General features: G+C 48.1%; 2 protein-coding genes across 20 annotated transcripts; both read left to right on the forward strand.

The window, feature by feature from the left end:
• Positions 1 to 23,260: 23,260 nt before the first annotated feature.
• PUM1 (pumilio RNA binding family member 1) lies at positions 23,261 to 149,709 on the forward strand. 19 transcript variants are annotated; one of them, XM_079778150.1, is made up of 22 exons: positions 23,261 to 23,570; positions 28,351 to 28,724; positions 51,531 to 51,599; positions 75,389 to 75,494; positions 76,460 to 76,638; positions 86,271 to 86,437; positions 88,377 to 88,647; positions 98,054 to 98,147; positions 99,271 to 99,387; positions 103,725 to 103,876; positions 108,553 to 108,691; positions 110,135 to 110,278; positions 111,411 to 111,707; positions 112,770 to 113,006; positions 125,141 to 125,408; positions 126,773 to 126,902; positions 128,944 to 129,078; positions 133,649 to 133,786; positions 136,489 to 136,614; positions 137,867 to 137,988; positions 143,908 to 144,100; positions 147,881 to 149,709. In XM_079778150.1, the coding sequence occupies exons 2-22, from the start codon at positions 28,362 to 28,364 to the stop codon at positions 148,010 to 148,012; spliced, it is 3,579 nt and encodes a 1,192-aa protein (XP_079634276.1). In that variant the 5' UTR covers positions 23,261 to 23,570; positions 28,351 to 28,361; the 3' UTR covers positions 148,013 to 149,709. The 19 variants fall into 19 exon arrangements, with proteins under 19 accessions (XP_079634276.1, XP_079634265.1, XP_079634277.1 ...); XM_079778139.1 differs by having other exon boundaries at positions 23,262 to 23,570; positions 75,386 to 75,494; XM_079778151.1 differs by having other exon boundaries at positions 23,262 to 23,570; positions 75,386 to 75,494; positions 128,944 to 129,072.
• Positions 149,710 to 160,157: 10,448 nt separating this feature from the next.
• On the forward strand, positions 160,158 to 197,316 carry SDC3 (syndecan 3). Its single transcript, XM_079778344.1, has 5 exons — positions 160,158 to 160,429; positions 188,481 to 188,598; positions 190,232 to 190,848; positions 192,314 to 192,605; positions 193,493 to 197,316. Exons 1-5 carry the CDS (start codon positions 160,295 to 160,297, stop codon positions 193,657 to 193,659), a joined length of 1,329 nt encoding a protein of 442 aa, XP_079634470.1. The 5' UTR covers positions 160,158 to 160,294; the 3' UTR covers positions 193,660 to 197,316.
• Positions 197,317 to 280,758: the final 83,442 nt, after the last annotated feature.

Genomic DNA, 280,758 nt, shown 5'->3' on the forward strand with positions numbered 1-280,758 from the left:
TGGCTCAGTGGATAGAGCGTCAGCCTGCGGACTGAAGGGTCCCGGGTTCGATTCCAGTCAAGGGCATGTACCTTGGTTGCGGACACATCCCCAGTAGGAGGTGTGCAGGAGGCAGCTGATCGATGTTTCTCTCTCATCGATGTTTCTAACTCTCTATCCGTCTCCCTTCCTCTCTGTAAAAAATCAATAAAATATATATTAAAAAATAAACAAAATATTGTAAAATTGTTTAAATAGCAAAGATATTGCCCGACCGGTGTGGCTCAGTGGTTGAGCATTGACCTATGAACCAAGGGGTAAGGATTGGATTCCTGGTCAGGGCACATGCCCGGGTTGTGCTGGATCCCCAGTGGGGGATGTGCAGGAGGCAGCTGATCAATGATTCTCATCATTGATGTTTCTATCTCTTTTTCCCTCTCCTTTCCTCTCTGAAACCAATTAAAAAATATATTTCAAAATAGCAAAGATATCTACTATTTGAATGACATCCCCTTAGATAGGGTGGTGTTATATAGTGTTCAACTTTAACTACAATATACAGAGACTGCTATGCAGGTGATCAGATGGAGATGGTGATTAATACCCTGGGAGAGGACACCAATCCCAGGTAAGAGGCATTATTTTACCCTAATCCAATGACAATTACTGCCAGGAAAGGTCGAGAGGAGCGATGAGAAGAGGGCTACAGATAGAGCCTCTCTACTCTCATTTTCTTGACTTGAAGAACTGAGCCCTTTAAGCAACCTGGTCTTCACTCAACCTTATTCCTCCTGCCTGAGGTTTTTGAAATGCAGCACCATCTTGGTTCATCTATTCTCTCTAAAAGCTTTGAAGTTGCTTTTCTTCTACTTTCCTCAAGACCATAATCCAAAGGTATGATGATATACCTTTGGATTGCTTTTCTAGTCTTTCTCCCTATACTGTCTTGTCATTCATTCATTCATTCATTCAATATGCACACCAGGTGCTAGACTCTGGAGGTTTGAAGATGGACCAATTATAGTCCCTGGTCTCTGAGCCTAATGGAAGACTCAGGCAGGTCGATTTACAATATTTCGGACCATGTTCTAAATACTTTACATAGGTTATCTCATTTAATACCTGCCACAAACGCAGTAGTGGGTTGAAGGAAAGAATGTGGGTAAAGGAGGTGCAATGACCTGAGGTTTCTGGACTGATTGGATGAGTCAGAGAGAAGTCTAGTATACTTTTTCTTGGCAACTGGATAAATAGTGGTGTCACTTACAGACGTGGGGATACACAGTAGGTTTGGGGAGGAGGAGTGAGATGATAAGCAAAGGCCCATACAAAGTGGGTTTTCATTGTCTTTGGGATATCCATGTGGAAGAGTCTAATAAGCGTTTGGTGACTATGAGAGACATCTGTACTAAGCACTTATAATTAGCATATAAGTTATAGCTGCATAAATAGAATTACCCAAGGAAAGACTGATAAAGAAAAGAGAATCCAAGATGAAAAGCATGAATAACAGCAACATAAAAAACTCAGGCTATCTATTCTAAGATTCTTTCAGTTCTAAATAATAGAAAACCAAAGAAAACTGACTTAAACACAAACAAAACAGAAAGAATTTCTTGACTCAGGAGGACTGGCTTTGGGGAATGGCTAGAACCATGGCCTCAGTGTCCTCAGGTCGCCATATCTTGGCTTCAGTTTCCTGTTCTTCTCAGGAAGGCTCTTCCTACAAGGCAGCAAAGATGACAATAAGCAGAGCCAGACTTATATCCTAACAGTCTAGCAAAGTCCATAGGAAGAATGCAGACTTTCTCAACAGTTCCAGCAAAAGTCCTAGGTGTGATGCTCAATGGATCCTATTGGATCATTAGACATTTCCTGAGCCATGACAGTTTGGCCAGGCCTGGGTCATAAGTGTACTCCTGTGTTGGGAATGAGGTCGGTGTCATCTGAACCAAGGTAGGTGGAAGGATGGATCCCCACAGGAAAATGGAGCCTCTCTTTGCAATTGAAGGGGGAGTGGAGCTTGCATATGCAAAAGCCACCAATGCCCATTACACAGACAATGGATATACCAGGTAAGCCCAGGAAGGAGGTGAGGAAGGAGTGAGTCGAGGACTAGAAGGTGCACCCCTTGACTCAAGAGGTGGTATCACTGGAAGCAAGGAAAAAAGAAAGTTTCAAGTAGGACATAGTGATCAGCATCAAATGAGAGATCAGGGAGAATGAGGACTGAGCCATGTTTACTGGATTTAGCATTGAGAGATTTTTGGTTGGAATGATAAGAGCAAAGCAAGATTTCAATGCCTGAAGAATGAATAAAAGACAAAGATGGGCCCTGGCCAGGTAACTCAGTTGGAGCATCATGTAAGAATCAACCAATTGTCCTAACCGGTTTGGCTCAGTGGATAGAGCGTCGGCCTGCGGACTGAAGGGTCCCAGGTTCGATTCCGGTCAAGGGCATGTACCTTGGTTGCAGGCACATCCCCAGTGGGAGGTGTGCAGGAGGCAGCTGATGGATGTTTCTAACTCTCTATTCTTCTCCCTTCCTCTCTGTAAAAAAATCAATAAAATATATTTTTAAAGAAAGAATCAACCAATTAATGCATAAATGAGTGGAACAACAAATCAATGTTTCTCTCTCTCATCAATCAATAAAATTTTTAATAATATAAACAAGTAGAACCTTTATGTAGATAACTGTTTCAAGTACTTTTCCTGTGAAGGGGAAGAGAGAGATAAGGCAGTAGCCCATAGGTACAGTCTTGAGCCTGTTGAAAATAAAGAGCTAGGAATAATTTTATCATAGCTCTCATTTATTGAGCACTTGCTAAGTGCTGAACATTTTGCTCTATTTGAACATAAGACTTTGGCCCATGTGTTTTGACTTCAGATGGAGATTTGTTAAAGAAATGGTCTGGAGACAACGGCAGTCTCAAAATCTGCACCCACATGCATGCTTCCCATAGCGACATAGATGAACTTTCTTTGTTCCTGTCTAGAGTCAATCTCTCCTCTGGACATTGCCCAAGGACGTTGCTCCAGTGTTCTTCCTCTCTCTCCTGCATCATCAGCTTGTGCTCACTCCTGGATCATTCTCACCAGTTCACATCCTGCTATTTCTCCCATCTTAAGAGAAACTTTCCACCAGTTACAGCTTCTTCGAAGCCAGTCTCTTCCAAAGAGTTGTGTCTGTTCACTACCTCTAACTTCTCTCCTCTCATTCTGTTTTAATCCTACTCTAATCTGACTTTTGTCCCTGGCATTCCACTAAAACTGCTCTGGTGAAGGTCACCGATGACCTCAACTTGGTTAAATTTCGTGGTTACTTTTCATTGTTCCTCTGGTTTGTCACATATGCCCACTCCTCCTTGATACACTTTCTTCTCTTGGTTTCCAGGATCCCACATCATCTACCTGCCATTTTGTGGGTCCTTCCCTTCTCTCAGACCTCTTAATGTAGGAATGCTCCAAGGCTTAAGTTTGTTCTATTTTCTTCTCTATCTGCGTTTACTCCCTTCTTAATCTCATCCAATCGCATAATTTAAATACCACTTGTATGCAAGCAACTTCCAAATTTACATTTCTAGCCCAGGCCTCTTCCTTGAGCTCCAGACTTACTTCTCTGTCTAGTCACCGATATGCTTGAATCTGCTAAAATGATGAGTCAACATCTCAAATTTAAAATTCAAACTGAACTCCTAATCTCTCCCTCCCCTATCCCCCCTCTTCCTCATCTATAACCTTCTGCAACAAAATGAGGACAACTTTCCAGTACTCAGGCCTCCAAATCCTCAAGTCATCTAAGTTGTAAACCAAGGTTGGGGGTGGAGGGTAGAACAGACAGTGGGAAGGGATAATAATATCTTTTTAGATATTATTAAAAATTGCTAGTGCAAATCATAATAAACAGCAGACCAGCATTAGTCCTTTTTATTATGACTTAAAAATTCTCTACAGATAAGACACATGATTTCTTACTCTTTCTTGCCTAAACCCAAAGTATCTTATTACCACGACCACCACCTTGGTCTGCTATCTTCTTTTATTCCTCCCTTTTCTTTCACTGCCTCCTACCCACCCCATTCCTTTATTTAGTAAATCCTATTAACTCCACCTTTAAAAAATATTCCAGAATCCAGCCGGGCTAGTGTGGCTCAGTGGTTGAGCACTGATCTATTAAGCAGGAGGTCATGGTTCGATTCCCACTCCAGGTTTCAGGCTTGATCAGGGCCTGCAGGAGACAACCAATCAATAATTCTCTCTCATCATTGATGTTTCTATTTCTTTCTTCCTCTCTGAAATCAATAAGAATATACTTTTTTAAAAATCCAGAATCCAGCCTCTTCTTACCACCTTCATAGATGCCTCCTGATACTTTTGTCTGAGCCCCCATTTTCTATTTTTCAGGTTTACTACTGTAAACAGCCACCAGGGAGGTGACTATGCTTCTATCCTTGCCCCACTCAGTCTATTTCTGACATAATAGCCAGAGTGTTATTTAAAAAATATGTTTTTATTGATTTCAGAGAGGAAGGGAAAGGAAGAGAGAGATAGAAACATCAATGATGAGAAGGAATGATTGATTGGCTGCCTCCTGCAGGTTGGACCGAGCCCACAACCCAGGCATGTGCCCTAACGGGGAATCAAACTGTGACTTCCTGGTTTATAGGTCGATGCTCAATCACTGAACCATGCTGGCTAGGCCATAATTGAATATTTGAAACCTATGTAATTTTATGACCAATACTAGAGAGGGGGGGGTGTCCCCTCAGCCTGGCCTGCAACTTCTCCAATCCAGGACCCCTCAGGGGATGTCCAACTGCCGGTTTATGGATCAGGCATAAACCGGCAGTTGGACATCCCCCTAGCAATCTGGGACCACTGGCTCCTAACCGCTCACCTGCCTGCTGGCCTGATTGCCCCTAACTGCCCTCCCCTGCTGGCCTGATCACCCCTAACCACCTCTGCCTCAGCCCCCGCCACTTTGGCTTTGTCTAGAAGGACATCCAGAAGGATGTCCGGAAGATATCCAGTCTAATAAGCATATTACCTTTTTATTAGTATAGATAACCCCAATAAATTAAATAAAGAATAAATAAATAAAGAATAAATAAATAAATATCCATTCACAGTGCCTTGTGTACTGAAGCACAGCACTCCACTGAGTGCATCCACCCCATTTCATCTTTTCGCTACCCCAGTGTTGGACACCTGGTGGCTAATGGTCTCTGTAGCCACAAACAAAGCCATGATAAGCATCCTTCTATGATGTATGGACCCTTGTAAACATTTCTTTGGAATCTAAGATAGGAGGTTGAATTGCTGTATCATAGGATGGGCTTATCCTTAATCTTATCAAATTCAGATATGTTGATCCTTAAAATGGCTTCGGGCCTGAGGGATTCTATATGCCTCTCTCCTTGACAACATTCAAATTATTTGGCTTTTTACTTTTTGCTACTGTAATAGTATGAAGTGGTATCTCACCATAGTTCTAATTTGCATTTTTTCAGATGACTAATATGCCTGAGCATCTCTTCATATGCTTGTTAGCCTTTTGCTTTTCCTTTTCTGTAAATTGCCTGCTTATATATCTGTTGCCAATGTTGATTGGCAGGAATTCTTTGTTTTTTGAGTCATTATCAGTTCTAGTCATTTCCAGTCATTGTAAATATCTTCTTCCACTGTCTTCTGTCTTTTTATTTTTTTTATTGATGAGAGAGAGAGAGAGAGAGATTTGTTGTTCCACGTATTTATGCATTCGTTGGTTGAATCTTACTTGTGCCTTGACCAGAGATCAAACCCAAAACCTGGGCCAATTGGGAGGACACTCCAACCAACTGAGCTACAGGGCCAGGGCCAGGCTTCTGTCTTTTAACTTTGTCTATTGTTATCATGCTTTGAATAGAATTCCTTCATTTTAATGTGATTAAAATAGTTTATGTTTTTAAAGTTTCACTTAAGAAATACTTAGCCCTGCCAGCATGGCTCAGTGGTTGAGCGTATCCACAAACAGTGGATTCAATTCCACATGCCTGGATTCAATCCCCAGTGTGAGGTGTGCAGGAGGCAGTCAATCAATGATTCTCTCTCATTGATGTTTCTATCTCTCTCTCCCTCTCCCTTCCTCTCTGAAATCAATAATAATTTTTTTTTAAAGAAATACTTACTCCTTCCTAAGTCACAAATATATTCCCCTATTGACCTGAGACTTTGCCCTTCACATTTAGGTCTTTACGCCACTTGGGTCTTCTTTTGTATGCAGTGGTAAGTCATCATCACGTTACTGTGAGCCACCTACTAAATAAATCATCCATTCCACACTGATTGCGGTGCCACCTTTCTTGTATTTTAAGTTCTCATATATACATGGATTTTTCTCTAAGCTTTCTATGTTTTTAATTTATTTTTATTGATTTCAGAGAGGAAGGAAGAGGGAGAGAGAGATAGAAACATCCATGATGAGAGAGCATCATGGATCGGCTGCCTCCTGCAAGTCCCCCACTGGGGATTGAGCCCACAACCCGGGCATGTGCCCTTGACCGGAATCGAACCTGGGACCTTTCAGTTCGCAGGCGGACGCTCTATCCATTGAGCCAAACCAGCTAGGGCATAAGCTTTCTGTTTTATTCCATTGGGCTCTTTGTTTGTTCTTGAACCATGCTACAATACATTTCATTCCTGTGGTTTCAAAGTGTGTCTTAATAACGGACAAGGCTAGTGCCCTTTCTTTTCTTTTTTCTTTTTTTTAAATATATTTTATTGATTTTTTTACAGAGAGGAAGGGAGAGGGATAGAGAGTTAGAAACATCGATGAGAGAGAAACATCAATCAGCTGCCTCCTGCACACCTCCCACTGGGGATGTGCCCACAACCAAGGTACGTGCCCTTGACCGGAATCGAACCTGGGACCTTTTAGTCCACAGGCCGACGCTCTATCCACTGAGCCAAACCAGTTTCGGCTAGTGCCCTTTCTTTACTCAGTCTTCTCAAGGTGGACCTTTCTCTGTGGACCTCTAATTTGGAATTATTATTGAGGTCGCAATTAATTTGTAGACCATTGGGGAGAGTCGGCACCTATATAAATTTTGAGTTATTTCTTCTAAGGCATGTTTTTTCATTTTTTCAGATTATCATCTATCTCAAAAAACAGATTATCATTTATCTCCATTACCATGGTCTTAAAGTTTTTTCAGTAGATATCTGCATATTCTTGGTTAGTTCTTAAATACATTAAGATTTTGTTGTCAATGTGACATGTTTCTTATTTTTTTAAATTATGCTTTCTAGTCGGTTATTGCTGGTAGAGACAAATTTAATTGATTTTGATAGGTTGCTATTTAGTAATATTGCTGAACTCTCTAATAGATTCTAATAGTTTTTTTTGATGATTCTGTTGGCTTTTTTTAAATATATGTTTTTTATTGATTTCAGAGAGGAAGGGAGGGGAAGGGAAAGATAGAAACATCAATGATGAGAGAGAATCATTGTTTGGCTGCCTCCTGTACACCCCACACTGGGGATCGAGCCTGCAACCCAGGCATGTGCTCTGACTGAGATTGAACCATGACCTCCTGGTTCCTAGGTCAACTCTCAACCACTGAGACATAACTGCCAGGCCTGTTGGCTTTTTTAGACAGATGATTATGTTATAAATATGCAGTAGTGATAATTTCATCTTTTTATTTGAATCCTCACCCCTCTGAAGTCTTTTTTCTTTTCTTATGGCATTGGCCAGACCTCCAGTAATATGGTAAACAATAGTGGTGGCTGGATGTCCTAGTTTTGTTCCCATTCTAAAGGGAACACACTAAGAAGTCTCAATTAAGTGTAATGTTTGTGGTTGATTTTTGGTATAAAATCTTTACCAAGGTAAGGATGCTCCCTTCTATTCTTAGTTTGCTGAGTTTCAAAAGTACTATAATAATAAGGTAAACTATCTGTTTTTCAACATCTGTTGAAATAATCTGTTATTTCCATCATTAATCTTTTAATACTTAGTATGTATATTTTATTATATCATTACATTTAATCTTCACAACAACTCTATGAAATAGGTACGATTATTAGACCCACTTTTCAGATGGAGAAACTGAGGCACAGGGAGGTTACTGAAGGTCACTCAGGAAGTGATGGAACATGGGGTATAATAGGCAGCCTGGTTCCAGAGTTCACACTCCTTTAAAAAAAATGTTTTTTATTGATTTTTAGAGAGAGAGAAAGGGAGAGGGAAAGAGAGATGGAAACATCATGAGATGAGAGAGAAACACTGATCAGCTGCTTCCTGCACATCCGCTACTGGGGATCTAACCTGCAACATGGGCATGTGCCCTGACAGGGAATCGAACTGGTAACGTCTTGGTGCATGGTTCACACTCAACCCTGAGCCATACCAGCCCATCCAGAGTCCACACTCTTTTCTTTTTTAAAATATTTTTATTGATTTTTTTAGAGAGAGAGGAAGGAAGAGGGAGAGATAGAAATATCGATGATGAGAGAGAATCATTGATTGGTTGCCTCCTGCACACCCCTTACTAGAGATTGAGCCTGCAACCTGGGCATGTGCCCTTGACCAGAATCGAACCCTGGACCCTTCAACCTGCTCTATCCACTGAGCCAAACCAGCTAGGGCGAATCCACACTCTTAATTATTACACTAAAGTTTATGATTTTTTATTTGGTTAGCTAATATTTATGTGCTTGTACTTCCATTTATAAGTGCAAGTAGTTTTTACTTTGTTAGGTTACCTTAAATTTTTAAAAAATTGAGATGTAATTCATATACTGTAATATTCAACATTTTTAATATTACATTTCAGTGGGTTTTAGTATAATCACAGATCTGTACAACCATCACCACTATCTAATTCCAGATTTCCACCACCTCAAAGAGAAATCTTGAACCCATGAACAGTTACTCCCCATTCTCCTCTTTGTCCAGCCCCTGGCAACTACTTACCTACTTTCTGTTTCTATGCATTTCCTATTCAACATTTCATATATATGGAATTCTACAATATATGGCTTTCTGTGGCTTCTTTCACTTAGCATTATGTTTTCAAGGTCATCTACATTGAATTTTCACTCATTTTTATGGTTAAATCATATTCCATTTTATGGATATGCCACATTTTGTTTATTCATTAATCAAATGATGAGCACTTGGGTTTTTTCCACTTTGTGGCTATTAATATCTCTATGAACATGTGTGTGTGAGTTTTTGTGTGGATATGTTTTCAGTTGGGTATATATGTACCTAGGGGTGGAATTGATGGTCACTTGGCATGCTATGTTTAATTTTCTGAAGAACTTACCTTTATCCCAGTTTGGACTCAAGATTATCCTGTGCTTTCAGTTTCTACTAAAATAGCAAAATGGTATGGGCTGCTGCTTCCTCCCCAAATCACCCCACCCCCACCCCAAGAAACTCAAACTGAAACTGATACAGAAGATAAGGAACCAAAACAACAGGGAGAAAGCCCTGGAAAAACTCTTTTTAAACACACACACACACACACACACACACACACACTCACACACACACACTCACACACACACTCACACGCAGCTGAGACAAAGGGTAGCCTGCAGGGCTATGAAAGGATACATTCCTAAGAAGCAGTTTAAATTCTGCCCTTGTACCCCTCCACCATCACCTTGGTTTAGCTGTTCCCTGGCCACTTGCTGCAAAAATCTGGGGTCATGACCCAGACCTGTGACAGTGATCCAATCAAGATAGTGGGGGTGGGGGAGATAGTGGGGGTGGGGGAGATAGTGGGGGTGGGGGAGATAGTGGGAAACAGATGGTGCCTAAGTTGCCTTGGGTACTGACTTATTCACTCCCACTCGTTCCAGTTCACTTCAGTTTGTTTCTTGGAGGTTTGAAGGTAAAGCCAAAAGGATTTTGTGATGTTCTTTGGGACTAAGACTGGAGCTGACCCTTCTCTCTTCCCCCTTTACCCAGGAAGCATTTCCAGCACAGGAGTCAATAACCCCAGCAGAATCCGAGCTGACAGGCCAAATTAAGAAAATGTCATACAACTAGAACTACCTCAAAAGAAAACCCACATTATCGATTGCCCATATTGTCAGAAACAGACGCCTTAAAAACAAAAAGCACAAAGAGTTAACATAGAAAAAATAAATATACTAAAGAGATTTTAAAAAAGTATTAACAATATGAAAAATAAGCAAGAAATGAAAAAAAGAAAAGAAAGAACCAAGTAAAAATATTAGCCAGGAAAGATATAATAGATGAAATAAAGGACATTATAGATGGGATAAATGGTTGTTAGATATAGCTGAAGGATGAATGATTGGATTTAAGATCAGATTTCAAGAAACCCCCAAGAAGGAAGAAAGGAAGGATAAAGTAAAGGAAAATAGAAAGATATTATGATACATGGAGGAAAGAAGTAGAAGTGCCAACATTTGTAGTTTAGGAATATTAGAAAACAAAATATTTTTAAAGAAAGGATTTTTCAGCATTAAAGGAAAATGAAAGACATCAGATTGAAAGTGTTTATGAAGTGCCAAAAAGAAAAGATAAAAATAATTCTAGCCCTAACCGGTTTGGCTCAGTGGATAGAGCGTCGGCCTGCAGACTGAAGGGTCCCAGGTTTGATTCCAGTCAAGGGCAAGTGCTTGGGTTGTGGGCTCAATCCCCAGTAGGGGGCATGTAGGAGGCAGCTGATCAATGATTCTCTCTCATCATTGATGTTTCTGACTCTCACTCTCCCTTTCTCTCTGAAATCAATAAAATAATAATAATAATAATTCTAAATACATGTCAGTAAAATTTAAGAAAATCAACCCAAATGAGGAAATTCTAAAAGCTTCTAATTAGAACACACACACACACACACACAGAATTTCCAAAGGGATAAGAAATAGGATTGAAATTGGACTTTTTGCCCTAGCCAGGAAGTTCAGTTGGTTAGAGCATCATCCCAATACACCATGGTTGCAGATTTGATCCCTGGTCAGGACACATACAAGAATCAATCAATGCATAAATAAGTGGAACAAAAAAATCTCTCTCAAATCAATAAATAAAAATTACAAAAAGAAATTGGACTTTTCAAAACTACAGTAGAGTTGTGCTAGATAGTAGTATGGTGGATAAATAGGTACAAGGCAACAATGGAATAAATAAGAGTTTAAAGGAAAATATTTTTGAGCTATTTAAATTATCACTCAAATGTGAATGTGGAACAATAAAAATAGTTTCAGGCATGCAAAGTATTGCCACGCAAAGACGCACATAGGAAATGTTGTTCTTGGAGAGAATTCAAGGAGAAAAACAAATCCAGGAGATGCTGTAAGAGATAAGAAGTAAAGTTAATAAAAAATGTTGGAAAGGCTTGCTGCAGTCTTAAAACAACAGAACAAAAACAAAACATCTTCTTTTTCCAAAAAAGGAAGAATTATTTTCATAACAACCCAGAATTAAATTTTCAGACAATATCATTATGATGAGTGAGGAGATATCAAGGAACATGAGAGCACGCTAAAGTGCTCATCTTATCAGAGGAACAATATAGCTATCAGGTTTAAAAAGAAATAAGGGCCTGGCCAGGTGGCTCAGTGGTTGAGCATCAACCTATGAACCAGAAGGTCACGGTTTGATTCCTGGTTGGGGCACATGACCCGGTTGCGGGCTAGATCCCCAGTGTGGGGCCTGCAGGAGGCAGCCAATCAATGATTCTCTCTCATTATTGATATTTCTATCTCTCTCTCTCTCTCTCCCCCTTCCTCTCTGAAATCAATACAAATATATTTTTAAAAAAGGTATTTTTAAAAAAAGTGCTCCCTTTAGCAACATGTATACTAAAATTGGAATAATACAGAGAAAATTAGCATTACCCCTACACACGATGACATACAAATTCGTGAAGCATTCCATATTTTATTTATTATTTTTTAATATATATATTTTTATTGATTTCAGAGAGGAAAGGAGAGGGAGAGAGATAGAAACATCAATGATGATAAACATTGATTGGCTGCCTTCTGCATGCTCCCTACTGGGGATTGAGCCTGCAACCCGGGCATGTGCCCTTGACCAGAATTGAACCCGGGACCCTTCAGTCCACAGGCCAACATTCTATCCACTGAACCAATCCAGCTAGGGCTGCATTCCATATTTTAAAATAAAATTAATTAAAAAAAAACACCTTTCAGGTGAATTTTAACCAAAAGTAAAATTAAACAAAATGTATAGTTATATTTACTAGTACAGTGGTCGGCAAACTCATTGGTCAACAGAGCCAAATATCAACAGTACAACGATTGAAATTTCTTTAGAGCCAAATTTTTTAAACTTAAACTTCTTCTAATGCCACTTCTTCAAAATAGACTCTCCCAGGCCGTGGTATTTTGTGGAAGAGCCACACTCAAGGGGCCAAAGAGCCGCATGTGGCTCGTGAGCCGCAGTTTGCCGACCACGGTACTAATATATCGGAAGGAAAATAGACTTTAAGACAAAAAACATTATTGTGGATAATAAGACATCACTATATAAGAGTAAACATTTCAGTTCACCAAGAAGATATAAAAATCCTAAACATATATGCTCCTAATAAAATAGCTTAAACAAAACCAACATTAATAGAACTGTATGGAGAAGTTGTAAATCCACTTTCCTGAGAGTATTTCATCTTTCCCAAAAAAACAAACAAACCCCACATCAGCAAAGTTTAAGATTTGAACAATATGATTAACCAACTCTTCCTAGTGGACTTATGTAGAATTAATGAATTCCATCATTAGAGGATTCATGGATTCTTCTCAAGTTCTTTGAACACTTACAAAAATCATATAAGTATTGATGAGGATATGGAGAAATATGAACTCTCATACACCACGGATGGGAATGTAAAATAATTCACTTTGAAAAATAGTGTGGCAGTTCCCCAAGCAAGGAACATAAACAGAGTCACCATATGACTAACCAATGCCATTCCTAGGTATATACTCAGGAGAAATGAAAACATATGTCCACACAGAGACTTGTACATGAATGTGTATAGCAGCACTATTCATATCAACCAAAAGGTGGAAACGCCCAAACATCTATGAACAGATCAACAGGTGAACAAAATACAATGAAAGGATATTATTTGGCCATAAGAAGGAATAAACTACTGATACATAGTACAATTTGGATAAACCTTTAAAATTATATGCTAAATGAAAGAAGCCAGTCACAAAAGACCACGTATTATATGATTCCTATAATATAAAAGTTCTGAATAGAGAAATCTAAAGAGAATAAAGTAGATTAGTGGTTGCTTAGGATTAGGGATGTGGGAAATGGGAGGTTAGGAGGATAACAGCTAAAGGGTACAAGGTTTCAATAAGTCATGAGTCAAAGAAGAAATCACATTGGAAATAAACATACATAGAATTTAATTATTTTTAAAGATACTACATTTAACATTTGTAGATGCAGAGAAAGTAGAGTCTTAAGGGAAATGTATGGCTTTAAATATTAATATTAGGAAAAAAAAAGAAAAGCTGAAAATTAAGGAGCTAAATGTAAAAGAACAAATCAACAGAATAAACCCAGAAATACAGACTTAAGAATATAAGAATATAATAACGAAAAAAAGAATATAATAATCAAAATAATTAAGGGTAGAAATCAATTAAATAGAACCAATGTAAAAAATTGTGTGCTGCCCTGGCCAGTGTGGCTCAGTTGGTTGAGTATCATCTGTGCACAGAAAGGTCACTGGTTAGATTCCTGATCAGGTTCTGTCCCCAGTCAGGGCTTGTGTGGGAGGCAACTGATTGATATTTCTCTCTCACAGCAATGTTTCTCTCTCTCTCTCTCTCTCTCTCTCCCTCTCCCTCTCTCCCTCTCTCCCTCTCTCCCTCTCTCCCTTCCTCTCTAAAAATCAATAAAAACTTATTTTTTAAAAATTGTGTTCTTTTTTTTTTTTTTTAACTTGAAAGCAATTACTGTTTACTAAATGACCAGGATACAAAAATAATCATGGTAGATACCTTAATTCATCCTTCTAATAAGACTGTTGATCTGGTCTTCCCTGTTGCCAGCACTTCCCACTTCTTCAAAATAGGTTGTGTCTTTCTCTTCATTCCACCTGTTGGGGAAAATAACTGGAAGAGTCACAGGAAGCTTCTTCTTTGAAGCGTTTTCTAACAGCATAGATCAGATCCGCCACGCCGGTGATGCATGAGGGCTGATGATCAATGTGTTATGGCAGGGCAATCCGCTTCTTGTTGATTTAGCCATAATTATGCTTGTAGATCAATTCATTAACCTACTTCAAGTTCTGGTACCCCTTCCAAAATATGTTAATTGTTGAGCTTAACCAAGGTGCCATTGAAGATCTGACAGAACAGACACATACTTAATAGGTTTAATGAGAATAAAAAGAGAAGCACAGATAAATATTTTACATAAAAAGGGAAACATAGATTTAAAAAATAAAACTATCATAAACTTTATGCCAATTAATTCCAAATTTGTATGAAGTGAACAAATTCCTAGAAAATATAACAATTAAAATTGACTCAAGAACAAAAAGGCAAATAATCTTATGATTAAAATTATACTCTTAAGCATTTATCTCAGAGAAATAAAAATTACATTCACAAAACAAAACACTATACATGATGGTTTGTGGCAGCTCTACTTGCAATTGCCAAAAACTGAAAACAGCTAAAATGTCCTCAATGGTTGAATCTATGGTACATCCATATCACTGAATACTACTTATTCAGCGATGGAAAGGAACAAACTAGCCTATCTAAGAAAGAGGGAATATGCAAATTGACCGTCACACCATCACAAAGCTGGCAGCGCCTATAGCCACAGATGGCAGCGCCCAGTTCCCTCAGCCCTGCCGGAGTTCCCCAGTCCTTTCAGCCCCGCCGGGGGGGTGGCAGGCACGCGGTGTGGCCAGACCCACCCTCAGCCCCCAGCCGCCCAGGGCCGGCCCGAGGCACAGGCAAGCCTCGGATGTCAGCTGCCCAGCCGATGCCCGAGGGGCAGGCAAGCCTCGAATGTTGGCTGCCAGTTGCCCAGGGCGAGCCCTAGGTGCAGGCAAGCCTCGGATGGCGGCTGCCCAGCTGCCCAGGGCCACTCAAGGTTCAGGTAACCAGGGCTGGCCGAGGCTTGTGCTTCCGGCAATGGCAGTAGCAGAGGTGCCGGCAGTGGCAACAGCAGAGGTGTGATGGGGGTGTCCCCTTCCCTGATCACTGGGTCGCCTCCTGCCCCTGAGGGCTCCTGGACAGTTAGAGGGGGCAGGCCGGGCTGAGGAACGCCCCCCCTCTCCAGTGCATGAGTTTTCATGCACCGGGCCTCTAGTCCTTTATAATAAAAGGGTAATATGCAAATAGACCGACCGGCAGAACAACCAAACAACCAATCAAAGCGTAATATGCTAATGATATGCTAAGGCTGCTCAACCACTTGCTATGACGTGCACTGACCACCAGGGGGCAGATGCTCCAACCAGTAGGTTAGCTTGCTGCTGGGGTCCCAGCTGATCAGGACTGAGTGAGATGGGCCGGACATGCCCTAGAACCCTTCCACAGTCCCTCCCCGGCCCAATTGTGCACCGGTGGGGTCACTCAGCCTGGCCTGCGCCCACTCACAACCCGGGACCCCTTGGGGGATGTCGGAGAGCCGGTTTCAGCCCGATCCCACAGGCCACTCCCCTTAGGCTCATGGCTGGTGAGCATTGCTATGGCAACCTGAGCCTCTCCTGGGCCGGGATGAGCAGGAGCGGCAGGTAGGAGCTGCAGGCGGCGTTGGACTGTGGGTTTCGGCTCGATCCCTGCAGGCCACCCAGAGGGACCCCATCCGCGCATGAATTTGTGCACTGGGCCTCTAGTTGATACATAAAATAGTTGAGTGAAAAAAAACCCCAAAAACTAATCTTGAAAGGTGACATACTGTATGATTCCATTTCTATAACATCTGTGAGTTAACAAAATTACAGAACGAATTAATGATTGTCAGAGATTAGAAATGGGGAGGTAGTTATGGCTACCAAGGGTAGTAGGAGGGAGCCTTGTGGTGATGGAACAGTCCTGTATCTTATAGTGATAATGGTTACACAAATCTACACATGTGATAAAGCTGCATCAAAGTGTACACACATCTACCCACAAATGTGTGCATGCAAAACTAGTGAAATCTGAATAGCCCTGTGGGTTGTTCAAGGCCAGTTTTCTGGTTTTGATATTGTACTGTGGTTAAGCAAGATGTTACCATTGGGAAAAACTGGGTGAAAGGTACATAGGATCTTCCAGTACATGTTTTTGCAACTTTCTGTGAATCTATAATTATTTCATAATAAAAAGGTTTTAAACATGGAAGCAGTAAACAATTTCCAACAAAGAGAACGAACACCAGGCCCTAATAGTTTTAGAGGCAAATTCTATAAACTTTCAAGGCACAGATCATTCTAATCTTATACAACCTTCCCAGAGTATGGAAAAAGAGGGCGGTTCTCAGATGACACACCCAGGAACCAGGTTCCCTTCTCTCTGGTTCCAGGTGCGTCACCCAAGAACCGCAGCTTGGCAGCTCCTGCATTGAGCATCTGTCCCCTGGTGGTCAGTGCGTGTCATAGATACTGGACTGCTGGTCGAATGGCTGGCTGGCTGGCCGCTTAGGCTTTTATATATATAGATATATTCATATTTAGCTGGTATTTATTTTTATGTGTGTTCATAATTTCATTCAAATCAGAGTTCTCATCTTTTATTGGTAAGTTTAACCTTTTTATATTTATTGGAATTACTCTTAAGACTTTTTTCCTACTATATTAGTTTCTATTTTCCATTTACTATACTTTTTTCTTTTCTTTTTTTAAAAAAAATATATTTTATTGATTTTTTTACAGAGAAGAAGAGAGAGGGATAGAGAGTTAGAAACATCGATGAGAGAGAAACATCGATCAGCTGCCTCTTGCACAACCCCTACTGGGGATGTGCCCGCAACCAAGGTACATGCCCTTGACCGGAATCGAACCTGGGACCCTTGAGTCCACAGGCCGATGCTCTATCCACTGAGCCAAACCGGTTTCGGCTTCTTTTTTTTTTTTTTTTTCCAATGAGTTTATTTGAACCAAGCTGATGACATGCTGGGAAGTAAGATCTCAAATACTCCCTGAAATGTTCTTACGTCAGATTTAAATCAGCCATTTTTAAAAAAAAATACATTTTATTGATTTTTTACAGAGAGGAAGGGAGAGGGAGAGAGAATTAGAAACATCGATCAGCTGCCTCCTGCACACCCCCCACTGGGGATGTGCCCGCAACCAAGGTACATGCCCTTGACTGGAATCGAACCTGGGACCTCTGAGTCCGCAGGCCGACGCTCTATCCACTGAGCCAAACCAGTTAGGGCTTCTTTTTTTTTTACTTCTAAAATCTACCCATACCTGTATGGATACCTATATCCCCTAACAAGCCAGTACTTCTGCATCTTTCTCATGTGCCATTGGATTCTTCTGCCATGAGGTCATATATGGTCATACTAGAGGCCCGGTGCATGAAATTCATGCACTTGGAGGGGGTGTCTCTCAGCCTGGCCTATGCCCTCTTGTAGTCCAGGAGCCCTGGGGGGATGTCCGACTGAGAGCTTAGTGGGCCTAAGCCCTCAGTTGGACATCCTTAGCATTTCCACGGAGGCGGGAGAGGCTCCCACCACTGCCGCTGTGCTCGCCAGCCGTGAGCCCGGCTTCTGCCTGAGTGGTGCTCCCCCTGTGGGAGCACACTGACCACCAGGGGGCAGCTCCTGCATTGAGTGTCGGTCCCCTGGTGGTCAGCGTGCATCATAGTGACCGGTCATTCCACCATTCGGTCATTTGCATATTAGCCTTTTATTATGTAGGATTGTCTAGACTCTAGAATTTTAGTTCTGGGATTTTATTCATAAACTTTCTAATTCTCTTTTCCTTTGAAGTTAGCTTTTCTCCTTCCTTCCTTCCTTCCTTCCTCCCTCCCTCCCTCCCTCCCTCCCTCCCTCCCTCCCTCCCTCCCTTCCTTCCTTCCTTCCTTCCTTTTGCCAACACTATACTTCCTCCATTTCTTGCCATGTGTTGAATTTGCTTCAGCTTTGTTTTCATTGAGGCTTTTGCAATGCCCTGAATTGACCTCATGTCTCTTGAGGATGGTGAAGAGACAGTCACCACCTCCTCAACCCTCACCTACATACCAGCCTTAATTTTCCTCAGGTTTCTTGTTTACAATTCATAGTTTTTCTTGAATTTGTGTGTTTATTTTTTCATTAGTTTTGGTAAGTTAGCCTTTTCATGTCCAATATTGCTTCGATCCCAGTCTTTCCTTCCTGCCCTTCTAGTTTTCCAGTTCTATACAGTAAACTGTGTCATTCTCTCCTCTGTGACTCCTACCTTTTCTCTTCTTTTGCCTTTTGATGTTTCATTCATTTATATTTACTCCTGGCCAATCCTCTCTTCAACAGCATTTACTCTGCTGTTAAACCCAATCAACTGGGTTATTTATGTTTATTATTATGTTTTTTTTCAGTTATGGAATTTTCACTTAGTTGTTTTGTAAACTTTTTACTTTTCTGCCAAAATTATCAATCTATTCAGCTTCTTGAATATAATAAACAATGTAATGACTATAATATCTGGGGCTCTTTTGGGTCCTTTTCAATTGTCCTTCGTTGCTGTTGGTTTTTGTGCATGTTAGGTTGTCTTCAGTATGGGTGATAATTTTTGCTTGTTGACTGAATATTGTATTTGCATAATTGTTCATAGAAACAAGTTGAGGCCTAGGATGATGATATCTTTAACAAGAGCAGATTCACTTTGTTTTCTGCCATGATCCTGGAGGCAATAACATTCTGAGGTCACCTTAATACAATTTCAGGCTTTGAGAGAGTTCAAAGCTGAGTTTTAATCTCTGTAACAGCTTGTCTACTCTATTCACCTTTGCTGTTAGAGTGCAGTCCCTTGGGATCCTAATCCAAAGTCATAGTAATTTACTAGGTGCTCTCTCTCTCTTAGCCGGGTCTGCACTCTCCTTTGTTTTCCCATAACCACCAAGGCTGTTAAAAGCACCACTCAGTCTCTTAACTACCTCCCAGGAAATTCCCCCCCTGGAAAAGTAGTCCTAAATGTGGGGCTTAAATTCCAATGTCCCTCTTTTTCATTTCATTTCAGAATGAAATCATGGAACACAGCACCTGGTAAGATTCTGGAAATTTTGTTATTTTCTCATATCTGCTATGGTTCCTCCTCTTACATATTTTCCCCATTATAGCTACTCCGCACTTTCCAGTGTCCTTACTCCACGGGGTTAAATGCTTTATCTGCTTTATTCCATTTAGTACTAATTTGTTAACTTTCCAATGATTTCAAGAAGAGTTTAGGTTTTAATAGTTTTACCAGTTTTCCTCAGTGGGAGAGTGGTCAGACCGATCTAGTCACCAACACTGGAGGCCCCAACCCTCCCTCACAATGGAAAACACATTCTAATAACCAAGATTTTCCAAGAAACCAAAAGACAATGGAAATGCTAACAGTGTAACCGTTTCCAAGAAACAAAACAACTGTGGGAAAGTGCCACCCAAGAGAGTTTCTACAAATACCCACAAACACAATTGTAACATAGTTGCAAGAGCAACTGAAACCAACCTTGATAACAAAGTATCTTTTCAGATAAGTGGGAGTATTTCAGCTTTGTTTGAGAATATTTTATAGTTTGCTACATGGTAACTTTTATAGCCAATAGCAGTTGGTTGTAAGAGAGAATGTAAGACTGTGGAATTGAACAGTATTTGTCCATTCTGGGATTTGTCCTCAGCTGTCAACATGGACAGGTTAGTGCACTCACTAGTGAGCCTCAGATCATATAGTTTGACAATCACTACGGAAGTGGTAAACATTTGAAATTCTTATTTTATTTTTTATTTTATTTTTTCCACCACTGTTTATCCCCTCTCTGCCCTCTTCCACCTCTCCCTCTGCCCCCCCCCCACGCCCCAACATTTGAAATTCTTGAACCAAGGTTTTCTTAAATGGTCTTCACTAAATTTTTCTGTCTTGAGATCTCCGTCTTTCTCTGATTAGGTTACAATGGGATGGACTGGGTTTCTACTGATTGGAGTTAAAATACCCTTCTCAAATCCACCCTAATCCTCACTGCATCTTGATAAGATTTTATGAGTTTAACCAGAAGAATTGTGAAAATTCCTAAGCTTTAGGGATGATTTCAACATCCTTTAGACCAGACAATTCTCAGCAAACAGCCTTAGTTAACATTTTTGGTTAAATGCTAATCTTGTTCCTTAACTTCCTTAAGCTTCAGTTTCTCATTTTTTAAAACGGGAATAAAAAGGGGGGGGGGTAAATGGTGATGGAAAGAGACTTGACTTGGAGTGGTGAACATACACTACAATATTCAAATGGTGTATTATAGGATTGTACCTCTGAAACCGATATAATTTTATTAACCAATGTCACCCCCAATAAATTCAGTTAAAAAGTAAAATGGGAATAATAATGTCCAGGTCATAGGTATTTGGGGAGTTTTATATGAAATAATGAATATAAAAGCCCTAGCACAGTGCAAGGCACATAGGTAAGCATTTGCTAGATAATAGGATGTCTAAGGAATTTGTTGGAGGTGATGCTCTGATAGGATTATATTGGGGCTGGGCAGGGGCCACAAGTCCTTTAGAGCAATTCCTTAAGGGAGACCAGGGATGGGTAATTAGTATTCTGTTGGGATTACAGCATTTGACTGGGGAGGGGCCTGAACTGGGAGTGGTACCACATGGCTGTGACTAAACTGATATTAGAATTTCTACACTCAAGTAATGAAAGTTAAAGCTTAAAACTAAGGAGTTAGTCATGGATCTCCGAATGAAATCATGGAGCACAGCACCTGGTAAGATTCTGGAAACTTTGTAATTTTCTCATGTCTGCTGTTTCCTCCTCTTACATATTTTCCCATTATAGCTACTCCGCACTTTCCAGTGTCCTTACCCCACGGGGTTAAAAGCTTTATCTGCTTTATTTCATTTAGTACTGTTAAATTATTAATCTCATGTTCCATGGGGGCGGGGGGGGATGAATTTAGAGAGGTTATTTCTGGTCTGGCTTAAGAGCTGGATCTATGAATATAACCTAGTGTATTATTTGTAGGGTTGTTGAATTTGAGAGTTGACACTAAATGGCTGTTGAATTCATTCATTTAACAAACATTTAATGAGCAATGACCATATGCCATGCACTATGTTGGTCTCTGGGGATTCAGAGATGAATATTAAGTCTGCAATTACAATAAAACAGTTATTTATTGAGTGTTAATTCTGTGTCTGGCACTTGATGTCTGGTAGTTCATTTAACCATTGTAACCACCCTGTGAGAAAAGTATTGATATCCTCATTATGCAGATGAGGGAGCTGAGACTCTGGGACTCGCCCAAGGTCACACAGCCTGGACATAGCCGAGCTCAGGATCTCTAAATTCCAAGTCTTCCCCTCCCCGACCCCCAAAATAAAAATCTCACTATTTTATTTTTAAAATAAAAATAACATTATTTTTCACGCTGGCCAAGGTGGCTCAGTTGGTTGGAGCATCGTCCTGTACACTGAAAGGTCTCGGGTTTGCTTGATTCCCAGTCAGGTCACAGCCCTGGTTGGTGTGAGCTTCATCTAGTGCTCCAATAGGTTGCCAGTTTGATTCCAGGTCAGAGCACATGCTAGGTTGCAGGCTCCATCAGTGGTGAGTCCTGGAGGCAGCCGATCATCAATGTTTAATCTTTCTCCCCCTCTCTCTTCCTCTCATCCTAACATCAATAAAACATGTTTTTGGGTGAGAACTAATATATATATATACACACACACATTATTTTTAAAATAAAAATAATATATATGCAAACAATTTAATCAATGAGTGCTAATTTTCTCACAAAACATGTTTTTTTACACAAAACTTGCTAAAACAGGGTGTTAATCATTTACATTTTTACCAGTGTATTTAATAGATGAAAATATTATATTTCAAAGTTGCATTTATTATTATTGCATTTCTCACTTTTTACAGGTTTATGAGATCTATTCGCACATACCATAAACTTCATTCATCTAAAGTGCACAGTTCAGTGGTTTTTAGTGTATTCTCAGAGTTGTAGCAAACATCATTACAATCTAATTTCAGGACCTTTTCAACACCCCAAAGAAACCTTTACCCACTGGCAGTCCCTCTCCATTCTCCCCCTCCCGCTCTCAGCCCCAGGTTAGTTATCTTTTATGCGTTTCTTGGCCATTTTATCTGCCTCTTTTGGATTGCTCTTTTTTTTTTTTTGATTGCTCAGAGAAGTTCTGTATTGATCATGAAGATGAGCTATTTATCCACCGTGTGTCTGGAAATATTTTAAAGCTATTTTCTCATTTGTTCTTTTTTTGTTGCTGGCATCTCTTACTGTAAAGATGTTTAAATTTCTTTTAATTTTTAAAATGATTTATTGGTTTTGATTCATTATAAACACTTCCCTCCTTCCATTATACATCTTTCCCCCGTATATCTTTTTTTTTTCTTTCTAGTTTCTTAAGAGTACTGTAGTTTGCCTAAGTTTCCAATCCATCTTGGGTTTAGTTTAAGATGGAATAACTGTATCTTATCAAATACTACTGATTGGAAAAAAAAATCACTTTTATCACATTTCTTTCCCCCCGCCCACTTTTATCACATTTCTATTCATTTTCGAAAACGGACAGAATGACAGCAGCTAACACTGATGGAGCCCTCACAAGTCGGGTCAGCCTTATGTTTACGGTTTCATGTTCGGCTATCGCCTTGAAATGCTTAATAATTGGGGACAGGGGACCCCCCACTTTCCCTTTGCGCCAGACCCGGCGGGCTGTGGACAGAGAGGCTCTGCTTACAAGCCGCAGACACTGCCCCGAGCCCCTTACCCATATCATTTCCCTTACCCCCTCGGCAATTTCGGGGAGCCCTTTTCCTTTCCCTCTGCCTTTTGCCAACGGGGCCATGGAGCCGGGAAGGTGAAATAAGCCTCAGCACCAAAACGCTGCCGCAAAGGTTTAGATCCCAGCACCTGTCACGCCCGCGCCTGGGGAGGAAGCGTCCGGGAGCCAGCCAGCGCGTGACGCTCGGGGTGAAGCCGGGTGGGCGCGGGGGCCCGAGGTGCGGGCCGCAAGCTCCCAAGGCCACGCGGCGGAGCGCCCCCGCCTCGACCCCGCGGGCCCAGCTCCGTGTCGCGCGCTCCGGGGCGGGCCCGCGGGACCACGCCGTCCGCCCGCGGCCGCGCGCGCTCGCCCAGCGGGCGGGCCCTCAACGCGCGCCGCGGTCGTGCCGCCTGCGAGTTCCCCAAGTTCACCCAGGCCTCGGGTTGGCATGGCAACCAGGCAACCTGTTCCAGAGCCGCCTGCCTTCTCCGCGCACGCCGCGGCCACAGCCGGAGCCGGGGCCAGAGCCTATCCCATGATGCACCGCGCCAGCCCCGTCCCCAGTGGGCCGCCATGTTGTCGGAGTGAAAGGTAAGGGGGAGCGAGAGCGCCGGAGAGAGAAGAACGGGGGGCTGAAATCCATCTTCATCCTACCGCTCCGCCCGTGAGTATCCGCACCCCGCCTGCCCTAAACGCTGCTCCGGACCCCCAGCGAGCAGACGGTCCCATTGTATTGGTGTTTGGAAGCGGCTGGGGGGGCGAGAAGGGCTTTGGAAAAGCCGCCGGGGCCCTGGCTCGGGCTCCTCGCTCGATGTTCCTCGTACATGTTTTGGAGTCGGCAGCAAGGCCCCTATTGTTATCCAAGGAGGGAGGGGGTGGGGAGCGGGGTCGAAGCGAGGCAAATGCTGGGGGTTTGGGCCTTGGCCCAGGGCATAGACGTCCCTCCACATTTCTGTTCGGCCCCTTTGGAACCCTCGAAGATTGATGTTGCCATTGGGGTTGCTTTTTTTTTTTTTTTTTTTTTGATGGGTTTGCGAAGCCCCGGAGTCTTCTGGGTGGCCGTGAAGTGTGATTTCGTGCCACTCTGGATTTCTTCGACTCCTTGGGCTTCCGCGGCGGCGCCGGAGCAGGAGGAACAATAAATAAATCGCTTAAGCAGCGGCCATGGCCCTAGTGTACAGGCGAGACCCCACCGTGGGGGAACTTTGCGAGCCTGAAGGTGGAGAAGTAGCGATCAGGAAGTTTCAGATCGGTTTTGAGGCTGCCGGGTGCTTGTGGCCTTTTGTTTCCGTGAGAGCCGGTGCTTGTGGGGTGTTCTTCCTCTTTGATCCTCCCTGTGCTGGTGCGTGCGAGTCTGAACTCGGAGAGGGGCTCACCCCTCGGTAGTAGGAAGGCAGAGACACGATACGAGAGAGTTGTAGCCCTCACACACGTTCTTGGTAAACAGAGATCATTTATCCCACTTGTCGGTACCACTCCCACGTCCAGGGATGAATCCACTCTTGAAACTTTTTTTTCTCCTCCCTGGCCTCCCCCCCTCCCCCCAGGCACGCTCGCTCAACACTATCAGGGAAGGCTGTCTCCTCCCCGTAACTTGAAGGGTTGTTACTTTTCATTGTTCAGTTAAAGAAGACACTGTTTTCAGTTGTCGATACAATGCGTACACTTCCTGCTCCTTTTCAGAGTGATAGTTTATGAGGCTTCTTCGGGGTTCTGTTCTAAAGTCATTTACGTTTGAAGCAATAGGTTTGTACACTTTAGCTTTTTGTCTGTTTTGTGAAAAACCAAACCAAACCCATAAAAACTCACCAAAGACAAGCCCTCCTCCAGGATATGTAGTTCTTGATGCAGTTTTTAGTAAGCAAAATACTAAACATTTGATCCATTGCGAATTTTATCTTTATAAAATACTCTCGTTTATCTGGATCTTTGGGACATAACTCATGGGATTCTGAACTTGGAGTTAGTATTTCGCCTTCATTGAATTCATTTTGTCTGAGGCCACAGTTTTTTTTCAAGTTGGGTTTGAAGTTTAATTTGGGTTTGAGATGAACTGTTTTAAAATAAATGGATGACCATAAACTTTCCCCCCCCCCCCCCCCGGTGGTAAAAAAATAAACACCTTTCAGAACACTAAGCATTTTTTGTAGGAAAAAAAGATAGGCCATTGGAGATAGATTAAATCGTGTTCCTTTGTTTGAAATCTGTTTTTTTTTTTTTAAATAAAACCAACCCGTGATGTAAACAGTTTGAAAACTGGAGGAGTAATTAGAATCAGCCCTTATTTCTAGTTGCTTAAAATACTAATTTTTATCATGTGCCATTTGTAAAAAAGGCACATTTGAAATGCCACACACAACTTTTTAGTGGACTTTGAGAGTTCTCTAAAAGGCATCAGCAGTTTGAATGTTTACTAATATTTAAGTGACCGATTTAAAAATTTTTGTGCTGTAGTTGCCAAGATATTACAAAATTACCCAAGACATGTTAATTTGCTCACTTTCAAACTGTCCCTTCTGCCAGGTTTTCTCTTGTTTGAGAAAACTGCCTTGCCTCATTAGGTAAAGCAGGAAGTCTCAGGGCAGATAGCTTTACAAAAGCCAATTGTTTTGTTTGAACATTTTTATAGGGATCTTCCCCCCACCCCCATCCTTTGTTGGAATGAAGTTGTGTTCAGTGTGTTTCAGAGGTAAAACACCCTTTCCATATGGAAATTCTTTGCTAGATAAGTATTATGGCAAATCTTTTATCTCAGAAAAGATTGCTTTGGCTGTTTTAGGAATCTTCTCAGGGACTGAAGTGCCATAATGGCCTTCACTGATGGTAACTGAATTCCTGGGGTCTCAGCATAGTGACTTTATGTTTACAAAAAACTTTTACATCTATTTTATTTTGATTCAAAATCAAACTTGTGAAGCATAAAGGATTTTTATCATTTTCTAGATGAGGAAACAGCCTCAAAGAAGCTGTTTAATGGTAAAACTTGGGGTTTGGGATTCTTGGCTTGCCTTCTAAAACAAAGACTGTTAGATTGATACTACCTTGTAGAAGAAAATGGAACTGGCTACTACCTTTGGTAATAAGAGGGCAATAAGTTCTTTTGAAAATCAAACCGGAAGGCATTTGGCTGGTTAGCACTTTGCAAAGATCGATGTAAACACAGCAATGACTCTCTGATTTTGGTACTTAACCACGGACACAATTCAATACATGAAAGCAGAAACTGAACTCTAGAAAGCTAAACTAACTCAGTACGCTAGTAAGGTTCTGATGCATTGGAATTGTTAACTGAGACTAGGCATTTCCAAATTAGGCTTTGAACAAATGACAAATTCCGCTGTGCCTTTTTTACGTCTGGCTTCAAAGCATTAATTAGTTGTGAGAAGCAAATGCTTCTTTAGAGAAGATTTAATTATCTATAAAGAAAGAAGAGATTTCTCATAACTCTTGTGGGTCAGTTTTTGAAATGTTACAGTTGGGTTAGGGAGAGATAAGGCATTTGTAGCAGTTAAGTTTATAGCCTTGAAATTAGTTTCTATGGACAGATGTGTTCTAATTGGTCACAGATTAATTACTTCGTAGCATTTTTTTTAGCACCTACAGGGTGACAAGTGTTATAGCGTATGTACAAATGTAGTTTTTTATTTTTAAGAAACTTAAATAGTAATGTTTCACAATAACAATTTGGAGGTTCTTTGTTGAGCCTTCCTGAGAAGAAAGAGTAGCAGATGTGGGTGAGAGAAATAGTATCTGTGTTGATGTACTGGGGTGTAGCAAGGGGTTGACAGAAAGAATTAGGCTTGGATGCAAAACAGACTTATCTTTGAATTCCTTATCCACACTCACTAGCTGAATGGCTTTGGGCATATTTATAACTTTGTGTCCCTTAATGTTTTCATCTGTAAAATAGGGATGATTAAATAAAGTCTGCAGTATGTTTGCCATACAGTTATTGTGTTGAGGCATCTGATTTATTATCTATCTATCTATCTATCTATCTATCTATCTATCTATCTTTAGAGAGCGGGGAAAGGAGAAGGGAGATACATCAATGTGAGAGGAAAACATCATTCAGTTGCCTTCAGTACACACCCTGACCAGTGATCAAATCCACAACCTGGGTATATGCCCTGACTGGGTATTGAACCTGAGACCCTTCTGTGTATGGGAGGATGCTCCAACCAACTGAGTCATACCAGTCGGGGCATGTTTATGTTTGTTTTTGGTGGTGGTTGTTTTTACAGGGGGGCTTTCTACTCTAGCATTCGGTTTGGTCTCATCCTGTTTTTAGGAGTCAGAGTACTAATGGAATAATGTGATGGCGATTGTAATTGTAAATTATTGGTAAAAATGTTGACCCTCCCACCCAATCCCCCATCAATAGCAGCTGAGGACAAGTTTCAGGCTAAGAACATTCTGTTGCTCTTCTGGGTCAGGGGGCCTTATTGTTTCTTCAAGGAGCATCCTATGAATTTGTTGGACATTTTAAAGCAGTGGTTCTCAACCTTTTTAATGCCGTGGACCTTTTAATATAGTTCCTCATGCTGTGGTGACCCCCAACCATAAAATTATTTTCGTTGCTACTTCATAACTGTAATTTTGCTACTGTTATGAATTGTAATGTAAATATGTGTTTTCCGATGGTCTTAGGTGACCCTGCTAGAGGTTGAGAACCGCTGCTGTAGAGCCTAAGACCATCGGAAAACACAGATATTTACATTACGATTCATTGACAGTAGCAAAATTACAGTTATGAAGTAGCAACGAAAATAATTTTATGGTTGGGGGTCACCACAGCATGAGGAACTGTATTAAAGGGTCGCGGCATTAAAAAGGTTGAGAACCACTGTTTTAAAGGGTCCTGTCAAGTTTTAGACAATCTGAGTCACTGCTAATTATATATGGGGTTTGGATTTTTGTTTGGTTTATTGCCTTATATCTGCTTCAGCATTAAAATATCTAAAGTGATATTTAACACAGCTCTTGCTTATTTAAAAAGCATCGCCACAGTTGGCTTAAGGTGTAAATAAGTTGAAGTTTAATTCTGTATTGTTACCAAATAAGTTTCCCTGAAGTTGCCATATTGAGTCCTGATCTGTATACCTTGTCTGAGTACCTGCCACCAATCACATTTATTCACACACACACACACACACACACACACACACACTCACACACTCAGCAACTTAAAAGTGGAGGTTTCAGTTTAGAAAATTGTGTTATTTTAAAATATATAGCTGCTTGGTATGAACTAGTTGTAGATGATATATCGCAAAAGACGGAGCTCACTTTTATCTTGGTGTATATCGAGTAATGTTTTAAAAGTGCAAATTTTAGGGGTCAGGAGCAGGGTGGAAAAAAGGGGGCATCTGTTATACTTTAAACAATAAAGATAAATTTTAAAAAGTGCAAATTTTAACTATTTGTAACTTATTTGTCCTTAGGTGTTGGTGGAATGAGCGTTGCATGTGTCTTGAAGAGAAAAGCAGTGCTTTGGCAGGACTCTTTCAGCCCCCACCTGAAACATCACCCTCAAGAACCAGCTAATCCCAACATGCCTGTTGTTTTGACATCTGGAACAGGGTCGCAAGCGCAGCCACAACCAGCTGCAAATCAAGCTCTTGCAGCTGGGACACACTCCAGCCCTGTCCCAGGATCCATAGGAGTTGCAGGCCGTTCCCAGGACGACGCTATGGTGGACTACTTCTTTCAGAGGCAGCATGGTGAGCAGCTTGGGGGAGGAGGAAGTGGTGGAGGCGGCTATAATAATAGCAAACATCGATGGCCTACTGGGGATAACATTCATGCAGAACATCAGGTAAAAAAAGTTCACTATTTCAGCTTTGAAATTCTTTTGTAATCAATCTGCTTTTAGTGAATGTCTTCAAAAGCCTAAATTGCTAATTTCATGTGGTCTAAATTAAATAGTCACTTGTTTTAAAGGATGATTGTTTTAATGTCACTGGGTCATATCAATCAGGTGCTAAATAGTAAATGAGCAATTCATTAAAAAAAAAGACTTAAGATTGCTATAATGTGCACATTGTATTTGTAGATATGTTTAATAAGACTTTTTATCTTCTTGATATAGTCTTTTAAGAACTCCTTGGGCTGCTTATAGACCATATACATATTTTAGAGCCTTTCCTGTTGAGTGAGGGTGACTTTTGTTTTTTACAATGTTATAGTTAAAAGTAGTAGGAAGTTGACAACAAATCAGCTGCTCAAGTGAAATTTATTTGACGTGAAATTGATGTATATCTAATGTTTTGTGTCAGAGAGGAGTGGTTGTGGCTTTTAGATTTTAACCATCTTCATTCACTTGGTTAATTTTAAGATGCTTACCTTTACTAATCCAGAAACATACCAGGGATCACAGCATATTTTACCAAGAAGAGTATCCTGATCTGTATTTCCTAAATTCCTGATAGTGATGAAAGGATTAGGATGTTTTAATCAGGCTATTCTTTGAAATTGTACACAGGTTGAATTTGCAAAGGTTCATTTTATATTGCTACTATGTGAGTACTGACTAGCAAAAAGAACTGACATCTGTTACTAGGCCTCTAGTGCTTCTTTTCTGCTTCAGAAACAAATTAGGCACAAACATATTTGCAAATCTGAAGTCTCAGTTGTGCTTCCCCAGTCCCTTCAAAAAAGCACTACTAGGTATGATAGTAGAAATCAAGAGGGGGAATTTATCCTCTTATTCCACAGGAATATATAGAGCACATTGATCAGTGGTCTTTGGTTTACTCAGTCAATCTTCAATATCAGTGCTGCTTCATAAACACCTACTATGTGTAGGTGATGGATACTTAGAAGTATGAGTATACAGGGCTTCTTGTGAAACTTTTGAGGCACTATATTTGTTTTTTATTTTCTTGCAGTAGTTGAGGGGGTCAGATTTTATTCATGTCAATATCCCAGTTCCTAGAATTTGGCATATAATAGAGTTTCAGAAATTTATTGAATGTATGAGTACCTAATCCTTTGGCCTTAAAATAAAGTTGGGGAAAAGGACATTGTCATAAAGATATAGGCCTTGAGTGCCATGCTAAAATTTAGTAATTAAGTAGGCAGCAGGTTTGTTTTTGTTTTTTTTTAAGTATTTTTATTGATTTCAGAGGAAAGGATAGGGAGAGAGAGAAACATCAATGATGACAGAGAATCATTGATCAGCTGCCTCTTGCACGCCCCCACTGGGGATGGAGCCTGCAACCTGAGGATGTGCCCTGACTGGGAATCAAACCATTCATAGGTCGACGCTCAACCATGAGCCACACCGGCCGGGCTGGCGTGGCTTTTAGTAGTGTTTTGGAAAGATTGAGTCGGCAATAAGAGATTGGAGTGGGTAAGGGGTGATACTAGTTGGATAACAACTTTAACAGTTCTGGTATGAGCAATGGAAAAAGAAGGTATGGATGACACTGAGAAATACACTGAATTTGGTGATTGAATTAGAAATCTTAGGTCTTGGGGAAGATGAAGTAATACAGGAAAAGGAATACAAAAGGGGATATGGTTTGGGGACAAGGTAATTGAATTTAGTGGTATACATGTTGAGTAAGATTTAGGCAGCTGTACATGGAGAGAGAGAGAGAGAGGGAGGGGGAGAGAGAGAGAGAGAGAGAGAGAGAGAGAGAGAGAGAGAGAGAGAGAGAGAAACCAAGGTAGGGAGGTGTTGAATTGGACTCATCATAACAGTTCTGTTGGGCTGGACACAAGATATAATCAACAGCATTTAGAGAATTGAGGGTAGTTGCTATGCTGCAGATGTTGGTCACCCACAAATTACTTCTGCAATCATTCCAGTGTATTATAATCTATTGGTTTTGGTGTTGATCTCACATCTTGGACTGAACTATGCTGGGGCAGAGGCTATTGTATTTGTCATGTACCTTTCCCAGGTGGTGCCTGAAATTTTTGTGTTGATTGAATGAGGGAGAAAGCACTAAGTTCTTCAGATTTGCACCAGGTAAAGTAATGGATATCTTAGAGCTCAGATATCCTGTTGGGAAATATGTGACAATAGGTAAAGGCCACTTAGACAAGTAGCAGCGGTGAATGTAATGTATTTAAAGAGTTGAGGGGCATATCTCTAGGTGAATCACTGCCCTCAGTAGCCACTGTTAAGATTGAAATAAGGTGTCTTTGTCAGGTGGGAGTACAAAAGAGATTGAGAAGCACTGATGATAAATACATTTACTAAGCACTTATGTTCTAGGTACTGGCTATATATTTCCTGTATTTAATCTTCAGAAAAGTCCCATGAGGGAAGTAATATCCTTCTCTGAGAGATGAGAAAATGAAGTGTAGTTACCAGGTAGAACCTGGTTTTTAAATTAGGTCTCTGATTCCAGTGCCCATGCTCTCTGTATATTTCTGCCTCTTTAAACATATTTCTAGCCTTAAAAATTAAACCAAACCAAACGATTGCAACAAAGTAACGCATCTATACTAATAAAAAGGTAATATGCTAATTAGGCCAGATAGACCTGACCTCTTCTGGACAAAGCCACAGTAGCGGGCTGAGACAGAGGCTGTTAGGGGTGATCAGGCAGGCAGGCAGAGTGGTTAGGGGTGATCAGGCAGGCAGCAGAGTGGTTAGGGGCGATCAGGCAGGCAGGCAGGTGAGCGGTTAGGAGCCAGCAGTCCCAGATTGTGAGAGGGATATCCGACTGCCGGTTTAAACTGGCAGTCGCAGTCGGACATCTCCCGAGGGGTCCCAGATTGGAGAGGGTGCAGGCCGGGCTGAGGAGACCGGCGCGCCCCCTCCCCCCCCCAGTGCATGAATTTCATGCACCGGGCCTCTAGTCCTAAATAATTATTTTGCTTTAATTTTAGAAATGATAAACTTGATAGTAAGGAGATGGATACAAATGTTGACTTTTCTCCTATAATTGCAAGAGCTCTCCCTTTTTCCCCACAGGAGCATTAATGATAAAATTTTTCCAGTTTTCTTTTTATTACGTGTGTATTCTTTTTATAAAATTTATCTTTATTGTTGAAAGTATTACACCCCTTTGTTTTCTTCCCATTGACCCCCCCCTCCCACCCTACATGTTTATTCTAAGTAGTAATTGTGGGAAACTTTTCTCTATGGAGACAGAATGACTCAGTATAAGGTGATAGTAGTGCCAGCACATTCTGCAATACCAAGAGTTTATTTGAGCCAAATTGATGATGTGCTGGGAGGAAAGATCTCAAATGCTTCTGGTCTACTTTTTGGTGGGCCTGTTGCCTTTGGCGTGCGCCCCTCCCCCCTTTTCATTTTGAAAGTATGTTTATTAGAGCTGGGGACAGTGAAACAGGAAAGGCTTAGGATAGAAGAAGCAACAGGAGAGAGCCTAAGTGGGGCTGCTTTGGCTCACTAGTAGTGTTAGAGGAAAGCAATGAGCCTAGGTGGGGCTGCTTTGGCTCACTGAGAAGACAGAGAAAAGGGGGTGTTGGAGACACTTCAGGTGGTTAGCCTGGGCCAATATTGCTCCCCTGGTTGCAAGTCTGGAGGGATCCCTTAGAGTTTAGGAGATGCATACCTGTGGGGGAAGGACTAGGGGAAAGGAAAGGCCCTCAGGAGAGCACACCTTCTCTGCCTTTTTATAAAGGGCTTTTGGCCTAATGGAACAGAATTTAAGATCAGATTGTCAGAATGCTTTTACCAATGATCTGGCGAAGTAAAGAATATCACAGGCTGTGCTGACAACAGCAGTGTTGGCGGGAAGGGAACTATTTATAGTGCCAGGTACTTTACATTCATTTCTCTCATTATTACTCCCATTTATGAGCAATCACTTTTTTATACTAGTACTAAAACATTTTTTTTTAACCTGATGTAAAATTCTCTTAATGTCTGAATTTTCTCCCCTTTTAATAGTGAACTCTTTAAGCTGTGCCCAAATATATATGTGACTGACTTTTTTAATACTTTAGTTTTTCCCCCATGCCCCTCCCCTTTCAATATTTAATTTTTTAAGTATGAAACTTGACATAATTAGCATGAGGACTTTTAAATGAATGTAAAACATCAACAGTTTGAGAACATGTATTGAGGTAATATGCAGTACTTCAAAGTTGTAGCATTTGCAGACTATGGTATTTCTGTATTTTTTTCTACATTATGATTAAAAATATTAAATATCACTTGAAGTACATAAAATTATTGTAGCCTAGTATTCTCAGAAACTTAAAAGCCTCCATTTTTGGGCCAAATTGAGGTTTTTGGAGAGGAGTGAGGGAAAGAAGTCCCATTGAATAAGATTTTTTTATTTTTGTCTGTTAGTTTACCCATTGCAAACAAGACAGTGGATGTGGATCAAGATATAGAACACTAGAAAACACTCCTTTTTAAGTGAATAACATTTTAAATGTTATGTACAAAAAATGTACATATTTAACAGTAATTTTTATAACTGATTTTTTTTTTCGGAATAGTATTAAAAGTTTCATTGTGCAAAGCCCAAGGTCAGTCTTTGACTTGTTGTGATAGTTTTATTCTCTTATTGCAAAATCTGTTTTCTCTGTAAAGTTCTGTGAGATAAAGTGGGTGATGAAATAGGGAAAACATTTTAAGGTCCTCAGATTAGTTGAACTATGGTCTCTACTGGATTTTAAGGGGCAGAGATAGGTGGAAAAGAAAATTTAGAGGCCAACTCCACAGAACTTTCTCACTTTTGCTTGTAGTCTTTTGGCATTAGGATGTATCACTATCTACTGTAAATTGACAGCTCGTCAGAGATAATTCTATATATCCAAGCAAAATTTTGTGGGTGAATCTTCTTTTTGGCTCTATTTGTACCCCCTTTTTCTTCTACTTGGTGTTGCCATCTTCTAGTGGTATTCTGACACCACCTTTGACATGTCTCTCCTTACCCTTCAGTGACTGTGAGATAATCCTTACACTTGTAATTAGTAAGAACTGTGTTAACCTTTTGCACTCGGATGTCAAGTGTGACTTGACAAGGTTAGCATTAGAATAAAGGAATCGAGAAAAAAGCAAGTGAGTGCAAAGGGTTAAACTGGAAGGGAGCTCAAATATTCTCCACACTGGAAGTTTTGACATTCCCTGGAGATCCTTTTCTATTTTCCCTGCTGAATGACTTGAGACTACGAGTCTCTTATCTTTCTGGGAAGATTGTTAAAGGGCCCCAGCATTTGGGACAGTGGCATTTAGTTAACATCATGTGATAAAACTGAGTAATTCATGCTTCCATGTTTTTTTCCCCACACCTGTACTCTTAGAGCCTTTAAAAATTTTTAAAAATTGATTTTTATTTTTAGAGAGAAGAAGAGAGAAAGAGAGAGAAAAACAAATATCGATGTGAGAGAAAAACATTGATTGGTTGCCTCCTGTACTCGCCCTGATCAGATCTGACCTGCAACCTGACCGGACAATGCTTCAACTAGCTGAGCTGCACCCACCAGGACACTCTCAGAGCCTTTAAAAAAATGGTATTTGGTGTTAACAAAGTCTTAACGTTATACTCCTGGTCAAAAGGACCATTAGTAGGCCTTCTTTGACTAAGATTTTCCAATTTTAGCCCGGGACGGGTGGCACAGTTTGTTAGAACATCGTCTAGATACGCCAAGGTTTCGGATTTGATTCCCAGTTAGGACTCATTAAAGAAGCAACCAGTGAATGCATAAATGGGAGGAACAACAAATTGATGTTTCTTTCTCCCCCCACTCACTCTCTCTAAAATCTATACTAATGAAAGGATAATATGCTAATTAGACCGGGAGACCTTCCGTGAGACCTTCCAGACAAAACCATGGTGGCAGGGCCAAGGCAGAGGTGGTTAGGGGCGATCAGGCCAGGAGGGGAGGGCAGTTGGGGGCAAGCAGGCTGCCAGTGGGGGGCAGTTGGGGGCGAGCAGGCCGGTGGGGGGAGCAGTTGGGGGCAAGCAGTGGGTCATCTGGGGGCGAGCAGGAAGGTGGGGAGGGGCAGTTGGGGTGATCAGGCAGGTGAGTGGTTAGGAGCCAGCGGTCCTGGATTGTGAGAGGGATGTCCCAGATTGGAGAGGGTGCAGGGCTGAGGGCCCCCCCCCCCCCCCCCCCGTGCACGAATGTTGTGCACCGGGCCACTAGTAAATAAATAAAAATTAAACTAAGATTTTCCAATTTTAAGAACTAGGTTCCAGTGTTAAAAAAAAGTATTCAGCCGAAACCAGTTTGGCTCAGTGGATAGAGCGTCGGCCTGCGGACTGAAAGGTCCCAGGTTCGATTCCGGTCAAGGGCATGTACCTTGGTTGTGGGCACATCCCCAGTAGGGGGTATGCAAGAGGCAGCTGATCGATGTTTCTAACTCTCTATCCCTCTCTCTTCCTCTCTGTAAAAAATTAATAAAGTATATATATAAAAAAAGTATTCACTCAGTTGCTGTTTTGTTTTAAAGGTTTTTGGTGTGGAATTAGGAAAAAAATGGATTGGTGGAACTGAGATGTAACAGTGGGAAAATAAGAGTATTTCAGGAAATGAAGGGGGTATATTTAGAATTTAGAAATATGTACCAGTGGTGGATTACAGAATTTGCTCTGGGTGCCCTGTGGCCAAAGAAAAGAGGGAAGTGGGATGAATCATGAGATTTTTAGCAAGAAAAAAACAGAGTAGTTAGGAAGAACTGTGTTTCAGATTTCAGTTATGGATATGGTTGAAGTGCTTTGTAAGCTGTAAAGTAACATACTGTTTTTCATCACACCTCTCTGTACTTGCAGAAGAGACACACATCTTTTGTGCATGTGTCCATTTTCTTAGGCAACAGCATTTACTGAATACTTTTCTACAGGCTGAGACTGAGAACAGAATACTTAAACAAAAAGTTGAGAATCTATCTGTTCACTCATGAGAAATGGCTTAACACCCTCAGAGTAACATAGACTGAAAACACAATGCCAAAAGAGTAATAAGTGCTGGAGATAGGGTAAGAGTTTTTTGTTGAGGGATTTCTTATCCACTCTTCTCAATTTTTATATTCAATTTCCTTATCTTCTGGGTTTCAGCTCAGTGGACTGCTCTGGCATTTTGCTTCCTGCTGTGAATATTGTGAGAAGTGATTGGCAATAGGTTTGGGAAGTTTAACATTTGGGAATTTGATTTAAGAACTTGAGCTTGAAGGATGTACTAGTACATGACATTGGTGATAAAACCTGCAGTTGAAGAGTTATTGGACCTTTTCCAGGGAAGTGTCCTTATTTTTTTCATGTAATACTTTTTGAGAACTGTTAAAGTACCTTGTTAATGGTCCCTGAAGATTTAGCAGACATAGATTTGTCTGTTTATGGCCTTTAATAAGTACTTTTTTATGGTTAAAGTATCTTTCTTAATGTCTTTACAAATCTCATATCGAAAACTTTTTTAAGTTTGTGGAAATTGGGGGCCCTAAAGATTTTTTTAAAGAACTGCTTTGTTGATATATAATCCACCCATTTAAAATATATGATTCAACTAGAAGCCCAGTGCATGATTTAATCATGCACGTGTAAGCTGTCTGTCCGCTGGTCGGCAGCTCCGAAGTCCCTGGGCCCCTAGGGCGAGGCGGGGCGGGGGCGTGGTCCTCCTGCGGCCGGAGCCCAGGCCAGGGTCTAGCCTTTGCCTCCCGCCCAGGAAGGCTGGGGCCGCCGCCACGTGCTCCTGCGGCCCAACTGCCGCCAGACTCCTCCCCGGGGAGTCGCGCCAAAGAAAAGGACCCACCGCCCGCCGCCTCCAAACCTCCAAAACGCCGGCTCGGCTCGCTGCCCCAGAGGCCTGTCTGTGCCGCAGCACAGCCATGGCTCAGACGCTGAGCTCGCGTCGCCGCTGGCAACGCAAGCTCAGTGTCCTGCCGGCCCAATCACCACCCCAGCCACCCCGAGTCCCGCCCCCTGTATCACCCGCTGGCCCAATCATGGGCATAGTGGAGTGATGGTAATTTAAATATTACCTTTTTATTATGTAAGATGGTTTTTAGTATATTAGAGAGTTGTGCAGTCATCACCACAATAAATTTTAGAACATTTTCATCATCCCAAAAATCCTGTACCCAGTAGCAGTTGCTCTCTTGTCCTAGACCAGAGACTGCTTTCTCTGTGGATTTGTCTATTTTGGACATTGTATACAAATGGAATTTACAGTATTAACAAATTTTTAAAAAACATATTTTTATTGGTTTTGAGGGAGGGGAAAGGAGAGAAAGGGAGAGAGAGAGAGAGAGAGAGAGAGAGAGAGAGAGAGAAAGTAAGAGAAAGTAAGAGAGGTGTCCATTGGTTATCTCCCGCATGTCCATTGGTTATCTCTCGCATGCACCCAGACTGGGGATTGAACCCGTGACCTGGATATGTGCCCTGAACCCATAACCTTTCTGTGCCTGTGACAATGCTCAACCAAATGAGCCACACTGGCCAGGCCAAATGGAATTATATAATACACTAGAGGCCCGATGCACGAAGATTCGTGCAAGAATGGGCCTTCCTTTTCCTGGCTGCTGGCACTGCCTTTCCGCCTTCCCACGCTGCCCAGAGGCCCAGAGCGTCTGGGGCGGTGCGGAATGCCCCGAGCCTTGGAGCCTGCATGTGCAAATTAACCTGCCAGCTTTATTGGGTTAATTTGCATACTCACTCCTGATTGGCTGGTGGGTGTCGTGAAGGTATGGTCAATTTGCATCTTACTCTTTTATTAGTGTAGATGGTCCTTTGTGACTGGCTCTTTCACTTAGCATGTTTTAAACATTTATTTATGTTGTAGCATGTATCAGTGCCTCATTTCTTTTTATTGCTGAATAATAGTACATTATATAGATATATACCACATTTTATTTATACATTTAACAGTTGATGAACCTTTGTTTTTTTTTCTACTTTTTTTGGCTATTATGAGTAATACTATAAACATTCGTGTACAAGTTTTTGTTTATACATAACAATTTTTAAAGGTGCCTATGTGTCTAATGTACAGATACAAAAACAAACAGGGATATTATTAGTGGTGCCAAGTGTTTTTTATAAATAGAGGTAGGGAGGATTAGTTTATCTACTTTATACCATGGATTTGGAATTTTTTCAAGTGACAAGTTTTACTGGGGCTAATGGTAACTTTCTTCTCTGTCTGAAGAAAGTTTATTTATTTTTTTTAGGTTGACAGCATAAATAACTTGTTTATAACCCTGGAAAGAGGAATGTTTAAATTATGTAGAGAACAGGTGTTTTCAGGGGAGCTTTATGTTTAGATACCATGAATATACAGTCAATTGATCTGTTAATGACAAGTATTTTTCTCTATTGAAGAAAGTCCCCTAAGGACTTTACCAGTTCATTAACCTAATTCTAGTTATTGTATGTATTTAAAAGCACCATATATGATGTTACTAAAAAAAATGTTCTTTAATTTGCTAAGAATTTATTGATTCAAATTGTTCTTTCCTCCCCAATTGTCCAAATTAGGAAGACACTACTTATATCTGTCAGAAGCCTATCAAAATGCAAAATGATGAAATTAATATAGTCTGTCTCTGAAGAAACTTAGTTTCATAAAGGGAGGAATAAATTATAAAGAAAGTTGTTTTAAAATGAGAATTTCAGCCGAAACCGGTTTGGCTCAGTGGATAGAGCGTCGGTCTGCGGACTCAAGGGTCCCAGGTTCGATTCCGGTCAAGGGCACGTACATTGGTTGTAGGCACATCCCCGGTAGGGGGTGTGCAGGAGGCAGCTGGTCGATGTTTCTCTCTCATCGATGTTTCTAGCTCTCTATCCCTCTCCCTTCCTCTCTGTAAAAAATCAATAAAATATATTTAAAAAAAATAAAATGAGAATTTCAGGGATGTCTATATTGAAATGGATGCTGAGATGAGCTATGGAATGAGGAATTCTATGTTACAGTTCATTTATTATATAGAAAATGGCTTTAAGTTCTATATATTTTTATTTTTTTAAAAAATATATTGATTTTTTTACAGAGAGGAAGGGAGAGGGATAGAGAGTTAGAAACATCGATGAGAGAGAAACATGGATCAGCTGCCTCCCGGACACTCCCTACTGGGGATGTGCCCACAACCAAGGTACATGCCCTTGACCAGAATCGAACCTGGGACCCTTCAGTCCGCAGACCGACGCTCTATCCACTGAGCCAAACCGGCTTCGGCAGCTCTATGTATTTTTAAAAAATATATTTTTATTGTTTACAAAGAGGAAGGGAGAGGGAGAGAGATAGAAACATCAGTGATGAGAGAGAATCATTGATTGGTTGCCTCCTGAACACCCCACACTGGGGATCAAGCCTGCAACCCGGGTATGTGCTCTTGGCCAGAATCGAACCTGGGACCCTTCAGTCTGCAGGCCGACACTGTATCCACTGAGCTAAACCGACTAGGGCTTCAGTTGCTTTTAGATAACGTCCAAGCTCCTCAGCATAGCATAATGTAGGCCCTTTTGTGTTTTGAACCAGTTTCCCTCTCCAGTCTTTACTGGTACTCCACTTCAGCTGTACTGAAGTATTTGTAACTTTCTGAACACACATGTTATTTTTATCATTTGTGCAATTACTCAACATAGTAGCTGTGCTGTTTTTATGTATGTAGTTTCTCTGCTTGGAATTCCCTTCCCCTCCTTTTCCCCCTAGCCACTCCCTCATCTTTCAAACTTCAACTAAAGTATCTCCATCTCTGGTAAACCTTCCCCTTTACCTCCCTCTCTTCGTAAAGGTTGGTGCCTCTTCTGGTGCCACCATCATGTTTGGTACACATCTAATTGAAGCGAAGCGGTTAGCTTGTGTGTGGAGTTGAATACTTACTTTTTCCTTCACCAATTAGTACTAGGAAGTTGCAGTAAAGAGATTCTTAGGCTGAAGTCCAGACTTATTGAATCAAAATCTCCAGTGATGAGATACAGTTCATGTATTTTTAAAAAAGCACTCCCTGGTGATCCTGTGCACCTTGGTTAAGATCCACCTCTTGAATCTTTCAGCCTTGTGTCTTCAGCACCTGGCAAATAGTATGTATCTCATAAATGATGAATGCATACATTATGTCATCAGGGCATATTGAAGAGACTTATTGAGTGAAGTGTTTTATTTTGAAGGCTATTAACATGTCATTTAGAATTGATGGGTATAAGATAGAACAGAATGTAGGGTCTTGAATACTGAGAGGTTTTTAGGCCTGAAGGTAAGGAGGAGTCAGTCAGCATTTCTTTGAAGGGCTACATTAAAAAACAACTTTTTTTTATCCTCACCCAAGAATATTTTTCCATTGATTTTTAGAGAGTGGAAGAGAGGGGAAGACAGAGAGAAATATTGATGTGAGAGAAACACATTGATTGGTTGCCTCCTGCACATGCCCCGTCCAAGGACCGGACCCAAGAGGAGCCTGCAACTGAGGTACATGCCCTCGACCGGAATGGTACCTGGGACCTTTTGGTCTGCAGGTTGATGCTCTATCCACTGAGCTAAACTGGCTAGGGCCAAATTTTGAAAGTAATTGCTATCAGCTCTTATTACGGACTAAAGGCCCAGTGCACAAAATTTGTGCACTGGTAGGGTCCCTAGCAGCTGCTGGGTACTCCCTCCCTTCCCCCGGCTGGCCCCGCCCCCTGGTCGAACTCCCGGACAACTCCCGGTAGAGGGGACAATTTGCATACTACCCTTTTATTATATAGGATTTTATGTTCTTTTTTGTTTGCCTTTTTATTTTTTTTAAAATCATATTAGAGGTAGCCACACAAGGGGCTGTAGGAACAAGATTTACTTTCCTGAATTTGTAAAACATTGAAACTTTGTTTCTGTTCCCAGTCACATCACATATTGGGAAACGGTGCCATGTCCATTTCAACTTTTTAAGGTTCATTCCTGTTCTCAGAAGTGATTTTTAAAAAGTTGAATTTTAAAAAGTTGGAGTGACATCTATAATAATAAAAGCGTAATATGCTAATTAGAGCGGACATCCTTCCTTCCAGACAAAGCTGCAGTGAGCCGGAGGGGGCCGTGGCAGAGGAGCCTGGCAGTGACGGGTGGGGGCTAGGGCCAAGGCCCTTGCCCGAATTTCATGCATCGGGCCTCTAGTTGGTTAATAAAATTATATAGGTTTCAGGTGTACAATTCTATAATACATCATCTGTATATTGTATTGTGTGTTCACCATGCCAAGTCCAGTCTTCATCATCATTATTCCCCCTGTTACCCTTCTGCTACCTCCTCCTACCCAGAAGTGAATTTTATCATCTAGTATATAGTTCAAGAAGATAGCATCCTTATGAAGATAGAATGAAGGTTGTAATTTATCTGTATAATGTCAATCTTTAACTGCTCTTCAGACTAGTGGCTTATTTTTCTCATTAGAAGCTTTCTAAGAGTGCAGTTTGGGTTTAAAGTTTCTATTGGGACATAATCTAAAGTATAGACAGTGTATCTATTAAAATGCAAAATGTGTTCTGTATTATGGTTGTGGATTTTGTTATAAAGTGAAATTTTAAAAACAACTTTATTGAGATACTAGCGTTCCCATTGCAGGAAGAATCCTGCAATAGGGTTTCCTGCTGCACTCTACCCCGCCCCGCCTGCTTTCCTCCCTTCTCCCCTGCCCTGCCTCTGCTCCTCCCTCCCCCCCCCCCCCCGCTTGCTTGCTTCTCCACAGCTTTGCTCCCTTCTGCAGGGTAATTTGCATACTTGTCCTGATTGGTTGGTGGGTGTGGCTTGGGCGTAGTGAAGGTCCGGTCAATTTGCATATTATTAGGTAGGATAATTCATGTGCTATACAATTCACCCATTTAAAATGTATCTGGAATCTAACTGGCAACCAACTGAGCCACACCGACCAGACAATTAAATGGATTCTTTTTTTTTTTTTTTTAATATATTTTATTGATTCCTTACAGAGAGGAAGAGAGAGGGATAGAAAGTTAGAAACATCCATAAGAGAGAAACATCGATCAGCTGCCTCTTGCACACCCCCTACTGGGGATGTGCCCGCAACCAAGGTACACGCCCTTGACCGGAATCGAACCTGGAACCCTTGAGTGCGCAGGCCGACGCTCTATCCACTGAACCAAACCGGTTTCGGCTTAAATGGATTCTTATACTCTGCTAGTAAGATTGTTCCTGATTCCAGTGATGGCAGATATATTAGTTTCATTTCATTTTTTGAAAACAGCCTGATATTCTAGATTTAAGAGCTTTTGGGTGTAGAAAAAAACAAAACAAAAACTACAAAAGAACTTTTAGGTGAACATTTTTTATTTTTTATTTTTATTTTTGCCTTTTCTATATGTCATCTTTTGAGACCGGTATTTCAGAATGAAACTTTTTATTGCTCATGAATATGCTTTGATGTCTTCTCCATGTGCAAATAACCATTATTTAAATATAAATATGATCTTCTGTATAGTTGTATATGAGTCTCTTTCATGTTTTTGGAATTAGTTCCTTTGCAAGTCAGAAATATGCCATTCAGGCCCAGCCGGCGTGTTTGAGTGTTGATCTGTGAACCAGGAGGTCATGGTTTGATTCCCAGTCGGGAACATGCCCGGGTTGCCCTGGAGGGAGTGTGCAGGAGGCACCTGATCAGTGAATCTCTCATTGATATTTCTATCTCTCTCTCCCGCTCCCTTCCTCTCTGAAATAAATTAAAAAAAAAAAAAGCCATTCAGCTAGATGGCTATAGGTAGTAGTTTCTAGATAAGCAGAGATAAGACTTATTATCTAAAGTTTTAAACTTTTTATTAGGTTCTTTGATAGCAATTAAAACAATTTCTCTGATTAAAATGGTCTTGCCCTCATTATTGATTTCAGTTTGATCATGATTGGTGAAATTAGAAGAAAAAGACTGGCAGAACTAGCAATGGTTAGGTTTTTGTATTTAACCTTTTGCACTCGGATATCGAGTGTGACTTGACACGGTTAGCATTAGAATAAAGGAATCGAGAAAAAAGCAAGCGAGTGCAAAGGGTTAAAAATCACTAGTATCATAGGTTCACTCACTTATTTTGAAAATAAATTTATTATTTCTACTTTCTAAATTGTCTCTTTTATGTCTCAGAAGTGCTGACATTTTTACATGAGGTGTACATATTCTGGTAATCTGGCAGCAAAATTAAGTTTTGATAACTTAATTATAGTTTATCACTTAGGTCTGTTAGCCATCCTAGCAGAATGCCATTCAACACATTAGGTAATCTGTAACTTTCATAGTATTTACTTTAATCGCTAAAGGCAGTAGCAATTTTAATGACATAAGAAAAATTGAAAGTGCAGCCTAATCCTGGTTGCTGTGGTGACTTTAATCCCCGCCCCCTTTATATCCTATCCCTACCCCATCATAAAATAAATTATAAAAATAGTATAGTGATCTGGAACAATAGCTGGGTAACCCAGGTGTGGTGGAATTTTTATGCTTGCCTGTGAGAGAACAGAGAAGTTGTAAAGGGTATATAGGCCTGAATTTAAATTCCACTTATGATCTTTATCAACTATATGACTTTGGACAAATTACTTCTTTGAACCTTGGTTTTCCCATATATAAAATGGAATAATGTCTGTTTTGTAGGACAGTGCCTTCAAACTCAGCAAATGCTGGTATTTAGTGTTGTTATTGACAGTGAATGGGAAATTCATAAATAAGATAATGTAGTAGGGTTTGTGGCCACTTGAGCCAAAAGAGAAGCTTTTTGTTTTTTCCCCTCCAATAATCAAGAAACTGAGCATTGTAATAACTTTTTGCTTTTCTTACAAAATAGGGTAAGAGTGCCTGCATTTTTAGATCTTTAAGACTAATAAGGAGATCATGATAAGGCATATCAAGAATTTGTAGGACTGGACCTGGCATGAAGTCTCAGTGAATATTGTTGTTATTGTGTACAATATATAGTGTAGCAGTAGGTGCTGTGGTATAGACTTACTAGGTTACCCCCACCTCCCAATGATTGACTTCAAATTAGGTTCTCATATTTTATTTCATTTTCTCATTACTCAAGTTTCTCCTGCTTTTTTTCACTGCTACCTCCTTCCTGAAATGGTTCTTGGCACTAGCTCTTTTGCTTATATTCTGGATCTATGTTTGTGAAATAGAGCCATCATGATCTAGGCTTGCCTGTGCAAAAAATCCCCCAGAAGAGCAAAGAAAAGTAGGTGTGGAGGAGAAAAGTATCTGACAATTTAGATGCAGTAATTGAGGAAATAAATATTTCAGTAAAGGCAGTTTTAGTCTCAGGGTATAGAACTCTATTCTAGTTAGCAAAAACTCAGGGCATTAAATTAAAGATCAGGGATTCTTTCTGAACCCCAGAGCAGGAAATCTATATGTGGGCCTCTTGGGCACTGGGAGGCTTTCTATTTCCTTAGGGGTTCCATAGTCTCTTGTCTGCTTTTTTTTCAGTGCATCCTTTCTCTTCTCTGTGTTGATTGTCGTCTTCTGCTTATTCACCAGGTAATACTTGACCAAAAGTGACAGCCACAACTGCCAAGTCTTCAGGAAATTTCAGTTTATATCTATAGCTATAAGAATTGCTAAGAGAAGAATCTGATTTGGTCAGTTTATCATCTTTTTTAACCAGGTACTAGGGGAATACTTTTGGTATAGTTGTTGGTGGCCAGAGGCTGTGGGAATCACAAAGTTTATTCCCTTTCTAGACAGGAGTCCTAAAACATGTCTGTTACAGAAAATAATAAAAAAGTGCTGATTTTTTTGAACTTTATTTTTCCAAGTGAAGTCTATAACTCTAAATTATTTATTTTATTGATGTCAGAGAAGAAGGGAGAGGAGAGATAGAAACATCAATGATGAGATAGAATCATTGATTGGCTGCCTCCTGCATCCCCCCCCCCCCCCCCCCCCCCCCGGGATTGAGCCTGCAACCCGGACATGTGCCCTTGACTGGAATTGAACCTGGGACCCTTCAGTCCACAGGCCGAGGCTCTATCCACTGAGCCAAACCGACTAGGACTACTCTTTTTTAATATATAAACTTCCAGTGTTAATAGATACTAATTCAGTGATAGCCTTTAGTCTGAGTTTGGTTCTTGTGTACAAGCAACAGCGAACTGGTTTAACTGGCTCAAGTAAAGGGACATTCATTGTAAAGATACAGTGAGCAGTTATGGGACAGTAATCCAAGGATAGGAATGCTAGCAAAGTAAGGCCAAGGAAGAACTGAACCAGAATGCTATCTAACTTGGTCTCTTTTAGCCCTTGCCGGTATAACTTGGTTGAATGTGGTCTCTGGTTTGATTCCTCGTCAGGGCACATACCCATGTTTTGTGTTTGATAGCCGATCAGGTGCATGTGGGATCCCACTGATCAGTGTTTCTCTTATACATCAGTGTTTCTCTCTCTTCCTCTCTCTCTTAAAAAAAAAGAAAAAGGCTGAGAATTACAGGGTTGGTTTTTTTTTTTGTTAACCCTCACCGAAGGATATTTTTCCACTCATTTTTAGAGAGAGTGGAGGGGGAGAGACAGAGAGAAACATCGATGTGAGAGAGACACGTTGACTGATCCTACATGGGGATCGAGCCTGCAACTGAGGTACATTTCTTTGACTGGAATTGAACCCAGGACCCTTCAGTCCCTGGGTGGATGCTCTGTCCACTGAGCCAAACTAGCTAGGGAAGTATTTAAAAAAAACTTAGTCTCTTTTAGATCTTTGATTTTGGATGTTGTACCATGTACCATGTATCTGCTTTATTTTGTTTGTGGTTTAATGATCAATAATATTTGCTTGAAAAACTGATAAATTATAATTCATAATGTTTTTGTGTCATTAACTTCTTACATTAGGATTCCTTTGTGCCTAAGTTTAAGTTTCAATATTTTTTCCTTTGATAGCAATGTTGGCTGGCAAAAAGAGAGACAAAATCTAAATAGAGAGGTAGAAGGGAAATCAGGAGACATAGTGGTATGTACTAGTAAGTCAAGGAATGAAGGAATTTTAGATGGTGACTTTACTGAGATTCTTTTTAAAAAAAATATATATTTTATTGATTTTTTTACAGAGAGGAAGGGAGAGGGATAGAGAGTCAGAAACATCGATGAGAGAGAAACATCAATCAGCTGCCTCCTGCACACTCCCTATGGGTATGTGCCTGCAACCAAGGTATATGCCCTTGACCGGAATCGAACCTGGGACCCTTGAGTCTGCAGGCTGATGCTCTAGCCACTGAGCCATACCGGTTAGGGCTACTGAGATTCTTTTTCACAAAATGAGAACTGAAAGAACATGCTATGATTTTTTTAAATTTTTTAAATTTTGGAATGGATGAGAATGGAGAATGGAAGTTTCTCCGGATTATTTAGCTGGGAATTGAGAAGAGAGAAAAATGAAAGTACTTTTGAAATGCTAAGTTTTAGAAAATAAGTTAGGCCCGGCTGGTGTGGTGCTTAGTGGTTGAGCACCGACCCAGGAACCAGGGTTCGATTCCTGATCAGGGCATAAGCCCAGGTTGTAGGCTCACCAGTAGGAGTTGTGCAGGAGGCAGCCATTTGATTTTTCTCTCCTTCTCCTTTCCTCTCTCTAAAAATCAATAAAGACATTAAAAAAAAGAAAAAGAAAGACAATAAGTTAGATGTTCACATGATCTAGGTACTTCTAATGTATTGATTATGGAAATGCCAGAATAGAACCTCCTGCCTCCCTTGTACCCCCTCCCTCCTTTTCCCCAAGAAATGAGCAAAGCTTGCCCTGTACTAACTGAGGGTAGGGAAAGAAGGGATGAATCTGTGGAGGAGGCATTTTAGTCTCTTAAAGAGAATGATCTGTGAAGTGGGTCCAGTTGAATAAGTGCCTACTAAGTTGGACATTTTACCTCATTTAATCATTATAACAAACTTGTAAAATAGCCCATTATCTCAGTTTTACATATGAGGAAACAGTGAAGTGTGTAACATTCATTGGTGATTCTGATAAGTGTATATGGGACATTGGGTATGGTAAGTAGGGCTTCTCAAGGGGTGATGGAAGGGGTAGGCACTTTATTTATTTATTTATTTGTTTATTTATTTATTTATTTTAAAATATATTTTATTAATTTTTTTTACAGAGAGGAAGGGAGAGGGATAGAGAGTTAGAAACTTTGATGAGAGAGGAACATTGATCAGCTGCCTCCTGCACACCCCCTACTGGGGGTTGAACCTGCAACCCAGGCATGTACCTTTGACCAGAATTGAACCTGGGACCCTTCAGTCCGGAGGCCGACGCTCTATCCACTGAGCCAAAACGGCTAGGGCTAGTTTTTTATTTTCCATACTAGAGGCCTGGTGCATGAATTCATGCACGGGTGGGGTCCCTCAGCCTGGCTGGCGATCGGGGCCATCTTGCCTAGTCCCAATTCGGGCTGGCTGGGGAGGGACCAAGGGAGGGCTCCAGGGCATGTTGGCTGGACCCCAGCAGCAAGCTAACCTACTGGTTGGAGCATCTGCCCCCTGGTGGTCAGTGTGCATCATAGCGACTGGTCAAGCGGTTGGACACTTAGCATATTACGCTTTTATTATATAGGATGTGCAGAATAGGCAGATCCATAGAGACAGAAAGCAGAGCGGTGTTGCCAGGGCATGAGGGACATAGGGAAGGGGAGGATGGGGAGTGATTGCTTTGGGGACAGGGTCTTCTTTAGGGTGATGTGATGTATAGTTCTGAGTATATCTGTTTTGATTTTATAACTTCCTGAGTGGTTAAGCACACACTTAATATGCTAAATTATCGTTCTAATTAGGGCGGAATCCCTGTTAGAAGAAGGCAGATGTTGAGGCTTACAAAATAAAGTTCTGGCATCTGGAAATGGAAGGGAAACTCAGAGGCATAGGTCATGTATCATTGGGTGGGATGAAGAGAGGAATATAGAGGTAGATCAGGCACTGAAGTGGCCTCTTGCTTTGATTCTTTAATAAAGGGAGTGGGAAATGCCTTTATGGGGAGGGATAGCAGTAGAGAAAGTCCTGGATGGACATGAGAAAGTTACATTACTGGCAAGTAGCCCTAAGAGAAAAATAGAAAATAATTTTGTGAAATCAAAGGAGATAGATAAGATCAGTTAGTGGAGTCTTAGAAACATTTAGCAAAGTGAAGGAATTTTAGTAAGTAATACTGGAAATTAACATTGGCCACTCAAATTGAATTCTAGAGGAAGAAGAGTTTGAGTACAAGAACTTGAAAAGATTATTCTGTCTTCATGAGAGCATTTACTCTTATAATGGTAATTTATAGCCAGCCTTTCTCTTTTATGATAGAAAAGGCTTTTTGTTATCTGCTTATAATAATATTATTTACATTTCTCTGTCTTCATTCTTTGATTTATCTTAATTCCTGAGCAGCTGATTTCTGATCATTAGTTATGTTTTCTAGGAAGAATTTTGGCTGCAGAGTCTGCATGGTGTTGATGACCATACCAGGTGTAGCTCCCATTTTAAACAATAAGTTTCTTACTAATTAAAAAGTTTTGTGAGAATGATTTGGTCTTTCTGGTGTAGACAACTATGGACAAATGGTTTTAAAATGGAGGTTCTGGACTAGCAAAGAAAACTGCACAAAGTGAGGCTGCTTTCTCAAAAGTCCTCTACGGGAGGTAGGAAGGCAGTACTCAGAGGTAGGTGAGGCGATGGAGACACCCCGAAAGAGGGAGGACTGGAGGTGAAGAGAGAGCTAGAGTGAGTGAGAGAGAAGACCCGAGAGGGTGAGCCAGTGAGCAAATAAGTGGTGAGAGAGAATGAGTGGGAAGATAGAATAGAAAGGAGTGGGAATTGCTGTAAGGAGAGGGTGGACATATTTTGAAGTTAGGGGGAGGAGAAGTGGAAAGCAAAGACAAGAAAGACCATGAAAGCATACTTATCAAAACCAACAGCAGAAGCAGAAGGCAGTTTTATCTAGGGATGGAAACTTCTGTGGCCGCCATGTAGAAAGAAAGGACCTTGCTCTTTAAATTGGAAGACCTGGATTTAGATCCTAGCAATGCCATTTAAGTCCTCTTCCCTACTTAACAATGGTTGGGGAAGTCATTTCTCTGATGCTCTGTGTGTGTTTTTTTAAAAAAATATATTTTATTAATTTTTTACAGAGAGGAAGGGGGAGGGATAGAGAGTTAGAAACAGCGATGAGAGAGAAACATTGATCAGCTGCCTCCTGCACACCTCCCACTGGGGATGTGCCCGCAACCAAGTTACATGCCCTTGACCGGAATCGAACCTGGGACCTTCCAGTCCACAGGCCGACGCTCTATCCACTGAGCCAAACCGGTAGAGCTGATGCTCTGTTTTTTAATATCTTTTAAAAAATATGTGTTTATTGAATTCAGAGAGGAAGGGAGAGGGAGAGAGAGATAGAAACATCAATGATGAGAGAGAATTATTGATTGGTTGCCTCCTGCACACCCCACACTGGGGGTCCAAGCCAGCAACCTGGGCATGTGCCCTGACTGGGGATCGAACTGTGACCTCCTGATTCATAGGTTGACACTCAACCACTGAGCCATGTCAGCTGGGCTATTTTTTAATCTCTTAAATGGGAATAATCTGTGAGAATGTTGTGATGATTACATAAATATGCATATTGCATGTTTTGTCTTTGCTTAGTCCTACATTTTCCTTGGGAAATAATTGAATTTTCAGTGTTCTTGGTTAAAACTATTGGTAGATTTTTGGATTTTTAAGAAATGTCTAGCTCTAATTAAATGTATGATCAGATTCCTCAGAAAGAGCTAGATACAGAGCTTTGTGCATTTGATTTACATGCTTTGTAAATGTTAACTTTGACCTTAAAACTCAAAATGATTTCATTTAACATGTAGAGTTTCCAGCTAACATCCTGTCCTCATCCTCCCCTCCCCTATTCCTTTATTTTGACTGCATAGTGTTTAGAGCTTATTCAGTGTGCTTACTTAAATAAACACTTTACAGTGTGGTCACACTTGCTGTTTCAAGGCCTTTTCAAACTGTTTCACTACAGTAACAAGGTTTGTCTCTGTCTTTGTTCTCTTGGCTGAATTTTAGCTTCATTTTTAAAATTAAAAAAATTATTTTTATTATTAAATTGATTTTTAGAGAGAGAGGAAGGGAGAAAGAGAGGAACATCAATGTGAGAGTGAAACATTGATGAGTTGCTTTCCTCATGCCCCCTATCAGAATCAAGCCCACAACCCAGACATGTGCCCTGACCAGGAATCGAACCTGCAACCTTTTAGTGCACAGGACCATGCCCAGGCAACTGAGGCACACTGGCCAAGGCCATTTTAAATTTTATGAATTTATATTTTTAGCAAGCATCTCAAAGCTGTTACATCTTAGTGACACAAGGTGCCATTTGTAGCATAATATCAGTTCTGAGTTTTGAAAAGAATGTGATTTAAAACAATACAACTGTATTTTTATGTGGTGTCAGTTCAGTTAAATTAAGATTATTGGTGATATATACTAGTAGGCAGCATGTAATAAATCCTTAAGTTGGTTCCCTGAGCTGTATTCTGGTTCCTCTTCTCTGTACTTTTCTCTCTCCCTGTTCCTCTTCTCTGTACTTTTCTCTCTCCAAGCTTGACCTTCTTTGCATTTATTGACTGCGGAACCTCACTGGCTGGGCAAGGATATGTTTTTAGAGAGAGAGAGAGAGAGAGAGAGAGAGAGAGAGAGAGAGAGAGAGAGAGAGACAGACAGAGAGAGACAGACAGACAGACAGACAGACAGACAGACAGAAACATCGATTGGTTGCCTCTGGTACACGCCCCAACTGGGGATTGAGCTCTTAACCTAGGATGTGTCCTGACGGAATTGAACTCAACCTTTTGGTGTATGGGATGACACTCCCAACAAACTGAGCCAGGGCTAATTTTGAATGTTTTGAATCTATTTCATGCTTCATCCTTGATCTTAACATTACCTTGTAGTAATGACAGGAATGAGTTAATGGAAGCCCCCAGAAAGGTTACGATGTAGGTAGTACATTTACTGATAGGTAAAGTTTGAAGGAATTCTTGTGATACGTTATTTTTTCCCGTCTGAATTTGAGATTCTAGGAGCCTTCCTGAGATCTTCCAGTATGGAGAAATGTTGGGGCACTCTGTTATAGTTGGCACCCCTCTCCCTGTGGTTTATGAAAGAAATACTATATCTTATATCTATCCTCAAGGGCAGTCTACAAATATTTGCTATAAATCAGGAAAGGAATTATCTTCATTTTGAATCCTCAGAACCTAGCACAGTGCCTGGATCAAAGAATACTGGCTAAATCAAAGAACAGATGTATTTAATTTGGATCAAATGAGTTCCCTAATTTATATGCTCCTGTTTGGGGACAAGGGGACAAGTACTTGGTCTTTGATTTAGTAACCAGGTTTAGGTTACATAATCATCTTCATGTGTAATTGCTCTTCAGTATGTTGGTCTTTAATAATTAAATTAAAATGTATGAAAAACAGCTAACATAATTCTCATGCTGTAATTTGCTTTTTCTTTGTTTGGATTATATGTTTTTCATGTTTTGAAAACAAAAGGGAATGGGAGGGGAGAAAGCAGGGGTCATTGCTGAACCCTGATGGCTAAAGGTAAGTGAGTGTTTAATCTCAATCACTTGAAAATTGTTACTGTCTTTATCAATATCTGAAAGTCAACAAAAGCTTTTCAGTTGTGTTTAATGTGTATGTAAAATTCAAGATGCTAACTTGAAACTTTTCCGTCCTCTATTCTGAACAATAGGTACGATCTATGGATGAACTGAATCATGATTTTCAAGCACTTGCTCTGGAGGGAAGAGCGATGGGAGAGGTAAGTGAATTGGAGTGTCAGAAAAGTGGGCCTGTTTTTAAGGGAAGGTTGGAACTGTCTTTCTTCAGATGTGTTAGAATCTATTCTCCAGAAGTATGTGCTTGCTTTTCCTTGTTGCCATTCTCATGATAGGAATGGAATATTGCAGAATGTTGCCAAAAGGATCTCATAAGAATGTTAACCTTAGCCTAATGTCCTAAAAACAAGATAAAGCAATCAAAATATGAGCACAAATTATTTGGTATTAACTAGTGAGTTGTAAATTGAGGTGTTAAAATTATACAAAATAATTTAATTTTATATACATCCAACGTCCTTACCTTTGCTTCATTTTTCATTTGCTGGAGGAAGGGAGATTTAGATTGGTTGTTAATCAAAATACGTTGATAACCTATTTTTAGAGTAGTGCCATTTTTGAGGAAGTTGTTTAGAGCTCCATTGTGAAAAGGAAGGTGTTAGGTTTCTGGCAAAATAATTCCAGAAGTAGAGGCCTGAGCCAGTCATTCCTTGTGTACATAAAATTCAGAAACAAGAATTTTGGTTTGTTGGTAATGTTTAAAATTTGCAAAAACAAAACTTACTATCATCCGTTATATTGGCAGGGAAGATTGCCATAATTCTAAAAGAAAGGGGAGTATAGATGAAGTACAGTTGATTTCTAGTGATTCTAGTTGTTTACAATAAGAATGTATTGGTGATAAGATAGAACATGCAGTTTGCTTTGATAAAGATGTTACAGGTTCATAAATTGGGGGCTCTGGCTTGTGATTTTCTTGTTCTAGAGAGTTATCTTAAATTTTTTCCTTCTGTTTTATTTTTTGTGTATCAGATATTTAAAATTTTCCACATCTATGTTAACGTTTTAAATAAAGGGATAATAGCTATATTCTGAATTCTTTTTTGATACCATTCATTAAATACATTTGTTCTTTGACTTAGCCAGTATTCTTTGATCCAGGCACTGTGCTAGGTTCTGAGGATTCAAAATGAAGATAATTCCTTTCCTGATTTATAGCAAATATTTGTAGACTGCCCTTGTGGATAGATATTAAATAGTTAAACTCTTGTTTTTTTGTTTTGTTTTGTTTTTGGTCCTGAGATTCTGTCTTCCTTTGCTAAAAGATTTTGTTTCCAACGTTTCTGAATCCTCTTTAAGGTCAGAGTCCAGTGTCCTATCATTTTAGGTTCATGGGTTTTTGGTTTGTTCTTGTTCTTTGCCCCTAGAGCTTTAAGAGAATATTGGTAGGTGTCATTGTGTTTCCTGTGCCTGTCTAATATCATTGAAACAGTGCACATCAACAAACCATATTGGTTATTGGGTAATAGATTTTCTAAATTAGCTACGGGAGCAGAGTTTGAGCAGAAAGTTAACAGATGTGTCTGATATTAAGTATAGATGGGAAAACCACATTTATCTTCTCCACTCATGTGATTCCAGTCTGGTCCACTCCACCAAAAATCTAATCCCAGGTTTTAAAAATTAATTACACAAAATCAAAATAATGTCCTGTTGCTGTTTTGCAAGCAAGTCTTTGTAATCTCTAAAGATGAATTCTAATTGAAGAATAGTGAACAGAATTGAATAGAAAGTGAATTTTATTTAAATGACACTTAAAAGAAATATTTTTAAAATCTTTCTTTTTTGGTCCAAAAATGCTTCCTTTAAAAGATCTCCAAACCTCATCCTCCTTATTTTTCCTAGAAATGCTATTTTTGGATATATATATATACTACTGTCCCGGTGCATGAAGTTCATGCACATTAAAAGGGGATTAGAGGAAACATTTTAATATTGCTATTTGCCCTTTCTCTATAATAGAAGTGTTAGAGATGAAAGAAAATTAGTAAAATGTATATGAAAATCTTCCTCCTGTCAGAGTCTGGGGTGCGCCGCAGGACCCAGAGTCAAGTCCCTGCCCACCCGCGGCACCTCAAAATTGTGCAAGATCCAGACCCGGCTGGCCCCACCCTTGGCAAGCCCCACTGGGCGGGGTGCAGCCTAAGGTCCCCTGGCCCGGCGCCAGGCGGGGGGGCGCAGCCTCAGGTCCCCTGTCAAGCCCCGCAGGGTGGGGGGTCACAGCCTCAGGTCCCTTGGCGCCGGGGTGGGGGGCATGGCTTGAGGTCCCCTGGCCCAGCACTGGGGAAGGGGGGGCACGATCTGAGGTCCCCCAGCCCGGGTTGGGGTGGAGGGCGTGCCTTGAGGTCCCCCGTCAAGCCCCGCCAAGTGGGGGACGCAGCATGAGGTCCCCAGTCAAGCCCCACTGGGCAGGGGGGCGCGGACTGAGATCCCCCATTAAGCCCTGCTGGGCGGGGGGTGCTGCCTCAGGTCTTACGTCAAGCCCCGCCGGGTGGGGGGCACAGCCTCAGGGCCCCTGTCAAGCCCTGCCTGGTGAAGGGGGGATGCAGCCTCAGGTCCCCCATCAAGACCCTCCAAGTGGGCGCAGCCTCAGGTCCCCTGGCACCGGGGTGAGGTTGCGGCCTGAGGTCCCCTGGCCCAGCACTGGGGCGGGGGTTGCACCTTGAGGTCCCCCATCAAGCCCCGCCAGGCGGGGGGAGGGGCCTGAGGTCTCCTGTCAAGCCCCACCAAGTGGGGGGCGCAGCCTCAGGTCCCCTGCCCTGGCCCAGCACCACGCAGCCTCAGGTCTCTGTTGATAGCTCGTTAAGGCTCCTTACGGGAACTCGGCCTCCGCTGTGGGCGCATCCATCTTGTGTTATGAAACCCCTGCCTCTGCTGTGAGTGCTGCCATCTTTGTGATGGTCAATTTGCATATTCCTGCCTTGTTAGATAGGATAATTCTTCAGATCTGTACATAAACATCCTCCTATATAATAAAGGGGTAATATGCAAATTAACCCTCACAAGATGGCTGCCTATGACCAGGCCGGCAGGGGGGTTAGTGAGGGGCTACCAAATGACTGAACAAGCAGGCTGCGTGGGGTGACCAGGCAGGCAGGGGGGGCAGTTGGGGGCAACCAGACCGGCGGGGGGAGCAGTTAGGGGTGACCAGGCCGGCGGGGCGGGGGGGGGGGGGGCAGTTAGGGGCAACCAGGCTGGCAGAGGGGGGCAGTTGGGGGTGACCTGGCTGGCAGTGGGGGCAGTTAGGGGCGATCAGGCTGGCACGCAGAGGCAGTGAGGGGCAATCAGGCCGGCAGGGGGGGTTAGTTAGAGGTGACCAGGCAGGCAGGCAGGTGAGATTAGGAGCCAGTGGTCCAGGATTGTGAGAGGAATGTCCTATTGCCAGTTTAGACCCGATCCTGGGGATGGGGCCTAAACTGGCAGTTGGACATCCCCCAAGGGGTCCTGGATTGGACAGGGTGCAGGCTGGCATGAGGGGACTCCTCCCCTCCCCGCCCCCCGCACAAATTTTGTGCACCGGTCCTCTAGTAATGAAACATGCATGCATTATCTCATCAGTAACTCTATCAGGTTGGTGCTATTATACAGATAAGGGAAAAGGCCAATAAAAATGAATGAATTTGCCCAGGATCACACAGCTATTAAGTGGTGGAGCTGTGATTCTGACATGGCTTCCTCTCCAAAGCATGTGCCCTTAGAATAAGAAAGCCAATACTTGTAAAATGATTGACAGTGAAATCTCATTTTAATAAGCTTTATAAAAATTGATTTTTGGGAGTATTCACAAAATGCTTAATATACTTCCCTCTGAAAATACAAATACTTACTGAAATTATTTTTTGGAAGCATTACCAGTGTCTAGGCACAAAGGGGATAAACTAAGTATGGAGTAGTTTCTGTAACAAGGAACTTTCTTTAACTAGTTGAGGAAGCAGTGAATATATATGACAACAGAAAAGTGCACGTTTTTTCTATGTATTTTTCTGAGTTTAGAAAAGGGAGTGATTGGGCTCTGGCTAGTGTGGCTCAGTTGGTTGGAGTGTTGGGTTTGTTCCATTTCCAGTCAAGGCACATACCTAGGTTGGGGGTTTGATACTTGGAAACCAATCTCTTTCTCTCTTTCTCTCTTTCTCTCTTTCTCTCTCTCTCTCTCTCTCTCTCTCCCTCTCCCCATCTCCTCCCTCCCTCCCTCCCTCCCTCCCTCCCTCCCTCCCTCCCTCCCTCCCTTTCCCCTCTCTCAAATTCAGTGAACATGTCCTCAGTGAGGATTAAAAAAATAAGGGCGGGGGAAGTGATCTGTATTGGCAGGACTAATTTATGATTACATGAATGGAGGGAGAAATAAGACTTGGGAAACATCTAGTTAGGATTTGCATAGGTGCAAGTTGGGAGTGATAAAAGGGAGATTGGCATAAAAGAAATGAAAATATTGTTTATAATAAAAATTTTAAAAAGCACAGCTTCTAGTTTAACTTTATTAAATTTTCTTCCCTTTAAGCAATAAAACATCTCTCTGGGAGGGGATGGGTATAAATACAGCCTTTACCCATATAAACTCTAAAATTTCAAGTACATTGCATGAACTTTTAAGCTAGGCATGGTATATTTTTGCTGCAGTTATTTTATGTGTATTTTTATGGGGTTGGGGGAGGAGAAAAAGAGAAGAAGGAAGGGGACACTTCATTAGAGTAAATACCTATGTCCAAGAATGTAGGAATCTTTAGAATTCAAAGAGAATTGGTTATATTAAAAGTAATTGAAAGTAACGTTCAGGCTACTCGGCTCTTGTTATGTTTTTTTCATCAAAGCCACTAGTAGACTCTTGGTGTCATTTTGCAAGATTTGGAGCCTATCTTAGAAATCTTGCTAAAGAAGTGGCTTAAAACATCTTCAAACGTTGCTGGTTTTCTGAATTACAGCTCTTAGCTGAAAGACTCAGAACAAGTGCTTTAATTGCCCCCTATTCTAGAATAGCGGTCGCCAACCTTTCAGACTTCACGTAAAAAGGAAGATAGGGAAATATTTTAGGCTTAAGGCAATAAATTATTTTCAAATATTTCATCCACTGCTTGCTTAGCCCCTTTCATTCAACATAAAGTCAAAGTGCTGAAAAGTTTAAAGGCACATATTTGAGCCTTTATTTACATATGAAAGGATCAGTCAGTAGTTGAGTGTTTTAAGAGATTATCTTTGTTGTACTGAGGGAGGCTCACTAACCTTTGGGTTTGGAGCTCTGCTTCTACATTGGTTTGGTTTATGATCTTGCATGACCTATTTGCTCCACCTGTAGGAGGGCAGCATTATTACTGTTCACGTCCTAAAAAGAAATGGATTTGTAAAGAGGAGAACAGTTCCAATTGGAAAGTACTTTGAGAGCCTTTGACAGAAAAGGCACTTTATTCTGTGTAATTGGTTTTCTAACTTAAAAACTAAGGACTTTTTTTGTTTTTAATATTACTTAATGTCTTATATGTGGTAAACTTGACAGCTTTCAAGTTAATAGTAAACTTGACACCTTTTAAGTTAAGATAGCAGTGATTATTTCTGGGGGAAACAGAATGTATTTAGACATGGCCCTTCATCATTGTTTTAGAATACTGAAGCATAGAAAAACTTACCCTAGGTAATAGACAAATTTGACACCTGAGAAAGGAAATCTGGAAAGTGCGCCTGTATATAATGAATATTGAATACTGACACGTCCCTGAAAGTAGAATAAAGTGAGATATCCTATATAATAAAGAGCTAATATGCAAATGGTCATCACGCCCTCACGCCATAACAGCTTAGACACTCAACACTGGGGAGAGAGGAATGGGGACCAGCCAGGCTGTGGCCCAGGAGAGTTACAAGCCACCTGCCCCTCGGTCCCAGGCACCAGCAGCTGGGGCTGTGGCCTGGGAGAGGAACAAGCTGCACACCCCACGGTCCCGGGTGCCAGCGGCTGTGCCTGCGCCTGCGGCCCGGGAGAGGGACAAGCCACCCGCCCCGCGGTCCCAGGTGCCTGTGGCTGCGGCCCTGGTGAAGCTGCCCGCCCACAGTCCCCTGTGGCTGCGGCTGGCTCGGGCAATGCCAGCCTGGGTCCTGGGTGCATGCGACCAACCGGAGGAGGGAATCCTGGGTCCCGGGTGCAGGGTGAGGCAGAGGCGGTTAGGGGTGATCAGGCCAGCAGGGGAGCAGTTAGGGGTGATCAGGCTGGTAGGGGAGCAATTAGGGGTGATCAGGCAGGCAGGCAGAGGTGGTTAGGGGCGATCAGGCAGGCAGGCAGGCGAGCGGTTAGGAGTCAGTGGTCCCAGATTGCGAGAGGCAGTCGGACATCCCTGGAGGGGTCTTGGATTGGAGAGGGTGCAGGCCGGGCTGAGGGTCCCCCTCCTCGTGCACGAATTACGTGCACCGGGGCTTCTAGTCTGTAATAAAAGTGTAATATGCTAATTAGACTGGACGTCCTTCTGGATGACCTTCCGGATGAAGCCAGGGCTGTGGGGCTGTGAGGGAAGCCCGAGTCCCGGCTGCCAGAGGTAAGCCAGTGCCAGCAGCTGGGGGAAGGAAGGCCTACCTACTCTTGCACGAATTGTGTGCATCAGGCCTCTAGTATTTAAAATATAGCTTCAGATTCTAATCGGACATTCCATGGGGATTCTATCCATTAGTGTGAGACAGCAGAATGACTTGTAGAGGGAGGAATGTGATAGTGATTTGGAGAGCTGGTAACCCAAAGAAAGGCATAACTGGACTAGAATTTTGAAGCCACAGCTTCCAGTCTTGGCTCAGACATTCATCTTCTTTGGACTTTGTTTTTTTCCATCTGTAAGACAAAGTAGGACTAGATAGTGTCCCAGGATCCTTTCAAATCTAAGATTCTTGGATTTTGCCCATAAGTCTGTTTTTAAAAATATACAAAACAACACACACCTGAAACCTGTATGTTCATGTTGACCAATGTCACCCCAGTAAGTTTAATAAATAATAAAAAAATACAAAACAGTTTATTTCTGGGCTCTCTATTCTGTTTCATTGACCTATATGCCTATTTTTATGTCAGGACCAGGCTGTTTTGATTACTATGGCCTTGTAGTAGATATTAGATAGCATGATACTTCCAATTTTATTATTTTTTTTCAAGGTTGCTGAGGTTATTTGGGGTCTTTTGTGGTTCCATATAAGTTTTTGAAATATTTTTCTAGTTCTGTGAGATATACTATTGTATTTTAATAGGAATTTTGTCGAATCTATAGATTGCTTTTGGTATGGACATTTTAATGTTAATTCTTCCTATCCATGAACATGGTATACGCTTAGACTTATTTGTGTTTTCTTTAATTTCTTGAGTATCCGATAATTTTCCGAGTAAAGGTCTTCATGGTTAATTAATATTTGACAAAGGCGGCAAGAACATACAATAGGGTAGAGACAGTCAAGTTAATAAATGGTGTTGAGAATATTGGACAGATATATGCAAAAAAATTGAAACTAGACCACCTTCTTATCCTATACAGAAGAATAAACTCAAAATGTATTAAAGACTTAAATGTAGGTCATGAAACCATCAAGATCCTAGAAGAAAACATAGACAATAAAACCTTTGGCATTTCTCATAGCAATATTTTTTTTTTTTGTAAATCGCCTTGGACAAGGTAAACAAAAGACAAAATAAACAGATGGGACCACATAAAACAAAAGCTTTTGCACAGCAAAGGAAACCAACAAAATGAAAAGACAACCCACTGAATGGGAGAACATATTTGCCAGTGATGTATCTGAGAGGGGGTTAATATCCAAAATTTATAAAGAACTTGTACAGCCCTAGCTGGTTTGGCTCAGTGGGTAGAGCGTCGCCTTGCAGACTGAAGGGTCCTGGGTTCGATTCTGGTCAGCGGCACATGCCCAGGTTGTGGGCTCGATCCCCAGTAAGGGGTGTGCAGGAGGCAGCCGATCAATGATTCTCTCTCATCATTGATATTCCTATCTCTCTCCCTCTTCCTCTCTGAAATCAGTAAAAATATGTTAAAAAATAAAAAACTTGTACAACTCAACACAGAGAAAACAGTCCAATTAAAAAACGGCAAATGGCCGAAACCGGTTTGGCTCAGTGGATAGAGCGTCGGCCTGCGGACTCAAGGGTCCCATGTTCGATTCCGGTCAAGGGCATGTACCTTGGTTGCGCGGGCACATCCCCAGTAGGGGGTGTGCAAGAGGCAGCTGATCGATGTTTCTCTCTCATCGATGTTTCTAACTCTCTATCCCTCTCTCTTCCTCTCCGTAAAAAATCAATAAAATATATTAAAAAAAAAAGAAAAAAAGAAAATACAAAAACAAATGGCTAATGACTTGAATAGACACGTCTCCAAAGAGGACATACAGATGGCCAATAAATGTATGAAAAGATGCTCAATGTAACTAATCATCAGAGAAATGCAAATTAAAACCATAGTGAGATATTACCTCACTCCTGTCAGGATATCTGTCATTAATAAATCAGTAAACAAGTGTTGGTGAGGATGTGGAGAATAGGGAACTCTTGGGCACTTGGTGGGAATGTAGATTGGTGTATCTATTGTGGAAAACAGTATGGAGTTAACTCAGAAAATTAAAAATGGAGCTGACTTATGACTCATAGAGATTCCACTTCTGGGGATATATCTGATGAAACCTGAAACACTAATTTGGAAGACTGTATATCACCCCTGGGTTCATTGCAGCATTATTTATAACTAGAAGCCTGGTGCACGAAATTCGTGCACAGAGGGGGGGTTGTCCCTCAGCCCAACCTGTACCTTCTCCAATCTGGGACCCCTGGAGGGATGTCCGACTGCCCGTTAAATGGGCAGTTGGACATCCCTCTCACAATCCAGGACTGCTGGCTCCCAACTGCTTGCCTGCCTTCCTTCCTGATTGCCCCTAACCACTTCTGCCTGCCAGCCTGATCACCTCCTAACCACTCCACTGCCAGCCTGTTTGCCCCCAACTTCCCTCCTCTGCTGGCCTGGTCACCCCTAACTGCCCTCTCCTGCAGGGTTGATCACCTCCAACTGCCCTCCCTTGCAAGCCTGGTCTCTCTCAACTGCCCTCCCTTGCAGGCTGGGTGCCTCCCAACTGCCCTCTCCTGCTGGCCATCTTGTGTCCACATGGGGGCAGGATCTTTGACCACATGGGGCAGCTATATTGTGTGTTGCAGTGATGATCAATCTGCATATTACTCTTTTATTAGACAGGATAGAGGCCTGGTACAGGGGTGGGGGCCAGCTGGTTTGCCCTGAAGGGTGTCCCTGATCAGGGTGGGGTTCCCTTGAGGTGTGGGGCTGCCTGAGCGAGGGGCCTGTGGTGGTTTGCAGGCTGGCCACGTCCCCTGGCAACCCAAGCAGAGGCCCTGGTATCTGGAATTTATTTTCCTTCTACAATTGAAACTTTGTAGCCTGGAGCGGAGCCAAGCCTGGGGCTCCTTCCGCAGCGGCAGCCATTTGTGTTGGGGTTATAATTGAAACTTTGTTGCCTTAAGCGGTTGGGCCCAGCCAGGCTGTGCGGAAAGCTTTGCTTCCTGTTGCTGGTGGCAACCCTGGCCTGCTCTCTCAAGCTCCATTCTGCCGCCATTTGTTTGAATTTGTTTACCTTCTATAATTGAAACTTTGTAGCTTGAGTGGAGGCTTAGGCCTGCAACGGCTGGCGGAAAGCTTGTTTCCCTCTGTTGCCTGGGAAACCTTGCTCTCTGTGGCTGTAGCCATCTTGGTTTGGTTTATTTGCATACTCGCCCTGATTGGCTGGTGGGCGTGGCTTGGGCTGGTGGGCGTGGTTTGTGTGTAGTGGAGGTGTGGTCAGTTTGCATATTTGTCTATTATTAGGTAGGATAGCCAAGATTGGAAGCAGCCCAAGTGCCCATCAGTATATAAGTGGATAAAAAAGCTGTGGCACATTTACACAACAGAATACTACTCTGCTGTAAAAATGAAGGAAATCTTATGTTTTGTGATAGCATGGATGGACCTAAGTAAAATAAGCCAGGAGAGAAAGACAAATATCATATGATTTCACTTATTTGTGGAATCCAGTGAACAAAATAAATAAAATAGAAATAGACTTGTCTGACAGCTCTCTCTCAGGGGGCTGGGTGAAAAAGATGAAGGGACCAAAAAAAAAACACAAAAAGCCAACAACAAAAAAACCCCAAACGACACAGGCAACAGTATGGTTGATTATCAAAAGGTGATAAAATGGTGGCGGAAAGAGACTTGACTTTGGGTGGTGAGCCTACAATGTGCTGTAGAGTTGTACACTTGAAACGTGTACACTTGAAACCAATGCCACCACAATAAATTCAATAAAGAAAACAAATCAAAAACAGAAATAGTTCTCCTTTTTCTAGGATATTCCATAGGGCATCTAAAAGATGCCTTTTTAGAGTGACTTTGCCCTTGTGGTGTAGAGGTTTCGTAACTTTTCATTGTATTCTCTTAAGACGCATTCACCAGTCTGCAGCTGCCTAAGACATTGGCTGTCCTTTAGGGCTTGTGGCTTGGTAATTCTAAAATCAAGACAAGGGAGAGCCTAATGTGGATACCAAGTCTGTTACTAAATTTTTTTCCCCATATCTTTCCATCATGGCAAACAGAATGGCTCATAGAATTGGAGGCTTTTGGGTAGCCAAAAGTACTTCCCAGATCTACAGCCTTGCTTCACACTGGCAATTCCTTGCAGAGTGTCATAAGAGTAACTAAGGTGACTCCATAATGGAGTATCTCAGGATTGAATTTTGGAAAGGAGAGATATTGTCCGCCAGCAAGATCATACAGCCTTTCTTGCAGAAGGGAGGAAAAGGTAATAGTGCCTTGTCATGTATTAATATAAAAATATCTGACCAAGCAGTGTAACAAATCCGTTTCCCCCCAAAATGTAGCTTTTGAGTACAGATAGTAATGCTAAAAGCTGCTTTACTTCCATAACTTTGTATTAATACTGTGAGAATGCTCACCTGTCCAAATTCAAATAACATACTTGGAGACAGAAGTATGGCAAAAACGAGACATTTAATACATTCTCGAGAGCGGGTGTCCGTTAGGGTGTACAGGCACACCTGGGGCAGCGAACACAGCCTATTTATTCAATCCCTCTTCCAGTTCCTCATTGGCTGAGTACTAGGGGGTCACTGGTTTCCTCATATGTCTCCCATTGGGCCATTTAAAAAAAATTGGGGTTAGGCCTTTTCAAGTTGCCTCCACCTCCCCATCTAGCTGAGGCAGGCACCTGGTTTGGGGTGGGAGGGGGGTTTTTCCACCATGCTGCTGGCACACGCCCACAGTTCTTTGTTCCTATATCCTCTTCCCTCCTCCCTACATTCAGTTGTTCCTGGGAAAATTGAGCAGCTGTTTCCATCAAAAGCCAACCATGCTGGAGATGGATCACAGAGGACCATTTCCTACAATGCCATTTGGTTGTTGGGCATTTTTGACATCGTGCTATTAAAATGAAATGTTTAGAGAAAACATAGTTAGCCATGCCAAGTAAACTGGAGGAATGCAATTTTACTTAATAACTTTTCTGTATGAGATTAATGACTGTGTGTTAGAGGTGAAGTGACCTCTTCACGAGTCTTATTTGGCAAAGTTCCTGGGATATTCTAATAGTTTGGGGATTGGACATTTTGAGGAATTAGATAAGAAGGTGTTTTCTAACCCTGAGAAGGTGGGTACAAGTGACATTTGGAACCTGTTTCCCAGTTCTGTCCTGTCACTTTGAGACCTGTGTGGAACCCCACTCACTCCAATATCTGTCTTCTATCCTGCCCTGGGCAGTCTGGGCACACCAGGCAGACTTACCACCGTGTATTTTGAGCTGTCTTGGAATGTTTGCGGCAAAACATGCTCCTTTGAAGCAGAATATAACTGATCCACATACTGTATAATCTGTCTTCATTTAATTTCTCCCCTTTGGTCCCCCTTTGGCTAAAATGTTTTCATTCACATAAAGTATACTTTATATGAGTAGAGGTAATCCAACTAAATAACTAAAATAAAACTTTAACACTTTTGAGACACCTTGCTATTGATTTCATTACCTATGCCAATCTCCCAACAGGTTTTTGTGAGATATTAGTACCATTTTTTTTTACATGAGGAAAATTAGTCCTAAGGTCACGTGATTCTAGCTAAGGTCATAAGTGTCAAGATGTTGGATTGACTAAGTTTTATTTCATTAGGCTCAGAAATAATAGCTGCAATATATTGAGCATATATGATTTTCCGGGTACTGTGCTAATCACTTCATATACATTACTATCTTCACCGTGGCCCTTCAATATTATGATGCCTTGTTATAGACCAGGCAGAAAGTGATTAGAGAGGTTAACGTGATCATGAGGCAGCTGTTTGAATGCAGATCTCAATCCAAAACCCGAATTTTTCTGTTAATTTCTGCATGTCCAAAGTCTACCCATTATTCAAAATCCAGCCTTAATTATCAGTTCCTCTATAAAAGTTGTCTTTTATTATTAATTAATTTTTTATTATTTTAAATTTATCTTTATTGTTGAAAGTATTACAGATGTACCCTTAAAAATTTTTTTTTAAATTGATTTCAGAGAGGAAGGGAGATGTAGAGAGAGAGAAATACCAATGAGAGAAAATCATTGATAGGCTGCCTCCTGCATGCCCCACATGGGACCAAGCCCACAACCTGTGCCCTGACTGGGAATCGAACCATGACCTCCTGGTTCATAGTTCAAGGCTCAACCACTGAGCAATGCCGGGTGGGCCAGCTGTACCCTTTTTAATAAAAGCTTTCTTGCTCTCACCAACCAGAAGCTATGGAAATGAATTCAAATAGCAAGTTATTTGTATAATTCTTATGGCTCTAGTTTATTTTATACATAATGATTTGTGTAAATGTTTTCTATTTGATTGCACTTAAGTTTGTTGAGGGCAGGGGCTTTAGCTAATAATGTACTTTGTAAATAATGGATGCCTAATACATTGTTTTGAGTGAAACTTATACCAGTAAATACCTTTTTCTAAGCATGGATTCCTCTTTATTTCAGAAGTTGGTATTGCCCTCTCCTCAAGGGACCATAGACCAATTCTGAAAGTATTTGTATGCTCTGTTCAGAATACTTTTTTACCCTCAGGGATAAAGAGTATTTGAAAGGGGTGGATGAGGAACGGATATAACTGAAAAATATTTATTCAACCTTCTCTGCAAATTTTAATATTTTTGAACTATTAGATAGTTACTTTTGTTTAATACAGACCAATAGGACACTTTCTCTGGGCCATTTGCTGGGGTATGGAAATATCCTTATTACATACATATATACTACCAGACATAAGGGTATTTTAAAAACTGAAATTATTTTTGTTATGTTTCTTGTTTAAGCATGTGTTAGACTGTGTTGTGTATAATTCTCATATGTTGTTATTTTATTGATGAGGAACCAGAGCACCGAAGTTTAATTCATTGTCTCTTGGTTAATGAATGCATTCTGTGGTTCTCATAACAAAGCACGTAGAAGTTTATTTTTTGTATTGGTCTTCCCAATACATATATAGTAGCCCTATCTATGAAATATTCATCTCCTGGAATGCATGAAAAGGGAGCTTGTCCATATATGGCATACTGAGATCCTTGCCAATTGAATAATAAAAAAATACTCTGAGGCTGACTGGATATGAGTCGGGTAGATCATGAAACAATCTAGATGTTTTCATGGTTTTATTTGTGAGCTTTACAGGTTTCTTAAGTAATCTGGAAGCTTATCTTTTGTGCACGGGGCTCTCAGATACTGTAACAAAAACCATTTATATAATTATTAAAGTCTAGATGTAGTATAACATGAATGTAGTTATGTTATAGATCAAACCATACACTTATACATGAGGAAAACAAATACATGAAAACAAATGGCCTTATTTATAGGTAAATAGCAGAGGTGACATAGTCCTCTGTTTACTTACATGCTTTTCCTGTAGAAAAAGCCTGGGTCACTGGGCATTTCTTCATATTTTGAACATAGTTTGCTGTCTGTCAAGTTTTATGAAGAAGTTTCTTTTGGCTGTGTTCCAATAACTTGAACTAGAAAGGTATAAAGAAAATTTTATTTTCAGTGGATTTAGCAGTGGAGAAAGGATTACTGTGGAGTTTGCCCTAGGTTAATTCATCACAAAATAACATGGAGATTGAGATGCTAACAGTAACTGAATTTTTTTGAAGAGCATGTTTTATGAAAGTACAGCCAATGTCATTTTTGTGTTTCTTTTCAAAGATAAATTTGTTAACAATGAATGTGTTCTCTGTGTGGTAAAGAACACTGGGAAACCCCTGTGCTCCTTTGAGTAGAATGCATTCTCACAATAATCATCAATTGAAGAACTGTTTGCAATTTTATCTAACTTGTGGTGATTCTAAAATTGAAGAGCTACTAAATTTTTCTTATTTAATTGCTTTTTTTTTTAACTCCAGCAACCCACTGTGGACCTTCAGGACAACCTTAAAACTTTACCATTGGACTTGTAAATTGAAACTTGCAACACCATCTTATTACATATTTCTATCTTGTTTTTCATCTAGCCTTTGCACTCAGTTGATTCTACAGAATCAATTGCTGATTAAAAGAACTTCAGTGATAAGACTGGCTTATATATACATAGAAACTTCATTCTTAATTATCATAATGGGCTATGAGTCTTCACTTTTGAAATCAAATAGCTTTATTTTTTAACTAGAGGCCTGGTGCATGAATTCGTGCACCAGTGGGGTCCCTCAGCCTGGCCTGCAGGATCGGGCCGAAACCAGCTGGCTCTCCAACATCCCTGAGGGGTCCCAGATTGTGAGAGGGCGCAGGCCAGGCCGCGCACAATTGGGGCCAGGGAGGGACCATGGGAGGGCTCCAGGGCATGTCCAGACTATCTCGCTCAGTCCCGATCAGTCCCGATCGGCTGGACCCCAGCAGCAAACTAACCTACCAGTTGGAGCATCTACCCCCTGGTGGTCAGTGCACCTCATAGCGACTGGTCGACTGGTTGACTCTCTGCCCCTTGGTGGTCAGTGCACGTCATAGTGAGCAATTGAACAGCCTTAGCATATCATTAGCATATTATGCTTTGATTGGTTGAACGGATGACTGGACACAGCATATTAGGCTTTTAGTATATAGGATAGGATAGAATGCTTTGAAAACTGAGAGAGGCATCTAAGCAGCCGTTCCTTGCCCCCATTTCTATAGGTCTCTTCTTGAACCATTTTTGCCTAGATTACTGTAGTGACCTCTTTGCTTAGCCTCCCAGCATACAAATGCTTTCCCATACCCCATTTTATGGAGAAATGTCAGATTAATCTTTTAAAATTAGTTGTTATGATGTTATTCCCTAATGGATTAGAGCCCAACTTGTCGATGTTCCATAAAGACTCACTGGCGACTGGACTAGTTGTGCTTTTTCACCTGCTTACTCCTTTCCTATGTCAATACCAGCCTTTTTTATTGGTGGACACCTGCCCCAATTGCTTTCATTTCTAGCTTTGCTCTTTGTGGAAAGCCCTTTTCACTATCGTCTCACTCTCAATCTCCCCTCCATCCTCCAACCCCCTTTAAGGCATTCCTTGACCAGTCCTATCTCAGGTTATTGTTCCTTTCTTCATCTGTAGTGGATTGTAAAGTTTAACATTCTGTACCATACTATTAGTGTGTTTACTCTAAAATGCTCTGTAACTCTATCAGTTTGACTCTTGGTAGGTTTTTATTTTTAATCATTTCTTTCAGGGCAAAGAAGTCTTTTATTACTTTCATTATTCCAGTAGTGGCTAATGCAGGCTGTTCAAGTAATAGTTTTTACATCAGTAAGTACTTGAGATGCTGAAACTTTTAAATTTTTTCAGTAGCCAGAAAAGTAGTATTGGTCTTCAGATGTAGGAGAGAACAAATTACATCATATTGTCCAAGCCTAAGTAATGTCATCCTTATTGGAGGGACATTAGATACAACTATTAACAGTGCTTATGAAACTTGGCAACATATTTTTTAAAAAATTGTTAATTTTGCCCTGGCCGGTTTGGCTCAGTGGATAGAGCGTCGGCCTGTGGACTGAAGGGTCCCAGGTTCGATTCCGGTCAAGGGCACATGCCCAGGTTGTGGGCTTTGTCCCCAGTAGGGGGCGTGCAGGAGGCAGCCGATCAATGATTCTCATTGATATTTCTCCCCCCTCTTCCTTCCTCTCTGAAATCAATAAAAATATAAAAAAATTTAAATTAAAAATAAAATAAAATAATTCCCCCTTTAAAAAAATTTAAAAAATTGTTAATTTTATGTATGGCGTCATTGTAATTATGAAAAAGAAACTTTCTTTTTCATAATTGTGATTTTGAAAAAATAAAAGAAACTGTCCTTTTTTTATTTTTTTTTAAGAGGACTATAATAGATTTTAACCAAAAAAGATATTTAGTTAGGAGCCTATAAGTATGGACATTTGTTTTCAGTAGTAATTATCTTGCCACATAAGCTAAAAGAAAAATTTTTTAAACAAATGGATTAGTGACATTTTTAAAAATTGATTTTTTTCAGAGGAAGGGAGAAAGAGAGAGAGAAACATTGAAGTGAGAGTGAAACTGATTGGCTGCCTCTTGCACATTCCCATATTGGGGATCTAGCCCACAATCCTTTAAAAAAAACCCCCATTTTTATTGATTTCAGAGAGGAAAGGAGAGGGAGAGAGATAGAAACATCAATGATGAGAGAGAATCATTGATCGGCTGCCTCCTGCACGCCCCCTACTGGGGATCGAGCCTGCAACCCAGGCATGTGTCCTTGATCAGAATCGAACTTGGGACCCTTTAGTCCGCAGGCTGATGCTCCACTGAGTCAAACCAGTTAGGGTTCCATATCATTATTATGGCTATTTTGGGTGAGCTTACATAGTACTTAGCAGCTGTCTATTGAACATTTACTTTGCTCCCAGTTTTTTTGCTCTTATATGTTGAATGTAGAGTTTTTTTCTTTTGATTTTTTTTTTTTTGTCATTGAGATAAATTCTCAGGAATGAACATGATTCTTGATGTATATATTTTCTGATATAAAAAGAATTGTGACATTGAATGGATATACCTTTTCTTTAAGCTTTGTAAATTATACTTTAAAAAAATGTTTTTATTGATTTTAGAAAGAGGGATAGAGAGATACAAACACAGATTGGCTGCCTCTTGCACGCCCCCTACTGGGGATCGAGCCCTCAACCTGGGCATGTCCCCTAACCAGGAATCAATCCTGTGACCTCTTGGTTTATGGGTTGATGCTCAACCACTGAGCCACACCGGCCAGACTAAATTATACTTTTACATTTAAACTGGTTTTGGTTAAAGCTTTAGTAATTATTTGAGTGTAGTTCATAGTATTTGTGAGAGCACTTTGTACACTATCTTACTTGATTTCATAACAACCCTCTTTGGTATGGAGGGCTAGGTAAATCCCCTAAGGACATTAAGGTTTTGAGAAGGGATTTCTGAAAATTTTCACACATCAGAGCTCTGACTAGAACATGTAACTGTCAGCACAAACCAGTAAAACTATTTCAGTCGGTTCTGAACTCTCCTTTTTCTGAGTTAATACCAAATTCTTTTAATGTAATGAGATATTTACTAAGAAATTAAAAATGGGTGGTGGGGAGGGTCTCTATCTTACCAGCTAGTTAAAATATCAGGTATTTGACTTGATGATTGGCTACATTCCAATGAAAGGAAGCTTATGTTGGAAGTTTGCATTGCCATAACATGATCAGACCTGAGCATGCCTGCAGGGTTGTAGCATTCCTGTGAATAGTATTCCTTAAGAAGTCACATTTCTGCTGAGGGATAGCTCTATGCAATCTATGTTGAGTCTATAAGCAGTGACCTAATATTTTATGCCTCTTGAGCAGAGTACTTGTTGAAATGTGCATTTAGTGTTGAGACCATCTGAAAACTTCATTGAATCTTCCCTATGCAAATATTAGTGATGGTATGGTCAAAGCGCCCAGTCTTTAATAATCATCCTGCCTCTTAGTTTCTGCAAAGCTTTAGTCATGGTTCTTCTTGTAGTGTTTTGTGAGGGCTCTCAATTTTATGGGATTTGCACTGAAGTGGGTGGGTGATGCTGTGCTGGGCACATGGGAGCATTTCATTGGCCAGTCAGTAGTTTTATCAGTATTATTAAAGAACAAAGTACTAGTTTGTTTTTTAAATAATAATCTTACCTTATAATAGACAAATATGCAAATTGACCGCACCTTCGCTACGCCCAAGCCACGCCCACCAACCAAGCCATGCCCACCAGGAAACCGTTGCAGGGACGTTGGGGTGTGGCGGAGCCCAAGGCTGGGAAAGCCGCCCGAGGCTTTCTCGGCCTTGGGCACCAGCGGGGAGCCTGCACGGATCACAGGAAACCACTGGGGGACGGTTCCTGCGATCCTTAGCAGGGATGTTGGGTGCGTCCAAGCCCAAGGCCACCGCCCGGGGCCAAGCCCCGACCCTGAAAGAAGGCAGAAGGCGGTGGCCACAGCCAAGGCCTGGGTCCCCGGTGCCGGCAGAAAACTGGTGCAGGCAGCCAGGTGAATGAAGGACTATTGCACGAATCTTCGTGCAAACAGGCTACTAGTAGCAGCTAATATTTTGAATGGTTACTCTGTGTTTAGCATTATACATTATATACTCTCATTTAATGTTCATAACAGTTCATTTTATAGATGAGAAAACTGAAGCATAGAGGGGTTAAATTCACACAGTTGGGATTTAAAACTATTTAAAAAAATGATTTTAGAGCACGTGTGTGCTTTACCACTATATTAGTCTTAAAATAAGAAGCCTAGAGGTTCTTGATATTCTCAGCTCTTAATTGTCTCTACCTCTGTTTAAAGGGCTCTTAGTAGGGGTTAATGTGATGATTGATTGCGAAACTGTGGCTTTGTGTATTGTCTTTGTTACATGATAAAATAAAAAAGGTGTTTTTAATAAAATTTTAGAGTTTTCTCAAGCAGATAGCAGTATTTGTAAACCAATGCTTGATTTCTGATTTGTTCTCCAGAAGCCTCATGACTAAGCTTGCTTTAAGTCTTAAGTCTTTAAGTCTTTTCTTTTACAAACCTATAGTTCAAGCTGGGATAATAGTGTGTGTTTCTCCCAAAGATTTGAAAACAGAGGGGTAATTAGGAGTCCCATTTAATGGGATAATACAAAGAAGAGTACAAGGTCCTTGTGTTGCTGGGGAGGATGTAGGCTCTCCCAAGTCTTGGTTCTTAGTAGGTCTTGAAAGGGCTTCAGATCCGCAAATCATAGATGATTGGATTATGAAATTAACCCACGCTAACCAGAACTACAAGAGACTAATGTAAAAAAATCATAATGTAATTTACTAATTTATAAGAAGTAATAACTCTCAAGTGGACAGGAGGATTGCATCCAGTGATCAGCATGCTTGGCTACAGGAGGAAACCAAGTTCTTATAAAAAATTTGCTTGGTAAGCAGATTTTGAGCCAGGGAAGTTACTTGGTTGTTTTTAGTAGCTGCTGTAGTCAAGCTACTATCTAGCCTGTTGCATTAATTGCTTTTTATAAGGATAGAATTGTTTGTGCATCATATGTATAAACATGCCAACTGGATAATAATGCCTATATCTGACTCCCTGGGTCTCCTTTGCTTTTGTTGGACCAATTCCTAATTCCCATTATCTTCCTTTAGAATTGTCAAATCTTTTAATCCTCTTATTACCTAATTTTTTTTTTTAAAGTGAAGTTTGTAAACCTCTGCTGTGATCTTCTGTCAAATACTGTTCTGTCAAAGAGCAGTATTTATTTCCAAGTTCTTGATGGGTAAGCAGTGACTCTCTTTTCATCCACTAGTTGCACTTCAGTTTTTGGTGATTGAATTGGAGGTGTGGTTTAAGTGAAGGTTTGGCAGCTCCTGGCATTTGTGCCAGTGGGTTGGTGAATCCTAGGATGTTTTAGCCAGCACTGTGGATGGCATAACCTCCAGAAAGTTGCTGCTGAATTTGAAATAACAGCTGGATACTCAACATCACTTTGCTGTATAATTCAGTAGATTATAGTATAGCTCCTTTTACTATGATCAGATTTGAGCAGTAATGTATTTTAGTTGACTCTTGAATATGTGATTGCTACTAATTCTCAGTGAGCTTAACGTCTCTGAGTTGATTTGATTTAGGAGAATTTAAAAAAGCCATTTATTTTTAAAATAAGGGCTAGTAGGGAGAACATGAAATGGAATGGATATAATTTTTTCCAAATTCAAAAGTACTTGGATTTTGGATATTAGAACTAGAACAAGAAGTGCTTCTTGAAGCCAAACTCTTAAAGAAGTATTTTGAATATAAGAAAACACTATATATTGACAACCGTATGTTACCTATTGCTACATGACAAATTACCCCAAAATTTAGTGGCTTAAAACAACACAGTGTAAGCCTCACAGTTTCTGGAGGTCAAGAACCCAGTCATCGCTTTGCAAAAACCTCTATTGTAGAGTCCCTTGTGAGCTGCAGCCATCTTAAAGTCAATTGGCGAAAAGTCTGCCTCCAAGCTCACTCACATAGTTGATGTCAGGATTAAGTTCCTCACAAGTTGTTGGACTGAGGGCCTCAATTCATAATGACTTGATGTCCAGTGACCTCTCGTGGTTCCAGCAGCTAGCTTCATCAAAGGGAGCATGCAAGATAGATTAAGAGGGTAAGAGAGAGAAGTAGAAGCAAGACTGGTCAGTTTTTTATAACAACCTTGAGAGAGACAACCCATCACTTTTGCCTTATGTTATTCCTTAGAAGCAAAGTCACAAGGTCTAGCCCACAGTAAAGGGAAGGAGATTACCAGAGGAATCATTTCAAATGCTGCTAACCACACACCTGAGGAGTGGGGATGGGTATGTTTTGGAGAAAAGAAGTAAATATTAGGTTCTAAGTAAGATCCAGAGACTCTGAAGAAGTTTGCTTCTGTTTTTGCTCAAGTACTTTGGTGCAGTACTTTTCCTTTCCTTTCCACTTGCACCCCATAATTTCTACCTTTTTTCTCCCAGAATCAGCATGCTGCCATCCTCTCTCCCACCTCCTTTTTCATTATCTCTTACAGACTTGCCTTATCAGTGCCTGCTGTTTTCATTGATAATAGTAATTGGATCTTCTTGTTGCCACTTTGCCAAAGCATCAGGAGTTCTAGTACTTTTGGGGCTGTTCCTAGAATCTACTTAGGATTTATATTTATACCAATTGTTAATAGTGGGAGATATGGCCTCTTGGTATCTGACTAGGGTCATGAGTTTTGATGTGTGTTTCTATGAGATTTGTTGCATTTATCCCTACTTTGAAATAGAATCTTCGCTTTTTAGTACCTTTCTATGTTGTACTAGTATAGTTGTTTCCTTTGAGAGAATTTCATCTGGAAACAGCCTTGTTTATATGTTCACCTGCTTTTGCTAGCTTTGTATTATGACAGCCTGGCAAGCTACAGTGAAAGATGACAGGATTTCAGAAGCCATTTTTGAAGTCTTGAGTTCAAGGACTGCTACTCTAAGTAAGCAATTTGACCAACTATGGACAGATTATATTATTTTGCACATGGAGTTTGGTACTTACAGAATCTTTTCCTTGAGCTTTGAATAAAGATTTTCCAATTTGTGTAGAGAGGGATGAGCACTATAATGAATATTTTTGATCACCTTTGCTCTCTTTCCACAAATAAACCAACTAGTGAGGTGTCCCTTATGCTGACATTCTTCTGGTACAGAGGAGAAGTTGATGGGGACTTCTGTTTGCTCACACTCCCTACAAAATGGAGGTGAAAAATCAAAATGTTAGTTGGAAAGGGACAACCAATAGGGAAGTAAATTATGTTTGTAATCTTCTGAGAGGGCATTTTTGAGACTAAAAGGAGAAGTTGTTTAAAAACAAGAATTCTTGAATTGTGCTTGAGTAGTTCTCATTAATTTTCAGTGTCCCTTCTGTGATTTACAGCTATTTTGCCTTGATGTAATGCCATTGAATATATTTATTGAGAACCTACTATGTGGCAGGCATTGTGCTAGGCACTCATCAACAAAACTTCTAATCATCCCAACAATTTGGAAAATATTTCCTTTATCAGTACAAAGAGAATGAGGCACCCAGGATAGTTCAATGATTTGTCCTAGGACACACATCAAAGTTGTCTGGTCTAAGGCTTCCTTATTCCACTCCTTAGCTATGGTCTGGGCTCTTTCTCTTGTTTGTTCCTCCCCTGCTTCCCAAATCTCAAGTTACAGACCAGCTCTCTCCTTGTTTCCCCCTAAGAATGAACCCAAGGGGCTCACTAGGAATTGACTGCTTATAACTGCTTATCTTCAAGCAAATCTATGCTTCTGTGTATTAAAATGCCAGACCCAAATCTGTATTCTGTCATGATCTTGTTGGCTTAGAAATAAATTAGGACCTGAAGAGAAACGTATGGGAAACTGCTTTGGTCTAGGACAGTGGTCGGCAAACTCATTAGTCATCAGAGCCAAATATCAACAGTACAACGATTGAAATTTCTTTTGAGAGCCAAATTTTTTAAACTTCTTCTAACGCCATTTCTTCAAAATAGACTCGCCCAGGCCGTGGTATTTTGTGGAAGAGCCACACTCAAGGGGCCAAAGAGCCGCATGTGGCTCGAGAGCCGCAGTTTGCCGACCACAGGTCTAGGAGGTAATAGCCCATGTCTATCAGATTTATAGAGCTAGATTAACTAGATTTAAATTATGTTGAGAAATGTAGAATTTCTGTTTGGAAAGTTGAGATTTATTTTAGTGAGGGCAAAGTTGAGTTATTCCCCCATTATCATTGGATTATGGGTTTTAAATCGGAAAGATAAGACATTTATTATGGAGGAGAGCAAACGTTTTGTGCTTCCTGGTTTTTAACTGTCTACCTCTGAGACATTCAACTCTCCAGGTGTGCTCAGTTATGCTTAAAAGCAGTGATTAAATACTGTCTCAAACACCTGAGTTTCTTGTCTGACTAGTAGGAGCTGAAATGAAAACATAATTAGAGGAAATAAAGAGGGACGTTTTAGTAAGTAAAGCTGATGACCAGAATGAAGAATGATGGCATTCTAGTGGAATTTTATTTTGTAACTCTGGTCACGAATGCTTTGCTCTTGTGTAAAACTGTACTGTGTTTTGCTTGAAGGCTACTTTGCATTTCTTTGGTTGAAGTTAGTTTCAAGTTCTCACATTGTAAGTTTATGGCCAGTGATGCCTGCATTTCTACGAAGTATAGAGTGTTTTGTGAAGTCACTTCAATGGCATTACTAAGTATTGTTGAAATTAATTGAGGTTAGGAGATTTTATTTCTCTTCCAGTAATGGGGAAAGACAGCTGTTCTGTCTTTCCAAAATTTTGGAATAGGTTAATGATGTGGTTGGGAAGTTTTTTTTGTTTGTGGTTTTTCTTTCTGGTGATGGAAGTTTTTTAGTTAACAGAATCTCTGTGTATAAAGGAGGTGGATTTTGCCTGTAGCATTCTGAGTAACTTTGTATGGTCAGTTAGTACACATGTAGGCAAAAGTGTTTTAGTAGTTAGTTGTAGGTATTTTTCTTTTTTCAGTAAGAAACTTCTTAGCAAGCAGTTAGCTAATAGGTCTAATATGAGTCCCCTTTCCCCCCTTTAAAAAATCTTGGCATAGGTGAAGTGAAAAATTCTAGATATTTAAGCTGAGCCTCTATTGTGATGGCCTGATCTGTGCAGGGCCCTCCCCAACCTGCCACCCTGGCCATAGACCTCTCTGTGACTTTTGCCAAATGTACAATAGTGTTCTGACCACAATCTGTGTAGCCAGAACACTGTGATTAAAAACTTTCAGGGCACGTGAGCATCTTCAGTACCCTTGTCTAAAAGAAAGTGTTGACTGCTGTACTTTCATCCTTTATGAATTCTTTAAAAGCGTCTATTATTTTTAATTTGCAGCAGCTCTTGCCAGGTAAAAAGTTTTGGGAAACAGATGAATCCAGCAAAGATGGACCAAAAGGAATATTCCTGGGTGATCAATGGCGAGACAGTGCCTGGGGAACATCAGGTAATCTAGATCTAGCATCTGTACTGTGATTTATGCCTGTCTTAGAGCTCCTTTCCTCAGCAATTGGCAAGTCATAAATTGTACATCAGTGACATAAGCATGTCAAGCAGTGTCCTGTTCTGTAATATAATTACCATGAAGGAGCTTATGTGATATAATTTATTAAAACATAATTAAGCAAAATCAAATCTTCAGTATTTTATTGAAGTGCTAGCCACAGGGGAATGGTCTTATTTGAAATGACCATAATTTCAGCTATAACTTCTTGTTCTGTACTGCTGTCAGCATACTTAGAATTAGAAAATCCATGCCTGCCATTTGAAGTCATGCTTCTTTTTCCACCCCTTGCCCCCCTGCATAACATGTATGGGATGATCTATCTGTGAATGTGGATGAAGCCAAATCAAGTCACTGGGCACAGATGCTCTTCTGACAGATTACCCTTGAAGAGGGATGGGAGAACTTGTAGAGGCAGACACACTGACAGCAGAAAGAAATGATAGATCACAGGGAGGAAGGAGACAGAAAATCCAAAAGCTGATGTGCTGTTATATATAGCACAGTATAAGAATGGAACCTCAGATAACAGCAAGTCATCAGAAGAATCAAATTATGTTTAAAAAGGGCAGTAAAACCATATTTTGTTTTAGTATTATCACCAATAAAATACATTAAAAAGAAATTCTACCACTTGAAAGGAGCAAACATTAATTTACTGACTTAGCTAGGAAAACCAGTTATGTGAACTGCTATATTGCTCTGCTATCCTGGATATATGAGGGGTGTGTTCCATTTTCTTAGTTATTTATATATTATACTTAGGGAAAAACACAATAGGAGGTTTTGGCTCAACTGACCATAGCAGGTTTCCTGATTCCCAGTCATTGGTTTATCCTTGAGACATCACTCATAATTTGTTTGAGCCTCTGGCTGCACTGTATCATGCTTGTGTATCTTTTTTGTAGATCATTCAGTTTCCCAGCCAATCATGGTGCAGAGAAGACCTGGTCAGAGTTTCCATGTGAACAGTGAGGTCAATTCTGTACTGTCCCCACGGTCGGAGAGTGGGGGACTAGGCGTTAGCATGGTGGAGTATGTGTTGAGCTCATCCCCGGGAGATTCCTGTCTAAGAAAAGGAGGATTTGTAAGTTGGCTTGAGGAACTTGTTCCTATATCTCTCTTTTTTTTAACCCCCCAAACAAAACATGCCTGTTTAGTTTCCTTAGATATTCACAGCACTAATTAGAGGGTATTATAAAAACACTTATTAAAATTAGTAGGGGATGTAAACCAAACTATTAAACATAGAGAAATGATATTTTTTTGGGGACACATTGATAGTAATGTGAGGTAGGAACTGAAATCTAGATTTCAGTTCATTGGTCTACCAGAAAATACCATTTTTAGTTTAAAACAACAAAAGTACATAAGAGTAGGAATTTGAAAAAAGAACGCTGAAACTGGTGTCAGTAGTGAATAGATTGGAGAGCAGTGATTTGTCAGCACCCAAGAACCCTTAAAATGGATCAGCTATGTAGGATCATTCTTGTTTTGTTAGCTAGGTTTTAATTATAGAATGATCTTTTACCTTCTTTGAACTGCTATACTTCTCACACCCAGCCTGCCAGGAAATTAAAAAATTAAAAATTTTGTTAATTCTATATCTGTAATTTTTGTGTGTCCATCACCACTGACCACTTTGATGCCATTTTAGTCAAAGCAGCTTGCCTGTCTATAGCCTCTTCCCTTTTAAGTCTAAGCAGTCCTCCTCAGGCATCCTTGATAGCCTTTCTCAAAACTAGCCCTTTCTATGGCTTCGACTTTCTAGATCTAGAAGTCTTAAGATGGAAACATTTGAGTCTTCCTCATCTGTGACTTCCTCATCTGTGATAGGAAGGCCATGAGAGGCCCCATGACTCTGTTTCCCCTCCTTTTTTCCCAGGTCAGTTTGTTTTGTACATTTTTAAAGCTCTTTCTCCCTGAAGTCTTTTTGGTCTAATAGTACTTGTTGGCAATGATTTAAGAAATATTTTTTCCTTCAAATCATAATAATTTTTCCTCCATAACTACCTTTATCATATAGCATTTGTTGTCAATATTTTTATTGGTATATATCTGTTGCTATGTGTCAGAGGCTTGGTCCTATTTCCCCTATTCCACTCGAAACTTCTTTAGAGTAACAGTAGTTCGTTTTTGGTGCAGCTTCCTCAAGTGTCAAAGTACAATTCTTTAATATGTTAGTGGTATTAAATGAATGATTGTTGACTTGGTTGGCCTGAAGAGAATCAGGTATACACAGAGTTAGCTTTATTCTAGGCACATCTAAGGTGTTGCTTCAACTGACATTGACATGACCTAGAGCTTTTAATTAGTAGAAAAACCAGAAAAAAATGAAATGAACTTCTTTAAGAGACTAGTTTGGTTTTCTCTCAGCTCCACACTTAGACGTTTGGTGTGAGGGATTTAGCCAGAAGAGGATCTTTTATAACAACTCTTAGGAAGATCAAGGAACTAAACTGGGGCTTTTGTCTTAGTCTTGAGGACTAGCCATTCCGAAGCTGACTTGATTGTTTTTTCAGTCTTTTGACACTGTAAAGACGGAGGTCAGATTTAGTGGCTTGTGGATCAGATAGGAAAAGACTTTTAATTTGAACCTTCCCAAGAGGCTGCTTGGGAAGAACAGGATCTACCCTTCGGATGTGGGAATGGGATCAGGCAAAAATGATCATTTGCCTATTGTGCCATGGGAAGAATGATGTTAACTACTTCTCTTCTTTCACCTTATCCCTAGCTTACCTCTTTTTTTTTGGTCCTCATACATTTTTATCTCATGAACCCAGACTTCTCATAGGAAGTGCTGTCTATTCCTGCCTATAACTTTTAGTTATTTACTGTAGGGGAAAAGTTAGTCTTGTGTGTAGGTAAGTTGTTACTGTGGTAAACTGGAACTGTGTTATGTGTGTGATCAGTTCTTAATTCTTGTGCATTATCCAAGGTGGCATGTGCCTGGGCTACTGTGAGGTTTGCAGGAGGTAGAAAAATAATTGAAATAAAGAGAAAGATAAAGCTCTGGGATTGAATTAATATTTTTGTCTGTTTTTCTCTTTTTGAACAATTGTTTCATTATTCTATGACAAAGCTGTATCTTTTGCATTGTGTCTTGCATTTGTATTTGTGAAGGCAACTGTCATCCTTTGTTGTCTTGGCTGATGATTTTTAGCTCTTAAAATATTATTACCAGAAGTTAAGACCTCAGGACAGAGGTTGGAAAATTGTACTTGCTAACAGTCAGATAATCTACTGAGGTTCTGAGGTTTGCATTAGGATAAATGAAAATTCTATACATCTGTGTTCCAGCTTCTTCTCAGAGGAAGGTCGTGGGTAATGAAATATTCCATATTTTGACGTGGGTGCCATCTAAAGCAGCGGTCGCCAACCAGTGGTCCACAGACTGGGACCACTGGTGGTCCGCGAGGTCCAAAAGGTTGGCAACCGCTGATCTAAAGGATGATATAGGAGAACTGATCAGTGACATCAAGCTACAACATTGGCATATTCAATAGTGGATGGATGCTTGAGGATGAGTGAATTACTTTTTCGCTTTGTGGTTGTATCCTGCTGATCTTATACCTAACCTGGCTTTTGCTCTGCCTGTTGGTTAGGATGACATCTGACCAAAGTTCTGGTCATGGAAACCTTAGTCACTTTTTGGTTGTCATGATATGCATGCATCTTCTTGGAAAAGTTGAACTTAAAAAAACACACACAACTAACCTGTCCTTCAAAGTGTTGAGTTCAGAGGCCAAAAGAATATCTGCTGCTTATAGCTAATTGTACTAAAGGGTGGGTAATGGGTGGTTTATGGGTCAGAGCACTCAGGTGTTTTTACTTTTTGGGTGGCTGTACCAGCATTACCTCCATAAGCCACAGAGAAGCCTCATTTGAGTCTCCTTAGAGCTGAAAACATCATTTCTGATGACCGAATGAATGTAGATAGACCTCAAAACAAGTACTAAGTGGTCATTCTCAGATACTGACAACAGATAATCCAGGCTCTGATGAATTTTTCAGTTAAAGGAAGTTTAGAACCAAAGTAATCTACTCATGTACAGTGGTTTTCCATTTTCAGTTAGGTTGTTTACTGATTGCAACTTGAATGAAGGTATTTAACTCTTGTCTAGCCTTTTAAGGTTCATTTGATTGTGCAAATGGATTCAGTTTAGTACTTACAGCTTCCGTGATAAGAGTACTTTCAGCTGACAATAAGAATTCGACAGCAGTATTTTGTTCTTAATACTGTAAATTTTTGGTGGTATTGCACATAGGAACCAGGGACTTCAGGATAGCAGTTTTCAGAATAGGAAACCTCAGAAGACCAGTTAAGCCAGGGTCAAGTTATTTATTTACTTATTTAATATATTTTTATTGATTTCAGAGAGGAAGGGAGAGGGAGATAGAAACATCATTGATGAGAGAGAATCATTGATTGGCTGCCTCCTGCATACCCCCCACTGGGGACTGAGCCCACAACTCAGGCTTGTTCCCTAATTGGGAAATCAAACCAGCAATCTTTTGGTGCATAGGATAAGACTCAACCAATTGAGCTACACTGGCCAGGGCTATCCTTCATAATTTCTGTCTTTCTGGTTTATGGGGCCCAGGGAAATAAGAAAGACCACTGTAAACTTGGATTAGGATGAAAACCACCCTAACCTTGGAAGAAAGATTTTTAGAAAAAACATTTTGGGAAGTCCTTTCTGCCTTCTGACCTGGAGGATGCATGCACACTCATAGCAATTCATTTGGGTCATAAAACTTGATGACTTGCTTTTCCAGACTCCACTGCATTTATTTTAGGTAACCAGTGCTACTTTAAAAACTTTGTGCAGTGTAATGCAGATAGAAGTCAGGGGTTTAAGTCTCAACTGGATCTTAATTTTCTCATCTGCAAAATGTGGATAATTAAAACACCAAAAGTCTAATTCATATGGCTAGGTGATATATTTAAAAAATGCTTTGTAAACTTTATAAAATCTTGCTCCTCAAAGTCCATGGGCCAATAGCATCATCATCACCTAGGAATAAAAATGTAGCATCTCAGACTCTACCCCAGACCTATTGAATCAGAATCTGCATTTTGATAAGTCCCTCAGGTGATTTTGTATGTACATTAAAGTCTGAAAAATACTACTATCAGACATAATTTTCTTGGAAGTTTAAATTACCAGGAAGCTATGGATCAAATTGAGAAACTTATTTGCAGGGTGGGGTTCCTTCAGATTTGAGCTTTCCTTGAACAAGCAATGTACATGTTGTACTTTGCAGTGTCAAGCTTTTAGACATTGACTAGATAAAAAGTTAAAAAAACACCTTTTTGAAAACCAGTTTTTGTTTTTCATTTTTGTAATAATAAATAGCATTCTACCTATGTAAGATATATTTTCTTTTTCTCTCGGATATGGTGGTATCACAGCAGAGGGGCACACTCTTGTTTTCCTTTCTGCACACCAGGAATTTGGTGATCATATAAGCAGAGCCTGGTATAGTTTGTGTTTCACTCTTTCTAAAGTGCACACCTCCTTCCTTACTTTGTTCATTTTGAAGTTGGGATGCATCTTTCAAATGTTAGTATGTCATAGTTTAATTGTCAGTATTTCCTTTTTTAGCAGCATAAATTGATGGTGTCTCCGATTTGATTAAATGTAGTTGGTGGTGGCTTGATTCTGTAACAGTTTCTTTGCAGGGGGGCGGGGGAACAAGGGGACATGAGCTGTCTAGCAATTTTGAAGCTTTGGGAAAGTAGAGATGAGGGTGGATTTGTTTGAAAAAGGCAGTGGCAAAAAATGAAAATTGGATAAAGTACTGCTAAGGTTTTTTTTAAAAGAATTGCACTTTCATGAATTGCCTTATTTTTAATCCTTGAAACAACCCTTTGAGGTAACCTTTGGCCCTGAATTTATAGATGAGAAAAATGAAGCTTTGAAGGGAAGTGATGGTGCCTGGATTCAAACTTTATTCTAATTTCAGTTCTTAACAATACTGTTTTCTATTATGCCATACTGGTTAGTCAAGTTCCTCACAATAGGTAATATGCCAATTTAAAAGAGTAGTTCACATGGCTAGTAATTTCAAGCTTTTACTAATTTTTTAATATTTAATTTTTAAAAATTAATGATGGAGCTATAAACTGTTGAACTTTAAAGGAAATTAATATTTCAGTGTTGTTGTTTTTTTGCATTTTGTAAAAAACAGACAAATGACCCTGACCGGTGTTGCTCAGTGTTTAGAGCATTGGCCCATGAAGGGGGAGTTGAGGGTGTGTGTGTGTGTGTGTGTGTGTGAGAGAGAGAGAGAGAGAGAGAGAGAGAGAGAGAGAGAGAGAGAGAGAGAGTTTGATTCCTGGTCAAGGACGTGTATCTAGGTTGGAAGTTCGATCCACGCCTCTGGTCCAGCCTGGTGCAAGAGGCAACCAATCCATGTGTATCTCTCACATCGATGTTTCTGTTTCTCTCTCCTCTCTCTTTCTCTCTATTCCACCTTTCTCCTTTCCACTGTCTCTCTAAAAATCAATGGGAAAAAATATCCTCACTCCTTGAGCAAGATTTGGGGGAAAAAAATACACCCAAAACCAGGCAAATGTATACAGGAGAAACCACCTTTTTAGTTAATGTTATTATTTCTGGACTCAGTGTGTCGAGCAATTATGTTAAATATTCTTTTTTAAAAAGAGGGGAGGAAGATTATTTTATTGAATGTAACTTCTGCCATATGGAGCTTTGTGGTAAGAGCACTGCAGTAAGAGAAGAAATTCAATTCTCATTTCTCTGACTTCACTCAGAATTAATATTCTCTGAAACATTCCTCCTGTTATATGAGGCTTTTGAGGAAGCTGAGCCATAAGTGGATGTACTATGATTTCTACAATATATAGTTCTTCCCTCAGTCTGTTCTTATCTCAGTTCTTTAATGTCTAGCAATGGAACATATTCTTCCCTCTGCCTCTTAAGATCTGGGTCTCACAGACCCCTTCTTGGCCCCACTCTTGAGATTTTGATTGGGTTTGGCCACTTGCATTTTGAGCACTCACTGAAGCCTGTGTTTGAATACTACAGGTTTGGGTTAACATTGGAACCCACAATAAAAAGATGCTATTAATCCTTTTTGTTTTTTCTTTCATTTACTGAATAGACTTTCCAGTACTGTTATGTACTAGGTAATATGTGACAAAAAAGCAAAGCATAAACTCTGTATGTATGATAATTTATGTTGGACTTAATTAAATTGGTTCTTAATTGTGACTGCTTATCGGAGTTACTGGAGAGCTGTTTATAACATTTGTGGGAGCCGGTGTAGACCAATTAATTCAGACACTCTGGGAGTGAGCCCAGACACTTGTAAATTTTAAAAAGAATGTGATACCCAACACTAATCATAGAGCCATTGCATTGTGGAAAATGACAGTGTCCTGGTAGGGTCAGATTGACTATATACTTATTTAGTTAAACCACTTAATTGGGGCATTTAAGGTTTTAATTTTGGTATCATAGATAATGGTACATAAATACATCCTAGTTCATAGCTTTTACTAATATATTACCTTTGTATAACATGATTATACTTTATAAAACTTTTATACTTGTATTATTTCACTGATGTTTGTAACTACTCTGTTTTAAACAAAATTATCCCTGTTTTAAGGTTCAAGTTTAATAACCTTCCAAAGCTTTGTGACCAGTAAGTGTTAGCAGTTGAGATAGAATGTAGATTCTGTGCTATCTGGGTTAATACTTTCTTAAATACCATGTAGTTACAGGAACCTTAAATATTAAAAGAAAAAATTTAAATCCCATAAAATGTACCAGCTCATTTATACTCTTTTCCTCTTTTTACAGCCATCACATTTCTGAGACCATTTTTATGATCCTGAACCCTGTATTCTCTTATTTAGAAATCAGACTTCATGTCAATTATTTTTATTTAAAGTTGTTGATTTGCTGAACTTTTTTCTCCTAAGAAAAATTAGAATTGAAATATGACTTATGGCCCTAGCAGGTTTGGCTCAGTGGATAGAGCGCTGGCCTGAGGACTCAAGGGTCCTGGGTTTGATTCCGGTCAAGGGCACATGCCTGGGTTGCAGACTCGATCCCTAGTAGGGGGAGTGCAGGAGGCAGCCAGTCAATGATTCTCTCTCATCATTGATGTTTCTATCTCTCTCTCCCTCTCCCTTCCTCTCTGAAATCAATAAAAATATATTTTTAAAAAAGAGAAATATGTGAATCGGAAAGTGTATAAGTCATAAATGTTTATCGTTATGAATTTCCACAAAATGAATATACACCCTTGCATCCACATCAAGAAATGGAAGATTCCCTTGGAGCCCCTGCCTTCAAATAAAAGGAACCTACTATTCTTCTGAGGCATTTCTACTCAGAGTAGAAAACCAGACAACTATATTTTAGTTGAATGGACTGTATAATTTTGGTGAAAAACAGCCTACCCCAGGGCTACGTTTGAAAAACCTAACCTTTGGCAGTAATTGGGAATGTAAGTTATCAGAGGCCACATTTTCAGGCCAGAGCAGTTGGCTTCCAGATCAGCTGAGCAGCTTCTCAGCAAGCCCTTGTTAAAGGGTCACTGAGGAAAGTTAACACACAGCATTCCTTGATTTGGTGAGTGTCGCTTTCACCCGATTTCTTGTTAGCAAAACTTCCAACTACTTCTTTATCCCATTATCTCTTCCCATTTTCGAACACAGACCTTTTGAATTTATAAGGAATTGGAGCTGAACTGCTCCTTCCAAGCCAGTGACTTGTAGATTTGTGGAAGATGATTTAGGTGTGTTAGTTGGGTAATCCTTCTAATACTCTTTTATTATTGACATCAATGGTGTCTAATTTATGTAGAGCTATATCTCCACCTATGGGAGACCATATCTCCACCTATGGGATTCTTAACTGACAATGGAAGGATCCTTCTTTTAGCAGTTCAGTTTTGTAGGAATTTTGTGGTCATTCAGTTTTCTTTGTCATAGTTTCTAAACTTCTGCCAGGCACTGTATTTAGTGTTGGGGATATGAAAATGAATATACAGCTTCTGTCAGTTTTACCTTTGTAGTAGGAGGGAGCTATTGTCTCTGGACATCTTGAAACATCTTTCTGTCTCCAGAATCCTGTCATATTTTCATCTCTGCTTAGGGATTTCATTGTGGTGCTTAACTGGCTGTCACTCACTCCTTTTGAACCACTGACAGTCTTATACTTTGAAGATTCTGCTGTGAAAGTTACATCTCAATGGTTGCTAAAACTGCAATTTATCATCTTGATGCCACATGAAACGAGTGGCATATCCTTCTTGTATATGTTCCTTTGTTCATATTAGCCATGCCATCTTCCTTTTTCTGTGTTGCATTTGAACAGAGCATGATTTTGAAAGCACAATGGGCTCTGAACTGGCAGTTGAAAGGTCTAAGCATGTCAAGGTATGAGCCCCCCTTTCTGGGCTAGAGATCTTTAAGAACTACTCTGAGAGCATTTGTTTATTTTGCATTTTCAGGCCTACCCATTCACAACTTGGTACCTGCAGTACCGGCCCCCATTATTGAGTTCTCCCCAATGAAATTTGGTTGTGGTGACTGGAAATGCTGTGCAGCAGCTCTCATCTTTTTCTGATTGGATTTTGTCTTTTACCAGGAGCTTTAATTGGTCCAGGTGTGTTTGTTCTTCCTTAAACCAGAAGTCAGTGGTGGGGACAAGTGAGGTTGCTTCTCTCTACTTTTACCAAAACAGTAGTTACTTATTATTACTCTTAGGTAAGATTGTGCCAAGCTCTCTGTACCACATCAAGTCACTGTACCAAATCTTCTTTTCCTTTTGGAAATCAAGGCACATTTGCTTTATATGTCCAGGTCTTAAGTTAGTGTATTGGTAAGAGGAGACATTAATTTCCTTAGGACACAGGATGGACATCAATGTACTTGGCATCACAATTCTTTTGGGTCTAGTCTTTCATTAGTCACAGTTTGAAACACTTTAAAGGTAACTTCTTTTGCATCAGTAAAAACAAGGTAGTCTCAAAATAATCTGGTATGGGGCAGGCCAATAGAAGAAGACAACACTTATTGGTGAAAGAATTTCATAGCTGGATTTAACATGTTTTGAAGGACTAAAAATGTTGTACTTAAGGTGATTGGTGAATTATTGATGCAATGAACTGTGAGACATAGGGTGGAACTGGGGTGGTGGTGATAGTACAAATTCGCAGGGCTTATATCCCAAGATAAGAGTAATTGAATTGGAATGATGTCAGACCACACTTAGCTCAATATTCGGAAGTAAGTGGGGAATTTACATAGGCAGTGTGGAGTAGGAGATTTTTTTTGTAGACTTAACACTTTTCAACTATACTATTAGCTGCCATACCTGGATCTTCTTAGTCATGCTATTACATAGAGTTAGATTTGAGAGTAGAAAAGTGAGACCAAGAGATACACAGTTTTGCCTGGGCTTTGGGTAGAAAGAAAAAAAAAAGGGATGGTGGGACACTGGGCATGGTAAGACTGTCCTAAACTGTAACATAAATGTATGTCTGTCTCCCCCATTTGGCAAGACTTTCTGCAGTGTTCCTGCCTTTTTGTTGTCTGTTAATTAGGTTGTAATGTCTTAAAAGGACATAGACACTATCCTGTCCTAATTAGCATCTAGTGTAGTCTGGTGTCCGTAGTGGTTGCCCACTATCATTAGTTGATGATTAGTGAAGCTGAAGCTATTTTTTAAACAGGGCCCAAGGGATGCAGACAGTGATGAAAACGACAAAAATGAAAAGAAGAACAAGGGTACGTTTGATGGAGATAAGCTAGGAGATTTGAAGGAGGAGGGTGATGTGATGGACAAGACCAATGGTTTACCAGTGCAGAATGGGATTGATGCAGACGTCAAAGATTTTAGGTTTGTATGTTTTACACTTCTGATTTTTGAATGGGGGCTATGGGTTTTTGTTTTAAGTTTTTTTTTTTTTTTACTTTAGTTTTCTTTTTTCCTCCTTATGTGTCCTTTTTAAGAATTGGGTCTAGTGTAGGCCATACTACAAAGATTATAAATTGATTGGTAAGGTGGAATTTTCTAAGACTTGTCAATGCCTGGTGCTTTGCTAAAACAACAGATTTTGCTTTTGTATAGGACTATAATTTGCAGATTAATTCCATAAAGAACATTTCATGATTCTCAAATATCAAAATCACCTAGAATGGGTGCCTTGGGACTTTCCCCAAGTTTCTCCCAAATCACTATCTTGGGAGAAACCATGGTTACTAATGGGAGTTTGACATACCTGTCTGGCATGCTAGAGTAGATGGAAAAACATTTGAGAACTTATTTGAAACTGATAAGCTCCCTTTGAGGTAGTTGCATCAGGTATCATTTTCCTCATTTTGAAGAACCAGAGATGCAAATTAAATGGCTTTTCTTAAACATACCCCTTCCATAGATGGCCTCTCATTCCGTCTCTGGTCATGATTGATTTGCAGGTTTTAACCTATAATTCAATTTATGCAGTATTAAAATGATATTGTATATTTGTCTTCCACATTTGGCAAGTTCTTCTTTTCTTCATTTATGTAGATAACCTTTAGTGATGGTATATAATTTTAAAAATCTAAAACTCCTCGGTCAGTAATGTACAGATAGAGAATTTAATTTTGACTAGTTTTAAGTTAATCTAAAGTCTTACCCTAATATCTATCAAAGTCAAAATTAAAATATATTTTGGGTAATTGTTTGTAGAAAAATGTTCAATTGTTTAATATTTCTAATCTAGTTTTTGTGTCTTGTTAATGTAAAGAATTACAGTCTTTTGAAGAAATTTGAGGCACAGAGTTATAAGGTCTTTTAGATGAGTTTGGGTAGCCTCTCCATCTTGAATCTCAGGCAGCCTGCAGCAGTGTTTTCTGGTATTTGACTTCGGGGTAGGAGGTGGTTGCAGGGCTTGAGTGTGTCAAGGAACACAACAATAGCTTTAATTTGTACCAGCTGTAGGATTTCTTTTAGACATGAAATGTATGGAATATAGTCACAGGTTATACTCCTCTATATTATAATATTATTCTATATTAGTCTGATTTGGAATCATATTGTCCTATAATCCTGTTGGATAGGGTGATCATGTGCCCTGGGTTTCCCAGGATATTTATTAATAGTGCACTTTTTTTTTTGCTTTTAGGAGTGTCCTGGTTTGGATGATAAATTAAATCTTCATATTATCATATTATTTTTAATTCTTAGACTTATCTCCTTAGCAGGTGCATATCCTAAATAAATAATTTATTTTGTACTATTTTGTAATGGTCTGATTCTTCTAGTTTCTTAGAAAGGGAGGAGACAGTTTTAGCAATGGCCAATATATTCACATAATACAGAAAAAGAATTTCCACTTATATGAAAATTATTTTTTTAAATGGACTCATTCTCACATGTGGAACTTCCCCCTTAGAAACTACTCTTCCATTACTTCTATGTTTAAGATGTTGATTTTGGGGGGCATATTTTACTATCTGCATTTTGGAATCTCTGTTTTCATGGATGCCACAGTTAGTGATTTTTCCAGTTTATCCAGTGTTCTTAAATCTGAGTCTCTTGGTTGAAGGGATTGTAAATTAATAGCAGTAAATGCAAATTTAAGGGGTGGGCTGTGGTGGGAAGGCAAGCAATAAAAAAGTCATTTTATGGTATAACATGGTAACACCATAAGTGGTCTTGGTTGTTTTGTAGGAATAGTTTTAAGTACTATTGATAATAAGTTATATCGTGGACGTTGTCCTTAAACTTGGGTTGCTGTAGTGTCCCTCCCTGCTCAAAATAAGGTTTAATGCCCTTTACTTTCTCTGTTTAGCCGTACCCCTGGTAATTGCCAGAACTCTGCTAATGAAGTGGATCTTCTGGGTCCAAACCAGAATGGTTCTGAGGGCTTAGCCCAGCTGACCAGCACCAATGGTGCCAAGCCTGTGGAGGATTTCTCCAACATGGAGTCCCAGAGTGTCCCCTTGGACCCCATGGAACATGTGGGCATGGAGCCTCTTCAGTTTGATTATTCAGGCACGCAGGTACCTGTGGACTCAGCAGCAGCAACTGTGGGACTTTTTGACTACAATTCTCAACAACAGGTATTGTGTGTGTCTCTGTCACTCTCTTTACTCTCCCTCTAGCCAGCACGTTATCAAGTAATAAGAATGGGGGGATGGGAGGAGGGTGGCTTTATTTTAGGCTATTGATAGCCAGACTTTATTAGCCCAATGGTGATGTGGGTTTACAAAGCCTTTGTAACTTCCCCTCAAGAAGCTGATTCCCATTGCTGAGGTTATTGGCAAGAAACCACTTTCTTCTACAAGTACGTAGGCTCCTCTCGTGCCCCAGGGCTTGGAGAGTGGGTGAGGTGGTATTATCTTTTATAACAGTCCTCTTGGATACTATGTTAATCTCTCTGAAGAGTATTGTGATTATAATGCTTTGTTTTTGAAATAGTCCAAACTCTGTTATTAGTTATGTCTTTTAATTAAGTGAGTCACTGCACTTTGAAAGTTAGTAGCTTACAGTGAAATTACTTGGCTCTTTTATTCATAAACCCCTGGAAAATATTGCATGTGTGCCTTCTGATTTTGAAGGCATAATATGACTAACCTCTAGGGTTTTTTGGTCCTTTAAAATTTTTTAAAAGTAAAATTAGTTGTCTGAATTATTAAAAGGGGGCCTGGTAGCTTTCCTATCTTGTTAAGTACCATAAGTTCTGTCTTATGGCTGGAAGCCATTTGATGGGCCATGAATTTCTGATACATCTTAATTTTGGACTGGAACATAAATATAAATTTCTAGGTGTGAAAGGTTAACATCTCATTTTGACGTTTAGAAATTCTTGATCTGTGGGGAAATTGGCTTATGATCTTTGGAGACCATACTGTTCCGTTAGTTGTCATAAATAGCTGATTTTATTATTTATTTTTTATTTTTTAAAAATATATTTTATTGATTTTAGAGAGGAAGGGAGAGGGAGAGAGAGAAACATCAATGATGAGAGTGAATCACTGATTGGCTGCCTCCTGCACGCCCCCTACTGGGGACGGAGGCATGTGCCCTTGGCCAGAATCAAACCTGGGATCCTTTAGTCCGCAGGCCAGTGCTCTATCCGTTGAGCCAAACCAACCAGGGCTAAATAGCTGATTTAAAGTGAGTTTTGAATGATAGACAACTGGATAATAAGGTTAACCATATGAAGTTTACAAAATGAAATCCCTTTAAGGGATTTTCTTTTTTTTTTCTTAATATGAATTTTTATTGATATATATATATATATATATATATATATTTTTAACTGGGAGGAAGGGAGAGGGATAGAGAGTTAGAAACATCGAGTTAGAAATATCGATGAGAGAGAAACATCAATCAACTGCCTCCTGCACACACACCCCCCCCACCCCCCCCCACCCCCCCACTGGGGATGTGCCCACAACCAAGGTACAGGCCCTTGACCGGAACCGAACCTGGGACCCTTCAGTCCCCAGGCCAACGCCCTATCCACTGAGCCAAACCAGTTAGGGCGGGATTTTCTTTTTTGTTAATCCTCACCCAAGGGTACATTTTTTTCCATTGCTTTTCAGAGATAGTGGAAAGAAGTGGGGTGAGTGGGGACAGAGAGAGAGAAAGAGAATGAGAAAGAGAAACATTTATGTGAGAGAGACGCATAGATGGGTTGCCTCTGGGCTCCCGAAGCCATCCGGCCAACCAACCTGGGCTGGGTATTAGGGCTGGGGATCAAACCTGCAAACCTGTGACCCTTCGGTGCATGGACCAATGCTCTGTCCACTGATCTACATCAGCCAGGGTCAGGGATTTTCTTTTTTTAAATATTTTTTTATTGATTTCAGAGAGGAAGGGAGAGGAAGAGAGAGATAGAAACATCAATGATGAGAGAGAGAGTCATTGATCAGCTGTTTCCTACACGCCCCACACTGGGGATCAAGCCCTCAACTAGAGCATGTGCCCTTGACTGGAATTGAACCCGGAACCTTTCAGTCCTCAGGCCGATGCTCTATCCATTGAGCCAGACCTGCTGGGGCGCAAGGGATTTTCTGATGTACATATGCTCTGTGCGCCTATCAGATGGATGTTAGTAATAATTCCAAACTTTTTTTAGAGAGAGTAACCTGAATATGTACATTATTTTCTCTGTAGTTTCCAATAGATTTGCCCACTTTTCCATAAGAATTGACTTGCAGTGGTTTTTATAAGAAATAATCTTCTTTCATGGTTTTGCCCCCTTTCAGAATAAATCCTCAAGGCCAGCTGGCATGACTCAGTGGTTGACTGTTGACCTAAGAACCAAGAGATCACTGTTCAATTCACATGCCTGGGTTTCGGGCTCAGTCCCCAGTGTGGGGCATGTGGGAGGCAGCCGATCAATGATTCTCTCTTATCATTGATGTTTCTATCACTCTCTTCTCCCTTCCTCTCTGAAATCAATAAAAAAAGAATAAATCCTCAAAATAGGAGTTTTGCATGAAGCCAGAAATTACTTCTAGTGCTGAAGATATACTAGACTTCAAAATATTTTGTGTCACACCAAATATAGGGACATGATATTATTGTATAGACTTTAACTTGTCCAGCTTAGAAAATTAATTTGGCAATTTATCTAAATCGAGGTTCATGAGTGTAGGCTATTCCTAATCAGATCCTTTAACCTAGTTAATACCAAGAAGTTTTATCTGAATTATTTACTCTTGTCTTTTTGGTCTGAAATTCCCTAGCCACCCTTAGTGCTGAGGCCATTTTTGGTTCTTGGCTTCCATTCCCAATCTAATCTTTAGCTTATTATTTAAGAAATATTTGTGTCCCACCTCTTACAAATGAAATCTGATTCTCTTTTATTTAGTTGTTCTTTACTTCATAATCAGAGTTGGGATTCTCTTAATTTATTGATCTCTGGCTTTAAAAATTTTACCAGTTTTTTGGGGAGGCTGGATAATTATTAGAACTTAAACAACAGAAATGTACTTTTGCACATCCACATGTGGTTTAGCATGATTATATCAAACAACACCTATTCAAATTTATAAAATCCAGAGTGCCTTCACTATGAATCCCAATTCAGCAGTTTTTTAAAGTGAACATTATTATTTTGAAAGTTAAACTGTTGTTGGGTTCTGGCTTCCGATACATGTCTTGGTTGCTGCAACATAGGGCATTGTTACACAGAGATTCCACCATCATATGATGTGATCATTGTTGTTTATCCCATTGCGTTTCTGAGTAGAATGCAGACAGACCAGGGGAGGGCTTGATGAAGACCAAGGTTGCATAGATATAACTTGAAAGACAGATGGAGAGATACTGCTGCAGTTAAGAGAGCAGAGGTGTGGAGCTGGAAATGACTATGGTGTGGTTATGGGCTGACAACAGTCGAAGGTACATGATAAGGGAAAAAGGAGATAAGTACCTGGTTACTCAGTCCGGGTCACAGAAACCTTGAGAGCCAAGCCTGGGTCCCAGACAGTATTAGTGATTGTGAGCATTAAACTAGATGTCTAGTGTGGCACATATTTTTTTGTACGTTCTATTCTTTTATCTTCACTATCTTAAATGGGTATTTAAGGCTAAGGCTATCTGTTTTTAGTTGTTTGCTACAATTGGTAGGGTAACTTTATTTGTGATTTTATGAGGGGATCTGGCTTGCAGATTGACAAAATAAGTCTTTTGTCTTATTTCCTTCAAATCAGGTTTGATTTGGTATAGTAAGTTGGTTTCATATCAGTTTATATTGAGATATGTAATATAGAGCAGCCTCGAAATATAGAAAAGGTAACTTTCATTTAGCTTATTGCAAACTTGCTACTTGTCTAGTCATTGCTAATCATAAACTTAATCTTTCTAAATTGATTTAGATCAGGGATTCCTTTTCTGGGACAATGAATCCCTTAGAAGTTACGTGAGCTCTGTGGACTGAATTCTCAGAATGTTTTAAAATGTAGAGTGTAAGTAGGATTACAAAAGAATCCAATTATATAAAAATATCTATCATTTGAAGCATGAAAAAGAGTTAGGTGTACTAGCTATCTTAATGAGCATAAACAAGATTTTGAGATGTGCAACAATTGCAAAGTAACCTGAAAATACATGTGATTTCTGTTGGTGATTAAGTCACAGATGTTAATGTGGTTGGTTGCTTATAATGATGATTGAAAGACATGCTAAATTTTGTGAAAATAAAGATAATTTTACCTATCCCAAATACAAAGATCTGGGGTTAAAAAGCCCTAATTCAGGGTAGTTTGAAATGCTTATTGATATTTCTGGACTATTCTCCCCCTTTTTTTTCTTCTTTTTTAAAAAAATATATTTTATTGATTTTTTACAGAGAGGAAGGGAGAGGGATAGAAAGCTAGAAACATCGATGAGAGAGAAACATCGATCAGCTGCCTCCTGCACACCCCCTACTGGGGATGTGCCCGCAACCAAGGTACATGCCCTTGACCGGAATCGAACCTGGGACCTTTCAGTCCGCAGACCGACGCTCTATCCACTGAGCCAAACCGGTTTTGGCTATTCTCCCCTTTTCTTCACACTTTCCCCTTACTGTCTTCTCCTCAATCCTGGAAAACACAGTAAACAGTTCATATATAGTGTTAGATACCATTTTGTGTTATGATGCTTGAGCAATATTTTTTACTTTAATAAAGAGCTATACAACTATCATATTTCCATAAGTATATTTTAGAAAGTTAATACAGGTTTCATTAAATTACATTCCTAGATAGCAGAAACAAAGCCAGGGTTATTGTCATTATAGATTAATCAGATTAATTGTTGATATTCTTTATTTAGAATTCAGTTAATCTAAAAATAGCCTAATGTAGCATGTTTTACAAAATTGTATACTGATATACTAAAACTCTCACCCTGTTAAGCATGAATTTTAACAAAGAGAAAATAATCGAAATACTGTATTTATTCCTTCACAGCCCTAGTCAGATAGGAGAGGAAATGTCATGCATTGCTTTTAACAGTATGGTAGTGATTAAATGTCATTCTTATGAGGACAAGTTTGTGCATAGTTTTAACATAGGAATTTACTATTCTTGGCTTGCCTTTCAGTTTACAATTGAGAAGATTATTCTATTAGTGTTGTGTATAATCACTGTTAAATACTTATATTAGATAGCAATTTGGCCGGTTGAAGCTTATCTTTATTATTATTTGACATTGAAATTTTATGATGTGATTTTCTTAGAAAGATGTTAAGTTACTTGGAGGAAGGATATGTTTTATTTTTTTGTACCTTATTTAGGAATCATTTATTATGGAATGAGATTCTTCATCTTTTAAAGAAATGTAAAGAAGTGTCTTTTAAAAAATATTCTGTAGCATGGTTTGTGTGTACCTGGTAAAGCAGAAATCATTAGTTGGTCTTTTAACCTGGTGAAGTGTTAAGCAGTTGTTCAAATAACCTGGTAAAAAAATGGGCTTTGATCTGGAAGCTTTAAACAGTAGCAAACTTTTACAAATGTCATGTACTGAGGACTGGCTCCAAGATAATACTTTTTAATGAAAAATTTATAGTTCTACCATTGATGTAATACTTTAGTGTTTCAGAGGGCTTTTCTCTACGAATCTTGACAACAGCCTCCTGAGGTAGGGCAGCTATTATATTTTTACAGATAAGAAAATTGAAGCTAAAAGACTTACTGAAAGGTTATATTCTGTAAGCTGTGCAAACATCTAAGTTTTGGTTTCTCGCTCCAGGCTGTTTCTTTTGGACCTAGTACTAGAATACAAAGCCTTTTGATATGTGGAGTTGTTTCACCTTTAAATTCAACTGCATTCATAGTTTTTCTTTCTTTCTTTTTTTTCTGCATGGAGATATTTTAAAAAATACCCATCAACAATAACAAAAAAATATCTGGTTCTCCATTATCTTTGTGAACTGCTGAGAGAAGGTGCTCATGAAACTCTGTGGAGTTTTGTTTTAATATTGACTCTGAACAGTTTTACCTTCTGTTTTCCCCCTCCTGGGCTGCCCTGTTGGGAGAGGAGCTATAAAAGGTGACTCACAGAAGCCATGTGTCTGTGTGGGGGTGCTCTTCCCATTTCGTCAACGAGAACATCACACATAAAAGATTATTCTGAGTGCTATACATGTATTAATTCTATTACAACAGCCTTATGAGTTAGACATACCTTTATTTTCTCTATTAAGAGGGGAGGAGAGAGAGGCACAGAGAGATTGTCTTGCCCAAAGTCACATAGAAAGTCAGTGGTGGAGCTGAGATATGAATCCAGGCTTTCTGGCCCCAGTGTCTGTTCTTATTCCTTATCCACTATGTATATAGCCTTAGACTGGTAAAAAGCCAGGCTGGCAGTATATTTTATTTTGGAGAGAGGGAGGGATGGCTTTTTACATTTGCTAACTCCATATTTAGATATTACTTCTTCATATTCTGAAAACTCAACAATGTTTTTAATGCCAACAATTATTGATAACAACAGTAATAGTGTAGCTATATTTTATAAGATGCCATCTATATGTCAGTCACACAGTTTTTGACTGCCGTTTTATTTTTTTGGAACAAAAACCCCCCACAAGGATCTCTTCTGTAAGGCTATATAGTGGTAGAGAAGGGAGTCAAACCAATCTCCTTGCGTAGTTTCCAAATCTTGAAATAGTTGATATATTTTTCTCTGTATTCTGTCTCTTAAACAATTTATGCATTCTACCCAAGTAAATTTTAATCAGTAGTGGTACATTTATCATTATACCAACCTTAAAATAAGCATTTTCTCCAAATCTCACAGTATTGTGTTTCTCAGTTGTGATTAGCTTGCTTTGTGAAAATCATGAAAATATTTACAGAGCTCAGTGCTTTGCCCAGCAGATGGCATTTGTATGATTTTTTCAGGATCATTTGGAATCCATCACTTGCCAATTACCCAATTTTGTTTTCAATACCCTGTATTTCCAGTTAATATTGGAACATTTACATAAAAAGAATTACCAGAATTACTACTGTAATCTATAATCAAATCTGCCTGCTGTAGATAAGTAATTTACTTTTGTTAATTGTTTACTGCAAAATGCACTCAAAAATTAATTCCTTCTCTAGTCATCATAATCATTGAGATGTTAATCAACTCAAATATAGGATATATTCTCAAAGAGTGATAACATGGTAGTTAGAACCATAAACTCATGTTATGTGGAATTATTACTTTTATGGTATTTATACTATTTGTATTTACAAGATACAGTATACATACATATAATGAGTTACATGTAATGTTAAAAACATGAAGCAAAGAGAAGTCATGGAATGGCATTGGAGTACTATTTTTGATTAATTAAGAAGACATCAAGATTTAGATTTTGAATGGACCATCTTTATTTCCTATGTTACAGCATCTAGCTAATAATGTGCTAAAAATGTTTGTTGAATGAAGTGAATTATTTTGTTTATAGCAGGGTGGAGAGCAGAGGTTTGGCATTTCTGAGATGTTAAATAATTCAGAATTAGGCTAGAAAAATTTCGGAGAGCCATTGAAGAGATAGTAGTGGAACTATGAGGTATTTTTATAATCTTCAAAAACTCAACTTCTCACAATTTTACTTGTTTTTTGCCTCCTGGCTGCCCCTCTTGGGTGGACTTTGAAATCTCTACATGGTTATTTTTGACATTGTAAAAGCAAAGACTAAGTTCTATTCTGGTTTTTAGAAAGATAAATATGTAGAAAAGAGGTAAAAGGTGAAGTTGGTGAGTATGTTCAAAATACTCACTTTTTGTTTTCTTTTTATTTAAAATCAGTCTACTCATATACATATATTTGAGGCATAGAAGTAGTCAAATCATAGGATAGTCTTTCTATTAAAACTTCAGTGGTGACGAAAAGTAAGCTGAGTTGGTGGAATGCCATTATCTCCCAGTGTCTGAAATAATCGGCTCTCTTTATGAGGACATCTGTAATTCAAGATCCACGGTGTCTGTTTTATATCATCCAATGATGTCAGCAGAGTTGTTGAGATGTGCTTTAGAAAGAGCAGGTAGGTTGAAGGTCCTTTCTAGGGAGGTCCTTTCAGTAAGTGCTCTCTGTCTCAATCCAGCAAATACAGAAGTCTTCAGTATGACTGCTGTGAAGGAGGCTTGTCAGAGCAATCCAAAATCAGGTTACTGGCTTCCCCTTTCTTTGTACCAATACTATTCATACTAAAATGTATGAACAGTTTACTTATTGTTATACTGGAGGCCCGGTGCATGAATTCGTGCCCGGGTGGGGTCCCTCTGGGTGGTCTGCAGGGATTGGGCCCCAGCTCATGCCCCCAGCCTCACAGCCCCCGCAGCCCCGCCTGGCACCCCACCATGGCCTGGCGCCACCCCCTCACCTGCTCCACCATCCCACCTGTGGAACGATTGATTGGGTCTGGGCCCCCGCCACCCCCGCTAATCGCCATCTGCAGGGCGATTGGTGGGGCAATCAAGCCTCCGATTGTACCCACCTTGGCCTGGCACAGCCCACTCACCTGCTCCACCATCCTGCCGCGGTCCGGCTCTCCTCGGGGCCCATTGGGGCCAGCAGTGGCCTCCACTGCCGCCTACTATCAGCACCCATCTCTGACTCCCTCCTTGTTCCACGCCGCCCCCTGGTGGTCAGCGCACGTCATAGCGATCAGTCGAACTCCTGGTCTCCCGGTTGAACTCCCAGTCGAGTTACCGCCCCAGGGGACAATTTGGACTTCTAAATAAAAGCATATTAGGCTTTTATTATATAGGATCCTTAGTTCCTTGCACAGTGCCTAGTAGGTATTACTTGTTTCGTAAATATTTTTAGAGTGAGTGAGTGAGTGAATGACTGACTTTGTATTAAGATTCTTTGAACTCCTTTTTTTGGGAACTAAGAAGTGTGCTAGGTCTGAGTTCATAATCCAGGTTTTGTTAGTAGCAGCTGTACTTCCCTGGAAACTCAAGAGACCCCAAAAGTTAGGCAGTTGTCCAGTTTACTCATGATAAGCCACTAGTTGAGGAAGGTATTTAATATCATTTCATCAGGAAGAGGCAGCCAGAGGACAAGATGAATGCTTTTCATTTTCCTTCCCAGAATGTGAGTAGGTAAGGATTAATCCCAAGTTTTTGTGGGGTTCTGTAAAGAATGGTAGGGAGATAACAGCACTGGGGGCAATGTGGTAAATCATTTTGTTGTACCTTTGTTTAATTTTTGTGTGACTTGAATTAGGCAGTTCCCTCAGACCTGTTGACAACCACTGTGGCATTTGTATGTATGTGTGTGGTTCAGGGACATATAATCTGTGAAATAGTCAGCACGTGGGAGCTGGATACACCAAACTGAGGTAAAGAAAGAGGGAAAGCAGAACTATGAAGCATTGTGATACTACATGAATGGGTAGAGCATGAGAACATTTTTGTTTAAAGTATCATGCCTCAATGGAGCGTGTAAAAATTTTTATTCAGAGAGATTTTAAAATTATTCTTGAGACAGTTTCTCTAACCTCACCATGTCTTTTTCTTACCTCAGCTGTTCCAAAGACCTAATGCGCTTGCTGTCCAGCAGTTGACAGCTGCCCAGCAGCAGCAGTATGCACTAGCAGCTGCTCATCAACCTCATATTGGTAAGTCCTTAAGCCTATGCCTCCTTTATTATTATCAGTGTGGCCATCATTTTAGGATACTGGCTGCTGTGAAATCCAGTAGACTGATTATAAAAGTCTAGGCAAAAATCCCTCAAAGTAAATCCCTTTTTCCTTTTGTTCAGTTGTCTCTAGCTACATTCTTTATTTTTGACACATCTTCTATACCTCAACTCATTTCTTAGTGTTCAGTTACTATTGTTCTACCTCAGCTCTTTCAGGATTTAAAAGTAGTTACTGCAGTGGTCACTAGCATCAATTCTGTTGGTAAGATTGGATGAAATCTATTAAATAATAATTTTATCCATGTTGGGGTTTTATTGAATGTGAATATATCAACTTCTCTTATTAAGTAACAAGAAGTACCTATAAATCCATTTTCCTAGCAGCATGTATTTTTTTAAAGTCTTCTTATCTAATTACTGGTTTTTAAAGTAGCTTTGTCCTTCTGTAGCAATTCATTTGACCTGCATATTTTCATCTTACTGCCTAGACGACCCCAATCCCGACCTTTTTAAGGTCTCTGAAGAACACACAATGTTATATGTGTAAACAAGTACAAGTAAAAGTATTTTTAATGTGTTTAAATGACATGATTGAATAGGAAGGAGACTGCCAATCATGGATTGTGGTATGCTGTGGAAGGAAAGACTAGTTTCCACCTAGATATATGAAGGCCAGGCACAGAGAGAGGCCTTTGCCTGGGTCTAGTATTTTATACTTGAAGATAGTTAGTTGTCTTTATAAATACCCATACGTTTTCTTTGAGGTAAACTGGAAAATTGTTATAAATGGAAATAAATCCTTCCCTCCATCCCATTATAACATCTTTTAAATTGCTCTAATTTTAAAATATTTTAGAAATTGTGCGAGTTTAAAGCTGTCTAATATTTTAATTATAATTTTTAGCAAAGGTAGGGAAAAAAAGACAAAAGATAAATGTCACCATAATTTTTAGTATAGGGACTACTTTAAAAATTTTTTATTTAGTCTCAAGTTATCCTATATTGTCTCCCCCCTCTTACCCACAGCCTAGCATGAATACCTAAACTATGTAGGTATTTGGTAGGACTGCAGTTTTAGTCAAGTTTGTTTTTACTGACAGGTATGTTTTCAGCAGGTTTAGCTCCCGCTGCGTTTGTCCCCAATCCATACATCATCAGCGCTGGTCACCCAGGGACGGACCCCTACACAGCTGGATTGGCTGCAGCAGCAACACTAGGTGAGACATTCTGCTGCACGAGGGATTTTCCTCACCTGCTGAAAGTCATTTGAATTGGGCATGTGTCCTTTATACTCTTTCACGAATCCATGTCTCCAGTGAGGATTTCTCTCCTGACTTCCAGTGCCATCTACATGCTAGCTGTGTAGCTCTGCTTAGCTGTAACCTCAGACTTGAACCTGTCCAAAGGCAAACTAGTCACCTCCTGTATAGGTATTTTTGATCAAGGAAGCCACCAGTTGCTAAATATATTTTGGGAATTTCTTCCCTTACCCAGGTCTTCCCACGACCTCTAGTCTGTCACAGCCCAGGTTCTTATTTGCTTTGCCTAAACTTTTGCAGCTGTTCTCTCACATATTCCTAGTTCCCATGCTTCTTCCCCCTCTTCTGCCTCCCAAAAATTGCTCAAGAAAACGGTATCAAACACAAATCTTACCCCTTCGCTCTTGTGCTTAAACTGTTCATTGCTTTCTGTATTATCGACCCTTGTGTAGCAAATGTTGGTTATTATCAAACACAGCTGATCATTATAATCTACTTGGGTGGTGACAGTGGTATCTTGTTCTTTGGAATCAGTATTTTTAATGAGGTGCCATGGCATTCAGGGGATTAAGGAGGATTGGGACCCATTATGTATAGGTATCTCTCCATGATCTGTACATTGATCTCTTGACATTCGGGCCGCTTTCTCTCCTTCAAATTGGCTACCATTGGCTCATGCTGTTCATTCTAGCAATGCTAACCTGATTTTAGCTTGTTGTAAATAACATGGTGGTTTAGGTCTCAGTATCTTTGGACCCTATGGTCTCCTGAGTAAATTCTTTGCCTGAAAAGCTCCTTTACTGGCATTGCCACCTCTAGAACAGCAGTCGCCAACCTTTCGGACCTCACGGACCACTAGTGGTCCGCAGACTACCGGTTGACGACTGCTGCTTTAGAAAGCCTTCCTTTGCTAACCCTCCCCTATTACTTATTATTGTTTTGTATTTATTTGCTTGTGGTTTTATATATACATGAGTGTGTTTTTTCCCTTGAGACTGAACTCTTCCAAAAGTAGGCACTTTTGTTATTTGACTCTGGCATAGTTGCTGTCTCCATAGACATTAATTAATGTGTGGTAAGTTGAATTCAATGTTAGGTCAAACCAAATGTTTTCCAAAAGTAAATATTTGGGGGGGGGGGGGGGGGGACAGAACCCTCCAAGTCATATTAATCATGACCAAATGATATTGTTAAATTTCACTTATATAACATGTAATTTATAATTATGAACTCAAAAATGCAGTATAGACGTTCATGTTTTCTTTAGAATTGTTCACATTTTGGCATGGAGGGAATATGTAGTATAGTTCTGCCCCCCCTTTGGCCTTTGGGGAAGAAATAGAAAGCTCTTCCTAGAAGAATCATCTTTGCTAAATACCATTCATATTTGTTGTACCCTTATTAACTATTTGCCAGGCATTATGCTGAATGCTATATGATGATTTTACAGGTTAGGAATTTGGGGCTCAGAAGGCTGTCTCGTTTGTGATCACATTTTAAATGTAGAGTTGGGGTTTGAACCAGGTCCAACTCAAAGCACTTCACAATACTATATAATGTCTATCTTCTTTTATTTATTGATTGATTTTTGAGAGAGAAATTGTTGTTTCACTTATTGATTCATTCATTGGTTGCTTCTTGTATGTGCCCTGATGGGAGATCAAACCTGCAACCTTGGCATATCGAAATGATGCTCTAGCCAACTGAGCTACCCGGCCAGGGCTCTATGTTATCTTAAATTGTTTTTTTGTGTGTGTACTTTCTTTCCTCTACTAACTAACTAATGCCCAAGACGACTCTACTAACTTACTGTATGTTATTTGAAACAGAGAACTTGTCTAAGTTCTCCCTGACACGCTTGTCCTGTGATCACAGTTGGATGATGAGAATCTTGTTTTTTTGTACTCATCAGCTGAGCCAGACTGAAAATGACTTAAGTGCTTTCACACAAAACTGGAAATGTTAACTGCACAAACTATGAAACTACAAATTCTTATGGAGTGTTAATCACCCAGAAATGGAAACAGGTACCCAGATGAGTCAATCTCAAGTAATGATGCACCTTAGGTTATTTTCCTAAACTCAGGCCACAAGACTAGGGAAAGTAGTAGAAATGCCAGCTAAAGTAAATTTAAAAGATAGTGTAAATGTTTATGATAACAAAACTCTGTGCCCAGTAAGAGTTTGCTTTGTTGGCTTTTGGGGGAACCTTAGGAATATCATTGCAGGTTGCAACCTAACCTTTCAAGGTAGATGTGGCAACACGCTAACATCTATTACACCCGTTTTCCATGTGAGAAAACTAAGGCACAGATATGGTCTTTTGTTGTGTTTTCTCTTTCATTCTCTTCTTTAAATTCCCAAGATGACTCCTCTTTACAAACACTAGCCAGATGAGTTAGGGGGCCAACTTTAATTTGGAGGTATGGTTTTTAGATTATTTAGGTTCTGATAAAAAATTTTAAACCCATTTGCTTATTATAATAAAGCTCAATTGTAACATAGCTGTTTTAGGCAGTTTCACAGTGGGCACCCTTATAAACAGTGCTTCTTTAAAAAAAAATATATATATATATATTTATTGATTTTAGAGAGGAAGGGAGGAGGAGAGAGAGATAGAAACATCAATGATTAGAGAGAATCATTGATTGGCTGCCTCCCGCACGCCCAACACTGGGGATTGAGCCCACAACCCTGGGCATGTGCCCTGACCGGGAATTGAACCGTGACCTCCTGGTTCATAGGTCCACGGTCGATGCTCAACCACTGAGCCACACTGGCCGTGCACCAATGCTTCTTGATCTTGGCTAAGCCCACAGGTACAGAAAATGCCAAATTATAAATGTCAGAGTGACAATGGGCAGTGTTTGACTCACTTGTGTTTTAAAAAGTAAAAATGTAGGAACAGAAAACATGTACCAATTTATTTTGACTACTAATGAATTATATGTTGCTTTAGGATTAATGTTAGAATAGCTGTATTTGAGACAGCTCTTTAGAAGGAACTCCATTGTAAGGTGGGGTTATTAATCAAGTTGTAAATATTTTAAACTGTTCTTTAAGAAAGTTTTAATTGGAGATGCATTTCAGCAGATTTGAAGAGCTGGCTTTGAGCCTTTCTTGGTTGGCAAGTAGGCAACCTTGATGTTTCTTGCTACCAGCTTCAGAAAATTCTATGGTTTAGATTTCTGCCACATCCAGGTTGCTGTCTGAATACTCTGTTACTTTTGCAGTGTGGCAAAAACTTCAGCTGTAACTTGTGAACCAAGGTGAACAGATACTTTAGTGTGAAGCAGAAAGCGTAGTTGTGTTTAGGAAACTGAATAGGTCTGTAATAAGTCAAGGCATTACATTTTTTGTTTTTATTTGTTTTCATTGTGACAAATTAAAATTTCAGGTATCAATGTCTGAATGTAGTTGTATTGAATGACTTTTGCGACTTTAAGAAAATAGAAGTAGGAAAAGTAAGCCTTTTAGAAATTGAGCAGTGGAGGTTCAGTGGGGTGTCTGGGTTTTGCTGATGGGTTTTCATGCTCTTGGAGTTAATGAAGCACCAGGATTTCTGGTCCTATTAATCAGCTCAGGTGCCATCCTTACCACTGAGAGCAGAGTACAACTTAATTTTTTTTGTTCTTTTCTATCACTTTAAGCACACAAACTCTCCAATTATTTCTCTTCTAACAACAAACTTTGTTTATATCTTTTAAAAAATATATTTTTATTGATTTCAGAGAGAGGAAGTGAGAGGGAGAGAGATTGAAACATCAATGACGAGAGAGAATCCTTGATTGGCTGCCTCCTGCATGCCTCCTACTGGGATCCAGCCTGCAACCCAGGCATGTGCCCTTGACTGGAATCGAACCCGGGACCCTTCAGTCTGCAGGCTGACTCTCTATCCATTGAGCCAAACCGGATAGGGCTGTCTATATCTTTCATATGACCTTTCTTTCTTGTGGACAAGCATGCCTTTCCCTTCTTCCTGACCAAGGCCAAATTCTCCATGTATTCTTAAACCCGCCCCTTCCTACTTCTATCAGTTATGTTCCCTGTTACCTCCAGTGTTTCATCCTTCATTAGCTTCTTCCTCTAGGGCTGGCTTATTACTTACTTTAGAAGACTTTGGTGTGGGGGTCATGCATAAAATTTTCTATTTAAAAAAATAGAAGTAATGATTAGGTAGAACAAATCAATATATTCTTTAATATTTTGCATTAGGATCTGCTGAGTCTGATGTAGTCTTTGGAAACTCTGAGATTAGTCTTAACTTTTCTTACCTTTCTCTTGGCTGTTTTTAGGCCCAGCTGTGGTCCCTCACCAGTATTATGGAGTTACTCCCTGGGGCGTCTACCCTGCCAGTCTTTTCCAGCAGCAAGCTGCTGCTGCTGCTGCAGCAACAAATTCTGCTAATCAGCAGACCACCCCCCAGGCTCAGCAAGGGCAGCAGCAGGTAAATGTTAACAAAATTTATGCTGTATAAATGTGAATTTTAGTTATTTATTAATTAAAAGGTAATGTTGGTCCAAATAGAGAAGCACTGAATGAGTGACTTCCCTCTCATGTTTGTCTCTGAGTTTAGGCTTAGACTTAGCTGTGCTTACTGAATACCATTTATGAATCAGGTTGTTGGTTAATGTAAATAATGATATCATACAATTTACATATGAGAACGCTGCTTAGCGAACTGTCCAGTTAAGAGTACATGGTTATCTAGTGGCAAAGTGAGTATCATACTGACAGTAAATTTTCTTTCTGCCATCCTGTAGTTAACTGCTAAACAACATTCTCACATCACTCTGGCTCTGTTACAAGTCACTTGCCATTGAAGGGGAGGGACTCGTTCTTCAGACTGCTTATTTATAACATCTATTGGGTTGGATATAAGTCTTAAACCTCTTATGTTTGTTTTAACTTACAGTAATAAAAGCTTTTAAATTGAGTTGGGAAAGGATAATTAAATGCAAAACCGAGTATATCTTTTATTTTTTTATTTTTTATTTTTTAAAATATATTTTATTGATTTTTTACAGAGAGGAAGGGAGAGGGATAGAAAGCTAGAAACATCGATGAGAGAGAAACATCGACCAGCTGCCTCCTGCACACCCCCTACCGGGGATGTGCCCGCAACCAAGGTACATGCCCTTGACCGGAATCGAACCTGGGACCTTTCAGTCCACAGGCCGACGCTCTATCCACTGAGCCAAACCGGTTTTGGCTATCTTTTTTATTTTAAATAGGTAATTTTCTCCTGCTTACTAGAATAACACCTATTGCTGAATATTGTGGTGAATTGCAAAACTAAAAAAAAAAAAAAAAATCACACACACACACATACACACACATATATAATGTGAGAAGAAACCAATATTAATGTATTAATGGTTGGTATCATTTTAGCATTATTAAATGAATTTTTAAAATAAAATTGGGATTATTCTGTTCATGTGGTTTTGCCTACTGCTTTTACAGTTTTCCATGTTATTTAATGTTCACTTTAATAACATTTACTAGCTATATTTAAATCCATCAAAGAATATCCCATACTTTATTTTGACAAGTCCATTATTATTTCATATTTAACTTAGCAATATTTTGGTGTTATAAAGAAGACTGATAGCCCTGGCCAGTGTGGCTCAGTTGGTTGGGCATCATCCCCCTGCACTGGAAGGTTGCTGTTTGATTCCCCGTCAAGGCACATGCTGGGGTTGCAGGCTCGATCCCCAATAGCGGGTGTGCGGGCAGCAGCAGACATATGGTTCTCTCTCATTGATGTTCATCTCTCTCCCTCTTCTTCCCCTCCTCTCTAAAATCAATAAAAACATATTAAAAAAAAAAGACTGATAAATATCATTTCTATAAGTCCTTTGCATTATTTCAATGGACTAAATTCCTAGAAGTAGAGTTTTTTTCAAGCAATAAAATGAGCATTAGCCTTTTCATATTCATTGTCTAATTAAAGCTGTCTTTTGAAACATACCATGTTCATATGTGTTTATATGATATAATAAGAATCCTCTGCTTTTTATTAGTCTCACTAAGAGAGCATGTTTATTTTCTTAGATTCCACAAAATTATAGGAAAAACACATGTTTTGAAATTCTAGTTAGTTTATCTTGGTCCAGTATTTTTACAGTATGATCATTTTGGGGAAGCTAATGCATGATTTTCTTTGCAATAGATACAATTCTAGTACCAAGTATGTAAGGGAATTCGTTGACAGAATGGGTGATCCCTATTAATGAATTTGTTAATAGCTCCTCTTTGTAGGTAGTCTGTATTTATTTCTGAGATGATCTTTGTGTTCAAATGGGTGCCAAATACTTGTGGATTCGAAAGACTGAAGTAATTACCATTTTAAATTGAGCTCTAATAAAGCGAACAACAAAGATAGTAATAAGTTCTTCCTATTGAAAGCTTTCTTTTTAAAGCTAAGTGCTGTACTTCTTTTTTTCTTTTTTTACTTACCCTACTTCTATAGATTATATGACTTCCCATCATAAGATTGAAGAAATAGAATTCTTGTGCCTAGGGTCACACAAATATGAAGTTGCTAAGATTACAGAAGTCTATTATTTCACAATTTTTGCTGTTTTCTGACCATATTGTGATATTTGGAGTTATGTATAACCTGTAATCTGGTCTTTGTTCTGCCACTAACTGGTTGTACCTAGGGCAAGTTGTGTAACTTCTCTGAAGATAGGTAGTAAACTTAACTCCTTGGATAGTGTTTTACAAATAGAATTTCAGACATTTTTTTATGATTTTATTAGATGTTAAAATGTTACTTGTTAAATTTTATATATTTGTTTTCATAAAACCCAGATTTGACACCGATTGATAAAATTAAAATACATGAATATTGGCAGCTGACTTAAGAACTATGTTTTTTCATCAAGGTACTACATAGATTTCTAAAGAGTGTACCAAAAGGAAACATGTTGCTCTCATTAATACAGGATTCAATATCAGGACTACCTCTTTTTTTTTCAGGCACCATGTCCATTTACCTGTCCCCTGACCTTTCCTACAACTCCTAACCAAACATAAGCCATGTTTATCATGCCCAACAAAAATGATGCTGCTTGCACGATGTTTAATTAGTTCTCTAGTAGTTTTGAACTATGTGTTTACCGTATCTCTGTGCATGCTGTTTACTTTTTCTAGAGTGAGGCTCTTCTGGGTTATTAGTTAGGTATCTTCTAAGTCTTGCCCAAACACTCACCTGTGCAACCTCTTCTATATATGTAGATTGAAGTATTCCTTCTCCTATAAAATTGGGTAGAGTCTTTAGGTCACAGCAGAAATAAATTGCCTAATATTTTGATAGTAATTAGCTATTGGTTACTGATTAGCTCCTGGGTAATACATTAACTCTCATACTTCAACAAATCTGCAAGATAAGCTATTATTCTCACTATTTTTACAGATAAGGAAATAATAGACTTAGGGTAATCTAAATGTCTTCTTTTCAATATGGATAATATTGTTCACCTTATGGTTATTTAATAAATATTTAATTGATTGCTAGTGGTGTTTCTCTTAAATATTTTACCAAATGGTACCAAGAATAATCTGTACCCAGGCTCTTGACCACATGTCTAACTGTTAAAAACAGCAGAGTGATAGTGAAAGTGATCTAAGAACTTTGCCTTTGAAAACATTGCAAAATGTATTGTTTTTAAACTTTGGTAAGTTTAGCTTTTATCTGTGGGTTTTGCATTTTTACTTGCTATAGTTTATAGATCTAGAGGAATAGATTCTTCAGAGTTATTCAGAGTAAGAATGATTACCATCATCTTGACACCTATGTTTCATTAATAAAAAAAATAGATCCAGGGTGGGACGGGGGCAGGTGTTAAGAGATTAACCAAAGGACTTGTATGCATGCATATAAGCATAACGAATGGACACAGACAGTAGGAGGGTGAGGGCATGTGTTGGGGGTGGGAGCAGCCGGGGAGAGGTCAATGGGGGAAAAAGGAGACATATGTAATACTTTAAACAATAAAGATTTTAAATTTAAAAATAAAAAAGTGGATCCTTTATTTCAGTGGCAGAACTGGTATTCTGCACCAAAAGGACGGTGTTCTTGACTAATGCTCATCTCCATTTAGATTGTTGTATGTTTGTGGAATTTATGAGAGGAGAGATAGAAATGATCAGGTCAGAAGCCTCTTAAACCTGGTGACCTCATTGGATGTTTTAACTTAATTTGTTCATTTTTATCTAGATCTCTCACCCACTGCATCAGTGGTTCTCAACCTTTCTAATGCCGCGACCCTTTAATACAGTTCCTCATGTTGTGGTGACCCCCAACCATAAAATTATTTTCGTTGCTACTTCATAACTGTAATTTTGCTACTGTTATGAATTGTAATGTAAATATCTGTATTTTCCGATGGTCTTAGCCTCTACAGCAGCGATTCTCAACCTGTGGGTCTCGACTGCCATTTGGTCAGGGCTGCCATTTAGGGAAAAAATTTTGTCTTTGTTTTTATAGACGTGCATGGCTTGTGGGGAAGGTCTGCCACTTGCATCTACAGACGCTTATGGCGTACAATGGGTTAAATTTAGGTAGAATGAATTTCACTGTATGAAATGTTAACTGAATTTTTATGCTAACAGCCATGCCATGTAATACCACTATAGGAAAAATGTTTTTATAACCATAAGTTTTTAGACCCATCACAGACAACAGAATGGTGGTTACCAGAGAGAAGGGGAGAGGGGATAGTAAAGGGTAAAGGGAGTCAAATATATGGTCACTTTGGGTGGTGGGCATTACAAATGATATATCATAGAATTAAACACTTGAAACCTATATAACTTTATTAACCAACTAGAGGCCCGATACACGAATTTGTGCATGGGTGGGGTCCGGCCAGCCCACCCCAATCGCCCGGGGTTGGGGGGGGGAGAGGAAAGGGGCCGCGGGAGGTTGGCCGGCCAGCCCCGCCCCCTGGTCGAACTCCCGATAGAGGGGACAATTTGCATCTTAGCCTTTTATTATATAGGATATCATCGCAAGAAATTTAATTTTTAAAAAAGTGTACCCAACTTAAGCATGTGGTGGGTCTTAGATATACCAAATGAGAAAAAAGTGGTTGATTTATTTCTGTCTCTCAGGTTCTCCGTGGAGGAGCCAGCCAGCGTCCTTTGACTCCAAATCAGAATCAACAGGGACAGCAAACAGATCCACTAGTGGCAGCTGCAGCAGTGAATTCTGCCCTTGCTTTTGGACAAGGACTGGCTGCAGGCATGCCAGGTGAGGCTGTATTTTGTTCCTAATACTTTGAGGAAAAATAAAGTTTGTTTGTTGGGAGAGTTTCAGAGAATAAGCAGTGCTTTTAGCTTGCTTAGGTTTGTCATAATTTGGTGACTGGCAAGGATGACATATACTTGCCCTCACTTAGACCACAGTTCGTTGATGAGAGCACCTAATTGGTCTGAGCCAGTCTTAATCTCGGTGGAAACATGCACATCTCCACACATTGCTTAGACTATGCTGCTTTCACTGGTGTTGATCTATTTTCCCTCTCAGGATTAGGTATAGGAGTGCCCTGGCCACTTTAACATTACTTCAAGCCTGTAGTCGTTACGATGATGTTTTCTTTTTTTAAAATAAGTTTTTCTTGATTTCAGAGAGGAAGGGAGAGGGAGAGAGAGATAGAAACATCAATGATGAGAAAGAATCATTGATCGGCTGCCTGCTGCATGCCTCCCACTGGGGACTTAGCCCACAACCCAGAATTCCTTGATCGGAATCGAACTAAGGATCCTTCAGTCCGAAGGCTGACGCTCTATCCACCGAGCCAAACTGGCTAGGGTTATGATGATATTTTTGAACAGCATTATTAGGAAGAAATTCATGGTATTTCTTGTTTGTCTCTAGGATTTCTTCTGAACCAGTATAAAGATGATTTGTAGCTGCCAAACTATGATATATATATTGAATATATGTCATTTTTGGCTCACTGTCACCTGGTTCTATTCTTTGCATGGGTTGGATATAGTTTGAGGTTCTTCCTTTGAAATAGGTTCTTACAAAATTTCAGCATAATTTTGTGGATCCTTACTGAGCATGGAGTGTAGCCATATTAAACTAATTCATTTATTATTTAGTGAGTAAATTTGACTTGTATTATTTTGTTAGTTACTAAGCATTTATGTATTAAGAAATCACCTATAATTTCTTAATATACCTTAATAGGATTTGGAGATTCCATCTCATATGGCATGAAAAGATCCTATTAATTGAAGCCTATCTAGGTTTTTCATGCTAACTTGCAGCATATTTGTGCTTAGATTATTAAGTGGTATGGAAAAACTATGATTGTTGTAATCATTTGTTCCCTCTGTTATTTGTGTAGTCAGGGAAACATTAAAAAATTGTCAGGGAATCCTGGTTGGTGATAACCTTGGTTAGCACTTTGAAGAGTGTAGATATTCTCTGTTGCTCCAAATTCTCTTTCTAGCACCTAGTGGATGAAAAATAATGCTCTTCTTATTGTGCTAGATAGTATGCTAGGTCTTTTACATTCATCTTTAGCTTAATCTTCACAAGAACTTTATAAAGACAGGTATTATCCTCATTTTACAAATGAGGAAATGGATAGCTGAGTTTGTGACTGTTTACGTCGATATGCTGGTGCCCAGGAGGCATTGTTAGTGTATATGTACTTACAGTATGTTGCCTTTCTATTCCTAGGTTATCCGGTCTTGGCTCCTGCTGCTTACTATGACCAAACCGGTGCCCTTGTGGTGAATGCAGGAGCGAGAAATGGTCTTGGAGCTCCTGTACGACTTGTAGCTCCTGCCCCCGTCATCATTAGTTCCTCAGCTGCACAAGCAGGTGAGCTTATATCCAGGGTAAAAGGGTGATGAATGACATTCTTAAAATATGTTGAACTGCACTTTATTTGACAGTTCTCAATATAGCATTTCTACCCTGTGATACTTGAAAGAGAATCAGAAGCAAAAAATGGTATCGATAGATTCTGATTTTGTGGCATGTGAAGAGCAAGGACTCATTCCACTGCGAACATAGGAAGTTAGATTAGTCATATAAAATGGCTCCATTGGCACAAGTCCAAGGCTAATTTCACAGAAATCCATGTCATTATCTTCAAATAATGTAGATTCCCCCCATGCGCCCCCCAGGGGGCAAGGATAGAGAAGGTGGGAGATGACTAGAGAGACATGACAATAATAGGTTTTGGTAGGGGGGGGAGATAAGTTTTTATTTTAAGCTATATACATTTAATTAGGAATAATAGTGGGAAAATCTTGAAGAGAAGCAACATGCTTAAATGTCTTAGGAATTTGAGGGACTTTAGCATATGGATGACATTGATTCTAGAAATATGTGTGTGTGTGTGTGTGTGTGTGTGTTTTTTTGTGTTTTTTTTTTAAATCCTCACCCGAGGATATTTTTTCCCATTGACTTTTAGAGAGAATGGAAGGGAGAGGGAGAGACAGAGAGAAACATTGATGTGAGAGAGACACATCAATTGGTTGCTTCCCGCATGCTCCCGACCAGGGCCCATGCCCCTGACCAGGGCAAGGAGCCTGCAACCGAGGTACATGCCCTTGACTGTAATTGAACCCAGGATCCTCAGTCCGCAGGCCGACACTCTATCCACTGAGCCAAACCGGCTAGTGCTAGAAAAATGTTTTTACCATAGATATTTGTGAAATGAACTTTTGGGAAGTAGATATATTTGATATTGTACCTATTTTAAACTATAGACTCTTTAAAGCCACAACATACTGAACTTGCTCCGGTGCTATTTTGAAAGTAGAAATAGAAAATAAGAGCTTCAAATTAGGGGATCAAAGACAGATCTGTATAGCTTTTTACAAGGTTTGTGTCTACTTTGAATAGATACAGAAGAATTAAAAGATTTTCAGAAAAGGATAACAATGTAGTTTGGAAATGTGGCCAATCTCTTTTATAGCTAGATGATTTGCTTTCTTCTTTATAGCTGTTGCAGCGGCCGCAGCTTCAGCAAATGGAGCAGCCGGTGGTCTTGCTGGAACAACAAATGGACCATTTCGCCCTTTAGGAACCCAGCAGCCTCAGCCCCAGCCCCAGCAGCAGCCCAATAACAGCTTGGCATCCAGCTCTTTCTATGGCAACAACTCTCTGAGCAGCAATTCCCAGAGCACCTCCCTCTTCTCCCAGGGCTCTGCCCAGCCTGCCAACACATCCTTGGGATTTGGAAGTAGCAATTCTCTCGGCGCCACCCTGGGATCAGCCCTTGGAGGGTTTGGAACAGCAGGTAGAAATCAGACTGATGTGCTTTAAAACTTATAATTACTTTTACAATCTTTATGGAACACTGACGATGCATGGAAACCTGGACAGATTCCACAGGCAGATCTGGACTGAGCCCCGTGGGAATCCAGCCATCCCACATATCTTTGAGATGATGGACTTTTAAAATCAAGATATACAGTTGGGGCCTATTGCAGGTTTTTGCTTGTGTTGCTACTTATTTATATTTCATAGTCGATTTGTTATAGGAATTAGGAAAGCAGGGGAGATTTTTACTGGCATTGGGGAGAGCGTGGAGGGAAGCATAGAAATGTGGATGTTAAAAACAGGGAGGACGACTTACCAAAGATCACAGGGTAGTGGACTGTACAATCTGCAAGCCTTAAGGACTCATGAGTTTTCTGCAGTCTTTTGAGAAGAAGGGAAAAATGGAAGGAAATTAGATCAGTATATTTTTAACGCTTTATGGGAGAAAAAAATCAGGAAAATAGTAAGGTAAACAATGGGATAAATACAGTGTTTGTAAAACAATGTGATGTGGAAACAGAAGGGCACATTTGCGAGAAGGTATCTTAAATTAGAATTGGAGTCTAGTAATAACTCTTGATTGAATGAACCCATTGAGAAAACAGGCTTTCATATATAAATCTTGTGTATGGGACAATGTCCCATTTACAAATATGTTTTCTGTACTCCATTTTTCCTACTAGAACCTTTGGATTGATGAAAGGCATTCTTTTTAGCCCATTTTCTTTCACCTTTCCCAAAGCTTATGTGGCCGTCCGTCAGAGCTTTTTAACCCACCCCACCCCATAATTTATGACACAAAAGGAAGGTAAATTTAGCATATGTGTGATGGTTTGAACAAAAGTTTCATGTTAAACTGAGCCATGTCCTCTTTATTACCTTACCTGCCCCTAGAACTGCCACATGAACAGTTAGGCTGTCTCTGCTGACAAATTTGCGGTGGTAGGGAGTCTGGATCAAAGTGTTAGGAACAGGTCACTGGGCTTGTTCTTCAAGGAACAGGCCTGTTCTTATCTGCATTGTTTTAATTCCATTTTAGTTGCAAACTCCAACACTGGCAGTGGCTCCCGCCGTGACTCCCTGACTGGCAGCAGTGACCTTTATAAGAGGACATCGAGCAGCTTGACCCCCATTGGACACAGTTTTTATAACGGCCTTAGCTTTTCCTCCTCTCCTGGACCCGTGGGCATGCCTCTCCCTAGTCAGGGACCAGGACATTCACAGACACCACCTCCTTCCCTCTCTTCACATGGATCCTCTTCAAGCTTAAACCTGGGTAAGAACCATTACTCTAACACCACCTTGAACTCGAGAAATCTCTTGCCACCGATGCCATTAGAAGTACTTTGCATAAGCAAAGCACAATCCCTTTATCCTGGAAGTGTCCTGGGTGTTCTGTTCCTTCCTTGAGTACCTCATGTTATTTAGGCTGTACCTAGATGGCATAGCAGTTTTGGATTTATTAAAGTTTGGGTGTATCCCCTATATATTTCACTTTAGTACAAACATCTTGTTCTCTGGCTGCATGTGAGAATCTTTCATTATAAACACAGTCCAGATTCATTTTAAATAAAACTGGAAAACAAAGATAGAGAAAAAGAATGTACTCACCTAGTATTAACACTTAAATAGCACCATGATTATTATTTTGCCTTATTTTTCAGACTCTCTCCACCCCCCCCCCCCCCATGTATACATTTAATATCTTTTGCACATAAAGCATTTTATTTTAAAAAGTTTCCCAGATTTTTTTTAAAAGACATTTTCTTGTTTCTTTTTTATTGATTTCAGAGAGGAAAGGAGAGAGAGATAGAAACATCAATGATGAGAATCATTGATCAGCTGCTTCTTGCACGCCCCCTACTGGGGATCAAGTCCACAACTTGGGCATGTGCCCTTGACCGGAATTGAACCCGGGACCCTTCAGTCCCCAGGCCAGTGCTCTACCCACTGAGCCAAACCGGCTAGGGCTGCCAATATATTTGTATATATTTTCTTAAACTACATAGCATGCTAATGAGTATAGATGTATATTTCCCAGTTCTATGTTTTGGTGGTTAAATGTATGGGATTTTTAAATGTTACCATCTAGATCCTAGAAAATGAGGAGGATGAAGAGGCTCCTTAATCAGCAAGCTTTAAGAATGTAGAGGCACTTTTATTATCACGTTAGAGGACAAATTTCTAAGTCTTTGAAGAGAGAGGAAATGGTTTATACTCCCTTCTCCCAGTCATTTGTCAGGTTTGGATTTTGAAGTACCGATTTATTTCTTAGATGGGGAAAGTTGAGGCATAGATGTGGAGTAACCATTGTAATTTATCATGCAGCCCAGGACACTTTTGACACTGAATTGGGGGTTCTGTTAATTATTATTCTGTGAAGACGTGCCTAAATAGGGGCTGTCCATATCCTCCTATATAATAAAACCCTAATATGCAAATCGACTGAGTGGCGGAATGACGGGTTGCTATGACACGCACTGACCACCGGGGGCAGACGCTCAATGCAGGAGCTGCCCCCTGGTGGTCAGTGTGCTCCCACAGGGGGAGCACTGCTCAGCCAGAAGCTGGGCTCACAGCTGGCAAGTGCAGCGGCTGTGGTGGGAGCCTCTCCCGCCTCTGCTGCAGGCGGGCGGTAAGGAGTGAGGGGTTCCAGACTGCCAGAGCCCGGGACTGTGAAAGGGATGTCTGATTGTTGGCTTAGGCCTATCCTCGACTGTGAGAGGACGCAGGCCAGGCTGAGGGGTACACACACACACACACCCTCCTCTCCCCCACCGAAGTGCACAAATTTCATGCACCGGGCCTCTAGTTTAAAATAAAATAAAATAAAAAAACTCATCCAGTTTACATGGACTTTTGTTTTTTTTTTAACTATGTTCTTATTGATTTCAGAGAGAGGAAGGGAAAGGGAGAGAAGGACAGAAATATCAATGATGAGAAAGAATCATCATTTGGCTGCTTCCTGCAGACGAGCCCACAACCTGGGCATGTGCCCTGACCAGGAATTGAACCGTGGTCTCCTGGCTCATGGGTTGACTCTCAACCACTAAGCCACACCAGCAGGGCTTTTTTCACTTTTTAACTAGCAAGATTAAAAATGTCTTTTTGGACTCAGAAATGAGGACAGGCTATAAACGAATAGTATGCTTTCATTTGGAAAGACAAATACTTGGAAATGATTTATAAAAATATAAAAGTAAGACTTGAAGAAGGGGTTAAGATAATAGTTATTATTCTAGAACTAATGCTATTTCTGAGTTTGAGAGATGAGTTTTGAGGCAACATTATCTATATAAGTAAATATACATTTGTGCACGTGTGTGTGTGTCCTAAAATTTCATAAGTTAAGAACTCTGTAGTTATAGAACTCATTGTTTCAGGTTATATTAGGAAAGTTGTAGGGACATTCCAGGTTGCTAAATCCATATTGGATAATAGCTAATGGATGTGGGTTTATTGTATAACAGTGTTTTCTAGTGACAGAATGCCTGGCTTTAAAGACTCAGGATTAATGCAGAAATATAAGGGATAGATGAAAGTGTCAGTTTAGTGTGTAGATGGAAGGAACTAACATTTATTGAGTAGTTATTACCTGACACTACTAATGGTTTTCGTTGCTGTACATATTATAGCTCTGGAAGGTATTATGCCTATGATACAGAAGTCAGGAAACTGACCTAAATATCATGCCTAGGTCTCATATCTGAACAGATTTAGTGTCAGACTTTTTGATTCCAAAGCAGCAATTATCAGTGTATATCTTGTCACATGATGTGCCCAGGATATATTTTAAACCAGTGCATTATCAGATGCAGTAATCTTACCTTTTAATTTCTTGGCTTAAACATTTGAACTGTGTCAGCTCTTATTGAGTACTAAACAAACTAAATCTGTGAGGTCAGATGGTCTCTGTAGTGAATATTCAACTCTGCTGTTGAAAATAAAACTTTATTTACAAAATTAGGTAGCAGGCCAGATTTGTCCTGTGGGCTTAAGTTTGTCAACCCCTGAACTAAATGCTGTGGCTCTTGAGTGTTTGAAAATGGAGCTGGAAATAATACTTGCATACATGGTACCTTTTCTCTTTCCAGTGTATTAGCAGTTTAATGAAATATTGCCTTAGTCTTAATTCATGTTCCTCTTGTGAAGTAGGAAATAATTATTGGGCAAGTTATTTCTTAATGACTCTTGCTTTCTGCCTAGATTTATTTTTAACATATCGTCTCCTTAAAAAAGTGTACCTTGTTTAAGCAAGTTGGTTGTATGTATTTGCATTGGACTTGAATTGCTGCATGTACTACAAAATTATACACATCGTTCTTGAGGAACTTAGCATCTTGATTGGCTAGAGCTTTGCCTTAACTCAGTCTCCTTTAGAAAAGGGTTCTTGTATGCTTTAGTCTTACTATATGAGGTGTGGTACTTGGTTTCTAGTAGTACCTATACAAAGACCCTAAAGACATCTTGATGCAAGAAATTTAGCATTTCTTTACCATATATACACTGAGTGGCCAGATTATTACGTTCTCTGAACGCATAATAATCTGGCCACTCAGTGTATATCCTATATAATAAAAGGCTAATATGCAAATTGTCCCCTCGACCAGGAGTTCGACCAGCAGGCTGGCCGGCCAACCGCCCATGTCCCCTCCCCATGGCCAGGATGGCCGGACCCACCCATGCACGAATTCATGCACCGGGCCTCTAATATATATACTGAGTGGCCAGATTATTATGCGTTCAGAGATCATAATAATCTAGCCACTCAGTGTACATTGGGTCACACCTCATAAAGCTTCCACTATTAATACTACTTCACTGCTGCCCACCAGCCATCAATTCTTCGATCACTTAACAACTATCCTAAAAATTTATTGTGTTCATTCAGTGTATTAAATACTCAAAAGACTATTCTACAGAGGGAAACTTAAACTCAGCATAGTTTCATGACTTTCATAAAACCACACAGCTAGTAAATGTTTGAATGCACATTTCAGCCTGTATTTTTGTTATCCCAAGGTGGATCTATTATCTGTGATATTGTTTTCACACTTCTTCCCAGTGGTCAGACATAAGCTAGGATACTCAGAAAAATCAGTGCCCTGCTTAAGTTATTTTTCTCTCATTATTGATTAAGCAATCACTTGTTGTGACTGCCTATTTAAGACTCTTCAATACTACTTTTCCCATTACCCATTACTTAAAGGACCATACTTTTTAAAACAACCTAATGAGTTTTATCTCACCATAAAATTATGTCATAAAGTTCACTCATTTCAACTGTATAATTCAGTGATTTTTAGTAACTTTCTGAATTGTACAACCATCATCAAAAAAACGGTTTTAGACTATCTTCATTACCTCAGTAAGATTCCTCATGACATTTTACAGTTCATTCCTGTTCATACCACTGATCTATGTTCTGTTTTTAAATTTGCCTTTTCTGGACATTTCATATAAATAGAAGCATACAATATGTGATCTCGTTTGTTTGGCTTCTGTACCTTCTCATGTTCTTGTATAACGTGTATCAGTAGTTTGTTACATTTTGTTGCTGACTCCTCTTCAGTTTTATGCTATACCACATTTTGTCTAACCACTCACAATTGAAGGATGTTTGTTGATTATGGTTTTTGGTTATTATAAAATATGCTGCTATGCCCGATCGGCAGGGTTCCTGGTCAGGGCACATGTCTGGGTTGCAGGCTCAATCCCCATTGGTGGGGAGGGGCATGCAGGAAGTAGCTGATCAGTGATTCTCATCATTGATGTTTCTATCTTTCTCTCCCTCTCCCTTCCTCTCTAAAATCAATAAAAAATAGTTTATGGTGCTATGAACATTTGTATGCAAGTCTTTCTGTGAACGCTTGCTTTCATTTCTCTGGGAGTAGAATTGCTGATATGTATGTTGTTTTTTTAAGTTAAACTTTTAAAGAAACTGCCAACCTGTTTTCCAAGTTAGTGTACCATTTTACATTCCCACCAGCAAAGTGTGAGGATTTCATTTTCTCTGCACCCTCACCAACATTTGTTCTTATTTGTCTTATTTAATATAGCTGTTCTAGTGATCATGAAATGGTATATCATTGTAGTTTTAATTTCCATTTCCCTAATGACTAACAATGCTGAGCATCTTTTCATGTGCTTATTAACAACTCATGTATCTTTGGTGAAATGTCTGCTCATATTTTTTGCCCATTTTTTGATTCAGGTTGTTTGTCTTATTATTGAGTTGTAAGCATTTTTTATATATTCTGGATACAAGTTCTTCACCAGGTATATGTTTTGCATATGAAGTCTTTTGGTCTTTTGCTTGTCTTTTCATTTTTTAAATGGTGTCTTTGGAAGTGCAATAATTTAATTTTGATGAGGGCCAGTTTATCATGCTTTCTGGTATAGAAATCTTTGGCCAGCTCAATTTCTTAAAGATTTTCTTGTATGTTTTGTTCTAAAAGTTTTAGTATTTTAGTTCTTATAAATAAGTATATGATCCATTTTGAGTTACATTATGTGAGGTGATGGTTCATTGTTTTGCATATGTCATTTTCCTCAGCAAAGTTTTGAAATGTTTGGTATACAGGTCTAACAAGTCTTTTCGTTAAATTCGTTCCTACATATCTTATATTTTTGCTATCGTGAGTAAATTGTATTCTAGTTTTATTTTTAGATTTTTTTCAGCTTGTTAATAGAAATACAATTGATTTTTGTATATTGATCTTGTATTCAACAAATTTGCTGTACTTATTTATTCTAATAGTTTTGGGTGGTTTCCTGAGGATTTTCTATATATAGGTTCGTGTCACCTGTGAATAAAGACAGATTTTCAATCTTGATGCCTTTTATTTCTTTTTCTTGCCTGATTTCACTAGCTAGAACCTCAGTACTGTGTTAAAGAGGGTAGATGAGAACACACATCCTTGCCTTGTTCTTGATCTTGGGGACAAAGTGTTCCTCTTTTGCTTTTAAGTATGAGCATTGTGGTTTTTTTCATAGATGCCTTTAATTAGGTTCAGTTCCCTTCTGTTTAAGAGTTTTTTCATGAATGAGTTTTGGATTTTATTAAGTACTTTTTCTGTGTTTATTAATAATCATTTACTTTAAATCTATATGTGTATTTTGAAGGTAGGTTTCTTATAGACAACATATAGGTGGGATGTGTTTTGTGATCATATTAACAATCTTTTTTTTTTCAGTTGGTGCATTTCTACGATTGACATTAAAATAGTTGGTATAGTTGGATTAATGTCTACCATATTTGTTACTGTTTTCTATTTGTTGTCTTTGTTCTTTGTCCCTATTTTTGTCTTTCACATTTTTTCTGTCTTTTGTGGTTTGACTTGGGCTTTTATATGATTTTATTTTCTTTCTTAACATATCAGTTATACTTTATTTTTAAAAACTTAAACATTTCTTATTTATTGATTGATTTTTAGGGAGAGAGGAATCATGGAGGGGAGAGAATGAGAAACATTGATTTATTGTTCCACTCATTTGTGCATTCATTAGTTGCTTCCTGTATGTGTCCTGACTATTAGGGATTTAACCTGCAACTTTGGCACATTGGGATGCCACTCCAACAAAATGAGCTACCCAGCCAGGGCTTAAAACTTTTTTTTAGTGGTTGCCCTAGAGTTTGCGTTACACATTTACAACTAATCCATGTTCACTTTCAAATAAGACTATACCACTTCACAAGTAGTGCAAAAACCTTATAATAAGAAAACAATCCTAGTTCCTCCATCCATTGCTGTCATTCATTTCACATAGATAAGCACATAAATGTGATATAAACATAGCATACATAATTGAACACATTGTTGCTATTATTTTGAACAAACTTGTCAGATCAATTCAGAATAAATTAAAGTTTTTATTTTTATGTCATTAAGTTTCATTGATGCTCTGTTTTTTATATAGATTGGAGTTTCTGACCTGTATTATTTTCCTTCTCTCTTAAGACCTTCTTTTGGCATTTTTTGCAAGGCAGGTCTAGTGGCAACACATTTCTTCAATATCTGTTTGTCTGAAAAAGCATTTCTTCACCTTTGAAGGATAATTTTGCAGGATACAGAAATCTAGGTTGGTAATATTTTTCACTCTCAATACTTTATTTTTTTAAATTGATTTTGTGAGAGACAGACATTGATTTGTTGTTCTACTTATTTATGCATTCATTGGCTGATTGTTGTATGTGCCCTGACCAGGAATCAAAATTGCAACCTTCCTGTATCAGGGGCGCCAGGGCTCTCAACACTTGAAATATTTGATTCCTCTCTGTTCTTGCTTGCATTTTTTTTCCTGAGGAGAAGTGAGATGTAATTTATTGTCATGTTTTCCTCCCCTCTGCCTTCTTTCAGGATTTTTCTTTGTCTTTTCTATTTTCTATATTTTGACGATGATATGCCTAACTGTAATTTTTTCTGGCATTTATGCTGCTCAATGTTCCCCGAGCTTCCTGGTTTAATATCTGATATTAATTTGGAGAGATTCTTAGTTGTTATTGTTTTAGATACTTCCGTTCCTTTTTTCTTTCTTGTCCTTCTGATATTCCCATAATGTATGTTCTAACTTTTGTAGTTGTCTTACAGTCTGTGGATATTCTGTACTTTTTTATTTTTTGTGTGTGTGTTTTTTTCTCTTTCCTTTTTGGTTTTTGAGGATTTTATTGATATAACTTCCAACTCAGAGTCTTTCCTTATCTGTGTCCTGTCTGATAATAAGCCCATCAAAGGCATTCTTCGTTTTGTTTTTTATCTCTAGCATTTCTTTTTTATTTTTTCTTAATCCCTCTTTCTGCTAACATTGCCTACTTGTTCTGTGCATACTGTCTACATTTATCTATTAGAGTCTTTAGCATATTAATTATTGTTGTTTTAAATTCCAGGTTTGTTAACTCCAATATCCTTGCCACACATATTTCTGATTATTCTTTATCTTCACATTATGGGGTGTTTTTTTTTTTTTTTTTTTGCTTGTTTGTTTTTGCCTTTTGGTATGATGCTTACTTTTCTTCTTCTTTTTTTTTCTAATATATTTTATTGATTTTTTACAGAGAGGAAGAGAGAGGGATAGAGAGTTAGAAACATTGATGAGAGAGAAACATCGATCAGCTGCCTCTTGCACACCCCCTACTGGGGATGTGCCTGCAACCAAGGTACATGCCCTTGACCGGAATCGAACCCGGGATCCCTGAGTCCGCAGGCCAACACTCTATCCACTGAGCCAAACCGGTTTCGGCTCTTCTTTTTTTTTTAATAGCCAGGCTTGTTATACTGGATAAAAGGAATGGCTTTAAATTGGCTTTAGTAATGAGGTGTCAGGGGAGTCCTATGATCCATATCTCATTCGTTTAGTGAGCCTATGCCTCTGGACTATCAACTTCACAAGTGTTTCTTTCTTTTTTTAAAATATATTTTTATTGATTCAGAGAGGAAGGGGTAAGGATAGAAAGAAACATCAATGATGAGAGAGTGTCCCTCCTGCACACCCCTTACTGGGGATCGAGCCCACAACCAGGCATGTGCCCTTGACTGGAATAGAACCTGGAACCCTTCAGTCCGCAGGCCGATGCTTTATCCACTGAGCCAAACCAGCTAGGGCACACAAGCGTTTCTTAGCGGCACCCCCCTAACCCCGTGGGGCAGGATGGTTTGTGTAGGCTGGAGTTACATGTTTCCCTTCCCCAGATCAGTTAATCTCTGATCATTAAAACCCTGCAGGTTAGGCTCTAGTTTACTAGTTTCTCCAGAGGACAGGCTTTGTTAATTAAGGTTATAGTTCTCTGGCATATTTCAAAATTGTTTCTTTTCCCTTCAGTCTGCCAGAAGCCTGAGGAAAATTCTCTCTGATATTTATTGTGCACTTGTGCTCCCCATTCCCTATATGACTGGGTCCCCCTGGAGTTAAAACTCTCAGAGTTGTCCACAGTCACTGAACCTCTAGCAATTCGTCAGTTGCAATGCAGGTGTTCCTATTCAATACTGGTTCTGGTGGTGGTTTTGTTTGAGTTCCTGTTCTGGTAAGCTGTGATATGACCTGTATTCGCCTGTCTTTCCAATCTTGGGGGCAGTGGTTTGCTCTTGTCCTTCCTTCTCATATGGATCCAAGAAGAACTCCTGATTTTTCGGTCTGTTTAGCTTTATACTTGTTAGGGTGGAGTGGTGACTTCAAGCTCCTTACATGTGGAACTGGAAACCTGCATATACTAATTTAAACAAAGCATTTAAGCCCTTAATGTCTGTGGAATGTCAGAATACTGGGAAAACTTGATGAGATCACTAAGAGGCTCCTTTGGAGGCCCTGTGTGAAATGTTTATTTTAAAATGGATTACAAATTCAAACACTTTTAGGAGCCACCTCCAGGTGTGTAGTAGTTTGGTTACAAGAATATGTACATGTATAAACCATGGTGCCCTGCATATTCCCCATCTAAAGGAGATACTTACTGATGGCCTACTATTTTCCAGTTACCTTTACATAAACAATCAGGAAACTACGATTTTAAACAGAAACCTACATTGGTTGAATATTTACAGAAAAATTAGTTGGCTCAATCAAATATGCCTGTGACTGTGTCAGTTGGCTGATTATAATGTAGTACCTGGGAGCATTTCTTTTCTTTTTTAGATTTGTTTACTTACTTTCTCAGTAACAAAAGTTGTATGTAGCCCTAGTCGGTTTGGCTTGGTGGATAGAGCATCATCCTGCGTACTGAAGGGTCCCGGTTTTGATTCCAGTCAAGGGCACATACCTCGGTTGCAGGCTCAATCCCTGGCCCTGGTCTGGGCACGTGCAGGAGGCAACCAATCACTCACATCGATGTTTCTCTGTCTTTCCCCCTCCCTTCCACTCTTTCTAAAAATCAATGGAAAAATAGCCTGGGATGAGGATTAACAATAACAAAAAAGCTGTATGTATGTACATATGTTATGTGTGTATGTGGCTCTGTGTACGCTACTGGCATCCAAGGAGACCAGAACTCAAAATCAAAACCTCAGAACAAATTTATAACACTTTGCTTTAGACTTTACACGTGATGTACTCCAGTCAGTGAATCCAGTGTTAGGCATTAGTCAGTATGCTTTTTGGCCACAGTAACAGAAAATATAATTGTGGCTGAAACATTAAGTGTAAACATTAAGTGTATCTATTGGCTCATATCAGTGTAGAAATAGGGCAGAGTTCAGGATTGGTTCCTGTCATTCAATCTTGTCACAAAGGATCTTGTTATAAGGATGTGTGTTGGGCCTTTTAGGAATTCGGTTCTTTACTCTGTTGATTTGTTACTTTTCCCTAAGTGCTTTTGTTAGTGATTAGATTCTTAAAATACCTTGAAATTATTTTCAAAATGTTGTGTGTTCATGCCACTTTCTTCTCCTTAAGCATCTTACTTGCTATTATCACACTCGCCCAGTACCTGTGACCTACTTGATTGCCATCTCTTTGCCCATTTCCTCCCAATCTCAAGTCAGGGAAGAAAGTATTGCTTCTGAAACAGAATAAAGAATACCCATATGGCCACTGTTCTCTTTTCTTATAAATCCTTCTCTTTCTTTTCTTAAAGAAAACATTTTTATTGAGCATTTGTCCTAAGCCAGGCTCTATGATAAAGCATCTTATAGAAGCACTTCAGGAAAATTTTTAGAAAGATTTTAAATTCCCATGTATATAACAGAACTTAAGGCCCCAAGAGGTGCAATGGATTAAGAAATATTGTGGAATTTGACAAGAATAACAGTGTCCTTTAGAATAAGCAAACTTGATATAGCTGAGTCTGAAAATGGGACCTGACTAGTTGCAAGGGCACTGACTCTGAAATCAAGAGTCCTGTGACAATTCTGGCCATGATTGTTTGTGTCTCTGGGTGAGCATTGCACCTCTTGGGGCCTTAATGTTCTGTTATATACATGGGAATTTAAAATCTTTCTAAAAATTTTCCTGAAGTGCTTCTATGAGATGCTTTATCATAGAGCCTGGCTTAGGACAAATGCTCAATAAAAATGTTTTACCAGTTTTAACACTGAGCCTTTTCTGGTTGGTCTCACCACTTTCATTGAGACTCAGAACTTTGAAGATGAGCCCTAGAATTCTGTGGAGAAATCCAAGCTGGGTATATTTTTGTAGATACCATTAATCTCCAAACCAGGCATTCATTAAAACTCATGAAGAAGTTCACCTTAAGTGACTTTCTCTTGGATCCTGAATTGTTACTCATCTACACACTCTTTTTGGTTTATGTGTATTTCTTATCTGCTTTGCTTTTTTGTTTAAAAGGAGTTGGCGGGGAGAGGTTGGCAAAAGAAAAGGCTTCACATTCATTTTATAAAAGGCTTTACATTCTTTTTATGTAATGTAAAAAATATGCCAATATTGGGAATACACACACACACACTCACACTCAATATAATTTATCACTCTGCTTTAGTTTTTAAATTGATTTTTGGAAAGAGGAAGGGATTCGGGGTGGGGGGCAGAGAAACATTGATCATCTGCCTCCTGCACACCCCTTATAAGGAATCGAGCCTGCAACCCGAGCATGTGTCCTGACCAGGAATCAAATCAGCAACATTTTGGTGCATGGGGTGACGCCCAACCAACAGCCACACCAGCCAGGGCTGCTTTACATTTTGATAAGCCTTTTGGTCTTATCTCTATTTTACTAGTTTAGGAATTCACAACTATTGTTCCCTGGTCATCAGTCACAGCAGCAATACCAGTGGCATGAAAGTTGTTGCTACTGTATCATTTCAGGCTGTGTCTCAACAGAAGGTGTTAAGAGCTGCCATTCCTGATGAAGAACTTGAAAACCTATTTCAAAGCATATGTCCTTTTTTTTTTTTTTTTTTATCCCTGATGTGTAATCCTTGGCCTAAGGTGCCTTAATAATTTTCAGACTTCTATTTAGCACCAGAATCATTTCTTCAATGATTTTTTTTGTGGCTCTCTTTATAAGACAGGCAAATCTGGGAACCCCAATTTTTTTAAGGGGTGGGTTTCAGATGGGAGAGTGGAGATTATTCCCTAAGGGCAAGAATCTCCACGGAGCACAGAATGGAAAGCCACTGAAGTCTCCATGCATTTTGTGTTTTCTGATTCTTGGTGCTCAGGTTCTGGTTCACAGCAGGAATTTTAATGGCTTCACTAACTGTTCCTCCGTTTTTGCTAGCAGTATCCTATCAGTGGTTAAAAGCATTCCCCAGATAATGTTTGTGCTAAAGTTTCTTTTCAGCTTGCTGAATTGCCCTTGTGGAAGTCATGGCACTAATAGAATTTAATCTTAATACAAAAGCAACAGAATTGAAAAGGAGTTAGAGATGATGTAGGCTTTCATGTATGGGATGCTTTTTCCACTCTTCAACAAAGCTCCTTAAGAATGAGTCTTGAGTTCTCCTGTTCTGTAACCAACAGGAGGACTCACAAATGGCAGTGGAAGATACATCTCTGCTGCTCCAGGCGCGGAAGCCAAGTACCGCAGTGCGAGCAGTGCCTCCAGCCTCTTCAGCCCTAGCAGCACCCTTTTTTCTTCCTCCCGTTTGCGATATGGAATGTCTGATGTCATGCCCTCTGGCAGGAGCAGGCTTTTGGAAGATTTTCGAAATAACCGGTACCCCAATTTACAACTGCGAGAAATTGCTGGGCATATAATGGAATTTTCCCAAGACCAACATGGGTCCAGGTGAGGACTTGGCTTTGGCACTTAAGGTAACTGAAATTTTAATGCCTTAAATTCCATTCCTCAAATACGTATGCACTAAGTGAATTGCTATAAAATAATTGAAGCAGTTGCTTCTTAGTGTACTTTCCATTATTTCAGAAAAACTTGGGATTATGAAGGTCACCAGATACACAAGCGATTGAAAAGAGCCATTTAGAAATTGAAGTTGGGATCACATGCATAATTAAAATAAACTTTCTTTTTCAAACAAGCCTTTTTACCTTTCTGAAAAATTAGCCTGATGTTTCTAATTCACGAGAACCTCACAGAATGGCTACAATTTAAGAAACAGAAACACTATCACAAAGACATATATCTGCACATATTTGCTAATTGAATCCCTATTAAGAGCTACTCAGATATAAGTTTGGACCTCTGCTGCTCAGGATTAAGACAACTCCATCACTTTTTTGTTGTTGTTTTATTCTGTAGAAGTGAGAGTCTGCATAGAGGTGAGAGAAGCAGCTCTTACAAAACAGAATTTAGCTTAGGTTACTCCCGCCTGTTTGACTATTCAGTGGGCTTCACAGAAAGGGACTCTCTGGTCCCGGGGAGAAAGCATATTTATGATGTTGCCCATCCTTTCCTATTTGTCTCCATTTCTCTTTCTCTCTGACTGTGCCCACTGAAACAGCTTCTAAAAACCTACTTTCTCACTAAGTTCTGCCAGCTTGCTACTGGGCAAGGATTTCTCATATTTGGATCCTGTAGACCAGATTGAGAGACAACATGATTTTTCTGATAATCACCTGAATCAAAGAATTGTTATTTAGATTGGCAGATTGAGTAGCTACTACTTCAGAACACCCTGCAGACATTTATAACAACTGTTCCACATCCTTAATGAGTATTGCTTCATATGAATATGAGGTAAATAATATAGCAAGGACCATAAACTTTGATCCTCTTAATGTGGGACTGGTTTCTAAAGGAAAAAGTTCTCCTTGTGTTATGCCCATCTTCGCCCTCTCCTCTTCCTATTTCTTCCTTTTGTCTCTTTCTCTCAAACCCACATATAAATACAATTTTGTACATATGTCATACTGTAATGAAATAGGCTCACACTTAAATCTACATTTAAAAGCTGTTAAGTTAGGGTATACTTCACACTATAAACACTTTTTCCTTTTTAGGAATTCTTCAATTAAGTGAGCTCAAGGGATTCATTTAAATAACAATTGTATTTGTGCAGCCACGTGCACCTGCACCTGTGTAAATGTACACACATATATTTTCAGAAATGATTCATTATACAAATTGAGCTCATTATTTATTTCCAAGTCTTTCTAAAATGCTGTGATTGCCCTTTTTACTCTGCACTTCAGATTCATTCAGCTGAAACTAGAGCGGGCCACACCAGCTGAGCGCCAGCTTGTCTTCAATGAAATCCTCCAGGCCGCTTACCAGCTAATGGTGGATGTATTTGGAAATTACGTCATTCAGAAGTTCTTTGAAGTAAGTCTTTGTACTTTCTATCCTTTGACTTTAGAGAATCTCCAGAGCATTTTGATTTTCATTAGCTGTTTTTAGAATTGCCATCCCATTCCAGGCCTCGAAATGTGTGTGGGCTTTTAAAATAATTTTTAAATGTTTTCCAATTCATTTGCAGCAGATGATGCCAGTCTAATTTAGAAATGTGTATGGAGAATCATTGTCCCCATTTAGGATCTCTAGTATGTTATTTCTGATTTTACAATAGTTTCACTAAAATGTAATTTTTTGAGGAAATAATTCTTGTAATATAATTTTAGCAAGTCCACAATAAAGTGTTCTAAAAAATGAAAAATTTTTTTAGGATTCCTAGAGAATTATCTTTGAACACCAACTCTACTGTTTTTCATCATAAACTATAGCCTGAAGATTGTTAAACACTTACTGGGTCATCCTTCGACCTTGGTTTCTTAGTTTTCCTCCATGAATGTGAATAATGTCCACCTCTGTTATCATTGTCTTTGGAAAGGATTAATGAGATTGTTGGATTAAGTCTGTTCCCTTAGTTAACTAAACTCTCAGAAAGGCAGGGATTCTTGGCTTACCATTATAGCCCTGGTGCACTGGGATCAACAACTCCAAGCTATAAATCCAGAAAGGAATGAAACATTGAGGTGAAGAAATGAGTACAAGGGAAAAGTACTGGAATTGTACAGTGTTTGCCACAGAACAAAATAAATTTTTTAACTTCTTATGTATGATTTTGTTTGATTTATGTGAAGATTTAAAAAGTGGCTCACTCATAGCCTATATCTTCCTAACTTGTCTCTTAAAGACTTAAGTTCTTTGACACTTAATTCTCCAGCTGTGGACTAAGAGACCAACCTAAACATGACTTGTAATTTTGATTTAGAATATCTTTTCACTGTGATTTTTGTCATAGGTAGAAAAATATAGGGGTCTCCAGCTCCAGTTCTCTGCAGCTAGTGGTGGCTGAATGAACAGTGGATTACAGCCATGTGATTTGGGACAAGCTAGAAAAAGGTCCCTGGCTTAGAGAAAGTGGACATTAGTTCCCCTTGTATAGAAAATGAGTGGGTTGGGCATAAAGTCTCTTCAGTCTGATGATTATGCTATGCAAACAAAACTAAAAAGCCAGGATGGAAAATCATTCTAGGAAGAGTTTTAATATTATGCAGCCTTACCTTTTGATTTTATTTTTCCCCCTGACTCGGTTTCATTGTATAATAGATAATACATATCAGTTCTTGGAATGATATTGAATACTAATTCAAAACAGAGTGCCCATATGTGCTTTGGCTTAAATTTCATAGATGAAAGAACTTTTCAATCCCTGGACCTCAGATACCTAAAGTGCTGTTGATTTTCTGTAAGAAGTCTTTGAATCTTCCCCAGACATTGTGTAAAGCCCTAATGAACACTGTCTACCACATGTATTATTATTTTAGAGTAAACATAAATGCTCTTGTAATTAATCAAGTGTAGATGTATTTAATAGTACTAATGAATTAATGGCAGCTTTCATGAATTACATATTTTTGTTTGGCAGATATTAATAGTGAAACCACTACTGTTGATAGCTGAGAAATTTTTAAAATTAAAAACAGTTCCTCATAATCAGGGACTGAAAACTATTCTCTTGAAGAAACAAATGCGCCACACACACACACACACACACACACACACACACACACACACACACACACACATTAATTTCAGAAAGGGAGAGAAACATCAATGATGAGAGAATCATTGATTGGCTGACTCCTGCACGCCCCCTACTGGGGATTGAGCCCAAAATCTGGGCATGTACCTTTGACTGGAATTGTACCTGGGACCCTTCAGTCCGTAGGTTGACACTCTATACACTGAGCCAAACTGGCTAGGGCAAAAACATAGACTTTTTAAACAAAAGGTTTTAATCATAGGTGACCAGGCTAAAAGAGGTATACCAGTGGTTTTATACAGAATAACAAATGCTTTGCTTTCTCTGGTTTCTTTCCTTCTACCTAAGTAATGGTGTTCACCCAAACATTATGTCTAGTTTGGCAGCCTTGAACAGAAGCTGGCTTTGGCAGAACGGATTCGAGGTCATGTCCTGTCATTGGCACTGCAAATGTATGGCTGTCGTGTTATCCAGAAAGCTCTTGAATTTATTCCCTCAGACCAGCAGGTAATTGTAAGTTTCCCCTTTAACTTTTCTCTTGGTGTTTGATGTTTCTCCATGGCACATGTAGTGAACCCTCTAAACTTGCCAGCTTTTAATTTTCTTTTATAGTTTTTCTTTGGTGCTTGTGGCTGCCGTTCTGTGCATGGCAAGCATGAACTGTGCAGTTTGTAAAGTTATAGTACATCAGGTGTCTTGTGTTAAAACCAGTGGTTTCAAACATTCTTCAACAGTCTTTAGTAGGTGCAATTTTACAGGTGGGTTTTTGTTTGGCAAGAGTTGAAGGCTGTAAAATACTAGTAACTTGTCATTTTCTTCAGCCTGAACTGACATTTCAACAAATTAAACTTTATTCCAAACCACCTCCCATTTTCCTTCATTTACTCTCTCTTATTCATCCACCACACCACCATTTACCCAGTGAGTGTCTGCCCAGTGCAGCGGCTGGCCTGGCACATTGACCTGATGCCCACTTTGTGCCCGACACAGTGGGGAAGAGTGATGGGAATCAGTGGTGAGAGCACGTGCCCCGAGTCTCAGAAGGAAGGCTTTAAAAAACAAAACAAAACAAAAAAAACAACAAAAATCTCTCACCAAAGGATATTTTTCCCCCATTGTTTTTAAAAAAATATATTTTTATTGCTTTCAGAGAGGAAGGGAGAGAGAGAGATAGAAACATCAATGATGAGAGAGAATAATCGGCTGCCTCCCGCAAATCCCACACTCGGGAGCAAGCCCCACACTGGGGATCGAGCCCACAACCTGGGCATGTGCCCTTGACCGGAATTGAACCTGGGACCTTTCATCTCGTAGGCCGATGCTCTATCCACTGAGCCAAACTGGCTAGGAGTTCCTTTGAATTTTAGAGAGAATGGAAGGGAGGGAGGGGAGTGAGACAGAGAGAGAAACATTGATGTGAGAGAGGTATATTGTTTGGTTACATCCCACATGCACCCTGATGGGCTGGGGATCGAATCTGCGATTCTTTGGTGCTTGTGCCAACGCTCTAACCACTGAGCAACATCGGCCAAGGCTGAAGGAAAGCTTTGCATGAGGAGAAGTCCACTCTAAAGAGGAGTCAGACAGGAGAAGAGAAAAGGGACAGAAATCTAAAGTGTTGGGTACTGCCGAAACCGGTTTGGCTCAGTGGATAGAGCGTCGGCCTGCGGACTCAAGGGTCCCAGGTTCGATTCCGGTCAAGGGCATGTACCTTGGTTGCGTGCACATCCCCAGTGGGGGGTGTGCAGGAGGCAGCTGATCGATGTTTCTCTCTCATCGATGTTTCTAACTCTCTATCCCGCTCTCTTCCTCTCTGTAAAAAATCAATAAAATATATTAAAAAAAAAAAAAATAAAGTGTTGGGTACTGTGGGTGGGAGCTGACCGAGAAAGCACCTGCCGAGGCCAGTGATTCAGGAACAGTCACAGAGCAGGTCCATGCAGCCCCACAGAGACACAGGGCCCAGGCAGCCACATTAACCCCCAGGTAGGTGTGCTATGGCTGTGCTTGTGCTGCGAGCCTTGGGGGGCCTCTGATCTGGACCCTCAGCCTTTGGACTCTGAACGCACTCAGCCCTTCTCAGTGGAAGGGGATGCCTTGGTCTGGCAATGATGAGCCACTTGCCCTCACTGAGAACAAAGTTCAGTGATGAGAATCTTTGTTTTGGACTCGAGTTCTGAGCCAGATGAAGCACCCACCACCTCCAGTTCAAAGCAGAACAAAACAAAACACCGCATTGGTGTTGGTGACGGCAATTGAAGGCGGGGGAGTCCAAATTCCTTATGCTGTGAGATCCTAGAAATGTGGGCCAGGAGGCTGGTGAAGGCAGAGGGAATGTTGGAGATGCACAGCAGCTTGGAGTTTGTTCATTCAGTGCTCAGTATTGGAGATGCTGCAGTGATACGGTGTGGGGTGTGTAAGTAAATAGAAGCAGGGTGAGGCTACTACTAGTAGTTTTCTTCTCATGTTCAGATTATTACAGTTTTAATTTTACCTGGGATTTTCAGGGATGAAAATTTCATGGTCAAATATCTCTTTAGTTTTCTCGGTGTTTTTTTAAACATGGAAGTTTCTTTCTGATATATATATATATATATTTTAACAACCTTAAAGCCCATTTACTGAAAGATATCAGGAATATTATAGTTTCTTGGCTATTTTTTCCATCTTTGCCCTCTCCCATGATTGTGATAACTTGTTGGACTCCAAACTTTTCAGATTTTATTGTTTTCTGATTGGATCCCAACATTATAGTAGTTTTCTACCTCCCTTCCCATTCCCCCCAGCTGTTGCTCTTTCTATCCTACATTTCTGTATATCTTTTCCTGGTCTGGTTTCTCTATGATAACTTGTTCTGGGTCTGAACTCCTCCTCCTGCTATGGATAATTTTTTGTTTTCCAGATACAAGTTTATTATTTTGTGTGAAATGATTTAATCTCTAGTGGTTTCTTTGGGCTCAAGAAAATATTTAGGGAAGCCACCCCCCTTCCCCCTTCATTTCCATGATAAGTCTTTGCCTTTATATAGACATCATTCTCTAATTATTCCAATAATTGCATTTCCATGATAAAGTTGGGGTTTTTTTTTGTGTTTTTTTTTTTTGACATTTGATTGCTTTAGGAAACTTTCCCAATTTTATTGCCTTTTGCTTGTCTTTGGCATTGTAACCTTGATTTTTTTTTTTAATTAGAAAAATCTCTTAGATACCTTGACATATTCAACATCTCTGGAATTTAAGACATTGCATTCATAAATGTCACCATTTTAAACTGGCTTGTAGCCTTCCACCATAAATATGGAGTCATTATAGTGGAGCTAATGTATAGAGATTGGGTATAGCAAAGAAATTGAATAGCGAGTACCAGGTTCCAGACATGCGTGGTGCAGGTATTCAGCTTCAAGATAAATGAGACCTGAAGCAGCAAGTTTGGGGGAAGGTGTCTAGTCAAAATCTCATCATTCCGTTTTCTATACCCTTGTCATCTCCACTCATAACCTCCTCACACAAACCCCTCAGTGCCTGTCCTGCTCCTGTATTCCCTGCCTTTGGACACTTTTCATCTGTTAATTGAGAGCACTGTTCCTGCTGCTGACATTGCAGTCACTGTGGCCTGGTGGAAGTGTGTTGGCGTCACAGACCTGGGCTATAATTCTGATTTAGTCACTATCTATACTTTTAAATACCTTGCTTAACCCTTTGAGACTTAATTTCTTTTTTTTTCAATTAAGTAATTTCCTAATCCTCACCTGAGGACCTTTTCCCATTGATTGTTAGAGAGAGGGAAAGACAGAGAGAAATATCGATGTTGAGAGAAACACATCGATTGGTTGCCTCCTGCACGATGCCTGACCAGAGCCTGGGCCGGGGGAGGAGCCTGCAACTGAGGTACATGCCCTTTGACTGGAATCGAACCTGGGAGCCTTCGGTCCCCAGGCTGATGCTCAAGCCACTGAGCCAAACTGGCTAGAGCGAGATTTAATTTCTTTATATATAGGTTGCAAGGGGGTCTGGAGGATAATATATAACTGACATACACTGTTTTGTCACACACAGGAACCATATTGCTTGGGTTTGAATCTTGGCAGTTTAGGTCTGTGATTTTAACAGGTCATTTAATTTGTCTGTCTTGGGTTTTTTCTTTCTTTAAAAAGTATGTTTTTATTGATTTAAAGGGAGAGAGAGAAACATTAGTGATGAGAGAGAATCATCGATAGGCTGCCTCCTGCATGAAAGTCCCCACTAAAACTCCCCTCCCCCCCCCCCCCCCCCCCCCCCAAATCAGGGATTGAACCTGAAACCCAGGCATGCACCCCACCCGGGAATCGAACCATGACCTCCTGGTTCATGGGTCGATGCTCAACCACTGAGCAACACTGGTGGGCTGTCTTGGTTTTCTTATCTATAATAGTGTCTAGTCCATAGGATTATTATGAGGGTTCATTGAGTCAAAGGATGTTAAGCACTTAGAGGTATGCCTAGCCTGTAGTGAGCTCTAGATTAACAACTATTATTATTAATATTACATATCTCACAGAGCTGTCATAATAGAAATATGTTGAATTGCTTGTGAAATTCATTCTATTTGAAGATGTCTACATTTAAAAAAATATTTTTATTGATCTCAGAGAGGAAGGGAGAGGGAGAGAGAAATAGAAACATCAATGATGAGAGCAAATCATTGATCAGCTGCCTCCTGCACGTCCCCCTACTGGGGATTGAGCCCACAACCCGGACATGTGCCCTTGACTGAAATAGAACCCGGGACCCTTCAGTCTGCAGGCCGATGCTCTATCCACTGAGCCAGACCAGCTAGGGCAAGATGTCTACATTTTTAATCTCCCAGAGTTTTTTGCAAGTTAGAATAGTTTCTTAGACTGGATACTGTTACAGGAGGTTTGCTAACGTGGAAAAACGCTATTCATCATTTATTGCCATAGTGTGCCGTACCTGAGTTGTCCCACTTTCATTATCATGGATTCTCTCCCTCTTCAGTGCTTTTGTGTTTGGTAAGGAGAACATTGATTGTCCAGCTGTTTGCTTGCTGTGATTCTGGTGGTGCTTTCTTTCCTTGTCTCCAATAGAATGAGATGGTTCGGGAACTAGATGGCCACGTCCTGAAGTGTGTGAAAGACCAGAATGGCAATCACGTGGTTCAGAAATGCATTGAATGTGTGCAGCCTCAGTCTTTGCAGTTTATTATTGATGCATTTAAGGGACAGGTAAGTGACTTGGGAAAGAAATAAGGGAACAAATTGATGTGGTATTTCCACTGTGAGCTGAGAACAAGATAGGATTTTTGGAGTGTTCTCAAATGCTGCAGTAAATTGCAGCTCTGTTCAGTTGTGTCAGGTGCCTAGCTCTGTGTACCCAAGTCTCTTTCTTCCTTTAAGTGTCTGTGGATCTTCTGTCCTTACTGCAGATGTCTGCTCATGTTGGGATAAGTTAGACATCAGAGTTGTTAAAGGTAAATCTCATATTTGAAGAATAGATTTTTTTCCTTTGGTTAAGTACTATTTATGTTGATATTTAAAAGTTTTGATCACATTTTAAAAAACAAGGTGTTTCCTGGTTAATTTTGGGGGGGATGGGATGGTGATCAGGTTTATTTGAACTGTATTAAGTGACAACACAAGTAGAGATAGCTTCAAATTTTTCTGATTTAGCTGTATGTCATAAGAGCCTATATGTGCTTTTTTTTTTTTTTTAATGCAGTGGACAGTTTAAAAAAATATTTTTAATTGATTTTAGAGATGGGGGTGAAGGGAGGAAGGGAGAGAGACAGGACGGGGGAGAGAAACATTGATTGGCTTCCTCCTGCACACCCCTTATTGAGGATTGAGCCCGAAACCCAGGCATGTGCCCTGACCAGGAATGGAACTGGTGACCCTTAAAAAAACCCCACAAACCCTTGTGTACTTACTCAACATTAGTAAACTGTGGAAGTCCATAGTATTTTAAGTAAATATTTAAAACATAATGTTGAGTGAAATAAGTTGTTTCAGACTGTTTGTGTTTATCATATTTATAACTTTACAATTGTTCAGAACCATGCAGTATACCATTAAAGTATTTAGTTATGCACATGAAGCTACATACATAAAATCATATATAAAGCACTTAGTGCTGTGACTGATGGTAAACATTTAATAAGTGTTAGCTGTTGTTACTGTTCTTAAAATTATTGTCATTATTCTTTTTCTTAAAAAATATTTTTATTGATTTCATAGAGGAAGGGAAAGGGAGAGAGAGATAGAAATATCAATGAGAGAGAATCCATTGATTAGCTGCCTCCTGCCTGCTCCCTACTGGGGATTGAGCCAATAACCCAGGCATGTGCCCTTGACCGGAATCAAACCAGGGACCCTTCAGTTCGCAGGCTGACACTCTATCCACTGAGCCAAACTAGCTTGGGCTCATTATTCTTTTTATATTTTCTATTTTTATTGATTTCAGAGGGGAAGGGAAAGAGAGAGAGACAGAAACATCAATGATGCAAATCATTGATTGGCTTTCTCCTATACACCACCTCCTGGGTTGGGAGCCTGCAACCTGGGCATGTGCCCTGACCAGGAATTGAACTGTGACTTCCTGGTTCATAGGTCAACACTCAACTAATGAGCCACACTAGCCAAGCTATACTTGTTTTTAAAATCCACAATGAGGATATTTTTTCCATTGATCTATAGAGAGCATGGGGGAGGGGTGTGTGTGTGTGTGTGTGTGTGGGGAGAGAGAGAGAGAGAGAGAGAGAGAGAGAGAGAGAGAGAGATAGAGATAGATTGGTTGCCACCCGCATTCACCCCAACTGGGGCCAGTGATAGAATCTGCAACCCAGGTTCGTGCCCTTGACCAGGAATCGAACTGCGACCCTTTGGTTCACTGGCCAACACTCTTAACCACTAAACCACACCGCTAGGACAATTGTCATTATACTTGACTAGAGGCCCGGTGCATGAAATTCGTGCATGTGGTGGGGGGAGGGGAGGTCCCTCAGCCCTGCACCCTTTCACAGTCTGGGAGCCCTTGGGGGATATCTGACTGATGGCTTTTAAGCCGGCAGTCGGACATTCTTAGCACTGCTGTGGAGGCAGGAGAGACTACTGCCACCGTTGCTGTGCTCACCAGCTGTGAGCCTGGCTTCTAGCTGAGCGGTGCTCCCCCTGTGGGAGCGCACTGACCACCAGGGGGCAGCCCCTGCATTGAGCGTCTGCCCGCTGCTGGTCAGTCATAGTGACTGGTTGTTCCGCTGTTTGGTTGATTTGCATATTAGCCTTTTATTATATAGGATAACAGATCTGAGGTGCAAGTTTGACTAGGAAGGGCAGAATTGAGATGGGACACCTGAAGCCTGTGTCTTATCTTGCACCAGACCCAATAAAAGAGTTCCTCTACACCCCAGTTCAATTCAGAACATTACTTTGTGATTATGTGAAAGCACTTAGGATTTGATCACAGACCTTTTTCTATTTGTTGTTGTGTGTGGTTTTTTATTTATTTGTCTTTTACCTCTGTCCTTTGACACAGTGAACTCTTAACGGTTTTTAATGATCTTGACTAATTCTGCTCTTTTCTAGGCTTCTTGGAAAAGTATTTTTCATCTCTGAATTTATGTATGTGTGACTTCCTAGAGTAGTTAAGAAATGGGCTTACATACACACCTTATTTGTAGAGAGAACTTAATGTAATATTTACAATTTGGGCTTTTGCCTAGGACATCATATCCCGGCTCTATCATTTACTATATCTGTATGACTGTACATCATGTAGACTTATAGGATCTTCAGTTTTCTCATCTGTATGCAGAGAATACCGTGATTGTCTCTCAAGGTCATTGAGAAGATTAGTGGGGTTATGTATATTAATATGAAGCATTAAAAGAAGCAGGTGTCAATGTTGTCTTTCTTATGTTTGTCTGCCCTAGGTATTTGCTTTGTCCACGCATCCTTATGGCTGCCGAGTGATTCAACGGATCCTGGAGCACTGCCTCCCTGAGCAGACACTGCCTATCTTAGAGGAGCTGCACCAGCACACCGAGCAACTTGTGCAGGTAGTGGAGTTGCCAGTAGAGTAACTGCAAACACCTGGGGGCTCGTGCAGGCCCAGAGCTTGTGTGTTTTCTCAGCACAGGTATCCGTTCCAGTAAAGGTTAATGTTAATGTGTTTAACATGCCCACTGAAGCTTTTGGGCAAGTTTCCATTTATACCAAACCTGCTTATTGTTTTGTGAATATGGGTAGTGAATAGAGCCTGGTCTTGGAGCAAAGAGGATGTGCCTGCCAGAGCTCTGCTTTGGACTCACTAGCTATGTCATCATGGGCAGGTCATTTAATTTGCCTGGGTCTGTTTCATCGTTTCAAATGAACTAAGTGGATTAGTTGATTTCTTTCTAGCTTTGATACTTTGTCTTGCATCTACCAGTAAAAATTTTTTCCATATCATACTAACCATTTGTCCATTTTCTACATGTAGAACGTTATACTGAAGAAATTTTTTTTTAAAGTCAGAATTTGTTTCTATTTAAAATTTCAAGAGACTTTAAAAAGGCTCAAAAGCCCAAAGATGTCCTGGAGCAGTTTGTTTTGTAGGTGTTGTTTGTTTTGGTGAGAAGTACGATATTGTAAATTATTTAATAGTCCTTGTAGAAGAACTTGAAAGTGCAGAAAGCAGCAACAAAAAAAATGATCCATAATCCTCCCATCCAGAAGCAAACACATTTGGCATTGGCCATTAAAAAAAATACTACTTGTATGTTCTTAATTTTTTACATCTTACAAATAAATATTTTTGCCTCTAGAATTGCTTGTTCACATTTATTCTCTCAAAAATCTTCCACTTTAGATGAATGAGTAAATCCATTATATATTTGTAATATTATTTAATCAGGCATTGTCTGTTTTGTTGGACATAAGCTTTGTTTCCAGTGTTTCTTTGTTGTACATAGGTACAGTGAAATTTGTACTTTCTGTTTGAGAAAAGTATCTCTTTATCCCTACCTCCCTCTCCCTCCAAATTCGAGGAGGCTTGCTTTTTTGTAGATAATATTTTATGAAGAACCCAACTAGATCTTTTGGGCATAAATATATTAGAAATATTCTATTGTGTAATAGTGATGTATTCCTATTTTGTGATCATAGGAAAATTGTCATTACCTATTTAAAAATTGTTATGTGTTCATTAGTATTCAGGTAAGCCATCATAGTGCTATAGGAAAATAGGTGTTTGATTAGATGTAAGGATTTTGGTAATCCACTGAACTCATTTCTATATGCATTTTATTTCTTTTGTTGTTTCTCAAACAGGATCAATATGGAAATTATGTAATCCAACATGTATTGGAGCATGGTCGTCCTGAGGATAAAAGTAAAATTGTAGCAGAAATTCGAGGCAATGTACTCGTATTGAGTCAGCACAAGTTTGCAAGGTACGGGCTTTGAATTATAATAGACAGTTTTTTAGAAGAGAGGATTAAATATTTTAGGTCTAGAGAGGAAAATAGTTTTCATTCTTTTAAAATAATGTTTATTTTTCTTAAAAAAAATAATAGTTTAATAGTTTAATTGAAACAGATTGTTCTATCATAAAGTATAAAACATAAGAAGTCATTTAGTGGGCTCCTCATTTCCTTAGAGTCAGCACATAACTTAAGTTTTGTTCTTTGGTAAACTGAACTTTCATTAACTTACTTGTTCAGAATTGTGACATGTCCTTTACTCAGTTTCCTCTTCCGCACCTGAATTACGAGGCAGTATATCATATCTGTGTGTAGGCCTTTGTATTCTTAGAATCTCTTTCTCAGTCTTCATATTGCCAGCTCAAGAATAAAATGCACTAGTTATTCCCAGGTTGTGAAAGATGTCTAGATAACTTATAAGTAGCAGGGGCTGGAGAAGAAATTGATGGCCCTCCAATGGCTTAGTGGTATGGTCTTCTAAATAGAATCTGCATGTGCTGCTATACACATAACATAGTAGTCCATATTTTTGGAATATTTTCTTCTCTGGTTTTTAGGGTAAATTTCAGGCATGTGTGACATAATCTTGATGTTTTTAAATGGCTTATTTTTAGTTTGTAAAAATCTTATACAATTATAGCATGGAAAATACAGAAAAGAAATAAAAAGAGTCATTGTCTCAATAGCCTAACCATATCAGGGACATCTCTTAGATCTTGTGTTATCCACACCCCTCCCCTCCCACCCCCAATGACCAGAGAAAATAGGGATCAGAATCTCTTAGGTCTCTTCTTTGGGTCACTGTCCTATTTACTTTTTTGTTCATTGTATTTAATATCACCCTTGGATATAGCATAGTGTTAATATTACAATAGACTTGGGTTCAGATAAGGACCGAGCAACTATTGTGGGCCCTGTTGTCCCACAGATAACAATGATAAATTATGAACAAAATGCAAAAAAAACCCCAACAAAACACTATGAAGGCATTAGAGAATAAACAAGAGCAGGTAGATTCGGGGGGGGGGGGGGGTGAGACTGTTGATACTTGGAAGCAGGTAATTGCACTGAGAAAATTGCCCTTGCCCATTTAAAATTTTTTAATTATATTAAGATAAAATTGACATATAACAATGTGCAACTTTGAGGTGTACAATGTGTCGGTTTGATACATTTATATATTGCACTATAACTACAGTTGCATTAGCTAGCACCTTAATGTCACATTAAGACATTATGTTGAGGAGAAACCAAGATGACGGCATAGGTAAACACCTAAACTGCTGCCTCGCACAACAATTTCAAAACTACAACTAAAAGACAAAATGAACATCATCCAGAACCACAGGAAGGCTGGCTGAGTGGAAATTCTACAGATAGAAGGAAAGAGGAAAACACACGGAGAATCAGAGGAGCTGCAAAAGGCTGAGGTACGGAGACACGTGCGCGGGTGCTGAGTGCCTGGCTGGCTTTCTCTAGCGGGAAGGAGACAAAAGCTCCCGACTGCACTGAACCCCAGTTCCAGGCGAGACCCTGGGGACCCAGGCTTATATGGGGGGAATCTGGATTGTCAGGCGGAAACTCAGGGGAGCCACGAAAGGCAGAGGTCTGGAGGCGCACGTGCGAGTGCGCGAAGAGAGGACTGACTGCTGAATGCCGCTGGCTTTCTCTAGCGGGTGGGAAACGGAAGCTCCCCCACTACGCTGAACTCCAGTTCTGGGCGAGAATCTGGGAATCCAGATTCATTGGGGGAGAAACTGGACTGTCTGGCAGCGGGCGAAACTTGAGGGCGGCTTACTCTTAGAGGTGCTTGCAGCGATTACTGAGGGACACTGAGACCCAGGGGCATCATAGGGCAGGGCTGACGGGAAGCCAAGACTGTCTGCTCAGCCCTGAGACTCCGCCCCATCCAAGCTGAGCACAGAGGCTTTTGCAATTTTGCAAGTCTTGTCTCATAAGGCTGCCTCCGTCACAGAAGTTTTCCCGGCATAGACACAGCTGATCCTCACAGCCAATTGGCCTGAAGGTCAATTCCTCCCAGTGATACCAACAACAATCAAGATTTAACTACAACAAGGCTGTACACACAGTCTACAAAGGGGTGCACCAAGAGTGTCCACCTCAGATAACTGAGGAGGCTGAGCCACTGGGCCATATAGGACACCTAGCACACAAAGCTACCCTACCAACTCAGGGAAGCAGCGAAAATGGGGAGACAAAGAAACAGATCACAAATGAAAGAAATGGAGGAAAACAAATGACTGGTTATAGAGTTCAAAACCACGTTATAAGGATTTTCAAGAATTTCCTAGAAAGGGCTGATAAATTTAGCAAGACCCTCGAGGATTTGAAAAAGGACCAACTAGAAATTAAACATACACTGACTGAAATAAAAAATATTATACAGAGACCCAACAGCAGACTAGAGGAACTCAAGAATCAAGCCAAAGATTTGAAATACAAAGAAGCAAAAAACACTCAACCGGAAACGCAAAAAGAAAAAAGAATCCACAAATTTGAAGATGGTGTAAGAAGCCTCTGGGACAACTTCAAGTGCACCAACATCTGAATCATGGGGGTTCCAGAAGAAGAGAGAGAGCAAGATACTGAAAACCCATTTGAAGAAATAATGACAGAAAACTTCCCCCACCTGGTGAAAAAAATAGACTTACAAGTCCAGGAAGTGCAGAGAACCCCAAACAAAAGGAATCCAAAGAGGACCACACCAAGACACATCATAATTAAAATGCCAAGATTAAAAGACAGAATATTAAAAGCAGCAAGAGAAAAACAGTTAATTACCTACAAGGGAGCACCCATACGATTGTCAGCTGATTTCTCAACAGAAACTATGCAGGCCAGACGGGAGTGGCAAGAAATAGTCAAAGTGATGAATAGTAAGAACCTACAACCAAGATTACTCTATCCAGCAAAGCTATCATTCAGAATTGAAGAAAGAGCTTCACAGATAAGAAAAAGCTAAAGGAGTTCATCCACACCAAACCAGTATTATATGAAATGCTGAAAGGTATTCTTTAAGAAGAGGAAGAAGAAGAAAAAGGTAAAGATAAAAATTATGAACAACAAATACATATCTATAAACAGGTGAATCTAAAAATCAAGTGAATTAAAAATCTGATGAACAGAATAAACTGGTGAATATAATAGAATCGGGCATAGAAAGGGAGTGGACTGACAATTCTCAGGGTGAAGGGGGTGTGGGGGGTATGGGAAGAGACTGGACAAAAATCGTACACCTATGGATGAGGACAGTGGTGGGGGGTAAGGGCAGAGGATGGGGTGGGAACCAGATGGAGGGGAGCTATGGGGGGAAAAAAGAGGAACAATTGTAATAATCTGAACAATAAAGATTTATTAAATTAAAAAAACAACAACAATAAGCAAGACTTGTAAGGAAAAAAAAAGACATTATGTTGAGAACCATTATGATCTAGTCCAGGGGTCCTCAAACTTTTTAAACAGGGGGCCAGTTCACTGTCCCTCAGACCATTGGAGGGCCTATAGTTTAAAAAACTATAGTTTAAAAAAAAACTATGAATAAATTCCTATGCACACTGCACATATCTTATTTTGAAGTAAAAAACAAAACGGCAAAAACACCCGCATGTGGCCCGCGGGCCGTAGTTTGAGGATGCCTGACCTAGTCTCTTAGCAGCTTTGAAGTTTATAGTGCAGTGTTGTTGACTATAGTCAGGACATTTCCTGTTTTTATTGGCCTTTAGCCTATAGGCCCTTCCAAGTCTGCTCCATGCTGGGCTCCTAAATTGGGATAGAAAATCTCTAGTATTCCCAGAAGGCAGAGTTCGGGGGCAGTCATGGCAATAGAACTGACAAAATGACAGGGAAGAAATCTGGAAAGGAAGAGAACCATGGAGGAGGTGGGGAGGCCTGTATTAAACTTCATAAGTATCTGGTTGACTCCTAAATCACATTTGCACGGGATACACTCTAGGCAGCCCAACTAAGGCTAAGAGAAATAAACTGAGAGTTCACCTGCTGCCTACTGTATGGGAGAAGTTTGCAGTTTGAGTTTAGTCAACTTAACTCCACTAAAAAAAAAAAAGGAGTTGGAGGAATAATATTCTTTGGAGGAACATAACAGAACTCAGTTTCTACAGTATATCATCTTCTATGTCTAGATAATAGGAAAATGTGACCTGTACTCAACAAAAGCGAAAAAATGTAAAATGAAAAGAGCAAAACAACACACCATCACCCAGATGTTGGAATTAGCAGAGGCGGATTATAAAGTAGCTAGTATACTTACACTCAAGGATGTGAAGGAAAATATGCTGGTAATGAATTAAAATATAAGAAATATTAGTAGAGAATTGGGAGCTTTATTATAAAAGGAACAAAGTTCTAGAATAGAAAAATATGTAATCCGAAATAAAGTTCACTATTTAGCCTTAAGAGAAAATTAGAGATACCGGAAGAAAGAGCCATTAAAATGGAAAACAGATCAATAGGAATACACAAAAAACAGGTTAGTAGCTTTCTTACATTTTTTGTGGTGACTCAGAGTACAAAGTAAATTTTTCATTGACTTTGCATGCACAGGCACACACACCCCCATAACTGAAGTTGTATTGTCTGTGGTTGATCCTGATGCTTACTATTCTGTTTTCATTTTTTAAAATAAAGCTGTTTACAAATCACTAAGTTGATTTTAGCCCTACAAATGGTCTGGGAACCACAGTTTCAGAAATAGTAGAATAAACTTTAAAGACTGAAACGATATCTCTTGTGTGTTAAGGTGGAAGCCAAATGGGATCCCATAGTGGTAGCTGATTACCTGCTTGCTTTCCAGCCAGAATGACTGTCCTGTCCCCACCCCATTTAGCAGAAGGTCATGTTCTGTTCCTCACCACTTTGTAGGGGAAGTGGGCCTGGGGTCGATGAAGATATACCCAGCCAAGCAGTCATGAAAAGTGTTGAGTTCTTTGTCTGAACAATTGAAGATTATGGCTGGCTTTGTGCTCTCTGCACCAGCCTGGTAATATTTTAACTCCCTTTTCTACTAAGGGAGAAGCCAGTAGCTATTAGGTGATTCATATCCACATTGCCATGCCTTCAGCCCATGATAGAATTGCATAATACTGTATATGGAAGGTGGGGAAAAAGTTTTTCTATGTTGCTGTATCAGATGGGAGAGGCTCTTGTCTTAATTAGACTTGATAGGTTAACTCGCCAGATATGATAATGTTTCTTCACTCAGTATGTCTGTAGAGCCTCTCTTAACACATTGCGGACAGAGCACGAGAATTCTCGCTTCATATTGCACAGTGTTTTACAAAGTATCGTACTTTAAAAAGATATTAGCTTGTAAGAACGTGTAATAAATAACTTCAAAATGCAATGTGTATTTAATTTTAAAGCGTGCCTTTAACATTTATGTAAAACGTTTTTTGTACTCTTTCAATAGAAACTTAATCTGGCCACTGGGTAAAGCTAGCAATAAAACTACTGGTCCACAATGTGTGACGTACCAAGCAGAGCTTGGCACTAGGTATATAGGCATAAGTAAGACTTGTTTCTGGCTTCATAAGCCCACAGAGGTGAGGACAGATTTTTATTCATGTTGAAATTACGCTGATTAACTGGTTCAGCTATTAACCAGCCTGTGAACCTTGTGTTCAAGTTCCTTCACTTACCTGGGCTTGTTACCCTCCTCTGTAAGAGGTTGGTCTCCGCCATGGTTCACATTGGAAGCCACAGATGGCAAAAGTGGAGAGTCTCAGAGCCAAACAGTTAATGAATTCATCTACTAAAAATGTTAAGCTCTTTTGCTGCTTATTCTGAGGTCAGGGCAGAGGCCAGCACTAGGTCCCTTTTCTAAGTGATGATCCTGGATCTGTGTCATTACAGCAATGTTGTGGAAAAGTGTGTCACCCATGCCTCCCGTACGGAGCGTGCTGTGCTCATCGATGAGGTCTGCACCATGAACGACGGTCCCCACAGTGCCTTATACACCATGATGAAGGACCAGTACGCCAACTACGTGGTCCAGAAGATGATCGATGTGGCAGAGCCAGCCCAGCGGAAGATCGTCATGCATAAGGTAGGCCAGGCCGGGCAGGTCGCAGTCAGAGGAAATGTGTGAGGCCTTGGGTTCTCCGTATTTCTGGAAGGCGGGGAGGGTGGACGTCTTGCTGCTTTTTGCAGACTTTGTCACTAAGCTGTGTCTCATGCTGTGCTCCTTTTCCCTTTTATCTGAAGTGGCCATTGTCCCATTGTTCCTTTTATCAGTAACTCACTGTTGTGAAAGAGTCTTAAACTCAGTCCTTGAGAGGGATTTCCCTCCCTGATTTTAGGCCATGCTTTTATCCATTTGCTCCTGGGAGACCAGCTTTTCAGTCCAACAAATCAGCCTGCCTGCCTCATTTCCTTTCTCCCTCCTTTCTTATTCATTCACCACCACCATTTACCGACCGAGTGCCTGCCCAGTACAGTGGCTGGCTTGGCCCCTCTGACCTATGCCCACTTTGTGCCCGACACCAGCACAGAGATAACCAAGATGATCCCTGCCCACAGAGCACAGTTTGGGAAGAGCGATGGAAAGCAGTGGTGAGAGCACATGCTCTGAGTCTTTGAAGGAAGGCTTTTTTTTTAAATTCTTACCCGAGGATATTTTTTTAAAATTGATTTTTAGAGAGAGTGGAAGGGGATGAGGGGAGAGCGAGAGAGAGGGAGAGAGAAACAATGATGTGAGAGAGATACATTGCTTGGTTGCCTCCTGCATGCACCCTGACTGGGGCTGGAGATTGAACCTGCAACCCAAGGACATGCCCTAGACTGGGGATCGAATCCACAATTCTTTGGTATATAGGCTCTAACCACTGAGAAACACTGGCCGGGGCTGAAGGAAAGCTTTGCATGAGGAGAAGTCCACTCTAAAGAGGAGTCAGACAGGAGAAGAGAAAAGGGACAGAAATCTAAAGTGTTGGGTACTGTGGGTGGGAGCTGACCGAGAAAGCACCTGCCGAGGCCAGTGATTCAGGAACAGTCACAGAGCAGGTCCACCCAGCCCCACAGAGACACAGGGCCCAGGCAGCCACATTAACCCCCAGGTAGGTATGCTATGGCTGTGCTTGTGCTGCGAGCCTTGGGGGGCCTCTGATCTGGACCCTCAGCCTTTGGACTCTGAACGCACTCAGCCCTTCTCAGTGGAAGGGGATGCCTTGGTCTGGCAATGATGAGCCACTTGCCCTCACTGAGAACAAAGTTCAGTGATGAGAATCTTTGTTATGGACTCGAGTTCTGAGCCAGATGAAGCACCCACCACCTCCAGTTCAAAGCAGAACAAAACAAAACACCGCATTGGTGTTGGTGACGGCAATTGAAGGCGGGGGAGTCCAAAGTCCTTATGCTGTGAGGTCCTAGAAATTCGGGGTAAGAGGCTGGTGAAGGTGGGATATAGGAAATATGCAGAAATTTAAAACATGTCCATTCACCCAACCAAGACTCAGGAAGCACATGCTCCATAGCAAGCCCTCCTTGCTGCAGGGCTGCTCTCTGGGTGAGAACGGCAGTGCTACGCTCACGGGGTGCTGCTGGGGAGTTTGGGGAGGGCTGTGTGACAGTGCTGAAAGGGCCTCTTCTAACGTGGGGCACAGAGATGGTTCCCCAAGAGGGTGACCTTTGAACAATGTCGCTCTCGAGGCTGAGGGAGCCTGGGTTGTGAAGGTTTGGAAGCAGGAGACAGGACAGCATATTTCACGTCGTCAGGCAAGTTCATTAGGGCAGGACTGTGGTGCCAAAGTCACGTGTACATTCAGATCATTGTCCTGGCTGGTGAGTACCGAGCAGCATGGGGAGCTGAGGAGGCAGTGAGGAGACTGGGTGGGAGGCCGTTAAAATAGTTAAGCCAAGAGCCAATCAAACCTAAGTCTCCCAAACTAACAGGTAGAAAGTTTTCTGGACATCTGAGCTTCCCCAGAGTTTCCAAAGTCCTAACTCAAGCCCCCTGGAGCTCTGGTAGGGGCCGTCAGGAACACAGTGGAGGCTGAGTTTGGGGTGAACGTTCTAAGTGATTAGTGGTGTATGTAGAAGGCCAACACTTGCACATTGGAAGCAGTTCAGAATACATAAAAGGCAAACAGCAAAAGCCACCAGGGAAATGATCTGAGCCATATAGCCACAATCTAGAAGAGATTAGTTAACAAAGCCAAATAAAAACGGAATTTTCTAAAAAACGAAAAACACACACAAAAATTTAAGCCAAGAGGTGGTGGTGGCTTTGGGATTGAAGAGAAGGGGGTAGAATGCGGTTTAGCAGTCAAGTTGGTTGAGGAATTTGAGAGGAGGAAGAGTCCCAAGAATCTGAACATGTAAGAGGTTTGAGCTCTTTCACTGCTAAGCCCTATCCTTGTAGCAAGAGGAAGCATTGGGAACGGAGCAGGTGATCAATCACTCTTCACCTCCCATTAAATCAAGTGAAAAATGGGTTCCATGACATTATACATGTGCGTGCGTACACATGGGTGGTTAGTGTTTTTGTCCTGATAGGGAGAGGTGTAAAGGTTAAGTGGCTGAACTCATTAGTCATCCAATCCCAGGGAGAGTAGGGGGTTGAATTTCAAATACTAATGGCAAAAGCATTAGCATGCACACAGTCCTCATTACAACCCAAATGAAAGTGAAGCATTATAGTTGTTTTTTTTACAGATGAGTTTAGGGATGTTAGGTAGATGTCTGGGTTGCACAGCTCAGGATTCAAGCCAAGGACTATTATGAATAAGTTTTCCTTGTAGGCTTCTCGGTGAGAATGCCATAGCTGCTACAGGTCTGTCCTTTGTGGGCTGTAGAAGTGATTTCTAGAGCTACTTGACCCTTCCTTGCTTTGAGGACACAGATAAAGAGACAAACCATTGCCCTCGTGGGACTCTCAATCTAGAGAGCTTGTCCAGGGTGTTTGAGAATGCAAGTGTGAGCATGGAATGCAGATGCGTGTGCGGGGATGGATGGTCCAGCAGTGGTTGTGAACACACTGTGTGACATGCTGTCCCTGACGTATGTAGAAAACTCCATGAGCTCACAGGAGAGGAAAGGTGGTTCCAGAGAGGCGGCCTCTGTCTGGTTGTCTGGGATGCACAGTAATTCTCCACGTGGATCTGCTCAGGGCGGGGAGAACAGAGGAGAGTGCTGAGAGAGCTGAGCCCAGCTGGGCTTGCAGAGGGTGAAGGATGAGACTGGTGCAGTAGGCAGTGCCATGAGAGCACAGTGCGGAGAAACATAATTTCTGGAGGAGCCAGATAGTTGGGCTCAAATACCTGTGCCATCCCTTGTTAGCCGTTTAACTTTGGATGAGTGACTTCACCACTAGGCCTTCATCTTTCTCGTCGGTAAAATGGAGATAATCATACCTCCCTTAGGAGGCTCACATGAACCAGCCTGGCTCATGTGAGTCATTTTTATTGTCGATAGTAGCTTTCTGTGATCCTCTGTGAACTGGAGGGCAGGTTTAGGCGGTGAGCTTAGGACCCATGGTGCCCTGAAAGTCCCCCTCAGAAGGGCTGAGAGCGTGCCTTGGGAAGGCTCAGTGCAGTGGGGTGGGGGCAGTGGGCAGTGTGATGGTCAGTGAGAATGTCCTTTCTCCACATACTGTCCTGGGAGTGGTCCAGGCTGTTCAGTCTCCAAAGCCCTCACGTCCTGCATCAGCGCTCAGGATACGTGCTGACTCTCCTCTGATGGGACAGTAGGGCCCTAGAATTCGGTGCTTTGGCTGCACCAGTGAGAGGTATTGCTGTGGCCTGGCATTTGCGGTGCCCGGAAGCACTGCTGGGAGCATGCCCAACTCCGCTTTCAGGCCAGAGTGACGCGCACTGTGCTTCCTCCCCAGATCCGGCCCCACATCGCGACTCTTCGCAAGTACACCTACGGCAAGCACATCCTGGCCAAGCTGGAGAAGTACTACATGAAGAATGGCGTGGACTTAGGGCCCATCTGTGGCCCCCCTAATGGTATTATCTGAGGCAGTGTCAGCCCTGTCCCCTCGTTCCCACTGACCTCACTGGCCCACTGGCGAACATAGCCAGCAACCAGAGATGTTCTCATGTAGAATCTGGAATGGGAAATGGTTGCGCCAGGCTTACCCTCCAAAAAAGGAATCAAATCCACAAGTGGAAACGCCTTTGTAAATTTGTTTAATTTTATTACACATAACATGTACTAATTATTTTTTTTAATTGACTAATTGCCCTGTTGTTTTACTGGTGTATAGGATACTTGTACATAGGTAACCAATGTACATGGGAGGCCACACATTTTGTTCAATGTTGTATCTATAGTCCACATGTGGAAACTTTCAGGGTGGCTGGTTTAACAAAAAAAGTCAAAAAAACACAGAAAAAAGGTTTTTAACTCATTTGCCTTGCTGGCAAGTTTTGCAAATAGCTCTTCCCCACCTCCTCATTTTAGTAAAAAACAAAAACAAACAAAAAAACCTGGGAAGTTTGAATTTTAGTTAAATGAGCCCAAACTGGCATTTAACACTGTTTATAAAATATATATATATATATATATAATGAAAATTGTTTCAGAGTTGCTAAAGCTTCATTTTATGACATTAAGTTTATGAAACGTCTAAAATTGCCTTTTTTGGAGACTATTATGCTGAAGAAGATGGTGTAGTCTGTTTTGTGATGAGGAGACATGAACTCCCAGAATGTCTTTCAAGGCCGGGCGGGTGTAATTGTTTACTGCCTGTTGGATTTTTCTTTTAACATTGAAAGGCAAAATCTTGATTATTTAGCATGAGGTAAAAAATCCAACTCTGCTTTTGGTCTTGCTTCTATAAATACATAGTGTATACTTGGTGTAGACTTTGCATATATACAAATTTGTAGTATTTTCTTGTTTTGATGTCTAATCTGTATCTATAATGTACCCTAGTAGTCGAACATACTTTTGATTGTACAATTGTACATTTGTATACCTGTAATGTAAATGTGGAGAAGTTTGAATCAACATAAACACGTTTTTTGGTAAGAAAAGAGAATTAGCCAGCCCTGTGCATTCAGTGTATATTCACACCTTTTATGGTCGTAGCATATAGTGTTGTATATTGTAAATTGTAATTTCAACCAGAAGTAAATTTTTTCTTTCGAAGGAATAAATGTTCTTTATACAGCCTAGTTACATGTTTAAAAAGAAAAAAAATAGCTTGGTTTTATTTGTCACCTAGTCAGACTGTAGCGAGATCCTTTCTAAATGTTACTTAAGATGATTCAGTTCACAGTAGTGTTTTTTTTAATCCTAAAAAGTAATGTTTTGCTTATTTTGTGACAGTCAAAAGGACGTGCAAAGTTCGGCCCCGCCCCAGCTTTCCTTACAATCAGCGCCCTCTCACCTTGTAAAGTGTGAACTGCCCTTCCTTTTTGTACAGAAGATGAACTGTATTTTGCATTTTGTCTACTTGTAAGTGAATGTAACATACTGTCAAATTTCCTTGTTTGAATATAGAATTGTAACACTACACGGTGTACATTTCCAGAGCCTTGTGTATATTTCCAATGAACTTTTTTGCAAGCACACTTGTAACCATATGTGTATAATTAACAAACCTGTGTATGCTTATGCCTGGGCAACTATTTTTTGTAACTCTTGTGTAGATTGTCTCTAAACAATGTGTGATCTTTATTTTGAAAAATACAGAACTTTGGAATCTGAGTTTGTGCTCTAACTTTTTTCTCTTAATATAGTGCCCCAGGACAGCCCTTTCGTTGTTTGTGCCTCTTTCTTCCTGCTTGTTTTGTGAGGGAACAGGAGTGGGAGGGGAAGAGACTTGAAATAGGGACAGGATGTCAAACTGGTTCTTGAGCCCAGTTTGACCCAAAGATGTTGGGTTTAGCCTGCCGAGTGCTTTCAAAATCAAGACACTCCACATTAATCCAGATTTCCAACTTCTCCCGAGCACTCAGAATATTCGCCTCCCTGGACGGGAGTCTGCACACCAATCACCGGAAGCATCGTCAGAAAGCCTGTGCCCTGCAGCTTGCCCGGTTCCCTGTGGTGATCACCACTGCTTCTTCCTGGCTTCGGCAGCATTTGTGAGCCCAGGGTCTAGACCAGTGATGGGCAACCTTTTGAGCTTGGTGTGTCAAACTTCGCCAAAAAACTGAGCATAACTCGGGTAGTGTGTCACTTTGAGGAAAAAAACATTATTTCGCAAATGTTTCATCCTCAGGAGCAGCAAATGTTTCATCCTCAGCATGCGGCCGCCTTAGCGGCCGCGTGTCATCAGAAATGGCTACGCGTGTCAGTGCTGACACGCCTGTCATAGGTTCGCCATCACTGGTCTAGATTAAGATGCAGTCAATTACAAATGTCACACAACCCAGTTAAGTGTTGGGTCACCTGCTTTGCTGAGGCGGGGCTGTAGGTGAGGCATCTGGATGGCTGCCCAGGCTGTCCAGGCCTCCCCTCCCTGAGCCCCTTCCCCCTCTGGGCTGCTTCTGTCCTCACCCTGCCCACCACGCCCACATGCTGAGGCCGGCCCAGGATGGCCTAGGGTCCTTGCTCATCTTATCCTCCAATTGGGGACCTTTTCCAGCTCTTAGTACAGGAGGCTCTGGGTCGCTAAGGTGACTGTCACCTGTGCCTAAGGGTGCCCACCTTCCCTTGACTGCCATGTGGCTTTGGCAAAAACTGCCACTGAAACATTGGTCTGTGTTGGCAATTACAGGATCAGGGAGGCCAGGTGGGAGCCACAGGGCCTCATGTCTGGAAGTGGAGCCTCAGGGTGGTAGCTGAAGATCACTGTGTGGTCCCCTCCCAAGGGTAAGGGAGGGTCACTGACAGGCCGTGAGGTGCCAGGAATAAATGGAGGCTAAAGGAAGCTGAGGTGTTTCCCCAGGCTTCCGCTGAGGTGGTAGTGGCCCACCGGAGAGCATGCTGGGGCATTGCCGACTGGCTCTGGAATCAGACTGGGTTCCAATACGCGTCCACCCCCTCTCACTGTGTGCCCTTGGGTTCACTCTCATCTTTAACCCAATTCCTTGCTGGAAATGGGTTGAAGGTGAAAATATATGCGAAGTGGCTCTCCCATCACGTCATGGAAAGTCGTGGCTACTAAATAATGGTGTTACTAGACCTGTGCAGAAGCAGTTGAGCAAAGCAGGGGCTTGGGTTTCTTCCCGTTTGCCTCCTGTCTGTGACCGCAGGGATGCCTCCCAGCGCTGTGGTGGGACAGAGTTGTTAGTAAACGCCAACTGCCTGGCGCGCAGTAGGCACGCCCGGGCTGGTTTTCTTTTCCACCTGGACTGTTTATACATAACATGGGTGGTTTAAAAAAAAAAAATCTCCTTAATACTCTTAGCATTTCATGAAATGTTTCATTTCTGTGGGGTTTTTAGTGGTAACAAAGCAAGATACGCGCTTAGAAAGAGGATCATCCCCTCAGCCCTTATTGGAAGCCCGTGTCTTGGAAGCCTGGGGAGGCTTTTCAGCCGGATAAATAGAGGGTGCGATTTCAACCGCCTTTTATTACCTGGATCATCTTTCTGAGGCCATTTCCTTCTCTGCAAAATGAGGGAAGTAAATCATAGTACCAATGCCAAAGTTTGGTTGTAAGGATGAAATCATGTCCAGCGCAGGGCCCGGACACGTGTAATAAATGAATGCATTTATCGTCTTGCACCGTCAGCACCAGGTTTTGGTGAGCAACACAATCCTTGTCCATGATGTACAGAAATTACCATAAAGTCACTTGTCCTGAACCAGCTCTGCCAGGCACCTAAAGAGATGGTTTATACATATTTTTTAAAAATTAGATTTGATTTTTTCCCATCATCATTAATCCCCCCATACCCTCTTCTCCCCCGCTCCTCTCTCCTCCCTTCCCCCTATTGTCTGTGTTCATGAGTTCTTTCTCTTTTTTGCTACTCTTCCCTCCCCCCAATACATATTCTTTTATTCACAACAGTCCTGCAAAGAATGTGGTTATTTCCCCCCATTTCATAGATAATGCACGCCGGTTCTGGCATAGATACGCAAGCCGGATCAGACCAACTCTGGGCCTGAGGCTTCCCCCGCCGGGGTCCGCCCCTCCCTCTGCAGGATTGAGTTTGGCGGAGCAGGCTGAACTCAGCTCAGCATCCACTTCCTCATTGACTGCCCACTACTGTCCACTGCCACCAAGTCTGCTCAAGGACGTGGGTCCTGGGCTGCCACCAACTGACGCCTGCATTCTTGGTCTCCCTTGCAGAGTCCCCCCCCCCAGGATAGATTCCCCACAGTTTATATAACAATCCTTTACCTGGTCAGTGCTTTACGGAGCACGTGCACATTTGTGAGTCCTCGGAAAGCCTGGCAGAGCAAGGTAGCATGAGGTTATCAGTCCATCACACAGGTGAGGAGTCTCAAACTCTGAGGGACCCTGCCTCCAAGGCCAGTGCTCTATCCAAGTCATTGTACTCATGCCCCCTCCATCAGCCCCAGGAATAACAGTCTCTCTTTGGGTGTTGGGTTTCAGGTGTGTGTGTGTAAAGAAGCACTGGAGAGTGAAGCATCTGGGGGCAGGAAACCTGTGGCTTCATGTAGTTACCAGCTATAGCCACAGGAGGGTGCTGCTGCCTAAAGAAAACTTTATACACAGCGACCTAAGGGCTCAAGGTGCCCGGTCAGGGCTGAGATGGCTTTCCCAGAGACCAGAGGTCTGGCACCTGCCCTAAGACTAAGCTTCTCCTCCCCACCCCCCCGCTCCCCCCCGTCCTCCCCAGCCGCTCCTGGGCGTAGGGCTAGTCCCTCACTCTGGCTTGGGATGGTCCCGGATCTGGCTCAGACCCTAACTTTGCCTTTGACTTACTTTGTCGCCTCTGGCAAATCACTGACTTCTCCGTTTCCCCAACTACCCACTCCAGGTAGCCCAGCCCTCCCACCGTCTCAGGGCTGGTGTGAGGCCAGACGGTTGGGGCTCTGTTAATGTGACCTGAGTCCTGCTGACTCTTGCTGGGGCCACGTCCCGATCTTATGCACCAAGCTTGCAAACAGCTAAAACCACCAAGTCTTTTTAGCATGGATAGCTGCCTAGCTTCAGATCCCAGCTCCACGGGCTCCAGGTGACCTTTGTAAGTACATTTGCCCCCTCATTCTCCTCATCTGGAAAGTAGGAATAACAACAGTTCTACGTCAAAGGGAGCATGAGAAGCACCAGGCACAAGGCTGGGCGCATAGAGAGCCAGAAATAGGAGTTGCTTTTATTATTATTAATTATCATTATTACCTCCCATTTCCCCCTGCTATGCTTGGGAACATTAGAATTTTTACTAGTGTGACCATTTCGTTTATCCTGCAAACGGGGATGCTTTTAAGCATGAAAGCGGATGCACTAATCATTACCACATGTGGTATGCGCCCTCCAGGGGGCCCCGCCTCCTGGTGCTCCCACCCTCCTGTAGCAGATGGGGCTGCCTGGGAGCAACATTGTGCACAGGGCGGAGCGCGACTTCCGAGGCCAGGCCTCACAGGACACGGTCGCGCCAGCGTGCTCTCTCTAGGATCACTAGTTCCCTTTCCAGGACGCAGGGTGGCGAGGGCCACGTGGGAGGAGCCGAGGCCTCCTGCTGTTAGCCGGTGTCAACTGGCCCATCCTCCTGGCCTCTGGGAAGCAGAGATGGTCCCACTGCCCGGCTGCCATCCTGGCCCCCCGCCTCAGGAGAGACACTCCCCCTCCACCCCCCAACCAGAACCACCCAGCTCAGCTGCTCCCGAACTCCTGACCCACAGGAGCTGGGTGAAGTACTTCGAGTTCATTGTGGTTTGAAGCCGCTGAGTTGGGGGTAATTTGTTATGGATCAAGAGATAACAAATACACAGCACAAAACCTCGGATGACCCAGGCCGGTCCTGGGCACATCGGAAGGCCCGTTTCTCATTTCTTCTTTGCGGCATATGCTGCCCTGCCCTGTGCTGGCCTGGCCCACCCACCTCCGGCCTGGAGTGTCCCAAGCAGGGGATGACTGGGAATAATGGCCGGTGGCGTTGTGACTGTGGGTCTTGCTCTGAGCTGGGTGCCACCTTGTGTTACCTTGTTCACCTCCCTCAAACCCGGGGGCGGGGGCAACACTCACTCACTGACCTGGCAGGAAGTGGCAGACAACAAGATTTGACCCCAGATCCCCCTAGGCCCCTCCTGAGAGCCCACGCCAGCCAGTCCCTCCCTGCTGCTCCCCTCGGCCAGGCCCTGCCCCAGGGCCCCTGCACGGGGAAGTCCAGTTGGCCTCCTGTTTACAGGGGAGGAGACCGAGGCCCAGGGTGAGGGAAGTGACCTGCTCAGGGCCACCAGAGGGTGGGGGACCGAGGACGGACTGGTCCCACGTGAATGGGTTACCTCCTGCCCTGGAACGCCAGCTCCCTGGGCGCCTCGGTCTGTACAGCCTGCACCTTACCAGGGCTCAGCCACCACAGGGTGGGGCTGGAATGCCGGTCTCTATAAACTGCAAAAAGCCGAGACACCCACATGACACATTAAATATCGGGAGGACGGCTGTGCTCCCCGGATTCCGTGGCCCAGGGGCACCTTGCACCGGCCACTCTCCTGCGCCCCCTTCTTAGCTTGGCACCAGCTGGGCTGCTCTAGCCCCAGCATGAGATGAGAAAGGAAAAGTATTTTTAGAGGCAGTTTTTTCTTCCAGGAAAATGATTCCAAATGTCCAATTTATTCCCAGGAATAAGGGAACGGGGTATGTTAGTAGAATGGCTTCTGCTACGGCAATGCCCTCTACCCTTCTCTCTCTCTCTCTCACTCTCTCTCTCTCTCTCCCCCTCTCTCCCTCTCTCACCATCTTGCCGTCCCTTCCTCTCTTCCTCCACATCCCCGCTGCCTCCCCCCCCACCACACACACACAGGGAAGAGGCAGGTGTGAACACCCACTCCTGGGTCAGGGTTCCCCCCACCCCCCACACAACCATTTCCTAGCCCTGTGACCCGAAGAAGGGCTTGAATGAGGGCCTTGGTTGTGGGGCAGTTTTCCCAAATAATAGGGCAATTGGTCTAGAAGAAGGGGGTGGTTTGGGGAAAGCCCCTGCCCTGCCATAGACTGTGTGACCTTGGGACAGTCTCTTCCCCTCTGGGGCCTCGGTTTTCTGGCTTGTGAAAGGGGCAGATGGAGTGGGTGGAGTGTCCACATATCTGACCTCCTCCCGGTGGGACTCCGCCTCACTGTGACCTTCAGAGCACCCGCCCTCCCAGGCCTGCCTGCCACGGCTCAGTGAAGATGCCACCGCGCCGAAACCGGTTTGGCTCAGTGGATAGAGAGTCAGCCTGCGGACTGAAAGGTCCCAGGTTCGAATCCAGTCAAGAGCATGTACCTTGGTTGTGGGCACATACCCAGTGGGGGGTGTGCAGGAGGCAGCTGATCGATGTTTCTAACTCTCTATCTCTTTCCCTTCCTCTCTGTAAAAAATCAATAAAATATATTTTTAAAAAAATATGCCACCGCACCCCGAGTCTTGCTTGATGTAACCCCACCCTGCCCAGTCCACCCCTCCTTCCTCCCTACCCTGCACCCCCACCCCAGGACTCTGCTGGTCTAATATGACGGTCTAATGGGCTGGGCTGTGGGCTTCCATTTAGAGGCAAATCACAGTGAAATTAATGAAGCTTGAGCTTCAGGGCCCCTGGCCTGCATAGCGCCCCCATCCAAGGCCTTGTTCCTAGTTGTGACCCCCTCAAACTGTACAACTTCAGGGCCCCACAGAGTTGGGACCCACTCCTATTCTCATCCATACCCAGAGTCCCTCCCCCGCCCCCCACCTGGCCCGGCACCTGGGCCAGACCTGGCCTGGGCAAAGCTTCAGCTTCTCTGTAGCCTCTAATCGCCTCCGTCAAGGCCAGCCCAGCCTTGCTCTGTGCCCACAGGTCCCTCAGCTCAAACAAAGTCTGACTCCCTCCTGTCTCACCCACATCTGCCCCGGGGGCCTCCAGGGAAAGAGCTCTGGGTGCCACAGTTTGCAAACCTCCAGCTCACAAACCTAAGAGGCCTGGGTTCAAATTCTGACCCCCTGCCTGGAAGCTCTGTGCCCAGGGGACATCACCCAACCTCATTTTGAAAGGACTTGCTAGCACACAGCTGGACGCCTGTCCTGTGAGACCCTCACCGTCAGGATGGGCCGGGGGCTCCCACTGATGGAGGCCCCACAGATGGAGGCCAAGCCTGGTGCTCTGCAGGCCCTGGGGTGGCTCCCAGCAGCCCATCGGCTCAGCCCCACTTGTTGGGGCGGCCCTTTTGCCAGAATCCTGTTTCGGTTCCTGATTTTGGGGTCACTGACCTCAGCCTTTCTCAGAAGCACACCCGGCTCTGGCCTCTGCAGTCTTGGGCAAGACTGCAAGCTGTGACGGAGAAGGTGGGTGGGAGTGAGCAGGTGGAGGTGGGGGCGCCCTGGGGAGACAGGGACTTGTTGCCAAGGCGTGTGAGTGCCAGTTAGGATCACCCAGTTCCCCGGTGCTAACGGGGTGGCCCAGCGAGGCCATGTAACCTGGGGCAAGTCACCCCGCTCCTCAGAGCCCCAGGACCGACTCTAAACCAGGATGAAGTGAAGCGCGGATGTATGCGGCGCTCACCAGGGGCCAGGCTCTGCTCCAAAGGTGCTCGTTTGGTCCTCAAGGCAACAGCCTGGGAGGCAAGAGCGTTTGTCGTCCCACGTCGCAGGATGGTGAAGATGAACCAGCGCGGTTCTGGCCAGTGCCAGACAGCGCCTGGCGAGGGGAAGCCCTCAGTCGACCCTGGCTCTCCTCATTGCCTGAGTTCAATGAGCCAGTCTGTTTCGCCAAACCTCTGGGGGCGGGCAGTAATTACTGAGCACCTACTGTGTGCCAGGCCTGGAGATGCAGCTCTGCATGCGGGTCTCAGGCATGGAGCTCAGAGACCTCCCCTCTCCTTTGCTGCCTTGTTAGAGCCAGGAGGCCCCACCGGGGGGAGAAAGGTCTGACGGGATGGGGTGGGGGGGCAGGCATGGCTGCCAGGCATGCCTATCCTATTATCTGGGTCCCAGGCTCATCTGAGTATGCCTGTGGGTTGGCTGTGTCCATGTGACAGAGTGACCCACTACACCAAGTCCAATTCTTATCAAATGCTTTGGGACCTGGTGTCAGTGTAACTGCTGAGTTTGGTCAGGATCTCAGCTCTCACTCCCCAGCTGTGTGAGCTTGGACACGTCTCCTAAAACATGTCCGTGTCTTGGTTTGCCTTTTAACCCGGGGGTAATCCCGTGTGCACTTCGTAGAGCAGGGCCGCACAGTCCGCTCTGCCGGAGGCCTGCGATGACTGCCCACTGGGGACACGAGGTGCTCCCACTCCCGGGGAGACAGCAGAGACGAAAAACAGCTGCGAGGGGAGCGCACGGATGGGCCTTGTCTAGGGTGCTGGGCGGGGTGGGACCAGCCCTGCCTGATGGGAGTCAGGAAAGCCCCCCAGAGGCCCCAAGTGGTCTGGGGGGGATGCCTGGAAGGGGGGCATGCCTGCATGGGTGGTGATGGCAGAAGGGAGACCTGAGGTGTTGGCCAGGCTCATGAATGGGTTATCTGGTCACATGGCAGTGGCTACTCTGAAGCAGTGACCACTGTCCTGGGAGCCGTGCCGGGCTCAGCGAGCGAGCTCTCAGGGATGCACAGGTAACCATGGGGGAGGGTGTGTGTGGATGCACTGTGTGCTGGAGTGCAGGTGGATGTGTACGCCTGTGAACCCCAGGAGCGCTGGAGCAGGGGTTGAGGGGCAGAAGGAGACTCCGGCCCAGACCTGCCTTGCTTCTGGCTGTGACCAGTATCTTTGAGGAACAGCAGGTGGCGCTCCTGCCCAGCCCAAAGCGTCCACACCCCGCTCCTCGGGATGTCAGGGGAGCGTCTCAGGACAGGCAGGGGCCTGTGAAGATGGGCAATGCTCACCTCGGCCATGAGCCGGTCCTGACGGCCTCCCTGAGCGCTCGCTCGCTGAGCCCGGCACGGCTCCCAGGACAGTGGCCACTGCCTCAGAGTAACCACTGCCATGTGACCAGCTCCAACTATCCCCAAGTCCTTCCTGACCCCGAGCTGACATGTGGCTAACACTGCCCTTTGGGGCCGCCTCAGAGCCAGCCTATTCCTGGGGCCCGGGGCGGCCCCTCTGGGAGGTGACGATTCCCACAGCCAGGCCCCTTCCTTTGTAAGCATCACCCCAGCCACCTACATGGAGCCCCCAGGACAATGGCGGGGAGGAGCTCATTTAAACGTCACACCCTGGCTCCTGGCCCAGGTCTGGCACACACAGGCACTCGGTTGATGTTTGGAGAGTGAATGAATGAATCCCTTGTGGTCATTAGTCTCACATTACAGTGGGGAAACTGAGGCTCAGAGAGCTGAAGTTATTCACCCACGGTCACACAGCGCATAACTGGCCGAGCTGGGGTTCGAACCCAGGCGTTCGCCCAACCCTGAGTCAGAGCTCTTCAGCTCCAAGCTGTGCTGTCTCAGCCAGATCCCCACACACCGGCCTCTCTCGGCCCACCTCCCCAAGGTGCCCCGGGTCAGAATTCCTAAAGGTACCCGGGAATGGGAGTTCCGGAGGCTGAGGCCTCAGAATTCCTGGGAATTTTAAATCTGAGTTGGAAGGTTTCCCGCCCTCCCTCTCCGGGATCTCTCTGCCAAAGGGTAGTTGGCTTGGCCTTACACAGCCTTTAGGGACGTGGCTCTCACTCCCGCCCAGGGAACACCTCCTAATTCAGCTCCGTTTGTCTCCTGGTCCTCCTCCAAGGGCCTCATAGGACAAATCCGGATCCCCTGGCACCCCCATATCTTGGCTGGCGCCCCAGAGTCTGTTCCTCCGGGCCCACCCCAGCACACTCCGCTCCCGGCTCCATTCGTCCTGGTTTCAGTTCCCTTTTCCTCAGGGGAATTGTTCCAGATTCAGCTCAATCCAGTTCCTTCTTCCTTCAGGCAGGCCCTGCGCTGGGTACCCGGACACAGGGGCCGAGGGCAGAGACCTCCAGCCTTCGCGAACAACCTCCCCTTCGGGGCCTCAGTTTCCCATGAAGGAGGTGGAGATGCCAACTCCCCCTATTTCATGGGGTTGCTGAAAGAATTAGATAACCCACCTGAGGCTTTTGGGGCCACACCTGGCACATGGTTAGGGCTTAAAAAATACTCCTGCCTTCTCCTCCCCGGACACCTGGGTGGGGGGAGCTCAGGTGAATGGGAAACACATTCATTGACTCAACAAGTTCGTTTGAGCACCCACTACGTGCCAGTCTCCGAGCTGGTATTGGGGACACAGCAGCAAACAAGGTGACCCCAACCCCTGCCCTCCTGGAGTTGGGTACCAGTTAGTGGTGGGAGACTCCAGGGAGTAAGTCAAGTGCATCGTAGGCCACATAAGTAGGGGATAAGGCCTAGAGACAAGTGCGCGATGGCCACGCGGCCCAGGGACATATTCTTACACCACCGGCACTGGAGGGTGGGGTCTCCATTCTACCCCAGGAATCTGAGGCTCAGAGGGGGGGGGGGGGGGCCTTCCCGAGGTCTGCCCAGCGTTTCCTCTGCAGTCCCAGGGAGGCCCAGAAGTCCGCACCCCGCGGTGCAGAGGGGAGACAGAGGCCCAGAGAGGGTTGCCTCTGACCTGAGCTCACCCAGCGCATCCGCGTCTTGGAGACACCAATGTCGGGGGGGCTTGGGTGGCCGCTTTGGGGTGGCGATGGTCCTGGAGGAGCTATGCGAAGGGAGCCCTTAGGGGAGGATAGTGATAATCACGCAAATGCCCCCCATCTCCTCAGACCCTCCAAGGAGGCAGGCCCGTCGTCCCCCCGCCCCGCACTCCCACGCGGGGTCCTTCCCTTCCCTCGCGACCGCCCGGGGAGGCGCCTTCCGAGGGACCCTGCTCTCCAGGCCGAGCTCAGAGACGGGGTCCTCGCCCCAGGCCCCGGGCGCACGGCAGCCGGCCCCCTTTGGCGGGGCGCCCTGCGCGCGGGCCCCGGGCGGGGAGCGGGGCGCCGGGCCGGGGTGCGGAGCGGGCAGGGGCGTGGGGGCGGGGATCCCCGGGCTGGGGGCGCGCGGCCCCGCCCCGCCCTCCTCCCGCCCCGCCCGCGCTGGGGGCGGCCCGGCGGCGGCGCACGCTTCCTGCGGGCGCGGCGGCTGTGGGCGCGGAGCCGCGAGGCGGAGCCGGGCCGCCGAGCCAGGAGCCCCGAGCGAGCCGCGCGTCGGTCCAGCCGCCGGGCCGCGCCGCCGCCGAGCAGCCGCCCCGCGCGCCGCGCCTCGGGAACAAAGGCGCCCGCCGCCCGCCGCCGCCGCCATGAAGCCGGGGCCACCGCGCCGCGCCGGGGCCGCCCACGGGGCAGGCGCCGGGACCGGGGCCGCGGCCGGGCCCGGGGCCCGCGGGCTGCTGCCGCCGCTGCTGCTGCTGCTGCTGGCCGGGCGCGCCGCGGGGGTGAGTGACGCGCGCCGGGGCGGCCCGGGACCCCCTCGCCGTCCCCAGGCCCCTCCCCCACCGCGGCCCGCGCCCCTCCCGGTGACGCCCCCCGGGTGGCCTCGGAGCGGGAAGGCCACCCCCGCGCCGGTCGCCTGATGGGGGCTCGTTCCCCTTCCTTGTGGGACGCTCCGCGGAGGGAGGCCCGGCGGGAGCCTCCCCAGTGGCTCCGGAACCCGCCTTCCCGGCTGGCGGAGCGGGGTGCCCGCTCTGGGCGAGGGGCGCGGGGCGGGCCTGACGGCGGGCCGGGGGCGCCGGGCGCGTGGCCAGGGCTGGGTGTGTCTCGCTCGGGTCTGGAGTAAACGTGGATTTTGCTCGTGGGTGTGTCCAGACGCGGCCACTTTTAGGGCCTGGGGTCTGTTCCCCATCCCGGGGTGGGGGTGCATTTGGTTCCTTCCTCCCAGGGCAGCTTTGATGAGGGCAGTGGGGCCCAGGGAAGAGGAGGGGTGGAAGGTGACTTGTGTGAAGGTGACCCGAGGGGGTGAGTGAGGGTGTGTCCCCGCTCCAGTGGAGGGTGCTGGGACCTGTGGGGGGTGTGGGGGGGAAGGGGATGGGGAGTGCCATCATGCCCTACCTGTGTGTGTGGAGGTGTGAGGGTGACCCGTTGTGCATGGCGCGGACAGTGACGGGGCTGGTGACGGCTGGCTATGGCTGTGTGTGCGGCAGGGGTGAGTGTGGGGAGACCTCCGTGGTGGGTGTGTGCCTGCGCCCACGGGAGTGTGTGCCTGTGTGCATGCAGGTGCTGGGTGGCTGCGCCTGGGGCATGCACACCTGCGGGGGGCAGTGTGTGCAGGTAGAGGTGAGTGCGAATGTGGGAGGTGGCTCCTGAGTGTCCCTTGGAGTGACCAAGCAGCCGCAGCAGCAGCTGTGAGGGGTCGGGCTCTGTCCCAGCCCCAACAGGGGGAGCAGGGGGAGGACAGAACAGGGAGCAAGGGCCTCCTCCCTCTTTGGAGGAACTCAGGTTCCACGTGAGTCCCGTGGGCACATGTCCGCAGCCTGGCTGGGAACGAGCTGGGGGTTTCCAGCCCCGTTCTCTTTGGTTCCGCCAGGAGCTCGGCCTGCCCCCCTCAGGCTGAAATGCACCCAGCCCTCTCAGGGTCCACTTCAGGGCACCCACTTACCCCTGCACGTCCCCCGGAGCCTCCGCCCGCCGGCCTGTAAACTGGAGGCGGACAGGCAGGGCTCAGAGGGTGCTTCTCACCGGCCGTCCCCACCTGGGGGCTTCGAGCCAGGGGGAGGGGCGTGTTCAGTGCCGGGGGAAGTACCTGCACGGTGGCTGGGAGCTTCAGCCCCAGGGCTCCCCGGGTGGGGTGTGGAGAGGAGGTCCCTGGGAGGGACAGAAACCCCGCCCAGCCTAGCCGCAGGGTCACTTTCTTTTTTTTTTTTTTTAAATATATTTTATTGATTTTTCACAGAGAGGAAGAGAGAGGGATAGAGAGTTAGAAACATCGATGAGAGAGAAGCATCGATCAGCTGCCTCTTGCACACCCCCTACTGGGGATGTGCCCGCAACCAAGGTACATGCCCTTGACCGGAATCGAACCTGGGACCTTTCAGTCCGCAGGCCGACGCTCTATCCACTGAGCCAAACCGGTTTCGGCTGGGTCACTTTCTTAGCTACGCTTTTGGAAGGCCACACAACCTCGGGTTCAGCCTGATCACACAAATGTGACCCATCTCCTCCTGCGACTGCCCCTGGCTCATGATCTGACCTTTGACCACTCATCTCACCTGTCAGAATCATACTAGCCTCTCTTTTCCCCTCTGTGAAATGGGGCTAATAACACCTCCTCGAAGACTAAATGAGAGGATGTGTGTTTTCTTGCTCAGAAGGAGCTCGGTGAGTGCGTGGTGTACACTGGAGTGAAAGGGGGCTCAGGACAAAATGCTTCAGACTTGGAGGCCCAGCAGGAGGCTCAAGCTGTGTGACCCCGGGCAAGCCCCATCCCTCGCTGAACAACTGTTCCTTGTTCATAAACTAAAGCCAAGAATTCATTCCCCAGGAGGCGGTGGGAGGAATTGGTATGAGAGTGTGCCAGGTGACTGCCCCGGCGCAGTTCGGGCTCAGTGAGGCCGGGGCCCCTGGATCTGAGGGTGAAGTGTGTGTGTGGGGGGGCGGGTTCCAGACACAGTGCTGGGTGGCAGAGAAAGCAAAACCTTGGGACTCTGGGTCTGGAGGCCCATATGGCTGGGCTTGACTTGAAGGAGAGGAGGGGTGAGGCTGCAGATGAGGGGGGAAGGCGAGCCTCTCCCCAGGCCTCACACCTTCCCTGGGGTCCCCGCTGTGGAGGAGGGGTATCACCTCCTCTGCCTGGGTGGCAGAGGGTTAATGGGTGGTGCCCAGTTGCCAGCGATGCGACACCAGAGGAGAAGGGTGATGCCTGCAGGAGGAGGGGCTGAGTTAGACCAGCAGAGCCCCAGCTGGGATGGCTCCAGGCGAGGCCTCCATGGCGGGGTCCTCTAAGGAGATCATTGGGGTGGGAAGTGGCTGACCCAGAGGGACAAGAGGGCCCCTAGGTCTGCCCACCAGCTTGAAAGGGCGTGTGTGTGTGTGTGTGTGTGTACGTGTGTGTGTACGTGTGTGTGTACGTGTGTGTGTGTGTGTGTGTGTGTGTGTGTGTAGCTTCCTGTGACCTCGGTGGGAATAGCAGATCTCATTCATGCTGCAGATGGTGATGAGTTGACGTGTGTGTGTGTGTGTGTGTGTGTGTGTGTGTGTGTGTGTGTCCTGGCATCTGCTTTGGGGAGTCTTCTCTTCTGAGAGACCATGTGACTATAACTCCGAGGGACATCTGCCTTCAGGGCCACCTCAGCTGTTGTACTTAAGTCACCACCCAGAAAGGCGTGGAGCGTGGGGGTCCTGGAAATGTGAGCTTTTAGAAGCTCAGGGCTGGCAGGGAATTTAGGGGCCCCTGAGTCGTGCTTGAATACTCCCAGTGATGGAGTTCACTACTTCGTGGCTGTGTGACCTCGTGAAAGTTCCTTAACCTCTCTGTGCCTTCGCTTCCACCTCTGTAAAATGGGGAGAACACGAGAATGGAAGGAGTTCATATGTAAAGCTCGTAACACGATGCCTGGCACATACCACGCACTCAGCCAGTGTTGGTTTCTTGTTCTTCACAAGGTGGCCATTCCGTGGTTGGGAATGTGGTAGGGGTGGGGAGTGAGGGACCATGAGGATGGGAATTCCATCCGGCCTGGTGGTCTGCTCCTTGCCCACCCCGACCATGTCAATCATCCAGGAGCTCCCCACCCATTCCCCCTCCAGCAGACTCTGAACGCGGGGTTCCTCGGGTAAGCTTGTTCTCACTGTAAGAATGAAAAGGTAGGGACCCCTGTGCCAGGGCCCGACAAGGCACACCACAGGGTCTGCTGCTCTTAGCTCCCAGTTGGCAGGGGCTCTGGGGACAGACACCTGCTGTGCGATTTTGGGTCAGTGATTTCTGTTTCAACTTCCTCATGTGTAAAATGGGGACGGACAGTAACAGTGCCAGCCGTGCAGAGATGTGATGAGAAAGTGAGCGCCTTGAGTGACTGAGCACACCTGCACGCTGTGAGCTCTCAGGAGATGGGGCCTTTCCAGGAGGGAGCCCCGGGGTCAGGGAGGGCCTCCGGAGGGGGAGGAGGAAGAGGGAGAGGAGGGGGAGGAGGAGGGGGAGGAGGAGTGCGCCCTGACCCTTGGCTTTCTTACCTGTCAACTGGGGACAGATACTTGACTTACAGGACTGAACTGGGGTGACTACAGCCGCACGGTGCAGCTGGGATTGGAACCGGCCTCCGGCTGCGAATCCAGCTCGTGTCTGGTTCCTTGTGTTGGGGTTTGGTGGGGCTGAGCCCTGCTGGAGAAGAGAGTTTGGCCTTTTGAAAACAAAAGGCTCCTTCCACCTCATGGACTGGGGCGTGGGGTCCTTGGGGGCCGGGCAGCACTGGGGCAGGGCAGCTCTGGCGGGGGCTCTGGACGATGTAGAGCAGCAGTGGGGTGGGTGAGGGCATCCTGAAGGGTGAGGAAGGGTAAGACTGAGCTTCCCCCAGAAGCCGGTCGGGCACAGGCCTCCCCGCTGTCCCTCCCATTGGAGCTGGGGCCTTCCTCCAGAGCTGCTGGCGGAGAGGGATGGGTCCTTCTAGAAGGGGCTGCAGAGTATTCCTGAAGGCTGGGGACGGGACGTGGGGACGTCTCCATCTCCCCAGCCCGGCGGGGGCTGAGGGTTTGATTCGGGAGGCGGCCTCCTCTCCTCTGAGGGCTGAATAACAGAACCTGCATTTATTTAATCCTCATGATAGCCTTTGGAGGTAGGGGTGATTAGAACCCCCGTTTTACAGGGGAGGAAACTGAGGCATAGAGGTTGACAGCTTCAAGGTCACACAGCGGAGAGTGGCAGAGCCGGGCTGAGCTGGGGCCTGGGAAGCTGATGGACCTGGGCTGCCTCTCCTCTTGATGTGTGACCTTGGGCAAGTTACGTCACCTCTGGGGCCTCCCCCCCACCCCCCAATCAGGACCATGTTTCTACTGTTTCATAACTGCTGCTTTTCGCCAGGCTCTGGGCCAGGTGTGTCCCAGGTATTTTCTCATTTAATTCCCACCTTAGCCTTGGAGGTGGGTGATGCTCGGTGGGGGAAAGGGCTTGCCCAGGGCCTCACCCCTTCACAGGGCTCTGCCATCTGTTAAATGGGCTACTGTGAGCATCACTGTGGGGTGGATCCAGGAGAGCTCTCTGTAAACTGTGCAGGCTGTCAACAAAATGGGGGCGGAGGGGGGCTCATGTCTGGGCCATGTGGTCATGGCACAGGCGACGGGAATATTTAGGACAGAGGATGAGAGGGCTCCGAAACACCACCATTCCCCCTAGACACACCGTGGCTGCCTAGTGGCCAGGCTGCCTTTAGTCCCCTCTGGCCCTTAGAACGCTGTGTGGAGCTCACCTTCCCGTCCCTGCTGCCCCGTCCTGGAGTCCTGGCCCCGCTGCACCCAAGGTTCTCTCTGGCCTGCGTGACGGAGGCTCCGAGAGGAGGAGTGACTTGGTGGAAGTCACAGCCGTCGGGAGGAGAGTCAGAATGCTCTCTCCATAGACCCCGAGCTCCCAGGGGCATCCTCCGTGGCTGCCTTGCTCTTTGCTGAACCCCCAAGGCCAGCTTTGTGTCCCGCCCGGAACTCAGTGGTTTGAATGAACGAAAGAGCGAATGAATGAAGGCAGGCAGGAAGCCAGGAGTATGAGCTTTGGAGCCGGGCTGGGGCTCTGTGTTCTCTCCGGTGGAGGTGGGTTGGGGGCACAGCCCGAGGCTGGCAGAATGCTGCTGGGTGCAAGGCGTGTACCTGTGGGCTGGGAGGTGCCAGGGTCCGCACGGGGCGGGCCTGTGGTCGGGGTGCCGAGACTCGCTCACCGCATCGGGGTGGGACGGAGGCGCTGTGGCTCTGGCTCCAGCCCAGCTGCTTGGAGCCTTGTGATTTTGTGTCTGGGGAGGGGAGGGGGGCAGGGTGGCCAGAGGCAGGAGCTCTCCCAGGTCCCACCCCCTTGTCCCCACTCCTCCCAGCTCTCACCCCTGTGGGGAGCAGGGGCTGGCCTGGTCCTCGACCACCTGGCTTGGCTCGCTGTTCCCTCTAATGGTCCCCCACATCCTGGGAACACGGGGCCAGTGCCGGGTAAATATTTGTTGACTGACGCCCCTCCTACCCCCTTGCCTTGGCTCCCAGCCTCCCAAGATTCCAGGGGGCCGGGTAGCCTTCACTTCCGGCCCTCTCACTCCAGAGCAGGCCCTGGCCAGAGGGATGGCCGCTCCCCTCCCCCACTGACCAGGCCTATTCTCAGCGCCAAACAGGAAGCTGTGATTACAGGGGAGTCTGAGCGGCAATGGCTGAGGGCCCAGCTGGGGGATGGGGGTGGGGGCGGCCCTGGACAAATGCCCTGGCCCCTTTCCTACCTGGCTGCTGAGGGTGGAGGGCCCAGCTGGCCTTTTATACCAGCTGGAGAGGGTTCTACAACATCCGTGCCCCAGCTGGCTGAGGTCTGCCTTCCCACCACTGGGTCCCTCCCCAGGCCTCGGTGCCGTCTGTTTTGGGTTCTCCAAGCCTGAGCTAGTAGAAGGGGCAGGCACCCTAGAGCCGGCTGGACTAGGGTTGAAATCCAATTCCAATCCTGCCGATTCCTTAGCTGTGTGATCTTGGTGAGTTCCCTTAACCTCTCTGAGCCTCGGTCTCCTCTTTTTTAAAATGCCTCAGTTATTTGGGAATGAGCAACACGAAATAATAAAGTGCCCATTTCTCCCACGACCTGCTTCCGTTTTGCTCTTTTCCTGTCCCTCTCGGTCTCACCTGAGGAATTGCTTTTGGGGGTGGGGATAAGGTTTTCCTTTGGAGAGTGGGAACCAAGTTTGAATGATCACGACGACCCAGAGCAGAACCCTGGGGCTGGGGGCCGCCCGACGAGGGCGGACGTGGGCCAGGACTTCCAGGCGGAGCCGGCAGGGTTGGGGCCAGGTTAGCGGCGGCACATTCCAGGCCCTCGCGGTGCTGCGTTCACGGCCGTGGGTTCTTCCGGGCTGTTGGCAGCCTGCGGTCCAGTCTGGGCTGCGCTCCATTCATTCACCACACCTGCCCTGCTCCGAGCAGGTGACTGGTGATGTTTGCATAGGAGCTCAGAGGCGGGAGACAGCCAGCCCCAGGCCTGCCCTCTCACGGAGGGAGTCCTGAAGCCCGAGATGGCCTGGGTCTTGCCGGAGGACTCGCCTGGCCCGCCAGCCTGCGGTGGTCGCACTGAGCCGTCCAGCCACCCGGACGCTGGTGACGTTCCCCTCACTTCGAAGGCTTGGAGATGTGCCACCGCCTGCCAGAGCTCGCGTGGCCAGGCACTGGTGGAGCGGGCGCCCAGTTGCCCCTTCCCCCATCGGGACTCTGTCCCATTGCTGACCTTGTCATCACACCCCCTTTGTAAGATGGGAGTCGCTCAGGAATTGGGCGGAAGCAGCGAGCAAGCCGGAGGGAAGTTAGTTAGAGACCAGGGGGGACTGGAGCCCACCGAGGAAGGTCAGGACTCGGCCTCCGCTGTCCTTGGGGTTGAACTTCATGCGCCCAGACTGCTAGGGGCAGAGGCTGAGGGCTGTAGGTGTTCTGGTCTGATTAGATGGAGTTCCTCCCTTCAGCCCGGGTAGTGCTGCCCGAGGCTGTGGGCTGGGCCTGCTGTCTCGCCTTCGCCCCGGGGCGGCGGCCTCCTGTTGGGCCCCATAGGTTGCCCGCCAGGCTGTTCCACGAAATGAGGCTAGGGGCCACCTTCTGGTCGGGGAGTCCCCCTGAGCCAAATGCCCTCTATGCCCTCTGCTGGCCTGTCACCCTTTGGGCCGGCGTTTTCTAAGATGGGGGCGGGGCAAGGGCGACATGCTGATGAGGGCCTTCGTCCTGTCCTGCTGCTGGGATGGGCCGTGGATTTGCTTTCCATGGGGTCAGCCTCAGCCCAAGGCCTCCGAGAGCTCTCTGTACCCCCTGCATAGCCAGTCAGACCCCCCAGTCCCGCGTCCCCCTCCCAGCCCTGGTCACCAGCCCAGACTTTAATAAGGGTAATTTAGAATCAGTCACCAGCGGGATCTGGGAAGTCTAATTGCAGCAAACTGATTGCCAATTTGACTGTGGGCACCAGGGTGGCTCGTTCGGCCAGTCGCCCTCCCTGGGCGGGGGTGTGGGGGGCTGTGTGGGGGCTGAGCAGGCACAGCTCCTGCGGGGCTGGGCGCTGTTACAGGGGGAGCCGGGGGAAGATAGTCTTGCTTCACGGGATGTCTGGCAGGACCCATAAACTGCCACCCTCCCCAGGGCCCACGGCTGGGGTATGGGTAACTGTGTCTATCTCAACCCTTCACCGCGCCCTCCCCGCTCCCCCCAGGTTTGCTGCCACCTCCTCAGGGCCAGGCTGCGTTTGACGGCGGGGTGGGAATGTCTGCAGCTGAATTCTACCTGGTTTCTACCCTCAAGATACTCTCCGTGTTGGGGAAACAGGCACAGATGGTGACACCATTGACAGTGACGATGCCAGTACTCAGAGAGTGCATGCTACGTACCAGGCAGCTCTAAGTGCTTAACCTGTGCTACCTCAGTTCTCACCATGACCCCATGAGGTAGGCATTGCCACCCCATTTTACAGATGGGGACCCAGAGGCCCAGGGTGAGGTAGTTAGCGAGCAGCCGTCTGCCCTTCCCGAGATGCCAGGCTGTTTGGGGGCCCGTCTTTTGCTTGACTGATTCATCCATTCTGCAAACACTTACTGGGCACCAGCTGTATGCCGGGCCCTGTGCTGGGGGCTGTGGGTGTGCAGCTGATTGCGTGCATGTCCTGCGTCTTGTCAGTGAGCCTTGCTGGAGGGGTGCGTGAGGTTTCAGGGGGAGGATTGAAGGGCAGCAGGGAGGGAAGGCCTGCCTCCCGCTCCGAGACAGATTCGAATCCCAGCTCTGCGGAGTGAACGTGGGCAGCGACTCCTTGCACAGCCTCAGCCTCCCTCTGCCCCGTGGGGCAGTCAGGCCTCGCTCGCTGGGCTGTGCTGCGGGGTAGTGTGGGGGAGGTGCTGTGGGGTCACTAGTTGGCAGCTAGTTGACCGGAGCTGCTGCTGGATAAGTCACTTTTATTTCCTTATTTTCTTTGTTCTACTTTCCCTAAGATTTGACGTCTCAGAGGTGAGTCTGCTCCTGGCTTGCCCAGTGACTGTGGACAGCCTTTCCCCCTCTGAGCCTCTACTTCAGCGTTTGTAAAGTGGGGCGATCGGACCGGGTGACCCAGGGACCCTTCCAGTGTTTGCATTTGAGGAACTACCGGAAACCCCCCAGGCCAGAGGGGGCAGGGCCTGAGTGGAGGTGGCCCCGTGGGGAGGGAGAGCAGGCTGTGAGGCAGGGGGGGTGGATGGGAGGCCTGTCTGTGGTTCCTCCTGGGCCAGGGTGGGGGTTCCCTCTCCTCGCCCATCACGCCCAGCACCACTTCTCTTCCTAGCCTCTGAGACATGATCAGTCAAATTCAGGCCGACCGGGCCGGGCGTGAGTCTGGTTTCCCTGGCAGAGGGGGAGCACTGGAGAGGGAATCCAGGACCCGGGGCCTTATCCCTGCTCTGCTGCTGACCTGCAGTCACGTTAGCCACTGTTAGCTGAGGCCCCTCTACGTCTGGCCGGGGCTGAGCACTGGGAACCTGGTACCCGACCTTCGGAAGCTCCCAGGGAGGTGAGGGAGCCAGCACACGAGAGGGGCTGAGGACACGCGTGGGGGGACTGAGAGGTTGGGTTTGGCTCTGGAAAATCAGGGAGGGTTCCATGGAGGAGGCGGCTTTTGTACCAGGCCTTAAAGAATGGCAGCACGTTGATAGGCAGAGGGGCCAGGGTGGACAGAGGCTCAGAGGTGGGAAAGGTGGTGCTATATTAGGGAAATAGTGTGGTTAAAAGTAGCAATCCCCAACCGGGAGGTGGGCCATGAATGAAGGTGGGAACATATCTCCCTTTGGGGTGAAGGGGCTGTTGCTGTAGGGGGCACATGTTGAGTGAGAGCATGTTGTTTCTTCTGTTTAACAGACACTCACTGGGCACCTGGCACTGTGCCATGGGGTGTTCTGGGCCTGAACCCCACAGGGCCTCGGCAGGAAAGACCCCAGTGGCTCACAAGATGGGCTTTCGAGTCCAAACCAAGGCTTTGGGTTCCATCCTGCAGGTAGAGGATGTTAGTCTATAAAGGGCTGCACCTGAGGGGGTGCCAACAAGAGCATGGATACGATAATATTAATATTGAGTTATGCCTGTGGAGTGCCTGCCACATGCAGCATACTCTGCCAGACGTCTTCTATATAAAAACACAATCCTCACCACAGCCTTAGAAGGAGGCACCGTCGTCTTGATTTTCCTAAAAAAGGCATGGGAGCACAGAGAGGTTAAGTAACTTGTCCAAGGTCACAGAGCTAGTGAGCGGCACACTCTCCAGGATCTGAACCCAGGCAGTTTGCCTTGGAGTCGAACCTGGTGCACAAGCACTGCTCCCTGCTGCCTCGCGTACTGCAAACTGTGAAGTGTGGTGTCGTGGGAGGATGGGTTTGAGGCCAGTCGGGTCTTGCTAGGTACGGAACCGGAACCGGAACCGAGCAGGGAAAGCCCTGCCGGAATGCGGGAGGGGGAGGCAGGAGAGAGGGGTGCCGGGATCTGTGCTGAGCCTGAACTCTGCTCCATGTGTCCGGCTCCCCACAGGGTTGCCTCCTTCTCTCCTTGGAGCCCTCCCTTGGATATATTGTTGCAGCAGCTACTCCCCAATTACATCATCTCCCCTTTCAGCCCTCACACATGTTCTTTTGCTTCATTTCCCCAAATTCTGACATTGCTTCGTTGTACCCTTTTTTTGCACGCTTTTGCACATCCTCAATCTTCTTGACTTCCAGTTCTCCCCTGTTGTCACTCCTTGCCTTCTCCCCTCCCCCTGCTCCTGTGGTCCCCAAGCTTGTGGAAGAGGAAGGAGCCTGGGGGGGGGGCCGGTGGAGCTGCGGGGAGCCGTGGGCTCGAGGGGCGCTTGGCAGCCTTCCTGCCTCCTGCAGTGGAGGGTGGCCTGGGCCCCTCGGGATCCCACCTTTTAGAAGGTGGACGTCCCCGGAGATGGTGGAGGCGCAGGCTTGGTTACAAGAGACCTTCCCCCTCTGCCCGCCACCTCCTTCCCCACTGCACACCTACCCGTCTCCTCCTCCTCTGTCTGCTCCCTGCACCCCCACTTTTCACCCTCTTTTCTTCTTCTTCTTCCTCCTGCCCTGGTCCCCAGAGGCCTCTGCCTCCCTCGCTCCCTCCCTGGCTGGCTGGAACCTCTCTTCTCCCTGCGGCCGCTCAGCAGGGCCAGGCCCCGAGGAGTCCTGGGGACCTGGGGCCCCGAGGGCTGCGGGGGTGGTGGGTCAGGGCGGGAGAACTCCCTGCACCCCCTCCCCCGCTCCAGAAGTGTAGTTAGGAGGACTCCAAGCCACAGGAAGTCGGCCCCTCACCTTGCTGTTCACATGAAGACCCTGGGCCCAAGGGCGGAGCTGGCTGTCCAGGCTCCCCCAGGGGTGAGAGGAGAGCGGCTCCCCCACAGCTGTGGTCCCAGGTGCCTCTGGGAGCTGAGCCCTGGCTTGGCTGAATCCTGTTCCCATGTGAGGTAGTGGGGCTGGGAGGCTGTTGGGGATGATCTCAGATCCCGAAGAAGGAGTTCCACGAGTCCCCAGAATTGCTGTCTCCGCTTTCTCAGCTGTCGGGGGCTTGACCCCAGCAGGTAGGTGGGCAGGGTATTTGCAGCTCCTGGGAGGGTAGTGGAGGAAGTTGGGAGACACTCCCGCTAGCTCAGGGGAGTCGAGGCACACGTAGAAGTGTGCACCCCTCCAGACCATTTGTGTACATGAAGTAACATGCTGTTCTGAGCACACACCCTTGTCCTGTGCACACGCGTGGAGACACAGACCCGCACACATACCTGAACAAAGAGACAGGGAAATACACACTCTCTGCCCTCCCCCCCCCCCCCCCCCCGTGCACACATACCTCTCACAGAGATGGAGCCCGCACACCCACCTGCACACACCCAGGCCCACACAGGCATCTGAGCCACCTGACAACCCACAGGGGTACACACACAGATGTATCTGCACGCATGCCCAGAAACACCCCTGGATGTGCTTGCATGGGTGTACCTGCGTGTGCACACCCACAACCCGCCCCCTTCCCCCCCCCCCCCCTCTGCACACACACATCTGGGACTCTAAGCTATACCAGGAATGTGTCCGTCCTTAATCCCAGCCCTTAATCCTCGAATCTAGGGAGCCCAGGCCAGAGGGGCAACAGCCGATCATCTGCCTCCTCAGCAGTGATTAAGGGGGGGGGGGGTTCAGAGGGCCTCAGGGCTTTGTCTTCTGCCTGACCTCCAGGCACACTGCAGATTTCACCCCTGGGGGTGCAGATGTGCTGGGGAGCAGGAGGGGGTGTGGTGTGTCCCTGAGGAAAGTGACCGCAGGGTCAGAGAGGCCCGGGGAGGCGGCTCCTTCATTGAACCACCTGCCTGACGCACCCCCGAGTCAATCTTAAGCACACTGCATCCCGCAGACTCTGATCTCTGGGAACCCTGCTTTTGGCCAGAGCGTTTCTGGACCAAGTGGGAGGATGAGGCCGAACCCCAGGATGCTGTCTTTGGGGCCTTGAGCAGGGAGAGGGTGTCGCTGGGACAAGGTTGGGATGGGAAGCTTTCCGGACGCAGTGAGGCCTGAGCTGGGTATTGGAGGCGTCAGTGCCTGGGCCTCGGGAAATACACAGGCACCGTCCGTGTGTCTATGAGGAGTGGCTGTGAGGGACGGCGCAGGGAGGGTGGTCTGGGCCTCAGGCCCACTGGGCTCTGACTGCCACCTCCGCTGTCCACTGGGTGGCCTTGGACAGCTCACCGCACTCGTGTCCCCTCTGTAAAGCGGAATGGTGACCGTTTTACTGCGGGGTCATTGCAGGCATCAGGGCCAGGCGTCCTCAAACTACGGCCCGCGGGCCACATGCGGGTGTTTTTGCCGTTTTGTTTTTTTACTTCAAAATAAGATATGTGCAGTGTGCATAGGAATTTGTTCATAGTTTTTTTTAAACTATAGTCCGGCCCTCCACCGGTCTGAGGGACAGTGAACTGGCCCCCTGTTTAAAAAGTTTGAGGACCCCTGATCAGGGCTCATTGGCCCAGGGTCCAGCATGGTGCATGCCCAGAGCTGGTGCCCAGTGCTGATACAAATGGGGGCAGTGGAAATGAGAGGCTGTGTCCCACAGAGGTGACCGTTGCTACCCTGTCCTTGTCCTGGGGTTTGGGGAAGACGACTGGGCTCCAGGAACAGCCCCTTGCTGATGTCCAGCTTTGAGGCCGGCTTCTCCAATCCAGGTTTGTCTCCCCCCAGGCACTGGGCTGGACCGTTTAGGGCTCATGCATCTAGGCCTCCCTGGGGCCCTGCTCTGGCTGGGGCTGGCCCTGATGGAGTTTCCTGCAGGGAGCGAGGCAAGCTGGTGTGATTGGGGCTCTGATGGTAGGAGCCCAGGGCTGCGGCCTCTGACCTCTGACCCTGCTTGTGGAGGGTCAGGTGGTAGGTGGGCTGAGACCTGAAGGAGGGTTTGGTCAGGGAGGCCACGTCTGAGTGACATGTGACCTGGTCGCTGGGTTGCAGGGCACATGGGGCCAGACACTCAGGGTCCCTAATTCCTTATGAGCGTTTGGACCCCTCTGTCTGAGCTCGGTGGGAGGGGCTCTGCGGAAAGACAATGGGCTAAGGATGGGCTGGCTGGAGAGAGGGATGTGCTGGACCCACAGGAGGCTGGCGGTGATGTCAGGGGAGAGGACTCTGGGGATTTCTGGGGCTCCCTCCACCCCAGCGCTGGGACTGGGGGGCTGGAGGGACCTTGTGGAATTCTCAGCTTCCCTCCTCAAGACCCTTTGTGGCCTCGCCCTGCAGTCTGCTCTGTAAGGCTGTGTGAGGTCACCTCTTCCCCTCGTTTTAATAAAATCCTCACCCAAGGATATGTTTATTGATTTGAGAGAGAGAGAGAGAGAGAGAGAGAGAGAGAGAGAGAGAGATGTGAGAGAAACATCAATCAGTTGCCTCCTGCATGCACCCTGACCGGGAATCAAACCCAGAACCTTTTGATATATGAAACTAGAGGCCCGGTGCATGAAATTTGTGCATTTGTGCATGGGTAGGGTCCCTAGGCCTGGCTGGTGATCAGGGCCTATCAGGTTCCCCGCCTCCTGGCCTTCCGGCCTCCTGGCCTCCTCCTTCCCTCGCTCCCCCAGTGCCCCCACTGCTGCTGCTGGTCTCCTGCCATGTTCCACGCTACCCCCTGGTGGTCAGTGCACGTCATAGCAAGCGATTGAATTCCTGGTCTCCCATTCGAACTCCCGAGGGGACAATTTGCATATTAGCCTTTTATTATAGAGGATGACACTCCAACCAACTGAGCCAGCTGGTTAGGGCCACCTCTTCCCCTCTTAGCGACTAGACAGGGACCAGAGCCAGAGCCAGGATGGGAAGGTCACCGAGGTGGTGGGCTGGAGGCAGGGGACTGAGGGGCACAGGCTTCTTACCTGAGTTTGTCCTCGTGGGGTTTGTGGGGACTGAACACCTGCCAGACAGAGGCTGGCCCAGCCGTCAGGACAGACGGGCCTCTGAGCAGAGAACTGGAAGCGGAAACCAGCCGGGGCTCGGTGGCTGCCAGCTGGGCTGGGCGGAGGCCGGTGCCCAGGAGCCAAGTGGCGGCAGGACAGGGAATGAGGGGTGGGCCCCAGAGACGTGTCTGTCCTCACGGCCGCCCCAGACAGCCACAGGGGCAGGGGACAGGTAGACTTGTCCAGTTCAGATGTGCCTCACTGCTGGGCCCTGCCACCATCCTGTCCCCTTCCCTGGCAGGGACGTATCCTCATGCCTCTCCCTGAGGGAGCCGGGGGCCAGCCCAGGGCCAGAGGGCCAGGGTGGGGGCATTTGAGGACCTCTGAGAGCCGGAGCGGGGACGCTGGGTGTAGGAGTGGAGGTGGCAGCTGGCCTGAGTTTAGAGTGGCCGCCCTTCGCTGGGGTTATTCTGGGCCAAGCCTGCCCTCTGCCTGTGGGCCCACCTGACAAAGTGGCCTTTGACAGACACAGAGGAGGGCGCTGTGCTGGCCGCTCCCACCTGTGGTCTGCAGAGTCAGTGTTTGCCCTTGGACGTGGGAGCTGGGGAGGCTTCCCCTGGGCCTTGGATGGGGGAGACTCAGATGGGAGGGGAGGGGAGCGGGGATAAGGTTCACCTCCGCTCCCAGATGAATATTTGAGTCCAGGCTCTGCTGTGTGACCCTGGGCAACTTTCTCGCCCTCTCTGAGCCTGAATCTCACATTCGTTCTTATTTTTTTCTAAACAAAAGCTTTATTGAGATTTAACTCACATACCATGCAATTCACCCATCTAACGCATATAATTTAGCCTATTGATAGAGTTGTACAAACCACCATCAATTTTTTAAAAAATATATTTTTATTGATTTCAGAGAGGAAGGGAGAGGGAAAGAGAGATAGAAACATCAATGATGAGAGAAAATCATTGCTTGGCTGCCTCCTGCATGCCCCCTACTGGGGATGGAGCCTGCAACCTGGGCATGTGTCCTGACCGGGAATCGAACCGTGACCTCCTAGTTTCATAGGTCGACGCTCAACCACTGAGCCATGCCGGCCAGGTCACCATCAATTTTATATATTTTTATCACCCCCCCCCCAAAAAAAAACCACAAAACACCCCAAAACGCTACACCTATTAGCAATTACTCCTCACTTCTCCCCAATGCCCCAGCCCTAGGCAATCGCTAACTTACTTTATGGATTTGCCTATCTTGGACATTGCACATAAAGGGGAATATATAATATGTGGTCCTTTTGTGATTGACTTCTTTCACTGAACATAATGTGCTCAAAGTTCCCCATCTGGCAGCACTTCGTTCCTTTTAAAAAATATTCCACTGCATGGGCATCCCACCTTTTGTTTACCCCTCAGTTGGTGAGCATCGGGGTTGTTTGCACGTGTGGGCCGTCGTGAATAATGCTGCTATTTTAAAAAAATGTGTGGACATATGTTTCCAGTTCCCTTGGAGAGATAGGTACCTTAGGAGTGGGATCGCTGGATCGTGTGGTGACTGTGTTTAGGCTTTTGAGGAACTGCCAGACTGTTTTCCAACGCGACTGCACCATGTTCGTCCCCACCGGCGGTGGATGAGGGCTCCGATTTCTCCACAGCCTTGCCAGCACTTCGGACTTTCTGTGTATTCGTTCTTGCTTCCATTCAAACTTCGGGAGGTATTTATAGGGCATCTATATTTGACAAGGCCCTGCCTGGCTCCCAGGATTCAAGGGACGAGGGTGAGGGTTTGGCCTCAGTCCGTCCCCTCCCTTTCCTGACCCACGCTGCGCCTCACAGAGGGTCATCTTGGGCGGGAGGTGGCCCTGCAGACAAGTGTGGCCCCAGGCAGGTCTCTGGGGGCGATGCCGGTTTCCCCAGGTTTTTTTTTGGTCATTGCTCTGTGTCTCGGTTTCCCATTGGGGCAACGGTGGTGGTGGTCCGGGAGGCCCATGGCTCGCTCGCGCTGAGTCTTGAAGTGGAGCAGCTCAGAAGCCAGTGGGACAGCCCCTGGTGGGGGGTGGGGAGTCACATCTCCACCCCGTGTTAGCTCGTGCTGGTTACAGACAACCTAACAACCGGGAAGGTGCGGGGGACCACAGCCCCGCTGCTCAGGAGCTGGACACATGCGCGCAGATGGGAATGTTGTAGGAGTGTGTGTGCGTGCTGTGACCTCAGGGTGAGGCCGGCATGTGCCTGGGAGGCTCTGGGGAGGATGTCAGGGCCACGTGGTGTCCAGCCCAGCTGGAGGGGCTGGGCGTGGCTTGGGCAGGCTCCAGCAGGGCTGTTCCGGGTCCTGGAGGTGGGCTGGGGTCAGCTTAGTGGAACCCCAGGGCTGGTGAGCCCCCTCACCTGGCTCCAGATAGCCTCCAGGATCCTTCTGCCCTGTGGGCTGGTCTTCCCTCAGGTCCTGTGGGCCTGGGAGCCAGACACATGGCCTGGGGCTGCTCTCTGCTCTCTTAGCCTCTTCCCCACCGCAGGCCCCACCCCCCCGGCCTTGCCCCCCATCACCCCCATCCTGATGCTCAAGCTAGTTTCTCTGTGGCCTTCAGCAAGCTGCACGGCCTCTCCAAGTCTATGGAGGCCCATTTCACCTGGCTCCATCCGTAAGGGGCCTGGCGCTTAGTAGGACTCAGTAAATACTACTTTCTACCCAGCCCAAGCCTGTTTGTAAAGTGGCCAGAATTGTAGGTTCTACTGGGAGCCTGCTAATCTGCATGTTTTGCATATAATTTGCATAGTTGTTTCGTGAAAAAATATGTTGGCATCGGGTCTCAATTTCTCTTTCCTCCTCCCAGCTTCGTTGGAGTCCTCCTGTTGGATTTTGGAGGCACCAGAGAGAACCTTGGCCCAAAGCCCCTGGTTTTACACATGGGGAGCCGGACCAGAGGACAGGGCGCTGCCCAGAATTGCAGTGACTGGGGGCAGGAAGTGGGTGATGGGGGTTTGTAGGGGGCGATCCCACTCATAGTATTCATTGAACAAATATCGATGGGGGTCGACTATATCCCAGGAATATTCTGGGCTCTCAGGACATAGGCGTGGCCTCGGCAGGCCCAGCCTCTACTCCCAGGAGCCCTTGGAGGGGAGACGGACGTTAAGACAGTAAACAAGCTAATTTCAGGCGGTGGTGAGCTCCGAGGCAGCCCTGGTGTTGACAGGGACAGGGTGTGTGGAGTCACTCGGGTGGGTCTGGAGGTCAGGCAGGAAGATGAGCTCTGAATAGCAGCACTGTGTCATGTCCTAGCACCTACTAAGTGCAGTACCTGCTCCGCACCTCACAGCCGGCACCTCCATGTGCTGGGAGTCATTGTCCCCGTTTTGTCAGAGGGCACATGGAGGCCCCGCCCAGCGAGCTGAGGGACTTTCCCCAGCTCTCTGGAGCGAGGAGGGGGAATATCTAACCCACACTGGGGTGTTCCTTGGAGGCTTATGGGCCCCCCGGAATGGGTGGGCCCTTGCCCGTTTGTTGGCAGGAATGGTTTGCAGAGCCTGGAGGCTCCATCCTAGTCGCCTGCTGGTTAGTCATGGGGTGCTGGGTGGGGCCGCTCACCTGAGCCAGGCCACCTGTCATGGGAGCAGGGGTTGTCCTCCCTGTCTGCTCATTCGCAGACAGTCAGTCGGTCTGTCTGTGTGTCTCTGTGCAGGGAGAGGAGGGCTCTGTGGCCTCTGACACTGTCCTCGCCCTTGGGGAGCTGTCTGGAGGGGAATATTGGTGAGGGCTGAGAGTGTGCACTGCAGTACAGAGAGCATGGTCTTCAGGGTACAACTGATCCAGGGTTCAACTAGGGCCCCGTTGCTGTGTGGCTTTGGGCCAGTTGCTTTACCTCTCTGAACTTCGGTTTGCCCATCTGTGAAATGGGGAGAGCAGTCCCTCGTGGTGAGAGAAATGAGGCAATGCGCGTACGAAGAGCCTGGCACACAGTGAATGCTCCCGTGGGCCGGCTGTGACTGTTGTTCATGGGAAGGGATGGAGTGGCCCAGGCCTCCTCCGGCGAAAAGCCCCGTGAAATGAGGCTTGTAGCACAACCTGGGAGCCTGCGTGCATTCTCAGGGGTTCGGGAATTTACTGAGCACAGGACCTGGTGCCAGCGAGGCCAGGGTTCAGACCCTGCTGTCGCCCCACTACAGATGGGGACAGTACTCGCTTCCCAGGGGGTGGAGTGGGTCCAGTGAGACTGGGTGGGAGGGGCCCATGTGCATGACGGGAGCATGGTTGGTGGCTCCTCTCCCCCCAGCAAATGACAACACAGTGGAGGTGGAGTCCCCAAGAAGGGACCCCTAACTCAGACTGGGCAGGTGGTTGGTGTGGGGAGGCCTCGCAGAGGAGGTGCTGTTGGAGCGGACTGAGCACATTCCCGTCTTGCTGACTGTGGGACCCCGAGTGCCCAGAAGGGTGCCTGACACAGAGTAGGTGCTTTTAAGTACTGCTTGCACTGAGTAGGTGCTGGCGGCAGAGATGGGGAAGGGTGTTCCAGGAAGCAGGACCAGCACGTGGGAAGCCGGAAAGTGCCTGCGTTCCCAGAACCATAAAGGGTTTCGTGTGGGAGGAGCATGGGGGGTGGGCAGCCGGGGAGGAGGCTGCTGAGTCTGGACTGGGCCTCAGTGGGTGGTCCTGCGCTCAGGCACGAGCTCGGGGACAGGAACAAACGGGCAGTGTGAATCAGGGTGGCCGAGCGGGGGCCGCTCGAGGGCAGGTGGCTGGGAAGTGATGGAGCAGTGAGGGGGAGGGGTCCCAGCCCTGGGCCGAGGAGGGGGCTCGTTTTCCCAGGGTTTCGTTGTCACCCTCCGGCTAGCCATAGGTGACAGTGTGAGCTCTGGGTGGCCAGCCAGCACCCTGACCGGGACTGGCGGGGATGGCGGGGCCAGGAACTGGGCTGACGGGAGGAGACGGCGGGCGGGTGAGGCGTCTAGTGCTGCGGGCCAACGTGGCCGCCCGCCACGTCGATGCCAGGGCGGGGGCAGCTGGGCCCTGCCAAGCGGCCCGTCTGCGGTGAGGCACAGCGCTCAGCCCGGCCGCCGGGCCTGCCAGCCCCTCACAGGCTCCCGTGTTGTTTCCTCTCTGCCGGTTCCTCTGTTTGCTCCCAGGTTTCCGCAGGAACAGCCCCAACAGGGTCTCGGCAGAACGAGGGGGCCAGGGAGCTTCGCAGGCCGGAGGGTGGCAGAGGTGGGCGCTCGGAAAGGCAGGGCTCTGCCTAGTAATCACAGCACTCGGAGCTCATGGTGGAAAATTTGGCAAGTACACACCCAGGTCCTGAGGAAAAAATGAAAAGCGGTCTGCAGCCCCGCTGCCCGGAGAGAGCCGCTGGGAGCCGATGGTAGAGTTCAGCGTTGAGCCATGACGTTGGCAGTGAGTTCATTAGAGCGGGATCAAGTTCTTTGTACATTTGTTGTAACTTCCTTTTCAAAACTTGATGGTGATAGTATTAATAGCCAGCGGTGACTGTGCAGTTCATTAACGTGTGGGCACCTGGGTCTTTTGCCGTGAACCCCCCCAGGTGGTGGGTGTTACCTTTGTTTACTGGGCTGACCCGCTGAGAGGTAAGGGCCTGCCCCAGGCCACCAGGTGTGGAGACACAACATCCGCACGACACTCCGACAGCCCGGCCGGGCTGCCTCCTGGCACCCCGGGCATGCACATCCGCGTCCTGAATTATCCTTCGAAGTGAGTAAAAAATAAAAGCCTCCGTTATGCACATATGCCTTTGAAAGACCCGACTCAACAGTATGGATTTGTGAAAACCCGTTATTTTTATTATTTTTTTATTTTTTAATATATTTTATTGATTTTTTACAGAGAGGAAGGGAGAGGGATAGAGAGTTAGAAACATCGATGAGAGAGAAACATCGATCAGCTGCCTCCTGCACACCCCCTACTGGTGATGTGCCCGCAACCAAGGTACATGCCCTTGACCAGAATCGAACCTGGGACCCTTCAGTCCGCAGGCCGACGCTCTATCCACTGAGCCAAACCGGTTAAGGCGAAAACCCCCTTATTGATAGCTGCATAATATTCCAGGGCAGGGTTGGCCCTAACTGATTTAACTAGGCCCCTCTTGTTGGGAATGTAGGTTTTTTCCACTGAGGGCTGACTTTTTATTTATTTATTTTGAAAAAATATTTTTATTGATTTCAGAGAAGAATAGAGAGGTAGAAACATCAGTGATGAGTGAGAATCCTTGATTGGCTGCCTCCCTCAGTCACCACACTGGGGATCGAGCCCGCAACCCGGGCATGTGCTCTGACCGGGAATTGAACTGTGACCTCCTGGTTTATAGGTTGACGCTCAACCACTGAGCCACACCAGCCCAGCAGGGTTGACTTTTTAGATGTCCAGAGTGTCAGGATCAGAAAGGCCCTTAGAGCATCCAGCTCAACTATTCATTTTACAGATGGGGCAGCGGGAGTGCTGAGAGGGGAGAAGGGGACTTGTCGGGTCCCAGAGGCTGTGGCCTCCTGAGCTGGGACGTTACCTGCTCTCCTGTCTGGCCCAGGGTGGGCATGGATGAGGGCAGTGCCCGTGGGGAAGGGGAGGGTGGTGAGGCCACGGGGTGGGCAGTGGAGAGAGTGGTGGAGGAGGCAGGCTGGAGCTGATGGTGGAATTGGGGCGTGGGGTGGGGAGGCCTCCGTTGCCAGGATGCCCAGGATGTCCTCTGCAGAGCAGTTGGCTGAGATGAGATGGGCCCAAAGGGGTGTTTCCTGTCCTCAGAGCTGCCCTGTGGAAGATCTGGGGGCGGGAGGAGGGAGGGGTTGGGAATCAGAGTGGTGGGAGGGTGTGTCAGTGACAATGTGTGCCTGGGCTTTTAAAAGAATATATACATATTTATTGATAGAGGAAGGGAGAGGGAGAGGGAGTGAAACATCGATGTGAGAGCGAAACATAGATCAGCTGCCTCCTGCATGTCCACCACCGGGAATCCAGCCCGCAACCTGGGCGTGTGTCCTGCCCGGGAATCAAACCGGCAGCCTTTCGGTGCACGGGAGGATGCCAAACCAATGGAGCCACACTGGCCAGGGCTGATCTTTTTCTGGTGGGATGGTCTGTCAAGTTCAGGCTGGGTCTTCTCTACAACCCCTCCCCCTCGCCCCCCAAGCCCGTCTGCTCCCTGGGTCCTGGGTTCTGTGGCCCCCTGCCCAGCAGATGCAGTCTCCCCGCCCCTCACCCTCTCCAGCAGCAAGTGAATGCGGTGGAAGCTGGGTTCCCAGCCAGGGCAGCTGTGGCCGGGCGGGGGGTGGAGACCGCGGCTTCCCCTTCCCGGGCCAGGCTCTCCATTGTGCAGCACCCTGGGCTGTCCCGCTGCCCAGAGCCTGGCCCGGGCCCACATTCCTGCGGTGACGCTCTGGGTCTCCGGGCTGGAACTGCTGAGCGTGAGGGGCACTGGGTTCTCACAGCACGGAGGGTGTTTTGGGGACGGGGCCTGGCGGGGAGGAAGCCTACAGGGATCCACAGGTCTCTGCACAGACCACCTGCTCCCGGGAGCTGGTGGCTAAGTCACGTGTGTCTTTGGACAGATCACTTGACCTCTCCGAGTGCTGCTTGGTGTGGTACTTCCCCGCCCTGCCCCTCGTTCCCCTCCTGGGGCCTCAGTTTCCACATCTGTGAGATGGGAGAGTTACACTCAGTGATCCCTCAGGCCTGTGGTTTAGCCTTAAGGTGAGCCCTGAGGCGGGAAGCGTGGGGTGGGAACACCAACGGGTGGCCAGCTCCTTATCTGGTGCGTTCTCTCACTTGACTCTCACAGCTGCTCTATGGAGTATGAGTTATTATTGTCCCCGTGTAACCAACTAGAGGCCCAGAGAAGTTAAATAACTTGCTCAGAGTCACCCCAGCAAATAAGTAGAACCGAAGACTGAATCTAAAGCTGGGACCCCAATCCCTGCTCACACTCTGGTCACCAGAAGAGGAGGGCCTGCGTCTGGCTAATGCAGGGGGGAAGCTCGCGCAGAATTAATCACACGCCATTTTATTCTCAGCGTTTGCAGCGTGGTTAGCACTGCACGGGGTGCTGGCTCCTGGCGGCCGGCCAGCTGACCTAATTTGTGCGTCTGTGTCTGTGTCTGGAACTCACCCTTTCTCCTCATCCAACCTCTCCTTTTCTCTCTCCGCACTCTCCCCGGCTGGGTGGCCGTGGCAACGCCTCTTAACCTCTCTGGGCGTTTATACCCTCATCTGTAGTGCAGTCATCCTGATTCTATTCCCCTCATGAGGATGGTGAGGCCTAACTGAGGCCAGGTCTTCAGAAACAGTAATGACAGAAATATTGACATCTATCTAACAATAATCACAACTACACTTAATGGCTCAGTTCCAGGTGTTGGGTCCAGTGCTCAGCTCATCACCTGCATGATCTTATTTCATTCTCCTGGCAAGTCTGTGAGCTGCATCCTATTATTATCCCCATTTTACAGATGAGAAAACTGAGATTGCAAAGGTTCAGTGGCTTTCCTGCAAGTAGTAAGGGGGGCGCTGATCCATTCTGGCTTCACCTCTGGTGGTGGGGGTTGGGCATGAGAGACCCCAGACCTCTGGTCTTGGCAAAGGGCTGAGGGCAGAGGGAGGTGCCCGGCTTTCTCCTTGACTGTGTCCACCATCCTCGGTGAGTGGCTGTGAAGCAAGGAGATTTACCTGACATCCAGCTGCTTTGGGTACCTCACCTGAAACTCTATGGGGAGGATCCTGTAGGGGTGAGTGGTAAGTGAGGGGGGCCGTCTGGTTGCTGTGGGGGCCTGAGGTGCCTCCAGGGTGAGGCTGTGTGAGTCAGCTCAAGAGGAATGGTGTGAGGGGACGGTGAGGAAAGAGGACGGGGCCATGTCAGTCCATTGGGAAGGGTGCCACCATGTCCCCCTGGCATTGTCTGTGCTTGAATGTGCCTGGTGTCATACATGGTGCACATGTGTGGAGGGGTCTGGGGTGCAGGTGTCTGGGGCTTGTTGGGGGGCATCGGAGAGGGGTCGTGCATATGATGGGGTGGTTGCCTTCAGGAACGTGTGGGTAGGATGGTGTGTGAGAGCAGGTGGTGTGTTTGTTGTGTGCTAGAGTGCGTGCACAGTGTGCATAGACATTGCGTGTGTGCGGATGGCTCTGGGTAGTTCTGAGCTGAGGTCATGCCGGGGTGAGGGGGGCTGTGGGTCATGGGTGCCGGAGCCCTGGGTGAGCAGCGGGTAGGGGACGGCCCTGGGCGAGGGTTCCAGAGACTGAGAACCTGTTGGTGTCTCCAGCCCCGGTGTCTGCATCTGTGAAATGGGGATAATTGAACTTGGGGCGGCTGTGGGGTTGAAGGAGGCAGCACGGGCAGTGGCCCTCAGCGGCGGTGGGCAGAGCCGCGGTGGTGGCTCCGCTGGGGGTCTCAGACCTTCCCTGGCTGCCCAGGGGGCCTCCAGTTGGGTGACTGCTCCTGGGACTGGCGATGTGGGAAGCAGAGGTCAGGCTTCTGCCGGGGGCACCCTCTCCTGCCCGCGCCCGCGTCTGTGCGTGAGGGCGTGGGGGATGCAAACAGGAGACGTGGTGTTTCCCAGTCGGGGGCTCGGTGTCAGAGCCTGAAGGTGTCCCTCTGTAGGGATGTGTGCGGTGAAGTGCTCGGACAGGGAGGGGTCCGTGTGTGCCCCGGGTGAGGTGATGAGATTGTGCTGAAGTTGTGTGGGGCATTCCTGGGTGTGTTAGGTGTGGAGGGTGCATTTTTGTGTGTGTGTGTGTGTGTGTGTGTGTGTGCACATGTAGCTAGGGGTGTAGTAAGTGGGTGGTCATGGGATGGTCACCCCCTTACTACATGGCTCTATTGTCTATGCGCTAAGATAGGCACACAGGTTGGGGTCAGTAAATGTTGCCCATAATTATGTGTGTGTACGCCGGAGTATGAGTGCACAGCTGTGTGGTTTATAGGGCGTGGCTGTGTGTGCTGGGATGTGTGTGTGGTGTGTGCATGAGGATGTCACTGGATTGTCTGTTAGCTGCAGTGTGTGTGTGTGTGTGTGTGTGTGTGTGTGTGTGTGTGTATCAGGCACAGGAGGGTGTGAGTTTACCTGGAGGGGTGCAGTGAGGGTCATGGGGAGGCCAAAGGGTCCTGGGCATTCTGAATCAGTTCTCCTTTAAGGGAATGGAATAATTATTATGCTAATTATGCATGGTTATGCAAATGAGAGGTCATTTTGGGGTCAAAGGCTGTGTGTCGCCGCCCTCCTCTGGCATTTTGTGACTTTCCCTGCTGCCTCCCAGGCTGTTCTCCGCCCCCATCTTTTCCCTCTGCCCTTTCGTCCCCCTGGGAGCCGCAGCCACCAGCAGCTCCCTGGGCGGCCCCATCGAGCCCTGGTCCCCACTGGCCCAGGGACGGGTAGAGCTGGCACTCAGTCACCTTGGGGGGAGGTGCTGGGCAAGATGGCATTCTGCGTCCCACCTCCCACCCCTGCAGCGGCTCCCAGCATCTAGCTTCCCAGGGCACGTTCAGGGGTGACCGGGCTATTGGCCACCCTCCCCTCCACCCCACCGAGGGGCTGCTTATTTTCTGGAAAGAATGATCTCTTGGATGCAGGTTTGGAAAATCACCCAGGTGGCCCCTTCCCCAGCTTTGTCTGATGAGTGTGAGTCTAAATTAAGATGTGAGAGAATTCTCTCCCTCCACCTCCCACTCTCGCCTTCTCTTTCTCTCACACAGCGAGTCCTCCCTCCACTCCCCACCGGGCTCCTGACCCCTGGCCTTCCACTGTCCCTGCCTCTTCGTCCCATGTCTCTGCCCTCCCCCCTCCCTGCCATCCTCTCTGTTCCTCCGTGCTCTCTCCCTCTCCTGCTCCCCCCCCCCCCACCACTCTGTGGGGAGCTGCGCTCCTGGTCCTTAGCATGGAGGAGATGGTCGTCATGGTAACGGTTGTCATGTCAATGGCTACTGATCTGGGGATGAATGGTATCTAGGTGAGAGCTACCTGAGTGGAGGCTCCATGCTTGTCTCTGAGCCTCAGAGCTACACAGTATGCACCCCTACCCAGTGCCCGCCCCCATGCATGTGCCTGTTTGTACCCAAAGGCACGCCAACACACGCTACCTCTCTGTGGCTGCCTTTAGGTGAGTGTGTGTCTAGGTGTGTCTGTATATGTTTTCTCTGTGTTTCTGGGTGTCTCTGTGTTTCCTTTCAAGGGTCTCTTTGGCTTTGGGGTAGGAGGGGTCTCTGGATTTTTCTGCAGGCCTTTCTGGGGTCAGGGTTTCAGGGGCTGCTGTGTGGCACTTGTCACTGAGGCATCATAGGCTGCCCTGTTTTGGCTCTCACATTTACCCCAGTTTGGAAGTCCCTGGGGACCACAGACTTCTTAGAATCTCTCCTCCCAGCCAAAGATCTCCCTGGCCTGCCTGGAAAGTTGGAAAGACAGTGAGGATGGCCCCACCCCGGAGTGGAGCCTGAGCCCTGGTCCTGCTCAGTCCCTGTCCCGCTGGGCGGCCCTGGGCTGGAGCTGCAGTCTCTGGTCCTGCTCAATCCCCGTCCCGCTGGGCGGCCCTGGGCAGGAGCTGCAGTCTCTGGTCCTGCTCAATCCCCGTCTCGCTGGGTGGCCCTGGGCAGGAGCTGCAGTCTCTGGTGGGCGGCCCTGGGCAGGAGCTGCAGTCTCTTGTCCCGCTCAATCCCCGTCCTGCTGGGTGGCCCTGGGCAGGAGCTGCAGTCTCTGGTCCAGCTCAGCCCCCGTCCCGCTGGGCGGCCCTGGGCAGGAGCTGCAGTCTCTGGTCCCACTCAGTTCCTGTCCCGCTGGGCGGCCCTGGGCAGGAGCTGCAGTCTCTGGTCCCGCTCAGCCCCCGTCCCGCTGGGCGGCCCTGGGCAGGAGCTGCAGTCTCTGGCTTCAGGTAATTTGCCTAAGAACTGAGCAGAGTCTCCAAGGGACTCCAGCTTAGCTGGCCCAGGTTTGGAGGCTGGCAGTGTGGGGGCCTTCCTTTCCTTCTAGCCTCGGCACCCCAGGGCCCGGGGGTCGTTCTTCTGGGCTGGGGTGGGGGGCGGTGGAGACGGGAGCTGGGAAAAGTTGGACGATGGGTGCGCGCTGAGCTCCTGGAATATCTCAGTGGAGGAAGCCCAGCAATTAGTCACGGGAGCAATTACACTAATTGTTCCACTCCATGACTCACTGGTAGCAAGTAAATACTGATTAATTCATTACTTTGAGACTGTGTGTGTGTGTGTGTGGGGGGGGGGGGGGTAGAGGGATCTCCTGGCCCCCTGCCCTGGCCTCCTGCCCTGCCTGGGTAGGGCTTTGGAGCAGGTGGTCGAGGCGGGGCAGGGAGCGGGGATTGGGATCCGCTCTCTAGCTCTGTGCGGACTCCATAAGGGGGCTGTCAGGGCGGGGTGAGAGGCTGACCCAGCCCCTCTCCTGCTCACACACCCTCCATGGCTTCCATGCCAGTGGGACAGTGCGGGGGGCCCAGGCTGCACTCAGAGGAAGCCGTCAGGTGGCACTGGAGGCCCTCTGTGGTGGGCTTCCCCAGCCTCAGCCCCGCCCTGTCTCACCCTTGCCACAGCTCAAAGCAGTGACAGATGTGAAGTCAGCAGCAGGAGACGCTCTGAAAGGTAAAGCAGGAGGGCTTCTCGAAAGAAGGGGCAGGAGTGCGTGGCACAGAGATGGAGAAGGAAGAGTGTTTTAGGTAGAGGGAACGGCATGAGCAGGAGAGGCAGGAGAGACCAGGCCTGCTTCAGGAACAGAGGGGCCAGGGCTGCTGGAACCAGTGATGGGCGGTGCAGAGGGACCCTGGATGAGGCTGGAGGCGGGCAGGACCAGCCCCAAAGCACAGGCTGCCCCCCACTCCTCACCCGGAGCCTCTGTGTATTCTGTTAAGACTCAGGTGCGAACCTTCAGCAGCTCTGAACAGCAGGAGTCAATCTCGCCTTCCTCTGGAAAGCCCTCAGGGGCAGGGCCTGTGGCTGGGCTCCGTCTGGAATCAGGGTCAAGGTGTGGCCGGAGGTGGGGCCGAGCCGGCTCCTCCCAGGGGGTTGCAGGCCTGTCTTGGATGTTCTTAGTGCTGGCTCTCAGCCCAGGGTTGCAGGAAGGACCCAGGAGCCCCAGTTCCCCGTCTTCCCAGGTTCTGATTGTAGGGGAGTCTTGGGCCTGGTGAGCTGGACCCTGGGAGGAGCCCCTCTCTGCTCTCCTGACCCCAGAGACCTTGGGGCAGCATCAGGCCCTGAGCTGACTCTGCCTTTGAGATCCTTTGTGGGGAGGTGAGAGGAGCTGACTTCTAGTTTTGGGGAGGACCTAGGCCTGGAGCCTGCACTCCTCTCCCTGCCCCCCGCTTTATCCATGGAAATTCCCTCCCAGAGCCCCAGATCTCAACAATGCCATGCCTGTCTGTTGGGACTAATTGTCCTGTCTGGAATTTCAAGGTGTGAGACTTTGGGTCCCAAGCCACGTCTGACTGTCACATCAGGGGCAACTGGTGCCCTGGGCAACTGGGCCTCAGTTCTGTCCTCTGTGGAAGAGGGTCCACGTGGAGGGTAACACTAGCTTGTGCTGAGCACCTGCTGTATACGAGGCGCTCAGCTCTGCACACCTCTTAGCACGTTACCCGACAGGGCAGATGCTGTTTGCTGTGAGTAATGAGTAAACTTGAGGCACAGAGAGACTAAGTAACTCGCCCCACGTCCGTCACAGATTTAGTAAGCGGGGGAGCCAGGACTCAAATCCAGCATCCTGGCTCTAAACCTGCTCCCGCCTCCCAGCGGTTCTGATCAGGGGGCAGGGGAGTGGCGGGTCCTCCGTGGTGGCCGTCAGCAAGACGGGCTGCTTCCCTGGCCCCTGGGTGGGCAGGAAGTGGGAATCAGGCCCAGCCCGCTCTGCCCACCTGGAGGCCACACCTGATGCCGCCCCTCCATGTCCCTCTGTCCCTCGGGGTGTGTCCGGGCTGCTGGCCTCCGTGCTGAGCCCAGGGCCTGTGTCTGCCCTCCCCAGACTCAGCGCTGGCGCAGTGAGAACTTTGAGAGGCCCGTGGACCTGGAGGGCTCCGGGGACGACGACTCCTTCCCCGATGACGAGCTGGACGACCTGTACTCGGGGTCCGGCTCGGGCTGTAAGTACCTCCCCTTCCTTTTCCTCGCGTGCGTGTCGTGCTGGCCACGTCAGTCTGCCTCCAGTACCCACGCAAGGCTGATCTCAGGCCACAGGGCCCCCTGCAGGCTCACTGAAGCGGTGGTGTGCGGGAGGGGAGGCCAGGCTGGGGTACCCCGTGGACCTCAAGCACACGAAGGGCCAGTTATCCTGGGGATGGAACCAGGGCCTTTGGCCTCCACGCCCAGGACTCCCAGCTCCCACGGTTCTGCTCTGCGTCCTCGCCTCCACGTGGGAACACAGACATCCCTCAGGAACCCGGTTTTCAGTGCTGTTCCAACACTTGGGGGAGCTTAGCGGGGCAAGTCCTCGCCCACCCTGGGAAGGGCCAGCGGAGCAGTGTGAGTTCAAATCCCAGCTTCGCCACCCAACAGCTGCAGCACCTTTAAAAGCCTTTCCTCTCAGAGTCTCTGTTCTTATCTCTGAGAGGTGAGATACACTGAGTGGCCAGATTATGATGATCTCTGAACGCATAATAATCTGGCCACTCAGTGTATATCCTATATAATAAAAGGCTAAAATGCAAATTGTCCCCTCAACCAGGAGTTCGACCAGCAGGCAGGCCGGCCAACCGCCCATGTCCCCTCCCCCTGGCCAGGCTGGCCGGACCCCACCCATGCACGAATTCATGCACCGGGCCTCTAATACACACACACACACACACACACACACACACACACACACACACACACTGAGTGGCCAGATGATTATGCGTTCAGAGATCATCATAATAATCTGGCCTCTCAGTGTATATACACCTTCTTTGCGGAGTCTGGAGGGCTTCCGCGTAAGGCCTCGGGGTCTGGCACAGAGAGGGAGCTCTGTGCGGTGTGGCTGAGGTTTGAGCCCAGTGAGAGGACAGGACAGGACAGGCCTCGTGAGGCGATAGGAGGTCTGCGTGCCACAGAACTGGCCTTCCGCAGCCACCTCGTCTCCTCGCTGTAGCCCACTTTTCAAAGCCTCTTGTGAGTTAATTTTCATTAAATTCATCTCTGATGGGTCCTGCCTCCACTCCCAAACCCTCCTGGCTCCTCCTCGCCTCTCCTGTGCCTGGTTCAGGCCCCAGAGGAGCTGCATGCAGCTTCTCTCTCTCTCTCTCTCTCTCCTCATTTCCACCCAAGTCCCTTTCACTTGACGTGGTTTGAGTCCTCCAGATCGCTCAAGCATTCCCTTGTAGGAAGGTCTCGTTCTCCCCCTGCCCTCTGCCTGTGCCTCAGGGAGCCCTTAATGTACCCACTGCCTCTTCCCAGAATGCCCTTCCCCTGCTGCCCCAACCTCTAGTGAGGTTTGCGGCCAGTCGGCCCTACCACTGCCTGGATTCAGCCTGTTAGAAGCTCCAGGCTGGGTGGCTGGGGTAGTCAGAGAAGGCTTCCTGGAAGAGATGGTCCCCTCGAGGAACCTGCGGCCAGGCAGAGAGCAGTAGGGGAACAGCCACCTGGTAACCTTTGGCCAGACTGCGCCTTCCTCCTCTCCCTCATCTTGTCCTGGGAACACTGTGCAAGGAGTGAGGGCTGGGAGCCCCTCATCTGCTGGCCATTGCTTCCCGGGGATCCTCATGCCCAGACCCCTAGCTCTCTCCTCTCCCCACCCCTCAGACTTCGAGCAGGAGTCAGGCATTGAGACGGCCATGCGGCTCAGCCCGGACGTGGCCCTGGCAGTGTCCACCACACCTGCTGTGCTGCCTACCGTGGATGTCCAGCCCGTGGGCACCCCGTTTGAAGAGCTCCCCTCCGAGCGTCCCACACCAGAGCCGGCCACTAGCCTCCCCATGGTGACAGAGGTCCCAGAAGAGCCCAGCCAGAGAGCCACCACCATCTCCACTCCCATGGCTACCACTGCTGCCACCACCACAGGGGCCCCGACCGTGGCCTTGGTGCCGGCCACGGTGGCCACCGCCGCTCCCAGCATCCCTGCGGCACCCCCTCCCACGGCCACCTCCTCTGTCGTAAGGACCACCGGCGTACGGAGGCTGCTTCCTCTTCCCCCGACCACGGCGGCCACGGCCCGGGCCACCACCCCGGAGGCGCCCTCACCTCCCACCACGGTGGCTGTCTTGGACACTGAGGCCCCAACACCCAGGCTGGTCAGCACAGCTACCTCCAGGCCAAGGGCCCTTCCCTCCAGGCCAGCTACCACCCAGGAGCCTGACACCCCAGAGAAGAGCACCCTGCCCCTGGGGACCACTGCCCCCGGACCAACCGAGGTGGCTCAGGTAAGCAGGGGAGAGGACAGGGAGTGAGAGCAGGGGAGGGGGCCAGGGTCTGGGGAGGGAGGATGGAGCTGGGCAGAGGTGAGGATGGGAAGGTTCTGGAGATGAGCCAGACTGGACGGGGAGGGCGAGAGAGGGATGTGGCTGGAGTGCCCCTGCTGGGTGTGAGTCACAGGATAAGGATGGAGGGTGAGGTGGAGGGGGATGGAAGAGAGATCGGGCTGGGTTTTAGAATATTCGGAAGGAATAGGGTGATGTGTGTGTTGGTGGGGATGTGTGTGATGTGTGTCCAGGACCTGTGTGTTCTGTTAACAGCGTAGACTCGGGACCCAGGCAGCCGAGGTCAGAATTCCTCTGCCACTTTTTAGCCATGGGACTTCAGGAAGCCATCAAACCTTTCTATACCTTCTGTACCTCTGTTTCTTTAAAAAAAAAAAAAAATTATTGATTTCAGAGAGGAAGGGAGAGAGAGAGAGATAGAAACATCAATGATGAGAGAGAATCATTGATCGGCTGCCTCCTGCACGCCCCCTACTGGGGATCAAGCCCGCAACCCGGGCATGTGCCCTTGACCGGAATCGAACCTGGGACCCTTCAGTCTGCAGGCCGACACTCTATCCACTGAGCCAAACCGGCTAGGACTATACCTCTGATTCTTTATCTGTGAAAGGAGAAAATAAGAATGTAAATCATAGTGTAGAGAGAATTAAGTTCCCTGACCTAGCCACAGGGCTGAGGACAATGCCTGGCCATGGTAAACAAACCACGTGTTTTTGTATTATTATCATAATCATTGGCGGTGGTGTTAGTCTGAAGGTGACTGAGTGAGCTCCCTGCCCCTGGGCACCCCTTGTAGCTGGGTTGAAGCTCAGTGCTGTGCACTTTACCTGTGCCATCCTCTCTCTCTCACGGGCTGCTCCCTGGACACCTGGCCCCAAGGGGCAGCATACTCTGCAGCTGTGCTCTCGGCCTGACCTCTAGACTAAGTGACTCACCTCCACCTCAGGCATGCGGACTGGGGACCTGGCCCAAGTGTGTCACAGCTGCACCCAGAAGTCCCGGAATAGACACTCAGCAGGAATCCCCCAAGGCAGCGGGAGGGGGGAGTGACGGAGATGGGGTGGGGACAGTATGGGGCCAGGGGAGAACAGAGCCAGTGTAGTAAATGGTTAGGAACACAGATGCTGGCGTTCGATAGATCTGCATTTTAGTTTCGCTGCTTCCACTTACTAGCTGTGGAAGAAGCTATCTTTCTGGGCCTATTTCCTGTTCTGTAACTTGGGCTTAACAATACTTCCTTCATGGAGAGGTTGTGAGGGTAAATGCTCATAATGTGCTTGGCACAGTGCCTGGCACATAGGGTGCTTGATAAGTGTTAGTCCACTCTGTGTGTGTGCGTGTGTGCGCGGCTGCCTGTGGCAGGGGGTGCTGGGGCCTGGCGCCTGAGCTCATGCCATCCTCTCTACAGACCCCAACTCCAGAGTCCCTGCTGACCACAATCCGGGATGAGCCAGAGGTACCAGTGAGTGGGGGGCCCAGCGGGGACTTTGAGCTGCCAGAGGAAGAGACCACGCAGCCAGACACAGCCAATGAGGTGGTGGCCGTGGGCGGGGCTGCGGCTAAGCCATCGCCTCCACCTGGGACGCTGCCCAAGGGTGCCCGCCCCGGCCCTGGCCTCCTGGACAATGCCATCGACTCGGGCAGTTCGGCAGCTCAGCTGCCGCAGAAGAGCATCCTGGAGAGGAAGGAGGTGCTTGTAGGTGAGACGTGGGCTCAGGAGGAGCTCAGGGTGGGGCAGCTGGCTGGGCCTCAGTTTGCCCTCCAGGAACCCTGGAGGATGGTCAGGGTGTGAGTTTCCTAGGAGCCTAGTTACCCAGGACCTGCCCTCTGGTTCCCCCTTGACCTTCACCCATCCCAGGGTCTGACTCTGACTTCATGTTACCTCCAGCACCTTCCTCAGCACCCCCTGTCCCCTGTTCAGACTTTGCCCTTGACCCCTGCTTTTTTGGGCCATGCTGGTTGACCCTCCCGGAACTCCCTCCTTGGGTCCTGATTTCTGAGCCCATTCGTTAGCTTGATCTGCCCCTAGCCTTGACCCCAGTCACCAAGGACCTGCCCTGGCTGAGGCTCCTGAAGAGTCTGGACTCAAGTTCCAGTCCCCACTCCCCACTAAGGAGGAGCAGTGTGGCCTCGGGCAGGTCCTTCCCCTCCCCAGGCTCCCCTTCCATCCTCTGTAGAATGGAGATCATCATTTTGCACTTAATTCTTAGTGCACATCTGTTCGTATGTTAACGCCTCTGGTTGGGATGGGTCGTCGTTTAGTTGGCGGAGTTGTTCTTTCCTAATGGTATATGAAATACTGGAGCATCTTTCCACTGACGGTGCCTTACATTGCATGGGGACCATAGCCCCAACCTTGAGCTGTATGAGGCTTCGATGGGTTAGTGTGTGTTAGGCAACTAGACCTGGCCAGGCTGCAGTGAGGGCTACAAATGGCAGCAACTCCAGTCTCAGATCCCAGTCTCCCAGCCCTCTCCCCACTCTTGCCCCTCTCCCCAGGCACTCCCCTCGCCTCCAAGCCATACCGCCCCCCCCCCCCAACCCAACCCCCTCCTCTGGACATGACCTCTGTTCTCTTTCTCCACAGCTGTGATTGTGGGTGGGGTGGTGGGTGCCCTCTTCGCTGCCTTCCTGGTCACCCTGCTCATCTACCGCATGAAGAAGAAAGACGAGGGCAGCTACACTCTGGAGGAGCCCAAGCAGGCGAGCGTCACATACCAGAAGCCGGACAAGCAGGAGGAGTTCTATGCCTAGCGGAGCCACAGTGCCTCCCCAGAGCCTCAGCGTCGCCCCTCTGCCCAGTCCTCGGCCTGTCTCCCAGGACGGGGCCTGGGAGAAAGCCTGGCCCCAGTTCATCTTTGCCCACCCTCTCAAGGTCTGCCCAGACTGTCAGCCTCACACAGATCTTCCCCAAGGCTCAAGGCTCAGGGGGCACCGCCATCTGCCCTAGACTGTGCCCTTACGAGCTCATCTCTTGTCTTCCACTAGCCTGGGGCTTCAGGACCTTGTGTCAGATGGGTAGCAGGAAAGAAGCTCCTGATTGGTTGGTGGAAGAAAGGGTGGGGCTTGAGTTGGGCTTGAACTCCAACCTGGCCCCACAGGGCTTGCTGAGATCTTCTTTTAAGGGCAGAGAGGGACTCAGGCTAGTTTCCAGGACAAGCATTTATAAGCTCAGCCCTTGAAATGGAGACACTGCCACCTCTTGCTTCTTCCCAGGGCCCCTTTATACCCGGGTAAGAGTGTGCCCCTTGTTGCAGTGAGTTTTGTCCTGGCCTGCCCCGGTTGTGGGTTCACTCTACCCTCACCGCACCCACTGCACATGCACCCGAAGGTTTCACCTCTTTCCCAGTCTGTCCCTGAGGAATGAGCTTCCCAAGAGTGCCCTGGCAGTCACTGGTGAGGAGGGCTGGGCTCTGACCTCCCTCTTGCAAGTGGACTCTGCACAGACACCATCTCCCACAAGGTCACACATACTGTCACATCCAAAGACAGAAGCACGAAATGACAAAACCATACGCAATCTTGACCACCCCGCCAGTCCAGATGTGTCACAGACACACACATCCTCCCCAAGATGTTTCTTCTCCTGTGTTTCTCATGCACCCCCAAATGCTTACGACAATGCAAGTCACAAGTCAGTGTCACCTTCTGGTGACGGTGTGGCCTGCTTCCCTCACTGTGTCTTCACACACATGCACATACAATCTGGTACCAGGCACGCTGTCCTCTAGCTTTCAGGCTCACTGGGAGGGTGGAACCAAGCCGAACAGTCAGCCCATATTGGGTCCCCTGAGATGCCCTGCCAGACTCAGTCCCTCACCATAGCGCCCCCACCAACCACTTGCCACCAACCCCGGTGTGTCAGACACCATCCCACGTGGATGCAGTCTCATCCCACACAGCCGGCGCTCTCACTGGAGGAAGACAGGTGGGCACTGGCCTATCCCTTAACGTGGGTGGGAGGAGTTGCCGCAGGGCCCCTCAGGGCATTGCACGCCCCAGCCTGCTCCCCTCCTCTCTGACGCCTGCAAAGGGGTTGGTTTGGGGCCAGGCCCCCACTAGCCGGGAGCCTTGCTTAGGAAGGCAGGCTGGCTCCTGGAATTCTAGGGCTGGGGAGGGGGCATGGATCTCCCAGGACCAAAGGCCCCGGGTCGGGAGGGAGCAGGGGGTCTGGCTCCTGGCCTCCCTGCATCCCCCTCCCGCTCTGAGCTAGGGGCTGACTGCCTCCCAGGACACAAGTCTCCAAAGTGCCTGTGAGGGTGGGCCCTGCTGCCCGGGCCCTCTGCACCCTCTCCCCTCGGCCTCTCCAGGCCCCCCTCAGCCCTCCCCAGGGTCCTCCCTGGGCCTCGCCCATTGACACCTTGTCTGCTTATTTGGCCCAACAACGTGGCCGTTCTGGCTGCAGCTGGAAGCAGCCCATCCAGACGCCCTGCCCCAGGCTGAGGGCTGAGAGCAGGTGGGGACGGGCGTCACGGCCCCCAGCCCACCTCCCCCTTCTTTACCCTTGCAAGTGGGGCCACTTCTGTGGCTATTGTAAATGTGGGGTCACAAATCTCCTTTGGGGAGGGTGCGCTCCGTGGGGGCTCTTGGAGCCTGGGATGTGTGTGGTCTGCTCGGTAGCTGGCTGGTGCTCACACCCCCACCCCTCACCTGCACCCCAGGTGAAAGCCAGGACCCCAGGTTTTATTTCTGTTCCCTTTTCAAGATGCATTGGCAGCAGACTTCTGCTGGGTGAGGGTGGGGGTGCCTGCAGCGGTGAGGGCGAGGTTCAGGGCTTCCACAGCCTGTCTGCTCACCCTCCTCCCTCCAGGCTGGGGCTCCATCTTGCAGACCCCAAACCCATCTCAGCAGGGCCGGGGGGCTTGTGAGGAACCCAGCTGGTCCCAGCCTTGGAGGGGGATGTAATGGGGAGAGGCATCCGGGCCCACACACTGTTGACGGTGACCTGGCCTCAGTCACCCCTGGAGAGGAAGGGCTGGGGCACGGATGGGGGCACCAAGGCCCCAGCCTCCTCCTCCCCTGACCCCTGGCGGGTTGCTGTCTTGGGACAGCAGCTCTGGTGAGAAGGCCTGGGCAGGCCAAGGCTGGGAAACCAGAGACCTGTGGCGGGATGGGGGCGGGTCCAGCATAGGGTGTGTGACGCGGGCTTGGACTGGCTGGAGGGGGCTTGGGTGGCCTGCCTGGGTCACTTTGGGGCCTGGCTTCGAACTCGGGGCTTTCCCTTCTGGCACCGGCCTCTTCTCTGTGCCCGTAGCGTTTGAGAGGAGAGACTGAGGGCCTCGTTCATTGAGTCCTGGGCAAATGTCCAGGCTTTATCCTTAGGAAATTCAACGGTCTTGCCAGCCCAGATCCACTCTGGCCAGCCCGAGACGGGCAAGACGATCCACGAGGTCGGTTCAAAGGATGAGCTGGCGCTCTCCTAGGTGCAATGTGGGGGCAGGGCCTGCCCAGACCCCCAGACACCCCAGTGCTCCCGGGGAGGGTGCCTGGTGGGCCCTGGCCTTTCCTGGAAGCATGGCCAATGCCAAAGGGGCGGGGGGGGGGGGGGGCGGTGATTGTGGGTTGAGGACCTCCCTGGGGCCCAGCTGTAGGGAGCACAAGGCAGGCTGGGAGTTGAAGGTTGGACCCACCCCCAGTTGTGTCTGGAGCCAGGCTCTGTCTTCCCAGGGGCCAGAGGGCGCACCTCACTGGAAGGCTGGGCCGGGCAGGTCTGCGGGCGGTGGCCTGGGATGCTCAGCGCTGGACCCCCCTGGGGTTGGCAAAGTCCTCCGTCCCAGCTTGCAGCTGGGGCCCTGGGCACCGGGAGCAAACACAGCTGTCTCCCGGGCAGGAGTGGCCGCCGCCGCCTCAGCTCTCTGAGTTTCTTCTGACAGCCACCACCCTGGACTTGCTTCCCAGGCCTCCTGCCTGTACATAGAAGCTCATAAACTGTACAGATTGACAGAGATGCTGAGACCGGGCCTGGAGTCACTGCCTCAGGGCTAATGGCCCCGGCATCCCTCGGCGCCCACCCGGCCCAGCGCGGCGAATGCATGTAAATACTTTTTGTAGGCAGCGTGGCTCCCGGGAGCCCCCTGAAGACAGTGTCCCTCCCGTGCGTCCGTCCTCCTGTACAGAGCCCTCCAAGAACCTGTCCCGGGGTGGGTGGGCGTTTGTCCTTCCCCGCCCCAGGCCTTCCCTCCCTGCCCTCTCCCCCTCCATAACCTGTTTATTAACCACACCTATCCTGAGTTCATGGCCAAAACGTTAAGGAAAAGTCGAGGAAGAAGACTGGAAATCGACCAAGGCGCCCGCCCCGTGGGTGCTCCCCTGTCCCAGGCTTGTGAAGGAACCGTTTGGGTTTTTGTTTGTTTTTTAACACTCCCCGTGCTGTGCCCATTTATAAGAGGAAATAAAATTAAGCTGAAATGATGTGCTGTGGCCAGAGTGTGAGATAAACATAGAGGTCATTTGCGGGGCGGGGGTGGGGGGCGGCCCACAGCCCCCCTGGACCTCAGCCACCTTCCACTTTAAAAGAACCCGAGAACCCAGCAGGGGGAATTGACGGGCAGCCCCTTGTGGGGACCATCCTGGTAAAAGCTGCTGCTGGCCGAGTGTTCGGGAAACCACGGAGCCGACTGCGGCGAGGCTGTGGTTGGGTGAGGGCCAGGCCGTGGTGGCACGGGGGGCCCTGTGGTCCACCCTCGGAGGAAGAGCTGTGGCTTCGGGCCACGAAGATCGAATCTCGGGACCAGAGGATCGGTCTGGCGAGGTGAGGTGGCTTGGGGAGCTGGTGGGCCTGGTTCCGGCTCCGGTGGCATTTGCTAGCTCTGACGCTGGAGAAGTGACCTGGCCTCTCTGAGCCTCAGCTTTCTCACCTGTGCGGTGGGACCACAATGAACAACGTCCCCGAGATGGAATGTGGCAGGGGTTCAGTGGGGGGGACACTTAGCACAGGGTCTGGCACAGGCAGCCTCAGGCACAGGGTCCTGGGTGATGGTGTCAGCAGCGGAGCCCAGGACAGGAGTCCGTGGCCTGGAGGCACAGACGCCTTCTGCGATCACAGCCCGGAGAGCCGGGGGCCTTCGGAGCCAGCCCCGGGCCCCGTGGGTTTGTCCCTGCCCTGCTTGCACACCCGCCACGGGCTTGGTGCACCTTGGGCCCGTGGGTGCTCCCTGACGGCAAGGTCTTCCTTCTTTCCAGCCAGTCCGCCTCTCCGGCGTTTCCCGCCTTCAGTCCTCGTTCTCTGGGGCACGCTGGGCTCTGCCCCTGGCAGGAGGGTTCCGGACACAAACTTCCCTTCTCCAAGGGAGACCTCTCATGTCCCGCAAATATTTTCTCTAGAAATTACTCCTCTGGAAAGGTGACACTCACACCGGGTCCTGATGGTCCTGGGGTGGGTTGGAATCTAAGGCCCTGGATTTGGTCCAAGATCTTATTCCTCCCCCTCCCCCCCCTGCCCGCCTCCTTCCATCCTCCCTCTCTCCCTCATTCCCTCCCTTCTCTAAAGTTTCTTGAGTGCCCACCCTGTGCCCGACGCTGTGCTTGGAACTGGATGACGAGAGGTCACCGAGACAGACTAGCCCTGCCCTCCGAGCACTGAGTCTGCTGGGGAGATGGACAGGAGCCAGTCTCATGCCTGTAAAGAACTGGGCAGCCACCACCTCCAAGCCCCTCCCTGCCAGACGGTTCAGGGGTGAGCGCCGAGGTCTGGGGCCTCACTGTGGGCCCTCAGACAACCTGCCCCCCGGGACGCCCAGTCTGCACAGCTCTAAATCGCCGAAGGGCCAGCCCTGCCGCTGGAGGTCCTGACAGTGGACTGGGCCCCAGCAGGGTCTGCTGTGAGGTGAGGGGTGGGTTTGCCACCATTCAAGACCCAGCTCTGCACACGACCCCTCGTCCAGGAAGCTTTTGGGAAACGGCTCTCCCCGCCGAGTTCCTGCAGCGCGTCGTCCGTTCTCTCCCGCCTGCAGGGCCCGCCACCCCCCACCTCCATGCCAGTGCTGAGCACCCTCGTTCTCAGCTTGGAAAGAGCATGATCTCCGAGTCAGGTGGACGCCGCTGTGTGCACGTAGGCACACCATCAGACTCTCTGAGCCTCAGTTTCCGCACATGCTAATGTGGACAAGGAAGGCGGATGTCCAGAAGCTGTTGTGGGGACTAAATGAGATGATATATTGAGGCAACTAGCCCGAAGCTGGGCATACGTAGCAGCTGACGCTGGACTTAAATCCCTCCCTGTCCTGTCTGTCTCTTTGCAGGCGGACCTTTAGTCAACCCCCAGCTCTGCCGCTCACGGGCCATGTGACTGTGGGTGAGTTAGTCAAGCTCTCAGTGCTCAGTTTCCTCGCCTGTAAAATGGGAACGATCATAGTCCCTGCCACATCGACACAGTGCTTAGCGCTGTGCCTGGCACAGAGTAGGCTCCCTGTAAGTTTGGGCTGTTCTTCTTGTTATCGTTGTTTGCAGGGCCTAGCTCCTGAGTGAGTGAGTGACACGGAGGCTGAGGAGACAAAGCAATGTTGGTGTCAGCTCTGGTCTGAACTCTGGCTTAGGCTCAGGCTTGTTAGAGCTCAGGCCGAGGCCTGGGAACCACGCCTCTGGGCTGCAGGGCGGGCTGGGCACTGCTGGGAGCCGGAGCGTTTCCCGCTGGGCTCCTGGGCCCAAGGGATGAGCAGCAAAACAGAGGGGGGAGGAGGAAGAATAGCTGATTGTTCCCCGGAGCCCAGAGGCCACAAGCTGCCCTGAGAACAGAGCGTGCTCAGCTTCTGGGGGCCGCCCACCCGTCTGCCGGCCTGCGGGGGGCTGGGCGGCCGCCGGAGGGTCCAGGGTCCAGGTTGGTCACCGCCAGAGCCGTGAGTGAGGGTGGAGGCTGGGCTGCAAACCTGATGAGAAGAGGCCCTGGCTGTGCCAGGCACCCCACAGGGGCTCTTCTCACACACATTAGCATCTCATTTCAGCCTCTGCGGGTCTGGCTGCTGGCTGTGTTTTCTCAAATGAAGAAATGGAAGCGCAAAGAGCAGAAACCTGAGGCTATGAAAGAGGGGCAGTGGGATTCGAACCTGGGTCTCTGCCTGACGTCAGAGTTTCAGTTCTATCATGCCAATCCCTGCCTCTATTACCAGCAGCTGAGTGAGCATGGCAGGTCACTCAGCTTCTCTGACCCTCAGCTCTATCATCAACGAGCAGCAGCCACAGGCTGTTGAAAGGCCCAAAATATCTATTAACGTGTGACATTGGTGGGGTGCCTTCCAGTGGTCAGCGCCCATTCGCAGACGCTGTCTCAGTTAATTCTCCGAGAGAATGATTACCCCTGTTTTACAGACAAACACATTGACCCTATGAGCAAAATCCACACGGTGTAAGCAAGAAAAAAAAGAGAAATGCAGAGGGAATTTATAGGTAAGCTTAAAAGACATGTCAACTAATCAATGCAGAACTTGATTCGAATCCTGGTTCACACAAATTCTTAAAAAAATGCTAATTATGAGACAAGTGGAAATTTGAATGTTGAGTGAATACTTCCAATAAAGGAACCATTGTCAATGTTTTTTTGTCTGTCATCATGGTCCCGCAGTTACGGTTTTTAAAAAAGGTCCTTATCGCCCAGCAGCATGGCTCAGTGGTTGAGCGTTGACCTATGAACTAGGAGGTCATGGTTCGATTCCTGATCAGGACATATGCCCAGGGCTGTGGGCTTGATCCTCAGTAGGGGGCGTGCAGGAGGCAGCTGATCAATGATTCTCTCTCATCATGGATGTTTCTCTCTCTCTCTCCCTCTCCCTTCCTCTCTGAAATCAATAACAAAATATATATATTTTAAAGTCCTTATCTTTATAGCAACTGAAATCTGGGATTGGCTCCCAGAGGATGCGGGGGTGGGGTGGGGGGTGGCAGGAAATAAGGCAGGGCTGGAGGTCATATTTGGGCACATAAGGGATCTTTATATTATTCTATCCACTCGAAGTTAATTTTTAGAGTCTCCATATTAAAATGTTAAAGAAGCGGGGCGGGTGGGGGGGGACTGATTCCCAGAGGGGCACGGGGAAGCGCCAGGGTGGCACCTCCCGCCGATGCAGAGCTGGGTTCCTGAGTCCCGGCCCGGGCCCTGCCCCTCACACCGCCCCTCCCGTGGCCGCCTGCGGTGTCCGCTCTCCCCTGGCTTTCTGTCGTCCACGTCCAGACGGCCCGCACCTCCACGGGGCCCGCGCCCTCCCCTTCGCAGACACGGATGGAGAAGGGCTCTGATGAGAGAGGGCGTGTGCGAGTGTGCGAGTGCCTCCCCCGGTGTTTGTCTTCTTCAGGCGAGAACAACAGAAGTGCCCGTCCCCATGGGCAGCGGGCAGCGTGTCAGGGCCCACAGAGCACGTTCCAGGGACTCCGCGGTCTTGTTTACTGTTCACAAAATCTGTGGGCTGGTTGGGGATTACTCCTCTGACTTTGAAAGACATTGAATTTGGTCATTCCCACCCCCACTCCCCACCCCCACCCCCCACCCCCATTTTCAAGCCTCCGGCCAAGTCCAGACCTTTATCATGTCTTCCCAGAAATACCTACATAGACGTCCAGCCTCCAGAACGGTGAGAAAATGACCCTCTTGTTTAGACCAGTCAAACCAGTCTATGGTATTTGGCTATGAAGTCCAAGCAGATGAATAAACGTAGTCTTTACAGAAACCCTGGGAGGTATCAGGTACTCTTATTACTCTCATGTCTATGGATGGGGAAACTGAGGCAGAGAGATTCTAAGGAGATTGCAGTTTTGGGTAAGAAAACAGTCAACCTTGATTCCCCCTCCACCCTTCTCCTGGTTAGCTATGGGTCCTTCAAAGCCCTGCTCCGACATCACGCCCTCCGGACACTCCCAGGCAGGTAGTCGTTGGGGCTGGTGAGGGCCGGAAGAGAGGCTGGAAGGAAACACTTAGATGTGGGAAAGGGGGAGATGGAGAGAAGAGCGAGCCTGATGGAGGAGGTCCGTGAAGAAGGTGGGAGTAAGAGACTCTGAGGGGGCAGGGGCTTGAGAGAGAGCCCCTGGCTGGCTGTTGGGAAGGGTGTGAACGGAAAAGTTCTTGGTCCTTGGTTTGTGGGTGCCTCTGTTTGGGGCTTGTCTTTCAAGGTGAAGTTCAGTCTCCAGCTCTCTGGAAGTTAGCTGTGCACATACAAGTCAAGAAATAGACGGGGGCCCAACGGCTCTGGTTTGAATCCTGGCTCCTCTACTTACCGGCTAAGTAATCTCGAGCAAGTTACTTAGCTTCTCAGTTTCCTTATGGGGATCCGATGGCTGTGACCATAGACAGCACCCATCCCATCGGATGGTCCCGAGGTATAATCACGTTCATACATGGTACATAAAAAATGCTTAGTAAACACTAACTAACGGTCATCTTGAATTATTCCGCGGCAGGGGGCGCTCTCTTTTCCCTGGGTCCAGTGAGCTTACGCATAAAACGCTCAATTCAGCCCACCAGTAATGACGATAATGATGACCCTTTATTGGGCACTTACTATTGGCCAGGCTCTGTGCCTGGCCCTTTATATACAGTGCTCCATTGAGATGTCATAGCAACCCTGGGACAGAGATCCTGTTGATGTGCCCACGGGACAGGTGAGAAAACAGGCCTCCTTAACGCCTGTGTACAGCGACACAGCTGGCACCTGGGAGAGTGAGGGTTGGAAGCCAGGCAACCTGACCGGAGCCCGTGGGACTCATTCTAGTTTCTTAATCATTCACGCAATATTCCTGGAGCCTACTGTGTGCCGGCCATTGTGCTCGGTGCCAAGGACACGGGATTAAAAGACGCACGGTCCTGCGTCAGGGACACGCGGGCTGGGGCAGGCACATAGACCTTTTATCCGATTCCTGAGAAGACGGGACGGGAAGGAGCAGGGCGGAGCCTCACGCCGGCCTTAGACCCACCAGAGGCTGTTTCAGTTTGTCAGATTCCAGCCGTTATCGTGCATATGGCCTACATAATCATGGTCTTTCTCCCCCAAGACAAGGCAGACAGGTGTCTAGAGTGAAAAACGGACACAAAACGCACAGCTTTGCCATTATTTTTAGGTTTCCAAGTAAATCGGAAGTGAAACCTGAGTACCTGGCACGGTGGGTAATAACCCGGTTCCTGGAAAGCGCTGCGCGTCTGGTACCCGCCGCTCCCTTTCTAACTGGCCCATCTCGCCTTCTGTCGGAACGAGGGGTGCGCCTGAGCCAGAATTCAGCCGTGCCAGGGGACACAGGTGTGTAGGGAGCCTGAGGGAGTACGGAGGAGAAAGCAATGACCTTCGGCGTTTCCAGGAAGAGGAAGTATTTGATTTGAGTTTTGAAAGCGATGTAGGAGGTCTTTGTAGAAAGAAGAGGAGAAATATTCCTTAAGCGAGGGGGAAAGAGTGAGAAAGCACCCCAGGATGTTCGCGGAGGGGTGGAAGTCAGTGAGGCTGGAGTGTTGGGGGCCCGTGGGCCGGCCGGGGCAGGGGAGGGCAGGGGCCTGGGTCCGGGCAGGTTTTGAATGCCACGCTAAAGGGTTTGGGGTTTACCTTGAAGCTACGAGGGGCAGAGTGCTGTGGAGCTTTCCGGAGAGCGATGTGATCAGACTTGTGGTTTGTAAGCACGGCTCTGGCAGCCTGCAGGGAGGCAGGTGAGAAATTGGTGGCAGGGCAAGCGATGTCCCAAGCAGACTGGAAGCGCCTTGGGGGCATGACAGTCAACGTCTTTCCCTCGGGCATTCCCACGGCTCCTGGCAGGGGCGGGGCATGCGGCTGGTGTGCCACACAGGCCTGCTGTGTGCAGTTCCCGCGCCCCAGCACACGCATGCGTGCCCGTGGGTATTAGGAGCACCTGAGCCTGCCTCGCTGTCCATGGTACTAGGGAACACGAAGGCTGCAAACCTGGGGGCTTCCTGGGGGCAGCTTGGCGTGAGTGAGTGAGTGTGTGTGTGTGTGTGTGTGTGTGTGTGTGTGTGTGTGAGATGGGTGGGGGAGGATCAGGGCAGGGTCCCAGCTGTCGAGCCTCAGAAGGGCTGCCCAGGTGTTCATTCCCACCCCCATGATGTTTGCAGGGCAGGTGTCCCTTCACCCGGTCAGGCCTTCGTACGTGGATCCGAAGCAGGAGAGGAAGCCGGCGGCAAGGGGATGGTTTTGAATGCCCTGCTTCAGAGTCAGGTCTATAGAAAGAGAGTGGCAAGGTCACATTTGCGTTCCAGAAAGACCCGGTGGTGGCAGGGAGGACAGACTGGAGACGAAAGGAGAGCTAGACTCCGAGCCACACCTGAGTGCCCAATGGCATGCAGCGGGCTTTGGAGAAAGAGGAAATCAGTGAGGGTTAGAGTAACCCAGCAGGTCTTCCTGGAGGAGGTGGCCCTTGATTCCCCGGGGGGAGGGGTGTGCCAAGCAGGGGAACAGCACAGCAAAGGAAGAGAGGTGACAGCAAGCATGTCAAACTTGCAGCCCGCGGGCCGCATGCCTCATTTATTTGGCCCGTGTTAGCCTTTGAGTTGGACAAGCCTGGGTGAGAGTGAGGGGTGGCTAAGGACGAGTGAGACTCCTGCCTTCCTGTTCTCTCCTCCCCGCCTCCTTGCGGGGCCCTCTGAGCAGGAGGGAGCCCGCTCTGAGACTGAGCACAGCTGCCTGCTGGGTGCCTCTGGCTGCGGAGGGGGTGGGCTGGGTGCAGCCTGGAAAGGGCCTTCCATTGTGCGTGAGGCCAGGCTGGGCCGCGGAGGCGCGTCCATGGGGCCCTTTGTTCGCGGGTCACCCACCCAGCGCTCAGGCGGCCTCAGGGCCCCTGCGGGCCTCGGGCTCCAGGCTGTGCCACAGACAGGTTGCTCCTCCTCCGCTGTCCTGGTGTCAGAGCTGAGGGAGGGGCATGGCAGGGGCAGGGTGGACACTGCGGCCTTCGAGGCCGGCTGAAGGCTGACAAATTGCCTTGAGGCTCAACAAATCACCAACTCGTAAAAACCGTTAATAATATGATCCACGGACTGATGGATGGAACCTTTTAGCACCCGAGAATCCCGGAATAATGGAATCTTTTCAGGATCATGAAATCTTTCATAATAGACCCTGTGGAAGCCACAGACTCCCGTAGGATAGCAGGGTCCGAAGTCACTGACGTTTTATTTATTTTTTAAAAAAATATATTTTATTGATTTTTTTACAGAGAGGAAGGGAGAGGGATAGAGAGCTAGAAACATCGATGAGAGAGAAACATCGATCAGCCGCCTCCTGCACCCCCCGCACTGGGGATGTGCCCACAACCAATGTACGTGCCCTTGACCGGAATCGAACCCAGGACCCTTCAGTCCGCAGGCTGACACTCTATCCACTGAGCCAAACCGGTTTCAGCGTCACTGACGTTTTAAATGCCTTCCTTTTAAGGTGTGGTGAAGATAAAATGAAATATTACATGGCAAGCCAGAGACCAGTCCCGGCATGTAAACGCTCGCTAAGTGTCCGTTGTTGTTTCTGTTTTGAGGAAACTCAGGCCCAGAGAGGTGAAGTGACTTGCTCAGGGACACACAGCTAAGGAATCAATGGCATAGAATGGCGAGGGCCTGGAGGGAGCCCAGGTGGGCTGAACCCTCTGTTGCCGGCTCCCGCTGTGGCTGAGCCAGCTGCTTCTGTGTCTGAAATAAGGTCTCTCTCTTCTGTGTCTGAAATAAGGTCTCTCTCTGAGCAAGAGGCTCATGGATGGGGGTGAGCGTGGGAGCAGGGAAGGGGAGGACTCCAGGCCTTTGAGCTAGTCCTGGCTCTCCGAGCCAATCCCTGTGTCGTCCTGGGCAAGTCATTGACTCTCCTTGGGCCCCAGTTTCTCCATCCATAAGAGAGGACTGGTATTCCCTGCCCGGCTTCCGCTCCAGGGGAGGGTATGCAGGCTCTGAAGTCAGCCCCTCGCTGTGCGTTTCTGGGCCAATGACATCACCCCTCTGAGCCCATTTCCTCCTCCGCGCACCAGGGCGGACGGGGTCCCAGGAGCGCCAGGGGAACGGAATGAGCTAAGGCTCTCCGAGGCGGCATGGTGTGCAGGCTCCCTCTCAGGCCCCGGCTCGGCTGCTGCAGGGGTCAGTGATTCGGGGCAAGTCCCGTAACCCACACGCACCTCCTTTTCCTCAGCCGCAAAACAGGACACAGCAGCAGCTCTCATTTAGAGTAAATGTGTTAATGCAAGTGGAGCACTTGACCAGTGCCTGGCCGGGGGCGGGGGAGGGGCTGCTTAGTAAGTGCCCGCTATCATTGCTGGACTGTGAGGCTCCATCACGATGAGCAATCGTTGTTGGTGGTCAGCGAGGAGCTTGGGAAGTGCTGCACGATTGCGTGTGTGAATGCCTGTGTGAGAGTGTGTGAGCGAGTGTGCGCGCACGTACGTGCCTGAGTGCGTGCGATGGTGCTTATTAAGAGCAGAGCCGGCCGCCACCATTGAGCTGTGCGCCCAGAATAGCTGCCGCTCCTGGCGGCCTCCCTGGGGACCGGAGTGTAATGAGTGTTTACGGAGCCCCCCGCCAGGCTGCGATGAGAGGCGAGGAGGAGCCAGCTTCCAGCCAGGCAGGGCTGGGAGCCCAGTGTTATTATATTAACAAGCATCAGGGTGATGATTACCATTAACGAGATTATTCGCCAGGCAGCCTTCCCCTCCCCAGGCCTCAGGCTTACGATTGGTAAGGCAGGCAGGCGTTCTCCGCCTCCCTCCTCTGTCCTTCTTGGTCTCTGTCTTGGGGAAGGGGAGAGGGTTCCTTGGGGCCAGGCATGGAGCAGAGCCTTTGACATCCTTATCTCACTGCATCTTTCCAAGCCCCCAGGTTAGGTATTGGCACCCCCACCCCTTTTTAAATGGGAAAACTGAGGCTCAGTGAGGGTGGCCTGGCATCCCCTTACACCTTATCTGAGCCCAGAGCACATGTATTCTCATTGCTTCTTAACGTATCTGCAAACGTTTACAGTGGAGCGAGCCCTGAACTGGCACTGTCCGTGGATTAACACTTCCACCGTCACAGCACCCCCATCCGCAGTGGGGAAGCAGGCACAGAGCCGCTGAGTAACGTACCATCCATGCTACAGTGTCTTCTGCCTCCAGTGGCCCCTGTCCTCCCAGCAGACAAGAGGAGGGTGTAGTTCCAAACACTGTTATTCTCCCATAGCGGTCTGAGCCGAGGGCTCTGGGATTGGGGGCCTGTGGGTAGCTTCCTTCTTGTCCCTTGTCCCCCACTGGCCCTCAGGCCTACTGCTGGGCGCAGACTCTTAGTGCCATCTGCCATGCAAAGCTAAGGCTGCCACCTACCCACTTACCCTGCAAACATTATTCTGACCCTTATTGGCCCCAAACACCAACCCCTTTGGATACAATCTGAGAAGTCATGTCCACTCATTTTAACTTTCACTGGCCAGCGAGTGTGCGTCCAGCACTGTGCCAGCGAGTGTGTGTCCGGCACTGTGCCAGCCTGTGGGCACATGATGAGAGAGACAGACCCTCCTCGTGGAGTTTTCGGTCTCTGGACAACCAGTGCAGGGCACATTAGTTACTTACAGCGGGACTGAACACCCCAAGGGCAGGACAGAGGCCTGGAGTGTGGAATGGACCTGCCACGGGGGAGGCTGCCCTGGACTTGGGGCTACAGTGCTGCTGGAGCAGAGGGTGCATCAGGAGAGACATTCTCAGGAAGTGACCTTTAAGATGAGACACGAAGGCTGAGCAGGAGCTGGGCAGTCACAGGGAGTGAGAGCGTTTCCGGCAGAGAGAGCGGCATCTGTGGAGGCGAGATCCCCACGGAGGCCTTGCCGCCTGCTCAGCCAGCACCCAACACACAGGTGCCTCCCCGGTACAGTCATCATTCATTCAATACTCATTTATCAATTAAAAGCTTCTAATTTAGGTAGTGCACTTGCTCATTCATTTCCTTATTCTCTATCACCCAATGCCCATCCCGTTTCAGGCTTGGTGTTGGGAAGGGGGACACTGAATTGAGTCAGTTGTGGCCTCTGCCCTGAGTTACTCCCAATCTAGTGAGGGTGACGGACCCTTACCTACAATGCCATCTGACCAGCGGGCACAGACCCTTAATCCCGGCTGGGGCAGTGGTGGCCAGGAAGGCTTCCCAGAGTCAAAGGTAGAAAGGAGGGTGAGCATAGGAGCTCAGCATGCACATAGGTATGAAGACCCAGAGCAAGGCTGGCTGCGAAGGGCCCTGAATGCCAAGCTGTGGCAGAGACTGTGGCTGTGCCCTAATATCCACTCCCCCTTCAGCACTAATGAGATATGGCTGCTTGGAAGGAAGACTACATTTCCCAGCCTCCCTTGAATCTGGGTGGGGCCATGTGACTAATGTGGCCAATAGGATAGGAGTAGAGTATTGTAGGCAGTTTCAAGGTTGTTTCCTGGAGTGGTGAGCCCTCTCCTCTACCTTTTACTCTTCCCATTTCCTAGAAGGTGAACAGGGTCCCCTCTTGGGACATGTGAACGAGGGCAACAGCCGGGGAATTACAGAGCAACAGGACGGAAGGAACCTGCCACTGGATGGTTTATGTGTGAATGAGGGACAAATACACTTCTGTCTTCTTTTAGTCAGTGCTTTTTGAGGTCTGCTTTAGGAGCTGACCCTTTATGCTAGCCAATAGCAAGGCTGAAGGCTGTTATCCCCTAGCGCACAGGGAGCTGTTAGAGTCCTGGGGGTGGGGGTGGGTAGTGACATGGTCAGATTTGCATTTTTGGGAGATCTGTCTGGCAGCAGACTGCAGGATGGGTTGGAGGGGAGAGAGACAGGAGGCAGGAAGACCAGAGAGGCGGCTGGTGTCTTAGAAGGGGGCAGAGACCTCCAGGCCCGACCCCAGCAGGCCTGCTCTGCTCTGTGTGTTCCTGCGAACAGAGGGAGGGCCAGGTCCCTCACTCAGGCCTGGAAAACAGGCCTGTGGAACCTGGCCTTCAGCTGCCACGGGAACCCAGGAGCCCCCTGGGGAGGGTTGGTAGTGCAGGGCTGAGGGTGGGAGGGAGAGGGATTGAGGAGGAGGGAGAGGTGGTGGGGAAGTGCCTGTGGTGGGCGGGGCCGGGTGAGAGATGGAGGTGGGAGGAAGAATGAGGGGGACTGTGCTGGTCTGGTCTCCTCTAGCTGCAGGTGGAAGAGACCCGACCAGAACCGGTGAAAAAGGGAAGTTACTGGCTCTCACTCTGGGAAGAACACCTTAGACTGGAGACTCGGACCAAGTTGTTGGGCTGCCATTCTCCCCACTCTGCCTCTCTGTTAGCTCATTCTCTCCCACTCCAGACAGCCTTTCTCCATGCTCGGGGCAGGAGGTCGGCATGGCCAAAGGCAGCTTAGGGTCCCATCCTTTTAGCTGCACTGAGAACCTGTTTCGTCCAGCAGCCACCTGTAAGTCCCAGGGAAGGAGACCTGGCTGGGGTCGCCTGCCCACCCACGGCCGATCACTGTGGCCAGGGGGATGGATGCTATGATGGCTAGGCCTGGGTCCCTTGTCCAGCCTGGGGCCAAGGATTGGGGTCCTGGGATTGTGCCACCCACAGGAAGGGAAAAGAAATTCCCCTAAGGAAGGAAGCATTTTTCTGTTACCTGGAGACTAGGGGCAGGGTCTCTGGGTAGACAGCAGCAATCAATAAAGTCTGCAGACATGGAGGGGGAGAGTGGGCATATGGGGGGATGGGAGACAATGACTGGGGATGGGGGTGGGAAGGCCTAATGTGGGGAGAGACTGAGATATAACCTTTCTGGGCCTCTCCTCCAGCAGCGAACACATTCCAAATGCACCCCAACCCCCCCATTTCTGTCTCTGGGCTCCTAGTGTCTTATTTAGTTGTTAGGAAAGGATGCATCAAACCAATACCTATGAGAGCTGATGGGCTGAGAAATGCCAAGCTCCTCTTTCTAAAGCACTTTGCCACTTCCTCTCAGAAGCCCTCCTTGATTTCTCCCCAGTCTGGCAGAGATGGTGGCTCCCTCCTCTGATCCCTGTGTTCCTGTTATTGGCCTCTATCTGGGCATAGCTCACCGGGTGCTCCAGCGAGGGACCCACATACCCGTGTCCTTTTAGGCTGTGAGCCTTTTGAGGCTGTCACTGTCCTCTCTTAGCACCCGTCCCTGAAGTCTTTGTCCTGCCAACTCTTGGGTGTCTGCATGTGTCTCTGTATATGTTTCCATGTGAAGGTATGTTTGTGTGTGTGTCTGTGGTTATGGATGCTGTGTCTATGCATGTATGTTCACCTGTATGCATATAATACTGTGGATGTGTGTCTGTGTGGAGATTTTCTAGGGGGATTTTTTGTGTCTGCCTTAGTGTAACTGTGTAGATAGGATGGTCTGGGGGCAACTCCCTCTGGGGCCTGGTAACATACAAATACACACACAAGTACACAGTTCCACACAGAAGTATAGATACATGCAAACGTAGACACCCGGTTGAACAAATACATAGGCACAAACATACAGAAACAGACACACTAGTACACACACACACACACATACACACACACACACACATGCACACACACACACACACACACACACACACACACGCCTGTCTGGAGACCTTCTGTGCCTGTGCCCTGCCTAGGGCTGGCCCTGTGTGGGGCTCCCCGGCTGCCCCCGGCTGCCCTCGGAAGGAAGGCGGGGAGCCCTCGTCTGGGGCAGGCCGGCTGGAACGGATTCCTGGGGCTTCCCCTCCGCAGCCCAGAGTGCTTCCTGTGCCCGCGCAGCGGCTGGAAGCCAGCCCCGCCCTGTGCCTTCCACTCGCACCCATGTGGCCGCACCCCTGACCGCAGGACAGCAGGCCCGCCCTGCAGGGTAGTAGTTCCGGAAAATACAGAGGCGGTGGGAACCTGGAAGAGGAATTCTCACCCTTTCTTTTCAGGCAACACACCTCGAGCACCACAGCCTCTTGGTACAGCATCTGAGAACCACCGTGAGGGTATTTACCTTGTTCTGTCTGAAGCTGCGGGTCCTGAGTCTGCAGGGCACACCCACCGGGTGCAGGACGGCCCATTGCTCAGTAGGTGGGCCCTGATATACTGCTAAAGGTGTATCCCCTGCTGCATTCCCAGTTCTTGGCACAGTGCCTGGCATATAGTAGATGCTCAATAAATGTTTGTGGGATGAATTCAGGAAGGAGGCTGCTATTCGCTCCATCTCACAGACGTGGACACTGAGGTTCAGAGAGGCAATTTGCCCAAGATTGCACAGCAACCAAGAGACAGAGACAGGATTCGAACCCAGGAGCCATCAGCTCATCAAACCCCAGCTGGTCCCGCTGTACATCCAAGTTTACTCCAACCGAACGGAGTGAATTCTGAGCTCGTGGCCTGGGGCCTGGAAGTCCCCCATGCACATTTTCACTACTTGTTCTAAGTCTCAGTTTCCGCATCTGGACAATAATGGGTTTGATAAGATATCAGGCATAAAAGTACAAAATTAGTTCATAAGAAATGTAACTTAAAAAAACCCCACTGACCCGCATTTGTATTTTGAGCCCACATTTCACTGAGCGCAGCAAAAATGTGATCTGTTATTTGGGGACCCCTTCCCTGGGGCTTGTGTCTAGGTTGGGGAGAGAGGGCAGAGGGGTTTTTGTAGTGGCAAGAGCAGGGGCTGGCGCTATGCCCTCTGGGTTGCCATTACTCCCTTCCAGCCCCCACTGAGATGCCCTCCTCCCTGCCTGGCCTTTGAGACCCCCCTCAGATGTCACAGCTGCGCTACCCCTTGTTCCCGTCTCGAGCCTTGCCGCTCTGGCGCTCCTCGGCCCCTCCTGGGTGCACAGGGATTGTTCTGGCCTTCCAGTCCAGCTCCAACACGTCTGTAGCAAGCCTGGTAACCTCAGTGTTCTTATCTAGAAAATGGGGATAGGCTTGTTTGTCAAGTAAACAAACCGATCCACACAGATTCCTTAAAAGGGCACCTGGCACATTGTGACTGCTCAGTGAAGGCCATTTTAGCTGTTACTGTTACCTGATCTGTTCCTGGGGGCTCAGCTCAGGGCAGGAGTGGGGCAGGGCCCCTGGTCTCAGATCACCTCCACGCCTGCCCCCTCCTTCTGACATGAAGACAGACAGGCTGGGGACTGTCCTGTGTGTGTGTGTGTGTGTGTGTGTGTGTGTGTGCGCGCGCGCGCGCACATACAGGGGTAGAGGGGCCACATGCTGGAAACATCAGCCCGTGTGCCCTCCTCTGCAGCCCGTCGGTGACGGCTCTCTCTCTGGAGGTGGCCTCCTGGCTATGTCTGCCACCCCACCCGGCCCGCACTGCTGGAGGGCGTTTCTGCAGGACTAGCTGAGCCTGTCCCCTCCTCTCCTGGGCACCCCAACACCCACTGGATCCCATCCAGATGCCTTAGTTTGGCCTTCAGGGTGCCTCCCCACCCCCAAGCCCCAACCTGACCTCCTACCTTACCTCCTGCTGTTCTTTGCTCAGTGCCCATCCTGTGGCTCAGGTGCTCCTCCTCCCGGACCTGGGCTCGTGCTGCTTCCCACCTGGACTGCCCTGTCCTCATTTTAAGTGCAGCCTCTCTTCAAGGTCCAGCGGCATGGCTGGCCGGGGCCCCAGGTGACGTGTGCAGCCAGGGCCAGGCTGCTCAGCAGTGGGAGGGGCGGGGTCCAGGCAGGCCCCTCCCTCCAGGGAAAGTGGGGATAAGAGGAGGACCAGACAGGCAGGTGCGTTGGTTGGCTGGTGGCTGGTGGGCCCTGGGCACAGGGTCTGCTTCTGGGAAGCAGGAAAGCAGTACACTCAGTGAGTTCGAGTCCAACTTTTTTTTTTTTTTTTTTAGCTGTGACTGCAGGCAAGTTACTTAACCTTTCTGAAGCTCCTTACTTGCTTTGTGAAATAGGGGTCACAGTAGTTGCTGCCTCATAGGAGTGTCATGAGGACAGAGTGATAGGCTATTCATTTCATGCACAGACAGTGCCTGGCATAAGTAAGTGCTCAGCCTGCATCGGTCTCTTTATTAGAGCAGCCTGTGGGAGTTTGACGGGCACCAGTCAGGATTTCGGACCCACAGGTGCTGGGCACCAGGCAGACAGTCAACGCCAGAACAGCAAAGTAAGAGTGAGGGCACTTGTTGTGTGAGGACTGACTGTGAGGCAGGGTTGGGCATTTTCCATGTATGACTTAGACCAGTGGTCGGCAAGCTCATTAGTCAACAGAGCCAAATATCAACAGTACAACGATTGAAATTTCTTTTGAGAGCCGAAAACCGACTTCTGCGCATGGGCCACGAAGTTTCAATCGCACTATACGTGCGCGCCCGCACGTGGTATTTTATGGAAGAGCCACACTCAAGGGGCCAAAGAGCCGCATGTGGCTCGCGAGCCGCGGTTTGCCGACCACTGACTTAGACGATCTGCACCACCATCCAAACACCCAAGTATTAGCTCATGGCCCCTGTCCTGGGCTGTGTCCCCCAGAAAGACATGTTCAAGTCCTGACCCCTGCGGACTGTGAATGTGACCTCATTTGGAAATAAGGTTTTTGCAGATGTAGCCAAGTTAAAATGAGGTCATGATCGATTAGGACGGGCCCGGATCCAATAACCGGTGTCCCTATAACGGGGGAACTGGGATGCGCACTCTGGGACGATGGCCAGGTGAAGGTGGAGGCAGAGATGGGGTGATGCCGCCGCTGCCAAGGAGGGCCAGGCATTGCTGGCAGCCGCGGGGAGCCAGGAGAGGCATGAAACAGTCCCCTGCTGAGCCCCAAGCAGGAACCAGCCCCCGGACACCTTGATTTCAGACTCCAGCCCCCGGAACTGTGAGAGAATCAGTAGCTGTCATTGGAAGTCGTCAAGTTTGTAGTCGTGTGTGCAGCCGCCTAGGAAACGGACACAGCCCACGTCACTGACAGGAAACGAAGCTCCCAGAGGCGACGGCAGAGCAAGGCGCACAGCGGGCCAGCACCCAGGTCCGGGTCCGAGCCTGGGCTGCTTTGCTCCCCACCCCCTGCTCCTGGCCAGCGCCCCGGCCTGGCTGCCTTGCTTGCTGGTGATTTGTGCTCGGGATGCACAGCACCGGTCTCTGTGCGTCAGAGACGGGGCTGCTCAGTGTGTGTGCTGAGGGCGGACAAGGGGGTCCAGGGGCCCGAGAGTCACCTCGGAGGGCATCCGGCTCCTGAACGGCCAAGGCCCAGGCTCTCAGAGCGTCCGGGGCGTTCATCTGGGCTCAGAGCCCTGGCTGAAGCCGGCCCACGTTTTTAGACGACTCAGGTTCTCATCCCAACCCTACTTCTCACACAGCCCCATGACCTTGGGCAGTGACCTCAGCTCCCTGTGCCACACTTTCTCATCTGGAAGATGGGCATGAGACGCGGGCTGGGGCGGCAGAGCTGGACACAAAGGGCCATTGTGGCTGGTGCTGGGAGCTGACTGACTGCCCCGGCGACATTGTAGGACGAGTGACCCTGGATCCCCTCTGGGAAACAGGAAGCACGTGCTGCCCAGGTCGCCGCCCTGGCCACAGGAAACAGCTGACCCCCTCTCCCTGCCCCAGCCCTGTCCTGTCAACAGCCCCGCCTGCTTCTGAGAGCGACTGTCAGAGCTGCCGGGGCCCAGAGGGGAGGGGACATGCTCCAGGCCACACAGCTGGTAGGTGGTGGATCTGGCTCAATTCTCCCGTTTAGAAATGGGGAGACTGAGGCCTGGAGTGGTGACGGGCCACGTCCCAGACCACACACGTTAGTGGCCGGCTGGAACTGGCCCCCGGCCGGCTGTGCTCATCTCCATCTTTACTCACAGGACCCAGGCTTCCTTCCTTCAGGTGGCAGTGTGCCCAGATTAAAGAACCCACACGATTTTCCCCATTCTCCCTAGTATATTAAGGTGCCACGTGACACATTCTGGCCCAGGAAATCTAAGCAGATTCGCTCTGTGGGTTTCAGAAGAGCCTTCTTTAAAGGGAGGTCACGGCCGTTAGCTCAGCACCGTCCCTCTCTTTCTGCCGAGAGCATGGAGCAGATGCTGGAGCGGGAGCAGCCACTCTGTGGTCCCGAGGCCCTGCGTCGGAAGATAAAGCCGCATGTGGGGATGGCTGAGTGGGGGGAGGGGGGGAGCCCAGTGGCATTGGGGGGCCTCTCTCAGCAGGCCCGCCTTCTTCCGGCCCCTTGTTAGATGAGAACAAACACATCCCTCTTTCATTGCAGCCCCCGTTCCGTCTTCTCTTTTTAGTTTTGGGACTTGCAGCTACTTCTGACCTATTTGTGTCTAGATTCTCAGAGTCTTAAATTCCAATCAAGCTGGTGTTGGGAGGACATCGAGGAAGTGGCTAGTTCAGGGGTTTTCATATTTTGTGTTGCATCTGTGCTTTGGGGGGCCTGCAGACCCATTGAACACATGTATGTGAATGTATGTGTATGTATGTGAGGGCCCCATTTCCTTGCTTTAAAAAATGCTCTGTTTTTCCAAGGCAAAAAAAAAAAAAAAAAAGTCTAAAAGCCACCATCTCATCAAACTCATTCATTTAGTTAAAGGTGGGAAAACGGAGGCTCAGCCAGACAATGGCTGACGCAAGCTGAGGACAGCAGGAGTGGGACTAAAGAGACGCCTGGCGCCTGGCGTGGAGGAAGGGGCTGCAGGCAGGAGGAGTCCCTCTCAGGGAGCAGGCCCCCCAGAACCGACACGGAGAGAGTGGAGAGAGCGCAGCCGAGCCTCGTGCCCCTGGATGGGAGGAGGCACCTGCCCCAGAAGGAAGACGGCGATGTGACCGGCGGGCGCAGTGTGAGGCGAGAGGAGAAGCCCATCTGTATGTTCCAGACCCCGGGCTGGGGTGGGACGTGTAAGACAGACACGGCCCTGCTTCCAAGAGCGGCGGAAAGTGTGCAGACACAGGATGCCGAGACGCAAGTGCCCAGCACCACCGAGAGAGAGAGAGAGAGAGAGAGAGAGAGAGAGAGAGAGAGAGAGAGAGAGAGAGTCGCTGGTGGGAGGGGCCTTTGACTGGCACTGGGACACACTAGGACGGGGTTTCCTGCCCCTCCCGGCAGGGCCTTGCTGTGTGGCCTGAGGCAATCTGTGCCTTCTCTGGTCTCTGGAGGGGGCGGGAGAGCTCTCCCCGGGGCGCTTTTCTCTCTGGCATCCAGGGAGTCCCGCGTCACAGGAATGACACCACTTTTTAATGCACCTGTGTGTTTCTCAGCTGCTTTTATGTGTCTCTCTCCCTTTTCAGCCAGAGGCATCCAGGGTCTTTGAGAGGAATAGGATCAGGATCAGGAATACAAAAGGGAAGAATTGATGTTCAGCTTTTGACTGAATGGGAACCTGCAGTCCTTGGACAGATAATCGTCTTGAAAGCCGGGCTTTGCGGAGAGGTGGGGAGGCTTTCTCAGTCCCAAAGTCCTCTTTGCACATCAAGAGCCCAGCCTGGCTGCCTCCGAGATCACAAGAGGAGTGTGGAGAGGACGGAGGAGATGAAGAGAGGGCGATCCCACCAGGCAAGGAGAGGAAGTGGGGTCTGCCCTCACCGGGACCCTGGTAAGGAGGGACCGGGGTGAGGACATGGCCTGGGTCCCCAGGAGAGACCCAGGCCCCTGCCCTCCTGGGCACCAGCCGATAGCGGGAAAGAGACTAGACCACAGAGACCAGGACATCAGTGCTGAAGGTCCACTGGGCCACTCACCACCGTGGGGAAGTGGGTGAGATGGTGGGGGTGGGAGCCTGACATTGGTGGGAGGGGTGTCTGGTGAGGTGAGGCTGACCTGGCATTGCTGGGTCCCCATGACCTGTGTGGGGTGACCAGGAGGTCCAGAATCCCAACTCCCAAGGATCAAGAGACCAGCAGAGAAGGGTACTTTGTGGCCAGGGACAGGGGGGGAATCCCTGGACCAGGTGAATCACACCTGGTGAGTCACAGAGAGGGGAGACCCCCTCCCCCCCTTCCAGGAAGCTCGGCCAGCTTCTCCACATCTACCTACCCCATTGCCGTATTCGGAGGAGAAGTGGGAAGGGAAACCTCAAGTACTGAGCATTCACTCCAAAGCAACTGAATTACCCCCGGAGAGACCATATGAAACTGGAGGGGGAAGTCATATTTAATGACAATGAACTTGCCAGTGAACAGCCCCCTCCCCCACCTCCCCCATCAGTGGGAGGGGTGTGGGAGCGTTTGTGAGAAGTAAGAACGCTGCCTCTACTTTTCCTTAGTGCATCTGAGTCTCGTGTGCAGTTTTGAGCTGTTGATATCAAGAGAAGGGCCTGTCGGTCTTTACGTTTGTCCTTCCCTCTCCCTGGTCAGGTCTTGTCTTGCCAGTGACGTGGACAGAGGCTGGCAGCGGGGGCAGGCGGCACACAGTTGGTCACTGCCCAGGCCTTCAGGAAGCGTCTCACACGTTGTCTTACTTGATAGTGTCCAGGATGAACTCCCCTCTTTGGGGCATCCGAAGCTCCGAGAGGTTAAGCAATTTGCCCAAGGTCACACAGCAAACTGTCTCGGAGCTGGGATCACAGAGCTGGACCTGAACTTGGGTCTTCAGGTCCCTGAAGTCCTGTGCCTCTCACTTGCACAGGCTCTGTGGAAAGCGCCACAGCCATGTGATGGATAACAGTGGTTACAAGGCCATGATCTACTCGGGGACCTCCCAGCATATGTCAGGAGACATCCGTGGTGATCAGTCAGGGGCCGCGTGGGAACTGCCTGCCGGCTCCCAGGCGTGTCGCGGCAGTGGCTTCCAGCCATCACTCTTCCCGCAGTGCATTAGGCACCCGGATGAAAAGCCTCAAGTACACCTGGCAAAATGACGCGCAAGGAAGGCTCATGCATCTTGCTCCAATTAAGATGTTGGAAGAGAAGAGAATCTAATTGTCCCACAATTGCCTTTATTTATCAAACTCGGAATGAAGTGTGATTATGAAGTGTCTCAGGAGAGCTTGGTGGAGTTGAGATGGTCTGGGTTCTGACTGGCATCTCAGCCACCGCAGGACACAAGGCCAACCTGTGCGGGCATCTGGGGAGAGCCCCCTGGTCCCGTGGATGAGCAGGGTGAGGTCTGGCTCCTGCCTTGTTTCTGGCTTGCAGGGAGCTTTGAATTTGTCTCTTCCCCGTCCTGGGTCTTAGCTTCTTCCTATGGAAAATGGGAAAGGAAGGAAACAGGAGACTCTTCAGCAGACACCTACTCTATGACTGATGCTGTGTCCAGACTTTTCACGTATGCTGTGAAATCCCTTTCTATCGCACAAAAGGTCACCTCCTCCAGGAAGCCCTCCTTGGAGCCCCCAGGTTGTGTCAGATGACTCTCTTTATACTTCTATTCCATGGACTTTGATGGGGTCTTTACTGTCCTAGGGGTTGAATGGTCCATCTCTTTGCTTGCACTCTGAGCTCTGCAAAGACCAAGAAAAAAATTGTTTTTTTGGTAATCCTCACTCAAGGATATTTTCTCATTGATTTTTAGAGAGAGTGGAAGGGAAGGGTAGAGACAGAAAGAGAAGCATTGTTGTGAGAAAGACACCTTGATTGGTTGCCTTCTGCATGCGCTCTGACCAGGGCCAGGGATCAAGCTTGCAACTGAGGTACGTGCCCTTGACCAGAATCAAACCCGCGACCCTTCAGTCCACAGGCCGATGCTCTATCCACTGAGCCAAACCAGCTAGGGCAAGGCCAAGATAATTTTTGACTCACGTTAGCATTCCCAGCACCTGCAACCCTGGAACAGACCTCCAGTGGATTCTCCATAAACGTTTGTTGAATCAATGTGTGACCGATAAGAAATTTAGGCTCATGGGGTGTCAGTAAGGACACACAGTTAATAATTCTTAGGGCCAGGAATCAATGTCTTGAGGGGACCCTCAAACAAGGATGAGGGGCAGGGATCGGAGGGATCGGTAAGCCATGGGGAATAACCTGTGCAAAGGCTTGGAGGTGAAGGGGAGCTTGGCTCTGCTGGGATGGCTCGTCTCTGTCCAGGAGGCACCGGAAGCTGCAGGAGGGGAGGTTGCGACCCTGGGCTGGCCCTGCCCCAGCGGCTGAGCCAGCTGTTCACTGTCAGCTCTGAACCTGCAAGTTCCTGAGGCTCCGGGGTCACCGGCACATCCTGCCAGACCCAGTGGCACGAGAAGGAAGGAAGCAATCTTGGTTTGCTCAGGTTCCTCTGGTCCTCCCATAGTCCCTGAGCTGGCTCCAGGACCAGTGCCCCGGGAGCTCTGCACAGCAGGATGGAGGGAGGGACACAGGCGGCTCTTCCAGCCCTGGGCTCCTTGGCAGCCACGTGTTGGCTGCTGCCTGGCCATAGCCCCGGGATGCCCGGCCATGGCTGAGCTGGCCAGAAGGACACAGGAGGGCTTGGCATTTGCTGAGCATTTACTGGGGGGTAGAGGGAGTACAGATGGTGCTGGGCACGTTCATACATGCTTTCCTCACTCAGTGCAGCCCTGCGGTGGTGCTGTTCTCCCCATTTTGTAGATGAGAAGGCTGATGCTCAGGTGGGTTAGGAGGCTGACCCAGCATGCAGCTCATGAAAAGCAAGAGCAGGATTTGGACCCAGGACTGTCTGAGTCCACCGTGCCAGGGTGCCTTTCAACTCACCGGAACTTCTTAACAGACCAAACGTCTCTCTGGCAGGGTGAGGCCTGCACAGGAGGGTCAGGTGGGCACATGCCCTTCCAGCCAGGGGACAGGTACTGAAGGCAAGGGTTGGTTCTGACAGGTGGGCCCTGGGCACGTGAAATAGGAGCAGGAATGAGGGCCTGGAGGAAAGTGGTGGGAAAGCTCAGTTCTCCTCAGCCAAGTCTGACCTTGAGTGCCTTGGACTGAATATTCTTCAGAGAGAGACAATAGTACTACTGATGGTCCTTTATATGTTAATATACATATATTCATACCTCCACCCACCCAACCATCCAGCTCCCCATCCATCCATCCATCCATCCATCCACCCACCCACCCACCCATCCATCCTTTCATCTGTCCCCATTCCCATGAACATTATCCATTCACCTACTGATTCATCAACTGATCTGTTGTCCACCGTCCATCCATCTACTGTCTACCCACTCTCATCCATCCATCCATCCATCCATCCATCCATCCATCCATCCATCCATTTATCTGTCCCCATTCCCATGAACATTTTCCATTCACCTACTGATTCATCAACTGATCCATCCACCCATCCATCCATCTACTGTCTACCCACTCTCATCCATCCATCCATCCATCCATCCATCCATCCATCCATCCATTCATCTGTCCCCATTGCCATGAACATTTTCCATTCACCTACTGATTCATCAACTGATCCATCCACCCATCCATCCATCTACTGTCTACCCACTCTCAGTCCATCCATCCATCCATCCATCCATCCATCCATCCATCCAATCCATCCATCCATCCATATACTTACACTCATCGGTTAATTCAGTGGTTCAATGAGAAGGGGAGCTTGGCTCTGCTGGGATGACTTGTTGGGGGAGATCTCCTTATGGCTGCAGCATCTCTAAACACCTCATCCTCACACAGCAGTGTTCAAAGGCCAGAAGAGAGAACAACCTCTCTTTGTGTTCCTTTAATGAGGAAAGCTTTCCTGAAGGGTCCCAGTAGACATCCTCTCCCGTCTCCTGGGTCAGAATCACATCACAGGGCCATTCCCAAACCACTACCTGGCAAGGGAAAATCACCATGATGGCTTCAAACTAAACAAGATCAGTTGCCTGGGGCCCCAGTCCCCTCCTAAGCTGCAGAAGACTGGAATATAATTTGGACTCATTTAGCAAGGAAGAAGGATCGGGGAGAGGCAGGTGGCTGATGAGTAGGCAACTGTGTCAGCCACTCCATCCATCTTTTCCATTCACTCACCATCCACACAGCCATTCATCCATCTATATAGCCCTCATTTATCCATCCATGCATTCATTCATCTATCAAACATTTATTGATGCCCACTGTGAGCCAGTCCCTCTGCTTCCTGTCTGGTGGGAGCTCACAAGAAAAAGATCTCATTAGGGAGAAATATGGAGTTTCCCATAATACCTCTGATAACTGCTTTATTTAGTCACAGTAAGAATAATATCTGAAGATCGTGCTGTGCATTGCAGTTTGCAAAGATCTCCCAGGACCACTCCTTCATTCCGCACACGCGTTGGTGAGCATCTGCTGCACCCCAGGCCCAGCTTTTTAGTTTTACAAAGTGCTTTTTCCTACGTTTGTCACAAAGAGCCCTCCCTCCAAAGGCAGAGGCCAAACCGCAGGAACGAAGCATCTCTCGGGCCTTCCTCTGAGCCAAGGCCCCAGAGCCCGCCGAGGCCAGGTTTGCTGTGGGGCGGCTCCTCCTGGGGTGAGGGAGACAGGCTTTTCCAGAGACAGGGCAGGGCCTTTCTAGAACAACAGACTGAGCGTTTTCCGGAGCTGGCAATGGGCATTGCTCAGAGCCAGGGAGGGTTCTCACAGTCCACAGGCAGGGTGCTTCTGGGCATCGCAGGATAGAACTGTACTTTGTTCAGCACAACGCGGGCATCTCCACTTGACCCAAGGACACAAGTTTTTCTCTGCCAGACAGGGCAGTGTCCCTGGCCAGCCCTCCAGGGACTGTGAGGCTGGTAGGTGTAAATCTGTCTTTGACTCAGACGCCCCCATTTTGGTCAGAGCCACTCCTCCCTCCACCCTTTACCTCCTGATACACCGACTGGTCTGTGCAACATCTGAGGACCTCCAGAGTCACCCTGATAGCCCATCAAAACGCATCATCCCCTGCTCCATCCCTGAGGACCCTCTCTGTTCAGACAGAGGGGCGGCCTGCGTGAGTAACAACCATCTCCTTTCATGAGTCAGCTGGAAAATGGGCCTCACCTCCCAAGTGATCACATTCTAGGCCTTCCAGTTGGGAGCAAATACCCGAATTGTGTATGTGGTATCGAGGTCATCTTACCTTATAATAGACAAATATGCAAATTGACCGCACCTTCGCTACGCCCAAGCCACGCCCACCAACCAAGCCACGCCCACCAACCACGCCCACCAGGAAACCGTTGCAGGGACATTGGGGTGTGGCGGAGCCCAATGCCGGGAAAACCTCGGGGCGGAGGCTTTCCCGGCCTTGGGCACCAGAGGGGAGCCTGCACCGATCGCAGGAAACCACTGGGGGTCGGCTCCTGTGATCAGTAGCAGGGACGCTGGGTGCGGCCGAGCCCAAGGCCAGGAAAGCCTGGGGAGGAGGCTTTCCCGGCCTTGGGCACCAGAGGGGAGCCTGCACGGATCGCAGGAAAGCACTGGGGTCGGCTCCTGCTCGGTAGCAGGGACGCTGGGTGCGGCAAGCCCAAGGCCGGGAAAGCCTGGGGCGGAGGCTTTCCCGGCCTTGGGCACCAGCAGGGAGCCTGCAGGGATCACAGGCAATGACCAGGGGGTCGGCTCCTACGATCCTTAGCAGGGACGCTGGGTGCAGCCTAGCCCAAGGCCGGGAAAGCCGCCCGAGGCTTTCCCGGCCTTGGGCACCAGCGGGCAGCCTGCACGGATCGCAGGAAACCACTGGGGGTCGGCTCCTGCGATCCTTAGCAGGGATGTTGGGTGCCGCTGAGCCCAAGGCCACCGCCCGGGGCCAAGCCCCCACCCTGAAAAAGGCAGAAGGCAGTGGCCACAGCCAAGGCCTGGGTCCCTGGTGCCGGCAGAAAACTGGTGCAGGCAGCCAGGTGAATGAAGGTCTATTGCACGAATCTTCGTGCAAACGGGCTACTAGTTAGAATAATATCTGGACATATTAGGATGTTAGGAATGTCAGCTCTTCAGGACATTCTTGCCCTTTAAGTCCCCTTAAATCTTGGAATTGCTTTAGAGCTGGTTATCATAAATCAAGTGACAAAAGGCTAGGACATGCGTTGCGTGGAGTTCTCCACACCCAGGGCCTGGAAGGCCTCCAGACCCCTGAGCTGCGTCTCCACCAGATGGTGGGGGGATGGAGCTGGCTCGTGCTGATCATTGTATGAGGCAATTATATGCATCTCCTCCTAAATTCGTTTTTGGTGATGTCACATTGATAACTTGGCATGAGCCATGGTGGAAGTATTTACACCATGGAAATTGACAAACACTACCAATCAGCAGCCCCTCTCCCCCACCAGGGGCCCATTGTTAAACATTCGCCAACGCACCACTGGGCTCAGAGGCCTGCAGATTGAGTGGGGAGAGCCCTCCAGATTTAGGGGTGGAGGACTGTCCGCAGCCACGGGCGGTGGGTATTCCAGATCTTCTGATGAAAGGATTTTCTGATGTCGCATTTTCTAGAGCCCTGGGCAGAGAATTTTTTCCTAGTCCTGAAGGGCGTGTTTCCTACAGCTTAGGACGGAGTATTGTCCAGAGCCGGCAATGGAGTGATTTCTAGGCTCAGGACCAGTGTTTTCCGGAGCCTGCACGGAAGTGTTTTCCAGATGCAAGGATGGACCCCTTTCCAGATCTAAAATGGAGGGTTTTCTAGAACTATGGACAGAAATGTTCCCAAACTTGGGAATAGAATTTTCCAGAGCTGGGGGTTGAGAATTTTCTTAAGCCAGGAACAGTCCCCCACCCTCAACTTCCCAGGTCATAGCCATAGGCTTTTCCAGAGGTAGCAAGAAAAAACTTCAAGATGGAGGGCCGCCTCTCAGTTCAGAGTTCAGAATGGCATCTCCGCCAGAGGCAAGGGGTACTGGTGTCTGGTGCTCGGTATTTCAGGGTCTCCACCGTCACACCCAGATCCCCTCAAACCCCACGCTCCTTGACTGCGGCTCCCAGACAGAGGGTGGCAAGCTCATCACACCTCAGCCCCCCTCTGTCTGAATCAACTCTAACGTGGTCCACATTCCTCAGAGGATGCAGCTGCAGGCCCTCGGGCCAGAGTGGAGGCTCACGGGGTCACCTGACTTCAGTGGAGAAGGAAGTCTAAGAGCAAGGACCTCAGAACGTCTCGCCAGCTGGAGCGCTGACCTCTTCCCCTTCATTACATGTCTGTCACTTCCTGGTAACTTGCCCACATGCCCTAAACAAATCGCAGTGAGCAGGCCTGGAGGTTGGAATGAAGAAGGGATCCAGGTGAGGGATCTTGGGCAGCTCCTGACCCGTCTGGGCTTCAGTTTTCTTATTGAACAAACCAACAGCAGCAACACAGCGCCTCCGGCTCCTGCGTGGGAAGCTCCCAGCAGGGCCCCGGGAAGCAGCAGCCTCTGAGAAATGTAAGACACAATGAGGGCAGCGAGCAGAAACAGCACCGCGCGTCCCGGGAGACCTCACGGCCTCCTCCGACCCTCAGCTTTCCACAGTGAAAAGGGTTAAGAGGGGCGGTGACAGTTCATATCCACACCGGCTCCGCCACGTATTAGCATTCTATGAACTGACCCTTGGCCTTCAGAAGGCTGCCCCAAAGCCCGGCCTTTGCGCAGGGAGAGCTGAATCATTGCTCGCTGTCCGGAATGACATCCATCAACATCTCGTTGGAGGGCGAGGTGAGGTTCTCTTGGTATAAATATGGTGACCTAGGAATGGAGGACACCTCCTGGCTAATCCATCCTCCTCCCTCCAGAGGTCCCGGACATCTCTACGCGCGGAGATGAAAAATAAATGGGAAATTAAAGTGTCCCGGTGACAAGGGAGCAGAGAAGGCCGCCTTCCCGGTCCGGGAAGGGCTCCCGCCTAGAGCACTTCTCGTCACACGCCCCTGCTCCTGAAGGTGTGTGGGAAGCAACGCTTTGGAGGCGCGAAGGTGTTCCTCGCCCATCCAAGCTCCCAGCCAATTCACTGCTAAATCCTCTCAAGGATTTCTGCTTAAAATAAAGCATTTTATTTATTTACTAGAGGCCCAATGCACGGAGTTCATGCAAGAGTAGGCCTTCCTTCCCCCCTGCCCCCCGCCCCGCGGCTGCTGGCACCAGCTTCCCTCTGGCACCCGGGACCGGGGCTACCCTCGCAGCCCTGGCTTCGTCTGGAAGGTCATCTGGAAGGATGTCCAGTCTAATTAGCATATTATGCTTTTATTATTATAGATTTATTTTTTAAAATATGTTTTTATTGATTTCAGAGAGGAAGGGAGAGGGGGAGAGAGATAGAAACATCAACGATGAGAGAGATTCATTGATCGGCTGCCTCCTGCACACCCCCAACTGGGGACGGGGGACGGAGCCCGAAACCCTGGCATGTGCCCTTGACTGGAATCGGACCTGGGACCCTTCAGTCCGCAGGCTGACACTCTATCCACTGAGCCAAACCAGCTAAGGCAAAATAAAGCATTTTAAACTGAAATCGATACAAATTATTTACTGTTTTTCATTATTTTAATTTTATATATGTATTTCTTGTGATTATTTTTAAATCATCCAATGACTGAACCCTGCATGAATGGGCAGTGGGTAGGTCTGTGCACTTACACTGTGGGATGTGAGGGAGGTCCACCTTCGGCCCACAATGATCACGTGACACAGAGTCAATAACCGGTGACGGACAGGTTAGCGGCGCTCCCGTCCCTCTGGGTTGGATCTGGGCTGGGAGTGCCCCCAGGTGTCTCCCAGAAGCAAGGAAAATGTATGGAAAACAATCGGGCAAAACTCCTGATCCCTGTAGGACAGTGGTTCTCAACCTTTCTAATGCTGCGACCCTTTAATACAGTTCCTCATGTTGTGGTGACCCCCAACCATAAAATTATTTTCGTTGCTACTTCATAACTGTAATTTTGCTACTGTTATGGATCGTAATGTAAAGATCTGTGTAGGAGAACAGCAGAGATTCACCTGTCGCTCATGCTACCTTTGCCCACCTGGACTTGTGTGCAGTGAACACATGAGCATTGATTACCGCCTATATTCTATTTGCTTAGTATGCGTGGGGCACCATTTGTTTTTGGTAAGCCATTCAGATACGAGAATTCAGCTAATATGGCATAATTACAATTACTTAAATTTCAATCAATATTTAATTTATTAAAATTATAGGCCTTACAGCCTGACTCTTCAGCTCTTACTTCCAACTTATGGATCTTGATATTTTATTCATGAACTTAGTAATTTTTATATAAAAGCAAGATCACATTTACTTGTTCATCGATTCATATTCAATTAACTTATAAATTTGATAGATTAAATTCCCATAAACTTTTAACACCACTTACACATTTAATTAAGCAAATTCCTGTAGATATTTCAAACTACAATTACAAATTCAATTTGTCTGATTCAAACACTTCAAACACCTGACAAGGGAGATTTACAACTATGACAAACAAATTATTCCTAAGCACTTAAACAACTTCTGTAAATCTAATCAGACATAAAATTAATGTTTGGATCTTGCTCCCAACATGGTAAAAAACAAGCAGAATGACATAAAAACAAAACAACGATTATAAAATTTCTTACTACAACTGTAAACACAACTCATATACAAAAGCATCAACATTATTATTCATTTCTTTGACATCTTGTTATGTTAAAAGAAACATGTGTGGGTCAACCTATCAATTTCTCTCCCCTCTCAAAATGAAGCACATTACTATCTCGCATTAAAGCAAAAGTTCTTGGCAGAAACTCAGCTCCATGGCATTGGCGGAGTGACTTTTGGTTGGATCCTATAAATATGGGGCCACAGACACGAGTCAAACATACTCAAGACCAACCGAGGCCCAATCATGGGTGGACTTTCCAGGCATCTGAGGCTAAGATTCTGTTGGCCATGTCATCGGTACGTTTTAAACTCTTGCCTTTTGCCTGGAACTTAACCAATAATATGTTTCAATTCCTTGCATCTAAGGTCATTTCCTGGAAATGACCAGCCTCTTAAGTCCATGGTGGGGATTCCAGGCCATTAAATTTCACTTCATTCCCATAAAACAGTCCGTCCAATTGTGTAATCTCTTACGTTAAAACCTAATGCGATTGTCTCTTACTCATTTTTAAATTTTATTCATTCATTTGCAGGAGTTCTTTATGAATTCTGGATGTGAGTGTATTTTTTTTTTTTTTGCCAGATATGCCTGTAGTAAGTATCTTCTTCCACTCAATTGAGATCAAGAGTCTGGGTCTCTCCTCTGAAATCCTATACTCAATTGCATACTCAAGATCTCCTCTTGAACGTCCAATGGACACGTTGAACTACATGGCAAAATGGACCTCTCATTTCCAGATTCTCCATCTTCTCTCTTCACCCCTTCTCCTGAAACTATCTCCAAGTCAGAAGTTGACACCATTCTTCATCCAGTTGCTTAGCCCCATTCCTTTGAATCCTTTTTTATATCGTGGAAGAGAAATTACATACAGGAAGTACATAAAACAAAATGCATGATTTAATAAATAAACACCCATGTCACTACCATCCAGGCCAAGAAATACATTGCCAGCCCTCAAAGTTCCTGTAGATGCCTAAATTAAAAAAATCTGTCTATCTATTTACACACACACACACACACACACACACACACACACACACACACACACAGTTGACCCTTGAAAAACACAGAATCAAAACTACATGGGTCCACTTATACGTGATTTTTTTCCAATAAAAACTGATAATGTGTTTTCCTTATGATTTTTATAACATTTTCTTTTCTCTAGCTTACTTTATTGTAAGAATACAGCATGTAATACATATATCATACAAAATATGTGTTAATTGACCATTTATGTCATCAGTAAGGTTTCAAGTCAACAGTAGGCTACTAATAGTTAAGTTTTGGGGGAGTCCAAAGTTATACATGGGTTTTCGACTGTGCGGGGTTCAGTTCCCCTAATCTTTGTATTGTTCAAGGATCTACTGTACATATAAATATTTTAGTCTTGCCTGTAATTGAACTTTGTATTGATGGGTCACATTGAATACATTGTTTTGTTTCTTCATTCTTCCTTTCAACATTATAATACTGGTCCTGTTGTTGTATGTAACTGTTTTCATGCATATTAATTGGTGCATGTGATTCCACTATAGTGTATATGCCACATTCTACTCTTGATGGATATTTGGGTTGTTTCCAATTTTCAGCTGTTAAGCACAGTGTGTTTGTGCTTCTAAAAATATTCTTATATAATTTTTGATACACAAATGCACGGATTTGTTGAAGGTATATATCTAGAACTATAATTGCTGGCTACAGGGTATATCTATTTTCAACTTTCCCAGAAAAAGCCCAACTCCTTTCTAAAGGAACTGTAACACTTTTTTCTTGGCAGTATTGGAGAGCTATATTTTTCTTGAGATTTGTCCACTTCACCTACAGTTTCAAATATACTGGGCATGAAAGTTTTCATCATGTTCTTTCTGATGTCTGCAGCATCCGCAGTGACCCCTCCCCCTTTTATTTGGGATACTGGTCCTTGGTGCCTGCCCTGAATGATTCTTGGTCAGTGGCCTCAGAGCAAAGTGGCTTCCGCGACCACTTTCCTCTCTGGGTTCTTATATTTCTTTCCAATGTGCCCTGGTCATTTCTTATCATCTTGTCAGCTCTTGATTGCTTTGAAGAAGAAGCGTTTGCATTTTTATCAAGCATCTTTATTTTTTAGGTGGGAGGGCTGGCCCTCTGCTTCTGGAAGTCACTCAAGACTCCTCACTTTGCCTCATGTCCAGGGTGCAGCGAGCACATCAGGGAGACGACCCATCAGCTCTGCTTCTAAAACAGACCCAGCCCCGCCCACCGCTCCCCAGCTGTCAGCCTGGAATGCAACATTTCACAAGTGCCGTCTTGACCCAGTTTGGAGATTCTGGCTAAAAACTCTCAATCCCCATTCATGGGCACCTTGCTTCCCTGCTGGACTCGCACACTCTGGGTTACAACACACCTAACTACCAGAGGCCCCGAGGCCAAACACCTAAGCATGACCCCGTTTCTTGAGTCTACGGAATTGTTCAAATACCCAACCCCCAGGAAGCCTGAAACCTCCCGGCCATGCATAAGCTGCCCCCACGTTGCAGCTTGCTGCTACTCTTTCCCGGTGCAACCACCCGCGTGGCCCTCGTGGCAGCTTCTCTGGTTCAGAGCTGAAGGAATGAAGCGTTCTGCCTTTCGTCTATCTGGAGTCACTGCACGTTGTCCAGCTATCATCAGAGCCTAACAAACATCAAAGCAGTAACTCCGCCCCTCACTGCTTCAAGTCTCCACCATCTCCAGCCTGGATGCCTCAAAGAGCCCCCGATTTTCTCCGCGTTCTACTTCCCTGCCCCCCAGGCACGATGCTCTTATCACTGAAGGCAGACTGAAACCCGAACACCTTCCTGTGGTTTTAAAGGCCCTAGAGGGTTCTGCCCTGGCTGACCTCTCTGACCCCTCCCTGTGCGTCATGCTTTGGCCACACTGGCCTCCTTCTCTTCCTTGACCAGGCACCTTCTCTCCTGTTTGGAGTCTTTATATTCCAGAGGTGCTTGGAATGCTCATTCCAGATCTTCACAGGGCATCTTCCCTCTCCTCATCCAGGTCTCAACTCCAGGGTCCCGAAAGGAGGCTTTCCCTGGCCCTCCTTGCTAAGCTCCACACAGGTAGGGTGTTGTCTGGAGCTAGAAGGAGAACCTCTTGAAGATGGAGAACCGTCCATTTCTTGTGAATAAAGGACAGCGTCTCTTCCAGGGCGGAGGGACCCAGCCCTTCGCTGCCACCGTGGAAGAGGCCACAGGGGACTGTGCTCTGGAGCCTCATCAGACGCTTGTTTTGCAGGTCTCATCCTCCTGGCCCTTCGTCCAAGACACCCCGAACCTATGACCCCTTCAAGACCCACAGACTCATGCAGAGACCTCATTAAGACTTGTTCTCCTGCATTTCATTCTGAGGGCCCTCTACCCAGAGAACGTGGGGGTGGTGTCTGTCTGAAATTGCGCTCAACGTCTCTAAACCAGCCTCCCCGTGGTCCCCTTTGTAGACCCGCAGGCTGGGGGAAAACTCTCTGAGTCATGTTGCTTTAAGGAGTGCTCCCACAGAGCGAGGTAGGTGTGCAAACGTGCAAGAGTGTGAGGGCCTCTTCTCCTTTCAGCGAGGACGTTGGTAACTCTCTCTGATGCCCCAAACGAACCATACCGAGTGGTTCTAGAGGCGACATGTTGTCATGCCAAGGGCATGGACTTGCAATCTGGCAGACCTGGGTTCCATCCAGTAATGCTGCGTCGTCTTGGGTGAGTCACGTTGTCTTTCTGAACCTTTCCAACGGGAACAATAATAGCCACCTGGCAGGGCTGTCATGAATGGGGAAGGTAGTGGTGCATGTGAAGGTCCCACGTGTGCCCTGGCTGCAGGGCATTCTAGCTAGTGTTCAATGGTAAGACAGACCAGAGTCAGAAACACACGGTGAGCCGGAAGTTGGGGCACCTGAAGAAATCTCTGGGTGCTGCCACGCAAGTCAGCTGCGTGATTCTGGGCAATGACTTCCATTTTCTGGCCCGCAGTTCCTCGTCTGTGAAACCAAAGGCCCAATGAGAGGGTTCTGTGGGCACAGCCCACTCAGACGGCCTGAAGATCCCTTGGGTATAAGATCTGCATGGATTCTCTGGACAGTCAAGGAGTGGCTAGGAAATTGACAGGACTGCTCCAGCCATGAAGACAGAAGAGAAACAGTCCAGAGATGGAAAACGCTGATGACGCCTTGCCATGCTAGCAGTCAGCAGCTGTGCGTCGCTGCAGGTTGCCCAGGACCAAACCAGAGAGGGTCGGACCTGCATTACCACCATTTGTCCACCATCCAGAACTGAAATATCATTGCTGACATGTACACATAAGGAACTGTTTGACATTGAAATTGGGACTCAAAAGAACTGTTGGATGAAACTCACTACAGACTGATTCATTTGCCTCCCAGCATAACCATTATTGCTTGTCTCATTTTTGGTTCTTATAAGTGTATTTCTTGTATCACATGATCTCACTCATCTAGGGGAAATAATGAACAACATAAACTGATGAACAAAAACAGACCCGGAGACAGGGAAGCATCGATCAGACTGTCAAACCTCAGAGGGAAGGTAGGGGAGGGTGGGGAAAAGGGGGAGAGATCAACCAAAGGACTTGTATGCATGCATATAAGCCTAACCACTGGTCACGGACAACAGGAGGGTGGGGACATACGTGGGGAGGGGTTTGGGATGGGAATGGGGGGATGAGGACAAATATGTGATACCTTAATCAATAAAGAAATTTAAAAAAAGGAGCAGCCAGGAGTTTTCCCTTTGTTCCTTGGGAGAGGACACCTGTAACCATCCTGCTAGGGGTTTAGGTGAGGTTTGGGGGGTATTAATGTGGCATCATGACAAATCCAGGATTCCTGTCTGACCGTCGTACTTCGTGTTGTGTTTTTCCCAGAGAGTGTATAACAAGTGTGTGTGACAAATGGGACATCTAAACACCACTTTGTGATGAGCTAAGCAAGTGTCCCGTATCCCAGTGCCAAGCTGTGTCATATTAGAGTCCCAGCCAGGCCTTTCTCTCCTCCTATGACACTCGGTACTAATAACGTCATCACGATAGCTGACTCCTTGGGTAATTAACAGCCCTGTGATTGTCTTATAATGCCCTGCTGACCAGAACACAGGCCCCATTTGTCTTGGGAAATCTGACCCAACGACAGGCAACCCGTCTTCCCCGCTTGGGGGTGAGAGAAGAGGAGACCATGTGGGGGAGGGGACCAGCCCCAGCTCCCAGGCCATGGCTACATCATGACTATAAGGGGGGAGGGGAGAGGTGCACGGAGGATGGGGAAAATGAGTAGGGGCTGGGGTCGTCATGGGGTGGGAGACTTACGGGGCTCAGATCAGCTTTGTGGACTTGTACTCGGCAGAGGCTGTGTCCAGCGCTGGGAATACAGAGAGGAATAGCGGTCTGGGTGTGTGGTGGGGGCGGGCGTAGAAAGAGACAGACACCTTTTCGATGCAGCGGGACTCTTCAGACCAAAGTTGCATCCACAAGACATCAATGTCGTATGGAAAGGGGAGCGGTGATTCTGTCTGGTCGCCAAGAAAACCCGCCCAGCATCGTCCCGGGTTAGGCGGTGACATCCCCGCAGCCACCACACCTGTGGCTCCTTTATGTGCCCTCCTGAATTGGGTTCTGCCCATCTCCACTTTAGGGTCTTAGTCCCTCCCGCCCCAACTCTCACCAGCCCCTGCAATAATGGGTCTCCTGGCCCCCTCCAGCCCACCTTCTTCAGAGCAGCAGGAGTGGGGGTCTTCCTAAAACGCAAACCTCTGCAGAGCCTCCTCCCCTCAGATCCCTCCCGTGGCCTGGGAGGATGGCCCGAGATCCATGGCATGACTCTCAAGGCCTTGGGGGTCTTGTTCCTGCTTCCCCTTCCAGCCTTACCCTGAACTCACCCCCCTTTTTACACCCCTCCCCTCATTATCTAACTTCCTGCCATAGGGCCCCAAGTGCTCCGTGCTTTCTCTCACCTCCCGTCCTTGCACAGGTTGCTCCCTCCACCTAGAACTCCCTTCCCCACCCTTCCTCGTCTGGCTAACTCCTTCAGGTCCCGGCTCGGCATTCCTTCCTTCCGAAGCCTCCCAGACCTGGCAGGCCCGGTGCCCGCCTCCCTTTACTCTGTAACACACCGCCTGGGATTTCCTGCTGCAGCGCGTGCTTGCTCAGCCTGGGGCTCGGGCAGGGAGGGATGGCGGTGAACTTATCTCTGTATCAGCAGAACCCAGCGCACCTGGAAGGTGAAGGGTGCTCACCGCTGTTTGCAGGGTGAATGGATGGGTGTTCGGTTCCGGGGCTGGGGGGGCGGGGTGGGGTTGGCACTGGAAGAGGGGCCAGGCGGTGGCAGGGGAGTGGATGGGCACTTTTGGAGGAGGTTGGGTCCTGGGGCTGCAGGAGCTTGGCTTTCCCCTTGGGGGATAATTAGAGGTCCCTGGGGAGCAATAGGGGTCCCTGGGCCCCGCCATAGGCTGGAAAGAGACAGGGACGGGACTGCCCGGAGGAGCGCCCCTCTCTTTCCTGCCCAGCGCCAGCCAGAGCTGTCATAGCAACAGCCCGCCCCGGCGGCTGGGCCAACCAATGGCAGCCGGCTCTGGTGAGGTAATGCTCAAATCTTCCAGCTCATTGGCTCCTATGTGACCCACGTCCCGGCCGGGGCTGCGGGAGGGAGACCGGCTGGAAAGGGCGCGGGGAGCTCTGGGACCGTCTCTGCTGGGTCGGCCCGTTAGGCCCCGCGCCCCGCGCCCCTCGGCCTTCCCCCCGCCGCCTCTGCCTGCGTCTGCCTCTCCCATCGCCTCTCCGCGCCGCGCCCCTGTCCCCGGCTGTCTCGTCCTTCTCTCCGTGTTGGTCTCCCTGAGGGTCTGGACGCCTCCTCTGCACCCTCTGCCCTGCCCCTCGGTCTCTGCTGCGAATGCGTCCCCATCTCCTTGCGTCTCCGCTTCCCTCCCGTCTCTCCCGCCAGCCTCGCCGGCCGGTGCCTTCTCCAAACAAGGGCGCAGGGAGGGCGCCCTGACTCGCAGCCAGAAGGTGACTCAGTGCTGCAAACCGCGCGGCCGGCCCGCCCGTGGGGGGCACCCTCCCGCGTGGTTGGAAAGCTCGCACCCGGGCTCAGTTCTTGAGCCCGTGGCGAGGCCCGCTGGCCTTTCCCCGAAGAGCCTGACAGACATTGCTCTTGTTGGCATGTCACCCATGGAGGGCAAGGCGGGCTGTCCCGTGCTCTGGGGCAAGGAAGGGCGTGGAGAACAGACGTGAGAAAGAGTAGGCACACACTTCAGCCGTTACAGCAGAGGGAGGGGGTTCGGCTCGCCGCTAGACAGCTGGAGGGACCCCCAGAAAACAGCCCACAGGGAGGCGCTGGAATGAGCCCATGCCTTTCTACCTCTTGGTCCATCTATCTCCACATATTGGTGCCTCTCAGCGCCAGACTCCGGGCTGGCACTGGCTCAGTCCCCTGGACTCCGGGAAGCAGACACGCAATTCGTGGGTTTTGATGGGATTCCTGAGGGGGGCAAAACTCACTCTGCCAGGTGTGCCCAGGGCTCAGTGAGGAAAGCTTCATGGAGGAGGTGACCTTTGAGCTGGTGTGTGTGGGAGAATGGCCAATAGCTTATTTGGGTCAGCTTGGGTGGTGAGAAAGGCCAGAGACCAGTCTGGATAGATGCAGAGGCGGGTAGAGGGCGCAGGAATGTGAATACCTGGATGGCGAGTGTGCACTTGAACCCAGGGGTGGTGGGGAGCCACACAAGGGATCTGAGTAGGGGAGGGGCGCGGTTAGGTGAGGGTTTCCTGCAGCCACCCTGGCGGCTGGGTCCTTGCTCCACGCCGAGTCTCAGCACACAGCACGGCGCCAGCCCACAGTAGGCGCTTGGGCACTAGTTGAAGGAAAGCACAGACCGGAGGGACAGAGGTGGTTGTGAGGGGTGAGGGGTGAGATGAGGCCGCATTCGTGGGGCGGTGGGGGGATGGGAAAGGGGCTGGGCTCAGGAGATGGAAAAGCAGTAGAATGAGTGGGCCTTGCCACAGGTTCACTAGAAGCTGGGCTGGTGATGGGGAGGGAGGTGCCCAGGGTCACGCCTATGTTTCTGGTTTGAGAACGGAGGAGGGGCCAGGGAGAGGGAACACAGGCAGAGGTAGATTTCAAGGGAAAGGTGGCTGATGTAGAGTAGGATCCACAGGTCTCGTGGGATGTTCAGGTGGGGCTGTCTGTGGTAGAGGTCTGGGCTGGGTGACCAGCACAAAGGTGGTCGCTGAGGCCATGCAAGCACTGGGACATTGAAGAGCAAGATTTTCAGGCGAGGGTGCCCTTTAGCACCTCGGGGAAACGTGGCTAGGGGCCAGGAGTCCTGGGTTCTGGCTTGGACTCTGACACTGGCTTGCTGTGTAACCTGGACAGTCACTCTTCCTCTCTGGGCTGCAGTCCCCTGACCTGTCAGCAGAGCCATGTATTAAGGCTTCTGGATGTGGTTTAGAAAGTACGATGTGCCAATAACAGGACAACAAAAGTGTTGGTTATTTATGTGTTTATAAATTAACTAGAGGCCCGGTGCACGGATTCGTGCACCGTTGGGGTCCCTCCGTGTGGCCTGCGGGATCGGGCTGAAACCGGCATCCAACATCCCCTGAGGCAGTGGTTGGCAAACTCATTAGTCAACAGAGCCAAATAGCAGCAGTACAACAATTGAAATTTCTTTTGAGAGCCAAATTTTTTAAACTGAAACTATATAGGTTGGTACATTGTTATTAACTTAATTAGGATACTCCTAAGCTGGCCTTTGCTAAAAACTCAAGGGGCCAAAGAGCCGCATGTGGCTCGCGAGCCGCGGTTTGCCGACCACTGCCCTGAGGGATAGAGTAGTGAGCAAAGTGGCAGGCAGCCAGGGAGAAGCCACTCCCGCTCATCCCGCCTCGCTCATCCTGGTCAGCTGAGCGGCGCTCCCACTGTGGGGGCGCACTGACCACCAGGGGGCAGCTCTTGCGTTGAGCGTCTTGCCCTCTTGTGGTCAGTGCACATCATAGTGACCAGTCTAATGGTCAACTGGTCACTTAGGCTTTTATATATATATAGATATTGTGAACAAAGATAAAGGGATTACATGCATGTCCTCATTTGGAGATAAAAGTCTAGATTAGAGTCATGTTGGGGAGTTAGATCCATGGTTATGGCCTTCCAGGTTGCCTGGAGTAATTGCCCCTTTTGGTAAGAAAGGTGAGGGAAGGGGCTGAGCCAAGGCCTGAGTTTGAGCAAGAGCTGCTTCTTGCCCTAAGCCAGACAGTCACACCCCTCCGCCAGATCCTGCCAGTCCCCAGCTCGGAGTCCTTTCTCCCGGAGCCATCAGGGGCCGTGCTGAGCCCTGGCCTCTGGGTTTCCACAGGAGGAAAGCCCAGTGTTGGGGTTCTAGCACCGCCACCTTCCTCTCCTTGCTCCTCTCTCAGGTCCTCAGATAAAGAGCATTTGGTGGAGTTCAGCCCTAGCTCTGCCTTTAACTGGCCCTTGGGCAGGTCACTTTCTCTCAGGGTCTCAGTCTCAGCATCTGGTCTGCACTTAATAGATGTTGGTGTAATTGAATTAAATTGCAAAGTAGTTCATTCAACTGGAGCATGGGCCGGGGGAAGGATGGTAGAGAGAGCTCACCCCATTGGGGCATCAAAATATAAAATGGCTGCAAATGCGCTTTGGGAAAGGTAAGCCATCAACTATGTATAAGTCTGCATCATAGTGCATTTGGCCAATGCCCCCAAAGACTTCCAGAGAAAAAGTAGACACAACAGGGGTCTACTCCCCATGCCACCCCTCCCCCCACTGAAAATGTCTTTATTTCATAAGAATTAATCATGAATGTATTCTCCTTAGCCAAATGGTCAAGAGTGGGGACCAAAAAGGGGCCACATACTAAATCTGAGACGTTTAGGGGAGACCTGCATGGCGGGTCTTACAAACTAGGTGGCCAAAAGCAGCCACATGGGCTGGTCCAAACATAAAAACTCCTAATAAAAGCGGGTCATGGCAGGTAGCTGTGTCTTAGGCCGGTGGCTAGGGTGTCGCTTTTTAAGCCCATGAGACCCGGTTGTTCTGTTTCATGGGGCTGAGAAGACTTAAGACAACAAATACTCAGGAGTTTGAGTCCTGCACCCAGGATGCCGCAATTTAAATTCTGATTGGGACACCCTCTTAGCTGTGTTTCTTACCCTCTCTGTGCCTCAATCTCCATCTATCAAGTGGGGGTTAGGACATGGCCGCCCTTATAGGGATGTTGTGAGGATCAAGGAATAATACAGGTGAAGTGCTCAGCACGGTGCCTGGCACAGAGTAAGGTATCAGCCACATTTATCAGCGTTGTGGCTTGAGGGAGGTGACCACCTGCTCTGCCTGCTGCTCAGGATGGTTATGGAGGGACATTGGGAGGCAGGGGTGTGGCCTTGCCTTGTGGACTTGCGTGCCCCGGACAGCACATGGGAGCTAGGGGCCGGAGACCCACGCCTTGGCCGGGGAACTCCAGGGGAGGTGGCAGCAGGAAGGTTTGGGGGCAGGCAGTGTAACAGGCCCTAGCAGGGCTCACTTCAGTAGGGGTGCCAGCTGCATGGTCCCAGGTATCCAGGGGCTCCTAAGGGTAGAGACTTGTGTTCAGGTAGACCAGTTGTCTGGATGGTGCCCTGGCCGTTCACTTCCACAGCTGGAGTCACAGGTTGATGAGACTGGGAAGGTCATTGCTTCTCCCCTCACCTGTTCCATGAACAGCAGAGAGCCTCGGGTTGGGCTCCAGAGGGAGCAGTTTTGGGGGAAAATGGGGTGATGGGGTGGTCTTTGGAGACTGACCAGAGTGTCCAGGGATGTCCTTGCACCCTCTTTTGTTAGGTTTGTGTGTGAGAGAATTTGTGAGAACATGGGTATATAAGTGTCCGTGTGTGTGCATATATTAGAATATGTACTGTCAACCATTTACACACATGCACGCATGCACGCACACAGCCCATAGGCTGGCCTTGCTGTCAGCAAGCTCGAGGGGCATCTATTCTTCTTCACAATGCTTGCTCTCAGACTGCGAATGCCAGCACTGTGCTGTGTGCCAGACTCCCGGTGTGAGCCCGGGACCCAGGCCTGGTGGGGCTGGAAGTCCCCTCCCAAGGGGACAGAGAGGCAGTGCTCACACCAATGAGAATGCTGACCGTGCCCTAGACACCTCACAGGCATCACTTCATTTTTCAGATGAAGACACTGAGGACCAGAGAGGTTGGGAAACTTGCCCACGATCACACAGCAGAAAAATGGCAGATGAGGAAGCTGAGGCTCTGAGAAGATAGGAGACTTACCGCGTCACTCCACATGTTAATGGCAGAGCTGGGACTTGAACTCAGGTCTCTCGGATTTTAGAGCGTGTACTCTTAACACCACCACTCTCCCCAAGCTCTTGGGTGAGCCAGACATACGGGGGATGTGTGCGCGGGAGGAGGAGTGTGTGTGGCCAGTAGAGGGAGGGGCTGATTCCCCCTGGAAGGGTCAGCAGGTAAAGAGCGAGGCACGAATGACAGTTGGGGGGGCTCCAGGGAGGCAGGGTTGGAAGGGGGCTTCCCTGGGAGAGAACAGTGTGAGCAAAGGCACAGAGGCGTGAAATAGGGTGCCACGTTCAGGTGGTTTATGGCTGGCCCATTGAATAGGAAGACAACCTCCCCTTCTCCCTGCCCCCATCCCCCTCCCAGCTCAGAAAGCCTGATTGTCCCCACTTCCCTCTGCCCCCTCCAGTTAGGCTCCTGGGATATGGACAAGAAAGGAGCTTGTCTTTCCTGGCTCTGCTGGAGTCCTGCCGCTGAGGTTTGGTTACCATGGCTACAGGCTCCATGGAAACTCACAGTGGCCTTTTCTAGGATAGGCCTGGACTCCAGCCCACCTGCTGATGCGTTATCTCCCATGGCCTCCGCATCCTGAGGAGATGCCTTTGGGGTCACTGTGCCGCTGCGTCCCCATCCTTCCACCTTGGAGGGGACAGGAGAGGTCCCAAGGTCAGAGAGGTGGTAATTCCCGTGTGCAGGGTCCATAGGTGGCTCCAGGATCCCACATAAACTCAAAATGCAGAGGCCAGCCCTGGCAGGTGTGGCTCAGTTAGTTGAGGGACATCCCATGCGTCGAGAGGTCCCCAGTTTGATTCCTGGTCAGGGCACATGCCTGGGGTGCAGGCTGGATCCCTAGGAGGGGGTGTGCGGGAGGCAGCCGATCAACGTTTCTCCCTCACTGATGTTTCTCTCTCTCTCCCTCTCCCTTCCTCTCGCTCTAAAAGTCAATAAAAACATATTTTTTAACAAAATACAGAGACCAACATTCCCTTATATTTAGGCAAATCGGGGGCAAGTCTTTCTGTGGCCGCCGCTTGACGTCCGGCCTGTCTGTCCCTGCACCCTGGTCTGTTCTACGTGCAGAGCTGCGTTCTCTTCATTCTCTTCCTCCCCTGGCCCTGCTGGTCCCCGAGTCCTGTCTGTTCCATCTGCCATCTCCATCCCATGGCCCTACGTCACGCTGCTCTGGAGAATTCGCACGCTATTGACACGCCTGCTGTTGGACAGACTTGGGAGGGGACCTAGCTCCACACCATTAGCCTTGGGAGCCTGAACAAGTCACCTCCTGATTTGAAGCCTTGGATTCCACCTCTCCAAATATGTGCTTTACAAGGCTGGTGATTCATGCAACAAATGTGTTGAAAAATATCTACATTTATTGAGCACCTAGCTATTGTGCTTCTGATGCATTTATTTTTGCTAAGAACTGCAGTTATCACCTCCTAGATTCCTTATGGCAACTCTACAAGATAGGATCCCCAGTTTATAACTGATGACGCCGAGGCAAAAAGGGTTCAGGACCCGGTCCAAGTCACGAAGCGACCACGTGGCAGAGTAGGAGGTGAATGCAGGCTCACTGGACACCAAGGTTGCACTTTTTACCACTTGATCATTTGGTCGGTTCCTTTTTATTAAGCACCTGCTACGTGAAGACCTGGTTTCTGCCCCATGGAACCTCTATTAGGGGAGATGGGGGAATAAATATAATACACATTGTTGTAAGTGGTGGGCTGAGATAGAGTATGATGGAGACTCATTCTTTTTTAAAAAAAAAATATATATTTATTGATTTCAGAGAGGAAGGAAGAGGGAGAGAGAGATAGAAACATCAATGATGAGAGAGAATCATTGATTGGCTGCCTCCTGCACCCCCCCTACTGGGGATTGAGCCCGTAACCTGGGCATGTGCCCTTGGCCAGAATCGAACCTGGAACCCTCCAGTCCGCAGGCCAATGCTTTATCCACTGAGCCAAACCGGCTAGGGCGAGGCTCACTCTTTCGAAGGAGAGGAGGGGAGGCGGATGGAGGAGAGGAAGTGCAGAGCGGGAAGCAAGATAGAAGAGCGATGAGGGAAGCAGGCTGCGGCCCAGAGGTGGAGGGGAGCAACAGCTGGCAGCTGCTTCTGTGTTCCCAGCCCTGGTCCTGAGGGGCCCTTGGCATCCGGAGACAGCTGGGGGCAGCCACCCGGCCCCTGAGGAGGCCAGCGTAGGCGTGTGCGCATGTGTGTTGGCAGGCACATGTGTGGTCTTGGATAATGGTGAGGACAGCAGGGGCCTGGCAGGCCTGACCTAGACTCTTATGAGCTACGGCCCCGGGCAGGGAGCGGCCGGCCACTCTGAGCCTTGGGTCTCACCTGGAAAAGGGTGATAATAACATGTGACAATGCTTTGCCAGCCCCAGGGTCCGCCCAAGTGTGAGGAATGATCAGTGCTGCCCAGGCTACAAAGCTCTGTGTGGGGCGTGACCTCAATTTTGTTGAGAGAGAAAAAGGCAGGGGGAGAGAGGGAGGGAAAGGGAGAGAGAGGGACACGGTGACAAAATGAGACAGAGAGAGACACAGAAAACAGAGACAAAGAGAGAGACTGAAAACAAGACAGAGGGGGGAGAGACAGAGACACAGGAGACAGAGACAGAGTGAGACAGAGACTCGGCAGAGATAGAAAGATATATAAAGAGACAGAGAGACAGGGAGAGATAGGGTGCAGGATGGATAGATAGATAGATAGATAGATAGATAGATAGATAGATAGATTTGGGAGAGGAGTGAGGGAAAGAGACAGAGATAGAGAGACAGAGACTCAGAGAGAGACAAAAAGAGAGAGAGCAGGATGGAGGGAGAGAGAGAGAGTGTGAGGTGGTAGATTCCAAGATAGTGAGAGACATTAGGTGTGGGTGGTAAAACTATGAGTGATTTTGACTTGCATACTTCAGCTCATATTCCTTTCTGATTTTTCTCTCTATATACTTAAATAATTATCTTTTTAAAGACATGGTTTCTAGATGCAAATTGGATTTTAAAAACTTTCTGTAATTTGGAACTATCTATGAGAAGCTTTATAATTTGCATACAAATTGACCCAGAAATTTCACTTCTTAGAATTTATTCAAAGGAAATAATCATGGATGTGTCAAGTGATTTAATTACAAGAATAAATTTGAAGTTTATAACAGGAAAAAGATACCCCAACACACAAACCAAAAAAGCCTCTACCTTAAATGTACAAAAATAGGTGACTAAGTGAATAAAACATGCTCCATTCATAGGATGAATTTCAGTGTAGCCTTTAAAACGATGTTGTAGAAGGTAATTCATTGGCGTGGATGTTCACGACGTATTGCTATGTAAATAAAAAAGCACATTTCCAAAAGGTACGCTACAACCCCATTTTTGTTAGAAAGAGATATGTTTGCATGTGTGCAGAGAACAATACCTGGAATTTTTATCACCCAGGTGCTAACTGGGGTGTGCGACCATAAAAAACAATTGGTTATTGGAAATCTTGCCCAAGCATTAAGAATTCTTACACAGGGGAGGTGGCCCTCCTGCCCCTGGCTCTGTCCTCACAGCTCACCCCGCTCTAATCCGCGTGACTTTGATGGTGTAATGAAAGCGCGCCTCATCCATGTCAATTCACACGCATTCATCCCTCTTGTGTACTTACTTATTTTTGCAAATCTTCCCACAGAGGGAGACAGTCAGACGCCACCCGTTCAAAAAAATAGTAATTTCTCACGTTTTTACAGGCTGTGACAGTTTCATCCCCTTGATTGTTGCCAATAGAGGTCTGTCCTATCTTTCAAGACATGAGCTCTGGGGTTCGGTGAATTGCAGCCAGGAGAGCCCTGTGTGTATTAGGAGGCCTGCTCCGGGTGGAGGCAGCCAAGAGGGAGGCTGTCAACCTCGAGAGTCAGCCTCTCTGGTTTTCCTATTAAAAATTGACATCATCACAACACCTTCAAGAAATCCTGGATTTTTATTTATCTATACCCATCTCATTGCAAAAAGCATTGGAGGTGCCCGCTAAATTATACATGAATGGAATAGGGTAAAAGCAATTGAGGTGATCAAGGTGAAGAAAAGCTAATTATGAAAATAAGACAAAAGAGTCAGGTTAGCAGATGAAAGCCCATGCCTCAGGCATTGAATACTTGCTAGACTGGATGTCAGTGCTGCTCGGGCCTTCCCAGGGGCGTGTTTTCGGCATTTACCATGAGTTAATACAGAGCAAAACATAAAAAAGCCATAAACCTGCGCCATCACCTCTCACCTTCCTCCTAAATTAATCTGCTATCAACTTCTACGCAAACAAAGTCTTGGCTTTTCTTTGAAATCTCAGGAGGCTAGTTCCTTTTTCTCACTCCCGCCATCGCCGGCGGAAAGCTGACGACCTGCCCACCCTCCACGGAGAGGCACCCCGAGTTCCTCTCCCGTGTCTCGTGTACCGTGAGAGCCAAAGGGGAGAGAGACTTCAGTCCTCAAGCTCCAGCACTAATGCCTTCTGTGGAAAGCAATCAGCCGCGGCTTAAGAGAAGACTCTAAACCTCCCTTCTCCAGCACTTCCCAGTGCGTCAAGCTTTCATATTCTTGGTCCAGTGACAGGAAGGATTCGGCTGCACCTCTGGTCCTTGGCCAGGCACAGTCCGCACTCACTGTGCTGATGAATTTACTCCAAGTGAGCCGTTACCTTGGCAACCAGCTTACAAACTCACTCAATTAACCTGCTTCCTCTCTGTAATCAATACTCATTAGCGCCGAGTCACTCCTGTGCTTTGCCTGGCAGTTTTAACCACTCATTCAGGTCAACCCATTTCTTAAAGGGAACAGTCTCTCCTCCCGCTGAACATGGAAACCCATTTGGACCCCACAGACCCCTCTCTCCCTGGGGGCTGTGCAGCTGTCATCCTAACTCGGCTCAGCCAACGAGGACTGGCTGGTGACTTGGGTGGAGTCGGCAGCAGAGCCTCCAGGGTGGCTTTCGGCATTCCAGGGGGTCCCGGGGCCTTGCCCACAGGGGAACTGGCAAGAAGGAAGGTGGCACCTGCCGTTGAGAATCGGGGACACAGCTCCTGCACACACAGGAGGCTCCTGGGAGGCGGAGTACTATTATGTGATGGTAGACTGATATGGTATGAGATCAGAGAGAAAAAATTATTTATTTTATTGATTTTAGAGAGAGGTAGGAGGAGCGGGGCGGAGAGAGAGACATTGATATGAGAGAAACATTGCTCAGCTGCCTCCTCATGTACCCTGACTGGGGATGGAACCTGCAACCTGGGAATGTGCCCTGACCGGGAATCGAACCCACCACCTCTTGGTGTGCAGGATGATGCTCCAACCAACTGAGCCACCCAGCCAGAGAGAGGAAAAATTACTATGGCCTTAGCCGGTCTGGCTCAGTGGATAGAGCACTGGCCTTCGGACTGAAGAATCTCAGGTTTGATTCCCGTCAAGGGCACATGCCCAGGTTGCAGGCTCGATCCCCAGTAGGGGGCGTGCAGGAGGCAGTCAATCAATGATTCTCTGTCATCATTGATGTTTCTCTCTCCCTCTTCCTTCCTCTCTGAAATCAATAAAAATACATTCTAAAAAAAATTACTATGAAAACCTCAGACAGTCTGTACCACTTCCTGGTCCGGTTCTGAGGCCGGGCAAGGGTGGTGGTGGTGTAAGACACATCAGGGGAGATAAAATTCTAGACTCTCCCTTTGCTGCACAGAGCCCAGTGGGGGAGGCCGAGGGGGAGGGGGCACTGGAGGGACTCTGCCCTGTCTCCTGGCCTGCTGCCCCGCAGGGGACCTGGAGTGGACGGCCCCTCTGGGAGCAGGGATGCTAGTGGGTCTCAGGGGCCGGTCAGAGGGGAGTGAGCTTGTTCTAACTCGTGAGGGAACGGAATGCTGAGCCCAGCCCTAAAGGAGGGGAGCCCTGACGCCCAGAGGCAGAGTCTGCGGGTAGCGTGCGGGCACAGGCCTCAGGAAAGGCTGCCGTGCGCGGGCCTCCTGTGAGTGGTGTGGGGGCACCTGGGGGGCCGCGCCAGGAAAGGGGCCAGCTCTGCCCGGACAGAGATGACGACAGGAATGGGACCGCTGATGGCAGACGACCCACGAGTGAAACCATTTAATTAGTTCATTAAAAGCCTCGTTCTAGGCCCGGGACACAGGCACCGATGGAGACACAGAGCCCCGTTCTCAAGGGGCTCACAGCGCCAGCGGCAGATAATGGGCCGGGAAATAAACGATAGACGTCAGGTGTGCAGGGGCCGCGAGGAAAGTGAATCAGAGACACTGGGAGGGCGGCGCCTTCAGGTGGTGGTGGGGGATGGGAGGAGGAGGGGGGGTGGGGAGGGCGGGGGGCCTCTCTGACGGGCAGGAGGAGGGGCCAGCAGATGAGGAGCCAGGAGAGAATGCTCCAGAAAGAGGAGAGAGCAAGTGCCCGCGCTGTCCCCACGCTCCGGCCGCCCTGCCTGCCCTGGCCAAGCTCTCCTGTCCTTAATGCATGGACCAGAGGCGGACATTCTCTGCTCTGTGGCCTTCACACCTGCCCCGGCCCTGCCCCAACCCTGCCCCAGCCCTGCCCCAGCCCTGCCCCGGGCCTTGACTTCCCATTCAGGCCTGTGACATTGCCAGCCCTTAGAAACACGCAACCGTGAGACCTGGGGCCTTCCCCAGCCTGCCTGGGCCTCAGTTTCCTCATTGGTAGAACAGGAATATCACTCATCTATCGCCTTTTTTCTTTTTTCCATGAGCAGAGAGTCATTTCTGTGAGGATTTTTAAGAGGAAAAAAAAATAGAAGCGTCAGTGAGAGCGGTGAGGTTTAGAATGAAGTCGGTGCTCAATCAACGACAGCTGCTCTCCTTCGCGTGGAGGAAGCTTCCAGAGAGTGGGTCTCACGGCTTAAGCGTGCATGCCTCTGGGCCTCAGCTTCCTCCCCTGTCAAATGGAGCCGAGAGGAGCCCTCACCCTGAGTTGGCGGGGTGGGGGGGGGGGGGGCTGGGGGGGGGGGAGGCTGAGCCCTCTCCACAGTGACTGCGGGCAGCGCACAGGTGAGCTATTATTTCCTCAATCTCACACTGAAGGGCGGTCCGCCATGGTGGTTGTGAGCTGAGCCTCAGGGCAGGGCTGCGTCTTCAGGCCGCAGGGCTGGGCCAGCAGAAGGGGGCTTTGCAGGCTTTGCTGGCTTTGCAAGGCTGGCCAGGGAGCGAGGGCGGGGTGGGGAGGCGTCCCAGGGGATGGGTGTTTGTGAGGGAAGGCAGCCGGCCAGGCCCGGGGAAGGGCTCTGGGTTCCCCTATCCCGCACCCGGTGCTGCGGGCAGGTGGCCAAGTCACTAATGAAACGCTCAGCCGGGGCTTCTGAGGTGTCCCCGGGGAGCCCGTGGGACCCTCCAGGCGCAGCTTAATAGTGGGGGGTGGGGGGTCCCAGTGTGTCAATGGAGTGGGAGGTATGCCCCCTGGCCCACCGGCTGCCGGTCCCCAGATCTACAGGCGCGGACAGCAAGATGGGGGAGGTGCTCGGGGAGGGCCTCTGGCTTGGATCCCGGGCCTCCCCGCTGCACCCTGCGGCCTGGGGGCCTGGTCTCTCCATGACCAGACCTCACTGCTCCCCTGCGGCCGGGCCTGGGCCAGCCCGCCCGCCTTCCCATCCTGCACAGCCTCGCACCAGCTGGCGACTTGGAGAGGTCACTGAGCTGCCCGGGCCTCGATTGCCCCCTGTAGACGGGGATAGCGTACACCACGTGAGGGTGGCTGTGAAATGAAATGTTAGCACGCGTACAGGGCTGAGAGCGGGCACGCAGCGAGTGCTCAGAGGCTGAGGGTGTCCTTGGACAGGCGTCCCGAGCACTGGGAGCACTGGAGGGTGAGAACTGTGTGGAGCGAGATTGGGGGGGAGGTGTGAGTCCCAGTGCTGCAAGCAGTGGTTTGGGCCCCTGCTCTGTCGTTTACTACATCTGTGGGCAAGTCATGGCAGCTTTTGGAGCCTCAGCCTCCTCATCTGTGAAATGGGGGAATGTCCATCTTCGACGATTATGATGGGGAGGCCAGCATGGTGCTAGCGCTCTATGTGGCGATAACCCTACTTCCAACCTGCTCAGGGTCCCGCAGCCGGGACCTGGTCCCTGTGCCCTGAGCCAGGGTTGGAAGTGAAGTCTCTCTGGTTCTATGTGGCTTTTCGCAGCCAAGGAGGTAACACCTGTCTGTTTCGCCAGCTGCAGAGCTGGGCAGCTGCGGGGGGGATGGAGGAGAGCCGAGCCGGCCTCCGGAGGGAGGCAGTGTGAGCAGCCGTTATGCACTTGGCCGAGGGGGTCAGACCCGAGTTCTCTCCGCTCGGCCCCGTCTCGCCTGGCTGGCCTCGGACCGTCGCTCGGTGTTGAGCCCTGACGCCCTCTCTATAGGGCGGGCATCACCCTGCTCCCTGCTTCACGAGGCAGCTGGGGGGCTGAGCCCGGTGCTGGTGCAGGGCGCCTGGCACGGAGCCGTCTCCTAGGCGGGGCTTAGGGACTGGCGTGTGTCAGGGCCCGTTGGCGCTTACCTGTTCATGGAGCTGCCCGCTAGTCGCTGTCGCCCACAGATATGTTGGGCCCTGGAATTTGGACACAATCCCTGCCCTCAGGGGGTCCCCAGTCTGGTAAGGGAGGAAACATGTAGGCCATAGATGGCACATGTCAGTCCAGGGCTCGGCGTGGCAGCGGGAAGAGGGGGTGGGGGATGGAGGGGCCGGAGAGGCCCCCAACAGAGGACAGGAGAGGTTCAGGGCGTGGCTCAGGTCACGCAGCCATGAAAAGGCAGGGCTGGGGTTGAAGCGGCCACTGGAGAAGCAGGAGTTCCCCAGGGAGGCAGGGGGCGGGGGAGGCACTCCGGGCAGGACCAGCGTGGGCAAAGGTGCGGCGTGAGCCTCATACGGGTGCGAAGCAATGCTAGAGGCCCAGCGTGGCAGCGCAGGGTGAGGGGAACTGTGTGCCGCGCCAGCACAGCCAAGGGTTCGGCGAGCCTGAGGGAGGGCCGGTGAAGGATGAAGAAAAGACAGACAAAGAGAATAAGCTGGGTCTAGGTGGATCTCCTGCGCCTGGCTGAGGCCACAGAGAGAGATCCAGACAGCAAGCTGAGCCTTTATTTTATAGCCAGAGGTAAACAAGGTAATTTACAATGTTCTTGTAAGTTTCACTTGTTTTGGCAGCATTTGCTGCACCTCCCACAGCCCATTAGCTACCCAGGAAAGATCTAGGGAGCAGTCACAAGATCAAGTTTAATTATGCGTAGAGGGCTGTGCCCTCCAAGCTGGGACTTGTTTGTGGCTTTGCCAGCAGGTCAGTCGGAGGCTTAACCCTATAACCGCTCCCTACAGAACTGGGCACATTGTGAACAGCCGTGACGCCAGCAAGGAGCTTGGATTCCATCTCAGGGAGCCTTTGACCGCTGAGGATTGAGATAGGGTTAGGGGCCCCGGGTAACTCCCCTCTCAGCACTAACAGTAGACCCAACCCTCACCCAGAGGCCACAGGTGCAGCACGTTTTACTTAACAATCCTCAGAACAGCCCACCATCTCAGGAAGGCCCCATGATGATCCCCATTGGAGGCCCAGAGAGGTTAAGGCAGTGGCCTCGGGTCACACAGCCACAGAAAGGCAGGGCTGGGGTTGGAAGCAGGCTGGCGGGTTCCAGCATTCCCTCTCCCATCCACGTCCCCTTCCTGCCTCCCTGTGTGATCAGCCTGAGCACCGTTCCCAGGTCACGGGTCCCTCCGCTCTGTGACTGGCCCGTCCCGCTGGGCCCTGGGTTCTTGCTCCGAGCTGACGGACAACGCAGCTGTAATGGAGCGCCTTGGCTGCCGGGGCGTGGGGGAGGGGAGCAATTTCTCAGAAATCCAATCAGCCAGCGAGTGACTCAGTGTGCCTGCCAGCAGGCCCCCTCCCACCCCCAGCCTCCGCCTCCGCCTCAGTCTGGTCCTGGCTGACGGGTCTAGTCACCCCAGCCCCACCTCTCCCTGCCTCAGCCCCTTTTCCCTGACAGGGGCCTTGGGGCTTAGAGTCTGATCACCGCTCCGCATCCCCTAACCCCTCCGTCTCCTCCATCCCCTGTGTCCCGTCTCAGGGGCAGCCTCCTCCGTCTCTGCCTCGGGTGCTGCCCCGGTGCCATCCTCCTGGACCCTGCCCCGTGGAGCGTTTTTCTCAAAGACAAATCGGATCTTGTCCCTCCTGCCCCCTGTCGCCTGGGAGAGGGTCCCAACCCCCCCCAGGCAGACCTTTCCAGCTCCGTGTCTCGCAACGTCACAGGCACAACCAACTCTTCACGGGGCATCTTGTGCCTCCAAGAGCCTCTGAGCTTCTGTAACTGCTGTTCCCCCGGCCAGGCATGCCCTTCCTCTCTCATCCTTATGGCCAAATCCTACTTATCCTACAACGGCCCTTCCTCTGGGCAGTCTTCCCTGATTTTCCCAGGCAAGGCTAGCTGCTCCTTTCCCTGTGTCCCCCCAGCACCCGGATCAGCGTGGTGTGAGCAGGAATCCCACTGTCTGACAATGATTTGATTGGCTGTTCCTTCCTCCCTGGACTTGAAAGCTCCTCAACAATGTCCCAATAGCTGCCATCACATTTGGCTGTGTGGGTGCGGCGAAGGCTTTACCTGCACGATTTACTGTTCTCCCAGCAACCCCGAGGCTGGCGCCACGTTCGTCCCCGTTTTATACATGATAAATGGAAGCACAGACTGGGGGAGCGACTTGCCCCAGGTCACACAGCACTGACGTGGCACAGCCGGTCTCTCTGCAGAGGAAGCGCCTTAACCAGCCCTCTCTGCTGCCTCCTTCTTCCCAGCGGAGCCCAGCGTGGACCAGCTGTGCACAGAGGCTGAATGGATGAATGGATGGATGAATGGATGGATGGATGAATGAGTGGGTGGAGGTCTCCCAGGCTGGGTCTCTAGATCAGCTTTGGAAGGTTCAAGGGAAGGGAACGGGCATGGCGTGAGCCTCTGAATGAACCAGGAGACTTCCCAGCAGCCCTGGGAGCTGGACAATGTTACCTCATTTTACAGATGAGGAAATGGAGGCTATGAAAGGACCCCCCTCCCCCAAGCCGAGAGAGAGTTGGTGGCAGAGCCAGGATCTGTGTGGCTCAGATCCCAGTTTAGAACAAGGGTCTGGGGGCTCCTATGCGTCTGGAGAGGGGTGAGGGGCTCCTTTCAGCATCATCAAAGCTCCCCTCCTTGGATGAGAGGGAACCGCACTGAAGCCAGGGCTTGGAGCCACGGCCTGGACTCTGGCTGTCAGGGGGCCTGCGCAGGGTCACCCCATTTTCAGGATGAGTCCAGCTGAGGCGTGGCCAGGAGACGCTGGAGGATGGGAGAAGGTGAGTTTAAGCAACAGGGAAGAGCTGGGGCTATGAAACGGACAGCCCGGGGTTTGGATCCTGCCTCTGTTGCCTGTTAGCTGTGTGATGCGGGGCAGTCATTTAACCCGCCTCTCCTTGCCTCACCTGTAAAACGGGGATAATGTACCTTGTGTTGGGTTTCGGCAGGCACCACAGCGTTGCATCTACAGTGCGGGCTGAGAATCACGCTCCGGGGAAGGTGGTGGGCTGAGAGTCAGGACAGAATGGGTGGGAAGCCAGGACCAGGGCTGCCCATCCGCTTGGAGCCTGGCTGTGTTTGTCTGCTTCCTGGGGTCCCCCAGAGGGCCCTGCTGGGGCTCAGACGGGGTGAGCTCACAGTTGGCGTTTGGGTAACAACAGAATGTAGAGTGAAACAGGCTCGAGTTCTGATCCTGCTTCGGCTGGGTGACCTGGGCGCTGTACTTGCCCTCTGTAAGCCTCAGTGTTCCCATCTGTAATGTGAGGGAATTGTTATCGTCCCCAGAGGGGCTTGGGAGGGATTTAATAGGGTCATTATACTGGGCACAAGCGTCCGCCCAATCCTTTAGACCGCAGCAAGTGATTATTTTAAAGAACGATTTCCTCCCCAGGGGTTTCCCACCGCGTGCTGTTTGTTTTGGAGAATGGCAAGGGCTGCGTGTAGCTGGCTTTCTTCCACCCAGCCCGCCATCCGCTGACTAAGGTGTCAAGTCTGCCACAGACCCGAGGATCCAGATACAGCAGCTCTGGGGGAGGTGGTGCCAGAGGAGTGGGGACAGGCTTCAAGGGGGGCTGCCTGTGCAAAGGCCTGGACCTGCAACTGTGTGGGGCTCTACAAAAACTAGAGTGGGGCGCCTACAAACAGGAACTCAGTTTCCAGGGCCCTGGCGCCTCCGTCTCCTGTAAACGGGGTGTGCGCGCCCTCTGCTGGCCTTCCTGCTCACTGCACCTTCGACTTGGGAGACTCCCAGCCACTGGCTCTGGGAACCAAATGTCCATAAAAGGTGGGGTATCTAAACTGGGAGGACCCTCAGAGCTCGTCCACCCATGCCTCGCTGATGGAGGCCAGAGGCCCTGTGTGGGGCAGGGAGCCTGCACAGAGCAGGGATTCCGGGTCCTCAACCCAACACCTGGAGTGGGGAGGTGAGCCCCTCCCCCAGGAGGGTCCCTGCAGCTGGGCTCCAGCCTGGGGGACGTGGGGGTGCGGGGTGATCTCACAGAGCAGAGGGGGTTTCAGATTCTCAGCCCCTCACCCCATCTGGCTGGGTCAGTCGTAGGATTTCCTGTTTTGTCTTGAAGCAGCGTCACTGTAACCTGATAGCCATGAAATGGGAGCATGGGAACTTGGGAAGAGTGTGTACGTGTGCATGTGTGTGTGCGTGTGTGTGTGTGTGTGTGTGTGTGTGTGCGCGCGTGTGCGTGCTTGTGAAAGTGTGTTTGTCAGCAGGTGCCCTGGGCTGGTGACATCACGGTACTGACGCACCCCGTCCGGGTCCCCAGGAGCTGCCACTGCTGTCTGGGCCTTGGTCCTCCAGCGTGAGGGGTGACAGTGTGGTGAAAGGTTCTGCCCCAGAGCAGGGTAGAAGGTAGAGGCTGGGGCGTCCGGATAGGCTCTGTAGCAGCTCAGAGGCGGGGAGAGTAGGAGAGATGTGAGTTGAGGGTGCGCCAGGCTTCTGGCCTGGGCTATGGGTTGTACCCTTCAATGAGATGGGGAGTGTGTGTGTGTGTGTGTGTGTGTGTGTGTGTGTGGTGACACCTGCCACAGTCCCCTCTGCCTGGAAGCCTACCTTGGAGAGTGTTCTTTTCTCCTGATGTCTCTTGCCCCTGCCCCAGCCCTGCTTCGTGGCGGGGCTGTTGTGTACATGCGAGTGTGTGTGTGTGTGTGTGTGTGTGTGTGTGTGTGTGTGTGTGTGTAAGCTGTGCATGTCTGTGCCCTTGGGCTGGAAGCTTGGTGTTGCCAGAGATGGGCCTTGAGAGCCGTATGGCCCCAGGGAGAGGCCTGCCTGGGCTGGGAAATGACCCTGTGGTCCCTGCTCTGCTCACACCCAGGTCTCTGCCCTGGCGGAGTGCAGGGAGCTCCAGACCTGCCCATCCTCCCCCGCGGGCAGCCTCAGGCAGGTCTCTGCCTCTCTCTGACCCCAGCGTCCTCCCCTGACAATAGGGGCAGGAGCCTGGGGAGGAGGAAGAGGGGTATTGTCCCCTCTGGTCCTCGGTTTCCTCAGCTGTCAGGTGGGGCGAAGGAGAGCGGCGCCCCAGCTGGTTTGAGGAACCAGTGAGCCATGTGCCTGCATCCCACGCGCCAGGAGGCACTGGTTGCAATGACGACGGCTGCCCCTTATCAAGCAGTTACTGTGTGCCAGTGCTGCTCTGAGGAGCCCCACTATTTAACCCATTTTGTCCTCATCATCACCCCAAGGAAGGAGCTATTAGTATCCCATTTTACAGATGAAGAAACCGAGGCTCAGAGAAGTAAGCCACATGCCCAGTGACGGCCTTGTCTCTCCAGTAAGGGCTGTGGAGACAGGAGCTTTGGGGCCACGGCCAGTTTCTATCCTCAGCATCTCACCAGTGCTCGGGGGGTGACCTGGATCCTACTCCCCCCTCTGCCGCTGGCTTGCTGTGTGGCCCTGCTGGGTCTCTGTCCTCTCTGAAGCCCCATTTCCCCATGGACATGGTGAAGGAACAAGACCAGTTCAAGGGGCACAAACTCCAGTGCCCCCGGGCTGGGCAGGGATCTGGGGAGGGCTGGGTGAGCTGGGCAGGCGGGAATGCAGGCCCAGTTATGCCCAATGTTTGAGCTTTCAAGAGAAGCAGAAAATTTGGATTTTGCTGGGAAATCTGATTTTTAAATGTTGGCAACAACTTAAAAAGAAAAAATGAAAGACACTGTCTGGGCCAAACAAAGCCTGTTTGTGGGCTGTTCTTGGGCTCGTGGGCGTCACTTACAATCCGTGGGGGACTCGATATCTAGAGGCCCCTTCCTGTCCTGGGCCCCTGATAAAAACGACCCACTGGTGAGTGTGACTGTGTCCAGGGACCGGTGTGGTGTCATTTAACTCCTCTCCGCCCCCCACCCCCATGTCCCTGCCCGGTGATACTATCCTGTTAGGCAATATTCTCATCTCCATTTGGTAAGTGGGCAGCTGAGCCCAGAGAGGTTCAGTAACTTGTCCAGGGTCACACAGCAGAGCTGGGGGGCCAAGCAGGGCTCTCCTGCTCCAAGGCTCACTTGGAGCGTCACCAGGCCGTCCTACCACCATGACCCCAATACTCTGCCCAGCCTCCTGCCCATCAGGGCCCCTCCGTCCTGGCCTCCTGGGGACTCCCCCACTCCATAGCCAACCCCAGGGCTGGCCTGGCACAGTCTTGGCCCAGAAGGAGGGCGAGCCAGATCCTCCCCCCGGGGACTCTGGCTTCTCCCCTCCCCAGGTCCCCCGTGTTGGTGCCGGGCCGCAGGCTGTGCTGGGACCCGCTGGCTTGATGAGAAACCTGCCGAAGCAGCACTGAGCCATGGCCTCCTCCCACAGCCCCGCGCAGATGTGGGGAAGCGTCTCCGCCCTTCGGGGAGTCCTGGCGGGGAGCTGGCTAGACCCCGTGTCAGCAGAGCAGCTGTGGACTTTCCGTGTTTCCCCAGCAACTCCTGCTGCGAACCCGCTGGCGCAGAGACAGGGTGAAGGTCTCCAGTGGGTGTGCTCAGGGGGCACGTGGCTCCGTGCGGATTGCTGGGGGGGAGGGCGACTGTGCCCTCACATCTGTGTCTGAGCCGGGGAGGCACTTCGGCAGGTGGGTTTGGGGCCCACAATGGGGGTGCCTATCTGTGAGCACTGTCATCTGGGCAGGCCTGCCTGGGCGCTGGGTGGGCACATGTGTTCACTCCTGGCCGTTTGAGGAAACATTTATAGCTGCTGTGTGACCATCACCCGGGCCCCGGGCTGCGTGCCTCTCCCCGCTGATGCCCCCGCTCTCCCGGTGACCTTCATCCTTGCCTCTGTCATGCATCAGGGCTTGAGTTCCCCTGGAGTTGTGATCTTGATCCTGTTCCAGCAGTAATCGCAGCAGGAAGGATTGTGGTCTGATATTTGGGAGAACTTCCAGGTGGGCTTCTGGGGAACCTGCGACTCGGACCCTTGGGGAAGCGACTTGAATGCCACTTCTTTTTTATTTTATTTTATTGATTTTTTTTACAGAGAGGAAGGAAGAGGAATAGAGAGTTAGAAACATCGATGAGAGAGAAACATCAATCAGCTGCCTCCTGCACACTCCCTACTGGGGATGTGCCCGCAACCAAGGTACATGCCCTTGACCGGAATCGAACCTGGGACCCGTGAGTCCGCAGGCCAACGCTCTATCCACTGAGCCACACGGGTCAGGGCTTGAATGCCCCTTCTGATGGTGGAGGCGGGAAACAGTCATTAAAGCAGCCCCCACTGGCTGAGCATTTACGGTGCTTTAGAGAAAGGACTTCATGTAACGTTTACACAACCCTGTGAAGGTGATGCGATCACCCCATTTTGCAGATGAAGATGCCGAGACTCAGAGACAAGCGGTGACAAGCCCAAGCGCACAGACGAGTGAATAGAGGAGCAGAGCTTGGATCCCGGTCCGCTGCCCGGGGTCACGCACTGGTCCTCTGGCAGGTGTGAGTACAGACCCACCGGCCTTGGTGGCCGGCTGTTGGTGGGCGTGTGGGGTTGGGGGCCGGCTTTTCAAAGCGGCAGAGCCCAGGTCCAGAGAGGGGCCTTCTGATCGAGCCTTTGCCACCGCTGCCTGGCGAGGCCTTGGCGTTCTTCCGCTCCCACAGTAACCAGCGGGCTTGGACGGGACTTACTTCACACCTGTCCCTCTGCGGGCCCTGCTGCCACCTAAGCTGGTGCCACGTGGGCCAGAAGCCAGAGTGGGCTTTGGCTCTCAGAGAACCTTAGGCCAACCCTGGCCCCACCACTTATCTGCTGTCTATCGGGGCCAATCACTGCCTCTCAGAGCCTCAGGTTCTTTGTGTGTAAAATGGGGATGATAAGTATTGTGAGGATTAACAGTAATAACAATACTTACAATGGCTGCCCACTCGAGTGTTTCCTAGGAGCTGGGTGCTGCTATCTGATCTTCCCAGCAGCGCCGTGAGGCAGTTAGTTAATATCCCCATCCTATAGAAGGGGAAACTGAGGCTCAGAGGGGTTAAATGGTTTGCTCAAGGTCTTCCACTAGTAAGCGGTAGTGCCTGGATTCTGGCCCAGGTCTCTCTTGACTCCAAAGCCCAGAATGCTTAAGCCAGGAGGGTTATTCAGGATGTCTAGCCTGGCCAGTGTGGCTCAGTGCTTGAGTGTCGACCTATGAACCAGGAGGTCAGGGTTCGATTCCCGGTCAGGGCACATGCCCAGGTGGCAGGCTTGATCCCCAGTGTGGGGCGTGCAGGAGGCAGCTGCAATGATTCTCTCTCGTCATTGATGTTTCTATCTCTCTCTCCCTTTCCCTTCCTCTCTGAAATTAATAAAAATGCATTTTAAAGAAAGATATCTAACAATGGCCCTGCCCGGGCCTGGAGCCATCAGAGTAGATGCCTGCCCCAAATGAACAAGCCCTATGTTTCCCCAGCGCTGTCTCACCCATTACACACTCGACTGTGTTAAATGGGATTAATCCAGGAAATGAGATTACAGATGTCGGGCGGCTTGGAGAACTGTGAAACCCTCCCCGGCCCGGCTTCTGTTTCTCCTTCCGCTGTGGGGAAGAGGAGCTGGCTGGCTGAGTCAGGAGACCTGGGCTTCCCTCCTGGCTGCGTCCCTAACTTGCTGAATGGCCTTTGTGAGTGTTGGAAACCCGAGTCATGGATGAGCAAGGTCCAAACCTGCCAGGGAGCTGGCGTTCAGTCAGCCTCGGCCCGGCCCGCCCGTGAGCTGATGACAGAGGGTCCGTCCGCGCAGGCCCGGAGCCCACGGCTTGGCCACAGTTTGACCTTGCACTCGGCTGAGGGATGACATGTTAGCGTTTTAAAGAAACAACTTAAAATACGTTGTACATACCTAATGGGCTCAACTCGATCTTGTTTAAAGTTCTCGATCTGCTGAGTGTTGCTAGATGTGCCCCCGGCGGGAGCCCCACCATCACCCCGGCAATAGTTCTGTCACTTCTCCGCGTTTTCTCCTTCCCCTCAGCCCCCCCGCCCCCCACTGCCACCCTGGGGCGGACACTGGTCTGTTTCCTGTCACGTGAGAGCACAGCCTTCTCTAGACGTTTGTAGACCTGGAGTCACGCAGAATGTGGACTTGGCACCTAGCATTCTTCATTCAGCATAAACTTTTCGAGGTTCATCCGTCTAGTCCCGAGTTCCGTTTCCCTGCTGGGTAGTATTCCATGGTATGGGTCTGCCACCATTGGGTTGCCATGTGCCTTTGGATGGAAAGGGGGGTCGTTTCTGGTTTTTGACTGTTATGAATAAAGCTGCTAGGGGCACGGATACACAAGCCCTTGTGTGGGCATATGCTTTGTTCCTGTTGGGGGGATCCCCAGCAATGGAAGGACTAGTGCCCAAGGGGGTGGTGCCATGTACAGCCCCGCCAGGCGGGCAGGAGCGTTCCGGTTGTTCTGCGTCCTCACCGATTCTTATCGTGGTTGGGCTCCATTTCCAGCCGTCCTGCTGGGCGTGTGGTGGTAAGCAGGTGGCTCCTGCTGACGCTTTGGACAGCGAGTGGTCTCTGGGGGCCTACGGCATGCCGGGAAGAGCTGGCCTGCACTCGGAGAGGGTGCCCACTGGGCAGGCAGGTGCTGACTTGTGTTATGAGGCACTGGAGGGCGGAACTGGGATCTGCTCTTCACTCAGAGGGATCCCCGGGGAGTCAGATTTTTGTCTCAAGTTTCAGAAAGAACTTCCTGTGTCAGAGCTTTCTGGCGACGGGATGGGTTTCCTGAAGGAATAGTGAGGCCACCATTTCTGGGAGCAGTCAAGCTTTTGAATGCCTGTTTGAGACGATGGATGGACTAGCTTTCTAACGAGCTTCCTCCAGCCTGTAGTTCTAAGGACCATAAGTGATAAATGCCCCGCTACCACCATTCTTTTTTAAAAAATATATATTTTTATTGGTTTCAGAGAGGAAAGGAGAGGGAGAGAGAGACAGAAACATCAATGATGAGAGAGAATCATTGACTGGCTGCCTCCTGCATGCCCCCCAATGGGGATCAAGCCCGCAACCTGGGCATGTGCCCTTGACAGGGAATCGAACCTGGGACCCTTCAGTGCGCAGGCTGACACTCTCTCCACTGAGCCAAACCGGCTAGGGCAGCTAGCACCATTCTTATCTGCATCTTGCTGGCTTGACACCCCACCTTCTCCTGCAGGAACCCCACGTGTGGGGTGAGTTCTTCTCCAGTGTGTGGGCGGATCCTCCTCGTGAATGAATGAGAAGAGGCAGTCACCTGCCTTGTCCTCTGTCCCCATCAGTCATCACGGCCACTGCGGCCTTCAGTTCTCCATCAGGGCCCGTCCCACCGTCCCGCCTCCCGGCCTCCAGGCTCTGTCCTCTGTCACCGCAGGAGCTCACTGTTCGGGGTGAAGAGGGTGGGGTCCCCCAGCGGTACAGCTCTCTCTGCCACACTCAGCCTCCTCCCCGCAGGGCTGGTGACCGGGCCGCGGCAGGTGGGGACCCGCGGGCAGGACGCATCCACACCAGGACTCCCCCCGTCGGGGCCCTGCTGCTGAGTCTGCCCCGCCCCGCCCTCTGCGTTCTCTCAGGAAGAGTTCCTCCTTTGGTTCCTGGCAGCCCTGCCTGGCTTCCCTGAGGGGCCTGCCCCGCGTCCGCCCTTCGTGTCTGATCGAGTCTGAACCCAAGCTCTCTGGCCCTGTTGCCGCCACGTGGCCTGGTGGTTAGTCGGGGATAACTGGATGCTGAGTGTCACTCAACCCCACGTGCCGGAGGGGTCCCCCGATTCGGCTCCGTCAGCTCTGTTACCAGTAGAAATAGTCAAAGGCACGTTATTCTATATAATGAAGAGGTAATATGCAAATTGACCATCACTCCAATACACAAGATGGCCGCCCCCATGTGGTCAAAGATGGCTGCCACAAGATGGCCACCACAAGATGGCCAGCAGTGGAGGGCAGTTGGGGGGGGGCAGGCCTGCAGGGGAGGGCAGTTAGGGGTGACCAGGCTGGCAAGAGAGGGAAGTTAGGGGCAATCTGGCCGGCAGGGGAGCAGTTAGGTGTCGATCAGGCTGGCAGGGGAGTGGTTAGGGGGTGATCAGGCAGGCAGACGAGCGGTTGGGAGCCTGGGTCTGAGATTGGAGAGGGTCCAGGCTGGGCTGAGGGACACACACAGCCCCCCCCAATGCACGAATCTTGTGCACCGGGCCTCTAGTTTTACAAAAAAGGCTTTCTTTTGGGCTGTGTTCACCCCACTTAATTTGCATATTAAAAACCACCCGCTTTGGGAACCCTTGTTATAGGATGTGTCTCCCATGTGTGGTGACCAGCCTTGACGGTGGCCCCGGTGACCGTCCCCCGGGTGCTCACACTCCTGCGTAGTCCCCCCGACACTGTCCGGGGGTGGTCTGTGTGGCCAATCAGATGGGGAAGAACTGGCGGGTGTCACTTGTGAGACGGGGTCAGAAAAGACTGCAGCCTCACTCTGGGTCATTGGTTGGGGGCCAGCTGCCTGCCACGAGCAGCCGGTGGAGGGGCCTGTGCACAGCCTCCAGCCAAGGATCCGCCAAGTCGGCAGAAGACTGAAGCCCGGCTGACATCTCAACTTCAACCTCATGAGTGAGAACCACCAGCTACGCTGCCCCTCCCTCCTGACCCCCGAGACGGTGAGAGACAGGAAGTCCTGTGTGAAACCACTAATGCTGGGCAGCTGTTTGTTACGCAGCAGTAAGTGACTAATGCATGCTGCCCGAGGACCTGGCCGGGTTTCTGTCTCCGAGCGGTGCAGCTGGCCGTTGAATTCTGGGAAATTCCTCTGATGCTTAAAAGAATCCTCCTTTTGATTGGAGCTTCCTTAAGCTTCTGCTTTATCCAGTCAAATCACCCGAAGTCAATAATCTTTGGAGGCACCCTTTTTGAACAGAGAGAAACATTTGAGTGGCCCTGTCTTCGTTTGCACAACTGCTCTCCTCCGGGGGACACAGGCCCCTTCCGTTTTCCGTGATAAACAATGCCGCGATGAACATCTTCAGCACGCGGAGCTTTCTTCACGTCTCCGGTGATGCCTGCAGGAGGTCTTCCCAGGAGGGGGATGGGTGGGCCACAGGCTAGGGACCTGGTCCAGCTGTGAGATATCATGCTATCCCCCAGCAGCAGACAGAATGTCTCGCCTCGCCCGCCCTCCCCGCATTAGGTTCTCTCTCGGGGGTGGCATCCTCCTTTGTCGCAGTGGGCCGGCTCTGGGCACCATGCTGAGGCAGTGCCACTGGTGAATGGTGAAGCAGCCACATCGCGCCTGCTCCTCGAGGGACTAACCGCGGCAGGAGAGATCTACGCCGTCTCTTTTATTTAGAGTGAAGTGGGTTCTAAACACCACTTAGAAATACATTAATCACAGTGTGGGTGTGCTATTCATCTCGGGGAAGGGACGGATGTTTCCTCAGCAAAATCAGAAGGGGGAGGTGGGTTAGGGAGGCGGGAGACTGGTTGGTTTCTACCCAGGGGCTCATTACTTCTCGCCCCGATGACCTCCTTGCTCGCCCCCTGCCTCCAGCTCCCGCCCACCCCCACCCCCCGGCCCTATCTATCCCCCGTGCCAATGTCTAGTTGATTCTGCTGATGTGGTTTGAGGAGGTGGGATGGATGCTGGGCATGGGGTCAGGTGGCTGGGGTTCTGGTCTCGCTTCTCTCACTGAGTTCCTGGGTGAGGGGGACATCTGCTTCCGTTCCCCCTTTTCTTGGGTCAGCACTCTGATATTCCTTTGGGGTCCCACCTGGCTCCTCTCTCAGTCCTGGGGTGTCATGTGGGGCTGACACTGCCCCCCACCCCCACTCCAGGGGGAGGCATATTATACCCAGGCTGGACTAGTGAGAGCTCTGAATCCTCTGGCCCAGTGATTGGTTCAAGGGGTGGCATGTGTCCCACGTGAGCCAGCCATGGTTTGAGGCCTGGATCGAACTGTACCTGAAGTTCACCCTTCAATATTTGAGTTCTGTGAGCCAAATCATCATCATCTTCCTCCTCTTCCTGCTTGTCCTCCTCCCTCTCCCTCTCCCTCTCCCTCTCCCTCTCCCTCTCCCTCTCCCTCTCCCTCTCCCTCTCCCTCTCCCTCTCCCTCTCCCTCTCCCTCTCCCTCTCCCTCTCCCTCTCCCTCTCCCTCTCCCTCTCCCTCTCCCTCTCCCTCTCATTCTCCATCTTCTTCTTCTACCAGCAACAGGCAGGTAGTTTGTGACTTGGACAAGAGCAGTGGGGACAAAGTCTAGTTTGAGTAGGCTCCAGGGGAAAAGGGTCAGGAGTGATTGGAAACAGTGCCAGAGAAGGGTTGGGGGTCACAGGTCAGGGGTCAGGGAATGTGTCCTAGAGCAAAGCCTGAGTGAGAGGCAGGAAGTAGGGACGAGGACACGGTGGGGGAAAGTTCTGCAGGCAGAGGGGGAGCGGGAGCAGAGAGCCCCCAGGGGGAGCGGGCGGAGGCAGAGGGAGGAGCAGCGCCAGGCAGCAGCGGTTGGGTTTGGGCAGAGCTCGTGGGGCTGGGGGCAGCTGGCTGGCATCTGGTCTGGAGGGTGACAGGAAGCGAAGAGGACTTGGAGCCCTTTATTTATTTATTTATTTGAAAAATGCTCTCTGGTTCCAAACGAGGAACTTAGGAGCCTTTCACTCTGACCCGCTCTGAGCGCCTTCCTTATCTAGGCCGCTGGCCCCGCTGCCTCTGATCTCGCCAGGCTGCGTGCCTGCGTGCGTGCGTGGGCCCCTCTGGGCCGCCCGGTCGCGGGAGCTGGGGGCCGGCAGGCGTGTCCGGGGCAGAGCCGGCCTCCCTGGCCTGTGAGGGCCCTTTGTCCCCGGGCCGGCACTGCGGTTTGATCAGGCCCGGGTGGGTCCAGAACTGGCCGCTGGTGCCCGGCTGACAAAGGTCCCTTTGAGGGGCCAGGAAGTGAGGAGCGGGGATTTATCCGCCCGGGTTTCTGTGGGGCCATCGAGGCCAGAGATCTCAGAGCCTGGCTCGCCCAGACCTTGCTTACTGTGACGTCCGTCGCTGGCATGGTTGTTACTGATTGGAGAGTGCTCTCCACTTGTCCCAGCTCAGCTCTGAGACCCCCCAGCCCTGCTGCCTGCCTCCCCTCTTCCCGGGACCTGTGTGGGGCCTCACCGCCCCAGAGTGGCCGAGATGAGAGTCACAGCAGTGACAGAATCCACTGTGTGCCTGGTAAGGCCCACCGGAGCGTTTTCCACGTATAGACTCCGCTAATCCTCACAACCCTGTGAAGGCGAGGCTGTTACCCCCATTTCACAGATGAGCAAGTGAAGGCCCAGCAGGGTTAAGTTCACGGGGGAGGGGTGGGCCTGGGGCTTGGCGCTGGGCAGTGTCTAACTTGGTGAGCTCATGCAAGACCATGACTTTGAACCCCTGCATGTTAGAGAGGCCCCGAGACGGGGAGGTAACTGTCCAAGTCACACAGCCGGTTACCGATGGAGCCAGGGCCAGAGCCCAGGCCGTGACCTGGAGTGCGGAGGCCGGGGTTCGAATCCCAGCTTCTTGATGTTACTTGTGTGACTTTGGACAAGTGACTCACCTTTTCTGAGGCTTTTTTCTCATCTTGGGGACAGGGACCCCCTTTTGCAGGATCATTTGTGCTAAGTGATATGAGGGATGCTCAGCCGTGTCTGGTGCAGGGCAGGCCTCAAGGTGCGAGCTCCTTCCCCGCTCTCAGGCGCCACTGCCGACTACGGCCCAGGGGTGACATTTACACCTCAACAGCGGCCTCTGGAGCAGCCCCTCAAGGTGATTCGGTACCGGCCCCAATCACCTGGGGAGCTGTTCAAAGACACATGCCCGGAGTCCCACTCTGGGATTCTGAGCCAAGCTCCTTTAAGCCTTTCTATCCAAAGGAGTGGATTCCTAATGGTGGAATGTGGCAGGGGGTAGGGAAGACTTGGAAGGCTGGAGTTGCTGGGTAGAGGGTCCTTCCCACGTTGCCAGTGTGTTCAGCCCCGACTGAGAAGTAGTGCCCTTGTCTGGTGGGCCAGCTAATTGAGTCGGCCAAGCTTTGCACCTAGTTAAAGGGGAGGGGAGTCACTGGTCTGGGGGCTCAGGGAGCTACTGATCTGTCAGGAGTGGCTGTTCAATTTTCCCCAATGAAACCTCACTCCCAAGCGTCTTTTCCTGGGGAGAGGGCGTCTAGTCTCTGTTTCCTCCCACTGCCCTTTTCTTCTTTCCTCGTAACAGCTGACGGTTATGTGGGGGTGCTCTGTCCCGGGCCTTGGGTGCGCCCTCGGTGGGTGGGTGTCCTATTTAACCCTCCCAACAACCCTACGCAGCGGGCGCACGTGTGCATTTAGCAGACGAGGAAACAGACCACAGAACAACTTGCTCGAGGGCAAGTGTCAGTGACAGGGTTAGTCCTGGCTGGCGTGATCTGGAGGCTCACCGGTGGGCTGAGAATTGAAGCGTGAACTCTGAACCCCTCCTCAGTGCTGCTCTGTATCCGATGGGAGAGCAAACCCGGGTCGGCTGCAGCCAGCAGGTGACTTAGCGTGCCGAAGGGACTAGGGGTTGATCCTTCTCACATAATGAGAGGCCTGGGGTTGGTGGGGCAGCTCAGCGACATTGTCCGAGATCAGGCTCTCTCCACTCTACCATCCCGAACTTGTGCTTTTTGCCCTCATAGCTCCAACCTGGCTGCCACGCCCCCAGCACTCTCGTTTGCATTCCAGGCAGATAGACAGTGGGAAGAACAAAGGTCTTCACCTCGGGAGGCTTTGTCTTTATTTGGGGAGAGCAGCCCTTCCTAGCCGACTCCCACCTTCATCTCTTGCCAGAGCGCACCCCCGGCTACCTTGGCGGGAAGGTGTACAATGAGGCGGCCTTCAAAGCTCTGGTGTTTCAGAAGCATGGAGGGGTGGCTGGCAAAGGTGCTGGGGGCCAACCCACGCTCCCGCCTGGCCTGATGTGGTCTCCCCCATGCAGGTCTCTCCACCCGTTCCGTGTCCCCTGCAGAGGCTCTAGTCCAGCCAGGGGGATCCTGGGACTTTTTAGGTGTCTCTGCCATCCAGGTCTGGGCAGTGACGGGAAGCCTAGAGGGCTTGAATGTCAGGACAACTTGTTTTCTGGGCCTCAGTTTCCTCATCTGTGGCCTTAGACCCACCTGGCTGGCAGGGTGGCCCGGATGATTAGACAGCACGCCGGCACGCGCCACGAGGCGCCCGGGCCGTGGCGGGGAGGCGCGGAAGGGGCCACGTGGCGTTCTCGCAGCACGGAGGGTGGCATCAGAATCCCCAGCTGGAAAACAGGGGTGACGAATCCTATCTGTGCCGCAGGGCTGTTCGGAGAGTCAGTGAGTGTATGCGCCTAGCCCGCACTGGCTGTCTCTGTGTCTGATTTCCTAGACAGACTGGGACCGGTTCCTAGAAGGGTGAGTTCCTTTTGGAAGTTCCTGCTCCTCAGGGAGGAGGTGCTGATTGAGGAGAGAGGTGGAGCAGGAGCTGGGCGAGGGGAGGGAGCCTGCCGAGCCCGTGGAGCTCCCATCCCTCCCCTCCAGGTCCTGCTGCCTGCAGAGAGGGCCCGAGGGACCCATCAGATAGTCTGTCCTCTGGGGGCCTGTAATGGGATGACCCGGTGCCCTCCCCACCGCAGCCCCATCAATGGCTTCTGCTGGGCATTGAGCCAGCAACTGCCGTGGCCTGGCCTGGCCTGCTGGGCTGGTCACAGCACCGTCTCCAAATGAGCCCCTTGGAGGCACTGGGTAGGCTCACTGGGGCCTTGACCTGCTCAGGAGGGACACAATTTCTGCCTTCTGCACCTCAGTTTCTTTGTGATTCAGCATTTCGGGGGAAGAGGATTATGGGAATGCCATAGCCCCACGCCCCACAATTCCATTTTGTCTTGGACCCTGGCCTCGGTCCGGGCTGAGCTCTCTGGGGGCCTTGAGAGAAGGAGCAGGTGTGCGTGTGCTGGGAAATTCTAGTCTCTGTCTGCCCTGACCTGCCATGACCATGGGGGCACCTTCTATTCGCTGGGCTCCTCACCTGTAAAAAAGGCCCCCATTCTCAGCCCCTTCACACGAGGACATCTCCATGACGGTGACTCCATGACTCAGGGTGTTCCCTGCCCAGGGGGAGCTTTCAACATGCCCTGGAGCCCTCTGCCCAGGAAGGCGCCCCAGGGCTGGGGTCCTCCCCCGCTTCCTCTGTCCAGAGCAGAACACAGGCTGGGTTCGTGTGTGCGGAGCGCCCCCTGGTGGCTGCTCTGGAACACAGCTCGCCCTGGCCCCAGTCTCCGGGCTGGAGTGGGCAGGGCCAGGAGGAACTGGGGGAAGCAGCTTTCTCTCCTTTGGGAGGGATGGGTGGAGGTGAGATTGCTATAGTTTCGGGGAGACTTTTGGGCCCCCAAATGTAACCCTGCTCCCAACATCCCCACCTCAGAGAGACCCAGGTCCTGGCTGGATGTTCCTCTCGTTTCTGAGAGTTGATGCGGATGCTTTCTGTGCCGTGATGGACCATCCCCGTGTTGCGGGTGAGGAGACTGAATCTCAGGGGCCTCAGGGTCAGTTTGCTGCTGACCAACCAGCCCTCAGACCTGCTCTGTCCTGGGAGGTCCAGGGGCTCTGGCCTCCCCGGCTGACCTGATATAGCTCCCTCTGCTCAATCACTCTTCCATTTTTTGAGGAATGTCCTTTCTTTAGGTCTCAGCTTAAGTGACCTTTTACTTATTTTTAATGGTAAAATATACAATTTTAAGCATTTTAAGTGTCCAGTTCAGTGGTATGATGGACATTCACGTTGTGCAACCATCACCACCATCCGTCTCCACACCTTTCCATCTCCCCAAACTCAAAATTTGCACCAATTAGACAATAACTCCTCCCCAAGCCCCTGGCAGCCACTCTTGTACTTCCTGTCTCTATGAACTTGACTATTCTAGGTGCCTCCCTCGTATAAGCAGAATCACACGATATTTGCCCACTCGTGATTGGCTTAGTTCACTTAGCATGTCTTCGAGGTTCATCCATGTTGTAGCATGTGTGAAAATGTCCTTCCTTTTAAAGGCTGAGCAATACCCCATGGTATCCATTCATCTGTGGAGGGACTGGGTTACTTCCCCCCGTTGACTATTGTGAATGATGCTGCTATGAACACATGTGTACAGATACCTATTAGAATCCTTGCTTTCATTCTTTTGGATATATCCCCAGAAGTGGAATTGCTAGATTATATGGTGATTCTATGTCTGATGTTTTTTGAGGAATTTCCACACCATTTTCTACTGTGGCTGTACCATTTTACATTCCTATCAGCAATGTACAAGGGTTCTAATTTCTCTATATCCTTGCCAATACTTGTTATTTCCCCACTCTCTCTCTCTTTCTCTCTCTCTCTTTTATAGTAGCCATCCGAATGGGTGTGAAGTGGAATCTCATTGAGTGGTTTGGATTTGCATTTCTCTACTGATTAGTGATGTTGAGAATCCTTTCGTGTACTTACTGGTCTCTTATTTTTAAACTAGCACTTATTTTCCCAACCAGCAGCTTGAGCACCATCTGAGAACTTGGTAGGAATGCAAATTCTCAGACCCTTTCAAGGGCCCACCGAATTGGCAACTCGGGGGCGGGCGCAGCAATCTGGGTTTCATCGAACCCGCTGGGTGATTCTCATACACTCTCCGTGCCCCGCTGGGGGAGGAGGGGCAGTGTGCCAGCACTCAGCCTTATTTCATCCAGTGCAGTATCATTGTCATCCCATTTTGGCAGCTAAGAAAACCGAGGCTCAGAGAAGCGGAGTCCCTCACCTAAGTCACTTGGAGTAGCGCTCCAGGCCCCTAAGCTGCCTGCTGATGCCTTCCCTGCGATTCACCAGCAGCATGGGTTGGGGTTCCCTGCGTGGCCAGAAGGGGGAGCCCTTGACCCAGGGTCCAGGCTTGGAGGGAGTGGGAGGACAGAGCTCAGGAGCCCCTGAAGGCGGGGCGGGGCTCTCAGGGGCACTCGCCATCCGCCCCACACCCCTCACCTGGCCCTGATGTCTCCCACTGGGACCCCAGCCCTTGGCTGCCGAGAACCTGAGGCAGGGACTCGGCAACATGTGGAAGTTTGAGAGGTCCCATGAACAGGCTGTGTGTCCCTGGCTATGTGGTCCAGCCGGCCGGAGCCCCCGTTTCCCCATCTCTAAAACTGGGCACCTCCCTTGCCTTGAGGATCCTGGAGGTTACCATAGGATGCTCTATTGGGGGGGGGGGGGCGGGGAAGGGAAGTGAGCATTTACCAGGTGCTGCAGGCGCTGGGCGCTCCACGTGACCTATTGTCTGTGCCAAAGTAACAAAGCGAATGTTATCCCCATTTTAAAAACCAGGAAACTGGCTCAGAGAAGGGGAATGAGTGATCAAAGCTCACGTGGCCAGACAAGGGCCGAGCTGGACTTCACACCCAGGTTCTCTCCCTTCTTCCAGACAGCTGTCCACAGAAGACTGCCTGCAGTGTGAGGAGGCAGCATGGCCTCCCTCCCTCCCGCCCTCCCCCCTCTCCCCTCCCCCTCCCTCCTCTCTCCTCCTTCCCTCTCTCCCTCTCTCCCTCCCTCCCTCCCTCCCTCCCTCCCTCCCTCCCTCCCTCCCTCCCTCATCTCTCCTCCCTCCCTCTCTCCCTCCCTCTCTCCCTCCCTCCCTCCCTCCCTCCTTCCCTTTCTCCTCCTCTCCTCCTCCCTCACCCCTCCCTCCTTCCTCCCTCATCTCTCCTCCTTCCTCATCTCTCCTCCCTACTTCCTCCCTCTCTTCATCCTTCCCTTCCTTCTCCTTCCCTCCTTCCCTCCCTCCCTCCCTCATCCCTCCTTCATCCCTCCCTCCTCACTCCTGCCTCCTGCCTCCTCCCTCCCTCCCACCTCCTGCCTTCTGCTTCCTGCTTCCCCCCCTCCCTCCTTCTCTCCCTCCTCCCTCCCTCTCTCCTCTCCCTCCTTCCCTTCCTCCCTCCTCCCTCCCTCCCTTCCTCTTCCCTCCTTGGTCTCTTGGGACTAGGCTGTCCACCTTTGGCTCCCCCACATGCTAGCTCTGCCCCCTTGGGCAGGTCACTCCCTGCTCTAGGACCCGCCATTCATATGCTGAAAACTAACCCCCAGGGGGATAGTATTTGGAGGTGGGGACCTTGGGAGGTGATTAAGTGGTGAGAACAGATGCCCTCATGGGATCAGTGCCCTTAGGAAAGGGACCCGGAGAGCTCCCTTGTCCTTCTGCCACGTGAGGACACGAGTGAGGACAGCTGTCTATGAGCAGGAAGCCGGTCCCACCAGGCACTGATCTTGGACTTCTCGCTTTCAGACGGTGAGAAATGAATGTCTGTGGCTGTAAGTGACCAGTCTGTGGTGTTGGTTATAGCAGCCTGAGCGGACTAAGACTCCTCCTGCTTGAGCCTCAGTTTTCCCGTTTGTACAACGGAGATAATGAACCCTGGATTACTCGGGATTTTCAGTCTGGGAAGCACGAGGATACAGCTGGTCTCCGGTAGCCTCTCTGTCTGCCAGTCACTCTGTCTGTCTTCGTGTGTCTCCTGGTTTCTCAGTCGCCTCTAGGTCTCTCTTGTCTCTGCTTGTCTCTAGGTGGTGGCCTCACTTTCTTCTATTGCCGATGGGCTTCCTCGATGCGGTGAGTGAGGACAGGAGGGCCAGGCTACCGGCATCACCGGGCCAGGGAAACAGAGAGTCTCGCCCAACACCCAAATGTAAAATCCCGGGGAAAGAGTCTGATTGGCTGGGCCAATTACTGTGGCCAATTGGAGATGAGATATTCTGATTGGCCAGGTCCAGGTCACATGTCCACCCTTATGCTTGGGAAGACTGTCCTGTGATTAACAGCCTCACCAGAGCCACTTGGGGTGGGATCAGGGCAATGAGCACCTTAAACGAGCAAATTCATTGAACTCCCACCACAGTGACCCCGTTTTGCAGGAGAGGAAGTGAGGTGGGAGGCACACAGCTGTGAGCGGGGTGGCTGGCCTTCGCACTCAGTCTGGTTCCAAAGCTCCGGCTCTTCGTTCCCTAAGGAACCGCTCTCAGGGTGGAGGGAAGGGCCGTTGGGCAGACAGAGGCCTTCGTGTCCCTTCTGCCACCGTGGGACCCTTTGCTGACGCAGTAGGCATGCAGCGGCCATTTGGGATGGGAGGTCTCCTTCCCTTTCTTTGGAGAATCAGGGCCAACCTGCTTCATCCCCGAGGAACCAGGTCGGTGTGCCCAGCTGACGGGCTGTGTGGACGTCACCCCAGTCTGTAAAGCTCCGGACCACTGGCCCCTCCCCCTGCCCCCCACCACCCAGGAGAGAGGTCTCTCTCTCTCAGTGCACAGGGAGCCCCCCATGAGGGCCTGGGGTCGGGTCGGGTTTGGAATCTGAGGACACCAGGATCTCCTGGGGCACCATGCCCCCCCCCCGGGCATCGCCTGCCTCCCCCCTGTGTTATCCTTGGAGCCTTCGGGTCGTGGGCTCGCTAGGGCTGGTGGGCCCCTGCTGGGTACACAAACACCAGCCCGCCATCCCGTGGCCCTGTGAACAAGGGGAGCCCTCAGCAGGACTCGATAAGGTTTCCAAAAACAAGAGTGGGCCCCTGGCACGCTGCATTCCTCCCTCCTGCTGGCAGCTGCTAATTTATGCTAATCAGATGCATGAAAACCCCAAGTCCCCAGTGGGTCCAAGGGGACAGGGAGGATCCAGCGGGCTGAGCAGAGGATGAAGGGGACCTGTGTTCCCCGGGCTGCCTGGCCCTGCCCTTACCTGAGCCCCCAAGCGGCCCCGGTTCTGGACTCCCCCGCCCTGCAGCCAGAGGGCCTGGGCCTTGTCCTTGGTGCCGGGGCCCCGGGGGAAGGCCACAGGGAAGAGGCCTTCGGGGCATGTAGGCTGCCTGGTGGGAAAGCCGGGTCCCTGACAGGCATCGGCTCATGGACTCCTCTCCCGACCACCCTCCCGCCTCCCACTTCCGGACAGGAGTCGCCGTGAGGATGGGGGCCAGGCGGGGCCTAGCGGCTTGTTAGAAATGCGAGCAGCTGGTGACAACTCCGGTGTCAGACCACCTGGGCTGGCCCCTGAGTACTGTGTGGCTTGAGCACGTGGCTTCTCTTCTGTGCCTCAGTCCCTTCGTCTGTAAAATGGGGAGGCTCCAGTGCTCCCTGCAGGGGGCGGGGGGCGGGGGGGCGGTACCAGGGTGGGAGGAGCCCAGCGGCGTTGACCATGACCGTCAGCAAACCCTATAGTGGATCCATCTGTCTGACTCTGAAGTCTAAGCTCATTCCAAGGCCCACGCTTTCCCCCCCCTGAGAAGTCCGGGGATGAGAAAATCCCCGAGGCCCAGATCCGGTCCATCCCAGGCCCTCATATTATAGGCCCAAGTGCAGGGTGCTGGGTCCCTGAGGCTGACTCCTGGATCCATTCCGTCCCCCCCCCCCCCCCCCCGCACCCACCCCAGTGGGGAGCCCCAGGCCGTGGGAAGGGCACGCCATTCAGGATCAGGGACAGGGCTCCAGCGCCTGCTCCTGCCTCTTTGCCATCCTGTGGCCCGAGGGCGGCCTTCTGACTGTGAGAGGGACCTGCACTTGGGGTGCTCTGTGGTCCCCACAGGGGTGCACGGGCATGTGTTCCCGCCTCTCTGCTTTGCCTCTACCGCCGGCACCGTTCTCCCTCCTCTCCCGCTTCCCGGGCACAGACCGGTCTGCCTGGCCCCCAGGCCAGTCTCCTCTGCCACGCCTCCTTGGCCTTCTGGGCGGCCCTCATTCAACTCGTTTATTCATCCTCCCCGCCCCCACGTCACCCCGCCCCCCATTCACTCAGTTGCTTTCTTCAGGATCAATTCGCACTTAGCACAGTGCCTGGCGCCTACAAGGCCTGGACAAACCTCCCTTCTTCTCTATGCTTTTATTTTTCCTTCTCTGGCCTCAGTTTCCCCATCTGCACGATGCTGGCAGGGGTGGCATCCTGAGGGTCTGAGGAGTTGGCAGCGGGGTCACCCTTCTTGTATCATGACCTCTGGCTGCATGCGGGGGCCCAGAGTCGGGCCGGCGTCCTTGGGGTCCTGGAGCAGCAGAGCCACAGCGATCAGGTGACTCCGGGTGGCCCATCTGGGGGCCTGGGCCGCACCGCCGTGGAGAATTCATTTAAAATTTCCACGGCGGGATGGGCTCCAAGCCTTGGCCACGTGAGTTATTTTGGGACACTCTGACCAGTGCTGTCTGCTCTCACCAAACAAACCGGTCCCAGCCGGCGGGGCCTGGAATCTCCCTCCCCCTCGTTTACGACCCTGCTGCGCTCCGTGGCCGGAATCTGGTGTGTGCCTTGGATTCCTTAAGCCCGGGCTGGGCCGAGTGGGCACAGGACCCTACCATGTCCTGACTATTAATGGCGCTGTGGTCTCTGGGCTGGGCCAGGGCATCCTGAACCAGAGAGAAATAAAAATAAAGCAAACATAAACAATCCCGGTGTCACCCCTTTGTGAGGCCCCGGTGTGGGGCAGGCGTGCGATACGGCCCAGACCAGCAAGAAAACCACTTTCCTGTCAGCTGATGGCAAACACAGACCCAGCACGAGAGGGAGAGACGCTCTGCAACTTTTCCACTAAGAGGCTCAGCCCTTCCGAAGCTGGCTACGCTTGAGTGTCTGGGTGTCTGGGGTCCGTCTCCCTCTTTGTCATCACTCTGCCCCCCGCCAGGGCCTGGTACCTGCTGCTGGCTCTGTGTGGCCTTCCCAGCTGGCCTGGGAGAGCCAGAGAGGCCCCTCTGTCCTCCACGTAGACCGGGGTCCCTGCAAACCTTCCAGCTCAGCATCCGCAAGACAAAGCTTTAGCGGGGCCTTTGGTGTGTGTGTGGGGGGGGGGGGGGGGGGCGGGTAGGGGCGGGGTGTGGGTACAGTCCCTTCGCATAGGACAGCTCTGTGACTCGCAGGGCTAGATCCCCTGCATCCTGACCCCAGCAGTGAGGCAGGAGAAGGACGACTCGGAGGGCTCAGACCTCCTTGCCTTTCTGTTAGGGCAGCAGCAGCAGCCACCGCGTCCTGAGCACCTGCGAAGTGCCAGGCCTGGTGCCCAGCGCTCTGCACAGTCTCGCGTCATGCCTAGGACAACCCCGTGGGGGAGAGTGTTCAGGGGAGTGCCGGGAAACTGGCTCTCTGAAAAAGGAAACAAAACTAACGACAGCTACTACTGACTGGCAGTGCTTGCCAATTTCCGTGGTGTAAATACTTCTAGTGTGACCGATAAGGTCACTGAGCGCAGTGAGGACATCTGTGCAGAGCGGCCTGCTCCAAGCTGCTGGTCTATTCTTATTCCTGGTTCGCACATGGCGAGTAGCGATCATGATGTGCAAACTCGGGCGTGCGAGGACAGCAGCTGGCTATTTCCTGGACTGACCCGAATTTGCATCCGACGCCTTCACCCCATCAGGGATGGAGACACGGTCATCCTGCCATTCTTGGTCGTCCGGCCCCCCCGCAGGGTTGTCGGAGGTCTGGGGGTGTAGGGGGCGCTGGGACCCCGGGGAGGAGGGCCACAGTAGACCCTGGCGCTGTCATCCCCAGGCTTGTCCCTGTTCTGTCTAGTCCTTGCAGGGAACTGCTGAGTCCTCCCTTATTCCTGATCACAGCGTCCCTCAGAGCCACCAGCTCCCTGGGGCCATGTTGGCGCCCTGTGGGCACAGGGGCGGCATTTTACTGCACCTGCCCCTCCGAGGGGCGAGCCCTCTGGGCACTCGCCGTGGTGGGAGGGCTCCGGCCGCTGGCTCCGCCCCTTGGAAGGGCCATGTCCCTGGCCCCATGCCAGGAGGGACTCTGCTCTGACTTGGGTTGTCTGAGAGCCATCACCCCAGCCGGGCTAGGACCCCAGCCCCCCAGCTCTCTCCACTGCTCCTTTCGTCCCTCTCCCCCCAGCCCCCGAATCTTCCTGGTCTCCGGGGCTGGGAGGGCTTCTCTGGTTCCACATTTCCCGTACCCCGAAACTCAAAAGCAGCGCATTTGACTCCAGGTACCTGCGCTCTTCGAGGCAATTCCTTAGGACAGCAGCCTGCTCAGCGGGGGCCGGGGTAGGGGGGTTGGAGTGAGAGAAGGGGACAGAGGAAATTCTGGGGGAATATTTCATCATGTTATCCTACCACATGCAGGGTGAGTGACCCGCCTCAGGTCGTCCCGCAGGCCCGAGACCCACTGGCGAACCCAAGTCCCTGGCTCGGCTCCCGAAGAGCAGCAGTGAGAGCATCAGCCAGGCAGAGGCCCAGCGGGTCCTCTTGCAGATGCAGATGGCGGCCTGGGGAGGGAAGACAGCCACCTGAGGCAGAGCGGGGGAGCTCAGGGCCCCCTGGGACCAGCTGCTGCTCAGAATCCCCGCGAGGCCTCTGAGCACCCGAGGAAGGAGAGACACAGAGGGCACTGCGGTGCCTGCTGCCCCCTTCGCCTGTGGACTCAGGCAGGCCTGTGCCCTCCCGGTCGTCCTCGTCTCACCTCATCAGCTGGAGGGACTTTTCGCTTCCGGGGAGCCGGCCCCTGCAAGGCAGCCCGCGTCTCCTCCTGGCTTCTTCGGGGCATCTGAGCTGGGAACCTAGCGATTCACGACCCCCTTCCCCTCTCACACACACGGCGCCCTCTTGTTTTCTAACGATCTCAAGCACGTAGAGTGAAGCTGCAAAGACAGCCGAAAACTGTCCCCCTCGGCCCTCTGAGGGGGGTCGCTGCCATGCTGAGCCCCGCCTGCGTGTGTTAGTGCCTCGTCCCCACCCACAGGGGCACCGGCGTTGACACATCTCTGTGACCTTCCTCACGCTCCGTCTGAGTTCCCCTTTGTCCCAGGATCGTCCTTGCCCTGAGCTGTGCTGTCCCTCCAGTCGTGCAGCCGGACGGTTAGTGCTGCCGTTCACGGCCCTGACCCCGTTGAAGGGCAGGCCAGCTGCTCCGGAGGCTCATCATTTGGGGTTCGTTCCCTCTGATGAGCTCCGAGCTGGGCCTCTGCAGCTGCGCGGCCACAGAGGGGCTGGGTTCCGCCTGCATCCTCAGGGGCCCCTGCTTTGAATTTGCTCCCCCTCCTGGCGAAGTTCCCCGGGACCCCTGGCCTGGGCCAGCTGCCGGCTGCCCCGCCGTCCAGTGCCCCATCCCCCCTGGCCACGCGGAGGCATGGCAGGAGGCGCTGCGAGACAGCGTGAGCAGCGCATTCCTCAGCAGACTTTTCTTTCATTTGCTCGCTTATTCGTGTCAATGTGGCCTTCCTGTGCCCTGTTTCGGTCCATGGATGATAACGTGTGTTGTCATTTTTTATTTTGATGCTCAAAAGGGGCTGGCGGGAGCCCCTTCCTGCTGGGGCGTATCCCCCCATCATTCTTTGAGTATTGCCTTGTTTTCTGGTAGAAAATAACGTGTTCTGGGCTAATCTTGTTTGGTCCCTGGCCCAGCCCTGGAATTGGCCATTTCTTGAAGGAAGGGCCTGATTTTAAGTTTGCCATGTGATTCCCAAATGAGGTAGAACATACAGTTATTGTACCGTGTGTGTGCATGTGCGTGCGTGTTATAGGTGTGTTGGAAGAGTTTATTTATGAAGTGCAACGTTGAAAAACACCCCAGACGTTTTATAACCGTGTTTGGGCAGCTCTTGTTTTGAAAAAAACACACTGGGCGCTTTAACAGCTGGGTGTGGGTGTCGTGGGATGTGCCCTGGGCAGCTGGCGGCGGCCGCCTCGCCCCCGGGCCCGCGAGGCTCGTGTCCTCCACCTGGCGCCTGCGCCCCGGCCAGAGCCAACACCGCCCCGCGCGCGGCCAAGGGCAACAGCCTGGGTCAATATTAGCTCGTGCAGAACAGGCCTGAGGAATGTGCGCTGGCCCGCGGCCTCTGGGCGGGGAGCGGCCTCAGGGGCTCACAGGAGCCTGATGTCACTGACCCAGCCGCCCCTGTGCAGACGGGGAAACCGAGGCTGGAGGGGGCAGGGACTTGCCCTGGGTCCCAGTGTGAGTGGCAGGGCCAGCCATCATTTGTGTTTTCCTTTTATTTTCTTCGGGGGTCTGTGCTTTTGCCTGCGGCTCCGGGAGGCAGGCCAACGAGCACTGGACTGGGAGTCGGGACCCCAGGTTCCAGGCCTGGTCTTGCCCAGTTCTGCGTGCAACTCGGGGATGTTACTGTCTGCCCCTGGGCCTCCTTCTTCCTTTATCTCAGGGATCCCCGCTCCTCGCCACTGTGCACCCCGGCCTCCAGTGCGCCTGAGCAGCCATTCAGGTCCTCACACTCCACAGTCGCTAGGGGCCAGGTGGAGAGGGTGCGTGTGAGGTGAGCCGAGCGGGATGGCAGGGAGAGTGAGGACTGTGGCGCGTTGGGGAGCGTGCCCAGCATGGCACGAAGCATTCGAAGTAAAACAGCACCGAGCTCAGCGTACCATGTGGCCACAGGAAGCTCTGAGAGCTCGCAGGCCCAGCTGGCAGGAGGTAGAAAGACAGACCACTTGCCATTTCTCCTTGTCACACTGTCTCCCACACAGGACCCCGGTGGAGTGGGGAGCCTGGCTGGGGCCGCAGCATCCAGGCCTAGGGGAACACCCCCAGGGTGCTCTGAGGTGCGGCCCGAGAAGCCGGGAGAGGGCCCAGGGGGACTGGGAGTCGCACGGTCCCTCTTCGAGCCGTGGTGCTGGTCCAGGGGAGGCTGCTTCTCAGGGATGTGTGCATCGCCCGCCCACCTCCTCATTATCTGTGGCTGCCGGCTTCCTATCGCCCAGCTCCAGCTGCTTCCCCTCCACGCCCCTGCCGCGAAGGAGAGGTCACTGACCGCCAACCGCTGTCCACACCCTGGCGCCGCCTCCCCAAGGCCCTGCAGTTCTCAGAGAATCTGAGAACCATCCAGCACTCGAGTCCCAGCTCTGCCTATTCTTGGCTGTAGGATCCTGGGCAAATAACTCAGCCTCTCAAAGCCTCAGTTTTCCCACCTGTAAAACGGGAGAGGGAGGCAGTCCAGTCTTGCAGGGTCACTGGGTTATTGTGAAGGTAAGAGAGTGTCCTACAAGGCAGGGACTCTGTACACACCTCCCCTCTCACCCCCATCTCCCAGCTCCACCCAGCATGACACCTGGCTTCCTGGATCTGCACCTTTTCCCTTCCAGTAACCCAGGTGGCCTGTGGGCAGGTATCTAAGGGTAGCCACCCTGTGCCCACCCTCGCCCCTGCTGGGTAAGTCTCCACTCCTGACCCAACACACAAGCAGGATGAAGAAACAGCGTAATCAGGGCCTGAAAAATGGTACAAACCAGGACACCTAAGTAACTCAGAAGAGGGAATGATCCAGAAACAACAGCAGAAAAGTTCTAGAAGAAACATTGAGGAATATTTTTATAATCCAACATTTTAACAGATACTATAACTTAAGATATCAATAAATGCAAGCACCTTTTAAAAAGGTACTTAAAAAAACCCCAACAACAACCACCCAGCAAATCAAAGGCTAAACTGTGCAAAAATTCTTACCACTTATATTACCAACAAGAGGTTTACTTCTTTAATATGTAAAGAGCACCTTAAAATCAATAAGAAATACATCACCAGCCAAAAGAAAAAAAAAATGGGCAAAGTTTGTAGAAGAGGAAATACAAATAGCTTCTAAACACATGAAAATATTCTTAACGTTGCTGGTAAGACGAATTAAACTGCAATGCAAGCCACTTTTCATCTATCGCACTGGTCAAGATAAAAAGGTTTGATAACTCAGAGTGTCGGTGAGGATGTGGGAAACAGGCAATCTTTAGCAGGGCTGGTGGGAGTACATGCTGGGTACAACCTCTGTGAAGAGCAATTTGTCAGTAGTCTTTCACATGCTAGTAATTCCACCGTTAAGAAACTTATCTCACACGTGTACTCAAACGTGAGAGTGATGCACATACAATGAGATCAACTGCTGCTGTGTTTGTAATTGCAAAATTGGAGTTGGTCTAAATACCCACTGGTTAAAGTTTACTTAGTGATGAGATAGCCACTCCAAGGAAGGCTATGCAGCCATCACACAGCGGGGGAGCATCTGTATGTACCCAAATGGGACAAGCTCCAAACGTGTGTAAGGTATGCTGGCGTTTTGAAAAAACGTATTATTTTTAATTGGTTTCAGGGAGGAAGGGGGAGGGAGAGAGAGAGAGAGATAGAAACATCCATGATGAGAGGGAATCATTGGTCGGCTGCCTCCTGCACGCCCCCTACTGGGGATTGAGCCAGCAATCTGGGCATGTGCCCTGACTGGGAATCGAACCGTGACCTCCTGGTTCATAGGCCGACGCTCCTCCACTGAGCAACACCGGCCTGGCAATGATGGTATATGATGGTATAACGATATGGGTGTGTGTATGCGTCAAAACCTCGGGAAAGAAATACCAGCAGCCAGGTGTTAGTGTTGTCCCAGGGGAGGGCACTGGGGAAGCTGTTGGACTGGGTTGGAACGACACCAGTTTTTCCCTCTAGATCCTTTTGTGTAGTTTCAATTTTATACCAGGTGCGGTCGGTACCTATTCAAAACTAACTGTAAAACGTTGACTGGCAAGGGCACTGCTTCACCCACAGGAAGCAGGGCTGACGGGAGCGTCTCAGGCATCAGGGATGAAGGGGCGGAGAGGGCAGAGCAGGTCTGCACCCCGTACCTACCCCAGCATTGCTTTTCGGTCCAGAGCAGCGTCAGGAGGTCCTGTGGGGTGGTGGAGACTATGGAGGCTTCAAACCTGAACTCCCAACTCGAAGTGGGCCAACCAATTCACCACTGGAAGCCTCAGTTCCTTAGCCTGTAAAATGGGGACACACCCAGTCCCATCACAGAGTTCAAATGAGACCGTGCCTGTGGAAGGCCAACCCTCCATGGGTGCTCTGCGACCCCTGGGGGTTCCCAGGGATGGTGGGGACCAGTGATGCTGCCCCTTCCATTTCCCTGGACACCATCACTGCCCTCCGTCATTCCTGGGAACCCCCCGGGGGGCAGGGCTCAGTCCCACCTCCTCGAAGGAGCACTTAGCCGCGTTGCTTAGCAAAGCCGCTGAGGGGTGGGGTGGAAAATGTCAACATCAGATTAGCCCGATGGGAAATAGCACACTTCGCCAACCACAAACACCCCCACGTTTCCCTCCAGCACAAGGGGGTTTTGGGGAACTGGAGTGGGCCTGAGGCTGGTGATACCAGTGACACCTTCAGGTCTAGTACCCCAAACCCTTTTGGCCAAGGTATTGAGGGGGGGGGGGTGGACGGTGCCCCTGCAGGGCTCTGGGCTCGTGGCTGCCCCACTACGTGGGATCCGGAAGAGCTCTGCCTTAGAGAAGGTCTTGACGTCGACGGGGAGGGGCAGATGGTGCAGCCCCTGATCAGTGATGCCCTAGAATGGACCCTGCAGGCTCTACGGAGCCACAGAAAGTTCCTGAGCCAGCCAGGGCTCATTCAGAACCAGCCTTTAGCGGGTGAGGTTGGCAGGGGGAACGGTGATGAGCTGGGGAGAGTAGATACCTCAGAGGCCACGTACCCAGCGCCACATCTTCATCGTCTCAATCTTCACAGTAATTCTGCAAGAAAGGCCGACCTACTGTTACGCCCACTTTACAGATGAAAAAACTGAGGGAGCCGGTGAGACTGGCTCTCAGTCACACAGCTTGCCCTGGGCAAAGGTGGGGTGTGAACCCCGGGTCTGTCCCTGCCAGGGTCTGTGGACTTCCCCTACACCTGATTCCTGTCTAACAGAGGGGCCCACTATTTTTAGATCACCAGCTTCATTTCGATTATTCTTTTTACTAAGAGGCAGAATTGGTACCCCCGTCCCTGCGATGCTGTTACTAGTCTTGTGACTATTATTGGCTGCCGTCTTACCCAGCTGGGTTTTGGCCGGTCACTGGGGCTGCCACCTGGGGACCAGCCTTGCTCAGCCTCTAGCCCCCCCTGACTGTGCAGGAGGCCCCCACCTTGACTTTTCTGAGTGGGGGCTGGGATCTAGCGGGCACCCTGCTCGAATGGCAGCCCTTTGCAGGCAGGATCTTGGTCTTGTTCACCGCTCTATCCACAAGGCCTCGCACGGGGCCTGAGACACGGTGGGGGCACAATAAATGCTAAACGAGGAAGTGAATGAGCAGCCACCTGTCAGATTAGCATGTCCACCCTCTACTCCCCGATGAGGACCCTGGAATCGACCCAGCTTCCCTTGACCATGAGACCAGGGACTGACCTGGGCCTGGGGCAAGGGGCAGCTGGGGTACCGGGAGCAGGGCTGGTGGCCCCGGGACGGCAGGAGGGTGCCGCCCAGCCTCGTGGCCCGGCTTCTCAACCTGCTCAGGGCCCTGCCCAGTGCTGGCAGGCAGAGCACTTGGCCACAATCGGGCTCTTGAGCCTGCAGCTGGCCAGGGACAGACCTTTCCGCGGTTGGTGGAGATTTATTGGCCGCGCTGAAAGGTTGCAGTCAGGAGGCCCGGCTGGTGGAGGGGCCGCCCGGCTGTTTACCCAGCGCGGAGGAATCTGAGGGCAGCAACGTCCCCGTCAGGCTGGAGGGGCTCCAGGCGCTGGGTGCAGCTGCTCAGGATAAGTAACCTGCCTGGCCCGGGCCTGGCCCAGGGGACCACTCCCTGATGTGACAGACAGGGAACCCGAGGGCGGAGTGGGGGCGTGGTTGTCCCCAGCCCTGCAGGGGGGTCTGTTCTCCAGTCCAGGCCAGACCCGGCTGGAGGAGGCGTGGGAGCAGCGACTGGGAAGTGGCACTTGCTGACATGCCCTTGTTCATGTGGGTCCTCGCTGACTGCCTCCCCCACCAGGATGCCCCCCGTGAGAACAGGGGCCTGTCCATCTTGCCCTCTGCCGTGTCCCACGCGGCTGACACGGTCCTCTTGCTGAATGGATGGATGAAGGCAGGAGCCTAGGTCCGGTTCCTGCTCTCACCTTGCACATGTCCCGAGGAAGGGGGTTCAGAGCGGGAGCAGAGGCTGCATGAGGCCATCAGCGCCCCCACTCTGTCTGTCTCTCCCCCCTGGACCCCGAGGCTGTGGCTTTCGTCCTCATGCTTCCCCAGGGGCTGCCGCCTCCCGGGCACTGTGCCTGCATTCCGGGCAGGAAGAGGGGCGTTAGGACAAAGGGTGGAGGCAGGCACCGCTGATCTGTCCATTGTCAGTCGGGGTCACCGTAGATTTCCTAGAAGTCCCCCGATAGTGCAGTAGTGGTGCCTTGCTTTCTTTCTTTTTTAAACCTCTCTCAGGGACAGGGTCCTCAGCAGGCCTCTCACGTTTGTTGTTCGGTTGTTGTTGTTTTTCGTTGGTTCAGTAAAAATCCCCGCTCCAGGGGAAATGCCCTAATGAGGTCATCCTGCCCGCGGTGCTCATGGCAGGTGTGCCGCTGCGGGGACCTGGATCTCAGGTTCTTTCCGAGGAGGGTTAGCAGCTGGCAGCAGGGAGGCGCTTCTGGTCCTTCTGGTCCTCGCAGCAGCCTGGGAAGCATGGCAATGCCCGCTCCAGAGCGCCAGAGCCAGGCAGAGGCCGGGCGGGGCCGCAGCGGGAGGGGAGGGGCGTGCCCAGCTCCAGGGTCAGCGCTCTGCTCCCCACAGACAGCGCCCGTCCTAACGGGTGCCATCACTCTATGGCCTCCTGCCCGGGGGCCTCCGCCTTCATTTATTTATTTTTCTTTTTTAAAATATATTTTTATTGATTTCAGAGAGGAAGGGAGAGGGAGAGAGAGAGAAACATCAATGATGAGAGAGAATCATGAATCGGCTGACTCCTGCACGCCCTCACACTGGGAATCAAGCCCTCAACCCGGGCATGTGCCCAGACCCAGAATTGAACCATGACCTCCTGGTTTATGGGTCGACCAGGCGCCTCTGCCTTTAGAGCCACGACAGCATGGACAGCCCAGTATATGGCACGATGTGGCCCTGGGGCAGCCGGTGACTGCTGAGCACCTGGCCGAGAGGCGGCCTCCTTGATGGGGTGTCGGACAGACAGCCTCAGAGGCCCTGCCTGCCTGCCTGGCTGGTTACTGGAGGGCCTGCTGTCCCCAAGCCCAGGCCTGTGGGCCGTTCTTGCCAGGCTGACCCTCTGAGGGACGGGAGAGGAGGGGAGGGACCCCGAGGTTTCATGCTCAGGCTCCAGCCCCTGGTGGGCACGCGAGGTTGGGGGCAGGATAAGGGCAGGGAGTGCGGTGGGATTCCTCACAGTTCCCAGGCCACGGCTCCAAACGTCAAAGGTGGGAGTGAGGCGGGGAGGGCGGCAGGAGGGAACGCCAGGGAATGCCAGTGGTCTGCGGGAAGCTGGACCTTCGGCCTGAGCAAGGTGCAGGGGCCCCCAGCAGCTCCAGAGGGGAGAGAGGCCTGGAGCTGGCGTGGCGGCCCCACTCACACGCCTCCCCAGCACCTGTCCCCGAGCAGGACCCATGGTCTCCTGCTGCTGCTGATCGGCCGTGTGCCCACCCGATGGTAGGCCACTGCCCTCCTGGCCCTGCCAGGCACAGCTCAGCACCTCGGGGCTGCCTTCTGGGCTGAGCTGGGAGCTGGGACAGGGCTGAGCCGAGGGACAGAAACAATCGCAGCAGCCGTCAGAATCACACGCTCCTGCTGGAGCCAGACCCCGCTCCAGGGAAGGATACAGGGCTGTCCAGCTCTTTGTTTAAACCTGAAACTTGGCCGAGTCGTGGGTTTATTTTTACCTCCAGGCATATGGGTGAAGAGGGAAGTTCCGGGCATGCTCTGGCTTAACAAAGAAAACTTGTAACTTCCTTTGAGGCACAGAGCTGTCTGCGGACACGTGCATGTGCCACAGCGGCAAATCATCCAAGACAAACAGCCAGCATGACGGACTGTCGTGATTGAAGATGCCTTTCTTGGGTGTGCACATCACTCCTGAAGTCAGTTTTGAAAGCCTCCTTGGTCAGAAGCAACAGTTAGGAGGACAGATTCCTAAGCAATTCCGCTCCGTCTGGCTGTGACCTTGGAGATGGGGAACATTTCCTCCGAATTATCCTGAGGACGTCGGGAGGTCTGAAGTTTTCAAGGGTCCACCACTTAAGAAAGAGAGTTTAGAAAGTAGTCCGCAGGAGTTCAAGAGGTGTCCTTTGTCACGGAAGATGGCAGAACAGGAGTAAGGGGCATACATGGTGCTGCCCTCCCCCCCCCCCGCCCGCTCCCCGCAAGGGCATTTTCTTATTGAATACAGACCATGAGATGGTTTTATCTCCACCCTACAGAGGAGGAAGCTGAGGCTCAGAGAAGTCCACAACTTGTACAAGGTCACACAGTGAGGAGGTCAAGGGCTGTGCTTCTCAGGATGGGTGGGGATGGTGGGCTTGGGCTCTAGTGTCAGAGGGACCTGGGTTCCACTATGGATTCTGCTGAGGAGATGTATGAGTTTGCTGTTGCTGCTGTAACAAACTAGCCACAAATCAGTGGCTAGAAACAACACAAACGTATCATCTTATAGTTCTGGAGGTCAGAACCCACAATGGGACTCACGGGGCTAAAACCAAGGTGTCAGCAAGGCTGCGATCCTCCGGACAGGGAAAACACCTTCCTTCCTTCTCCAGCTTCTACAGCTGCCGGTCTTCCTTGGCTGTGGGCCCCTCTCTCCCTCTTCAGAGCCAGCAGGTTAGCCTCTTCTGATCTCTATCTGACTCTGATATTCCCACTTCCCTCTTACACTAGGGGACCCTTTTGACTACATTGGGCCCATCTGGATATTCCAAGATAACCCCCCCATCTCAAGATCCTTTAATCACACCTGCAAAGTCCTTTTGCCAGGTAAGGAAACATATATTCACAGGATCCAGCCATTTAGATGTGGGTATCTTGCGGGGTGGGGGGGGGGGTGGTTCTGTATTCTGCCCACCACACTGGTCTTGGT

This window comes from Cnephaeus nilssonii (genome assembly GCF_951640355.1).
Source record: "Cnephaeus nilssonii genome assembly, chromosome: 7".
NCBI classification, from domain to species: Eukaryota; Metazoa; Chordata; class Mammalia; order Chiroptera; family Vespertilionidae; genus Cnephaeus; species Cnephaeus nilssonii.

What these genes read in the sequence shown, in the direction of transcription:
- SDC3 (XM_079778344.1), top strand. Translation starts at nt 160,295, where the DNA reads ATGAAGCCGGGGCCACCGCGCCGCGCCGGGGCCGCCCACGGGGCAGGC. An exon ending in CTCGGGGTCCGGCTCGGGCT is followed by an intron (nt 188,599 to 190,231) that starts GTAAGTACCTCC and finishes CCCACCCCTCAG; the next exon opens with ACTTCGAGCAGGAGTCAGGC. An exon ending in GAGGAAGGAGGTGCTTGTAG is followed by an intron (nt 192,606 to 193,492) that starts GTGAGACGTGGG and finishes CTTTCTCCACAG; the next exon opens with CTGTGATTGTGGGTGGGGTG.
- PUM1 (XM_079778139.1), top strand. Translation starts at nt 28,362, where the DNA reads ATGAGCGTTGCATGTGTCTTGAAGAGAAAAGCAGTGCTTTGGCAGGAC. An exon ending in ACTACAATTCTCAACAACAG is followed by an intron (nt 88,648 to 98,053) that starts GTATTGTGTGTG and finishes TTCTTACCTCAG; the next exon opens with CTGTTCCAAAGACCTAATGC. An exon ending in GGCTGCAGCAGCAACACTAG is followed by an intron (nt 99,388 to 103,724) that starts GTGAGACATTCT and finishes GGCTGTTTTTAG; the next exon opens with GCCCAGCTGTGGTCCCTCAC.